The following is a 266685-nucleotide window of genomic DNA, read 5'->3' as shown; positions in this document are numbered from 1 at the left end:
TGACAGCACAGAGAGAAGATGGCATTTTTGGTTTGCTGCCAGTGGATGATTTTAGTTTGTCTTTTTTTCAGGACTCAAATAGACATTGAGTATTTTTCTTAAAAGTAACCTTCAACCAAACGTATTTTTTTCGGAGTTCAAAGTGTTTTGAACGTAATTTTGAATGTAATTTTGTTTTCTCTGTGGTTGTTCATTGCATTATATTTTGTTTATACATTCAAAGTGTTTATTGTCACATGCATTGTGTAAAAACTTGTTCCCCTGTACATTGAAATTCCTTTGCTGTCTGCAGTGCATTTGGTTACACTGCATACAGACCAAAGGAAAAAAAAAAAAAAAAAATATATATATATATATATATATATATATATATATATATGTATATAAAATGTTAAATGCCATGTTAATTAATTTTAAATGGTTGTGTGGCTCCCGGTGTCTTCTTTACTGTGGGGAAACAGGTCCAAAAAAAGGTTGCCAACCCCTGGCCTATTGTGTAACTAGAAGTAACTCAGCACAATTTCATAATGGTATACCATGTTTTTTACTTTAAAGGCATTTCCCTCAAAGATCCCTATCCCTCTTGGAGAAGAGAATCAAACTATCTTAAGTATGTATTACAAAATGACCAAACCTTGCTTCCTATTTCTGTGGATCTCAATTAAGGAACATTGATTTAATGTGTGCTGATGTTGTAATTCTTTTGATAATCACATTTTTTTTTTGTATTTGCAGAGCCATACTTGAAAAATGAACAAGTGAATCCTGCATTAGGCAGACGTCGGCTGGCATGTGAGGCCTTTGGTGCTGGGACACTACCTCAGATAGAGTCTGTAATGTACAAGGTACCCTGTAACATGTTTGTGATTAGTAAGGGCCCATATCCCCTGGCCTGTATTTTATTTATGAGTACATTTAAAAAAGACAGCTGAAGAAAAAGAATGAGACCTATATGTAGGTCTAGAAAATTATTCCACCTCCATTTACTGTATTGCAGTTGTTTCTTTTAGCTCCTTAAAGCTCTCTCAGTTTGCATTGTTAAAAGTTTGTGCCTCCAATAACTATACTGAAGCCTTTAGTTACTAAATTTCTGAGACAATTATACAACATAGAAGTTGATATCTGTGGTGGGTGAGTCAGTTCTTATTCAGTTTACATATATTAATGTGAAGATTTTCTTAGAATGTCATTATTCCACCCTGTGATTTAACTTTTTTTTCCTCTGTCCAGCTGGAGACAAAGTTCAAAGATCAGACAAACAAGAACATGACAGAGCGAGAGCAGCCCTTCAAATGTGTTGTCAAATTTGGAAGCACCAACCTTCTGGAATCGCTCAGACACTGTGCTTCTACAGGTATGAGGAATCTGTTGTTCTGCCCATGAAAGTAAAGATGTTTTGTGAGGGGAAATTAATATCAAAATTCAGACTGATCGTGTCATTCCTAAACATCCACAAGAGGGCAGACAAATATTAAAGAAAATACACAAATCCACACATGCCAATATTCAATATTTTCTGTTGAGAAAACACCTGCATTTTAAAGAGCATCTTGCATTTTGTTTTTTTTGCTGTTTTTGTTTTTTTTTCTTTACCCAGTTCTTTTTCATATTTCTGTTTCGCCATTTTCAGTTGTTTCATGCTGGATTTTTTTTTGTGCAGTTACTTTTTGTCATTATCCAGACTTAAAACAGCCAATCAACTCAAAACTGAGATGTGCTTTTTTTCTGCAAGTTAAAAGACAAATATTTCTCTGGAAAATTTCTCTTCGTCCTGGTTGAAGTGAACTGAGAACAAAATTGGGGAGTGGGTATGTGAAGCTGCAGCCGCAAATGATCAATACTGCTTGTATATCCTGTTTATCCATAATGATGATGTCATGGAACCAATGCCACATTAATTGATCCACAAGGACGAAGAATACACCTTTATCATTGTTTCTTAACTGCCTTGGGCTTTTCTTGCAGTGCTATGCTTATATGCTTTTTATTTTATTACAGCCAATCTTTATTACTGTGTATATACATATTCTGTGAAAATAAAGTTTGTATACTTCCTTAATGATAGAAATGTCCAACCTGCAAGTTGTTCCAGACTTATGTTTTTACCTTTTTTGTCCTCAGGGAGATTTGTAATAATTCAGCAACAAACAGTGATGAGTTTTTCTCTTATTTGTTTTACATTTACTTGCATCTCTCTCATAGCAACCTATTAATTTAGAATTCTTTTTTTTTCAGGAATTGCCTCAACTCCTGTTACACCTCTGCTCTCATCAATTACCTCAAAAGGAAGGAACTATTTTGTCGTCACAGACAACGGTACTGGCCCCTCTTCACAAGGAGGCCAACCACTGAACTGAGCAGATCCAGGGGAGCCTTGAAACACAAGGCTCATAATTTGGCTTATACTCACTCATACCCTGGCCACATAATGTATAGCTATCTTTTATTGATTGCTAAATGCTTGTGTACCTAATTCTTAAAGATGAAGCCTTGGTTCCTGGACCGTGATGATAGTTCCATGCTTCTTCCTTTTTAATGTTTCACTAAATATGTCAATCGGTGATGTTAAAAATGGTCTTTTTACTTTTTTTTCTGTCAGATCAAATGGCTAAATTTTATGAAATTTCAAAAGTGAACATCAATATTTTCAGTTTACTTTTTGTAACTTTTCCTTGTCTGTGTCTCTAACACACATTCTATTAAAGCTTTGTTTTGTAAAAGGCCTAGAGGTTGATCATTATTTGTATCTTGGGAGCAAAGACAGGTCTGGAGAGTGATGAGGACCATCACTGGTTTTAGGTTGGCTGGTAATAGAGGAGTTGAAGGCAGCGTGGAATGGACCAACAAACTTATTCTATTCTTTAACAGATTTGTTTCCGAGGCTCATCACATAGCCATGAACAACATTGAGCATCCCACCTTCAATTTTCAGTTTCAGACTCAAGTCTATCTGACATTCTTTTCACCTCTGGAATGTTCTTAATATTTATATCACCTGGGATTATATAAAAAAAAAAAAAAATTCATATACCTTGTTTTTTTACACTGAGATTTATTTTTGTAATCATATTGATGTTTATATTTTTATCTTTACTCTGTGACTTGGAGCCGCTCAAAAAACAAAATGCTATTTTCCCCCTGGTGATCAATATAGTATTCTAAAATCCTTTTTTTTAATGTAGACTGCATATTACGTAGTTGGTACAGCCCCAGTATGCTCTGTTTTAAGGATAAACCTAATATGGACATCAATTTGATATATCCAAACAATTGGGGAGGACTATGATTGTAGTACTTTACACAATTCCTTCAATAAATATGTACCTTGAATAAATAGTGATATTACTTAAAATCTGAAGCTGTTTTACTACTGACAAATTAATCCCATCATGTTCATGGTTGAGTGCAATATCCAGCATGTTTAGGTTTTCTCCTTTATAGTGACATGATGTACACTACTGCACTTTTTTTGTAAACAAAAACGGTATAAATTGATGTATATAATGTGTGTTTTTATGATAGCATTCTGTCCCATGTGGTTCTCTGTATTAACTTATTTACTTATGGCAGTTCTGCTTTTGTTCAATGTTCGTTTTCATTGAATAATCTAGAAATACGTTGGCAGGCCTAAAAAAACACCAATGCCTGATTATAGGACGCAGAATAAAATGTCATAGTTTTAGTTTGTAGAGCTCTAACACTATTTTTAGGGTGACAGAGTTTTAGAATCAAGTCAGCTCTTAGTTTATATGTATATAAAATAGCTAAGAGCGTATTTATTGTACTTTCTTATTTCGATATTCCTTCGAAATATTTTGAAAGGTACAAGTCACATCTTTAGACCGGATGAGGCGTCACTTTCCATCGGGCCTAGTATTGGCCAGAGAGCCTTTCAATCAAAGCTGAAGGACGTTATGATTCTCCATTCAATCCTGCCACCAAAACGCTGACAAACAGAATGGACTGTCAACACTGAAACATGGCTTCCTCTGCAAGGGACAAGGCAAGTGACAGGCAGAACCCCTCAACAGGCAGTCTAAGATGTCATCAAGAGCCTTCGTCGCAGTTTCGGGAAATAATAAAGCCCACCATACTGGAGCTTACCAAAGAAGTGAGGACGAACATTCTCTGCACCGTGGAGGGATGTGGCAAAATTCTCCCCAATACACCTGCATTGAACATGCATCTTGTGAAGTCACACAGAGTGAAGGTAATTTGCTAGATAAACAGAATCCTTGCTTGGTTGGGGGTGTGCTAAACAATGCCTTCATGCTAACCTAGCTGACTTGTTACCTATAAATTGTTGTTACCATGCTGGAAAACGCAAGTCATGCCCGATAACTTCGCACTTTAGCTAACTTGCGATTGTTGTGATGCTGACTTGTCGACACCGTCAGCGTTAGGCCGAAGTTTCCATTATTTTTATAAATATTTCATCTGAATGAAATCTGAAACCCGTCACTGTTAAGTTTGTCACTAGCATGCTAGTGCTAACAGTGTAACGTCAACTTGGGTTAGCTACCCAGCTGTTAATGATTGGTCTCATCCACGTTTGTAGGCAATGCAACACATGAACAATGCATGTGTGTTTATTTGTTTTGTTTTTATATATATATATATATATATGTATGTATGCATGTGTGTGTGTGTGTGTATATATATATATATATATATATATATATATATATATATATATATATATATATATATTGACATATCGATTTCCACAAACTCGAGTTAAGCTCTAAGCATTGCTGACATGACCTATGGGAAGGGGAATGTTAAGATTCTTGAGTACTTCCTCACGGTTTTCGGCGTCTACTCTGAAGTTACAGTCATCGACCGGTACTTAATAATCGTTATAGTCGGAACTATGATCGCATTTGGACCAAGTACCCCTCTGACCGGAAGACCTCTGTCGTAACTGGACTTGGATGTTTTTTTCGTGGGCAGTTGTTCTTTCCCTTGCTTGAATGAAGCCCTTTCCGGAAAGCCCCCCCCCGAAATAGAGCTCAGAATTTGAATTTCAATTAACCCTGGTTGTTTGAAGGGGCAAGAGTTGTTTTTCTGTTAAAGAAACCGGCCCATTGAGTCGCTGATAAAAGAATTTGCTCACCAGTTTTAACTTAAAGAGGTTTGGGAATTTTAAGAAAGTATGCATGTAATGCATTTCTCTGCATTTGAGATTTACAAGAAATGCCTTTCTTGGAGAGTGATGGCAAGCCTGTTGGCCATCAAATGGATCTCAATATGTGCTTTTTAATCTCTGCAAAAAAGGGAAAATAGCAAGTCTAATGAAAAGTGCCCAAACTGGCTTTTTTTTTTTAAATATGCAGCTGTGAAAAAGTTTGGTCAGAAATAGAAATGGCATTAAAACATGACAAAGCACATGCTAGAATTACTCACTGACCGTTTATCAACAAGAATGATACATGACTTTGGTCGTTATTTTTTTTTTTTCTTGTCACGTCCCCTTTTTACTCCCTCTGCTGGACATTATATGTATACCATTGAGGTAATTCTTGCTGTCGTCAGTGGTGGTAATGTATTTTCAACTCTCCTCTGAGAAGACAAATTAGATGGTTGTCAGCGTTTGCTCCGCTGCTTGTTTTGATTTTATAACCAAGGGGCATGACCTTGACCAAATTTTTGGCTGCATCATTTGCAACGACTGCAAATATGTTCTGACCCTTGGCTTTCTACCCTCAGGATGGGATTGTCAATCCGACAGTCAGAAAGGACCTGACTGCCTCCAAGAAGCTTTACTGCTGTCCTATTGAGGGCTGTCCCAGGGGCTCTAACAGACCTTTCTCCCAGTTCTCCCTTGTTAAACAAGTAAGTCTTTCATACAGTGTCTTATATACCTATCCAATTAAAGTGGTGTAGGACCGGATAGAAATAAAAAAGAAAAATCCACTTGCATATTGAGGACCCATTATTCCAAAAAATTAAATTAGCAAACAGAATTGCACATTTGCATTTTATGTCACAGCCCTTAAAACTTTAAACTCACAATCATCACACTGGTAAAATATTCTTAATGATGACGTAGGCTTGCTGTGTAACAATCAAAACTTTTTCTTATTTTGCAAGTCAACTCTTCAAAATTTGGCAGAGCCTGAATTTCTTCACAAATTTCACAAGTCATAAGCAAGACTGTTGCACTGTCACATGTTTTTCAGCACTTTATGAAGATGCATGCTGAGAGGAAGCACAAATGCTCAAAGTGCAACAATGGCTATAGCACAGAATGGGATCTCAAGAGGCACATAGAGGACTGTGGGAAGACCTACCAGTGCACATGTGGCTGCCCCTATGCTAGCAGAGCTGCTCTGCTCTCACATGTTTACCGTACAGGACATGAAATTCCTACAGAACACAGGCATGTACTCTCATTATCTAAATCGGACTATTTTAATTTAGTTTTTGCTTTTAATTAATTTTGCTTTATGTTTCTTCATTTCAGAATCCCCCCAGTAAAAAAGCGAAAAATGGAGAAATTAAGTGGTTCTGAGCATGTTAAAGCCAGTGAGACTGCCTGTCAGATTATGCCTGTGACAAATGAGCAGACAGAGGACTCTCTCTCTTCCGAAGTAACTGTTAATATCTCAGATGTAGCCGGCCTAAAGCCCAACCCACGGAAGACCCTCCAAAAGCCACTTCTACCCAAACCCAAGATGGCACTGGTAAGTGTTCCTGTGATGCAACTGGCCCATCTGCCTGTCCTACTTCCATCCATAGAGACTCGGTCCATAAGGTCTGTTGTGTTAGCAGTAGACAGTCAAGGCTCTCTTAGTACTCTTCATCTCCTTCCACAAGCTTCAGGAGCTGTGGTACCCCAACTTGATTCTAAGATCTTGAGTTTCAAAGAGAGCATGCCTACTTCTCGTTCTGACCTGGGGCCCATCAGTACAGGGGTACAGGTCAGTCTTGATACTATGGCGGCAGAGGACTCAGCTAGCTGCCCTGGAGGACAACGGGGAAGAAGCACCTCTACCAACATTCAGACTGACAAATCATATTTGTCAAAAATGCCAGCAGTGGTTGGAGAGGGGCTAGGGTTTTGTTCTATGGGTGAGTCAGCAGTGTCATCATGCTCCCAAACAGACATCAGTGTGAGTGCTCAAGTTCTCTTGCCAGTAAGTGTTGAAACCCAAACATTTTCCTCCCAAGTCAAAGCCACCTCTACTATTGGAGCTCAGACAGACAGCAGCAGCAGCAGCCAATGCCTGGGCCAGGTCCCTTGTTCCGCATCAACTATGCCTCCATTTAAAACCAGGCAGACTCAAACATATTTCACCATGCCACAATCAGAGGAGAATGCTAATGAACAGATTGTAAGTCATGATCTATTTGGGAGTGACACTCTCAGTGTCTCCACTCAGACAACTCTGGACATTGATGACCCTCTCACTGCATCAGGTTGCAGTATATATGAGACCTCAAAATCAGCAGGAGGCATGTGTTTTGCAGTGCAAACAGATGAGCTCAATTCGAGCAACATGGCAGACAACCAGACACAAACTATGACTTTGTTAAGTGACCTAGAAAACATTTTGTCTGACAGCATGTCGGGCCACCAGGTTCTCACCGAGGCCTCTGCAGGCTGTGCTTCAAGTTTGGGCTCAGTTCAGGAGCAACAGAATGGCATAGACTTTGACTTTGAAGAGTTCCTAAAAGCTGTGCATATTCAGACACAGACAGAGGAGAGTGACCTGGGTGGGCTTGGTGGTGAAGCGCCGCTAGAATCTTTGGACATCCAAACCCAGACAGACTTTCTCTTGATGGATGACCTGGACCAAACTGAGGGACCAAGTAGAACTCAAACCAGTGATTTGGAGCTCTTTGATACCCATACACAGACAGACCTCAATTTCCTCCTCAGTGCAGGTAGCCACATGCCTCTGAGCAGCATTCTGCATCATTCAAGCTTTTCAATGAGCACTGAGTCCTCAGATACAGAAACACAGACTGAACTTCCTTCATTTCCTACAAACATCACTGCCCAGACCTCAGTGTGTCAGGGTGAAAATGCAAGGCTTTTGAATAGCACAGAGACTCAGACTGTGACCAGCCAGGCTGAAGGCTTTGGGCACCTCTTCCTGATTAGCAATGAAACACAAACTGTGATGGATGACTTCTTGTCGGCAGACCTTGCATGGAACATGGAGTCCCATTTCAGCTCTGTGGAAACCCAAACATGCGAGGAGCTGTATGTTCTCTTACAGCAACCTGAAAAACCTAACAGCTGAATTTTAGGGAGTTGACTTTGGTTTTCCATTTCTGCCCCTACATGATCAAGAAAGCAGTCAGTACTGTCCTGCTGCAGACCACTGCTGTAAGAATTCTGCAAAATGACTTTGAACATTCCATGTGAGGATCTATTTCTAGAATATTTCCAGGTGTCTAAACTGACAGTTCAATGCACTTTATTACTACAATGGGCATGATTTTTCAGCTCTGGACCGTTTATGTATTCATTTGCACATAAGCTAACACAAAACATGTCTTGTCTGAAATGCCAGTTTACTTCTATATTTCAATGTTGTATAATGTGACTATTTTTGTTTGGTGCTGTGCAAACTACCAGCTTGAAATTAATTTAACATTTCGTTAATGTTATATCTGCAGTTAATGAGTAACCTCTTTAGCTGTGCTTAGCTGACAGTAAAAGGCTTATGAATTGTCAGCCTATATGGCAGCTGTCAGATACGCACTTACTGCATGAAAAAATCCTCTCCACTGTACAATTAATAACACTGTTGTGCTTTAGTTTAAATATCTATTTGAATTGTGCATGAAGCCTTTTCTTTATCAGCAACCAACACCAAATGTCAGCCTGGGCATGCGATGGCTGCCTTATTGATGTTGCTTCTTAAGCAGTGAGACTATTCAGCTATATACCATCTGTAAGTTTCACTGTTATTTAGAATTTTTCCTGTGAGAACCTCAGCTCAGCTTTCAAGAATCAAATCCAGTGAGGTCTTCAGCAATGAACAATTTCGTTTGCTCAAGACCATCATGAGATGTCCTCAAAACAATTACTAATGCAGACATGAAAGAACAAAATATGAAAAGTTTGTTTCATCTGTTGTAGCACAGTTTTAATAACAGGTGATTGTGAAGTATGGTATTACGTATTTACTTTTCTGGATCTATGTACCAGAGCAGTCTGTTGTAGGTCAGTACTCTAAGACTAGGCTATCGTCGTCTTTGACTAATTAATTCATTAGCTTGTTGTATACAGAGTCAGTCCTCCGTGTCAAAGGGATCCGGTGATGATACCGGACAGAAGCACAGTGTGATACACATTTTTGAATGAGAATTCATGTTCATTTAAAAACACAAATGTTTCTCTCTTTCCGATGGTAGTTCTTTTCATCTCCAGGTTGCTGCCTTCAATTTGTATTGATCAGAACTTCTAAATGTCTTTTTTTCATGTTGCACTGAGTTACCTTATTTTTGCACAGACATCCCATTTAGACTGTGTTGGACGCGACAGAGAGCTATTAGCTTTGCCTATTTATGATTTAGTTGTTTTATGTGCCTTAAACTGAGTATTAACTTTTGTTCCGCTACATATTGTTACCAGCATGTTGTTTTTTTTCTTTTTTTTTTTTTTAAGAAAAAGAACAGGTAATAAAGAATGCTTGTAGTTTGCAATGCATGATCAAATCTGTTGGTATTTTTACCATTCATAAATGCATTGTACTTTCTTTTTAATGAAGAGAAATGTTATGTTGCAATTTAATTTTTCTAACTGGGTGGTTAATACTCTAACACTTTATTTGTGAGATGGAAGAATGTACAGATCAATGATAGTGTGCAAGTAGGTATAACATGCTCTATTTTCTTCTCCGTATCCAAACATTTTGGATGATTGGTTTTTTGTTTTTTTTGACAGTTATTTTACGGAGATTAGTACTTCTATGTTGTTCTTGAATAAAGATACAGCATACATGCTGCCTGCAATTCTTGACAAAGTTGAGATGTCTTACAAAAGTATCAGTTACAGTGCTTTATTTTGTCTATAGCGAGTGCATGCATATATTTTCCCAGCACAAAGTATTTGTTTTGGCAGTACTGGAATTTCTGTGACTGATATGTGTAGTATTTATTTTGCCTTGATTAATTGTCAAAGCTACACTGTTTCTAATAAACTGCAGGAATGAGAAATTGTGTATTTGTGCGTAAAGATTGATGTGCGTGCGTGCGCAACCCATTGGGTTGGTACTCTTTCCAATTTAGATTCTATGTGAGTCAATATTAGTTTTATTTTGATGCAGTTACATCAGTTTACATGCAGTTACAAGAGATTGAATGTGATGTACGCCTAGTACATGAGTACGCCTAGTATGCCTTACAAATCAACCTTTTTACAGTTATATTCACAGAGGTGATTTTAACACTGAAAGCTAAATGACTAAGTAAATGGAGATCATTCCAAATGAAGAAGAGCCAAAGCAGGCATAAATATTTTCATTCATTTATGTTAAGCATTTTTTTGCCAGAGGTCCCTACAATCTATAAACCGATAGTCTAACTCTTAATTGCAGTGACAATGCGACAAATGAGATCGAACCAAAGTTGCATGGAAGCCCTCAAGGCCTTGTGACAGCTTGTCACTATAAACATATGTCTCTGAGTCTAAAATGTAATCATCTATTTGAGTGTTTTTGTACTTTTTCTGAAATTATATTCCTTTTCCAGGGTGGCATTGCTTGATGAAGTAACTTCTAAATGACTGAAAAAAGGGTAAGGTCGTGCTGTTAACTGTAGGAAAGTCTATAGTACAGTGGGGGTGGGTCTCGGGGAGGGTGAGCTGTGATGTCACATGGAACGTACAAGTCAACTGTGATGTCACACAGTAAACAATTCAAAAGGGGAATATGTGATATAACAAAAAGGAAGCATGAGTTAAGGATGACTAAAAAGTCATCTCATTTCAGCAAAAAAGGAACTACAGTTAAACAAACCACTGTAAACCTATTTACCTGTTAAGACTGTCAACACTGTCAACACAAGCGTTAAGAAAAGGGGGTCCAGTAACATTAAGACTGAATCGAAACTGTTAACTTGGAAACCAGTCTATTTCATATGTATCTCGATGCATTAAAGCATCCCATTGTGAAAATTTGTGAGTCATGTACTGAGGCAGGTAAAATTATGCATGTTTCTCTCTGAGACTGTGACATAGATCTCTCTGAGACATAGATTAGCAGCACAGCAGGATATGGAGACATTTCTGTCAGGATGAAGTGTAGATTTTTTAAGTCAACTGAAATCTATTTTGAAATGTTATGGGCAGTGTGAGGAAGGGGCTTTAAGATTGCAAAAATAGAACAAAAGAAGACATGTGACTGGTCTTGAAAGACATTTCTTCACAATGTCTTGGCCATTATGTACCACGCCCCCCCCCAAATTGGCTATTCTAACTGAAAAAGCAAGCTTTTCGTTTCACTGCACATAAACATCAGACAGTTAAACTTTTATTTCACAGCCATCACAGATTAACAGCATCAATTTCAATCCCAATTCACAAGAATGCATGTAAACTTGTGTTGCAGTGGATGTCCTGATGGGGGGGGACCTTTCTCAGTCATGGGATATCAATGTACTGTGTCAGGTTTAGGAGTAACAGTCACCTGATACCTCTTGGCTAGAGACACACCTACAGCAGGAAACAAGAAGTGGTTATTGTAACAGATCTGGTATTTAGATGCAGTTGCATGAATTGAAACCTCTGGGTGAGCAATGTTGCCCACTCTCAATCCTCTCGGCCCACTCCTCTTATCGAACATGTAACAGTTCTCCACTGGTTCTCCTTCGGGGACCTTTTTGCCACTGCTCGGCTGGCTGTTTGTTTTCTGCTGAGATTGTATTGGTGGTAAAAACGTGAAGTTTTTTATTGGAACTGCTTTGCTCCTCGGTTTAAAGCTGTGATTCTGAGGTTTCGAGGAAATGCCGTCTGTCATGTACGTGGACAAGTATTGAGCTGGCAAAGGAATCCTTGTGAGAATCCCATCGTCTTCTGTGTCTTCCTCCAATAACAGATGAGAAATATCTTTCTGCATGGCGTCCAACACAGGCCAGTCTGCTTCGTCAGGGTGCACAGCTTCTGCTGCAATGTAATTACAGGATTCTATCTGCTCGCTCACTATGGGTTGTTTCCCAATGCTGTTCTGGGGATCCATGTACAATTCGCTGAGCTGATGTTCAGGAGAACTCCTGGGTATGCAGTCTACATTGGTAGCTGTCGGGTCAGCGGTCACAGGGACAGTGTTGTCCGCCTCCTTCTGCTTCTGCTTCCTGTCTCTCTTCAAAGGTAGAAGGATGCAACTCAGTGGAGCAACTCTGGCCCAACCTCGAACCTGTTGCACAAGCAAATGCCCACTATTTTCGTTGAACCAAACTGGTGATACTCATCAACTCTTGCAAAAATAAACAAAATACTACAGGAAGCAAACACATACACTTACAGCTTCTTCCCAGCCAGAGTAGCAGTGGTAGTCATAGGAGTCCAGATCCTCCTCGCTAAGATCCAGCAGCACATTGACGTGTGTCCTGTCTGCTCCGGGAGGCTGCTCCCCCGCAGCATCCCCCGGTACCGACAGCTCGTCGTCGGAGGGATCCGTGCAACCCTGCTCCTCCTTCTCCTCCGGGCTCGCCATCGAGTGTTTTCACCTCACGGCGTTATATCTGTTAACGTCACAACGAGTGTGCGACGCAAAGCGCAAAAAGGAGGTAGTCCTTCATTCTTTTTGAACCCGATTTAAAAAAAAAAACAAAAAACCCAAAAATCCAAAATGTACTCACCAAGAAGTGCGGATGGAAATCCTCTTCGCATGTTTGATGTATGTCAGTATGTGTGCGTCCCACACACCCGATATGGGGAAGCAGCATTCAGAGTTTTAAGTACAGCTGAGTTTTTCCTCCGCTCGGCAGTTTTTTTTTTAAATCAACACTATAAACCGTGGCGTCGCGGTGCAACGCCGTCGCCATGGCAACGCGCAGCAGAGGCTGTACCGAGGAAACGTGACGTAAACGAGGAAGAGGAAGGGGGGGTGGAGACGTCACTGCTGCAGCCCGGCGTGCCACAGCTGAGCGCTTACGTTTCCACTTATGCAATCGGTGGTAATCCATCGTAGACATTCTGATCTGGGATCTGAGCAAACTTGCTTTCCGCCTCTTGGAGAGCGGAAACGCTCACCCTGCTGTCACGTGGTCTCCCCCCCCTAGATGGTCGCATCATTTTTTCCTGGTTCACCGTGGAGTTCATTGATGTGATGCAAAAGGCGTGGGGGCGGTACCGTTTTATTTGGTCGCCACGCCACCCCCGGCTCTGCACGTAGGCTTTCTGCAGACTTCAGTCCACGCCCCCCCCCCCCCCCCCCCCACACACACACACACATGCACGCATGCGCGAGCACGTCCCGTTTCAGCATCTCCCTCCTCGGACAAAATGTTCAGTCTGCTGAGAACATGCACGACGCAGACGCGTCCACTCCACGTCCGGAAGTGATTATTTATTGGGATTTTCCCACGACGATCCCACGCTCGGGACTGGACGTGAAACCGGAGGTCGGTTCATTGGCCGCGGAGCTCCGGTTGTCATCGAGTGACGCGGCCAGAGCGCCTATTGGCGGGTGGGACGCGGACACCTGACGGCTTCGACCCCCCTCGACTCGCCGGGGTGTTTTTTTTCTCCCACCCATCACGACTCCTCCGGTTCTGCAGTGCAGGGACTTCTGCGTTTTATGGAAGCGGACTCTGCGCGTCCCGCCGCCGTCATGCTGCCTCCGAAGAACTGCCTCCCCCGGAACTACAGCTGCATCGCCGGGCTGTTCGGCGGCCTGGCGGCGGCGAACCCGCGTCTCGAAGACGGGGAGGATCTGGACGCGATGAACGGCACCTGTGAACCGGAGGAGAGCCCCGTGGTGGACGAGAGACCGCGGGGCAGGGAGATCTTCCTCAAACCACCACAGAGTCCCAACCTGCGCCGGAGATGCAAGTCTCTCCCCACGCCCACGGAGCGGGCCAAGCTGGAGATCTCCCGCAGCAGGAGTCCGACGAGTCAGAAGAAGGTCCGCTTCGCCGACTCGCTGGGCCTGGAGCTCATCTCGGTCAAACATTTCGACGACACGGACGAGCCAGAAGTACCGGAGCGCATTTTGGCCAAACTCCCCAAAAACCACCTGCACCTGAATCACCTGGCCACGAAGTTCCCACGGCCGCCCGCGCACTCCGTGTTCATGGAGCTGCAGTTCGCCAGCCCGGGCGCACTGCCCGGATTCGAGCAGCGGGTCCGGGAGGTGAAAGTCATGCTGGAGAGCGTGGAGGCGGATGAGTTCAGCCTCTCCGGCTTCGTGCGCGTCCTAAACATGGCTTTCGAGAAGAGCGTCTCCCTGCGTTACTCCCTCAACAACTGGATCACATTCATGGACAGTCTTGCTTCTTATGTGCCCGAATCCAGCGACGGCGTCACGGACAGGTTCTCCTTCAAGGTCGTCATGCCCACCTACCTGGAGAACGGAGGCACGCTGCAATTCGCCATCAAATACTGTGTGGACGGCCAGGAGTTCTGGGACAACAATAACGGGAATAACTACAAGGTGCGGCGTCACAGGTTCAAGATGTCCCCGCCGCGGGAGTGGGAGAATGGTTGGATTCACTTTATCTGAGCGCGTCGGAAGTGGAGCGGCTTGTGCGTAATTCACGCGTAATTGTTCCCCGGGTACCTTAATAACGACCTGTCTGGTTTTTTTTTTTTGTGGGTGTTTTTTTTAGTTTGGTTATCTCATTTATGCCATCCTCCACCACACACGGTGTATGTCAGAAAACACCCCCTTCCTCGTCTGGCGGTTTCACACCTCCCTTCCCCACGGCTTTGTGTGTGAATTCGGGGTTCCCACTGAGAGATGCTGTTAGATAATCTGCCTTGGGTGTTAGGGCTCGCCGCACAGTTCGGTGCCCTTTTTGGGGGGCGGGGGGGCATGTCCACGTTATGTAACGTTAGAAACACGTGCCACGGAGACTGAAACGTGCCGGTAAACGTCGACCCCCCACCCCACTCCACCCCCACCCCCGTTCATTTGCCGTTGATGCTCCTCCGCGTTATTCGGCGTTGCGCTCTTTTCTAATGCAATCTAACTTCGTGTTCCTTTTTGCACGTGTGTTTGCAAAGAGTATTTCTTTCACCTTCAATAAAAATCGGAAAGATTTGGATGCCAAGCGAAACCAGCAGCCTATCGCCCTCCCGCGGGTCGGAGGAAACGTGAAGACCTTACACACAATGTCTTACAACGGTGACAGACGAAAACCCACGCAGCGGTGGGTTTCACAAATAAGTACATGATGTCCTGTCATGTCATTGAAAATGCCTTAAGCCATGATTTGTGTGTTGCACTGAATGTCCTTATCTCTTGAATTAGGCCAATTGGGATAAATGTATGACCCTTACATAAAGACTTGAAATAGTTAAACATAACTTATTTTGCCACGATTTAACATATGACTTTAACATATGACTGACTCTCAAGATTATAAATTCAGACAACAAAACTATTGTTTAACAACTTTGTAGAACAATATGTACCTAAAATCAGATGATAATCTTTGATACACTGAAACATAGATGCGATGTTTTCAAGTGTAGGCTTCACCTGACGTGTGTATGTGTGTGTGTGTGTATGTGTGCGTGTCTTGTATGACGTTCTGAAGAGCCCCTAAACTACATTCAGTAGTTGTGTGCAATTTAAATTTACCTCAGATTCCTTGTGGACCTTTTCTCTTCTACTTCAGGTTGATCAGCATTCAACAAATGCTATTTTGGAAGTGATTTTTTTTTAACAGACACAATACAGATAGAGAGATACATTAGAAATCTGTACATCTACAGTTCTAAAAACCTTTTCATTGCCAATGTTTTACTCAATCACACTGTGTTAACGTTTTTTTTTTTTTTTTGGTTGTTTTTTTTTACATTTTTTCACCATTCAAGGTTGACGGTACTGAAAGTACCTTTCTCACAGATCACTGTGTCAAACTAGCCTCAGCTTTTGTACAGAATACAGTCAGTGAAAACGCCACAGGATGGTTCCCTTCAAGGCCAAACCGTATCAAGACTGTGTTATAAGTTGGTGTCTGATTGCTATTTCCTCGTTCAGTCAGCCTGCCCTCTTCAAACAAGGCTGTCATTTCATTAAAAGGAAACGTGTGTGCATGTGTGTGTGTGTGTGCGTGTGTGTGTGTGTGTGTGTGTGTGTGTGTGTGTGTGTGTGTGATTATGTACTGGCTATCATGACAACAGGTGTACAAGTCATTGTATGATACAGTGACTTAGATTAAGTTCTTCACTCTCACTGATTTCTTTCTTTGAAATTTCACCTGTGCTTCTGTGAAAGCAGAGGAATGACATACAGGATGCATGTAATTCTGTATCTCACATTTTCATGTGGTCATTACTTGGTTGTCATCCCCTGAGCCTCAGAGGGACACTCCATTGTAGCAGACAATTGGGTCGGGTTGATGATAAAAATGACTACCGGCAACCACTTGGCTTAGATAGCAGTACCACTGTGAAGTCATGAGTAAATTTAACTCTGAATCTTGCATGGTTTTGTTTGGGCTGCAGTGCAATACTTCATCTACTTTTTTTTCTTCCTGGATTAACATGTGGCCGGCACTGAGTTTATGTTTTCTACCACATTTATGAAGTATAAAGCTGCATCTGTTTATTGAAATGCACTGTAATATAGAAATTCCAGTGACGGCAGACCCTACTGTTAATCATGACATGAAATAAGTTTGTATTTGCGGACTGTCTGCAGAGGTCTGCAAATTTTGTTCGAATGCCCATGCAGTACAATACCAGAGAGCATTTATTGGCTTGGCTAGGAATGTGTACAGAGAGATGCATCAATATCAATAAAGCAGCACAGGTTGTGTGTAGAGCTAATTATGCTTATCATAAACACATGAAAGAATATAATGCTTTAGTGTAGCAGTTGTACCAGTAATTTCTCACACGCTGCTTTTGTTGTTGGTGCATCAGTAAAGAAAATGAAGGGCTTATGGTTACATTTAACTTCCTACACATGACATTCTGCATCGGAGTTTGCATATATATGTATGTAAAAGTGTAAATGTTTCATATTGAATGTCTTCCTACTGCTATGTATGTCTTTCAAAGCATTTCAAAAAGAGATTTGAGATATGTGGAGTTTGATAATGTTGTCAAAGTGCAGCTGGAGCCCAAAGTGGTTAAAAGCACATATATTGATAAAATATTTCTTCTAAATTATTTAAATTCTGGCTGCTAATAAGAATTTAGATGCCCCTGAAAGGTTGAACAATCAACTTATACAAATGTGAGCTTGGTGGGATTGATTGAAAATTAGTAGGGAAGGATTTTGAGGCTGTTTTGCGCATCGCCTTACTCAGCGGCGTGAAGCAGGTGCAAGGTGTCGTAAGAGTTCGCGTGAGAAAAGAATGTGATAGCAAATGGATGAAAACACTGACACATAGAAGGGATATATCTGCTTATGTTAAGTACCACCTGATGCACTTTTGGTGATAACTTTTGGCAAGAGCGACCTTTGATTGTAACTGGCACTGAGTGAACTCAGTCTAAGCAGGTTTCATGCACTTTTGAGCAAAGGAAAAGACAAGTTAGAGAGTCACTGTAAGCTTCTCTTGTGAATAACAATAACTAACAAACCTTTTTCATTCATCCTCATTCACTGGTCTTTCACTGTGGAAAGCCTGGATCATTATTGTCCAATGTGTAACCATTGTAAGGCAAAACATTTCGTTCCCTTTTTAAGTGAGTTTGATGCATTTCTTTTAATCCTATGCAACCATTTTTGTGTTGTGACATCAATACATAAAGATGTACTTTACTGTAAGTTGTCTACTTTTTTGCTCTGAATGTTAACCATGTTTGCATGTCGAGATTCTGATGTTTATGTTTACCTTTTCATTTTACTTATAACCATTATTTTGTTATATAATGCTCAATAAAAATCATTGGTGATGAAAATCCTATATTGTGCCTGTCATAATGATTCCTGCAATCATATTGAATCTTGAAACCAGTTGTCTCTATTCTCTTACCCACTGAACTTTATTCAGATAAATACATTTAAACGTACAATATCTTATCTCATATGTAGCTCAAAATATGTGTGCATTATGTGACCTTTGGAGTCGGCAGGCCGGATGAGGTACCTTGTGGTTTTCTGTTCATAAAACAGCGAGTCTCACTTGGCTGTAGCCGTGGCCATTGTTGACAGACCTGCAGGCATGTCCTTGAATTGATTGGAGTGTAATGTCACCCCGTAATGCTGCGTCGTCTCCAACCTTCCCCTTGCAAGAGGGGGGAGGAGTTTGAGATGGACACAGGAAAAGGAAACTCGTGCAAAGGTACACAATGCCTTAACTGGCCAAGATAAAGAGCATTAAACAAATATATGATGTAGAACTTCGCCATCAAAATAACCAGAATATGAGGAAGTAGTCCATGTAACATCAACTTCTGTAAAATGTTGCTAACCATATTTTGTGTAAAGATTAAGCTACAAAATACTGTGAACAGTAAACATCATGCAACCATGTGATTTTATGCCCATGTCAAAGGGTCAGGTATTATACTTCAATATATAAATATCTTCACTCGAGTGTCAGTTTCCCCTCTGAATGCCCCTGCTGGAGCTCATTGTATGACTACTAAAGCAGTAAAAGTGGATTTCTTAGCCACAGCCATTTAAGGTAACTGGCAACAAATCCTCCACTTCTTTCATTAGCTCAAGTACATTTGTACAATAGAGGCCAATGAACTAAAGCTCTGAAGTACTGCTATTGAACTGTCTTTGTCCTAAGATGTACTATTAATGTATGTTACATTTATCCTTATGTGGTAGATTTTTTTGTGGAAATTTTGAGGTTTTAAGTACCTGTTGTCTTGCCTCTACTGACCCTCCATTTTAACCTAAATGTACTATTGACTCTGCATTCTTGGCCACTATCCAGGAGGTTGAGTCAGATTTTATTGTGGCGAGGATATCCTGAAAAGTCTGCGATCTGCATGCCTTCAAAAGGTTTCTGGTAAACTGCTTGAATCTAAGTAGCTTGTTAACAAAATTGATCTCAAGATTAAGCAGCTGGATTCAAAGAGAGAGACACATAATTCTCTGTGATCCAGATAAAGGCAGATAAGACTACTGAGTGTTCGTAAACAGGAAACGCGTAATAGGAAATCAAGACATGCATCCATGTTGGATGGGTCAAAATTATCTGTGCCAGTAAGCCATTAGCAGAGAGCCAACACTAACGTACTATGGCCTGAAGTTCTTTGTCTCAATTATTTATTTTATTTTTAGATCTTTTTAAAAGGATAGAGCACAGGGTAATTTTCTAACATTTAGCTTAAACCCTGTTTAAATCGGTAGGCTCAGGACAGAGGTCACTAATGATGCACAGCTCACAGAGATAAAAGATAGTTGCAGTGAATCAAAAAATACCAAACGAAAATGAAAAAGGTAATCCTAATGGCTATTCAGAAATAAGCCAAAATAAAATATACAACTAAATATAAAACCCAATAAAACTCATTGTACAATATGAGTTTTACAGACAGAATTTGTATCTCGATTACCCTGTAGTCTGCATACAAAGACACGGCACAATAACCCCTGGACAAATGGGTGGCAAATCATAAATATTACAATAAAAGTCAAGCAGAGACTGATTGTAAATTCACATTTAAAACATTTTAAAAAACTCTTGAAATTATATTTTGAGAAGCATCCTCTGTTCAAACATATTGCTTCCCATTTAATTTGATTTCCAGATATATACTGATTTTATATCTGAGATTTGAATTTAGCTAAAAGCCAGCTTCATATTCAAAAGTGGTCATGCAGCCTACGTCCTGCAGGTAACATGGCCACACAAGGAATCTTTGAAAAACCCTTGTGTCGAGCTGAGATTGGATAACAAATTGAATTGAATTCTGACAATTGTGGCCATTTCCATTGAGAAGACCCGTCTGTATATGATTTTATGATTGATTTGCACAAACAGTTAATTACTATATCTGCATGACTCAGTTGTATCTAAAAGAACATTTGCTTGAGAGGTTGTGTAACAATACCATAAATGTGCTGATGATAAATCAAACTGGCCTGGATATTTGATCAGTTTTTAGCCAGGTGGTGCCAACATGGGCTGGGGCTGCAAACCCATTAAGTTTAGGTACGCTTTCTCGCATTGGCATGAGGACTGATCCAATCATTTTTGGTTTAGTTCCTTCTTTTTTTTAATTTGTCTTGGCTAATAGGCTGTTGGATTCACATTTATGTGTATCTTGAGATGTGAACACTTTTCTGTGGAATAAAAATGGTTAGTTATTTATCTTAAATCAGATTCAGGCCATTAGCATCAACTTTACATGTCTCCAGATGAATACTCCTGTTGTTTAGCATATTGGTAAACATTTATACATTGGCAGTTGGCGGTAATGCGCAGTATATATATATATATATTTCAAATAATCACATTGTATAGCTCTTAATAGATGTGTATCCAGTCATATTTTTGATCAGTTACACTATTGGCACCAAATGAGTCGTGATCATGTTTCTGTGATAAAAATAGCGTTAATCGGTTCTATCATGTATTAGAACAGCAACTTCTCACATCAGGGCTATGATCATGTGATGATAATGTTCCTATCGTTCTCTGCCAAAGGCGTCAGACGTTATGAGTCTCCAACCACATTCTCCTGCCTCCGTTTCTGTGAATCCCCCTGGCTTATATTGGACCCAAGTAATTTTATATAATACGGGTTTCTTGATATTACTTTAAATAATTCATATGAAGCACTTGGCGAGATGCTTTTCTATGAGATTCATTCTGACTCAGCAGTAGCCAGGTGCAGTAGCAGTGTCAGGTATGTCCATAACCTCATCCCAGTAGACACTGAACTTGAATAATTAATCGTCTAAAAGATCCTTTCAACTTTGGAAAATACATTTTGTTGATTTCTAGTGTCTTCTTGGACTGCTAACTAAGATAGCTTCCCAATTCTTCTGATGCAAGATGTTCAAGGGTCTGCTGCTTTCCCCAAAACCTCTATAGAATCCAAAGCTTTTTCCTCCAACTTTTAATAACATTGTCCGCTCAGAGGTAGAGATCAGGTACGACAGGAGTCAGCCTGAATCCTTGTTAGAAACCGCAGGGCCTACCTCTTCCTCTCCTCATGTATGGATTAGCTGTACTTAGATTAGCCAATGTTCTTATACAAAGTAATCATGGTTTGATTCACAGATTTATAGTGTTGACTCCCCTTGCCAGTACTTATTGCAGTCATTGTTGAGACAAATAGAATGATAGCAATGAAGCATACTCATGCACGGAACTACCACCAGGCATTATTTACATCTGTTATCTATTGAAACTACTTTATCTTGCAGTAAGTACTCCAATCTTCTGCTTTTGTTGCAACATCCTGATCCTGTCTACTGATAATGTAGGTATAAGTCGTAAAGTTAGAATTAGTGCTCTGCAATTAGGGGCAGGAGGTGGAGCGATTGATAAAGTATAATAAATGTATAAATAAATCCATTGTCAATTACTCTCATTTTTTTCTTTTGGTTGTCCAACACTTCTGCAAATTCCAATTTCCGATTCAAAAAATGTAGAAATTAGACAGACTGAAAATTTACCTGACGAGAGTGTTTACCAGAAGCAACTTTAACTTAATCTAAGCCATGATGGAAGTGACCAAATGGGCCACCTGGGTATCTAAGACCAAATCTTAGAAGGAGGTCCAATGATGAAAAGGTAGATGATGTTCACTGCTTTTCAAAAAACTTCACAGCTAGAAAAAAAAAATCGACTGAAGCAGTTTATCAAGTTCATGTTCAATTTTCATTTAACGGTAAATTGGGGTTGCAGAGGACCGATCCAGTATAGAATGTTTCAAGGCAGGGTGTCTTAGTCTGTTATAAGATACTTTATTTTATTGAAATTTAGATGGGAGAAAAACTTGGATGTAATCCAGTCCTTAATAGTGGCCAGACAGAGTAACACGACTTCCTGAGTTCATTAGATATCACATAGGCACGGTGCTGGGTTTTGTCAGCAGATTGATAAGATTGTTATGTATTGAAGGGCTATAATGCTGTCGAAGTACCTCTGCCTCTGTATGAGAGACCAATCGGAAAATCTAATGCTTCTTCGATACAGGAAATGTAATGTCTCCCAGTTTGTCAAGTCTAAACTTCTTCACGAGAATCCAGAGACTACTTTGTATTTTGGTGATGCACTTCTCAACCTCTCGAATCTATCAGACCTGATATAATAAAACCCAAGGCTTCCAGGACTCTGCAGTTATATTAGCATGATTTAAATGAAAGCTACATTGTCCCTCCAGTTTATATGAATTCCATCCCCTTTCCTTATACAAATAAATGTGTTTACAGAAAGGGAATGGAGTGGATAATAGTGTGTGTGTGTGTGTGTGTGTGTGTGTGTGTGTGTGTGTGTGTGTGTGTGTGTGTGTGTGTGTGTGTGTGTGTGTGTGTGTGGTCATTTAAGATCATATCAACTCATTATTTTGAGGTGATCAATCATAAAAGAGGTATTTCTTTATGTGTAGTATGTGTAAATGTGATAATGCTTACTACCCCATTAATTTCCTTCTGTTTCTCTCTTTACGGAACTAGATTGTTTCCGTATTTATCAATGTTCACTTTACTTTCGGACAGACTGCACTCTAGAGACACTCCCTGAATGGTACTGACATGATAAAGTCTTGCAGTGACACCATGGAAGAAGTCTGACCTTTAACTCCACTCATAAATAAGCCAAACCTTTTGCGGTTCTGTATCATAAGGTTGGGTTGACCTGAGGCCCGAGCAGAAAGAACAAACATCTGACCAGCTGGAGAGAGAATCTTAGTTACTGTGACACTTTTGTAAAGGCACACATCCAAATGCGTAACACGTACACACATTAAAAGCCATGTGGAAGGAGCAGATAATCAGTGGAACATCAAGCACCATCAGTTCCCTGCTGACAGGTCCGACACCACCATTCTAAAAATGGCAGTAGTTTTATGACCAAGGGCATGAGAAGGATTTTATTTTCAGCCAGAACTGCTAACAAACTCAGAACTGTTCAGTGTTCTTTGTGGTGTATTGAGCTTTGGCATAAATAGTAGTATAGAAAATTGACTGAACAAAGCATTAAATGAAAATTGTCAAATAAGGTACAAATACCCTGCAGTTCAATTCTGCCCACTTCCATTTGCATGGCGGTATTATCGACGATCCCTGGGAATGAGCTTCAAGAACCTTTACATTTGAAATCCCTTCAGTGTGATTTACTAAAATAATGTTGAGTTTTCTTTACAACAAAGGTGTAGAGGGTGGAGGTTTAGACCAAGTTAAACAATAAAAGAGAAACAACCTATATGACTTGTATTTAGACAATTTATTAACTGGTGGTTGGACGCTGATGAGGCACTTGGTTAACATTAGACAGAAAGCAGTAGGGAAATATATGAATGGGCCGGGGCCAATAGATGGGGCACAGAGGAACGATTGGCAAGTAAGGTGAGCATGATGCAGTCTAATAAAACTATCAGCCATCAGTCTATTGATCTGTGTTCCTGTTTTTAAGGCTGACACTGCAAGTGCAGAAACCTACCCTGAGGACCCTTATATGTTTAATTTAATTAAGCCATCTGGTTTTTAAGTCATAAATACAAAAGTAGAGAACTAAAGACAGGAGAAGGAGAAATAATCAGCAAATGGAGTTCATTCTTGAAAATACGAAGAGGTCCCAGCCTACCGCCTTGCCGTGTCTGAGACAGGAATGGAGACACCTGTCTCTCCATGTGTGTCTCAAGGGGACGACCTTCACTCCCCCATCACTCTTTGCTCCGCCTCGTCTGCCTTGCAGCAGCACCAGTGGTACTTTGTCACGGGGGGAGTGATGTCATTGTATCTCAGCCCACCCTTTTCCCCAAACAAAAACCCTGTCTGCTGTTTAGTAGCAGGACTGGGCACATGTGAGTGATTCAGCAAAACGTGACCGCTGTCAGTTTAAATATTTGTCAGCATATTAGAAAGCCTCACAGATGGGTGCTAACATGTGAGAGCATTCATGCATGATCATGAAAATACTGTGTGTGTACATGCAAATGTGTTTGGTGTCAGCTGGCCATTGAATAATGATGCTTCTCTCACACTTTGCATATCTGTTTTTGCCTCACGGTAGCATGCCTTGTGCTCTGGGCGGTCAGTGATTTCCATTTATCTGAAAGCTAACCCAGACACCCATGTGTCAACAGTTGACTGAGTTTGCCTGCAGGGTCATTGGTAACAGAAGGCAGAAGCACATCTAGTCACTGCAGACAAACAACACTGGCTGTGGATGCTGAACGCTCACAACAGGTCTCATGAAATAATGATGCTGCCTCACTCACACACACCTCTGTTGTCTGGCTTTTATCCCAAAGCACTCTGTTATGTGTCTCAAGACATTTTAACAGAAAAAGTGAGAGGCCACGTGCAGCAAACGTGTGGCAGGATGTGCTACGATCCTCTTTTTCCAGTGACCCTTGACAGCATATACTCATAAACTTAGTTTATCTACATCTGCTTGTGAGATACTGATCTATTACTTACCACTCAGTGAGCATTTTGAAAACAAATCTGAAGATTGATTGTATAAATTTCACTATACACATTGATAAGTTATCCGATAATTGTAGATATTGATGAACTCTATAGTATCTCTCTGTCCTCAACTCATAGTCTAGATTTACATTGAATAAACTGTTAAAAATAACCAATTATACTTTTTTTTTCATTTGACCCACTGTAGATAGCTAGAAAGTAAGCAAGAACACAATTTTAAATACACGTGCTCTGAAAGAAAAACATTGTTTTCCTGCATGCACTCCATGTGTGAGTAAAATGTCTGATTGTGTGTGTGTGTGCGTGTGTGTGAGCCTGTGTGTGTGTCTCAGTGCAAACTGATGCACTTTATGCATGTGTGAACTGATTCTTTGCACACACAGCCTTGATTTGACATCAGCATTCATGAGGCATCATGTTTGGATAAGTGAGAGGAACTGGCCAATCAGCTAGCAAGTTGACACAGTCAAGGCCCAAAGCTTGAGTTTTGGGTCCTATTCTCTGCTTCCCTCTGCTGTGCAATGATGGTACAACAATATTGTGACACGCTTTTAGTCCTTCATTTATCAGAAAATAATTTGATAATTTTCTATATATCATTTTTGCAACTATTGCAATAATTTATCTAATTCCTCTCCTCTTCCCATTGAGTTTTCACACAGAATATATGAATACACACACACACGCACACACTCGCATAGACGTCAAATAACAATATAAGCGATTATTTCATTTTTTAACTGAACTGTTATCATTTATCCCCCATTGTAGATCATCTATGAGGCACAACACATTTTCCCCTCAGTAAAACAAGCCCATGACACAGACCTAATCCTTTTAGGGCTGATTTATCAGCTTTTGTCAGTGTCTCATCTGAAGCTGTGTGTTCTTGTCCAGAACTCTCTAAATGTGTTTCACCAGGCCAGGTGGACAAATCAAAGAGGATAAAAGACCAGCGTACGTGCACACAGGCACACAGAGAAACACAGACAACTGACCCCGTCTAGAAGGCCCTGTCAACAGCAACAGCATCTTTGCCTCCATCTGTCCAATTGACTGCGCTCCCCGTTCTCCCCCGCTCCTACCCCGAGTCCATCTGGTCCCCAATATCGCTGCATGATATGAGGGGTTTCCACCATGGGGTCACTTGTTGGGGTCACTTATATTCTGGCAGTTGGGAGTGTGTACGAGGTTACCTGGTTGATCTGACATAGCTCTTCCAAATTAGCATGAATCAGAAAGTAATGTGAATAAACAGTCAGATAAACATCTTATGTCAATCACTGGATGCTCCTTTTAATGTTATTTTTTGTTTGCAGCTGCAAGGCAAGAGGTCTCGAGGAAGACCAAAGAGAAGATTTATAGATAGTGAGGGAGGATATGAAGGTAGTTGGTGTGAGAGAGGAGGATATAGAGAATAGGGTTAGATGGAGATGGTTGATTCAGTGTGGCGACCCCTGAAGGGAAAAGCCGAAAGAAGAACAAGAAGACTTTGTTCGCAAGTTGTCTGATTGTATTAAAATGCATGAGCAGTGCGATGAGATGTTGCTGTGCTGCTTTAATGCAAAATTGTCAGGCAGACTTAATGTCAGTTGCACTGTTCAGATTGGGGGGACGTTCCTCCCAAGAAGAAAGGATTCCCCAGCAGGAGTGCTCTCTAGCACCACCCACTAGGAAAGGGTGGTCACACTTAGCTGATGTCTGGTGCATTGGCAAAAACAACAGTCAGAGCCAGACCCCCCCATCCAAGGGTGTAGAGAAGCTGCCCTCTCATCCACCGGATGAAATCCCAATGTATTGTATTTATACTGAGTTTGGGGGGCTGTAAGCCTGCCATACTTACTTGGGGCCTCCCATTGGGTGCAAGTCCAGAGTGGGAAAGAGCGATGCATCAAGGAACTCCTCAGCCTCACACACCTGCTCAGCTTTCTTCCTTGGTAGAAACGTGGCATTCCATGTTCCCGGAGCCAGCTTCTGCAGCCCAGCATTTGACCGCCAAGGTCTCTGCCTTTTGGCAACCCCCAGTTCACCCTGCATCTGAGCCCCTTGGCCCCTCCTATGGATGGTGAACCCATGGGAAGGGGGGACACACGTTGTGCCCGGCTTGGCCCCATGCGTGCAGGCTCGGTCACCAGGCGCTCACCATCAAGCCCCACCCCTTGGCCTGGCTCCAGAGGGGGGGTTCAGATTCAGGACCAGGGAAATAATAATAATATTAATTTATCCTTTATTAATCCTTCGTGGGGAAATTCATTTTCTGCAATTAACCCATGAACCATGAGCACTAGGATGCTGTCCATCAGTGCCAGGGGAGCAGTTAGGGGTTCAGTGTCTCGCTCGACAACACTTCGACACACTAGGAGGAGCCAGGAATCAAACCAAGAATGTTCGGTTCGAAAGATGATTGCTCTCCCTCCTGCGCCACGCTGCCCCAAAGTGTTCTATTCAATTCTATTCTTGGCTTGTGTTAGATGGTCAAATGAGCCAGTTATCAATACTGATGGAGATGGAGTTATTTATTTTCCTACATTCAAAAAGCAGTAATAATATCAGCACAGATACGCTATTTATTACAGTCATTGTCAAACACAATGGACACTTCGTTGCCAAGTTTGCCAGCAGATAATTGAAGAGGTTATTATTGGATGCTGCTCCTGAGCATGTTAGGAAATTTGTCCCAACTCCACTGTTTCAGCTGAGAAGTCTCTGGGACAACAGAAAAAGGTTCAGAATAGAAGATTTTAAAAAATACTCTGAAAGAACTAAATCATAGTTAAATCATAGTTAGAATTCTACAAGTCCCACAAGTGTGAATTTCAGATGATCAGTATTGTAGGGGCATGTTGAATGTATGTTATGCAACATTTTTACCAGACCTGGGTAATTTACAGCCCACGGGCCACATCTGTCCCATTTTGCTTACCTGGCCCGCCAAAGTATTTCCTTTGAATATTTCAATAAGTATTTTCAATCAATATTTAATTTAGAAACTCCTTTTTTTTCTTTTATTTAATTTTGTATGGATGATTACATTCAAAATAATGTCAGTACATTTATATTATCATTAATGAGTTTAAAGTTGAAATGAAATGACAAAAAAAAAAAGAAATATTTAAATTGCAATTTTTATTTTGCTCAATGTACGTGATACCTTGTTGGCCTTGTTGGCATAAAAATTTAATAAGAAATGTGGCCTGCCGGCCAAAATAATAGCCCACCCCTGAGTTATACTGTCATCCTAAAGAACTCCAGACACAATTACCTCACAAACAAAGCTGAAATATAGCTGTTGATTAAGAGCAGTGACAAGAAGCCCTGACCAACTCCCACAACGCGTTAACTGGCTCCAGAACCATCTCAATCAGAATCAGAATACCTTATCGATCCCCAGGGGGATATTGCTTTTTGATAAAAGCAGCTCTTGCTACAGAGTCAAGTGGGGAAGAATCAAAAGGGAATAATAAAGAATAAAGTAGCGAAAATAAAAATAAAATAAAAAGAACAGTAAAGATTGAAATAGATAAATAATGTAAAAATATAAACAATATATAAAAAATATGAAATGTATATACATGAGTATTTACAAGTACACACAGTATATATGATTACATGTAGCAATTTTGTGTAGGGGTTGTTGTACAGTAAAACATTTATTGCAAAGAAGATAATAGAACTATTGCACATACAGAGAATTATTGCACTATTTTTGTGCTATTGCAGACTATTTTACTGCATCGATGATAGTTTTTCAGGCCTTACTTCTATTGCGCTGATCAACCTCCTGCTGAGATGTGTACCAGACTGTTACTGATCTTGTCCAGTGTGAAGAATATAACTGTTTTAATGGGTTTAAAGACACAGTTGATGTAAGTTATTTATTTATTTATTGTGTGTTTAAAAAGAAAGAGCACACCACAAAAAATGAAGTTCATTGTACATTCATCTGTCAACCTGCTTATAAGGGAACAGATGGGGGGAGGGGTGTTTACGTCACAGTTCCTTCTGGAAAACTAGCCCATTTCTTTGAATCCCTAATTTAGATGGATAAATACACCTGCATGACTTTACAAGTTTTAAACAGATGCAAGAAAATCTGTGCAGGGAATTGGAACCTTTAAGTTCTTTCTTCCTCCAGGTGTTCTGGGATCAGCCAGAGGGAGGGAGAAGCTGTAATAAGATGCCAGATGGAATAGTGTAATTGTGTAATAGTGTAATTAAAGGCAAATAGGAAAGGTATTCTGTTTTTGAAAATGTGAAAAATACAACTTTACCACAAGGAAGGAGCCAAAGAAGCCAAATTCAAACCTGACACACGTTAAAGGCCGGCGACAAGTACAGTTCCTCCCATCCTTATCGGGTCAGCCAATCATTACAGTGCTCTCCAAACTGACATTTATTTAGTGGAAGTTGTGGAAAAGACTCTTGATATCAAGTTATATGATTGTCTTTTTTTCAGTTACATGGTCAATGTAATGCAATGATCATGTCTAGCTTTCATTTGGGTCATGCAATTGGATAGATGGCTTGATAGATAGATAGATGTCATTCATCATTGTTGTTATTATTATTAGTAGTATTTATCATTATTAGCTATTTTTATTGTTGCTTTATTTATTAGTCATTTGATATATTATTTATTCATTTATTAAGTTGATAGCCATAATTATGATATAACATATCATATGATTTTGATAATACAGTGACTTCATGAATGGTGATCTATATTTAATAAAATAATCTCCTCAAATCTGAGCAAACCACAGATAATATTCAGACTGACAGCAGGGGGGAGGATTGAAGGGTCATCTCGCATCAAAATCAGAGAAAATATTGAATTTCCCGAAAGTTCTGCCCCTCCTTTGTGGAGCCTGTCCCCGCACCGCGCAGACAGTGTGCTGAAGTCTATGTTGTTCAACACACGATGGCAGCAGAGTAACATTAGTAGGCCATTCATAAAACAGAAGAACTTGACACAGAAATCAAATGTATCCTCACCCCTTGATCTCTGGGGGGTCTCGTAAAAAGGCTGTTTAAGAAGTGTTTCACCGGCTTCCTCTCCCCCCTGTCTGTCTCACACTCTTTAAGTGTGTGTCAGGGCGGGATGTGAAGACAGCTACCGATTAATGAGTCTGTGACAGGGATACACGGAAGCTGGACCAGCCAAGCTCTCCATCTGAAGAATGTGTTGGCATGTACCAGGGGCGCCTCTAAAATGGGAGTTTGATTAAATAAAAAAAAAAAAAAGTCGAACAATTGTAAAAACAGACCTCACCTTGAGGTAATGAGGGCTGGAAAAACATATCCCGAACCCAAAAGACTTAGTCTTATGTTTTTCATTTCAACATACTTTTCAAATTGAACAGGAGGATGAGATGTTACACAGCAAGCGTGCACATGCGTGTGCACGTGCATGCTTGTGTATGTGTCTCATATGGTCGAGGTGGGCTGTGGATCAGCCTTTGATGTATTCTGCCAAGTTTTCCCTGTGGACAGCAGCTGTTATGATAAACACACTGTCTAGTAGCAACAGATCCCCCCAAGATGGTTCCACACCTCAGCCCCTCCTCCCCCCTCTCCTCTCTTCCTTTCTTCTCTTTTCTCCCAAGGCGGTGTTTAATGGAAGGGAAATGAAAACAATAGTGCTGCCAGTCTGCAGGCCCGGCAACGGCTCTGCCAACCTGACGACAAGTCGGGGAGCCTGCGAAGCAAAGATTGCGATATACAACACGCGTTTCAAACGGAAGGTGAAGGGTGTAGATTGATTGTCCGTGAAAGACTAAATGATTCTATCTAGAGAGAAAACAAAGATGAGGTGTATAATATTTTGAATGTGCTGCTGATGGAAAACATCTTCTTTTTGAGTTGCTATTCATGTGATTTTTTTTTTTCTTTCCTCTGCCACTTACCTACACCTTTGACCTCCTCACTACAAAGGAGAATAATATATAGAAGATGATAAATGGAAACAGACTTTTAGAATTCCGGTCCAGTCATTTCAGATTTAGGTTAATTTACAATTGCAGAGTTTCTTATTTCCTTCTTTTTTTCTTTCTTTTTTGTGTTATGGACAGCAGTTCACTGAATGAGAATCCCAGTAAAGCTCCAAATACAGGCCTTTGAAAATCATTATTTTCTTATCCAGAGCCATGGAGGAGTATAAAAGCGTATTTTTCTTTTCAAAGTTAAGTACAATAATACAGGACAGTATTTACAATGTTGAGTGGGGGGGGGGGGGATCATTGCTTACCAAATGGACAGAACATAACCAACAAATAACCAGTAGTGATTTACCTGCAGTGAATGTACAAATCAAGCATTAACATAGAGAAAAAATGGAAAAACGAGAATAATGAGGTCGGAATAAGTAAGAATTTACAGCAACTTATCTTTCTGCATGATGTGACTTGTGACCCGAAATGTGAGTTTTTTCTCTGATAAATCCCACAAAGTCATCATCTCAAATGTCAAAATAACTTTTGAGCCCACGTGTTGGTTTTCAGATGACATACTTCATCTGTCACTCCGCCATCGAATAAGGGATTCATAGAAGTGAGTCAACAGGGATATTTAGAAATGCTCCGTCTCCCAGGTTGACTCATCAAAGAGTCAGGTTTAACAAAACCGCTGCTTTTAGTTCGATTCTCACGTTCAAGTCATTGAGTGACGGTGGAGGAAGAAAACGCACACATCCAGGCCCTGTGGTCACGACAGGCTCAAACCACAGGCACCCATGTGGAACCAGTCGGTAAAGAGACCTTTTATTCATGCACCGTGCTGCTTTATGGGTAAACTCACAAACCCAAACTCTGTCACTTTCAAATGAGGTACAACCGCGCCACAAGCCCTGCTCGCTAAACTTGTGTTCTAACTTGCTGTTGCTTTGTGTGCATCTTACCTGGAGCGGATAGCTTGTCTGCTCTGTGACCTGAATGTGAACTCTTTCCCTTGGCTCGTTGCCCGGGGAAGGACATGCAGCCCACTTGACCCTGCACTATCTGTCCAAAACATAGATTTGGTTGAGTGTGTATTAAAGAAAAACAGGTACTTCCCCAGTTTTTCTTTTTATTTCTTTTTTTTTTAATTTTTTTGGAGGTTCTGGCAAAGCTGGCGTTTACGTAGGTGTACACAAAGATCCTTTGAGATTTTCCTCTTTCCTGAGAGCACGAGTCCGTGATGCACACGTGTGCAGGTATTTAAGCATTCTACACATAAAAAAGGAAAACCTGAAAATCTCCATTTTGGTTTTTGGATGGAAACCATTGATGAGACTGTACATGTTTTTTTTTCAACATTTTCACCAACCAGTCTCTTGAGTATCTGTATTTAAGCGTGTGTAAGTGGTAAATGCAGTAAGGAGATATGTTTCTCTTGTGTAACCATCCCCTAAATCTAATTGCATGATAATGGGATAAAGTATCCTGTTCCAAGTATTCTAGTTCTTCCTCAACACAAACCCCAAAGCCCACGCCACACTAAACCCCCCTCAGGCATCTGTTACCAAACCAATTCATCATGGGGAGGTTGTGTTGATGAGAATCAATAGAAAAAACGAGCGGGATGGAAAGACAGAGGGGGGAGGAGATTGTGGGTTCTAGAGTAAGAAGAAGGAAATGGGAGAATATGTTGAGCCCCTATCACAGTGATGGATGGATAATTTGGTTTATGGCAAACATCCATTTGAAATTTATGTGAATGTGAGCTTAACCAGGAAAAACAGGAAAAAGAAGGACATCAGAAACCAAGGGGGTGAAGTGTGCAGTGGGGTTGGGCTGAGCCGCAGTGTATATGTGAGAGCTGGTGGGACTTTTCAAATTAGCTTGTTTTTTTTTGTTGTTGTTGTTTTGATCATGTCTCCCTATAAATGAGCTCCGTCTTGGCGTCTGCCAATATGCGTGAGAGCTTTTGTTCGGTGATAAGTCACTACATCAGATTTCAACAGTGAAAACATCAAACAAAAGGCCGGAGATTTATAGTGGTCAGAAATCAGTAAAACTGAAACAGAGAGAAACCGCAGTACTGTCATGATCTGAGTCCAACAATGGAAGATTGGATAAATGCAGATGCTAGACTGCTTGGAAATGGAACAATGTATGACAAGCCTCACCACAAGTAGACTATTATTTTACCAGAGGATGAATATCAGAGAGCTGGAAGGAGAAAATAACCTGATCCAGCTTTGTGTGTGTGTGTGTATGTGTGTGTATGTGTGTGTATGTGTGTGCGCATGCGAGCATGTGTGTGTGTGTGTGTGTGTGTGTGTGTGTGTGTGTGTGTGTGTGTGCGTGCGTGTGTGAGTGCATGTGTGTTCATGTGTGCGTGTGTGAGCGCTTTATGTACAGGGGTTGATTTAGCTCAGGGATTTTCGAGGGGAGAAATGCAAGCTGAAATGCAATAACTAACACATTTTAAAGAGTGAGAAAGCAAGAGAGAGCATGACTTTTGATTTCTTGGTGACTATTATCAGTTGATTTCTGGCACATCCTGGTTGTAACCAACTGGAGGGTAATAAAAGTTTGAGAAAGGGGGGATAGAGCCAAAGGAGTGGAAAAGGAGAGAGGGGAGGTTTCCCCTGCAGGGCTGTGTGGCTGGCTGTGTGCTCCTGTTCTGCTAGGCGGCCGTGGCTGGCTAAATAAACAATCCTAATTGGCTGTGGAGCCCCACTAGTCTGGGGTTTCACTTGCTTTCATCCTTGGGAAGCTGCCGGGAAGCTGTGGGAGAGCTGAGGTGAAGCATCATGATAAACACACACGTAAAATCATCCACATGCAACGAGTAAATCTCAACTTGAATGTTTGTTTTTGTCCTCCTCTCTTTATCATCAGGTTAATGCCGGTGTGTTAGAACTTGCGTGTGAGCCGAGGCAGTTGCCTATCCCGACGGTGGTTCGGCTATGTGGTCACCTGCTTGGTACATCGGGGGGAAAAAAATATACTCTCACACATACACTCACAAATCCCACAGTGAATCTTCAGTCTGCAATTACAGCTTAAACATACAACATTACATCACCAACTCTGGAACGTATGAAACACTAATCTTTATCCTATTAAAGTGTCTTACCATTAAATTACTTTATAAAGACAATAATAAGAATACTGTTCTTTTATGGTTCCACGAAGTAGAATTAAAGCTGTTCTTGCATTAGTGTGTTACCTGTCTCATTGTTTTAGCGTGCAGTGTTACTTCCTCATTAAACTCCATTTTTGCAGCTTGTTTCAACCTCACATGCTGGTACTTCAGACTTGGGAACAGGCCTATCATGCTGACATGTGGTAGCCGCCATGGAAACCACAAAAGTTCCACCATGAAAGACACAAGTAGAGAAACGAGAAGTAACAAAGAAACCCAGGGGTGAGAGCTTGGTCCAGACATTACGGACTGGGAAAGAAATTCTTCATCTAGTTTCACAGACAGGCACCACTTGTGGATGGTCCACGGGCTCTTTGCATCTGTGTGTGTGTGTGTTTTGTGCATAAACATATCTAATCATAATAGTTTCCCACTCATCATAAAACATCATTTTCCAACACTGAATTTCTAGGAGCTTATTTCATTTGAAATATGAAGCCAAACTACAGAAAGATCAAAACAATATAATTGTTGACCCGACTTTGTTGAAACAACCTTTTAAAATGCCCACCACAACCAAAAGCTGTGTCAGCTGCAAAAAACATTCATATTTATTTTCTGTTGAGATTGTTTTCAAGTCGCTTGTATGTAATTCTAACAAGTCGAAAATTCTGGCACTCACCGCAGGTTTAAGAGGTTGCGGTTCTGAATTTTTGTGATATTCTTGGGACGCTTCGGTTTCTGATTCAGGTGACATAAAACCCTTTGAGGCTGGATAATTCTTTCATGCTTGAAGTGGAGGATGACAAATTTATTGTACTTGTGGGGATTAGCTAAGCCGGTTATAGTTCAAAACCAATGGTGGTTGATTTCGGCTAAATATTTTCAGTTTTGGGATGTTTGAAAACCCTCACTGTTTAAATGAAATATCTCATTTGTTTGATCTTGCTGGCCACTACAGGATCTCAAAATTTAAAAAAATAAATGAATAAAAACTCTGGTTCTGTAGGAGTTCAGGAAAACGTTGCAGTCTGTAAGATCACAACCATATATCTAAAGATCGCTCATTGAGGACCTTCAACAAGAACACCTCAGTCCAGCTTATTTGAAAGTGCTTTTCAGTATGAAATGCTTGTTACAATGTTACATTAATTTTTATTCCACACCACTACTTTGCGAGAAGCAGCGCGACCTTGTCTGCCAAATGGTGTGTTGAAAAAGGGGAAGACAGCAGTTCATGTGATGCAATTGTGTCATCTAAATGAAAGAAAGAGGGTCTCTCTTTCTCTCAGAGAGACCCTGGCTCCCGGCCCAGCATGCCTTGGGAATTGGAAATGTGAAGTGTTTGTCATGGAGAAGTGCAAGAGTGATGGAAATCACTGGATGAGAGTGAAAAGGACTCACACTTGGAAGATGCACCGTACGGTCCTTTGGGATGGAAAGGGGACTTGTGAAAAACACAAGAGATGTTGCGCCCATTGTCACACAAATGCACCAGACTCTCACTTCAATGGTTAAAATTGATGTAGTTCAATCAAATATTGTAGCCAACATAACAAGACAAAAAGAGAAAAATCCAACATTAATGACGAGATGTCAATAAAGCATTGATGCATAAGAAAGAAACAGGGATAGACGTGAAAAATCGTGTTCCTCCTGTGAATTCAAAACTTAAGAAAATGCTCATTACATGACTCATTACTACAGTAAACAACATCACAGCTTGGAGACAAATAGTGTCAAAAAAAGAAAGTAAGCCTAGGAGGCTGTTGTATTTCCGCACTTCTTCACAGCCATTTGATCTTTATAATTCTATCAGAGATTAATCACTTTCACAAGATTCTATTTTAAGCGGCTGAAGACATACCACAGCTCGCTGTCTCCAAAGACGTGCTCTGGAATTTCTGTTTTTCAAAGTGGTTTAGTTCTTCTGGCAACAGGAACAAGCTGTGATTCAAAAGACTGAATGTAAAGATGGTTCAGACCCAAGCGTATGTGTGTGTGTGTGTGTGTGTGTTTGTGTGTCTGTGTGTGTGTGTGTGTGTGTGTGTGTGTGTGTGTGTGTGTGTGTGTGTGTGTGTGTGTGTGTGTGTGTGTCCGTGCGTGTGTATGTGTGTGTGTGTGTAAGAGAGAGAGAGATCACATTTTCAGTTCTGTGTGTGCAGGGAAAGGTCCAAGCTGTTTCAGGCACCTCATGTATCAGGCAGCACCTCTCTTCACTGGAGCAATGAACAGGAGACTCGGGCTTTCCTACCTTGTTCAGAAACACACCTGTGTGCGCAAATACACGTGCACGTGCGCACACACACGCAGCTGCGACTGTATATATGTTGATATGTTGAGTGAAAGATGTGTGTGCTCGCATGACACAGGCGTCCACAATGACGGCGAGATTCAGACGGAGGGATGAAGTGGAGACTGAGTGCTGAATGAACTTAAAGGTGGGTTTGCGGACAAGGAAGATGATTATTCAATCGGGATGAGTGTGGGTGGTGATCACTTTTTCCAGGGACTTCTCAGATGTAATGTCATCAGCATTTCCCTGGCAGCACAGTCACAGTGAGAGGGAAGGAGGGAGCAGAGAGAGAGAGAGAGAGAGAGAGGGGAAGGAGGGAGAAGCGGAGGGTGTGCTTCTTCCGAAGGCGGCAGGCGGCCAACAACAACAGCCGACTCCAGTAGGTCGGCACAGGAAGGAGGGTGGGGGGAAGAGTGTGTGCTTGTGTGGACCCAAGTGTGTGTGTGTGTGTGCGTGTGTGTGTGTGTGTGTGTGCTCAACGTTAAAGCCCTTATGTGTGCACCCTGCGCTCCTCAAGTGTTCTCGTTTGTTGTTCCCGAGCCAGAGGGCCTTCAACTGGACCGGTCCCAGGGGAGTCGTTACACCACATTCCTTTCCCATTATTCCAGGCATCTTTTTTACGAGCAGCACCATCCCGGATTCAGCTGGCCTTTCCTCTCGCTGCTGATGTTCTGTGTTTTCAACCTTGCCATTATTTTTTGGGCTATTAGCCGCTGCCACTGCTGCTGATAGGGAAGTCTGTGTCAAGTAACAAGCTCAAGAGAGCCACGGTAGGTCACTGCTTCTAATTGCCTGCTGGCTGTGTGTGTCTCCACTCCTTTAGGAGCAGGACATTACACAAACACAAAGACAGGACAGTTAAAAGTGGTGATTTGTTAGAATCTGCCATAGAGCAGGTGTCCCACTAGACACACTAGATCCATAGGTACGGCCAAATGCTGACTTTAAGCCTCAGCTTGAGTTCTCTTTTATGCTTTCCATATTACTTCCTGTCTTCTTCTTAATGTTCTTTTTTTCTTTCAGTGGATGACGTCTTCTCCCTTCAGGTGTCGAGCCCTTAGAGAAGAGGAATGTTGATCAAAAGCATGTCAAGACTTTTCAAAAGTCTTGAAGGGAGGGTCCCAGAGCCTCGGGCCTGGGAGGGGCTTCATCATGACTGACAAGTACAGGTGAAAGTGGATTGGGTCAAGCCTGAGCCGCTGAGGACATAAACAGGCTCCAATCAGGCTGTACCTCAATGGGAAAGAGGGTAGAGGTCAGCCTCAGCTCTGTTGCGGTTAGCAATAAGAAAAAGTCAAGCTCCTTGCTTCTGACATCAAATGATCCTGGTGTAAGTCTTTACTTCATTGACAATAAGGATCATTATCTTCTCTATCTGGCAGTTGGGGGACTGAGGTGGAACGTTTGTTCAACAGAACTCGGCTGGCAATAGAAATTATTGAATTTTAAAATACGCAGTAACGTAATTGAATGTTATTTATTCCAACACCGGCCACTGTGGCTCGCCGGAATAAGTGCATTGATTTAACATTATGTATGTCCGACGAAGCAGAGAAACCTTGTTTTTACTGTATGCACTGGTTGACTTTCCCTTGTTCAGAGGAAACACATTCCTTAGTTCCACCTCTGACCTTGGAGAGGGATGAGACCTTTCAGAAATAAATGAATAAATAAACAACAAGTAGGAGAAAGTCCAGGCTCTACACAGAGTTTATGCTGGCCCCGTGTGTTTAATGTCCGAATCATTGTTACTAAGAAATGGAGCTGAATGCATCTTGTTACAGTCAACAGGCCTTGATCCCACTCGCAGACCTGAGCCCTCCCACTATTCCAGCAGTGCGTAGTATTTGTAAACTAGTTATTTGCACAGGTTCTCCACTGGGATTCTGAACTGCTGGCACTCTGTCTTGGTTTACTTCCTGTGTCACCTCCCTAAAATGGCATGTACACCCTCTCTTCCTGCCTGGCAGGATACAGAGCTGTGGTTGGCAGCAAACCCGAGCTGTTATTTCTGGCATCAAAAGGCATCAGCTGCTCCTAAAACGTAAAAAACACAATTGACCTCTAAACCTAAATAGACGCAAGGACTCATTAGTGCCAATGAGTGCCCTTCCCTGCGTGTCTGAAAATATGTTTGATTTTTGCTTTTTTTTTTTCCAAATAAAATCAGGTAATAATTATTATCATAAAACGCAGAGTTTTTTTAGCCTCTGATTTTGGGGGCCAATTCATTGAATTCATTTATTTTCAAAACACTTAGATACGCCTGGAACCAAGATGGCCAGCAAGCAGATGAGTCATGACCGCAAAACATTTGATTTAAGGCAAACAATTAAGGAGAAATGTAAAAACAGCCAGAGGTAAGAGATTGTGTTCACAAGCGTGAATTAGAGCAGAAAGTAGCTACAATCCCATAAACCATTGCAAATCAGAGAATCAGTCCCAGAATCCCCGATGATTAATACGTCAGAACAAATATTGAGAAAACAGCCCTTGTGATGTCACTGGCTGTAATTCCCCTGCGTCTTTCTGATAAACAAAGTGAAAATCATTGATACAGATGTACTGTGTTCAGTCGCTGATTTTTTTTTTTTTGTTTTATTTGTGAATTGAGATAGAGGATGAATGTTTTCAACACGCTTAACAAATGCGTGAAGTCGTTGCATTTTGTTGCTTTCCAGGATCAGTAAAAAACTGCCACTGAAGACGATCCAAACGTGTCACGGGCAACAAGCGGCTCCTTGAGAAGCTTCCGCTCAACCAGTTGCTTGTTAAAAAACATAAAAATCAAAGGAGTGCTTCAAGTATTTGTACATCATACTCATAAAATATTCCAATTTTTAAAAACTCCGGTGAAGATACTAAAATGGTGAAGATAGTTGGAGTCCATCTGACATGTCTACTACAGTCATTCTTCCGAATCTGTCTATCTCAGAGTACTGAGGCAAGAATTGGGACTCTTTAGGCTTGTATATATGGAATTTAAATTGAGTGGTAGGTTTTTGTAGCTGCATAATTCCCACTATAGCCACCAGAATAGGTTAGCGTGCACCCCCTTGGAAATGTACCTGAACATATATCAACACTGACCGAAAGGTGTCTGGTCGGTCTCATCATATCAAATTTCCTCCCACACAGGATTAAACTCCTATTTCCGGCCAAACCCCTCCTCCGTTCTGAGCTCTCGGTCTGATTGTCATTTTTCAGCTTTGAGAAGATTTGAGAAGAGTTTTCTCTTTTTTACTCCTCTTATTTTCTCTTGTCTTTGGTTTCTTTTGCTTTGCTGCATAATCTGAAGATCAGTTTGTATGCCTGATTGTGAGCCTTTTAGTGTTTGTTTGTTTGTTTTCTTAACAATGCCTAGTGAGTCTGGTTTAGTTTCACCTACATGCACAATTTTGACAGTTATCCTACAAGTGAAAGCTACCGACCACTCTTTCATAAACATTAGCATGGGCTTTTTATGTCACCACGCTCTGTATTTTTGCTGTCACACCTGTCGGCGAAACTTGAAACTGCAAGCAATTTTGTTTTTGAACATATTAAAGTTAGGAGGCACGGTGGTGCAGCGGTTAGCACTCACAGCACGAAGGACCCTGGTTTGATTCCGATAAGGGGAGATTTTCCGTGTGAAAGTTTAATGTTCCCCCCACAGTCCAAAGACATGCTGCCTGTTGATTGGAAAAAAATCGGAAAAATTGCCCCGAATGAGAGTGAGTAAATGGTTGTCTGTCTGTATATGTGGCGCTGCGATTGGCGGGCGACCAGTCCAGGGTGTGCCCCGCCTCTCGCCCGATGACAGCTGGGGTCGGCTCCAGCATCCCATGGATGGTGGACGATGGATGGATGGATGTAATAAAATCCCTCACCGTATCCCAAATGTGACACTAAATGGGAGCCAAACGGCCACGAATCTGCGCCATTGTTGCACCTACTATCATCATGCTTGCCTCTGTCTGTTTACTGGGCTCACAATGAAAATTCATTTGCCGATTATAACAAGAAATGTGTTCTTAGTTTTGTTGCGGTGCACAATCGGCATTCCCCCTACGCTTTAACCCCTCGAGGAGAAAAAAATGTTCACCAGATGTGACAGTGACTTGCTGGGTCTTTTTAATGGCAGTTTTTGTGATAATAATCTGTTTAAAATCCTTCAATATGAAGAAAATTATAATTTTTCTCTAAATTATTTATCATTGTGTGCTGAGCAGAGGTCTGAGCTGCCTCTAAAACTAAGCAGCGAGTCTGCTGACGGCACCCCACCATGTGTAGGCCACCTGTCAGAGAACTGTAAAAATACATTTTATTTCACAACATTGTCGTCAATTATAATCCCGCCGCCACGGCCTCCTGCTGCCAGTTCACTTTCATCTGCGTAAAAGCCATCAGCACAGGCTTAAAATAAAATCAAACAATCCAGATTACTTGTCACGGTAACTTGCCTCTAGCGCTCACAAGTATGCAAGTTTGCTCAGCCCTTTTCTCCTGCAACTTTCTGCCTCCACCTCCTCTCTCCTCTCCCTGCTGACATTATTTCAGCTCCAAAACCCTGCTATCCCAAAGCTGTCCACCAGATGACCTCGGACTTTTCTTCTGGTTTCTGTCCGCTCACCTCTTCCCAAATGATGTTATAGGTCTTCCACTCTTGTGTTTGCAATTGTTGATTCTCTTTGTTTGGTTCATTTTTGGTTGTCTTGACTGTTTTGTTTTCATCCAAATCTATATTATCTTGTAAATAATTTTTGAGCTATCCCAGAAAGCCCAAGTCGGTCCTCAACAATTTTCAAGCTGAGTGTTTGAGTCGATGTATTTCTGTGTGTATGCAGATCTTATTGATAAACAAGAAGAACCATAAAAGAGGATATATCTGTCTGTATAACTGTCTTATAAGCGCAGAGTCAGTTTACATAATCGGCTTGTGCTGCTGTGACATAGAGGAACTTTTGCATCTTGATCAACTTCATTTACTAGGCATCTTTAGGATTTAAAGCTTTGTCCCAATGCCATTCTACATTAATGCTGTGAATGTGATGGTATTGTGATTTAATTCATTTATTTTAACAGAAAAAAATAACAATACTCGCGCGTTTCACGTATTTCCCAGAAGATTTCATAATTGAATCAGTGTTTTCTGTGTTGAAGTCAGCGGATTGCAGCTGTCCTTCTCCATTTATACTTGTAAAAAATAAAACAAAAATGGGTGGTCTTGGCCCAAATCAATTCAAACCTTCATGAAGTTTGTTTGCATTGAGACTTTTTTTGAATGGCTGAAAATTTTGGCTCAATAACAAGAATTTGAGGCATGCTATTGTCAGCTCAGGCTGCATGGTGGTGTGGTGGTTAGCACTCCTGCCTCACAGCAGGAAGGTGCTTCCTGGTTTGACTTTTCCCAGCTCCCGCTTAGGTTTTCTTCCTTCAGTTCAAAATATCCTGTGTGATAATTCAACACTCTAAATTGCCCGTGAGTGTGACTGAGAGCTAATGGTCGCATGCCTACATATGTGGTCCTGTGACTGACCGATGACTGGAATCCCGGTGAACCCCGCCTCTCACCCGGTGTCAGCTGGGCCTCCATCCAGCCACATCACGACCCTGGGAGCAGGATGTGTGGCACAGATGATGAATGAATGAATGAATGAAGAGGATGAGACAGCACATTTTGGCCCAACAAAGGAGTCAAAAGTTAACATGAAGAGACACACCTTTTCCACTTACAGTAATTTTGCCAGAATAGAATAGAATAGGTTAACTTTATTGCCATTGTTTTTGTTGTTCTGGTATTTTCTGTATAGCAGCATTATCAGGGAGTGCAAAAGAGCTTACAAACGTAAACCTAAGAATAATTACAGCATTAAAGATATGCGCAAGACTAGAAATGTGTGTCACAGAACAGAGTGGACTTTACTGTATTTCGCTGTAAATATGAGACAGGAAAAGTGTGCACAGGATGAATGTGAAACAGAGAGGATTCGCGACCTGCTCTAGGTATGGGTGAATATTGCATTTCATTACATTACATTACATTACATTACATTACATTACATTTGGCAGACGCTTTTATCCAAAGCGACTTACTATAGAGGACATAGGGACTGCAAATGACACTTGCAAATACAAGATACACAGGAAATATACAGAACAGAATTTTCAGCTAAATACAAGTTTCAGCTAAATACAAGTTTTGCTTTTCACCAATCTCACTCAAAGTATACTTTTTCCCATTTCAACAATATATTTGATTCTTCAAACCTAGAGTTTTTCCAAACTACTGAATTGAGACAGTGTTTTGTATTGGTTTATCTTCCATGCTATGCTTCTGATATCCAACACTAGGCTTGTTTAATTTCTATGGTGTCTACAACTCTTCTGTATATAAGCAGGTTATTCCCACTGGTATTCTGATATCCTGACAAGTACAGTCCTCACAAAAGTTTCCTGGCAGAGTATGAATTTGTCTTTTATTATGGTGAAATGTGCCTTCCACAGACATAGAAATTCAGCACGGACACATCACAAAACAAATGCATGCAAACAAATATGCTCTATATATCTATATATTGCACACACATGGCAAATACTGGGAGAAAGTCATCTGCACTGAAAGCTGAGTATTTATGACCTTCTGTATCAGTCTCATAACTTAAGTATCAGCAACAAGCAATGGCAAAACCACTTTTATATTCATGAAGTATCAGAAGCCAATATACCTCACAGCCATTGACACAGGTGAGGCATCAATATAACATGGGATATCAACCGACACGTGGGAACTTTTTGATCTGCAGCCGACAAGATATTGCGACAAACGCTGACCAGTCAACCAATAGGCATGACAGAAGGAGGTGGTATGAAAAAAAATTGAAGAGAGCTAGCGGCTCCATTTAGGGACCTAATTTTGTTAATCGTTCTGTGTTCTCTGTTGTTATTTTCTACCATCTATCAGTGTTGTCTAGAGTAGCTGCAATTATTAGTCCCTCAGACATCAAAAATACTTCATTCAATGTACACATTACATTAATTATGTCTAAAAGATATATTTGATCCTCCCATGGTGCTCATATGGGAGGCCTGGACTTTGTCAGGTTGTTATCACCAGTTGCTGATTGGTCTGATTAGCACCAGAAGACAGGACTTGACATTAAAAGGAAATATTTACGGTTCCTCTTTTCCCCACTTCTGTGTTTCAAAAAAGTTTGTGCATCTGTGCTGGTGAGTTCCTTTGACACTCAACTCAACATTAAACACTTTATGAGCATTTTACACTGCTCCAGACTTTTAACCCCCACCCAAAAGATACTCACACTGTGGCTAAAGCAGCTGAGAGATATTCTGTCCCCCCTCATCTCCATCGATAATACTGTCTGGTATATATATGGTCCTCATGTTCCCTGCTGGAATGTTGGCAGATCATTTTAGTGACAGCAAATTCAGACGCTGTGTCTCCTTGTGGTTTAGACATCATCATTTTCTCTTTAACTTGGGAAAATGAAGACTCTTCCTGTCAAAGAATTGGAATATTGTAGCGTGTAGCATGTATGTACCCTTGAGCCACCCTCCCACCATGTCTGGCTTGTGTTGTGTTAAGGTATGAACTTGTCAGTCCCTTCCCTTGGCCACTTGTCCTCCAGGTTATCCAGTAACCAATGACCGTTACCTTTCATTTTCATATGAATATAGTTTTCATGCACCACATCAGAATGTTGTGCTGAGTCTTCTCTCGCTGTAAAATAAATAAATTCAACTGTCATCCTTTCTTTGCTGTAATCTCTGCAGTATGTTTTCAGATATTGTCTTTACCCACAGTGGCATTTTAAGATGTAAAGCTAAACCCTGACTGATCTGCAAAATTTTAAAAAGGCATTGGTATCAGATGGTATTGCCCTGACAGTTTCATAACCTAGATAGCAGCTGTCAATTTTAACAGACACATATTGCTTATAGCTGCTGAAAACTGGATATTCGTGCACACAGTGCAGCTTGTGTATTACTGTATGCACATCTTGCCCCTCATCACCTCAGTCTGACAGAACACGTCAGCTCACGCTGCCGACCAAGTGGATTTCATTCACAACCCTCTCCCATGCAGCCTCTTTGCTACCCTTTCATTCATACACATCCCTCCTCATTGATACTCCCGCTCCCCCTTGCCTTACCGCAGCAGACTAATTTCTGAAAATGCACAGTGAGCGGTAAGTCGTATGTATCTGACCCTTAGACAGATGCACTCAGCACCATTTCATTCACGGAGAATGTGAGTTGGCGGATAATTGCGCTTTAACTGCAAAGAAAATTGATCTTTGAATTATATAATGTATAGTATTCAGTAAGGCTAAAATGATTCTCTATTTTCTGCATGAATTATGCTAGAAATGTGGCTTCTTGTGATTTCCCAAGTGTTGAGCGATTCCACTTAATAGTAGTGAGTTTTACTTTTCACAAACTGAATTCCATAGGAGCAGTCTCTGACAGCAATGTTTTGTTTTGTTACTTCATCAGAAACCCCTCCTGTCACCTGGCAGGTTGTCTGCACACCTGTCAAAAGGTCATGCACAATCTACTAATTGAACACACTGCAGAGCAAGGGGCATGACAGTCGCTCATATTTTCGTTCTTCCTGTGTGTTTGTGTCTGAGAATCCTAGAGTGAATTCATGAGGAACATGATGGATACATTATCTATGGGCCATGCTGTCTCTAATTTCCATATTTTCATCGGTAGGAACAATTCTTCGATTTTGTGTTTGGCTGCTTGACGGGGCTATTTGACCCGGTCCCGGATTTACCGGTTGAACTGAGGAGGAAGCTTTTTTTGTCTTCCGGGGATTTGACGATGATGAGGGGGATAATGAATGGATGGGAGGGGATAAACGCAGAGAGAGCTGCTGCCTGACGTTAATGACTGGCAAGGGGCAGCAAACAATGGGAGGCACAGACATAACAGTTTATATATGTTATGGTTAGATGACGTGAGTGTTTGAGGTCTGATTATTGAACTCCGTCCAATCCAGATACAGCGAAATGTTTGTATTGTATATGCGTGTGTGTGATTATGTGTGTGTGTCTGTGTCTGATGGAAGAGGATATCCAGCGTGTTGTGGTCTCGGCAGTCAGCCGTTAGGTTTAGTCTGTTTCCAAAAAATAAGTCCTCTGTAGTCACAGTTACACACAATGATTAGATGGATTTTAAACAGTCCTGACATATTTTCAAGGACTCGTCTGTTCAGCATCAGTTCATCTCAGCATCGTCTCACGGGACCATAAAGGTCCCAAATGTTTGTTGCGCAGAATTATTGTATTTATTTTTTTTCTTTTGTCATGATTTCCCTTGATTATTCCAGGAATGGCTGCAGCCAAACTGCCAGTGTTGTGCATAAAAGGTGGGGAATGTTTGTTTCTGCTGATGTGTGCATTTTTGTTTGCTGGAACAGAAAATTTGGACTTTGGAAAACAAAAAACAACAAAACAAACAGTGGTTCTTTCTGACTAGAGAACAATCTTTTGCAAAGTGGATTATCCTTTCAGTTTCCCCTCCCTTTTATTTTTTTCATTTGTTGTTTTGCTTTCTCTTTTTTGCGTTTTCACATTTCTATCATGTGTAAATCTGAATGCTAAAGTGTGATCTGATCTGCTTGAATAACTTACTTAAACCCGACGCTCCAAGGGGTCAGTCTGAACTTGGAAACCCACCTCCTTCTCTGAGACACATACAAATCAAAATCCTGATCACAAGCATGTTTGTCATGAGATGTGAGGGCTTTGAAAGAAAAAGTAATTTTATCAATGTTTTTATATATGTGTGTATAATTTCTTTTTGCAGAAAAACAGTTTTACAGAGTTTCCCATTTCCTCTCCTGTGAACTCCTCTCCCAAGAGCCAAGATTGATTGATAATTTTGGGATTGATAGATAAATGGATCAATAAAAAAAAAAGATTTATTTGACAATGCAACACCATCCTCCAACTTGATAGCTAGATATATTATTACCCCCGAGGGGAAATTGCAGTGTTACTTCTGCAATTTAAAAACCAAACAATCATAGCAGGTACATTTCACATATAAAAATAAGAGTATAGAAAAAAAGATATGCACTGAATCAATTGATGAATCAGTCAATGGATCGATTCATCCGGCTTGAATTTATATCTATATCATCATATATATAAATATATATGTATATATGATGATTTATGATATATACAATCATATATATATATATATATATATATATATATATATATATATATATATGATTGAGATATATATGTACATCTCAATCGTTCCACTTGCTTAATTCTCTTTGGTGATTGCAGTTCCTTCCAGACCACCGGGTATTTCTGACCTTTTGAGCACTTTGGGCATATTTGGCTTCACAATCAGGAAACGTCCCGTGGGACTGCTGGTGGTCCCCTAAAATGAAAGTTAAGACTAATAGGGGAGTTGAGTGTTGCTTCGCTTAGCGGTGCGCAACATTGCGCAACATAAACAATGAAATGTGGAAAAAAAGCTTATCATTTGCACGTTTGGTGCGGTGACGCATCACTCACTCCTGCACGCGTGTTTGCCCATAATCCGCAAAAGGGGGAGTGTGTGTGTGTGTGTGCATGTGTGTGTCTGTGGGGGGGGGGGGGGGGGGGGCTGTCAGAGGGTGGAGGCTGCCTTTGGGGTGTCTCAGCGGGTCCCACGGATCGGGGATGGCGCTGTGTACAGTGGGAGCGAGTTAGCGGCCAAACTTTGCAGAGCGCAGGCAGGAAAGTTCGCCGGAGCGTCGAGCCGCTGTCACCCGCCGCGGACGGACCTTCCGCGGACCGGACACCTCCGACAACACGGACCTCGATGTTTTGGCGGATGTTTCGCGTGGACCGGGGAGGGTAACCGTGCGTGGTTCGCTGCCCCCGCAGCGCGCCGCTCTTTCAATGGACCTCCGTCCGTCCGATCAGAGTAAGTTGGACTTGAATTGATCGCATGGTTTCCTGACGACCACCGGCCACATTCACGCCTCCTGATATGTAGCTCCGTCCGGGCTGCTTTGAAACAATGAATACCCCCCGTGACAAGGATCTGGCTGTCTCCTCTCGGAAACACCGACTCATGGCCGCGGCTCTGCCCGGCGAGCGCAGCCCGTTGGCCGGCAACGCGTCCCGGGGCGATCGTAACGGTTTGGGGGCGCCGGTTCACTGCTTCATCTGCGGGAGCGGCGTGACCCCGGGCAAGGAGCTGAGGCTGCAGGTGACCTACCAGAAGGAGAGGTCGCCGTTCTTCCCGTTCCTGCAGAACCAGGAACCGGCCCCGGGCGCCGGCGAGCTCAGCCCCGACGGACACGCGCTCGTGTGCGCGGTGTGCCACTGCTTCCTGACGGAGCAGTGGAACTCGTTCGAGAGGAGCAGGACCCCCGTGGAGAAACGCATGTACTGGTTGAAACGGCCGTACCAGTGCGACTCCCGCAGGATCCCGCAGGAGTGGAACATTTCCTACGACCTGGAGCGCCGGATCGGGGTCGGTGGCCAGGGCTACGACGCGGGAGCGGAGTCGGATTTCTCCTCTTTCTCCGAGAACGAGAACCTGTCGGACCAGGAGATCGACCTGGTGGACAGAGCCGGCGCGGGCCGGGACAAGTGCCCGCGAGTAACCGGCAGGTCGCCGAGGGACAGCGGCAGGAAAAACAACGTGATCAGTGTTAAAAACAGCCCGGATTCTCAGCGGGCGATCCGCTACTCGGTGGGGGTCTTCGGGGCGCAGGGGTCGCCCAAAGCCGGGAGCGTCCTGCCGGCGAGGCGCACCGCAAAGATAAATACCGCCTGTCAATCATCTGGCGCTTTGGCGGGGACTCAGGAGAGAGCCCCCCAGCGGTGCTATGACAGCCCCCCCTCCGACACACCTGTGCAGGACAACGGGGTGATAATGCGCAACAGGCAGTGGCTGGAGGAGGGGGTGTCGAGGCGCGCCGAGCCGCGGCAGGTCGACGGCGGTTGCGCCTTCAGGCACCCGCCGCCGCCGCCGCAGCCGCTGCTGCTCCGCGGGAGAGGCGAAGATCACGCCCAAGCCTCCCTGCCATCAGCCAAGTGCACCGCGGACAACTCCGACGAGGATGAGATCAACATCACGAGTGACGACGATGACGGCCGGAGCCGCCGGCCGAGCCAGCGCGAACTTTTCATGAGAACGAGTGCGCAGACGCGCGGCGCGGCGTCTACTCCCGGCGCGGAGGGGAGAGTCTGCTTCGTCTGCGGCTCCGGGCTCAGACGCGATGAGCGCTTTCAAGTCAGTGTTCAGAAGCAGGAGGCGGCGCAGGGCGAACCCTTCTTCCCCTTCCTGTGGCTCCACTCTCCCCCCCGGGGAGCAGCGCCCATAAGCCCGGCGGGCACGACCCTGGTGTGCAGGAGCTGTCACTCCTCACTCATGCAGCAGTGGCAGAGCTTCCAGATGGCAGATGTTCCCGTCCTCCACCGCCTATATGTAGTCCCTCTGAACCAGGGCACGGATGCTCTCCAACCCCTCCTCCCTGCTCCTCAGGAAGGGAAATCCCCAGATCCCATGGAGTGTATACCTGAAACCTTCTACGAGGCCTGTTTCCTCTGTGGTCAGGAGTGTGGGAGGGATGTGAGGGAGGTATACGCGCAGGCCGGTGTTGGCAAACACCGTGGTATGATGTATTTCCCCTTCATCAACATGCTGCCTTGCCCGCCCAACGCCCGGCTGGTGAGGAAGGGCTGCGTCCACTGCTGCTCGAGGTGTCACTTTATCCTGGAGGAGATCTGGAGTGCGTATCGACTCAGCCTCAGCGAGGAGCTGATCACCTCCGTGAGCTCTTTCCTGGTCAGGTATCACGCGGTGACGGCCAACGAGGTGTCCGGACCGGTCCCCTCCCAGTCTGGCGTGCCCTCCCGGCCCGGGAGCTCCGTATCAGTCTGTTACCTGTGCGGCGCGGAGCTTTGCACGGGAGGAGAGTACCAGCTGCATGTCAACCCACCGGGGCGCTGCGGTGAGAGGGAGCCCTTCTTCCCCTTTCTCACAGTCCATCCTCCCGCGCCCCGGGCCAAGCCGGTCGACGCCACAGGCTTGGTGTCAGCCTGTTTCCTCTGCTATCATGACCTGCATGCTCAGTGGGCGCAGCATGAGAGCAGCGGCCTCAGCCCTTCCACAACCTCTACCGCTTGCTCTACCAGTACAACCCCCCAGCTGCCCAGCTCCCCCTGGGCCCGCCAGTACAGCTGTGACGCTTTTGTGTGCTTCTTCTGCAGGCAGGAGCAGCGCAGGCAAGGTAGGCTGTGTACTGTGACTGTGGCCAGGCTACCCGTGTTTCTCTATGCGCCGCGCAGCTCACGAACGCTCCTCGTGGACGATGGGAGACGACTGGTGATCGGCTCGTGTGTGGAATGTAAGGCGATGGTGCAGGTTGGACAGAGCATGCAACAGGACAGAGACCGGCTGGGAAAAGAAAGCTCAGAACAGGAGAAGAAGGAGGCGCTGTCAGCCTCGCCGCATTCAAGACTGAAGGTAAGACCCCGAAAAGAAATGTCAGATTTTTATCTTTTCTGTTTCGAAATCCCTCCTTCATACCCACGAGTTTTCCCACGGGGCAGGCAGACGGTTTCTGTCCCATTTTGACTGGGTCCGGCTTCTCACGGCAAAGACTGATTCAGACGTTCGGTGGAATTTCTGTGATAAAGCAACACTGACTCTAAATAAAACTGCAAAGTGCTTTTTTTGGTCTTGCAATGATTACTTTATGGCTGATGACAAATCTCTAATGAGTCAAGTTGTATGTGAATGTGTGGCTGTTGACTGAAGGATCCGGGGGAGTTAAGGGTGGTTTGACTGCACAGCTGGGATGAGCAATAATGAGGCAAACTTTTTCGCAAAAACACACTTCTAACCGCGGGGATCTAAAGGCCAAGATTAGTCTTGTGTTTGTTGTCGGACTCTCCGTGTTTGTGTGTGTGTGTGTGTGTGTTTATTTGAGTAAGTGTGGCTGAATTTGTCTCGCCCTGAGTTGAGCAGTTTGTTTGGGTACAAGCTATGTTGAGATACTCACAATGGTATTTTCATTAAATGACTTCAAAACAAGTTATATATATAGATCAAAATGTCACAACACCAATACTGGCGTAAACAGATCAAATCTGCATGCCCTTGAAAATTGAGCTCTTATCTACCGTCGACCTGCAGCAGTATCCATGGGGAAAAAAATAATGTTTAGAAAAAAACTGCCGTATGTCAATTCTGTACTCATATAGGTAACCTGCCGTTCCCTTCATCCGTCTCCAGGGTTTCATTCTTAAACTCCAACGTTCTGTCAAAAAGCGATGGTAAACCATGTTCCCAGTGTTACGGAGCAGATTGCAGGACTCTGTATTTGCAGATGATCAATAGCAGAGAATGGAATTTGGAGGCAGTTGGTCTGTAGAGAACCATAGAAGAGAGGAAAAGAGGATTGTGATGTGTTAATGAAGAGCTGAAGATCATTCAGACAGCTAGTTGGCGGCGCCAGCAGATCTCTCATGCGAATAGACACTGACTGTCCAGCCAGGACATATGAAGAACATCTGTGGATGCCATTCACAGTCAGCGACGTCAAAATGTAAAAGTCTCGCACCAGCTGCCCGCCCTCCTCCTCAAGTGTGACTTCTTTTTCTTTCGGGTGCAATTTGTAGTTACATTAAAGATCGAGAGCAACATGCAACAGGAATCTGCTTCTGCTGGAACCAAACAGCTGACCTCACTGTTATGTGGCACACAACCTAGACGGTCGTCTGATTGGCGCTTAAAAAACTTGTTATCATTTGTCAGTCGCATGTGAGCCAGTCTCAGATGGGCTGATATAAATCATATGTAAGGGATACTCCTAATATAGAGTCTAATTATGGGACGAGCTCTTCTGACCACCAGAGCCGGGGCAGTGACAAGTGTGTGGGAAGAGAGAGGTGTCAGAGTGGGAAGGTCTCGAATGATCGTTTTGGTCGCGGTAGGGCTGCAGGTGGTACGGACGCTTTTGGCCAGGGTAAGCAAATGAGATCACGGCTCTTAAAGTGTCACTGTGTGTCTGCGTGTCTCTCCGGAACAGGGGAGACGCTGAGGGGCTGGGGGGAACCTCTAGTCTCATTTATGCTGGAGAGGAATGCTCAGTTCTGGTGTCAGTGATGGTAAAGAGGAGAGTGGTCTGTGTGTGTGATCTGACAATTGTATAGGTTATTATATGGACTACAGTAGTCCTTCGGATCAGGCCTCTTGTCCCATTCTATCAGTCTATTAAATAATATTCAGAAGCTGCTGTTCATTTGATATTCAGCCAAATGAAAGCCTCTACGGTCACCCCCCTCTTCAGGTCACTTTACTGGTTTGCACAAATTTAATACAAGATACGAGTACTTCCTGCAAGGCAGTGCATTAGATCGGCCCTTGCAATCTACAGTCTTTGGTAAGGTTCTCAGCCTGGCTCTGTTTTAGTTGCCCCTCCTATCACAGTTTGCCTTACCCCTCAATCCCTGTACCCAGAATTTGCTCGTCCAGTTTGTGACGTCCAACATCTCTGGCACCGCCATGGTGGAATGACCTCCTCGAGTTTTGCCAGGACAGCTGTATCAGTCCAGATCTTTCGGCAGGGACTAAAGACACATTGATTCAAGGAACACCTAGCCCCTTGTTGGTGATAATGACGTACAAATAGTATTCTGCTCTTTAACAGATTCAATAAAAAACAGATAATTATAACTACCATTTTTTAGCCTACGGTTAATATAATTTTTCTCCAGGTGTTTATTTTTGTTGATTTTTTATGAGCCTGCATGTGTTTTCTAGTCCCAAGCCTTACATGTTCTGACTCGGCGTTAATGTGCTGGGTGCACACATTTACATATATGGTGTGCTCAAGTGTGTTGTATTTTTCTGTCAAAGAAGTGTGTGCTCTGCGTAAAGGAGTGACCGTGTTCCCGCTGCATGGCCCATTTCCTCTAAAGGAGGCATTTGCTGTCACAGGAAAAACATGTCGGTATCCTGACGGTGTCGCAAAGGAAGATTTATAGTGCAGCAAAAGAAGGCACAAGGTCAAGAATTCACACCAAATTTGGAAGCAAGGTTACTAATGGAGATCAAGATATTAACCGTAAAACAAAAATGTGGAGAGAAACAAAACGCCTCAAAGCTTTTAAAACATGGGGATGCATGCACCTTGAAAATCACATTGTCACGTCTCTCACAATGTGTGCGTCAATAGAAACCCTGAATCAAAATGTTTCAAAAGCATTGTGCGTGTGTGCACGTATATACATATATATATATGTATGTATATCAGTCGTTGTTTTCTTAATCAATGATGGGAGCCGTCCATGTCTGTGTCAACCCGTGGATGTGTCTGTGATTTTTCCCACAGCTGTGCCCCCCACCCTCCCCTCTACCCCACCCCCCCTGCTCCCTCAGTAGGGTCAGGTCGGACAGACAGCCTTGCGTTTCACTGGGAATCCTCCAGAATTTGAAGGGCTTAATATCAAATCTGCGAGAGGTATGTTCTGATTTAGCACTGCAAACTTTAATCACGCTCTTCCTGCCAGCATCCCTTTGGTGTTGCATTCTTGCTCACGTCTGTCGGGAGAGTCTGGATGATTTGGAGGTGTTATTTTTTCAAGACATTCTTTTGTCCCCTTTTCATTATCTTGGCCATTAAAAAAAGCTTCAGATGAGGTACAAACTCTCCTTTGTGGTTTATTGTTGCAGACATTTATAGATTCTGTCCCAAGTGCGTGTCTGTTTTGGTCATAACAAATCAGAGGCTTTTGTTAATCAACCAATTTTTAGTGTACTAAATCCCTTTAGTTAAAAAATTATACAGTCACTGACATTGTTGTAGCCAAAATCATCTTGTCAGGTTTGTAGGCGTCTTACGTAATGAAGGGCTTTGCCAAATTGGCAGGAGAACTGACAGTGTGTGCGTATGTGTGTGTGTGTGTGTGTGTGTGTGTGTGTGTGTGTGTGTGTGTGTGTGTGTGTGTGTGTGTGTGTGTATGTGTGTGGAAGTCTGTGATTGTTACACCTGCAAAAGGAAAACAGCTTCAGGTTTTAAAGCAAATGTCTAATAAGCCATTTGTAAAGAAAACACCTGAAAAGGTGTTACGCTGAGGTGCAAAATGAAGTGGAGATAAAAAGTAAAAGTACTGCTCTGCCACTTGAATTTTACTCAAAATTTACTTCTTTGTTAAAATACTAAACTGATGCTTAGCACACTAGTGCAGGGGTGCCCACATTTTTTACTTTGTGAGCTACTTTTCAAATGACCATGTGAAAAATGATCTTCCTCCACTAAAAATGCTGCATATATATGTATTCATATATCTACTCAGTTTACTTCACACAATAAATGTTTGTGGATCTTGCATAACTGCGTGAACCCTTATGGCACACTACAACAGAGTACTTTTTTGGTAAATACCTTTATCTGATGACTTGAATGGAGTCAGCAGCATAGTTGAACTTAGCTGTGAGAAAAATGACTGCTGTCCTGACAGCTGGGATTTTAGTTCCTTCACCTTTCTCCTTCTCAGCTCACTATTCGGAGGGAAGTCAGTGCTGTAGTTTTTATGAACGGTCTGAAAATGCCGCTCCACATTTCTCATTTTCGGTATAGCAATGGCAGACCGGCAGATGAGGCAAACGCACTTTTAAAATGACATAGGGGAAAAAAAAGTCCACCTCCCATTCTGTATGGAAGTGATATGTTTTAGTCTTTTTACCCGGCCCAGCTCCCCCACTCATTTTTATAACCCATAAATTTAGAAGACATAAATTGGAGGCTAACTCGCTAGCTTGCTAGAACGCGCCGTAATGTGCACATACGCAGTGACGCCTGTGTCAGAAAAGGTCAGATTGGACAAACTGACTGTCAGTCAAGTGACAAATTTCATAGTGAGGATGATAGACTGACGTCTATGTTTTAATGCCACACGATCTACCCACACTACCTTTGCGATCTACCGGTCGATCGCGATCGACCTATTGGGCACACCTGCTTTAGCGCCTGTGACAAACTTTCATTCATTCAGAGCTGCATATAGAGACATACAGCGATTCACACTCACACTCACATGTCTGGACAATGTAGGGTTTCCAGTGAACCTTCCACATGCTTTTGGAAAGACCAGATGAAACCCACGCTGACACAGGAGACAACAAGCAAACTCCACACATGAAGGGCAGCGGTCGGAATTGAACCAACAACCTTTGCGATTTACTGCGCCACTGTGCTGCCCCCGTGTGATGAGCAATGAGAATAAAATGCTCACAATCCATCTTGTTCTCGCTCTTTCCTCTGAATTTCCACTTGTTAATGTGGTGTCTGGATTTGGTCTCTTAAGTCCCTGGATTTAATCGGTATTTATTTATTTCAAACTTGATACCTTTCAGTCTTCATATTGAGCTTGGGAAAATGACAGCGTTTTTTTTCGTATTTGTGCATTTTCCATTCTAACTTGTCCTTTTGAGGGCGAGCCCAAGCTCAGGTGCTTCAAATCCACGTTCGTCCTCATTTGCTGGAGGGTTTGACCGCGGCGCCTTCAGACCTGATGTGCACCAGAGAGAAAAATCTTTGTCAAATAAATGTACAATTTGAACATGCGCTATATCAGGGGTGGGCAAACTACGGCCTGCGGGCCACATCCGGCCTGTTGGTCTTTTAATCCGGGCCGCCAAAGATCGGAACAGAATTTAAACTTGATGTGAATGATTGAATGATTGGATCAATGAATGTGGGGGCTCAAATGGGAAATTATTTCATTTTTGGAGCTGCTTGAGAATTTTCTTGAGCTGAATGACACCAATGTTCAGACAAATGTCAGAAGAGTCTGATATGTACTGTTAACAAATGCATTTTTTTCTAAATATGTATCATATCTTATGCTGACCCTGCCCGTCTGTCAAATTTTAAAAGTCAATGCAGCCCCTGAGCCAAAACTTTTGCCCACCCCTGTGCTATATACACAACCATATACAGAAGTTTTCCAAAATAAACAAAATGCCAAGACAAAGCAACAGCAATACGACAGAGATGCTTGTACCACAAGATAAACACGAGAACTGAATGCTCGCTGGGCTACCCAGTGGCGGTTGGCATAAGCTTGCTCGCCTATGACTCAGATCACGGCTCGCGTCATAAAGCAAAACAATCATCTGAGCGACGGCTCAAATCTCAGAAAATCTGTCAGTTGATTCAGTGGCAGTTCGAGGTTTCACTGGATATGAAAGTACCAAGAGTTGAAGTGGTGGAAATATGTTCAAGTCAAGCAGTCTGATGATGGAGAAGGGCCTTCTCATCAAATGGTGCTGAGGAGTTCACATAGCTTTTCTTCATACCCACCTCTGGGAAAGTCTTCATAAATGTGCCATCAAGAATAATAATTCACAATCAAATGTTTGGAAATAATTTTCACTGTGGCACACCACATCTACTGTATTTCTATTTTCACAAGTTGAATTGTTAAGTTGGAGTTCATAAACCTGCTCGATGGCCTGAGGAAAGTATGTGTTCTGCGTTGGATGTTAAAAATACACCCCTGTGCACTTTGCTATACATGCAAAGCTGGATTTGAATATCATCAGAATGTGTTCTTCATGCCCATCAAACAAATGGTCTCGCTCGAACTTTCCTGAATTCACTCTGACAGCCCGGCCCCATTAAAATTAATATCCGGATTCGGTTGAGTGAACAGGGTGAAAAAGCGAACAGAGATGGTTATGTCTTGCTAAAACCCTGAAACGCTGCGCCCTGCTGTGACCCCTTTTTAAAAGTGCTTTTGTGGGTGCCTGTTTGGCACCAACAAGTGTGTATCCAATGAGCCAGACTTGCATCTCACTACAGTAAGCTAGTGGTGATCTATTAACCACGGCTCCTGTGAGAACAGAGCCATGTAAGTGGGAGTCAGCGCTGATGTGTGTGTGCTGTGATTAAATCGGGGTATTCATGAGGTTTGTGCACGAGAGACAAGCATTGTGTTTCTGCTCTGTAGTTATTTTCCCTGTTTTTTATCTTTAGTCTAATTCTGTCTCAGTTTCTCTCTCTGCCCTTGCTCATCTTTTCTTCTATTTTTTGATCTTTTCTGAACTGACAGTGCGGAAGAGTTGGATGGACTCACTCTATAGTGTGAGGATTGCAGTTTGCTGAGGAAGTTTTTTTTTTTTTTGCTTTTGTTTTTGTCTTGGAATTAGAAGCAGAGCCAGAATCTCAAACATCTAATCCGCTAAATCATTCAAGGGACATCATAAATATGAAATTAGAATTTGCTTTTCATATCTATATTACAGGAAGCAACATTTATTAGTCATTCAAATATGTGTCTAAAACAAATATTAAGTTCAATGAAATGATTCACAATGTTAATTTAGGGTCTGTGTGCACACATTCCATCGATATTTTGTTTAAGAGTGATCCTGCTATCAGCGTGAGATTCATTTTCTCCTCTTTATATCCTGTGTATCTTCTCAGGTTTATCGCTCTTCCTCATTGTGATTTACTAAGAAATATGACAGCTGAAGTACGACAGCTGGGTTTTTGCTCGAGATCACCTTTCAAGCAGTCCAGTAAAGTAGAATTACTGTTTTTGGTAAGCACTACTGTACATGAACGTCCCCCTGGGGGAGGGAGGGGGTGGGGGGTGGGGGGCGTTCACTGATGTTTTGTAACATGTACAACTGATCTGTGGTAAATTCTGCCGTGTGTTGCTGCCTTTCATGGTGTGTGGTGTAGTGCCAATGTGGAAGTGTGGTGGCAATTTCAGGGCTGCCATGCTGTACTGCCCTGGAGTCTGGGTTTTAGTGTAGTAAACCAGGTTTGATGGGGTAATTATAGAGGAAAGAGTGTAATGAAACTTTTGCTCTGTGCTTTCCAGCAGCTGCCATTTTCCATAACAGAATCAATTCCAAATGCATACATTGAAACACACATACTCTCTTTCCCTCGCTCTTTCTCTCTCTCTCACACACACACACACATTTGCACACACTTGCCCTAATCTTTGATCAACATCTCATACCCAACAGCTGCAAGTGTGTGCAAATCTATGTGCTTGTGTGCATGTGTGTCTGCCAGGTGGTTGGGAGTGGTGGCAGGTGTTTGCTCTTGTGCTGGCAAATTCATCTGGATTGTGCCACAGCTGTGTGTGTGTGCGTGTATGTGTATGTGTGTGTGTGTGTGTGTGTGTGTGTGTGTGTGTGTGTGTGTGTGTGTGTGCATGTGTGTGTGTGTGTGCATGCGTGCACCTGGACACAGCTGTGATGTATAGTAGCTCAGCAGCCAGTATTTTATCAATTTTTTTTCTTTTTCTCAAATGTTACATGCTCTAAGCTGACTGGATAGGATTCAATATTATCAGGTGCTACTTGTCTTTTTTTTTTTTAGTCGTTCAGACTGTCCAAGCAATTTGGTATGAATGTGATTATGAGTATTTTACCCCCTCGCCCCTTTGCTGATTTTGCTGATGATTCTAATGGGATGAAGAAAGGGAAGATTCAGACCCAACCTGCTGTCAAGAAAAGAGATGGAGATGTCAGTTTAAGCCCTAAATAGACCATGTAGTGGGCTAAATATACTGCACACCCTGTGACAGTCAGCACACCCAGTCTAACCAACCAGCCACTGGAGAGCTTTATTCTCTTTCCGTCAGCCAACCAGAGGAGAGATAATGATAAGCCATACTCTTCAGGAGTCTTATTTTGGCTGAAGAAGACGTTCGCTTCTTGGATGACTCTCTCCCTCCATTAACATCCCCTCATGGCCATGACACCCCCCCACCCCAACTCCCCATGCAATCCAGCCACCTGGTGTCTTACATACTCAGCTTGTCCTGCCAGCTCTGGGACAGCTGTAAGAGGCAGACAGTAAAGGGGGGGTGGGGGGGGCGTTAGACTGAGCCACTTGTGAAGCTAAAAACCATGTCAGAATGCAGTTCAGGAACTTTACAGTAGCCGTGACACATTTAGCATTGTTTAGTCTGCAGAGACACTGGAGAAATTCATCGCAATACATTTTTTTTCTCCCTGTATGAAAAAAACGTAGTCACAGTTGTCTGTAGAGCCACTCTAAACAGATACTTCACAATCCCATCATAAAAATGGACCCACCCGGATGCTTTGAACTAAACCCAGATTTAAACGGTGCCAAGACAACGCCACATCAGAATGCAAGTTTGGCAGATCCAGCTGCACAGGTTTCTAGAGTGATTTGTTTCACTACTGTGGATTGTATCCATGTCTTTTATATTGAGGTCTCACACAGTGTCATGTTTTCGCTTGAGATAGGCTATGACGGAGCAGCTCATGCCACCAATGTTGAGGTGTTGACCTCTTTTGACCTCAGGGCAAGCTTTAGGTCGGGGGTCATGATCCAGTGCCCGGGAAAATGGTAATCCAGAGCACCGTGAAAACAAAAGCAGTTTCCCATAGCTTGGACACCGGCGGCATTGGTTACATACGTAAGAAATTAGATTTGTGAGCTCATGCAAACAGATAAAGTATGGTTACTGAGTATTTGTGATACTTTCCGGTGGTGTGAGTTTCCCACATGGACATTACCATACAATGAGTCACAAACAAACTAATATAGTTGCTCCATCTGTGCGACAGATAGATACCACAGATTCCGCCTGAAGGCCTCCCATTTTTTGTTTGTTACTTTTTGTCTTCAAACCCTTTCAAGTATGACATCTGCACTGTTGATGTGTTACAAATATAGACTTCATGTAACTGTTTACCACCGCTGATTATGACTAGGATTCATTGCAAACATGCTTATCCTACTCAAATCTATAAGAATAGCAATATACTCATGCACTGGCTAGTAAACATTGCCAGTGGTGATAGTGGTGATCCCAAATTCAATAGTGTTTGTGCAAAATACATCATCAAGAGTCAGTTAGTGTGCAGTAAAGATCTTAAGAATTTAACCTCTTCATCGAATCTGCAACATGGTTTTTGGTTTTGGCAGTTATCAAGACAGATTTTAATCTGAGCCACGACTAATGAAAATCAGACGAGAGTAACAGGATAGAGGGACCTTAACCTTGAAAATTATTAGAGTTGGCCTTGTTGAGAAAACTTAACGCTTCCTATTTGAAATAGAGACCTATTGTAAATGCTTAAGTCATTATCAAAGCCAGCAGAGGCAGAGAGCTTCAAGATGTTTCTATGTCCTTCTCTTCTACACGGGGGTATAAAAATAGTACTTGGCTTAAGTTTGATGTCAGAGGTCGTCTCCTCTCCCCCGTCATTCTTTTTCCTGAGCTCCCTCCTCTCTCCGCTGTCCCCCATCACCTTAGGACCCCACCTCCTTTCTCTGCTAACCCCCTCATTCCCCCTTCCTTTCTCTCCCCTTCCTCTTCATCTCTCCCTGTGGTATTAGCGGGGCCACATGTTGCTGGCCTCTCCTGGTGGTGTGAGCCCCATGGCAGGCCCTGGCTCCAGGTTGACGCGTAGCTGTGTGTGTGTGTGTGTGTGTGTGTGGATGAGGGAGACACTGTAATGTGTGTCTGCATGCCTACCAGAGAGTGTGCATATGCGTGCGTGCGCGTGTGTGTGTGTGTCTGTGTGTGTGTGTGTGCGTGCGTGCGTGCGTGCGTGCGTGTGTGAGGTCGCTAACACAGTAACCTGATATTGGTGTGGCTGAGCAGTACAGAGTGGAGCAGTGCTGTGATTTATCCTGCGGGCGCAGCAGATGGCTGCAACAGGAGTTTGTTTAAGTTTGCTTCAGAGCTGGGCAAGCAGCCAGGAGCATAGAGAGGGCCTGCCAGAAAAATGTTCACTGACTCTGGATGCCTAACCACACTACTCCCCCTCTTCTCTCCCCTCTGCCTCTCGCCAACCCCTTGCAGCCCCCTTTCGTCCACACACACACGGTCTTGCAGACTTTCTGTCGCTATTCTCCTTTTACCACTCTCTTATTTCTCTTTTCTCCCATCTGCTTCACACACATGCTTTCATTCACACACACATTCACGCACACACACATGCACTGTGTGCATGATTCTAGACTCTATTGGCAACATCCCGAATGCTGACATGGTCTCTCACCTCATGCAAAGCCATTATGACTTAGGAAGTATCCATTCTTATCGAGGCCATCTCAATGCAACTATACTCTGCCGCGGATACTTGAAATGCGAGGAACGTCAACAGCATTTAGAAAGACAGAGAAGAACAATCAAAGCTTTGTACAAGAGCCTTGTATTATTTGCTAGTTGATTACAAAGTACAGTCCAGGCATTGCATCGGTGTGACTCCGCTGGTCAAACGTCCATTTTTTTTTTTTCCCCACATGTGATCCATTTTCTCTGTGTCGTCTCAGGTTCATTCCCTGTCAATTTCGATCTTCTATTTCTCATTCAAGACATTCACGGGCGCATTTTAAAGCCAAGACCACTTATAGGTCAGGCAAAATCAGCATACGGCATATCGGAATATTCATTCATTCATATTTTATCTCTCCTACACACAGAGCTGCGTGAGGGCGTGAGCCAATCGGCACCGACGTGGGTGAGAGGCAGGATACATCCTTGATCACAGGCCCATGTGTGGAGACATATCAGTTAAATCAGTCTTTATCAAATCTTCATCATGAATGGATAATTTAGTCTTTCTTATAACAGCTTACTCATAACTTACCCTATTCCGTTGTTTATTTCTTGATTTCCAAGTAATTTTTTCATTTTAAAAGGCAATTTATTGTTTGACTTGTGGATAATTTCCTAGTGACTTAAACTCACCAAATTCATATGTTGCTGCTTTTCAGTGACAAGTGAGTATTTTTGACAGACATTGAAGGGAAAAATGATTGTAAAATACATTGTTTTTTATCCACAATGCAACTCCAAATCTAATTTAATATGTTGGATCCTATCCTTTGATTGGGCCCTTCAACATCTCATCGAGGATGACAGGATTTTTTTCCCCATGCAAAGTCGGCTATTATGCCAAATGCAAGGTGTTTGTCTTTTGAGCTTTTTAGGGTGAGATTAATAAATAATATAAGTGTCATCAATAACAACATTCTTGTGCTATGTCTTATAGTTGGAGCAAGCTTAAATCCAAATTTCCTATCCGTATTATGTTGTCCAGGGAGCTTCGTGATCGACATTAACCCCAGCACTTCAAATACAGACAAGCCACAAGGCTTTCACACAACATTGGCAAAAAAGGAGACAGGTGAAAAGCAGAGAATTCTTTAAATTGTCTAAATTGCTTCATAACCGCCTGCCTCTCTGCTCTTTGATACCCTTGACGGAGAGGAAGTGAGTAGGGCACAGGTCAGGTAGCTTAGCAGCTAGCTAATGAATATTTATCCGTCAGGGTCAGACTCCTTTGACAGATGCGCCCTTGTGAGTCCTATTAAAGCCTTAAGTGTGCTAATGTATGCTCAATAATTTCATATACTGGTCTGTAGAAAACAGCATATGGCCTTAAAACATCTACATTCTAAATTGGTCTGCAGGTTTGCCTGAAGCAAGCATTGAAATTTTTAATTTCAATTGAGGATTTGAAGGTAACTTAATTTAAAAAAGTCTTTGTGAATGGAAGACAAACCATAGCGCTCCAAATGAATAGTGTCATAGTGTCAATATCCGTGTCTATCAAGGAAAGGAGAAAAATAAGAAAATGAATAAACAATCTTCTGCTTGGAAAATTTGCACTTAACCATGAACTTGGTGAGCCATCATAATAATTTTAGATTGGGAATTGCAGATCCCTTTGGGGGAAATAGCATTTCCATATCACCACTGTCAATGCCTATGATAAGATAATATGTATAATGGTAAACCAGATATTCCTTACGAGCAAGTTTTAGTCCACCCAATGGTTCGCCTGAGACGAGTGGTACAAACACAGCCATCTCCCTGAACCAATGCTTCAGACAGAGTGATGCTGGCTGAGGAGAGTTCCTCTCCGACACTAACTCAATCGGGAACGTGTTCCGAGTGTTTGACTGATAGCAGTCTTTGGATCGGCTTCCATCCCCGCGCAACTCCACAGGTGGCAGAGTTGTTCCAGTTTCTCTATAAAACAGGGGTAAAAGAGGCCGACCGTTAGATTTCATGCTTATTTCCCTCAATATGACAGTGTTTTGGAGCAGCACAATCAGCGTAGATCAAAGCTGTCTGTCCGTGTTGTTTTCCGAGGAGGCCGAGCCGCTGAGCTGAGTCCGAGCGGCGTTTATGGAGTGTTGCTGAGCCTGGCGTGGCTGCGGTCCTGTTGGATCTCTGTGATAGCCTGTTAAAACCGAGTGGCAGCCCGACTTTAAAAAAGTTGCTATACGTCAACCCATAGACCTGCTGCAACCTTGGGAACACAAATATATTTGTTTTTTTGGATGTGCGCATGTGTTTATATGTGTTTGTCTGTCTGCAAAACAGCAACTCAACAGCTAGCAGGGATGAACCTGGAGCAGAAACAGGACAAGCAACAATAAGGCCTGTTGACCTTTTAACCGCTATCTCTATGCGATGAGGTAATCTTAAATTGCATCTACAGCCAAATGTTCCCTGTCAAGTGACTTTAACACAGGAGGGTTTAACTTATGGAACTCATCCCTTTTTTTTAACCCAGTAATAGCGTTCGATACGTTCTGATAGAGGTACACAGTGATGTCATTCAGTGAGAATATTTTGCTCACATTAATAATTGCATCCTGTACAACATCTGTAGAACTTTTTGAGGAAACTATACGCATCTGTGTCAGAATGGGAAATCGGTTCTATATATGTCAAACTATGAGCTACATTATGGACCTTATTACAAAGATGATTCAGTGTGTACCAGCATAAAAAAGTGGCACGGCCCTGTGCCAATGTCTGTGGTGAAGCTAGGAAGGAGTATGGCAACAGAACATATTTATGCAGTGTACGAAGAAATCCTGCTTTTATGAACTTGAACCACAAAATATTGCCATCCAGATAATTTGTCTAACCACAGTCAAGAGTGTGCCAGCTTGCAGTGAGGACAGGATCTGATTCTGAACTTTGCCAAAATGTTGTGCAACCTATACGGTCCAAGTAATCCATCATTAAAACAAGTCTGTTAAAATCATTACTGCCCAATCTTACAAAATGCATAAAGGGCTCTTTTTTTTTCCCCCCAGATTTTGTCATTTGCCGGTGCCTGCGGATTAGAGGCATAGGTGAGAGTCGGTGGAGCCGTGTTTCTGTGTGTGGTATCCTGTAGCCCGGCACTGGGGTAAATATTTGACGAGCGCAGGCACCACTAGGAGAGGAGAGGGGTCTGTTTGATGGGCTGATATCGTGTGAGGCCGAGGATGACGTTGGATTTTCCTAAGAGAGCGAGAGAGAGAGAGAGAGAGAGAGAGAGAGAGAGAGAGAGAGAGAGGGAGAGAGAGAGAGAGAGAGAGAGAGAGAGAGGTGTTTGTGTGTCTCTTCTGAGAACCAATAGAAAATTCTAATCCTACAACATAGTAATCATCATGCAGATTATGTGTGTGGTCATACATGTTTTTCCACTGAAGGTTAAATTTTGGCACACTCCGATATCAACATCCAATTATCAGTGCTTTCTCCACTGTTGTTGTGACACCTGGCCTATGGGCTATGTGACAAAAGGAGACCAAAGACTTATCAAATACACAAGTAAATCACCAGATATCAAAACTGCCCTGCCAAACCAGAATAACTGCAATGCAAAATGATAAGCATTCCTATTGTCGCCGAATGTGACAACCAAAATGTTAAGCGTGAATATTTAATGCAGTTTTTGATGCACAGTTCTTTCATCGCATTGTTAGCATTCAAACAAAGATCGGTGAAAGTGTGAACCAATTCATTGAATCACAAACTCGCTCGTTCCTTCTTCTAATCTCTTTCCCATAACAGTGTGTCAGCATTAGCATTACTTCATATATTTTCAGTGTATTAAATGCAATGAACTTATTTCACCTGAAACACAAGATCATATTAATTCATTAATTATCTATAATACTTATCCTAAACTCTGGCATTCACACATCAGGGGTATTCGGGGTCTCCCCTGAAGTGTGTTTTGGGTCTTTGGGAGAGGAAACTGGAGAAGTCAGAGAAACTCTACACAGACACGGGGACAACGTGCACACTCCACACAGAACGTCCACCTGTTGGAATCAAACGATGGACCTTCTTGCCGTGAGGAGGAAGCGCTAACTGCTTTGCGGTCCACAAGGTCATACTGCTGTGCCACATTTTAATCCTTCTAACAGGTTACCTATTCATCTTTGATATATAAGGTTATATTTATCTTGCTCTTCATTGAAGACATTTTGTGAGGATGACACCAATGTGTAATTAGTTAGTTTATCCACTGACTTGAAATCTTCACATACTTTGTCTAAAGATTGGATTCATCCCTGACCAGTTTAACTTATTTGATTTAGTCCCTAGATAGTTCTTGGTTGTTATAGCCCGGTTCAGAGTGTATTATTGAATGCGTGTTTATGTCCATGTGTGTCTTTGTCTTTCTTAGTTTCTGTCTCCTTTTTTTTATTCTCAACTCCAAATCTCCCCCCTCCTCTTCATTCTTTGCCTCTTCTCATCTCCCTCTCTGTGCAGAGAAAGCCAATCTCTCTGGCGCCAATGCTGCACTTTATTTTTCTCTCAGGAGAAGTCAGGTTTGCTCTTCCAGCGTTTCTTTTTACAGCATTTTTTTTTTTTTTGCAGTTTTTCATTACTTATCTATTAGAAGGACTTTTTCATGCTCAATGGCAGTAGGTCGTCAGTGCCATGAACTGCACTCCGGGGGTAGAATTTGTATGTGCATTTGTGTGTATGTGTGTGTGTGTGTATGTGTGTGTGCATGTAAGTGCACAATCTAAGCACAGATGTTCTCAAAGGCTCCAGCTTTACGCAGAAGTTCTCCCTCTCCCCTTGCAGAAAAAGGGAAGTGTCTAATAAAAGGCGGGTGTATGAGACGAAGTGAGTCATGCACACACGCACGGAGAGAGTCGGCCTCCCTCGATCTCCCTGAGCTTGTGAGAGAGTGAGTGAGAGAGCAGGAAGCAGGGAGGGAGGCTGTGCCAAGCTGGAGCTGAATTCCTGCCAAGAGTCTACTTGTTTGCTCGTCTGGCTGGAGCCAGAGGCTGACCTTATTAGCTAGGAGGGCAGCCGTCTTATTAAAACACATCTGGCGCTCAGGGAGCCCAAATAGTCCTCATATTGTCTTCCTGCTTGCTCCTGACCTTGCGTTACCTAGCAGGAATGCTGACAAGGGCTTCACGCATCTGTTGAGAGTTTCACCAGGGTCCCCCGTCCCCCCTCCATCCCCCCCCGTCCCTCCCTCGTTCTCCCCTCCCTTCCACCCTTGCTGTCTTTGCTGGCGCCTGCACGGTAGCTCTGTGGGACCTGTTTTTCTTCCTCCCTCCATTTTCCTTTTCCCTCCCACCTTTTCCACACCCCCACCTCTCAACACCACCACCACTCTTCGGTGTAACGTCCCAGCACCCCCCATGGGGAGAGGAGTTTTTTTTTCCTGCCAGGTTGCTGCGTCAATACAATTATTCCTGTGTGCATTTGTTTTATGAGGGGCTGTAACCCAGACTGTTTAAATAGCTCTTTGCTGCTTATTTTAAAGTGCGAATGTTGTTGCTGTGTCCGACCGCTGCTAGCTGGTGTCTGTTCTGATATTCTGTCTGCCGGCAATATTGGGGATTTTTATGGGTTCTTATACTCCTTTACAAGAAAGCAACTGTAGTTTCAGAGAGTTACAGTTAATTACTGTTCAAGATAACAGCAAATTTCACAATGGATACTTCAAACAATTGGAATTTATTTGCTTTATTACCTTAGCTATAAATTGACCTCTTAAGTGCCAAAAATAAGTTCGGTCAGAGAGCCTCACCTTGCTGGTGGATAGCTGCTAACTGGTCGAGAACAAAACCATCATTACAGGCTGAACACCCGGAGGGTGTGACACACAGCTTACACACTCTCCACTTTTTCTTACTTCAGAATAGTTCCTGACTCACCATGAATCAGCTTGGATTTTTTCCAGGGTGAGAAGTGTGTAAGCTATTTGTCAAATTTCTGTCTCAACTTAGAAACGTGTGTGTTATATTGCTAAAATGGTTCTACTGGTGTGTATCCTTTGACCCCTCAGTATCCACTGGTTTTATTATGGTTTTAACTCCAAGCCTAGATGCCCTCCTGACCCTGGCCCCTTGTTTTAAGTTGTGACACGGCGACTTTTCGGGTGTCTGATGTAGATCTACCACATATCCCCACATCTCTTCTCTGTTCCGTTCTTCATGATGCGGGTTTTTGGGTCATTGATCAGCCATTGGCAAATTGTGAGGGATTACAATTCATAGATTCTATGAATTTGTGCCTATGCACACACATACACACACAGAGACACACACGTGTGTCCTTATGTATGTATATATCTGCATGCATATAAACATGTGTATGAATATATGTGTGTGTGTGTGTGTGTGTGGTACTGAATGAACATCTGTTTGCTGATGGAGCCTGGACTCACTCATCTCACTCATAACACCCCTCCCCCACTCCAGGCTACACAGGACATTTAGCTTTTCTTTTTCATCTGCATGATACAGCATATATGTGGTTCTGCTCAATCTCCACACCCTTCAACTCTGCATATGTCTTCACTTTTCTCAGACTGACTGTCTTTTTCTTCCCAATTTTACTTTGCAGGCGAGTGATATGTTGCAAACTTGTGTATTTGCCCTGTGGTTATTCACATTTTTTACTACTGTGTCTTTGTTCCCTCTGCTCTTTCATTCAGTCCACCAGTTGCCACTGCATGTGTGTTTGTGGGGACATCTAATACTGTAAATAGAGGAGCAGTTACACACACACACACACACACACACACACACACACACACACACACACACACACACACACACAACACACACACACACACAAACACACACACAATCTGCGTAATCTCTGGATATGGATGCTTTGCACTGATTGGCTATGGGTATATTTTGTGTAGCAAGTTAAAGCAGCAAGATAACACGCCTGGGAGTGAGCATGGTCCTTGACCATTACAAGATTCACCGACAGAAAGAACAGAAGTACTGTCACCATCAAGTGTAACTGGTAAAGTGATTAGAGCTCTTGACCAAGTCTAGCCACCGGTCTTTCATCTACTCCTGTGCACACACACACACAGAAACACACACAAACACACACAACCTAAGACCACTGGTAAAAACTTCACTGTGATTGCTACCGGCCTGTCAGTGAACTTCATTGGCTCTCAGCTGAAATCTTTTACGCTCTTCTCACACATTCTGCCACACATATATGCATCTCGTGCAACCTTCTGAACATGAGTCAGAGAGAGAGATAGAGAGAGAACAATGGAGAGAAAGACAGAGGGAGAGAGATGGTTGACCAGACAGACCCCGTGTCCTCTGAGGAGATTCCTCACATTCCTCTGCTTCCCTACCCACTCCTCAACATCCCATTCCCAGTGGCACATCTCAGCTTCGCTTGAATACACTCGGTCAAGTAAACAGCAAGAAAACACTTTCTCTGAGCATTTGTAAAAACATAAAATTGTAATTAGTACAATAATGTGAGAATGGGGATATGTATCCATGCCCTCTTCAGCCATAGGTTTGTCGGTTGATATTTCTGTCTGCGCAAATGTACAGTTGTTTATGGTGATTAGTGTTACAAAGTCGGGGTCTTCCTTCCTCCATATAGAATAAATATCCAAGCTTCCTCCCTCTACCCTCTGACCCTTCCTGTTGCCTGTATCACATATTTCTACCTACAATTTACTTTTCATGACAAAAAAGTCCAATCGTGTGGCCATGGCACTCCCAAAAGAACTTAAATATATAAAAGGTCAAAACAGCATTTGATTGGGCTTTTATTTGAATGGCTACATGTTTGTGCGTCTGTTTGTGTGCATGGATGTGTGTGTGTGTGAGAGAGAGAGGGAGCGAGAGAGAGAGTTTGAGAGAGAGCCAGTATGCATTTGTGTGTGTGTGTGCGTGCATGTGTGTGTGTGTGTGTGTGTGTGTGTGTGGCTAGATCCTCAGCATGGGAACAGCTGTTCAGAGCAGTACTGGCCACACACACATGGATCTGATTAGCACTTGGTGACTCCCTCCCTCCTGCCCTCCCTGCTCACCTCCCTCCCTTTTCAGCAGGGGCCGCGGCACGCTGGCGGCACCAATAATTTTAATGCCTAGTCTGAGTCTGCCAGGAGCACAAGCACACGTGTGCGCTCCCACACACACAAGGCACGCAGACAAACACGCACACACACACACACACACACACACAGACATACACATCCACAGACTCTTGCCAAGAGAGGCAGCAGTAAGCTCCCATGCCTTGATCTGCTCTTTTCCTTTTTCCTCCCCCTCCTTTGTCCCTCTTCCCCTCCCTCCGCTGTGGTTACCCCTGACCTGCTCCCTCTCCCCATCATAGATTTTCTACCTTAACAAGTTCAAAGGTGACCTGTGGAGGTCTTTATGTCCTGTACTGCTGTACACTAATCCCCTTGTAAATGTTATATATTGGTTATACCTCTTGGCCTTTCTTCCCTCCCCATATTTCTTGTCATCTTTCTATCCGTCTGTCTGTCCGCCCATCCATTCATCTGTTTGTCTGAGAGCGCGGGAATCATAGGGGCGACATGGAAGGGGCTTCGAGGATGGTTGAAGAGTAGCGATACTAAGAAGCTGGGACAGGAGAAGATGCTGAGGTACAGATATATAAGTGGTTAAGTGTTATGCATAATGGGAGACAAAAGAGAGGCCATACAACAAGCAACACTCTGTTCTTTCAAAGTAAAAATAACATCAACCAACTATTCATGTAAAATGACAGCAAATATAAATTAGTCTCACATGCTTATGGCTTTAGTCATTTGGAATATGTATCTTTCCATCTTTTACTGTGCCAGTCTCTCTCTCTTTCTCTCTCACTGTGCCTCTATCTCTGATTTATGTGAGCTTCCTGTTCCTTAGACAGATCCTCATTCAGAGAATAGATTGGGAGCTTGTGGTCGACTCGAGAGATTACACCCACCAGTGCCTGCCATTGTTGTTAGGTAGTTAGTTCCAAGTGATTGCCATCTGGACAGACTCTTTGCATGGTTATCCTTATTTTTTATGACTGTAATTTTCAATGAGAGCGTTTAAGTGTGTAAAAAGGACTTGAATTGCTTTTTCTCCGCCTAAATGTTAATTTTTTTGTAGATATTGGTTTTACTGTATATTTAGTGTGAAAAACAGTTATTGACATCAATAGCCACTAGAGGGCGCCAGCGCTCCACTGCGAGAAGTTTGACACTGCAAACATCAATAATCGAGAATCGAAGAAGTGGAGAATCTTTTGGGATCCTCCACAGGTAGATCAGAATTAGTGATTTGTGTGAAGTGTGTGTGTGTATGTGTGTGTGTGTGTGTGTGTGTGTGTGTGTGTCTTCAAGGTTCAATTCATTCTGTGCAACTGGGTGACTTGGAAAGTGTGTATGTGTGTTTTAAGGGAATGAGGATATGGACCAGCTGTTAAATTGCTTGGTAATTGCTGCTGTGAGTGTTTGTGCACGCGCATGTGTATGCGGCGTATAGTGTCATTACTTGGGCTGTGTTGTGGTAGACTGCCGGCTCCACACACCCGGCAACTCTGTAATTACTCAGGCCAACGCTGCTACACACTGTAAGCTTGTAGAGTCTGTGGTCCTCTTTCTCTCTGTCTCCCCCCTAAACTCTTCCTCTGTGATTCTCAGTGTGGTCCCAGCTCTGGTTTGGCCTTGAGATCTGTCTCCTCTGTTTCGGAATGTGTCGGCACTCGTAGCCAATCCACCCTCACGCTCACACTTCACTGACAGCACACACACACACACACACACACACACACACACACACACACACACCATTGCGTGTGTTATGCACACAAAGCTGTATCATAATGTATTGGTTTCTTTGACCAACCTGACCAAGCCAATTGATTTAAAATGACCTTGCTCAGATGAACATATTTTAAAGAATGAGCTAATATGTACCAGACCATTTTTGAAATGGTCTTGTCAGCATTACCTCGGCTTTAGTGTGTGCACGCGTGTGTGTGTGTGTGTGTGTGTGTGTGTGGCACATTTAACACTATCCCTGAAATTTCAAAGCAGTGAGCTTACTATTTGTGGTCTGACATACCCACACTTGGTATTTAAATGACCATTTGAGGGTTAAGTCTCAGTGGAAGTGCTTGGGTGAGAATAAGGAATAATGTTAGACATTCAGTTGTGGTGGTTACATTTAGGACAAATGAACAATTCTGTAAAATTGCATGTGTATAAAATCATCTTTTTGGACCGGGACAAGCCTGTCATTGACAAGGCTTTTTTGACCTGAGACACTCCAACCTTGATATTAGCTCCTGAAATTCCCTTGTTTTCCACAACAAACTCTCATATCCATTCTGAGATGATGCACATACAACAGTTGTGTCGCTGTGATCCTGCCGGTATGTATGCTTGGGCCTATATCAATGCTACTTCTATTAGTGTGTGCGTGTGTGTGTGTGTGTGTGTGTGTGTGTGTGTGTGTGTGTGTGTGTGTGTGTGTGTGTGTGTGTGTGTGTGTGTGTGTGTCAGTGTGTGTGTGTGTGATCCTGTGTAGTTCTGCCAGCTTCCATCAGAGGCTAAGCCACATCTCTAACCAGTTTGAGAGCCTCCCTATCTCTGCCCACACAGACTGGACTGCTGGGCACGCGTGTGCACACACACACACACACACAAACACACTGATGAACAGACAGACACACACATGAAGATCCACCCATACACAAAGTCAATAATAGTGATGAATACACATACTGTGCACACACGTGCTTATTTTATGTGCGAGTTTTGCTCATGCTGTCCCCTTCTTTCTCACTCTCTTTTAGACTCCCGTGAAACATGCACACGCACATGCACACACACACACACATGCACACGCACACACCGACTCCCTCTCCCAGCATGGCTAAACTAGATTAGTGTGTATAAAGGCTCATAATCCCTGCTGCCTCCCTAGCAGGCGGAGAGGAGCCTGTCCTCCAAATTAGGTTGGCCTCTTCGGGTGATGAGTGGCTGCCAGCAAGGGTCCAATGGTTTGATTTGTATGTGTGTGTGTGCATATTTTTACATCCGTGCATGTTCTGTGAACCACACATCTCCAGCTGTCGCTTGTCCACACACTGACAACCACCTGAGGGAAGGACAGAGGAATATTGCACTCAGGACCCAATGACGCAGCGTCTCATTTAGTAATGGTTTATTTTCTGCATATATTCCTAAACATCCCTCTAGTAATGTTGGCCATATATTGTGCCATAAATATTAACAGCAGTACTTTAAACTTAACAGTAGAACTTATAAGTGTTCTACTTATTCATAGGCATAGGGGCATCTAATATCTTCTGATACGATTGTCATAAGTGCACTGGAAACAATTGTTGGTATTTTCTTTTGTTATGTTTTGCTTTGTTTTGTTATTGTTGATTATATTAATGCATTACAGAAGTCAAATCTAAATTACAGCTCACCCTAATACTGCTATGCAAGCAAATATATAGTTGAATATTTCAAGAAATGAGCATGGTGGTTAGATTTCAAACCACCACTATCACATTTCACCTACCTTGCACAATATTGAATACTGAAATTTCCGCATTGTGGGACAATTAAGGGAATATTCTATTCGATTGATTGTTTGTCTATTACAGAAGTCTAATTCTATCCAAGATTTCTCTGCAATGCATCATTTCTTGGTATTGCTAGTTGTAGGTGTCTACCAAAAGATTTTGTGTTTAAACACAGTAGGAGGGATATCATGTGACTCCCTGAACTTGAGCTGAACTAATGACGTCCAGGTGTAACAGCATAGTGCCATCATAGAGATAACTGTCACACCACCAATATACATTCGTTTAAGGGCCCTATTAATAAATCTATATTTGTGTGTTCGACATGATTTGCCCTTTACTTTTTAAGAAGAACATAGCTTGTTCATTATCAATAAACTAAGACCCTAATGGTTGATTCTGATTTCTGCCACCACTCTTTTGATTAATGGGTTTCTGAACATATGGCTAATGGAGCTTCAGCCTTTTTGATGTGGTAAATGCTGTCCTTCCTTTACCCTCTGTAGTGCTTATCATCATGATTCAGCAGGCTGACTGTTAAACCAAAGCTGTATTAGCTATGGGGCAACACTCTTTGGGGTCTTTAGTGAACTAATAGTGAAGGGCCCATAGGGAAGCATAGTAATTGGTCTTTATTTATGCTGAGTGAATGCTATGATTAACTAATATCCCCTCTTGGTGAATATATGCGCACATGTTACATGCTTGTGGCAAACACCCATGTATACACAGTCACATGCACACTCACTCACTTACACACAGACACCTACACACATGCATTGTAGTCAAATTGAGTGGAGAATTGAGCATTGAACTAATGGGGCTATGCTGGACTTTATTTCAAGTTATAGTGAGGCAGTTTGTAGTTTACATACACTAGTGCATAGAATTGCAAGAGGGACAATGCACGTTTTTAATGCTTGTGAAACAAAAACGCAAGAACTGGGATGATAGCATGCCATATATGATTTTATTCTTCTCTGAATTTGTAAAGGGGCAATGCCAATATCAAAACTATGTTGGAAAGTTCCATCAAACTATCAAAAAATTCACTGGATTTAGGGAAAGAAGCACAGTATACGTATGTGTGGTTATGTGTTGTTTGCCTCCTTCCCTGCTAATGAGCTGAGGGCAGCAAGGCCATACTGCCTTTTGAAAGGACAGACGGCAAGCGTAGAAAGTTGCACATGTTGGGCTGCACAGCCTACTAGACTTACACACAAAGGCCGCGTGTGTCATTCAAGTTCCGCCTCTATTGCTCAGCATCAGTATGCATGGTGCATGTACCTGTGTGTGTTTGTGTGTGTTGTGTGTGTGTTGTGTGCGTATGCTTATGTATTGTGGAATCCCCACAGTGACAGTGTTCTCATGTGTTTACTCCTAGTGTAGAAACTGAACACCAGGCAGTAATCAGAGCTGCAGAGAGAGGATCAAAACAACAGTGTTCCCTCATTATGGCTCCTGCAGATCACATTTTAGACCCCCCCCCCCTCCTCCACCAAACTACGGCACGTGTATGTTTCAATGTTATGTGCACCATTTTCAGATAAAGCGATTAAATGAAACATCGGCTGACTGCGCTATTGCGACTGTTTCGATGTGTCCCCATGAATACCTTGCAAGAAACATTTTACACATTTATTCAAAAAGATAATGGGTTAAACCCAAACTTTAAACAAACACTGAAGAGTAATGAACTTGGATTCTTTTAATTTTTTCAACATCAATATCACAATAGAAGCTGGTTTTAGTCTCAATTTATGATTCTGCTTTGTTGCTGAATAGTGCAGGTTAGAAACATAACTCAATAGATTAAGTGTCACAGCGTTATGATATTTTTCAGTTTATTGGAGTTGATTTTTCTCAAGCATTATGATGAAATAAATCTTTTACAGGATCAACCTCTTTTTCTTGTCAATGATTGTACCTAATTTCTTTTCCACGTTTATTCTTTAATCCTTCTATTTAATTTCTTGTTAATTACTTCATTCTTATTTTTTGTTGATTTTGTGGAAATCCTCTGCCTGTTTTTGCAAATTTATTATATATATATGTTGTATGTTTTTATTCTACTTAATTTTTCAATTTCAAAAATCTGCTTTACTATGTTCAACAATTTCTCCCAGCTCAAATTCACATCTCCTATTATGAAAACACATTGACATATAATTTTCTGTATTCCTAAAGTTCTGAATATGCATAATGTTTTTTTTTTCAAGTATAACTTCTGATGCTCACTGATGTCAAGGTTAAGTCCACAGTAATTCACGTACTTTTGAGGCAGCTGCTGAACTGAAGTTAGCTGCACATCATTTTCATCGGCTCCCAGATGATTCCCTTGATTGAATTAGCATAACCTGGCCCTCGTCTATCCTTCTCTCCCTCCCCTGTTTTTTATATTATTGTATTATCTCCGCCTCCCTAACCCTCCCTCCCTGTTTTATGTGGCCTAGTAATGAGACAGTGACAGATTACCCTGAACCTTTTTATCTCTCTCTCATCTCTCCCCCACTCTCTCTCAAGACGGAGACCCGCTATGAGCTTTGGTGTATAAGAGCTGAGGTAAGAATGTGCCAGTAACATATGACAGGTGAAGGTTTGTGAGCTCAGGTGACCCGTATTAGTGAGGAACACGTCAGTTATTTTGCATCCACTTTGCAACAAATATTCTTTGTAGTGCTGCTACTACTTATACGCCATAAAAAACATAATTGGATATTTGTGCAGTCTATATTTTACTCTTTGTTCGAAAGAGTAAAGAACATTAGATTCACAGTAATATTGCATCGTGGATTTTTGTCACATAAGATATTTAGATCTGCATTTCTCTAGGAGTGATGGATGGTTGTTGGCTAAGAATCTCTTTTGTCATGCCTTTGCCAATTCTTTCACTTTTGCTTGTCTACTTGTGTCTCATGTCCACGTGACGGGTTTTTGGTCATTTATTAGCACTGTCTTTCTGGCACATTGCTTTTACATACCTTTAAAATTTTGAGATATAGAAACAAAGATGGTGGCTTCTTCTATTGACATCTGTGTGGCTCATACATGAGACTCAACTTGTGAAATGTGTTTTCTCTACGTGATGGAGCTCTCATTTCGCAAGGCATTTGCAGATTTGAGTGTTGTGGAGTAACCAAGGTAAATACTGACCCAGCAGTCACATAATTATCATAAGAGCCTCCCATTACTATGTTATAAAACAGCAGTAAACTTGGATTATTAAGAAGAGCTTAGAATTGAACTTTGACGCAAAGGAACTGCATACTTACTGTGGTGGGTAAAAATGTAAATCTATACTGAGGTATTTGTGATTTTCTCAGCTCTCTCACACTGCCACACACACACTCGCTCACAATTTTGCACCCGTTTCAAGCATGCTTATCTGTTGTCCTTCAACTGGTAGCTAAGGTCAGATTGTTTATGTGCAGTATGTGTTGATGCAAAGCGCCATATGTGAATATCTATGTATATGGGAGCCTTTGTTGGACTGTGTATTTGAGAAAAGCTCCAGTAATCCTATTGACAGAGACATGGCTTTGTTTCAGCTCATCAGCAGCTGTCTTGTTAGAAGTTGAGCCGTCCGGTTCTCTTTAGCCGCAGGAGTCACTTATGAGTTGCTTCCACCCATGTTGATCCGTGTCAATGAAGTCTTATAAAAAAATCTCTCCCCATGCCTTTCTAATCTGATTTTGGGAACATATTGTTTTATAATGCGTTCATATTAGTTATTCATCTCATTTATTTGTTCTCTGTGATTCATGTGTAGTTATCTTGTTGTATACACACACACACACACACACACACACACACACACATGCCACCCACTCCCCACCCCAACCCCACTCATCGCTCACCCTGCTCTGGTGGTTCTGTGGTCCACTCCACCCCTGGCTCACTGCTGTCTCAGTGTCTCAGAACACACATTCATTATCTAATCTTCCTCTATGTTTAATTTACAGCCTTGGCTGCTGCTGCCATATGCTCCTTTTGTCTCTGCCTACTGACAATCTCTCACCACTCATACATACACACTAGCACACACACACACACACACACACACACACGCAAGCACACATGCACAAATACTTCTCCCCGTAGCTCTGCACTAACCTTCGACTTCAGGAAAAAAAAGGACAACAAAAACAAACATGCCAAAGAATGCCCCCACCCACCCACCACCCTTTAGCAACGCTTCTCAACCTCCACACAAGCATGTGTTGACACAGACATAGGTGTGTGTGTTTGTGTGTGTGTGTGTGTGTGTGTGTGTGTGTGTGTGTGAGAGAGAGAGAATGTGAGCATTTGCCCGATAATGTCTGGTTGTGTGTTTATATTGTCTGCTGACAGAGCTCTCAGGCAGAGGTGCTTTGAGAGGAGAATGTCTAGTTCGAAGGGACAGATATTTATTTAGACTGGCATTAATTCTCTTTTGTTATGTTTTTCTCCCCCTCTCCAACAGACCATTATTATACATAGGATGCTCCTTTTAACCTCATATTTTATTTGCCTTTATTTTAATACTGGAATCATATAGAATGTGGTAATCCTGTTGCTTTGGATGTCACTCCCCTCCCCCCCTCTTGTTTCATTAGTTCTCTCTATAAAAGCCACAACAAATTCTGCTATTTTTCTGTATATCTGTGTACATGGTGATGCAGAACGGGATTTACAGACTGTGTGCTCATCCAGGGGCAGCTAATGTAGTGTCAGTGTGAAAAATAAATGGGCTGAGAGCAGCCATGCTGTAGATGAGCACTCCCAGGCCTTTTTACACAGCGCTGCTGTGAGAAGAGCTCCTATCCTTATTCATTTTCATGGCTCTGCAGTCCTGCTATTGACTTAAAGTGCAGTGATGCAACAAACTACTCCAGAGCATTTGGGAAATATAATGAGCTCCAGCGACTGGTATTCAAATATGAAGTGTCAAGGGCAGGAGACGAGTGAATGTAACACTATTGGATTAAGAGTGTGTTTCCTGTTTGCTTTGCTCAGGATGTGACTGAAATGCTGTGTTGTTCGCCTTCAACTTTATCCCGGCCACCGCAGATTTTCTCCCCTTTCTCCTTTGCATGCAACCTCCCCTGCTCCTCTGGTCAGTAACACATGTTTTGAAATGACGTATTCACACAGTGAGACACTTTCAACAAGGGTGTGTATATGAGAGAGGCACACAGAAACAGAGCTTGTGGTTAGCAAGGCTTTCTCGCTGGCTCCAGAGGCCCTGGCCAAGTCAGCGGTGAGGTTTGGCTCGATTCTCCCAACACTGCGCAGTCTCGCAAAACACACACACACACACATGCACGCAATACCCCTGTCTCTGTCCCTGCTACATCTCACTCTTGCATTGACCCATCCTCATGGAGCGCTCTGTCTTTTCCGTGCGCACCCTCCTTTCTCTGCCGCTGCGCGGAGATGGCAGATCATTTTTAACGGTTCCAGTCCAAAGCCAAGTTTGCCAGCAGTGAGATTTCCCCCTTATGCACCCGTACCGTCTTAGTTTCTCACCTTCTTCCTTCTTTATAATTCAAAGACCACAAACAGTTCTTTTTCCAGCATTTGAAAACAAAACAAAACTAAACACAACAGAAAAAAAAGAACCTTCGATTTACCAGCGGGTACAAGGAGGTGTGAGGGATTGATCCTATCAAGCCCGTGGACACAATCTTGCAAAATTCAGAGACAAGGAATTTTCAAATGGATGCTCCGAGGGGAGAGAAATGAGAGATGTACGAGTGAGCAACGAGAGGTTGGGAGGTGTGATTAAGTGATGCAGTCTCTTCGTGTAGTCTCCAGGCTGTGGGGGGTGGAAGGTTGAAGGGGGGCTGTTAATGTGGCGTTAAAACAGATTACAAAGCCCAACAGATCCAGCTGGGGATCACTACCAGGTGAGCAGTGGAGAGAAATGAGCAGGGAATGACAAAGGACAACAAATGAAAGGATGGGTGGTGGAGTGGTCTAAAATGCCAGTCCCTTTCCTGATTTGCAGATTTTGTGTTCTTTCTTTTGTTTTCAATTGTTTTTTTCTTTTAATTCAAGCTCACTGCTCTCTGTTTCTGTCTCAAGCCCCGTTGGTATTCCAAGTGCCGCTTGTCATCCAATGGCAGCGGGAGCGGGGAGTCATCGTGTGCCTCGCTGCCTTTTTACGAGCAAACATAAAAACGCACAAAGCCGGTGCCTTTTTTAAAAAGACATGACACTTTGTAGGACAGCCTGCAGAGAAAGACGTGAAAAAAGAAGGTACGGTGCAACAGCCTGTCAGTTCATTGCTCACCTCTGCTAATCTGTCCTCTCCTCATCCTTTTACACTTCTACCTCCTGTTCTGTATTGCAAATTTGCAGTGAACAGCTGAATGCTTATGAATTAATATTTTCTTGTGAAAGCAACTGCACTTAAAGACACAGCATTCCTCCCCAATGTAACTCAAGACTTAACCATTAATTCTTTTCACATGAGTATGAAAGAAACGGGCCAGTGCTGACACATGAGGCGGCGACATCTTCTCTGCCTGCATTGCCAATGTCAAATTATATGGGCAGACACTGCAGATTAATTCATTGTTGACATTCCCCATGCGTTAATTCTCAGTTCTGCAGAGATGTTGTGAAGTGGCATCATCTCTCAACTCTAGCCAGAGACAGAAGGAGAGCATGGCGACATGTGGTCGTGAGGCTGGAGTGGAACAGTGATTGTGAAATGTGTTCTCCTTATTGTGGCCTGTGTGTGTGTGTGTGTGTGTGTGTGTGTGTGTGTGTGTGTGTGTGTGTGTGAGCACACGCGCTGCAGGGGAGGTTAGAGTAGATGATTAGCTGCCACTCCCTCTGGCTTATTATTTGGGCGTCACTCTTCTGGACATCTGGGCACCTACTGATAGTCTGGGAACTTTTTAAACTTTTCACTGGTGTGAAGGACCACTCCCAAGAGTTCAGAGTGGCTTCAGATTTTTTGCTTATTTGACTCTGTAGTTGTAGCCATCAGTTAATGGAAGCTGAGGGAACATCCTCGGTTTGAGGTTCTCATATCAATAGCCCAGCTTTTTAGATAAAGAGGACTTCAACTCGTCGTCTTATGACCTTATCTGGCGGATCTATTATTGAGGAAGGACAGTATTGAAATGAAATGATGTTTCTTACTTCATTATTTTATATCAGTTTCTGGTTAGTTGTGGATCATTTGGGCTATTGTTTTTTTTTTACAAAACGAATTAGTCTTTTAAATTAAAAATGTGGTTGAAATGTGAAGAACTGCATTTCCAAGCTTCGATAAGTACTTGAAAAATAGTAAAATAAACACCACTAATGTGATACTGGTAATGTTTGGATATTTTTGTAACATTTTTGGAATGTTGCTGGTCTGTTGTTTTATTTCATTTTTTTATCTTTTCCAAAGTAAATAAATTGATTTTAGCTGCTGTTCAATCTGTTAATTGTCATACACTCAAATGACAAAATGTTAATTCAGTATAAATATTGACAAATCCAAATAGCTTAGATAGTTTGACTGATTATGCCTTTTTGATAAATTGTAATTACGTAATTCTGCATGTCTCTCAACCACTCATCTGTCGACTATTTAATGCTATTAATTGAATGGTGTCTTGAGACCAGCTGAGGTGCTTGAGTGTCAGAGGTGCATGGGTGCACAAATCTACACCTGTACCTCTCACTGTTATTGAATGTAGTATGTGCACACACACACACACACACACACACACACACACACACACACACACACACACACACACGCACGCACACATCCACACATTCACATTGCAAAAAATACATCATGGCCTCTGTACCTGATTCTACCAGCTGCTCACTGTACCGCTACCGTGAATGTCTTGTTGCTAGGATACACACACACACACACACACACACACACACACACACACACACACACACACTGGGGAGTAGCTCACCCCATGTCATCCATGCTCAGTGTGGGTCCATAGGTCGCCAATGTGCTTTGTATGATAACCCCACCCCCACATATACAGGCAGAACACATTGTGTATCACCCCTGCGGTATCAGTCCTTGGATTTCATTTAATAACCATATCTTATATGTTTGGCTTCAAATAAATATTTAATCAAAATGTTTATATAAGCCCAAGAATACATCCATTATCTCTGTCTCTTATTAATTACAAGTGATTAACTCCCTGGACAAGAGGGGGCAGGATAGAGACTACATTGTCAATGCAAGAATACCATTAGAGGGCACTATCTGTCTATTTACCTCCTTCTCTAATGGTGGAGCATCACCACCTCTACATCAGCAAGAATCCCTTTAACAGCGGCTTCCTCCGTCCTCTCTCTCTCTCTCTCTCTCTCTTGCCTTTCTACTTCCATTTTTGTCTTTTTGTCACTTTCTAAGCCCTGTGCGGGTGCTGATCCTGGACCACCATGTTCTTCCCTCCCTCTTGGTTTCTTTCCCTCCTTGTGTTTTCGATCCTTACCCGCCTCTTTCCTTGTCCATTATATGACCGCCTATTTGTGATCTATTCCCTTTTTTTGCTTCCTTCCTTCTCTACCTCTGATCTCTCATGTCTCCATCTCTTGTTTTGCCTTCCTGCAGCGGTTGAGAGTCCCCTTTATAGAGCCTCCCTTCCCTTCCTTGCTTCATCTCTTCCTTCCTCCCACCCTCTCTCCCTCCTTCCCTCTGAATGCATCACTCTTGCCCCTCAGGCTTTGTTCTGTCTTAATCAGGAGCTTAAGTGTTGCATTCTCACCCAGACAATGCCTGCCATTCAGTCTGGGCCTGTGTAAATAGGTGTGCCCTGTTAGTGTGCCAGCAGGCATGCCATGCCAGCCTTGCTGCGGTGATCAGCTATGGCCCCAAGCTACACACAAACACACGCACACACACACACACACACACACACACACACACACACACACACACACACACACACACACAAAGAGAGAGGGCGAGAGAGACACGTGCGCTTGCATACACATCTGCACTAGGAGGTGGAAGAGCAAAACTTACCGAAGGCTGCCTTTTGAAGTCCTGCCATACAAAAAGCATGGAAGCAACACAACGCAAAAACACAAGCGTGAGCACAAACACTCAAATGGGTTGGACTGTTTGAATATTCTTTATTTTCCAGCTTCTCCGTTACCGTAGTTGCTCCTTTTTAATATGCCTGGTTCTGACTTGAGCTTTTTAGTTCCTTGGTCATAAACAGTCAGAAGTTATATTTGAATAGTGCAAGTGTAAAGTATTGCCTCAAGCTTTAGTCAAGTAGTGGCTGCAAGAGATAAACAGCCTGTTTCTAGTCCACCTGGCAGGCTCTGTTTTTTTAGAAGGCACTGTAGGCCTCTTCCCAGCTGGATGATGGTTGCTGTCAGAATGGTGTGTCAGATCCAGGCAGTCATCTTCCTCCCAACACCGGACCATCTGTCCGCATCCATGATGATATTCCATCCATCCATCCCTCGTCTGCTGCTTATGCTTCTCTGGGTCGCAGGGGATGCTGAAGCCTATTCCAGCTGCCATTGGGCGAGAGGCGGAGTACACCTTGGACTGATCACCAGTCAATCGCAGGGCCACATATACAGACAGACAACCATTCACTCTCTCATTTGGGGCTATTTTTCCCAATTTTTCCATGATGATATTCTACCTGAAAATAAGGGCTGGTGAGAGGGTGATGAAAACACTGTGCATCAACAGTCAGACTGAGAGTAACCTGTACACACGCATGCACGTGCACACACGGGCATGCACACACAGAGCAAAATCAATAAACACTACAGCATCTGCCTTATTATACATATACCCAATCAAGTGATCAATATCCACTTAGCCATTATTTTATTGTCCATTCATTAAAAATAACAAAAAACCTAAACATCCAAAAAAGGAGGAATTTTGGAAAAGAGAAAAAAGCATGGATTGATATGTCAACATACAATAAGTGGACAATAAATAGTGAAAATAAAAGAGCAGACACTAGCCCATACTATCTGTCCTCCTCAGATGGCGGTTTGGGCTTGTTAATCTATTGCCTGGTAACAGAGACAGCCTATCAACAACAGCCACACCCCTCTGCACATGCTCATAGAGGGGGGATGATTTGGATCTTTTAGGGAAAAAAACGGGCACACCACACAAAAAACATGCACACACATAAAACTCCCCACAAATCCTGGCCTGTCATTGCTCTCCATTGTTTAGCTGCAGTTGCTTTCTCCTGGTGTGACTGCCAGCAGATGGCTAGCACTGAGCTGTCAGAGTCAGCCTGGGGCCCACACACAGGCACACATGCTCATGCGCGTGCGCATACACACACACCACACTCACACACACCACACTCACTCACACACACACACAAACATACATACTCAAAAGTGTGAAAGAGTGAGAAACAAAGAGGTTCTTATTCCACACACAACATATGCATGTGTTTCCATAAAAGTATAGCTATCATCGCAATTAAAGAACTGTTGATCTTATCGGATATTCATATAACATATTGTAATACTGTTTTTTACGCTCACACATGCACACAAACAAACAAATGGACAGGCTCCTGTCATATTGTGGAGGCACTCAGCTACAGGAGCCCCTAATGACCCCTCTCCCTGTAATGAGTGTGTAATCCCATAAAAGGTCCGCCTTACACCATTAGCATGTGTAAAGGTCATTGTGTTTGCTCCTGTGTGTGTGCATAACTAACTGTTTTTAGAATCCTGTTTTCTTCTGCCATCCTTTGCATCCTCTTGTGCATGCATGCACTTTGTGTGCACCGCTGTGTGTGTTTTTTAAAGTGATTAAATTGGGGCAGAAGCAGGTGTGAGGCCTAATGGAGGATATCGGCATAGCATCAAAGCAGCTGCTGCAGCCTGGGGTCATCTTGGGTCATCCAGAGGTGATAGGTCGGGGCTGGGGTGAGGAGTCCGCTGTAGCTACATGACATTCCTCTAGTCACTAATCATAGCTCTGATGAATGGCTGCAATGTGGCAGCTGGTAGACAGGAGGCCACAGCTGAATGTGTGTGGTGAGGTCAAAGGAAGATATAAAGGCGTGCGTACAGAGGGAGTGGGAAGGATAGATGGTAAGAGGAGAAAAGGGGGGATCTATACGTTGCAGCTAATCTCACACACACATTCACACAAGCTGGCAGAGTATTGACTGCACAAGGCTGTGATCCTGAAGGAGCTGTATATCAGAGAAGACAAGAACAACAACACAGGCTTTTGTCAATGTCTGGAAGTACACACACAGGGCAGGCATGCACACACACATACACACATACTCACACACACACACACACACACATACACATGCTGTGTTGCGTCTGCAGAAAGTTGGGACTAATGACAGGGTTTGTGTAGCGTGTGCTCACTCAGCTGCCCCCTGGACACACTTCACCCACCCAGCAAAAAACAGCCCTTTGTGTAGCTCTCCCTCTCCCTGTAAACGTGTATCTCTCTCAATCTTGTTCTCGCCGTCTCTCCACTTTCCTTTACTCCGGAGAATACAGTCGTTTTGCTGTGCTCTGCTGTATATATTACATACTCTATATTTTCCTGGGGCTTGACAGCAGATGTGTAAGTGCTGGAGTGTTTTCGGCTGACACCGGCCTTTTGTATTTTTCAGTAAATGGCAGAGTAATCCACATACATTAAAAATGACATTTTGAAACAAACTCAGTTTGATATAAAGTGTTCAATGATGACCCTATACATTAAATTGAGTTTTGGAAGTGTGCTAATATATCAGGTCCTTTGAAAAAACTAAAAAAAAAAAGCAGTATTTGTGGAAAATGTATGTGTTTTATCTAAATCATCATAGTCATCCACAACGCCAAGCGCCCCAACACTTCCAGTAATTGTGAAAACACAATCCTGCAGTTGTCTTAGCGTGAAATTTGGCAAGGGTTCCCAGAGGGAGGTCACAAGACACTGATGGGGGATTCTGTGGTGATTTCCAGAAGTCAAAGAAACTTTTGAATGATTACAAAACGGGTACAATATTAACCACAAGTGTTATAAGATCAATAGCTGCAAGAAGAAAAAACAAAAAAACTAGTAATGCAAAATGTCGAAAATTAATATTTTACTATTTTGCATTTTGCAGTGTTTTGTGTTTATTTCTGCAGAAAATTAATGACATTTTGCCATGCAGTGACCCAAGATTGCTCATCTCATTGTATCTATGGAAAATATATTACATATCATTCAGCTGTGAATAACCTCAAAATGTGAGATATACCCTCTAAAGACCAAATGGCAAAAAAATTTAGGACTGCGCAAATATTTGGCAAGATATGAACTAAAATAATGAAGAAATATCCTCATCTAAAATTAATTTGAGATACCGGGATTTGGAAATGACGATCTTAATTTGTCAGAATTTGTCACAACAGTTCCCTTTGAAGTTAGGAGAGGCCGATTTGAGATGTATTCGTCTTTGGCACCCTACTTTTAGGGGGTGGGAACCTGAAAATATTGGGGACTCGGGATTGTGTTCTGTAGTCCTGCAGCTTGTGATATTACTGCTTGGGATCAAATGAGTTCTTTATCCCACTAACACGATTAGCACTGGAAAATGACTGAGGAGCATGCTTCATATTTTCTGTTTTGACTTCAAACACAGCAATTGCATTAATGTCATAATCTATCACAAAATGTAAACATAAAATAAACTAATGACCTGAGTTTTATTTCAATATGTCAACAAAGAAAAGGCTTAATAATTAATCAATAATGTATTTGGTTTCTTCGCATACGGCCATAAACAACAGGCATTTACATTTCATTGCAAGGGGTCATTCTCGGATAAATGCTACCAATACTCTTGTCAATACAACCCTACCACCACCACTGCGAGTTCCTGCAATTAAATAAATAGTGATACATCATGAATGATTCTACCATGATGATAATGATGAGGATTATACTCATAATAATAATCAATCTTGTCCTTTATGTTCCCTACTCTGACAACTAAACACCACAGTTGATTGACTTTGTACTGCTTCAGGTGCATTCTCAAATCTATGAGGTAATGAGTGTGTGCGTGCATGAGTGCGTGTGTGTGTGCGCACTTGCGTGTGTTTATGTCTTGTGTATCGCTGAAATGTAAGCGGTCAAATAGTCAGCTTGTTTTTGCCCCGACAGCCTGGCCAAGCAGGAAGAAGTCAATCGATAGCACTTACCCTTTTCCTGTTAGAGTTCCTAATAGACCTGGGAGAAAGACACGGGCCTGCAGTTGTCACCAGCTATGTGTGTCTTTTGTGTGCTCATGTCGGTAATTGTCCTCCAAATTTTTGTGTATACAACATTGTGTCTGAGCTGAGTAAGATTGAGTGTACATGTATTAGTCGACTGTCAGCCCAAGGACACACTGTAATACCATTAAAACGCTTGCCTTTGTCATCCATTCACTATTATCATATTTAAGGTCTAAAATTACAGGATCCTAAAATGAAGCTGATCAAGCTAATATATCAGTATTTGAACTCAAATGAAAAAAAAATCGAGTTAAAGTAACCCAGATGGAAGCAGTCTCACATTCACCGTAAAATGCATCCCTCTTGCACAGGTTGTGTAGAAGGGGTTATCTGATCAGTGAAATATCTGATGATGAGGAAATGTCTGCATTTTTAATCTTGGGAACATGTAGAAAATACTGGATCAGATACTAAGCTCCGATCTGTTCCTGGACATCCCTGATGTGAGAACAGGTTGGGTGTATAACTCCATTCTCCATTACTGCCACTGCTTGCCGATGACTCGCCAGGCACTAATATATACTCTTTGTATACCATGTCTGCACAGTGTCAAGAAAGGCGCCCTCAAATGAAAGACATTCTTCTTCTTCTTCTTATTATTATTATTCCAGTGAGCAATATCCAGAACCCTGCGCTTCATCTGTGTTTGTCATAGCTTTGAGGAGCACTGTGCACAACCAAGACCTAAATATTCCACTGATTATGCATAAATCTAGGTAACATTTATACTTGCTATTGTTATTTTACGTAAATACCACTGGGAAATATTTGTCTTGGCACAATATTGGGGTCAGCATCAGGCATGTAATTGGATGCGATGCAATATGAAGTCTTTTACTTGTACTTTGACCAGTTTGATGTGAAATGAATTGTGATTGTATTGTATATCTTGTAGCCTTCAGTTATGTCATCTGTGTGTATGTATGCATCTTTTGCCTGGCTAGCCACTGTAAGAGCCAGGGCAAATTCCCTTAATATCATAAATATTCAGAGCTATTTACAAGCCAGAACAGAACAGACAATGCCCTTTAAAAAGGATCACTGGTGCATGCATGTGCACCTCGGTGGGAATAAACATCTATTGTGTTATTTTGTCTATTCAGCTGCCCTAGGTGTGAGGCTCGCTTCTGTTAGGCTTCCTGTCCCTTTGCCCTTGGATGACCCATGTCTGACCTGTGTTTGGACTCCGGTACTCCTCTTGGCTGTGTCCCCTGTGTGTGTCTGTGCATTTGTGCCTGTGTGTCCAACTAGCATTGGGTGGTATGGTGTAATTTGAGCCCATGGCTAGGACAGGGCTGCTGCAGAGCCCATCCAGGCGGAAAAAGCAAGACATTGGAGCCGCAGGGCAGACAGCTAGAGGAGAGCAAGATAGGGATTGAGGGAGAGACAGCTGAATGAGGGAAAGGGAATTATAGAGATAGAGGGAGGAATGGAGAAAGAGAGAGAGAGAGAGAGAGAGAAAGGGAGAGAGAGCGAGTAATGGACATAGAGTAGCAAAACTCTTTTTAACTCCTTGTCTCTATGGAAGAGAGATGTCAGTCTGTGTCAGTTCGCTCCACTAACCAGCCTGTAGCAGGAGAAACAGATCTCTCTCTCCTTCTCCCTCTCCCTCTCCCTTTCCTTCTCCCTCTCCCTCTCTTTATCCCCCCCCCCATCGCACTTTCTTAGTTTCTCTGCCTCTCACTCCCTCCCACACCATCTCTATCTACTTTTTCCTCTCATATCTTTTTGGTGATAGCTTTTCTGCTTCAGTTAAGGCAAGCAGAAACACTACGTAGCTCAAGGGAGAAACGGTAATGGTAAGTAAAAGACCAAGCAGGCAACCAGTCAACTCTAAAAGCCAGGCAATGTATAGTGCAGGTCGTCTCCTGATCACACTGGGTGTAAGTGAGAACTCTGAATGCTGTAGAGTGAGGCCCTGAGGGCAGCACATGCTGTTGGCTCTGCTGCAGCGTTTCTCTCTGTGTTGTGAGGAGGGCAACAGACAACTCTTCAAACACAGAAGGGATCAAATCTTCAAATCCCCTGGAAATGTCAACCACATTTGAGGAAATGTCAGTAGAGCCCAGAGCACACACAAATACACACCAGCCAGCGTGTGCACATGCACTTGCACACAACGCCATGGCAGGAAAGGCAATGTGATATAGGGCAGTCACATCTTGTGGGCAAAATCAGCTTCATCTTCCCCCATTTTACCACATCTTGAGGGTGGATCACTGTATCCCCCCGGTGATGCTTATTCCCAATAATGTCCAAGCTATAATCCATGACATTTTCAGATGAATAAACATCTGCTTTGCTTCTTTCCCATACCAAATGATGTAACACAAATGTGAGTCATCCCTTAATGCCAGTGAGGTGAAATGAAAACAGTCTCACTCTGTCTTACTAGTCTTTTCAGATGACTGTAGATGATTCTATTAGTCAATTTCAGTTACCAATTCAGGAAAATATGATTATGTAATATCCTGAAATATATAATCAAATTAAATAAATTTGAATGTCTAGTCTCTCACCATAAACTTAATCATATGAACCAGATTTTAATGTCCCTAGTCGCCCGAGGTGTTCTCACACACAATTTATGGAGGTGTTCCAAGTGATCGATCCTCAGCCTTGCTGACCAGCATCCATTTCCCTCTTTAGCAGTCACACACACACACACACACACACACACACACACACACACACACACACACACACACACACACACACACACACCCTCCCTCCATCCAACTTACTAAACCTATCAGGTATTTGCAATGTAAATTCCAACTTGTAAATGTGCATCCATATCACTCCATTACCACTTCACTCCTTTCAGAGTATATGCTCGCAGTCTGGATAAATTATATGAGTACAATCTGTTGTCTACAAAATTTTATGCTGTTTTAGTTGCTTCTTAGTGGGAAGCCAAGCCAGAAAACTGCCATATTGATGCCTGTGTGAAAAAGGTTAAATGTTAGCTGGGGTAGTTCAAGACAGACGCTGTTGTGATCACACGTCCCGCCTCTGTTGTGGAATGTAGTTCAATTGACACTCTGGAGCTGCACTGTGCATGTGTTGTTTGGTTCTGTGTAAACAAGCATCACTATTGTGGAGTCAGTGTTCTGAAGTCTCTGTGCAAATGAGACGTGTGTTTGTGTGTGTGTGTGTGTGTGTGTGTGTGTGTGTGTGTGTGTGTGCATGTTGAGGGGGAATCAGTCAAAAAAGTCAGACGTAATAGTGGCAACCTTGATTGCACCTGGCAGCTTCTTGGAGCTCTTGTGATACTGTCTGACACACAAAAACACACACACACGTACCTATATACACACAAGGAATCACACATTTGTCTGTGAAAGCCTTCAGGGACTCTGGACTGTTTATTTGCAGCTTCCTTACGAGATTCGTGTTCAGCTGCTAATTCATTGTGATTCTTTGAGGACATACAGTACCAAGGGCTGCTGTGTGTTTTTCATGGCAGCTTCCTCACACGACCACGTGTCCTGCAACATTATCTATTACCCAATTCCTTTGGATTAGAGCAGATCATGTTGAACTGTGGAATTAACCTCATTAACTCCAGCTCTGCAGATCATTTGTGTTTCACCTTCTCACTCCTGCACTCTATCTTACGTGACCCTCCTCATTTTCTTCCCGCTTTATTTGGAATCCATAAGTAAGCTTTGCTATATTCCAGGTGAGAATAAAACCCAAGGTGTCACCAAAGAGGACAATTTTTTTAGATTAAAAATGTATTTAATGGTTTTGCTGACAGAACTATTGAATTATAAATCATGACATTCTGTAAGTGATCATGCCTCTCCTAAATTATATTGGCGGATATGTGTCATTTGAGACCAATTATAGCAACAGCATAATGTGTACCATCAAATCTTGGCTCCGATGTTTGTTCTTTAAGGCCAGTATGCTTAGTGTTGCTCTCCACCATCTGTTAAAGTGGATAAGAAGAGCCATGTTACCTCAGTAATGACATAGCAGTAGCTGATGTTCACTGTATGTATTTTAATATACAGGACATGATATTAAGAAGTAATTCGTCACATGTTCATTCAAACGTTAAAATATTAGACGGGAAGAAACGGGAGACAGCAGATGGGCTGGAAGAAAGAAAAGAGTGGTGGAAAAGGTTAGAAAACCAAGGCTTATTGTGTGCTTTTGCATGAATAATGGTAATCCACAGGCTCAGACTTGACTATTTGCCTGCATATTTTGTAAACTTTTGCTCAGGCCTGATGTGTTGGTGATAAAAACTAAGCAACACCCAACTTATCTGATGAGAGGGATGAAAAAAACAGGACAGGATTTAGTCGGGTAAATAATTGAACTTATCACTCTCTGTTTTCCTTTTAAACACTGTTATGCAAACAGACCCACAAACATATAGAGCCTCAGACATGAAGGTGTATATTTTATTCACAGCAGTATGGAGTATGGAATTTAAACGTTTGTAAAGGTGTAACGTAAATTACTTACCAAAACAAACTTTATACTATTATCTTCATTACAGAATGTCAAAGGATCCCTTCTAAAAAACTTCATCTCGATTGGCCACTCAATGTCAAAGCGTATTGGCAGCCATCATGTAATAAGTAATGACATAAAATTGGAAATTCCTGCTTTTTCAATTTTGTACGAAGGGCGACAAGGGAACTGTTTGAATTGAGTGTTTCCTGAATGGAGTCACTGCTGGATCAGCCAACTGTCATTCAGAATATAAGTATTTCAAAGGTCCACGTCCATAGATCCATATTCAAACCTCTGTTGTAGTAATTTTAGCAGCCTGGACCCAAAGAGTTGGCAGATGTGCGGGGATGGGAGAGATATCTAAAGGGAAATTTAGGATCAAAAACCACTGACCACAAAAATAGATTGATTTATATCTTCAAATTGTGTGTCACAACTGGTTTTGCGGTTTTGGCAAGTCTGTAACTGCAGGAGGAATATACAGTTACCTTGATATCCACCTGTGTTTATATCAGAATGTGAGTAGAAAGACACAAATGTGTACACAAACTAGGACTGAAGAAAATAAAAAAAATAAATAAAAAAAACGCTAAACTTCCTCCCTTGTGGCTCTTCAAGAGAAGTCATTAGTAATGTGTCTGTTTTATTTTTAGTTGTGTGTATTTAGGAGGGGCAGAGGATTCTCATCAGTCTTCAGGGCCCTCCTCTGCTCTGTCGCACTCTGTCTCTGTCTCCAGCTGAGAGCTATGTATATTTCATAAGCCCAGGGTGCCTTTTTGTCTTAAGATGCACTGCACCTACCCTGCCTGTCTCTCTGCTACTCGTCAATGGAGGGAGTCATCACAGCCTCTTTTAACCCCCCTTCCTCTTTCTCTCTCTCTCTTCCCTGATAGACACCCTCTGTTTCTCCCCCTGCTTTTCATGGTCAGATTGTCTGTCTCCTGAAGGCTCATCCCTCTTTCCTCTTTCAGCTATGGAGGGGAGCAAAGTGGCACACATCCAAACAGACTTGAGCTGTCAGGAAAACTCTGTGTGTGTGTGTGTGTGTGTGTGTGTGTGTGTGTGTGTGTGTGTGTGTGTGTGTGTGTGTGTGTGTCTGACTTTGATTCGCCGTGTCTGCTTTGTGGCTCTGTGACTTCAGGGAAGGGACACTTCTTCATCCAGAACTGCATCACTTTCAGTTGTTGTCTTTTTATATCTGAAATGGAAGGACTGTGACAGCCCTTAAAATAGTTGGGCCATTGACGGGCTGGCTGAGAATGTAATTTGCACAATCACAGACGACTGCATTAGTGAAACATTTTCTGATTAAAATGTTTAACAAAATCAATGTTTTGATCCTGGTTTGCTGATGATGAGATTTACTGAAAGCATGTGCTTAAGAAGTTATAACCAAGTAACTCTGCCCCCCTTCCTTAATACGATACCTATGATGTGTTTGTTCCCATGTGTTCTCCATGGGATGTTAATGGTATTTTCATATCTGACAGGCCCGCGTTGTGACCGTGGAGGAGTCCGAAGCCATTAAGGAGTTGGACTCGGGCCTAGGAACCTCCCAAACTGCGGGTGAACTCAACCCCCCCTGCCCAGTGACCTCGGAGCCAGAGAGAGTGGATGGGACTGATCACCCGTGTTCCAGTAGGTTATGTCATTTCTGTTTCCTGACTTTGTTTCTATGTATTTATCCCCCCAAATGGCGAAATGGTTTTATTTTCTATGACTCAGAACAAGCACCACTTGATGCTGTGCTTGTGGTTGCATTTTTTGATGTGTTGCAAACCACCGCCCTGCTGAACCGTAACTTCCACACACACATAATCTTTTTTTGTTTCAATATCTAAATACACATTACCCTCTCAGCCTGACCAACTTAGAATTATGTGATATCACATTTTCTAATTCTTTAATCAAAAATCGCTTCCTGCGGGACAGGTAATCTGATGAACACATGAACATACGCTGATGTAAGCTTCTGACAGGCTCGGTCAGGATCTGTAATTCGTGGAGAAACCCTCATCTGCAAAAGAGCGTTCAGTTGTGTAGATGAACATGCATTTCATCAGTCTGCCAGAAAAAGGAAGGGTGGCAGTGATAAAACAAACTGAGAGATGAGGATGAAGGTTAGATGAAGAGTGAAAAAAAAAAAAGAAAGAAATGGCATTTGTTTTTGTGTGTGTGTGTGTGTGTGTGTGTGTGTGTGTGTGTGTTTGTGTGGGTGTTTGTGTGTGTGTGTGTGTATGCCCTGAGGGAGGGCATCACTGCACTGGGATTTGGAGCCCAGTGCGTTTATGTGGAAAGTACTGCTGTCTCTGCTTATCAGTGAATATAGGCTGCCTTCTCAATGGATATTTACTCCTTCTTGCAACTTTTTCCTCTTGTCTTTTTTCAACTCAGCGTTTATTCGTATAAACACAATGATTTTGTAAATCTTGTGCGTTTCTAACACCACCCCTTTGCCATTGCGTTGTATTATTCTGCTTATTACTCTCCTATCAGTCTTGCTCAACATGCCGCCTTTCTCTTGTATCTTTAAGGCTCAACCCTTTTTTTCCAACCGAACCCATTCGGTCACATGCAGGCCGACACACAATGGAAACCACAACTTACTTACTGAGACTTGGTTAAACAGTCATGACAAAGGGGGCTGCGTTTCCTAGACTGAAACAGACACACACACACATACACACACGTGCCAAAGACTGAACAGTCCTCCCAGAGGTCTAGTGTGGGTTGAAAGCTGGGATTTCATGAGTTATTTAAGTGGTCTCCATCATGCGCGTTGCACCATGTGGTTCGCAGTGACATGACACGTCCCATCTCCTTTGCTCCGACTAAAACGTGACACAACACACGCTTGCGGTGTTCACACAGAATAGATCATATGCCCCCATGGAACAACTAAATTGAAGCTCCGGGGAGAAGCTGATGAATTCAGACAGTTGCTGTAACACAGTTTTGGTGTCCTGTGAGGTCTCCCCTCTGATGGCTTTTAATTGTTTGGGTAATTGCGTATGTTTAATGGCAAAATTTAACAGGTCTAATGATTGTTGTGACCGGAAACAGAGAGTGAGAGGTTTGCAGTCTAGCAGTCCAAGTTGGGGTGTTTTTTTTTTTTTATAATGTGTTGTTGCATTGAAAGATGATCTGCTGTAAGGTGCTTAAATACCATGAAATTAAGACAAGATGTTATCTTAGAAAACAGTTAATAATACAATATTTAGAATCCCATGTTATTCCAGTGTGAAATTATACCATGATCTCTGACATAGAAAAATCACATTTAATGCATAACACCCATGGAATCTGAGCTGTCATGATGAAAACTTTTGATTTTCCATTTATTTGAATCTTTTTGAAAAGTGGATGTTGGATTCAGAAACATTCACAGGAATATCAAATCTTGCATTTTAATTCCATTTAAAGCCATACCTGTCGATAGGAAGTAACAAAAAAAATGTGCATACTTTGTTCTGACTTCTGAGTCATTTTTTTTAGTAATGTCTGCTGATTACTAAAAGGACACTAATTCCCATTTTACTCAAGGAAATGTTCCTGTGATTTTTAGATCAATGGAATAAATCACGTAAGGGAATGAAAAGTATCAGGATGTGAGGATTCTAAATATGAGCTTTGATATCGAAGATACTCGACTGTAAAAATCACACTCGTGTGATATCAATGTACTACCCAGCCTCATAGTAGATAACAAAAAGAATATGAATTGTAAACAAACTGTAAAATTGTTGCCCATCACAGATCCCTGTAGAATTGGGTGTGTGTGACATCTGGGCAGACTACAATGTGTTTCTGGCACAAAACACATTCAGTGAACAATTCACATCATAAACACTCACTCAAGTTCATTCATCTGCTGAAGCGATGAAGGACCAAGGTGAATTCAGTACTCAGACATCTAATGGAGGGAAGGACATGTAAGACAAATATAAAGGAAATTCAATTGTGTGTTTATCCTCCATGTCGCCGGCATGGTTGCAGCATCTATATTGCCTTTTGTTTGAATTCCTTTGTCTTTTTATTCTGTTCCATGTTTTATCAGTCCTCTCTGATCTGTATTGTTAAGCTGGGCAAATATGATTAGAGATGCTTATGTTTATGCCTTTGTATACATATGCATGTGTGCCCTGGCATGCATTTGCCTTACAATTACACTAGCTGAAGATGCGATTGTCATGAGGGAGCCTGTGAGTGAATTTTGATTGCAACGGCACAGCTGGACTTGGCAGACTTGGCAGGCTCCAAACCTGGCGACCGGCCAGTTCAATACAATTACAATTACCCACCATGGGAGCACGGATCACCACCGAAGATGGGCTAGTTGGGGCACATGGGGTAATTCACAATATTTGGCGAATGCGTTTGCTTAGGAGGCCTGAGCTGTTGCTTCAGCTGCGGCAGTTAACGTTTTATAGCTCGTATGAAGAAGATAACAGTCGGGCTCGCGTTTGCACATCTGCGCGCATGCGAGTGAACACACTCTCACACAAATGAACTGTGCGGTCCGCCCATGATAGCGGATGAGAACATCTACCTCCCACTATAATTTGTATAGTGAACGGCAGGGTGGGAAAAGGCTAAAGATGACACGAACGCTGCAGGAGGGGAATTGCCAAAGGCACTAGATGGTTGCTGATATGATATGATGGACACTTAATGGAGAGAAGACAGCAGATCATAAAATGACATTGAGGGCCTGACGAGGAATGCCACTACTTGCTCCCGCACCCCTCCGTTTCTTCTCTTTTCTTCTTTTCTTTTGTCCATTCTCAGCAGAGGGCAGGCTAACTTTGAATGACAGTGACAAGCTTACCACAGCTACCATGAAGCACAGCAGATGGAAGTGTGTGTTTGTGTGTGTACATGTGATTAAAATGCCACTGGAGACCAGGGTATACCGTGTCTCTTGGCAGTGCTACGCTTGGCAGAGCGCCACCTCACTGCCCTCTTTTTCCAGCCCAGCAGAATGGGTGTTGAGGTGTGTGTGTGTGTGTGTGTGTGTGTGTGTGTGTGTGTGTGTGTGTGTTTTAAGTGAGGAAGGCATCTTCCACAAACCAATATTATACCACAGTGTTCCTATTGTCTGTTCCGTTGCATATTTTCTTCAGGGGGTAAATGCACTGGAAGGCCTGCATGGCTGTTTTTTCATCCATCCGTTTGAGTAATTCGGTAATGCACTGATCACAGGATTTTTGAGAATCAGAGCTCTGTTCTGCAGTGTGGCGCCAGTCCTGGCGGGCATGGGGGGAATTAGTCAGGAGACAGTGGGTTTGGCACCATGCCACAGTTATTAGCCACTCACAGGGTGGGCACGGGGTTATGCCCTGACTCAATCATTCACTGTGTACGCATGTGTGTGTTTAATGGGTTTGTTTGTCTGTGTGTGTGTTTGTGTCTCACATTTGAGTCAGGTTTCTGCTCTGGTCACACTGACCTTATTGTGCAGTCACTCCTGGTTGATTTGTACCCTTTCCAACACATTCCTCTCCCCAAAAGGCTGAGAAACAGGCCATCCCCCTCACTTTCTCTCTCTTTCCTTCTTCCCTCTCTTCTTCCCTCCGGATGGATTTGATTTAGTGACTGTGGTTTTCCATCCGCAGCCTTGGAGCCAGAAAGAGTCAAGTCCGACAGACCTATAGATAGATACATAGCCAACACAGCACGTCATTACTTGGCAATCGCTCATCAGATACCAGATACATCAGCAAGCTGGACCGCTAATAAATGCGATCTGCAGTCATACAGGAAGTAATAAACCTCTCCTCATTTCATCCAGAGGTTGCATGGATCACGCTATTAAATGACAGCAAAAGGCATCCCAGGATACTCGAGGGTGGATATCACTCAAACCACGAATATATACGTTTAGGGATTGCCACAAAGAAATCCCCTTGGGAGATCATTTTTTAAATTCTAGATTTGCTTTGTTTCTTCGAGCGGTGAGGTCACTTGACTGCAGTAGCTGTAAAGAAGGCGACCACTTAGTGAGAGACGCCGAGACTCTGACCTTTGACCCCGCAGTCATCAGGAAACAGGTGTTCAGGCAGGATTATGTCTGGCTGCAAGCTGGTTTGTTTTGGATTTTTCAGGGGGGCGGGGGGGTTCTACCCGCTTTTAATTACTGCATTTTGACCAAAAGGAAGGTCTTCTTTTATCCACAATGTATCCCTGCACAATCATAATACTCAGTAAACAAAAAATGAGTCAAATAGTAATTCATGTATTTGTTCAATTGTGTATGACGCTATTCTATGTGGAGGTGTGCTTTCATACTGATTCGACTTTTCAGGCCGATGCTAATATCTGTTTTATAATTGGTTCACGTTTTAATAAATGCACACGAGGTTGTAACTCCTGAGGTGTATTTGATTCCTTTAATTTGTTTTGAGTTTTTTTTTTTTTTTTCCCGGTTGCACTTATCCCTTCCCACCCTCTCTCCCTCCTCTCCTCCTCTCTTCGGTTCTTTGCTCCCTCTCTCTTTTCCTCCCTCTCGAACTGCCCTCCGCTGTCAGGCGACTTGGCGAAGGCTAAGTGCTTTTTGCTGTTTCGCTGCAGGTGGCACTGTAATAAAGCATGTCAGTGGGAGGCATGGGTCGCACTGTCACATGCTCTTGTTAACTCCCTCAATTTCCCTCCAAACCATCCCCACATCCTCTCTGCCCTCCCTCCCCCATCTTTTTCTTCCACGATCCTAGGCTTTTATTTGTCCTCTCTCATTTGTCTGCCTTTTCTTCCCCATTTTTTCTTGCTCTTACCCCAAACTGCTCCTTGACTCATCTCTCATGTCTTTCCCTCTCTGGTTTCCTTGCCAACGGCACATTCAGAAATGTGATGAATAGGAGCCGCAACAGGAGACACCCCTCTCAACATAACAACCACACATGCACACGGAGGTGTTGTTTCCATCACTTCAGAACTCATGACATTGACGGCCATTAATTTTCTCCAAACTTGACGTAACCCAAACCCACAGCTTGCCTGCCCGGTCCCCGCTACCCCTGTGCCTAATCCAAACCTTGAACCAACCCCTGAGCCTTCACCTTCAAATGTGACGATTTACGTCATTCCGGGTTCGCTTATTCCTCCGCAAGACGGATGAGTCGTCACGATGTGATCGCGTAGCTCGCATATGCCCGAGAGAGACACATTACCACAGATACACACTCATGTAAATGAATCCAGGTGAGGTTGTTTGTTTGCCCAGCTGGCCCTGCTTACCAGCTTCTCCTGTTCCACAGTAAAACAGCAGGCTGGATGAAAATCAGCTTCCTCTACATTGAGGATTTCTCTGGTAATTTGTGTCGGTTAATGTTTGCACACAGTATACGGCATGTGATTATGTGTTTACTTATACGTGTGAGTTTGGGGAGGCATTTGAAAAAGACCTGCTTGTAGCTTGTATCTTCCTCCTACGAACCACAGGATGGCAATACTGAGTCCCCTCTTCAAAGGAATCCTCCACATCCTCCTCCTACGTGCCTCGGTTTCCTCACATGGGGAGTCAAAACACACACACACACACACACACACACACACAAACACACACACACACACATACACACACACACACACATACACACACACACACATACACACACAGATGTGTGCGTGCACATGCACACACATATGCCTCTTTAGCGTGAGTTAGCACAAGCCTGTGTAAGGTGACAGAGAGCCCTGAATAATTTAGTCCTGGCCATGTTAATGGCTGACAGCGAACATGGCCTTTCTACTTTGCTCTTGGCCCATTACTAGAACATTCTGTTTCACTCTCACTATTCCTTCTGTTTCAGCTTTTCTTTTTTTGCCTGCGTTTGCAATTTGACATATTTTAATGATGCGGGCTTACTGTCACATATACTGCCGCTGTTTGAAAGTGCTATTTGTAATAAAGAAATATGAGAATATGTAAACACTGTATTCTGTTTAAAACAAAAATATGAGAAGCGCAATGTTCAATGTGAAGGGCTTTCATTTTCAAATATATGTCTGACAGAATTCTCAGGCTTTTAAAATTTCTTGGAAGTGAATTATCCTAAGAATACATCCAATATGCTTTGGCAAATAACATGTTATATGTGAGCTCCAGCTGAAGTGGTTCTACAGCGGTACAATAAGCAACAATGGAATTCACCTTTTTCTTGCATTATTTGCATTTTCCTGCAACTCTATACTAATATTAAATCCAACCAGGGCATTTAAAAATCCCCCATGTGATGGACAATTAAATGGGGTTACATTTTTTCAAAATGTGTTCAACTGCCCTGACCTATTATTATTTAATTTTGCTACCAACGGCACCCCAAAGCAAAATAACTACACAGGATTTTTTTCAAAAACCAGAAATATGGGGATTTTGCCTCGTGCGAAATTCAGTGAAAGTAGATTCTCAGATTCTCAGTTAAAACAACTCGCTATAAAACTGATGCTATTTATTTGCATCCACTCAGCATCTTGACAAACACTTTGATTTGATTTTTCATAACCTCAACCCCAAATTTGATGTTAGTCAATTTATAACATGGACCTCCTTTGTTTTAAAAGGTAATAGATCTGCCTCATTATTGTCCGCACATACTGCTGAGCAACTCTGCGCAAAATGTGCGTGAGTGTGTCCAAGTTTGTCGGGACGAGCGCTATTAATGTGATAGCCACCAGGGCTTAGTTCTCCGTGTGTTTGACGTGGGTGAAAAATGATATGACCCCAACACTAATCAAATCATATTCACTAAACAAGTTATTGCTCCATGCCCCTCTGATTCTCGCTCTTCGTTTGCTTCACTCTCGATGCAGACATGAGGATGTTACATGTGGCGTACGCGGTTTCCTGCTTGTGTAGAATATGTGTGTTTTTTTGTGGGCCGGGCCTCGCTCCGTTTTTTTTTTCTCTCTGATACGATCAGTACGAATGCGTTCGGGGCGGGAGGAGCCGTGGAGCCTGGTGTTGCAGGCTGCTACGGCACTAAGGTCTGGCCAGGCTCAAGCAGGCTCAGGGGGGATTGGACGTGACATGTCCGGGGTGTGACACCCCATAGTTGGGACTCCTCGGCAGTCTCCCTGGCTCCAGCCTGGCTGATAGAGTCCAGCTTGGCTCATAGAGGTGGTGCTCTTTCGATCTTCCAGGATGCACCCTCCCCTCTTCTCTGGAGTGTTTGTCTGTCACATCAAAGTGTTTGTCTCCGGGTTCCTGCATTCCTTTTTACCTCCGCTGCTCTCACCACCTCCAGCCGTCTCTCTCGTTCTCTCTCTCTCTCTCTTTCTTTCTTTCTCTCTTTCCACAGCATATCACACATATAGACTGCCTACTCCTCTATCTCACATTCACACACAAACACATCCAGAGCCCTTGAAGTGAGGTCATGATTGAGGCGTGCTGTTAATTAGCCAGCAGTGGTTGTTGTAGCAATGTGATGATAGGGTGTAATTAATTAGGTGGCATGTGCACAGTGGGAGAAAAAAGAGGGAGAGGAGAGCTGGAGCGAGAGAGAAATACTGGCTATCAGTCCTCTTTTTATCCTCTGAGCTCAGATGAGTTCCCCTAATGAGAAGAAATGAGATGCTCCCAACCAAGGAAGAAAGCATTTTGTCCTTTACATGTTCTCTCTGCCTCTCCTTTGCTTGTCGTTCTGTCACTGCCTTGTTCCCTTTTCATCTGCCTATCACATCCAGGCTATTGCTCATGGGGTGCCAGTGAGTTGAAGTCACCAGCCATATACTTACCACAGCAGGATGAATATATAGCCGCTGGGAAATGTCCAACACACATACTGTTCTGACAGCTATACCGCACAGCCGAGATCACATAACACTGGCAGGAGTCGTGACGGTTATTTTCTTGCATTTTTGCAAGTTTACAGTTATTGGAAATTGGAAATTTCCTGCGCTAGTATTTTTCTATTGAGACAATAGTACAATAGAGAGAGTGAGTGAAATAGATGAAGGGATCTCATAAAGAAACAGAATACGTAGGAGTAAGGCAAAAGGACCACAAACACTCTCTATTGATCCTCTCCTCAGTTCAACATTGAGTCCTTGACATCATCGTCAAGCACCTCTGTGTATATCTGTGTCAACATCCGTGTGTACATCTGCATGCGCTCATGTGTCAAGGGCCTTGCCACAGTGTGATATATCTGTTTACAGTAATAGCAGAGAATCTCAACTGGTGTCAACCTTTCCGCTTTAAGGGTATCATGCATATTTAAACATGCATAACACCCTGCCTCCTCGCCACACTCTCCCTGCCTAACATGTAGATGCACCGGTCGGTGCACAGAGCATCCAGCTCGGTATGCATGCACACGCGCTTCCTTTTCCTGTGTAAACTGATAGTTTAATGGCTGCCTGTCCTGTCATGTCCTGTCCTATCCTGTGTGACTGAATCTGTCCTCGGTAACAGGTTTATGAGCAGTTTGGTGATGTCCGCCCAGACAGACAGCTATTTACAGCTGAGTGTTAGACACTTTGGACAATGGCAGTTAGCATAAATCTTCTATTGGGACAGGTCAATAAATAATACATATTGTCGACCACTTTGTAACGTAATTCGTCAAATAAAGAAATCCATATACAGCAGGCCATCAATCAGTCATGTGCTGACTCCCTTTAGACCATCTTAATCCCACCTACCGAATGCCTCGCAAGCAAACGTCACGCGCATGCGATGGATCCACTCCGCAGTTATTTACGACCCCCTGCCATCACGTTAACAACCGGCACTCGCTTTTCCTCCGTCCGTCTCTAGCTCTCCACCTTCCCTTGCGTCTTTCGTCCCCTCAACTATCATTTAGCTTTATGAGGTGTCCTAAAAGAAGCTCGAGGTGGGTGCCCCTCCCACCTCCCCTTTATGTCAAAGATATTGATATCCTCCATAAGTCAGACGTGCCTGCATTTCCTGCTGAGAAGAAACTGATGACAGAAGGGTTCGATCGGAGGGAAGAGGAGCTGGCAGGGAGTTCTAGGACTTTGGCTTTCAATGTATCGGCATCTGTGTTTGTGTAAGATGAGGCTTCTGCACTTGTGTACTGCATGCAAACAGACTAATTAAGAGTAAAAAAAGGAGTTTGGTTTAGTTACGCGAAAGGAAAAGACAGCTTATGAAGAAAAAGAGAGAACAAGATGTGGTCGGATAGGAAGGAGGAGAGAGAAAGACGTTTCAATTTTTATGAGCTCTCCCCCTGCGAATGATACTGTAGCTATAAACAAGAGGTCAGCTGAAGAGGGTCTGTGTTTGAGGCCCCTTTCTCAGGGTAAGCCTATGAAAAAGTCCATGAAATCCCAATCGGCTTACTGTGGTTTATACGCGGTGTTAGTATGGTTGCACAGAACCCATTCCTTTATCTCATATTTTAGACCTTAATTCACTCAGCACACGTTAATTGTATACAAGTTCGCTGATATTTTGCCCATAGCTATAAACGTGCGTGTTACCTGGCAGGAGATTATACAGGACAGCCTGTGCAAGGCGGTGAATACGCATCCACAATGAAGCGTTCTCATCACCAGAGACCCAGAGTCACTATCTGGCCCATCATTACAGCTCACGCTCGCACCGCACTATATTTTTGTGCAAACACCATAAGGGGCGGAGCTACTTGAGCAGATTAGACTAATCTGACATGAGGAGATACCGAGTCACCTTCACCTCGTGCTTGATGCAAAATGTAGTCATGGTCACTTGCCTGATGAAAATCATTTTGTTCCTTAGATAAAGCTTAGTGTTAGGATGCGCAAACTCGTTTACTTTGTCGTTTACTGCGTTTTCATCGTGGCGCACTCGTCCGTGTGTACGTGTGCCTGTGTATTTGGGAGCTCAGTCTGTTTTGTCTACTCCTCTGGGTATAAAAAAAAGGTTTGTTTGATTAATCAATGTTGTTAGACATGAATGTAAATGATCAAAGGAGAGAATTTGCATTTTGATTTTAATTATTCATGAGCTGCGATTGCTCATGAATTAGGACACCTGTGAGGGCCTTTTTCCTCTTAAGCCCAGACACTTGCCCGTGCACGCGTGCCATAGATACACACGTTTACACACCGGAGCACAACTTTAGATGTGACCCGATGCGTTTAACCAGACCTACTCATAATAGCGGCGTGTGCGTGCACCGTTGTGTGGAAGGATGCGGGTCACTGCAGGTTCACAACGGCATTATTAGGTTATGTTGCCGCCCTGACTGGGGTTCTACATTCTGATTAGGTTAGTTCGTAGTGCTAAGGCTCAGACTGTCACCCTGACTGTATGATTCATCTCCATGGAGACAGGAGGAAAGCTCTGATCTAATTATCCATACCACTGCCATCTCATACTTGAGGAGAGGGCTGGGTAACATGAATAAGGTAAGGAGCATAAGGGGCAGAGAGACAAGAGGTGGCACATGGAAGTTGTAAAGAGTGAGAAAACGGTGAATGAGGAGGAAAATCAAGTGCAAGGAGCAGAGCGTGATCCAGAGCTAAGGCAAGTGAGTCTGAAAAATGCAGGTATTATTTGTCTTCATTTTTCCTGTCCTTCTTCATCTCTCCCCTCATCATCAGCAGCATCCAATGGCTGCACAAATGGGCCCTTGTTGCCATGGATATGAGCAATGGTTCTTCCATTCTGCTCGGTGGGGCTCAGTGATAAATGGTGGGATGTGCAGGAAGTTAATAATTTATCCTGGGGAGGGAGCGACTGTTCTGGGGAGAGTTACCTAGCATAATGGGTTAAGTGCTGCAATTGCTGCGTGCAGAGCGCTAGACTCACAGGAGGTGAGATATAAAAAATGAATAAAGAATGAGTGGAGCCTGCTGGGAAGGAATTGTCAAGGGGGCATGTTGGTGTGTATGGGGGGGTGGGTGTGGCAGCGGCAGTGGATGCGGGGGGTGGGGGGGGGGTGTGTTGGAGAGAAGGTTTTGTCATTTCTGGAACTTATAGGATTGTCAGGTAAAGAACAGTAGCTACCTAATGGAGCTTCCCCCAGGCTTTGAGTAAAGATCTCCTGCTCTACTTTTACTAGAAATGAAAAACAGCTCCGTACGCCACCAGCTTTGAAGTGTGACAACATCAGTGACAGATGAGGCTGCGACAGAAGGGGTGAAAGTCCTCGCTATGTCTACTGCGCTGTCATAATCAATGACTCATTGACGCTTACACACACCTAGAACTTTCCTATTGTGATCTGAAAGAGCGTATTTATTTTTCAAATAATGCAGCTCTAAGACGTTTTCTCTTCATCTCAGAAGAGCCTGTGATACAGGCTGTGCACTCTGCTGTATTAGCATAAAAGAGAGAAAGAGAGGCCACACAAGGATCAAAAAAAGGCACACGGGGTAGGCACATACAACCTAGAGCATTAACACAGCACCTGCTTGCCATCTTCTCAGCAATTTATGAGGTGCTACACACTAAACACTCCCTTCTTCCCTCCCCTCCATGTAATGCTCCCATCTTCTGTGTTCCTCCCTCTTTATCCTTACTATCTCGTGTGCAGTCGGAGGCTGATGGTGTGTGCCCGAGGTTATGCAGGGGTCACCATATTGTGTTAATCCTAGAGAACATATCAGATCAGCTTGATTTCATTATTGTCCCTGTGATGCCCTATATGCAGGGGCTCAAAGCTACTTAAAATGATCCTCTCCAAGAGATGGAAGAAAATAAGATGTTGTCTGTTATCTGCAGTCGAGTCGGAGCCTATTGTGCTACATTCTGGGGTGGATTTGGAGTACAGCAGACTCATGGAAAAACATAGCGCCGCTTCACATCTTCCCACTGAGCCACATCTTCCACACTATGTACATTTCAGTGACTATTTTGATATTTTTGTTTTTCTGAAGACGTCTAGTCTACGCTCTTTAGGCATGTGTGCACATAACTCTGTGTGCGCACCGGTTTCAAGATGTGTTTTCTGGTCTCTTTTTATTTCTTCCCTTTTTTGTTTCTTTGTTTCATGCATTTACACTGGCCTTGTTTTTCTGCCTCTTTGTGGCTGATAAGTGATACAAAGATCTGTGATCGGTGCCCTACAAACACACAGACGCACACACACACACACACACGCTCTACTGTCTCTGATTCAGCTGAACAGTTACGGATATTGTCCTTGTATGCATGTGTGCAAGTGTGATTTATTCTCCTGAAAGGTTGTGTGTGTTCTCTGGGAGCTGTTTTGTGGCGTCTCAAATCAGAGGGCCCCGTAGTGACGACAGACTTCTGTGGCAGGGAGGGGATCTTAAGGAATAAAAGAGACGGTGATTATTCTCTGCAGGTGGAATAAAACAGCACCGCCCGGAGTTCAGTAATCACCATGTTCAAGTAAACATCAGGAAGAGAACGATGTAGCATGTTGAGTTGCAATTTCATTGCTTTTTTTTTTTTTTTTTCAAATAATGCTAATTAGAGTCGCAATCTCCCCTCCAAAATTGCCAGATGAGTTACATGTGCCACAAGTATTGCCTGATACAAAGCTGATTTTTTTTTTTGCTTTTTTTTCATTCCATTTCCAGCTTCTTTCTGGCATTGCATTGTATATAACTGATTTCTTTTTTTTTCAAGGGAGGGGTATTTCAGGTTAGCACTGATGCAGTGTGGAGAATAGACAAACATCTTGCCTTTGGATGCATATGTTCAAAGCATAGGGCTGCTCAGATTTCCAGGTGATTTGTACTTGTAATTGATTTAGAACAGCCTCAATAGCAGTATCTATCTTGTCTATTGCATCTACCATTTCTGCCATTACATCTCCTTGCTTCCAGTCCATAGCTTGGCAACTGTTTGAGAATGATAATATTCTGTATTGACGGGGAATTTCGGATACAAAAGAAAAAGTCAAATTAAATCTAACACATACAAACACATCCCAGGGAAAAATTGTATCACCTCGAAGGTCCAAGGTGCAGACATGGTTACAGTTGTTCAATAGTCAGATCACTAGTCTGTATCACCACACAAACGCTGCCATATCTGAGAAATATTCATATTAAAGACATGTGATGGATGGGAATGAGACTTGCGAAGCACTACTCCAGTTGCAATCCTGCTGATTGGCCGATCGCTTTTTCGACTAAAGAACCGTATGCTCTGATGCCAGACAACGGAATCAGTCAAATGGACTTAATGGAAGGGGTCGAATTTATGTCTAGACATGAGCAAAATAAAGCAAACAAAACGCAGAGCAGCAATTATCGGTTTAGAGGCTGCTCCATCTCTACATTCATGATGCTACATTACGTCTGCTGCAAGTCTCATCGGCAGATTGACTCACGCAGTGCGCTCTTAAAATGGTCTGTGATCAGCCGCATTGTCTCTCAGACAGGAAAAAAGGGATTGATAAACAAAACTTTATCACAACTTGCATATAGTAAGCACATGCACACCCGCACGTGGACCGGCGACAAACACACACACACGAATACAAGTGTTCAGACTCATGGCTCCCCAGGTTGCCTTTGTACCCAGCATCTGTTTCCCTCTGTGATTAATTGCAATTAGTGAGATGTTTGAAGTCCTGTGGAAGAACACAGTAATAGGAAAAACGTCAAGATTAATGAGGGGAGGCTTTCACGGCAGAGGGAGAGGACGGAGAGAAAGGGAGGAAATGAGGAGGGGAGAAATGAACAGCAAAGGGGGAGGGACCATGTGAGGAAGTGGCAGAGGAGGGAGGGATGCTCAGACATTAATGACACTGGAGATAGGGAGAGCAGAGGAGTGTGACATAAAGCAAAAGGGAGGGGAAAAAAAAGAGCAGCAGAGAGAGAAATAGAAAGAGCCACTTGTCAAAACTCAGGCCACAGAGCAACACCGCAGGGGACTGATTAAATATGGAAATTATAATTGCTAATTGACCTTTAATAATCAGAGCAGTGGATGAGGGTGTACTGTGTTTTTGTGGCTCTTTGCATGTGTATAAAGCTGTGTATGCTGAAGCATGCCGAAGAGTGTGTATATGTGTGTGCATTTGTGCCGCACTGTGTAGTTGTGTGTATGCGTGCCTGTTTGATCCCCTCATGTAGCTCCCTCTTGTCTCAAAGGGCTCTCTCATGTTTAAACACACCATAATGGGAAAGGCAGCTAGAATACCACACACTCTCTCTCTCTCTCTCTCTTTCTCTCTCACACACACACACGCATATACACACATATGTACCCCCCCTCCAAACCACACGCACACACACTAAGAGCACACTAGAGGTTGGGTGGTCATGACAGTGAGTGTACATTACCAATGGCTAAATGGGGTCGCAGCGGACCCTTACTCTTTGGGCTGGCAGATGTGCAATCATAAATGCATACGTGCCGTCTCATGTATATGCATATAAGCAATCCCTCCTCAACCCAGCCCCTTGCCTCCCTTTCTCTCCTCCTTCACTTTGATGTCTTCATGCTTATTATTTCATTTAGAGTAAAAAAAAAAAACCCTGACACCATGTTTCATTCTACATTACACAGCTCTATTTCTTGCCTGGCTCCACTTGGATTTATTTCCTCTTGTTGTCAATACAATCAAATCCATCATCCACACACACAAACGTACACACACACACACACACACACATGCACGGATGCCAGTCTATTCACCAGATCACACAGATTTGATTAGAAGACCCCTAAATTAATTAACTCAATGTAATTTAGCCAGCCATCATTAGAGCAACATGTAAACTGGTCTGAAGTGGTTTGAATTGGTTTTGGCTAGTCAAAAGCAGAATCATCTCACACAAGCTCTGCAGATAAGTGTCTCTCTGAACCAACTCCTGTCCACGTGACCTTGAAAATATTAAATAATTCAGTGTATTTTTCTTTATTGGCATGGCCTTCCACTGTTAGCAGATATGAATACTCTGAAATGAAAGCCGGAAAAGGGGTTCTGTTGTTATTTTTCTGGTCGACCGGCTCTTCTGGGTAGTTCAACTAAAGCAGCGGCGTAATCCAGCCTACTCTGCACTGTAACTTGGATATCTACATCTCTTAGGGCATCTGCTGAGACCAAGTTTTATTTTTGATCCTCAAGAGACAGCGACAGGGGAGTCATCGCCCCCTAGCCTGGGGTTCTCTAATCCTGTTAGAACAGCTCAGGATCACACCGCCATGACTGGCTTCCTGCGGCAGCCGCACACCAACCGTCCCTCCCCTGGGGCCACCAGGGCCTTAAGGCCTCAAAAGGACAATTGTTGCAGGGGCCAGAGGTAATGGTGAGGTCGAGAGGTCAGCCATCAGAAGGGGTGAGATAGGACACACACATGCCTGGGAACACGTATCTTTATCATTTTGAAAATAGTAGGGGAATTGAGGGGTAGACCTACCATTCCACTCACACACTTCTACCAGGACAGGAATGTGTTCATTCTTTGCAATTGATTCTATTATTTTTATTAGCCCTGATTAGCACGTTATGTTGCCTTTAGTTCACAGGTTACACAAACATGTAATTATATATACACACAGCAAACTGCAGACTGGCTCACCCTGTTTTCCAGCGTTATTCCCTGTTTATGTTCTTAGCGAGAAGCTCAAGTCTTTGGGGCAGAATCAGTTGTCTTAGGAGGGCAGCAAAGCCTGTCAGCTTTGACTTTGTCTCTTGCCGGTTCCTTTAGCAGTATCCAGTTGCTGAGACCCCAGACCAGCAGAGCAGTGAAGTGTGCAGCATGGTGATATACCGTGCTTATCCAGCAGAGGGCGTTTGGCACACTGGAGCAGAGGGTTCCCTCCTCTTGTCAGACTGCTGACTTTACTGCTCATCTATGTAGGAATAATGGCTGAAATCAACCAGTGTACAATGTTAATGACATTTGAATTAGAGCACTTCTGAATTAATTAGGTAAGTAAAGTATGCAACAATCAAAATGTCACAGTTGATAAAGCTATGTTCCTGTAAGCAGAGGGGGAATCGACAGACTGATTTGTTTGGTGTTATCAATCTGGGTTAGGCTCTGCTGGCTCAGGGCTTGCTTCATCTCTATGTGTGTGTGCATGTGTGTGTGTGAGTGTTTGCGTATGAGTGTGTATTTACCGTTGGGTAGGGAGACAGTTTGATTGAGCTCTGCACCGTAAAGCTGTCTGTTTGCCCGACGGTTTGTCTCCAAGCCAAAACTCGGCAGTGGAGAAGAACACAATGATTATCTGTCACAAGGCAGTGGTATTCTTCATCACCCTGGCCGGCAAACTGACCAGTGTACTCTGCACAAACCTCAGACCACATAGTGAATTACATGCAAGACTTCTGTTGTAGAGTGTGTGCGTGTGTGTGTGTGTGTGCGTGTGTGTGTGTGTTTGTTTGGCCCAAGAACTAATGTTCAGACAGGCGCATGAGATGAATGTCAACAAACTTTAACCTCTGGGCTCATTAATGAGAAGGGTGTTGTGATGTGGCAGTAGGTTAGCCGGTATGTGAGCATATGCATCCAGACTGGTGTCAGAGGAAACATGATTTATCTCTTCTTCTTAGGCAAAGCAGGAGGACAGAACCCACAAACGTCCGGGGTCATGAGCTCAAGCCAAAGGTCTTTAGGGGTCAGTGTACTGAGTGGATATGAAAGACAGTCAATGTGGCTGCCGTGGCTTCCAGAAGCTGCCTGGCCAAACAATAGCATGTAAACATGCACAGGGTTTCATAGCTTACGTATCGGCGGGTGTGGGTAATGTATGGAGACTATGGTCACCGCAGCTTTTAAGAGGTCAAAGGTCAGGGGAAATAGCAATTTGATAAGACGGCGGACTTAGTAGGTCCCACGGCAGCCACAGTCAATTACATATACACACATTGTTGGTTACCTCTCAACAGCCTGACTACAACTATGGTGGAAAATGTGCATCAAAACCAAGCATGCTGGTACACCCAAACAGACATGCACACGCAGACAAAGCCCCACAAAGGCAGCTAATTTCACACTGGCTCTGCTGGGGCCCTGTTTGGGCAAGGCTGTGAAGCACAGACAGAGAGACAGATGGTGCCGGGCTGGCAGGAGGAGTTTCTGCTATCCTCTGTGTGTGTGTGTGTGTGTGTGTGTGTGTGTGTGTGTGTGTGTGAGCGTCTACGTATGTGTTGGGTGGATTGTTTATGTGCATGTGAGCTTGTGTTTGTGCACTCTCTTGTGAATTTTCAAACATCATTTTATACTCCACACACCGGCGGAGTCAGAGCTCACTAGCAGCACTTCTCCCGACTGCGTTCTTTTGCCAAGCTAGGTGTCAGGAAATGTTACCCCGAGCTCCATCTCGTCGGCAGCTTTTCAATCCAGTCAGTGTTTTGTCAAGTCACTTCCTTTCTAAGAGGCTGCGGAGTGAAGACAGTGCATTTTAAACAGGGAGACTTGTTTGAAGTTGAATCTAGCTGGCAATGAATTAAACAAGCTCTGGTATTTTTGTGTTACTCTCTTTTTAATAATGTCCAAGTATTTATTTGTGTGAATGTGTGCACTTGTGTGCACGTCAGGGCATTTTTGTGAACATTTTGCTGATGTAATTAAAATCACTCTTCGCCATGTGAACTTGTGGGCAGTTTAAGCGTTTAGTGTGTTTGGGATGTCTGTAAGGGAGACGGGGGGGGGGGGGGGTGTCCACAGAAAGGAACTTAGAGGCAGACACCCCACAAAGAAATTCGGTGGCGATAAAGCATTGCGATCTAGAGCAGTGGTACAGAAATAAATACAAATGAATTGTGGAGATGGGCCTTAAACCAAGTACAGGTGGTACTAGCAAGCCGTTTTAGCTAGCCAGAGGCAAGACTAATAGGCTAATGGGCAATCTGACAGTTAGGAACACCGACTGACTAACTGACTAGTAGTGAGGCTGACAGACGGCCAGATGAATAGATGGACAGGCTGATAGTTGCTGAGCCAACCAGGCAGACAGGGAGTCGGTGTCATCCCACAGTGAGAGAACAGGCGGAGTGGGAAGGGTTCATATTCCCCGGGACAGGTGGCAGAAACATGCCACTGCTGCCACCTGGCACTCAATAGCATGTGTCGTCCTCCCCCTTGCTTTTTATCTGAACCATAATGTTGCTATCAGCTCCCGACCCAGTCTTCCACCAGATCCTCCCTCCTCCTCCTCCCCGCTGTGGTGGCGGAGTAGAGTGCAGGTTTGACACCCAAAGGCACCGAATCCCCTCTTCTAAAGGTGACACCCTTCCCGTTGTGCGGCGAATGGGCTGAGACAGTGAAATGCGGCATTTTTGGTGATTAATAATCACAAAGCTTCTGTTTTCCTCTGGCTCAGAAAGGGGTACAGGTAGACTCGGAGCTCAAAGCCGGGGTTGTGCCGGGCAAGTGGGGGAACTCTGACCCCCCCCAAGAAGCAGAGGCCACCTGCTCCCATTCACTGCTCCAGTGCCCTGTCTGACCACAACCCTGCTACGACCAAGCTGGCTAATTAAACTCAGTGTGGCACGTACACTCGTCCTCCCACTCACACTGAGCGACACACGCATGCCAGCTCACATCAACGGTGCGAGTTTAATATTTAAATTAACACCACAAATACACTGGCCCAGAAAGCATAATCCTCCCACACTCACTGGACGGGAAAAGTGGGGAATGCATACATTTCATAACGCCGAAAAAGAAGCGATTGTGTTTCTGGTTCACACTCACGTACGCACGAACACACACTCTTACAGACACACACAGAATTCATATTGCCAACAGACTATCACACTGTCGAGTAGGAGTGTTGGATTTGGCGTTTACCCATTGCTCTCCTCCTCTGATCTCAATGCAGTATTTTCCATGGTCCCTCGATATAGAGAGGATAATACCGCTGATGTCATCGAGACAGGGCCTTCAGTGGCATCAAACGGATAGTGGACAGAGATACACTTTAATCTCTAACACGTCCAGCATAGTTTCCATGTCATGCTAGAACACAGTTGGAAATAAATCTCGCGATAGCGAAGCAAGATGCATGAATAACCCTGGCTTGAATCTAATGGGATGGGGCCACAAGTGAGTTGTTGATATCTTTTTTTAAAATGATCACCTTTTGAGGTTCAATGTGTATCCCATCTTAACAAGAAGAAATTTCTTAATGCAAGTCCCAGCTGACGCGCTGCCTTTTCAGAATACAAGGTCGTCCAATCCAGAATTTTGATGAAATCTTCATTTAACATTCAGTTTATTATACTCCTTTAGATTGGTTTATACTGGAACATTATCGCAAGTGGGGAGGACTTCACTCCATGTGTAAAGGTGCAGTCTGTACACCACAAGTGACGATAGGACGATGGGTTCCTTTGTAACGGGAGTTAAGTCGCGGCTGATTAATGTTATATTGGCTCACTAATACCTCCGGAGGAACAAAGTGATTTTTTTGTCTGTGGAGGTTCTCAGTCATCAAGGTCATGGTCAGTTCTTGTCAAAATCCTCTTATCATAGCAACTGGACTGGATTTTCTTCCCTTGAAGACATTTCACTCTCATCCGGGAAGTGAACTGTGAACAAGTGAAGTGAACAGGTGAATCCAAGAGGTGAACTCAGCTGAGGAAGCTTCTCGGATGAGAGGTGAAACATCTTCAAGGAAAGAAAATCAAGTCGAGTTGCTACGCTAAGAAGATTTTGACAAAATGAGAATTATCAGTGCAGATGTGAGGGCGTCCACTTGTTCAGGCTTAAATTGAATGGAAAAGATACATGGAAATGGTAGAAGTACATTCCATAGGTGAATTACCACAGAGGAAACAATAAACTTTTTTTTTTAATTTGATAATCTCTTCATATTCACTTTATTCAGGGTAATTTTGTATGATTACACTTTTAAGTGTCTGATTTTGAGTGAACTTACTTTGCAGTTAATTGGTAAAGTTGCTAAAATACTGATGTATGCCGGGAGAGAACGGGAAAAAGTCTGCCTCCTGTTTTACTTTGGAAACTTAACTGTGACTTAAACTCGCCAGAAAACAGGAAGTGGTTTTTATGCTCTGGGATGCCAGTGAGGAAAAGAGAGGTGGAGAGATTCTGTGAGAGAAAAGTAGGAGAGAGCATCAGAAAGAGACCGTAACAGGTGTGACTGTTTGCAAAACTGATTTAAGGCCCAACCCTCCCAGACCTTCTCAGCTTCAAACATGCCACAGGGAGTTGTCTTATAATCCTCTCTTCGAGGTAAATAGTTTTCTTCCTTCAAAAGCCCAGACCTAACTCTTGCACGCACACAAATAAAAAGCTTTCCCGTGTGTGTGTGTGTGTGTGTGTGAGTGCGTCTGTGCATGTGTCTCCTTTCTAAATCTCTTTACCTAAAGCTCGGAGCCCCCCCCCTCTATAATGCAATTCACTGATGCACAAATATGGTATTAGTGAACATAGGTGCGAATTAGCTCGCTGTCGGTTGGTTTGTGGATGGCGAGGTGCTAAAAACACCACGGTTCCGGCGTTTGTGCTGTCCGTCAGTGTCAGTATCAGATCTCGGTGAACATCCCTTAAGCAGAGGGTTACTAATGTAATCCCCAACTCATGCACTGCAATGCACTAAACAGCTAACTGTTCCTGATTGTACAGGCGGGCACCTCGCCTGTCATGCCGCGTGGGTGTGCGAGTCCTGTTGAAGTTGAAAGATGCAATACGGGTTGAGCCCATTTTCTTGTCATCACATTTATTGCATAAAACAAACAGCTAAACTTGATGAGTGATTCTGGTTGGTTTTATCCCGCAGTTGCTTGACAGGAAATGTGGCGTTATCCTTCGTCCTCCACCTCCTGTGTTGTGTTTAACAAAGTCTTTCTCTACACAGATGAGAAACTCCTCTATTTACACTCCATCAAAGATGCTTAAACACTACTCCCTAGCCTCTGTCTTTAATCTCTCCCTCCTTTCCTTTCTTTCCTTTTCTCTATCCACTCCATTTAGTCATTAGGTCGTCTCTCATCTGCATAAGCTTGCTGTTGTAGAGCTCGATTGCACTGGGCTCCAGCTCATGTTTATTAAATAAGCCTTCTTGTTGTGTCCCACAGCTTGCCCTGCTCTCTGCCTTGTCCTTCTATTTTTCTTCTATGCTCTTTCTCTCTCCTTCATCTCTTTTCCTTCCCTCTTTGGTTGGCATGCTATCCAGGGCTTTCCCCCCCCCCCCCCCCCCCCCACTCCTCCCTCTGGTTCCTCCTCTGTGGGGGTATTAAAGGCTGTTTCTGTTGGCCGTCACTCTTCATAAGTGGTGTCTTGCTCAATGTGTTCGCCCTGTTCCCTGTGCGAGTGCACCTCAATGCCCTGGTGCGCGCTCTCTCTACAGGCCCCACTCAGAATGGAAATGAAGGGAGTCTGTAATGAGTTCTACTCAGCCAGGGTCCCTGACCCCATCGCCATCAGCCAGCTTAGAGGAGAGAATCAGAGAGACGGAGAGAGGGTGGAGAGACGAGGGTCAGAGATGGAGGGAAGAAGAGGCTCTAGGGAAAACACTGGGCTTTTTTTTAACACCCCTCCTTTAGTGCCTGGTTGCCAAGCTGCTACAATGTTAAGCTGGCCTTTCTTTCAGTCTATAGGGAACAGTGTGGGACCATCACACGGGGAAGGAGACGAGAGAGGGGGAATTTCGAGGGGGCGGTTGGGAAATGGGGGTGGGGGTGGGGAAAGATGAATGTACAACAGATGACAAGAGAGCCGATCCGATTAGGGAACAAAAGGATATACTGTATTTTCAACATGAGCATATGGGTGATGAGAATCCATGCTGCAGCGCGATAACAACAACGATGATGAGAACAATAAGAGAACCGAAGCCTTCATAACTGATACATTCCTCCTTCTGCCAGTGCATTCTCTCTGCTCTCATCAGGGCAGGAAGCTGCATCCAGCTTAATTGGTTTAAAGTTTAGTAAGCTTAATAGCCATCATTTTTGACTATAGCCATTAACCCTGAAACCTAACAAGGCATGTCATCTTAATTGTTGAGTTGCAGGCATGGAGTGGATGCTAATACAAGTACTGTGGGAGAGGTATAATAAAAACCAAGGACAGGAAAACGGGGATACTCATTTACCCAGGAAGCTTTTTTTCATCTTCCTTTAAATAAATATCTAGGAAATTGTAAATTCAACAAAAACAGTAACCGATTTCTATCCAGAAGTTGCAAGAAATTTGAACTACTCACACACAATGTTTTTACCGCTAATCATAGCAATCAATCTTTCATTACGCTATGTAAAACATACTTTTACATAGAAAGTGTGTTTAAAACTCACCAAACTTTTCACCTCTCATCTAGATATTTGTTTTTGAAAGCAAGGAGACTTCATCTCTTGATAATCATTCGGTGGTCAACACATTGTGTGGAATATGTGCGTAAAGCAACCTTGAGTACGAGTATCATGACCATCAGAAGTGACCAGAGGACTGTGAAGACATTCGAAACAAGTGAAGAAACTGTGAAAGTAAAGTAATCTGGACAGGGTGTCTGAGTACAATGTGAGGATTCCTTGACAAGTGGATGATTTATTACGCATTTTAATCACAAGGTTTCACTCAGGCAGTCATCTGGGCGAGTGGGAGCCATGTCAACACCTCCGAAGAGGTGTGTGTATATGTATTTGTGTGAATGTGAGTGTTGTGTCTTAAAAATTGAGATAGATGATAGATCGTTGATAAGAGTACCTCGAGGTGGAGGAGTCACGGTGCTGCGCGTGTGTGTGTGCTTTTGTTTGTGTGTGTGAGTGGGAGGTCACCTACATCATGGCCTGAGAGCAAGCTGTTTGTGTGTGTGCCGTGTGTGCGTGTGCTCACGCGCACTTTTCTAGGATGCTGTACACAAATCTGTCTGTTCGGAGGCAGATGCCTCACTGGGCGTGAAGCCCAGGAATTGTGTGTGTTTGTATGTGTGCATGTGTGTATGTGCCTATGTGTGTGTGTTTGTGTGTGTTAATGTGTGTGTCTCAGTGAAAGAGGGTAATGGCTGACTCTACACGGCCTCTGACCCTGCTGGGCAGCACAAGTCCTCCTCTGTTTCTCCTCACACTGATTAGAGGGTCAGAGCTGCAACACAGACACACACAAATGTATACACACTTCGAAACCTGTCCATACACACACACACACACACACACACACACACACACACACACATACATGCCCACACATGCACACACGCACACACACACACACTTTCTGTTTTTGGCTCTGCTGTCAGCACAATAGAGAAGGAGAAAGAGGACATTCAGTAAAGCTGAGAGAGAGGGGTGATGTCAAACTGAGGGGAAGGGAGGGAGAGTGCAGGGATGTGAAGTGAAGCACATAAGAGAACAGCAGCACAACATGGATTTGCAAAGATAAGAGAGGAAAAATGGATGGCACAGGATATAGGCTTGGAGAAGACAGATATGCTCAAACAAAGATAAAAGAGAGGAGGCTTGAGCGATATACCTGGTTATTAGAAGCAGAGAGAGCAAAGGATAAAAAGAAAGGATGGGTGGAGTTAAAGTAATAGGGAAATAGGAGCTTTGGGCAATGGCTCCTTTTTTCATGCTTTGTCCTTTACTTTTGTTCCTTCTTCTCGTCGAGGATAAATCCGTCTGTGATTATTTGTTTTTAAGCTGAAGCATAATTTTACCTTGTCTACCTTTACACCATCTCTCTGTCCCTCTACCTTTTCTTCACCTTTCCGCTAATATCTCTCTATTTAGAGCGAAAAAGAGCAAGGACCAGGGTGTGGGCAGTTACTCTTCCAAGCAAAAGAAAATGCCTGAGAGCAAGGTGTGTGTGTGTGTGTGTGTGTGTGTGTGTGAGGGAGAGAGAGAGCAAGAGAGAGAGTGAAAGAGATGGAGAGAGAGACTGGGTTTTATTCCTTGAGGTAGCTTCCTGGCATTTGACTAAAGGCCTCAGTGCCTGCAGGCCACTTGGTGTATGCATGCATGTATCCTCTTTGCATTTCTGTGTGTGTCTGCATAAGTGTGTTTCTCTGTGTGGGTGCCCTGTTTGCCCGTGCGCGTGTATGTGGCGCTGACCCATGTAAAGACACTGTGTGTGGGGCATACATAATGGAAGCACTGCCTGCCACACATAAGAGCGCACAGTGCCGTAAGGAATTCCCCGCTTAACAACCGTGTGTGTTGTGTGTGTGTGTGTGTGTGTGTGTGTGTGTGTGCGGCGGGAGGCGATAAATGTACTGAGACAGGGAAGGTGTAACATTTATAACTGATAATTTTCGTGAAAATCAGCGTCTTTCTCATTCATTTCTCGTCTTTGTATATTTGTGTGTGTATATATATACATATATATATATATATATATATATATATCTTTTTTTGGGGGGGTGGATTCCCTAATGGATCTTGTGTTTGCCTGCCCCCCCCCAATTCCCCTTCAGCCCTCATCCTTGGCACGTTCATCACCTCTCTTTGTGTGTGTAATTGTGTCTTCAGCCTTAAATAGACTGCAGTACAGCTGCCTCCCCTATGCTTTTTGGAGAGAAAATGTCATTTGTTTCCTGAACTGCTCAAGAGTCGAGCAGCCAGAATCCACCACCTGTTAGACACTGATAGCGTGTGGGTGCGCACACAAACACAAAAACAAACATGCTTGCACTTGATCTTGTGTTTCTTGAGCCCTTTAATATTTCAAAACATACACTCTCTCTGTCCACTGTTGCTCTCTTCATTAAAAGAGAGGCAAATAAGAAGTCAGTGAGACCGATAAAGATGTATTATGACACGCAAATGGGTAATTAAGTTATTCATTTAACTCCATGGTCATGGTGACAGAAGGCTGTTCGAGTAGGTGCACAGTAGGTGTCAGGAATTATTATTTCTTCATCATTTGCCGTTTTTATTTCGAAGGGACAAATTTTTAAAATAATGAATATCTTTAAATGTGCCCAAATGTAATACAAACTGCATCACAACTTATTGCATAAACCAGACATGAATCCTTTTTATTCTCATAACTACACACTGAACATACCAGAAGTTTAGCTTTATTTAATAATTACAACAACAACAACAACAACAACAACAACAACAATAATAATAATAATAATGATAATAATAAAAAAATTGAGAAATTGGAGAAGTTACCCCTATAAATCTGTTCACTGAGTGAAGAGCACTTTGCTAGTGCCTTTGTTGAAGGCATGGAATTACACCTTTAATATGGAGTCGGGAGCAGGGCGGCGAACAGCGGCAGAGGTGCAAAGGTGCGATATCAGATGCGACTCAGGTAGGAGAGATGCAAAAGCACTGCTGTTGATGGCACACTGAAACTTCATACTTTCTGAAGACAAAATAAATAACAACATAAAGAATGAGAAAGACGTGGCTACAAGTACAGTGTGCGGTTGAGCAGGGGTGATTAAGAGGAAGAATTTGGGGGAAATGTGCAATCAGAATTATAGCTGCCTTTCAGTAAGTAGAAGCAGCCCCCAATAAATGACTTTGGTATGCAAGTATGTTTCTTGTCTGAGTGGCTATTTGTACCTGTGAGGATTTTCTGCATAGTTTTGTCCTAGAGTGTGTTCTTACTTGTGCTGTCTCTCCAAAACATTTTAGAATGTAGAGCCCTGTTTGAATCTGTTTAACTTTGTGTTTGACAGTGTGTGGTTGTGGTGTCTTTGCGTGTCTGTTTTTTGTATCTGCAATACTTTGTGAGCACACATGCTCACTTTTTGTTATATCAATGTGGCTAGATACTTGAAGCTTCGCTATGGTGTTTTAATTAGTGAGTAGAGGTGAAAGGTCGGCCACAATTCTGTTGCAGGGGGGGGTCAAGGAGAAAAGAGACTGTACCACTTTACACAGCAGACACTAAGCACTGAGCTAAAGGAGGTACCCAAATGAAACAGGAGAGAATAGAAAGCCATTAAACAGTGTTATTTTTGTAGAGGTTATACTCCCTGTTCATTCTATACTGTTATTCCTTGACATGTTTACAGATGAATTGTGTGTGTGTGTGTGTGTGTGTGTGTGTGTGTGTGTGTGTGTGTGTGTGTGTGTGTGTGTGTGTGCGTGTGTGTGTCCGCACATGCTCGTGTGTTTGTGCATGCATGCAAGAACACAATGTAGGACTGAATGGTCCAGTTCCAGTTTCAAAGCCTGAGACGGTCACATTTGAAGGATGTTTTATTCTCAAAGAAAAGAACCCCCCCCAAAAAAAAACAATGCATTGATCCGTCAGATGAAGGCTGTGTGAAAACGATTGTGTATGTGGAATATGCTGAGAGGGAGGAAACAGAAGATGAGAAAGTGGTATTGGAGAAGAATGGAAAGTCCTAGAAAGTTCTTATTTTGCCAGAAGCTGCAACTGTGAGCAATAAAGACATTTAAAAAGTCACTTCAAGACAATGTTCATTTAGACCTTGTGATACTGCATGTACTGCAGGAATATCCTCCTGTGTTCAGCCAGAGGTACATTATCACGCGTCAGAAGGAATGCTGTGTAGCTCACCATGTTTCACGCCGACTTTGCCACCATGCTGAGATGTATCAACATGGAAGTGGCGGATAAATTAGTAACAAGACAAAACAATTTCTATCCATCTCTTAAAACCTCCGGTATATGTGCTGTCAGATCGAGTATAGTTGAGGGACGGTATTGTGACAATTTACTCACACAGGAAAAGCACTATCTTTATCAAAGTATAATGTCCCAAGAGAAAGAGGAAAGACAGTTTCTCTTGTCAGTTTGTCAGTTTGAGTTGAAAAGAAAAGAAGGCCTGTTTATAATTAGAGGCAAAGTCCATGTGGTGTCCATTCCCTTATTCCATCTATGTTAACATGTACATTCGCACCTGAAAAATTGATATTTACACACATGCACGCACATGCATACAAAAACAGCGGTCCCGTTGCTACGGAGGGGGATGCACATCGAAATGAGATCCTCAAAAAATCATTGTACCTTCTTTTTATTCATGATTGGTGTTTTTGCTGATAACTGTAAATATAAATTCATGTAAAGGCTTTGTTATGTAGGGAAAAGAATTATAATTAGCACTCATCTTGAAGGCGTGATATGTGGGTGTCTAATTCAGAGACAGATTCGCGCCGAAGACGGGTTTTCTCGTTGGTTTGGCATATGGTGAATTGCACACATGCTACGAAATCTGCCAGTGACATGTGTGAGAGGCTATGCATGTCTGTGTTAGGGGTGGCATTTGTGCCACCAGACAACCAAATTTAAATTACATGCTTTGTGGTTCCTCAATCATGTGGGAAATTACATTTTGGACCTAGACTTTCAGATACACGTCTGTTTTTTAAAGTGACCGATGCAGATTGCTGTTAAAGTATATCATGGATCTATACTCATGTTAGTGGGGCACAATTAGCAAAAAATGTAACTTTTTTTGTCCCTGGTTTTTGTTGACAATGGAAAAATTCTCCCATTGTAATATAAGTACTCCTCTTAAGTTGAGTGTTCAAAGAAGACGTTTGTGGTTTTAGACAAGAGAAGCCAGTGTTGACTGTCAGTAGGAAATGGGAAATAAATTGTTGGTTTCCATGGTCATATCAGGCATTTCATCGAACCGACTATTGACAAGCCAATGCATTCTGGGACTATGTGGATCTGGGATAACACTACTCTGTTTCCACCTTTGTACCACGAATACTGGAATCATGCGGGCAGTTTTCTGAGATGAATGGAATTCCTGTCCTCTTTGTCCATAAGTTGAAAAATGAGAAATGGGTTGCTTTCCTGAACACAAAAGGTTTAGTTATTTTTTGTAGTTATGGTGGCCCATAGCATATGTCAAATGTTTGTCAATATTATAAATCACATTTATATTCCAATTATTTATGAAATCATTTTCAAATTTGTATATACATAAAGTGCTGTGGATTTGCATTTAAATACACTTTGACACCGTAATGGTATTTATTATGACATTTATAGTTGTAGATTATCCATCCATCTTCTGACACTTATCCTGCCCTCAGGGTCGCCGCAGCCTATCACACCTGCCATCGTGCAAGAGGCCGATGGTCGTCAGTCAATCACAGGGCCACATATATAGACAAACAATCATTTACTCACTCACTCATTCAGGGCAATTTTTTCCAATTACCTACATGTTTTTGGACTGCGGGAGGAAACCCACGCAGACAAGGGAAGAACATGAAAACTCCACATAGATTAAATTGCTTAAAATGATTTTTGGAGGGAGTCATTAATATTTGACTGTCTACCCATACAATAATAGCATATGTGTGTGTTTGTGTGTGTGAGAGAGAGAGAGAGAGAGAGAGAGAGAGAGAGAGAGAAAGTGTGTGCTGTGTGCATGCCTATTGATGCATGGCTTCATGAATGAAATCACTTCCATTTATGAATGTCTCAACCTTCAAAATCAAAATGATATAAATGTTGCGCATGCCTATGTTGTGTATGCGGTTTAGTTGGAGTCTATGTATTTTAGTCTTCAACCCTTCAAGTGTTTCATTTGTGATTAGAAGTGAAATGAATGTTTCGTGTACAGTGATTAAGGGTCCTCGCAAGTACATTAAGCCAAGTGTGTGAAGGCTTGTTATCTTGTGTTCGCTGTGCTCTACATTGAGGGAGTGCATCTGCTAACCGTTTGCCAACTGGCACCAAGCCTGTGGCAGTGGGTTGGCATTTGCGTGCCCGCTCGGCTCCCACCACCTGTCTGGTCCCTGGAAGAGGCAGTGGGTTCCTGCAGAGAGGCCCTCCTCTGTGGATAGGGTGTGTGGTGTGTCAGTGTGTGGCATGTGCATTGTGTGTGTATGGGATCAAGGGTTGGGGGCAGTTGCAGCCTGGGAGGAGGGGAAGCTGAGGGAAGCGGGGAGTGTGTCTCCTCTTGGACCCGCAGATCTGAGCTATAGGAGGATGTTGCCCTGCAGAAACAGGCTGACTGGGACGACCGGGGTACTCCTACCTCCACGAGCCAATGGAAATCTGTTTCTCCTTCACTCAGTCCATCTGTCTGTCTGTCTGTCCATCTGCATCCTGAGTTATTGTCCCTGTCTTTTTTCTGTGGGATATTCCTCCATGCGGATGCCAGGAAATGAGGGAGATAAATGCTTTGTGCTTTTCCCTCCATTCCTTATAGCATTATTTCGGCATAATATGTAATACTCAGACAAGGTTAAAAAAAAACCTTTGTGTGACAGAGATTTGTCATCAATCTCTTTATGAGGTCTTGTGGTCGACTGGTGGCAGGCTCAGGTTAAAACCCCACTTTGTGCCGACCTCTAGTTGTTGTTTGTTCCAGCATTCCTGCAATCTGGTCTGCAGGGTAAAGGAACTAGACAGAAAACCTGAGTAGAAAAAAACAGAAAATTGAAAGAAAATAGATAATAATGCCTAGGAAATATATCAGTCATTTGACGGTGATATGTACTGCAATAGAAACTTGTTCAAAATATAATTAAAAATCTAAAGAAATTATATGAATTACTTTTCTCTATTTGCCAGGAAACATTAAATGGATTTGGCTTAATGAATAGACTGCAGAGATCTCTCAATTAATGACAGATATAAACTTTTTAAAATGATTCCAAAAGCAAGCGTGTATTTTAATTTCATTATTTGCATGTGTTTGCTGTCTTCTTCATCAGAGATAATGGGGACTGGCTTGAAACTCAGTACCACCCATGAACCAACTGTGCATAACTGTTATGAATAGAAATGCAATACAATTTGCATTTTCTCTATTCCAAATAGAGATAGTCTCAATATTCTCAATGCATTTGAAAGGGAACTCAATTTATTTATGTCCTTACTGTTTCCATATTGAGACCCTATTGTTGGAAATTACTTTCTGTGTATTTAAAACAGAATTTACCTTCTCCCAGTCGTCCCTGAAAGATGATAGAGTGAATGGAGAAAAGGGGGAGTTTTGAAGGCAAGGAGCAGTCTAATGCACGAGCACTGAGTGTATGTGATGTTTTTTTTTTTTTTTTTTTTGAAAACCCTTGTCCTAGCTTTCAGCAGGGGATTGTGTGAACATTAAAAATCAATTATTTAGCCACAGCAAAGAGTGGTTCTGATTAAATAATGAAGAAGCCTGGCACTGATAATCAAGGTTATGTATGTGAATGTGTGTCAGTGTCTGTGTTTCGCAAAGGATACGGCTTATTCATTCAATTTCTCATCACTCTTAGATGACATTTCAGCCATAATACACACAATCAGGTCTGAGCGCTTCCACTTGTGACGAGAACACTGCTGGAAAAAAAAGCGGAGAACCACCATGTTGTTTTATGCACGCAGGGAAGATCAAGATGTAATCAGCATGTACAATCAGGGGAGCAAAAAACCCAACATGCCTTGAGTGTCCAATTAGCTTTGCTCCAAAATGAAATGTAAGTCTTGGAAAAAAAGGGTTGTTGATAACTGAGGTTTAACCTGTCTACACAGCAGAGACCTTTGCAGGTGATTTGTTTGAAACAACTACTTTTTCTGACTCACTTTGCACATTCGCGTGACTTCTGCATTCATAGCAGAGCCAATTACATACCTAAACTCTGTTTTTCTCGTTACTGGTTAAGGAGTAAGGCAGAACGTCTGTGTAAGTCGTGTGAAAGGACAGTCTATTAAATCCTGATTCTGTCTGCGGGGTGTGGATCGTTACTGATGGCTGCAGACCACATGTGCAACCACTATAGAGCCTTCAGCTTGACCTATGACCTCTCTTGACCTGCTTGTTCATGGCAGGAGGCCCAAACACCCACCAGTTTTAGACCTTTGACCACTAAATCACCATGAGGCAAAGTGCAAAGGAAGCATTCAATGAACGGCTGTTAATACGACTCTCCTGTTTACTGTAGAGTCTGGCCCTAAAGTGTCCCTCACAGTTTCAGAGAATTATTGCTCTACAAATCCGATTTATTCATCAGTCTACAATTTTCTAATGGGACAGTGGGAAGTAGGTAAAAAACATGCATGACTTACCAAAAATGAAATGACAAAGAAGCAAATAATGACAGAAAAAGACAAATCAGTAAAAGGATATACATACAATATATATATGTATATATATATATATATATGTGTGTGTGTGTGTGTGTGCGTGTGTGTGTGTGTGTGTGTGTGTGTATATGTGTGTGAATAATAAAGTATATTTTTTAATTTTTCATCTGTTTTCTCTTCCCTGCTTTCTCACCGTTAATTTAATGTTCCTTTCATGCAATCATCTTACATTGAAATAGGAGCCGCGTGTGAGCCTGTAATGATACATTGATAGGAGTGAGAAGGGTTTGTTGGGGTAGTGGGGGTGGGTATAATGCAGTGAGACTGTTTTTCCTATAATGCAGGCTATCCTTCATGTCTTATCTGAGGCTGCTAATATCTGGGGCCAGTGGAGGCTGGAGTTTGCGATTCATGGCCGAGACCTTGGCTTTGTAAGAGCACACATCAATAACCACCTGCCCAACTCTCCCTGCAGCACTGCCAGAATATGTGTGTGTGTGTGTGTGAGTGTGTTTGGGTGTGTGTGTGTGTGAGTGTGTGTGCGCATGAGAGATAGAGAGCGCAAAGATCAGAGGTTCAAGTGAGCTGGCTATGATTCAATAAAGCCACTGACTTCCACCACACTAAGTACCCCCTCAGAATAGTCGCGGTGTCAGTGTCATGTAACATGACATCAAAACTGACACAACATCACCCCGACGGTGACACAACACTTCTGGGAAGACCTTTTTGCTTTACCCCGATTCCCTCTTCAGCAACCATAGAAAACGAAATATTCACCTCTTCAGATTAATTTTATTTGAAAAAAAAACCTAGATGAAAGACTTAATGAGATGCTTCAATCTTCCCGTGCATTATGTGAATGTTATCGGAGAATGGGGCAGTTCGAAGCGCTTGGTGCTGTGTTTACTGGTGTCGGATATATAATTTGAAAATGCTGCATTTATATTAGTTGAGTGTTTTAGCCTGATTGTTTTTAATGTCATAATGAGAAATGTTTGCTGTGAATAAATCACACAAGATGCATCATTTTGTCAATTTGTCAGTTAGATAAAAACATGTTCTATTGACCTGAGTTTTCGGCTTTATTTTTATATATAAACTCAAATGCTTCGAGTTTAATTTTTTTAAGAGTTTTTTAGGAGGGAAAACATGCAAAAATATTCTGTTCCTTATCAAAAGGCTGTATTTCTGAGCGAATGACAAAATGGCAATCAGCCAAACCGATATGAGCAGGTCAGACTTTGGAGTGGATCAATGCTCCATCTGTGATGATAATTCTGATCAGTCTGTGGTTTTTAATACAATATTCAGTCCAGACACAGTCACACCTCCTATACAGAAGCAAATAGAGCGAATTGCCAATTCAAGACGGCATTATGCCGCAGAAATGTCTGGATAAATGTCAAGCAGTCTGCATATGATTTGACGGTATAACGTTGAATACAGTTTTAAGTCCATATTTAAAAGTACATATAGTAATATGATAGTAACATGTATTGTTTCAAACTGCTGTAACATAAGTTATGCATGTTTCGCAAAAAGACAAAAAATTTAAATTAACTTTTGGCATCGTACCTAAAAGCCTCGCTGTGCTAATGATATCAGAGTCTCGATTGAGATGACGCTAACAGCTGCTCTGTTTGACGTCAGCGAATCAATCCAAGAGAGACATCCAGTTTAGCAGGGTTTGCTGCAGTAAAAATCACATGCAACTCCAATAACTTGTCGCAGTAATGCTCTTCTGAAATGCAAAACACAATCCCACAAAACAATTCAATCACAAAATGAGGGTAGATTAATAGGAAACATAAATCTGTAGTTCATGACTCTTTATATCTGCACCCGCCAAGTTTCTGTTGCAACCTGAATGCTTAATCACTAAGATGTCATTGCTTTAATTGCAGGCTTTGGAAAAGATCACCCTTTTGTATCCTGTTACATTCAGAAGAGCTATACAACATGAACGTAAAACACTAATGACAGAGCCTTACAGTGGCATTCCCTCTAAAATAAATATTTATGGAGCTGCCTGACACGGATACTATCATCTCAGCCGACCGGAAATTTAAACAAATAGTTTGTGGAAAGATCAGAAATGGAATAACTATATCAACCTCCTGAATGTCTATTAATTTCAGATCTAAGTGTTTGGGAACCAGGGAATTTATGTATTTATTCATTTCTTTTTTTTTACATTTTTGAGTAAATGCTTTTGTAAATGAAATTGGAGGACCTGACACTGGAAACATGTAACAATCCCTACTTAATCTCTGATTGTGTAAGTGGCTCTGATGAAAATCCCTGTCATTTAGGATTGAAACAGGAAGCCATATTGACCTCATGAGGCATGTTTGCTTTTAATGTGTCTAAAGTAGTTGCGGTATTAAAGATCAGATTTCAATTTCCATTTATTAGACAATAAAAACGAGGAATATGATACGTAAATATTAGACAATTGCGCAGGACTTATTGACAACAGCAAATGAAAAGCTATGATTTCGAGACAGTCTTCAGCAAATTTCCCCCAATACATACTGTTATGTAGAATAAAGCTAAATTATTGATTTTTTTTTATTAACTTGCAAGCATTTTACTGACAAGCAAAGATTGGTTGTATCAACACATTGAGTTCTTTTTTTTTTTTAAGATTTGTAATATCTCACACAGTCTGTTAAATAGAAACCTTCAACATACAATTCATGATATACCTGTAATACCACTGAACCAGTATCTCAAAGGAGCTGCGGCTGCTGTCAGAAAACCCCCCTGAATGTGTGAGCTCTCTGCCACGTGATAGTGAGTCCCCGCAGTTACATTAAGCACTCTTTGTAGGGAAATCATTTCAGCCTTTTATATCTGTCTCATTCTTGAAGTTCGTGCCCACAGCTTGTGACCAATGTAAGACTGGGATTTGAGAGCCTTGCCATCTACAGTTCGTTACGGGGAAATATTTTCTTTTTTTCTTACAATAGAGGTTGATTACCTAACTCTGGCAGTATGAGGTAGAGACCAGAAGCGATTGTTGTGATTCCCTCCTATTTAACTTCACATAAAAGTAGTTAAAAATGTCTCTTTTTCGGTCATCATTTCTCCCTGCAAAAACCTAGATGTGTGTTTTTGTCTGCATAGGTCTCTGACTCAATAATGTAAATTGAAAGGGTCTTAATTAAAACAGAGGGAAACCAAAGCCAACAACAAAAGCTGAAACCTGACAGTTAAGTATTTATACATATACATATTTACATATACAGTATACAAAACATTAATGTAGCTTTTTAAAATTCATTCTTTTAATGTTTTTCCTAAAAAATGTTGCACGTATTAGACTGAACTGTGATTGATTACAGTGGAGAAGTGGTTGGCAACCCTAGCTTGCAGCTTGAAGGTTCCTAGTATGATTCTATCGTTTCTTTGTGATGATTTTTTTCGATGTATGAACGTTGAACCTATTCTAGAAGCAGAAACATTTTCCCTTACAAATCTTTCATGGCAATTGGTTAATTTTTTTGGTGGTGTTGTCAAATGACGTTTCACCTTTTATCTATGAAGTTTATTTAATTATACCAGACTTGGGGAGTTTCTGATGTTTAACTGCTGCCGCTGGGGTTTGACATTGGTCAAAGTTGAGATATTATGTTATGTTAATGAGTGAGCGAATAGGGTTGTGCTTTTAATGTGTGCATTGTCATGTGTGTGTTGTTTGGGGAATAAAGGTATGAATTTCAGAGATTCACTTGAGTTGAGTTGGTATCACGGGCTTGAAAAATACAAGGCTTTTGGTTTGTATGATCATTAAATCCCAGTTGTAGTTTGTATGATCATATTAAAGACCAGCATAAATGACTAAGTCGGGTTGAGCCAGCAAGGTTTATTTTATAACAACACTGGTAAATCTTTTAAGTCTGTTTGCATTTACAAATGAGTATGACAAAGCAAGAGGAGCAAGACAGAGAGCAGAAAGTCAGTTGGATTCCATGTAAATGGAAAAGGAGCTGCAAATGCAAGGGTTGGCTTCTGTACATAATGGTTGTTTATAAAGAACTGTAATCACCTCTTATCTGGGTCTTTCATTTATCTGGCACTAAATGGGTTGGTTATGCGATTCATTTTTCTTTTCTTGTCAAAATTCGCCAGTACTTTAAGAGAAAGGAAGAAAAATAGGGAAATATGAAAGGTAAGGTTCCAGCAAAAGTTGTATACATTTCAATGAAAATCAGAAAGTACGTTGCGTTTGTTAGTCAAACATTAAACAAAGAAGACAAATGCTCTGATCGGTGGAGGTGGGGTTTGGTGGTGGACTGCACACACCTGTTTCTCAGCAGATGCAGTTGACAACAACAGTAAATATTAACCTTTTGGTGACTGAGACCTTGACCTTGATTAATAGTCGGTAAAAACCAAATGCATTCGGCAATTGACCAATATGTATCGAAAGGTTAAGTGATTTGATTGCTTTGATTATGTCATCTTGAACCATGTGAACAAGTAGAAAGGAGGTTGTTTTTCCGTCTGTATAATTTGGCCCTCACTCACCTAAACGATGCTCTTGTCAGATCATAATTATGTTTAATGTGTTTGCTTGATACACAGAGAAACAAAAAAAAATGCTTTGATTCAGGCCTCTTGAACTGAATGACCAGATGTTGCTGGAGAGACGTTGTTCATTGGATGTTCACTGACAAAGTGATCTCATATCTATCCAGCTGGTCAAGTACTTTGGGACTGGTCTAGCGACTGTGTTACCCCTCGATTGACAAGGATTATTATGAGACACGATAGCTGATAGCTTCTGCAGGAAAATACAAAAAATACCTTTGGGTTTCTCTTGATGAGGTCTCTTAATCTATGAAAATCCCAGCCGGGTGACCAAACAGTCATTCAAGATCCAAGATAGAACGATCTCTATTTTGCCTTGAATAGCAGAGGGTTTCTGATAGCAGAGTCAATGGGTTAACCTTGGAATTAGCAAAAGCCTGCTGCATCTTGTCCGGATGCCAAATGGTGCCATGTTTGTTTGTATTAGACACACGGAGACTCACTGCTGGGCTGAGGAGAGGGCTCTCTTTGTTGTTTTAAACATTGCGTGACATGAACACATTTGACCGAATTACCAAATGCTATCTGTATATTATCGGAGACGCCTTGGATGCATCGGAGGTAAAGTTGCCTGTTTTGCCGACGCACTGCAAATCAGCTTATGGTACTAAGCAGAAATAAAAGGCTAACTAATTACCCTGCTGCTTCTCCTACCTTCCTGACGCTTACATCTTACACTGTGCACTCTTTTTCTATACGTAGCTAGTTATTCATGTGTATAACAGACAAAGAGAAGGACTTGTCTCAGTTGAGCAGTACTCAACCCTCTGCCCTATTAATTAGCTCAGTAAATGCTGTTGAGATTACAGCAGGGAAGTGAAGCATGTAAGTCAGTAGGGAATAAAGAGAATCGCTGAGAGAGGAGGGAGGGTGAGATAGAGAGGGAAAATCTGAATACTTCTCCGTGTACACAGTAGTCTGTGTAAATCCCTTAAACTTTCTTGATTTGGGAGAAAATATACAAACCAGAAAAAATTCTATTTGTATCAACAACTACTCTTTGCCACCCAAACTTAGCGTTTTTCTCTCATGCCGGCAAATGTAAGTGGCAAAGTATAAAGAAATATTTGTGCGAGGCATTAAGAACATCCATCCATCCCTCCATCCTCTGCCGCTTATCCTGCACTCAGGGTGGCAGGGGATGCTGGAGCCCCAGATATTACTGGACAAGAGGCGGGGTACACCCTGGACTGGTCCCCAGTCAGTCACAGGGCCACATATACAGACAGACAACATTCACTCACTCACTCATTCGAAGCAATTTTCCCAATTTTTTCCAATGATCCTGCATGTTTTTTCAATTATCCTGCTAGCCTTATTGACTGTTGGAGGACACTGAAGAAACCGAGGAAATCCATACAGACACTAAATAAGAACAGAGTATAAAAAAAAATGCTGTCATTGAGAGCTAAGATATTAGAAGAAGATTTAAGCCAAGATTTGCTGCAGGTTCTGCTGGTGTGCAACTCTATGTGATCATTACCAATGCAAAATATAGACAAATTACATCATTGAAATTTTGGTTAAATGGGGATACTACCTCAGTGTGGAAGGATTTGTTGATATATCCCATTCTTTACCCCCGCATATAGTCCCAGTTGCATCCACTTGACCTTGATAATTTTTATTATCCTGATTTCATTATACAAAAATTAAACACCAACCAAACATGCAAAATGTTATTCATATGCTGTCAGTAAGGGATCATTTTACCCTCATTCTTTTGTTTCTTAACTGAATACTCTAAGTAAATATTTGAATTATGAATGAATTATTTGAATTATGTATACAATCGGAGCCGGGGCAAAACACATCAAATTTACCACTGTTTGCTGTTCGGTACAATGGTGTTATATTTCTAAAACCAATCAAAATGAGGTAGCATAATGTTTGTGTGCTGTCTTGTTTTTTCCCATGGTTGTGTAACTGCTCTCTGTTTTTATTTCTTCATCTCTCTTTCCCTCTCTCTGCCCTGCTCCCCTGAGCTCTTTGCGTTCCTCTCACCATTACCTGTCATTATGTATAGCCTAGTGGCTCTCCTTCTGTCCACCTCTCCCCTTTCATTTTCTCATAACAAGGACCCTGCCCTCTCTTGCTGGAGCTCAGACAAGATTATCCTGCAGTTATTCTACCTCAGAGTTCTGTCTCACACTTTCTAGCCACTCTCTGGTGTGACCTTGTGGTGGCAGGAAATGGGCATTTGCGACAGTCATTTCTCTGTCTCCGTGTCTTCATGCCTTGCTCACGGAGGCTATCTGGGCCGTCTACGCTCGAACACTTGGGCCAGCTCGCAGATCATTTCGAGCACCTGGAGTGTATTGAGGCAATTCCGCTCCCTTTCGCTCATGTCCCATTCCTGTGCCATCGCTTCTAGAACTGTCTTGGAGTGGGTCCTCCTCTATTATCCCCATTCTTCACGCCGTGGGAGCCACCAATCCGCAAGCAGCGCCGGACTACGAAGAACATCTCAGACACTGTTGGGGTGTGACAGTTAGACTATCAATCTGCAAATCATCTTTCTGCTGCTGGTCTTCAGCGCTACTATCAGCACATCAAGGTGCCACGTCGTGAGTTATCTCTCACAGCAGACGAGGCAGGAAAATGGAGGCTGGGCACTGCATTGCTACAGCCTCAGTGTATGTTCATCACAAACAGGCTTGTTTATTGAGAGGATGCATCGCTCATCCATCTCTGCGCCTGTTTCATCTTTATCGTTTTCTGTCCCTGCTGCGCTCCTCATCATGGTCCCGGCATGAACAAAAAGTGTGTGTGTGTATGTGTGTGTGTGTGTCTGCAATTTTATTCCTGTGTATCTATGATTTATGGGCATATGATATTAAGCAAGAGCTTGAAATAAATTTTATGACATCACTTGAAGCGGGGAAATCAAAGTTACAGCGCTTACTTATTACCTCCCCATCCCTCTATCGGGTGTGGTTGTCACTGTCAAACACACACACCTACACACACATCAAACATGCACACCATTCAGCTGTTCTAATTGAGGGTGTGATCGATAAAAGTGGAGTAAATCCTGCTTCTAGGTTCACTGCTAAAAGTGTCCATCCCCCCTTTGACAGATTCACTCGGTTTGTTTACTTTGACAGGAAAATCAATCACCCCCCCCCCACACACACACACACACACACGCACACACACATATGAGAACCCCTTATGCTTTGTCCATACAAACAAATCATCTAAGTCACTCAGTGAAACTGCGGAGAATATGGTATTATTGGTAATGTTTAGGTTACTGTCGGGAGAGCGGTGATGGACAATCATAGATCCACTCTGAAATGAGTGTTCTTGCCAATTTGGTCTGGAAGTCCAATGAAGCAAAAATGTGCTTAATGTGTAGTGAAAACGAGGCATGTACCAGTACATCTTTCTAATCCACTTTCTCCCTTTGAACACATGTTTCTGATAGCTACTTATCTCCTGTGGCTAATTGAAGATGCTTTAGAGAGATGAGCTCCATCCAACTGTCAAACAGAATTTGTACATGCCTCCAAAAAATAAGTAATAATCACGAATCTTGGGGGTTGAGGGGCTAATTGGTGTTTGGTAGCTCAATTTTCAAGAACTAATTTACAGAAGATTGGTTCTTAATTTAACTAGCAACCTTGGTAGACTATTTATGAGAAAAGTGTTGAACAACTTATCAATTCAACAAATCTGTCTCTCACTTTAGTCTTTGGAATTTTAGAAGTAATACTTATTCTCCCTACTTTTCTTGTTAAGATCTTTTTGTGGCAACTGAATTTCTTCACCCAAAGATGTTTCACCTCTATTTGCATCCTCCAAACCACCCGACAAGATCCACAACCAAAACAGAAACCCGACCCCACTGACTACTACCTGTGCTTCGGTCCAAGGGAAATTATGATATTATAGTGCAAATAATGCATGGCGAGCTCGGGGCTTGTGTATCATCTGTTGCGATAAACCCATACATAGGTAGGAATCTTGATATTTCTTAAAAATGCAGTTTTCTTTTCGCTGGCAGTCTGCGACGCTTCTGCAGTCTCATCATTTGCTCGTTTCCTCCTGAAAAATCTCTCCAGCGATTTTTGTTTCTGGCTCATTGTTTTTCAAGGACTAGCTTGTGGTAGCTGATGTGTGAAATGGCACAACAGAGTTAAGTGCGGCAGTAGGGCGAAGGCAGAAACAATCGTTTTTCAAAATAAGATCCGGAGGGGCTAATGAAAAAAAATATCATTTGTACCAAAAAAGCGATTTTCTTTGTGGACCGGTACCAAATGATTCCCAGACCGGTACTGGTCCGGGAACCGGGAGTTGGGGACCCCTGATCTAACGGTTTCCTCCTCTTTATTTCACACAATCTGAATTTTATCTGTATCTATTCAATTTTTAAATCCAGTAAGTACCCCGAAGTTGTTCTCCTGTTCCCACTAACAACATTAACGCAACTACCCCATTCAACCTAGTTTCTGCAAAACAACACTCTCTTTAACATAACAAGCCATTGCATCTTAGACCGGCCCCCAAACCGGGCAGTTATAGATAGAACACTCCTCACAATCCAGTCGAAGTGAAGAAGCCTCTCAGATGAGTGATAAACAAGGGAAGAAATTCAAGTCCAGCCACCACGGAATGATTTCAATAATGAATTAAACATGACCTGGATGGATGGATGACTGAGAACTTCCATAGATACTTACCTGCTTTCCACTGGCAATAAACGAAGCAGTTGTTCCCAAAAAATACATTTAATTCAACATTGATCAAAAATCATAATTTATAAATCATAATTGAAGATCCTATGAATTTTAGTAATTTCCCTAGACATGTCTTTCTCCATTAAATAATGACATGCTGCCCAAGGCGGCCATCTACCTATTATACTTTATATTTATTAAAAGCAATGAGTATTAGGCAAAACATGAACAGAGCAAGAAATAGAGAAAGTGAATTGTTTGTTTCTGGTGGATTGTAATTCAGCTTGATGTTTAACAGAAAATACCATCATGTCTAAAGCCAAAGAAAATCACAGGATTTGACAATAACATTACTTTATTGTATGCACTTCAAACAATGACACTGAAATTATGTTTTTGTCAACAGTGATGCGGTCGGGGAAGACCCTCCCCCCATGACAAAAAAGATACTTCTCTTCCTTAACATTGCTGAGGGTCTGTTCCCACGGTGACCAAGCTCAGCAGCACCATGGTTACAACAGGACCCTTTGAAGCCATCCCAACCTCCCCCCACTAACCCTCAAATGTTTTTTTCTTAGCATGCCACTCCTCCCCGATCTTATCCTCTACCCTTTCCTCCTCTTTTTCAGAAAAGGCGAGACTTATTCTGACCTCCGCCACGTTAACAACCAGCAAAACCAACGCAACACAAAACACACATTGTTACTCTTTATGCTGTCACCAAATGTACATTTTGAGGTATCTGAAGGTTGCTTACTGATCAAAGTAGTGAGCTGGAATTCTACATCAGCTTTGCTCTGTTCGGTCCATGCCCTTTTTTTTTTTTTAAGAGGTTTACCAAGGTTTATTTTCTTTTCGTGTCATATATAAATGATCCTCGTACAGCATTTCTCCACAGTGAGCACAAAGATTTATATGGCTGCTGCACAGATTCATCTGCGGAAAACGACAGGGAGCACAGAGAAAGGAGAGTTTCTTGGAAGGCCTTTCCACTCTGTGCTGGTGGAGAACCAAGAAGCTCTCCTTTCTCCTCAGGATGAATTACACTGATGTCAAGTGATTGCCTCTCTGTTTGTAGCTGTTTGTTGTTTTTTGTTTTTCAAAATGCATTCCTAATAACCATAGCTTTAACAACTGGTGTATTCTAAACCTAGCCTTGGATAGTGTGTGTGATGCTGTGCACATTCATGTGAAATGAGTGTGTGTTTGAGAACATGGTCAAGTGGTTGCCTTGTATTTAATGTGACACAATAAACAGCAATTTTTGTTCATGTGATAAAACAATGCTAAAAGTAATGACAATGGGGCAAGTTCAGAAGTGGAGAAGAAGAATTCAGAGAGAAATCTAAATGATTGGAACAGAGCTATGATGTGAAGAATGGACAAAGATAACCCTCTGTAGTCGGGGTTGTAGTAAATTACAAATGCGAGGAAAACTGGAAAGCGGAGTGGACTGTGGCATGAAGATGGAAGTAAAAATTCACTTGAAGAAAGAAGGAAGAACGAAGGAAACACCGTCAGGGAGAGAACCTTTTTATTATTTTCGGACTTGCAGCTTGATCTTTAAATTTCAAACTCAGGAGTGTTACATTCAAGCGCAATTATGCGGAAAACTTCCACACAACCACATCATAATCAGATGGTAAAGTGCTTTTTCTTTATAGCAGTAACAAAACAAAGCATAGAAAGACAGACATAAGAAAAGGATAATACATTCATATCAAACCACGGAAAACTCCACCCAAACGGTCCCTCGTGTGTGTGCGGGTGCATGTATGGGTGTGTGTTCGTAGAACTGAGCCACCTTCTGCTTTGGCAGAGGATCACAGAGTGTTAATTCTGTTGTTATCCATGTTTAAAGATGAAGTTAGTTACTCTATGTGTGTGTGTGTGTGTGTGTGTGTGTGTGTGTGTATCTGTGTGTACGTGTTTGTGTGTGTTTGGCACCAGACTGGGAGGTTTCTCTGGGTCCACGCTGGCATAGGGGCTGGACAGGGATTGGTGAGGACAGTGCTCCAAAGGCCGTCCAGGCTGGTGGCTGCCACTTGGTCGAGTGCCCCAACTAAACACAGGCCAAATCTGCAGAGATTCACCCCAATTTCTTTGTGCAATGTTTCTGTGCTGTATCATTCTCACATTTGGCAGCGTTCACCCTCTTGTGTCAGAAAAAGAAATGAGACCTGTTCACATGTATTATTATAATTTCACCCTTGACTTTGGTGCATCATTCTATTCTTGTTATGACCAGAAAGGGGCCCATAAGAGCAGCAATAGAACTTGTGAATAAATCAAGGAGGACCAGAACTTGTTTTCATGACCACACGCAAACAGTTGGAAGCTGTTTGATTCTCTTCTTAATTACTTGTTTACTTATTAACTTGAAATGCCCTCGAAAGCCAGAATCCTGTTTTTTTTTTTTTTTTTTTTGTATTCCTCTAACAAAAGGGTGTTGGGGCAACGTCTAGTCACTGGGGAGAAATATCTTTGCAACTCGGCTCGCAGCGAAAGGAGGGAAAAGCAAAAGGACATTCAGACGGAGGGACATAAGAGGAGCAGAAACAAAGAGGGATAGCAAGAGAGGGAAAAAGTGGTGGAGAGATGATAAATCCAATCAAGCCTCTTAGTGTTTCATCAATAGGCATTGTTCTGAGATGGCAGCCTCTCCTTGGCTCAAGCTGTGGGCTGTGGTTAGGCTAACACATGAGCTAAACCCAGAATAATACCAAGATGAGGGCAATGTTGAGGACGAGGGCTGTGCCAGCAGATTAGTACTAGCAAAGGATTCACTCACACAAACACTCATGCATGCACTCTTTCTCTCTCTCTCTCTCACACACACACACACACTGCGATAGAGAAAGTCTCAGATTGAGTGAGGTGCCTATTGGATTGCACGGCTTATGGTTTTATCCTGGGTGAATGTGCGTTGCCGGTACTGTTGTAGAGTGTGGTAGAGCTGAACTGAGCTGCCGGGGATTCACCGACTAGTCGTCTGAAGCTGGAGGTCATGTGCGTATGTCTGTGTGCTCTGGCACGTGTGTGAGTCTGGGAGTTGGATACATGACTTGGTCTTTCTTTCTCATTAAAACAATGCAACATTGCAAGGGGCATTATGTAGACACAGACAGTGATGTCTGCAGATCATCACATGCATATAATGTGAGGAAACATGGTGTTATTTTTATGTTGTCTTCAATCCAGCATAGTTGCTCTGAAAAGCCATAACCCATGTTTGTTTAACACACAATAAGAGCACAGCAATTCCCTTTGCATCCTTTTCCATGTTACGTCTTCACAATTTCCCTTTTTTTTTTTTATTTCCCTCCTGTGTTATCTCACTCCACTGTCCCCCCCTGTCGATCTCTTTCCCTGCCCCCTCCTCCCTGCAGCATTTTCTAAGATGACAGGAGGGTGTTTTTCCTTTGTTGGGGAGCTGCTCACATATTCTCTCCTCTGTTGACAGGTAAAAGACATGAAAGATACTAAAAGAGTGAGCATGATGGAATCCTCTGGGGAGGAGGAGGAGGAGGGGGATGGAGCAGTAGGGAAGGAAGGACTGATAGTGGAGTGGGAGGAGGGAGCAAAGGAAAACTGAAAGACAGGGTGCCGGAGCTTGGCTAAAGGTAAAGTATTTAGTAAAAGAAAAGGAAGGATTGAGTCATGGGGGAGGAGGACTGGGTGAAGAAGAGAAAGGGAGGGGGTTTGACAGTCTGTGACCTCGGCTAAGTCTCTTCGACTGTGTGCTGATGCGTGAAACCTGAGCACACGCAGTATTAGCACGCCTCACTTACTAAACACAGCAGAGGCCTGACAGAGGGCAAAGCAACCCTCTTTTACCCACACACAGTTTTCCAACATGCATGCGTTACATGCACGCGTTTTGGCACATCTAATAATGCACTTACGCACTATTATGATACTCGCACACAAAGCCTTGTTGACTAGTGTGTTAAATCCAGAAGCATTCTGGTAAGTTGAAAAGGTCAACTCAGACCCTCCAACAGGCCCTGAGGTGGCGGCGTTACACTGCCCCTTCAGCTGCTCCCTGCCACTATTGTACATGCACAACTTGTGTATTTGTCTGGCGCTTGGCCAGGCCAGCCCTTGTTTGTGGCCTTCTACAGCTGCGTGATTCACAACCCGCCTAGGGCCGGTCAAACTATCATTCAGCTCTCTTTCCTTCATTCACTCACTCTCTTTCTCTTCTCCGTGTGTTAAGTTAATGGGTTAACCATCACTGTCCAATAAGCACAGTTAATTGAGACAAACAAGCCAATGAGGAAATGTCACAGGACAGCACAAGTCAAGCGAGAAACGCCGCCGGTGGCGCTTTGTGTGGACTTGTATGAGCGTCGTTATGATTTTATGAACGCATACGTCCAATTAAATCTCAAGTCAAACGCGTTTTGCTGGTGTGTATCCATGTGCGTGTTTTTGTCATAGTGCGCTCCTGACAGTGTGTTATCCACCTCCAGCCCGCCTGCTGTCAGCCTCTTAGCGGAGTGTGGCTGCAAAGCAGGGTCCTCCTGCTGCATCTGCTCTCCAGGTTTGTCTCAACTGCTTTTGCATACCGCTCCCTTGTCCCCTCTGCAATTGCACCGGCACACAACTCCATACACACCAACTAGACACACATGTATAAGCAAATGCCGCATGCATGTGCACACATATTTGTTAATCAAATGAGTAGCACGTTTGATTGTTTCCCTCCTTCCTTCCTCTCTGGATCTATACTTCATCACTGGTCCTCGATTTTCGTTCTAATGAAAACAGGACTTGCTAAGAGGCAGATTTTATGTGTTTGATTCGGCGACAGATGAAGGGCTGTGGGACGCAGGTAAGAGCCGAGTGACTATAAAAAGCCTCATCACAGTTGAGACGTGGCAGGATGCGTTCCCTTAGCTCGGAACAGGGACGCTTCTGTAGTCTATGCTTGAAAGCAGGTGTGCCACAAGGCGTTGTGGGAGAGATATTGTGTGACGGCGTATCAGTTTGTCAGCTCTGGCCACCCCCCAACCCCCACCTGGAACCCTCAAATGTGTGTCTCCAAGTGTTTGCTTGAATAAGGGCTAGCAGTCATTTGAAGGGGAAATTTACTTTGAATCAGGCGTGACAGTGTTCCAGTAGGCATGGGGGGCACGGGCTTGATTTGAGAATTTTAAAACGACTCTCACAGCCAAAAAAAAAAAAAAAACCCAAGTGCCAAGATGCTCCAGGAGTCGTCATCAAGAGAAATTTGGTAAAAAGTTCACAGGGCCATCCATACAGAGTTAATGCTAATGAGCAACTTCAAATGGGATGTAAATATGAAAATGTTTTGTCCTTTATACCACAAACAATCTGTCTAATGACTGAGTGATGATTCAACATTTTCCTGAATCAAATATTTCCAAACATCATTTTATCATGCCTCTTGTTCAGACAACACATGCATGGAGAATTTCAAACCACAGCTCTTGGCGAAAGTAATCAATACGTCTGTCTGTGGTAAGACAACGCATCCACTTGTATTATTTTGTGTCGGCTCTTCCTTCATTTTAACTTTGCATTTAAATTTCAAGGTTAAAAAGGATCAGCTTTTGGTGACTTGCTACTGAGAAATGACACCTTAAATGTGTGTTTGGATATACTTTTGCTGTCAGCAGGGCAAACATCAGATGAGTGCGTGCAAAGTGCTGGGCTGGGTGTATGTATGTGTGTGTGTTTGTGTGTATGTGTGTGTATGTAAGGCAGGTGTGCAAGGGGCATTGCTGAAATGTGTGCGGCCACCGGAGGCGTCTTTCTTGCAACAGACTCGAAGAAGTGAATAACCGCTAACTATATGCAGTGAGGTAATGATAATGGATTTCCAGCGCAGGTGGTCTGCGTCCAGTACGTGACTAAATATTTAGTTTTACTTTCAACTTTTCATGACCTCTTCTTTGAAATTCAGCAGCTCCAAAAAATACCGGGGGTAATTAATTAACAAAGAAATCAACAGTTTATCCCTTTTCTTACGAGAAGGACTTCTCCAATATACACATGTGTGACAGAGGAAAAGTAGAGATTCAACACTCATTTACTTTACAAGTCTCCACAAATCTCCTGGAGGAATGAACAGCTTTTTTCTGAAGTATATTCCCTCCTTCCTTTTGATAACAACGGTGTAAAGTGTTGTCAACATGTCAGTCCCAAATCTCCCGAGGGGGCGCAATGAGTTTGAGATCCGCTGACTGCCAAGGCCGGTAGATTCAAATTATTTTCATCGTCATCAAACCAGTTAGTTACTCTTGTGCCTTGTAAATAAGTGTCTCTTTGTTTTACCGTTTCTTCTCATTTATTCTTTTTTATCCTTTGATTTTTCACCTCTGCATATTTATTAAAAGCACAAGCAGAGCACATAATCCTCAGCCCCCTGTTGAAGACAAAACTGTCTGCAAACAAGCTGGAGTGAAAAATAAATGTAGACAAACTCCAAGTATTTATATGAACACCTATAAAGCTGTGGTCTTGTATGGTCTCACTCATCTACTTGCATCTGATGGTCACTGGACCCTTCAATCTGATCGATCATGACCTCCCGGTTAACCCGCAAGTGGATACTCGCAGAAAATGTGTATACAGGATGAGTTACTGTATGCGACTCCCTGACAGTTTTGTATGATACAATCTAATTTCCCAGCGAGATCAGCCTTATAGATAATGTTGCCGAGATCCAGAGGCGTGCAGGCATGAACAGAGCTGACCTTGGTTGCTGTCCTGTTGACATTGAGACGCGGAGCTGCTTTTATATTGCAAACCAGGTGAATATCAATTTCATACAATTTATTCACTCTTGATGGCAAAATGAAAATAATCATTTTTGGAATTCAACATCTGAAAATCAGGGTTTATGTACATTATATATATATATATATATATATAGATTTATAGTTATTATGTGTGTATGTGGATGGGTGGCACTGCGCAAGTGTATGCGCATACATTTGCCTACATGCTTGTGTGGTACTCAGCTGGTCAGGCAGGAGTTGTGTAATTGCAGGGTTATTGCTGCTGAGCCTGATGGGTAATGGCACATTTGCAAATTAATTCTCGGTGCTAGGCTGTGATTAGCATATGGAGAGAAACATCTCACACATAAAGAGTGAATCATATACACGCACACGCGCACATAGACACTGGAAGTCAGACACACCTCGCGAGCTTCTAATCACCAGTGAGAGGTCAGGTTCAATGGGAATGTGTAATGGTGAAGTGGATGTGGGTCTTGGCAAATAGGGGTGAGTGAGGGGTGACAGGATATTAGCTCTTGTCACATTTGATATATGTTGATTTTCTTAAATTCGGGTTATTTATACATCGAAACTCTTAGATGGTGTTTCTTCAGAAACAGTTTATTTAAGGCTGTGTGGTTATGAAATATTATAACTGACTCTCAACAGATTTTCTTTGATCACTGTATGATCTTTTTACGTGTTGGCATATTATTGTTTGAAATAAAATGTAGATTTATAGCATCAGCCATACCCAGGTGGGCATGTTTCTGTCTCTCTCTCTCTCTCTCTCCCCCTCTCCCTATGTTTGTCAGGTGCATACCCTTCCCTCCCTTCCACTGTTTCACTTTTCTCTTTTTTCCTTTCTCTCTCTTTTATTCTATCCTCTTCATGTTACTTCTTGATCATAGTTTTTTCAGTCACTCTTACTGCCTGAGTCCCCAGGGTGCTTTTACAGCCTCTCAGAGACAGAGAGAGTGAAGGAGCAAGAGAGACAGGCATAGAATGACAGAGCAATGTTCACTCGGGAGAATCATAGGTATGCCGAGCATTAATAAAAAAAGATTTTTTTCTATCGCGTGTCACAAAACTCTGCAACATTATCTTAAGTTAATCTTTTGTAGTATAGAAGAGAATATGATAGACCAACTAGAAATCCTATTGTATCACTTCCTCTTTTTTTCTTTTAGAATGTGTGTGCGTGTGTTTGTGTGTGTTTGTGTGTGTGTGTGTGTGTGTGTGTGTGTGTGTGTGTGTGTGTGTGTGTGAGAGAGAGAGAGAGAGAGAGAGCTGCAAAATGAGGAGCACTCACAGTATGTGAAAAAGACTGCATGGATGTCTTGCACAACATATTACCAATAAACTTTCTGTCTGCATCATCTGAGCTCATCTATTTCTTTACCTACTTTACTTTAAATCAGGCATTACGGTTATCAACAGCTGTCAGAAATGCAGGCAACTAAACAAAAAGAAAAGATGTGGAAAGGGTAGGACTGACAAATCAGTTGTCCCTTTTGAAAAGTTCTCTGCAACTAACTTTGTAGTACCACTGAATAACCAAGGGTATATTTATTATTAGAAAACTGTGTTCGTTTTTCTTTTTGTATGTTTTGTACTGCAGTTCCCTATCAAATGTTTTCTTATGATGTATGGTCAGATGTAAATACCCTGTACGTTCCTGTACCATGAAAACATCTGCACATCACTGTATATTTTAATTTCATTAATTTTTGTTAAAATTTCAGTCTTTGCCTTTATAAACCTGGCTCTAGGCCCCTCCACCATCAGCCAACCCAATCTACCTCCTTCCACGTCTCCACCAATTACACTTGCTCTCTTGTTTTCCTCTTCTATCAATCATCACTCCCTATTAGTGGTTAATTGCCTTTCATGCCCCTACTAACTGCTTGTTCTGCCTGTTATGGAGATTTTTTTTTTTTTTAATCCTGTCCTTTGAGTCTTCCTGAAGGCGTAGAGCCCATCAGTCTGCCTCTCTCCCTTTCCACAAAACTCCTGCCAATACCCCCTCTCTGTCTCCCACACTGAGTGGGTTTGAGAGCAAGTCAGCCCCCAGGGCAAACTGTCCTGCTAGACTGTTTCCCCATCATCTCTTCCTTTTTTCTTCCCCCCTCTCTCTCTCTCTCTCTCTCTCCCTCTCTCTCTCCTGCTCCTGCTGTTTTTTTAGACATGGCAGATTCCCAGCAGATAGTTAACTTCTCACCCCTAGTGCCACCATCTCAGTCATCTCTGGGTGCAGATCAGAACAACACTGTGTGTTTGTGTGTGTGTGTGTGTGTGTGTGTGTGTGTGTGTGTGTGTGTGTGTGTGTGTGTGTGTGCATGCATGTGTGATCGGGAAAGAGACAGTGAGAGAGAGAGAGAAAGAGAGAGAGAGAGGTGGGGGGGTTCTGCTGTCAGCCCAGCATGTTGAACAGTCTGTGCGCGAGGCTGAACAAGCCAAGTTTCCTAGACAGACACACAAATGCACCCACACACTCCCAGACTTACAGAGAAGAGAACTCTCATTTTCAGAGAAGAGAATGGGGGCGGGGGATCCTTTATATTTTTCTCTCCCAAACACAGAGCCGTTCTATTGTGAACTGCTCTTGAAGACCCTCGGCACTTTTTTTCCATACTCAACTGGTTTATGCTTTATTGCAGTCTTATACAGTGTGAACAGATGCACCCTTGATAGTCATTGCCCTCTCGCTGTCGTGGGGCTGCCCAATCAGCTGTCACCCTGACTCCCAATTGAACTGTGGCCACTTACTCCCCAGGGTGAAGCGTCAGCAATGGCCATTATTTCCCCTCTTGCCTGCGCACCCATGCCTCCCGTGTCTGTTCTAACTGTGGCACCCTCACCTCCCCCATCCACACTCACACACACACACACACTATCTAGCTGTGTCACTGCCTGGAGGGAGTTCATCCTGCCCTCCTTCTCATCTCCTCTCCTCCACCTCCTTCTCCCCGTATCGGCAATGAAAGAGAGGGAGGAAAAGGGAGGGTGAGAAAATGAGCGAGTGAGATAGAGAGACAGTGGCAGCAGTAGCGGAGGAAGCAGGGCAGTCTCTCCTCTGATCATCTTTCTTGGATAGAGGCATAAAACAGAGTCCCGGGAATCAGTCGTCGTTCTCTACTGCAGGATTTATTCAGCCTGTATTTTATTCTCTCTCTTGCCTCTTTTGCCTCATCCTGGCACTGGACTGCTTGCTTTTTTATCTTTCCCCGGCTGTCCCGACTCTTGGGGTTTGAGTGTGTGTGTGTGTGCGTGTGTGAGTGTGTGAGTTTGTGTGTGTGTGTGTGTGTGTGCGCGTGTGTGCTTGCCTGCCTGTGTGTGTGTGTGTGTGTGTGTGCAAGAAAGCGCTGGTGAGCGCGTGTTTCCTGCTGCTGCTTGGAAACAGACAGTGAGTGTGTGACCCTTTGCCCCAGGGATCTGGGTTGAGAGGGTGTAGAGCAGGGGTGAGCTTAAGGGGTTGACCCTCGCGCCACTCTTTCTGTGTGTCTCTGTCTGCGCGATTGTGCATGTGTGTTTCCTAGCTGGCTGGGCGGTCCCAGCCTTGCACTTGGTTAGTGAGGACCAAAGAGCAGGGATGACAGGCTGAGTCCCAACCCAGCCTCCCCACACACACAGCCTTGTTTCTGGGTGGCTGTGAGGGCACAGCCCCTCCGGAGCTTGGTCATCCGGGGCAGGGCGGCTGCCTGCTCATTTGCGACAAGTTGCGTTTCGCTTCATGACACAACCATGTTTGGACTAAAGGCACCGCTGTACTACTTGCCAGGTAAGATAAAGAGAAATGTGTTGGTTATATGTATTTTGGTGCTTTTTTTTTTTGTGCAAATATCTGTTTTAGTATAACAAACGCACATTGTGTCAATTCCGATGTCTTCATGTGCCTTGAGAAGGTACATAAGAGGTCAGCTCAGGACTACATTTAAGGAGAAGTTTGTCTTTGTGCTGCTGGTCCTGAGGTGGCAAACTGAGATCCAAGGCTGGTAATGCTATCTGACATCAGCCGCCCTCACTCTGTTTTGCTGAGGTCTCAGCCGACAGGTAAATAGCCACGATAAGTGGCGGCGTGTGTTGTATTCAAAACAACAACGCAATAAACACAAAGAAGATGCAAATGCATGATGCAGTCATCGTGATTAGTCCACTTATATCCGTGTGTGCATCTGCGTGTCCCCTCTCTCATTGTGCATGCACAGACATGGGTGTATGCGCACGCACATGCATGCACGGGTCCGCGTGCATGTGTTTGTGTGTGTGTGCTTGTGTGCGTGGTTGATTTGTGTCTGTGAGAAAGTGTGAGTACGAGGGAGGCATGGGGCTAGCGCCGGTCGGCGCTTAAGTGCGTCTCACGGCTCACTGGGCACTGATTGTGGAGAGGATAACCAAGTGAGGCAGGGAGAGCGAGAGCGAGAGAGAGAGAGAGAAGGGGAATGTGAACGCAATACATCTCTGTCTTTGTGCAGCATTCACTCATGTGTTGTTTGCTTCATATTTACATGGATATTTATCTTCCTGTTTCACCTGACAATATTTGTATTTATGGAATATGAATGCACACAGTATATACTCAATCCTCATCTTCTGGTTTAATGGCTTTTGTTTCCAATCCGTGTCACACTCTTCAGTCTATGGAAGTGGGCACACGAAGAAAAGATAAATTATTGATGGGCTTTAGATGGCAGCTGTGTGATTGAAGCTCCAGCAACACTTTTCAGTTGCAATCCATGGTCAACCCTTTACCTGTCAGCTAAACAGCCAGCCACCCGATTGCATTACACGGGGAAGTGTTATATTCATCTTTGGACAGCTGTCATACTGTGCCAGCAGGCTTAGCATTATCTGCAAGTATAATTATTTCTAAATTTGACATTTGATCACCTTTCCCTAAAATATGAAGCTTATGCATAGTATAGAATGTGGACCTTATTTGAAGTTCACGTTTGTGTTATTTGAGTCAGAGTCTCTGCAAGAAAGAGCATTGATGTTTTCAGGAGGGTTTTTGACCCGCAGGTTACAAGAGATAAATAAAATATAAAAAACCAACTGCATATGAAGTTAATCAATCCCAGAAAGGTTAGCTTGAAATTAAATGTTCAGTGCAAACGTTTCTTTTAGCTGCTGTTTTCTGCTCCGAACTCCTACTTCACTGAGACTCAGATCTTTATTATGTCTTCCTTGAATTGTTAGGCAGTGGCTTTCAAAACTCAGCTGTTAAAGGCCAAAAGAACTCCCTGTCTGAGAGAAATAAAAAACAAAACCAAGCATCCTGTGATGTGAGCGAGCCAGAATCATATCCAGGGAAGCGGGACTCCTCACAGAGCCCCTGACTGTTCCCTTTTAACCAAGAGGGATAGATCAAAATCCACAAAGCACAGGGGAGCGGAATGATAAGATGAACATAAGCGAAGAAAGCATGAAGGATGAGCAGACTCACCTTTTCTCAACTCCCCTTGACTCCCCCCTACCCAGCCATCTCCTCATCCTTCTCTTCCTCCTCAGGTTTACTTGGTACCTATATCCCCCCTATCCCACCCCACCCCACCCACCTCCACTCCCCATTATTCTGCATGTGTGTCATTACCCCTTGTGACCCCCCAGCCCTCCCACTGCAACCTAGCCCCCAGCAGGAGAGCCACACAGATTAGAGGCAGAAAGAAAGGGTCTGGGTTGTGACAGTGGCCAAAGCTGGAAAGGTTGTGAGTGTGTGTGCATCTCTCTCTGTCCTCTGTTGTATTTGTGTGTGCACACACACTCAACACTGCAGGTTGCTTCTTCTCCCTCCCCCTCTTTCATTCAGCCATTGAATGAGCCCCTGCCTGCCTTCCCATCTTAACCGCCGTTGCCTTGGAGACCATGTCAGACACATGCTAGTTCTCCATGATTATTTGACAACAAAAAAGGTTGGGTTAAATAAAGAGGAATGGGTTAGGGGGTGTGAGGGTTAGAGAGGTGAGAAAGTGGAGAAAGAAATTGATTCAGCGAGCATAACAGCAAAGGGTGTCGAGATAAAGGTGGAGAGAAGCACTTGAACTTGGGTTGCATTCACATCACAGCAAAAATGCAGTGGAGCAAGGGAGCAACCACTTCAAAATGGAGGATGGCTCATGGTCATTCCTCCTCCCTTTACTCTTCTCCTTTTGTATTCTTCAGGCCGTTAATTCCTCCACACTTAAACCATTGCTCCGCATCCTTCCTCCCTTAATACACCCTCAGCACCCTTGGCATTCTCCAAGACGATTCCAGACAAAAATTGCTGTATGAGTATCTCATGCATCCAAGTGTATTTTTCCTTTGTGATTCCTGTGTGAATTTTTCTGCATGTCTTTTGCGAGCGCGTGTGTGTATGTGTGTGTTGCATTGGCGGGGCCTGCATTCAAGTTGAGGTTGACTGCTGTGCTTAGATCTATCTATCACTTTTTTCCTCCAAAGCTGCCTGCTCTTGAAGCCCCAGGGTAGCGCAGGGACGGAGGGAGTAAAAGAAAGATGGACAGACAGACAGACAGGCGGCAGAGGGTGAAATATGCACAAATCACAGGGGCAAGAAATATATATTAAAAGTGGAGTTAACAAAAAAGGGCTGCAGTTAACTGTTCAGCGGTGAGAGATAATCATGCCTTCTATTGAATAATGCATTTACGAATCAGGGCATTTATTTCAGCTTCATTTATTTTCCATGCATTCAGTCACCCAAAGCTGGAACTGGTCCGCCAGTCTGGTCTGGACTCAGAAATGTGAAAAAGATGGGGGAACAAATGACTTAACTGACACTCACCTTCAGTGAAACTATGTAATCTTGATTGTCATGGTTGCATTATGACCTGCTGGCTCTTATTCTCTCTGAAAATCAGTTATCAAAAACATTGTGATGCTCTGTAGACACTCTCGCACACTCTGTCACTCACAAACGCAGACCAGTGTATTTGATATGGTTCAGGACATGCTGGGTGTTTATCCATGGATCAGACTACAATCTAATAATTTGTGATTACTGAGAACTTGTTCACAGAGAGCAACCTGAGAGGAGTAGAGTGTCTTGAGAGCATGTTGGAGTAAAAAGTGCATGGACTTACATGTGTGTGTGTGTGTGTGTGTGTGCGTGTGTGTGTGTGTGTGTTCTGAGAGGCAAAAGAAGACATTCATTGACGAAGCCAGAATTCTATATTGTGTTAGAAGATTATCTCTGCTGTAGAGTAATCATTATTAGGCATGATCTTTCCTTTGCTCCTTTTCTCTCTTTCTCACTAAAGCTATCTCCCTTGATCAATTTCACGAATCTCTCAACTGTATCTACTGCTCTCTTTATACCAGTATCTACTCAAGTGTCACCCTTCTCTCATCGTCTTTCTCCTCCTCCCACTGTGCTGTTATCATCCAGTTCACTCTATCATTGTATCCATTTATCTATTTTACTCCCCTTCCACTCCTCGGTCCTTCCATCCCTCCATCCCTCCCACACCATGGGCTCTGACAGCTCTGTCATTAGATGGCAGTTGCAGCAGTAAAGCAGTAACAATGATGGACTGCTGGTTCCCTCACCCTTTCTCTCACTCTCGCTCTCTCTCCCTTTCTTTGCTCTTGCTATAAAAGCTCTCTGCCGCTCTTAGTGTGGCATCTGTTCGATGCCAATCCGCAGGTGTCACTGCTCTGGTCATGGCCATAAAGGTCATCTGTAGCGCGTTTAACCGGCTGCCCTGTTGGCCTCCTCGTAAACCCAGGGCTGTTAAACCCTGACCCAGCACACCTGTGGCCTCCAGTCTGGTCTAGACTCAAGCAGCAAACCATGTTGAGAATGTACCAGGAACACATATTCACACTTTACTAGCTGCAGTAACAGTTTCAGAAACTTAAATGTTGACATTTTTGGAGGAGAAACAGAGTCCTGGTGCCGCCCTACTAGGCGGCACCACATGCTAGCATCCATTGAATCAGAGGTAATGAGTATAACAAATCTTTTTTAATGCATTATCCTTCTAAAACACATTGTGTGTGTGTTCAGCTTGTTTCTAATTTTATTTTATACCTAATAGACTTGAATCAACATTTACAAAGGAATTGTTCAGTTTTCACTAAGTACACCTGAGTTCAGAGACAAGATATTATTGGATTAAATGGATAATTCACTGATTAAAAGATGGTTGTTCTCCCACTCTGTCCCTTTAACATTGTTGTGGGAAGGCCGCAGAGGTGTACAGTCAATGCTGATGTCACGGTTGGCAGAGGTGGTGGATCTAATTCATAAGCTGTCAGGAATAAGCCTGGAAATCTGGGCTTGGCTTGATTTGCACATGGCAAGATGGCCACGGATCTTATATGGTTGCCTAGCGCTGGGTTGGCATGTCCCCTCAGACGGGGACAGGTACATTTCAGTGCAACACGTCGGGAAAGGCACTTACAGACAGGCTTGGCCTTGAAACAACACCAGTAGTTCAGTCGAGCACCATAACAAGCTAGCCTTTTTTATCAGGAAGAACAGTGACTCCCCTGGACAGTGGAAAACACTAAATTACAGATATATTTACACTCACAGGTTGTAGGCGATCTGTGGACAGTTTTCTCTGTCTGTCTCTTGCTTTTGGATGTCTTGTCAATTCAGCAGCAGGGAAACACAATACCCCGTGTTTCGTGCTGTAAACATTTTGGCCTGATCAATTTGGGATTAAAAAAGGGCACACGCATGCCCATAGAAGCAGTGGGTGGCTAAATTGTTCACTCTCAGTTGTGTGTAAGAATATCACAGGAGTTATCAAAGAGGTCAACTTTCTTGACATACAGCCACCCATGGTCTTGTGCATTATTCTGTATGAATTTAAATGAACCTATTTCGGGATGCAACAACTATCCGCATTTTGTCTGAAATGTATTCTGGGATTAAAAGAGTGTTTCTGTATGTTTGGGCCTCTGTGTACATTGTCCCTTTTCTACTAAAATAGTATTCCAACAGCAGAAATAATCAAGCTCTAATTGCCGTCGTCTTCCTTTGACTTAACTAATCAAATTAGACTACAAAGAATTTCAATTAAACCCTGCATCTGATGGCTTTGTGGGTTCGTACACACACACACACACACACACACACACACACACACACACACACCCACACACACACACACACACACACACACACGCACACACACACACACACACACACACACACACACACACACAGCACAAAGATATGTACTGTGCATACTCATGCATTCAGTATTATTTTCTCTTTATGCACTCAACAGTGCATAACGGTACAGTTCAGTGATCTCAAATTATAGGATTATATACTTTTGATATATATATATATATATATATATATATATGTGTGTGTGTGTGTGTGTGTGTGTGTGTGTGTTTGTCTACAAATATTAATGAGAAAGTGATTGATTTGATTTCAAAAAAAGATGAATATCTAATTTTGCAGAGGCAACTGAAACAACAAATCAAAACAAACCAAAATATAATTTCTGTTGGAAAGATTGTACCGAGATAATGCTACACACTTTTACATCTGATAATGTCTGTTATTACAACAGTTGCAGATGCATGAAAGAAAGCCATCGCCAAAATTAGTTATTGTGCTTGACCTCAAAGGAAACACAATTAAATAACATAAAAATGAGATTATATTCAGTTGAAGATGAATACCGTCACAGCTGAGTTGGTGGATTTTGTTCCAGCTTAAGGGACTCTGATAGAATGTATGTCGAAGCTCCATCAACCTTGGTATCATGTGAGTAACAAGTCTTGAAGGTCAGAACTGAGTCCTGCAAACTCTTTCTACACTGACCAGGTACTCGTTGTGGGGCAATTTTTGAATCAGTGTTTTTATATGCAAATATGTAAGGCAATTAATTACAAGAACATGAAGGCCAAGGTCTTTATAATGAGCATGCATACTGAGTTTCTGTGTAAATAATCAATTGAATCCACGTGCGTTTTGTTTTGCTGATGTTTTAGGAAAAATTAGGTTTTTTTCTTCTACAGACTTGATACTTGAAATCTGAATTTGCTTTGATTGTTACACTGTAATCACAGGTGTGTTTCAAAATGCCAATGTGATGGTTATGCCGACCAACCCAGTCAGTGGTGGAGAATGAGATGATGGTCGGCATCTGATGCCAGATGTCCCTCTTATGCAGGTTAACCAGGGCTCAGTAACATTATCCAATTCCTTCCTGCTAGTGCAACTGCTGCCCAAACTAGCAGGCTTTGCTGTTTATCCAACCAATGACAGGCTCATACAGAAGTGTTTTAATAAACACCGACATCTTCACCAACACACGATCCCCGACACACACATACACACCCCCACACCCCCCCACACACACTCGTGCGCTTGAAAACTGACAAATGTGCTTGATCTTCAATGATCTCTGCCCTTTTTAGGACACATAAATCACTAGACGTATAAGTAAAGAAAAAAACTCAAAAAAAAGAGATAAATGAGGTTAGCAGTAAGAGTATGCTAATCCTTCTTCACTTCCAGGGTAATTAGAAGGCAAAGATTTACGAGGAAAAGGAGGGGAAACAGAGAAGTGTACCACCCAAAGAGAGGGTAATAGGGATTTGGAAGCTGTATTTTTTTCTATTCTGAAATGTTGTGTATTTCGTGTCTATCTTTGTGCATGTTTCTTGTTGTGAGTGGGTAGGGGGGATTCTTAAGCCGACAGGGCTCCCATCATTAGTCATTGCGACTGAGCTTAGCTATTAAACCAACCCGGTACAAAACAAGAACATTTTCAGTGCCCTTTTCCTTGTTCAATCTGTGATGCACTTTTCTTCAATCATAGAGCTACCACCACTTGGTCTTCTCTCAAAGGAGTAATGGAATTAGATATGGTACAATTTCACCTCGTTGTAAGATGAGTAGGCGTCTGGCTTGTTCAGATGTTTCTCTTCTGGTCTAGCTTGATGTGCAGTCGTGGAGATCTTCCTTGTTACCTGTGCATGAACTCCAGAGTTCATGGAAGAAACCACATGGCTGAAGATGAGATTGTGAATGCCTGTATTGCCAGGGGCTTCTTTCTGTTCGTCGCGTGTGTGTCGGAATAAAAGTCGGATGTAAGCCAGGTATCAGCAGGAAGCGCAACTGTCCCGAATGAGCTTCAGGCCCTGGGTTGTGTGTTATCATGAACACAAAGTGTGAGAGCAGTTGGTCAGAGACCACACTCTGGCCAATGCTGTAATGAATGGATAACCCCAGCACACCACTTTATTTGTAGAGTCACTCGCTCTGTGGGTTGTGCACGCATGTGAGTGTACTTATTTGTGTGGGGCCAGTTGGTGCTGAGCCTCCAGCCTCTTGGCACACAGGAAATAGAAATGGATCATGGGAGACAGATTAAGAAAATGGCAAGAGCTCATCACATCCTGTTAAAGACTGAAGGTGACTCCAGGCAATGTCTCTCTGCCTCTTACTCTCTTTTACCTCCTTGCTTCCTATCTCTTTACCATGCCCCCCTTCATATCCCTTCTCACCCACCCTCCCCCGTTAGTCTCCCTCAGACAGTCAATTGGCGTGGGGTGAGTGATCAGTGACTGGGTCCAAAACATCCTATTAAAATTAATGTCATACACTGTATCTGTGTGTCTGTATAAGTGACTGAATCAGTGTGAGACGGAGAGACAGGAAGGAACTCGATGATGGATGATAGATGATGGTTGTGGCCTGGATAGATGGCTCAGGGCCGGTCAGATGACTTCTGCAGGGGGAGTAATGAGAAGAGGGCACAGGATTACAGCTCCATCACTTTGTGTTTATGGAAGCTTTACAGCAACCGCAAAACAAATAGCCGCAGCGGATATTCGAGCATATAAATCTCGTCTTTGTCTACGCATTTGTGAAATATGTGCTTAAGAAAATACTTTTTTTAAATGGAAAAAAGATGGCCGAGGCTCGGTTGATACCTATCCCCTGTGGGTGCTATGTTTGTGTGTTTATGTTTACTTGTTTCTATTTGGTTGCACAGTGTCAGAGCAGCCTTGATTGGGGTTGTTTCACACACCCCGAGGAAAAAATGTGCACACTGAAAGGTCAGACAAGGTTGTATCAGTGACTCCGACTGAGTGGGCACACAAATACACGTACACACATACTGCCTCTCGGGCACGTACACTCTGTGTAGATGACTTAGGGTGAGAGACAATAGGAACTTTTTAGCTTAAAAAATGCTCTTCACCACAGATCTTGGAGCGGGAGCCCCCCATAAATCCCTGAGTACAACCAGTTGAAGGATGATGCATCGATCTGACACGCAGTCGTCCTGCACTCCAGTGCTGATTGATGTGGCCTGGCTCCTGGCTCCGTGAGTGTCTGCTCCGGTCTCTCTGAATCATGTCAAGGGATGTTTCAGAAAAGAGCTGGGGGATGCTTAGGAGGGTGGCGAGCAGCAGATGAAGGTCAGGAGACCGCAGAGTTTAGGTGAGAAAAGGGCAGAAAGGAGAGGCTCGAGCATACCAAAAAAAAAAACAGACAAAGATGAGGGTTTTGTGTATCACCACCTCATGTAGAGTAGATGAAGAATTAGCACGGGAGCGGTATGGGGTGGGGGGGGTCCTGTGGGAAAGAAAGACTAGGGGGTTGATACCGATGAGTTGAGTGGCATGGAACAGGAACAGATTTGGGGAGGACTGGCCAGCTGAATCCTGGTGGGGAGTGGCAGGGGTAAGCTGGCAATGCGGAGGCGAGCATATGGAGGGCAGGTTGGCACTTTGGCCGCCACTGGAGCATGCACCTGCCGACTGGACGAAGCTCTGCCAAGATGAAAGGGGAGAGCAGGGAGAGTCATGTGGGGTGGGGAGAGATGGAGATATTGGGATGGCTATGAATCACAATTTCAGCTGTTGCAAATAGTCTTGGGTGATTCTGGATATTAATGATGATGAAAGTGTCCTGTACAACTTTGCCCTCTAGCAGACTTCCAGCGGTGACACTAATATTCATATATACATGCTGATGCATGCAGATATGCTTACTTAATCCTCAACACTATTGACTTAGAGAGCCAGCTGCATTAGCTAATCCAAATTCTGAACTTATGGTTATCTTTGGCACCACTGGCGTAGAGCAAGCAGGTGCTTCAGATGAATTGGCAGATAAATATCTACCCTAACTCGCACTCAACGACCTGGTTGATGAACACAAACAGCTCGGACAATCGGGACAGGATTCAAACTGTCCACTTGGTAAATAAAGCACGGGCCCCCGGCGGACCAAGTTGTTTTGCTGTAAATAGCTGCCAATTATATTGGCATATTTCTCTCAGTGTTTTTCTGTCATTATTTGTACTTAACAAAACACTTCCATTCATTACCAGGTGGTGCATAGTCCTCCATGGGGCGGGGAAAGCTCTCAGGCTGGTTTCTTCCCGTGTCAGCTGTTACTAATTGATGACAATTTAAATTCATCACTGGTTTGCATGGATATTTTTATTATGTATGTTTAAACCTTGACAAAATCTGTGTTTGTTTTTTGGCTGCTCAACACCGACACAGATGCAGGAGCTAAAGGCCAGTGCCCTCGTTAAGTCGCTGTCAGAGAGGGTTTGTGACAACCCACTGGAGCCCATCTGTATCCAAACACGTATGCACCCAGAAATATATCCGCACCTTCGTGTTTCATGCAGATGCAAAGCATCTTTAATCATTTTTACTCATGTACTAAAATCATTTTTGTTGGGTCATTAGCACCGTGATATATTCTTCATTTTTCATGCCTGTATTAATATGCAACGGGTAACAGGCTCTTAAGGGGAGGATATTCTCAATCTGGTGCATAGGTAAATGGTAAAGGCCAGTGAGTATGTGCTCTGGTTTTAGCCTTGGCTGTGGATGTCAGTTTCTGGGCTGACATGTTTTGCTGTGATCTGCCTCCCCTCTTTCATCAAGAAAACCACAGAGAGCAAGGCAGAGGGAGACAGAGAGGTTTAGAGGCTGGCAGCAATACCGTAGCCTTGAGGTGTTATCTCTGCCCCTCACTGCGTTGCAGAGTGGGTTGAAGGGGTGGGGAAAGAGAGAGAAAGAGAGGGAGAGAGAAAATGAAAGGGAGAGAGAAGGAGTAAGGGGCAGTGGGAGTGATTTTAGCGCTGCCTTCTTGTCTTTTTTTATTCTGTGTTGAGCAGGATGGTTAGCAGATGGTCTTGTTACAGCAAAATAAAAATGAATGCAGTAAAATTTGCTTGTGTTAATTTCTTGTCCCTCAGGTGAGACCCTTAGCACTCACAGAAACACACACTCACAGGCTTACACACATATCACAGATATGGATATGAAAAGCTGAGCCATGCAATGACATGCACATTGCTGCCCTGCTGGCTTTAAACACACACCATCTGCATGCAGTGAAAGTGTGTCGGAGATGTGAGAAGTATATGCTTGGCTTAAAAAAATGTGTTTCTAATGTTCATAACTATAGCTTATGCTACTTTGGAATGTAAATATTGTTATCAAACACTTAATGTATCAGTCTTGAGGAACCGGATTGTCCAAAGTCAGTGGGTGTTGCTGGTGTAGCCTGAAAGAACTGAAAAGAAGGCTGAATTGGCAATTAGAAGTAAAGGGAAGCAGGGGAATCTATGCTAATGGGGAGGAGGAGATGCATTTTTCATCCGCAGATGAAACCTAAATCCTTTCATTTTCTCCTCACCCTCCCCTCCTATCTCTGCTTGCTTAGTGGGGAGATGAGAGCTTCTTTCAAAGCTTTGAAACATATGCTTTTCTATGTTTGTGTGTTTTGGGTATAAAGCCTCATCCACGCCTTATTCATGGCTGTTTATATTGTGTATCAAAGTATCATGGTGGTAGGTAAAGAGTGGAGGTCAGTTGTCCTTATTTTTCTTTTTTTTTCTTCATTTTTTTGAGCCCAACACACAATGCCATTGATAACTAAAGCTTTTTAATCAGCGTTATTTAACAGCCAAACGTTTACATTCACCACTGAATGAAAGAAAACTGCCAGATTTCTATGGCAGTTGCATCATTTAAATGAAACAATATAGGACTTAGAAGACAGAAAACAGAAGTTAAATCACCAGTTCTTTGGGATTTATTACATGTGCCTCAGCCTTTCTTGCGAAAACTGAAAATGTAGCAAAAGAAAGAAATCATTAACGCACTCAAAGAACATATTCAGTGGATAATCATGACATACTTTCACCCTGCTATATGAAAATGGCAAGCTCTTTATCAAAGGAGATACACTTACCTGGAGGCTCTGTGTGCAGAATGATACCAGCTTCACAGCCACAGGCTTGAAGTACATATATAGTAATTTTTTGAAATATAATTTTAAACTGCGTACGTGCTTTTTCTCCTGCTTGCAAGATGCAGTTACTGTAAATTTCTCATGTGGGGATTCATGGAGTTTCTCCTTATCAAATTTAGCTCTCACAGAGAGTATCAAACCCAAACCATATTGGCAAGGAGTATACTGTTGTGTGCTGAATACCAGGGTGTTATGTATGTTAAAAAGCCCCCAAATGTGAAAGGAATGAGCAATATCAAAGAACAGATCAGAAGAGAGACCTTACAGTATATGTTCCCCATGAACCAACTAAACATTTTTGTGGTTAGCGTAAGGCACGGCCCCTCACGTCTTACTCCTAACACAGCCGCTTTGGAGCCTCAAAACAACATCTCCTGTTGCTTTTCAAGTAATACGGTAGGTTGCAGATCTTGGCAGAGTCCTTCATGTGAGCAGAAGAGTGATGATGAGCTTGATGCAGTCTGGCTGCGTCCTGGACGTGACCACCACATTAATGTAGCACTAATGCAACACTTCGTCCGCTGCATGCTAATAAGTGCCGTACTCCCTCTGTCTAATATAGTCTTTTGTTTTGAGACATTAGCGAGAGGTCAAAAGCAGACAAGATCGTAATTCCTAAGACTTATTGGGTTTTCAACTTGTTAATTGTCATATCACAACAATGTGGGAACGTTTTTGCTGTACGGGTAGTTTTGTGCTCTCTTGCAACCCTGACTGTGTTTCCGTTGTTGAATGAGAAATACTACTAGAATGGTGACACTTACCTGACAGCTTTAGATAAGAAATACAGTACAAATGCATGTTGCATTCCTCAAAAATAAATCCATATATCACTTAGTATAAAATACTACTCTTGGCACACACCATTGTTATTTTTATCTTTAACTACTAAAATGCTTTTCTTCCAACTTTGATTGGAAATGTCTTTAAGATTATCAGAAATATGATTCATGGTTTTGGTCAGTCTTAAAAGGTCCATGTCAAAAGTTGCACATTGACTCACACTTAAATTCAAGTCTTAATGCTTGCCTGCAGAGTTACTTGAGGCTCTTTAAACTCACCTCAATTAGTCATCTTATAATACGAATCCTGTGCAATGTAAAAAGTACCCTATTCGACTTATTTTTTACCAAGTTAGCCTTTTATTTTCCTTTTGATTATGCATTTTTTGCATATAACAACCTGGAATAAGTGCTTGTCTCAAGTCTACTTTTTGAAATACATCTGCTGTCTTCAATTATGTAATGTGTTTACCACAATCTATGCTTCTTTGCTGAAGCTTTACTGTTGTCTTGTGATTTGTTTTGGATGAAAGTGCCAAATTAAGTGGTTAAATGTAAATTTAATTTAGAGCACCTTCACCTTTCAAAGTATTTTCCACCAATATTTACATGGCTGGAACTAAAACATGGGTTCCAAAAAGGCAATGTACCTCAGGTTAACAGATGCACCTTACATGGTCACAACCTTATTTAAAAAAAAAAAAAAAAAAAAAAAAAAAAAAAGATAAGCAAATCTTTGCTATGAGGAGCCTGTCTGTATAGATTCATACCACCTGGGCTGATCACAATTTAGCTTGAAGCTTCTAAGCTCTTGGCATTTGTTCCATCTAAACAAAGTCCTCCCACCACCATCAGCCCACGACACTCAACTGCATCCCTGTCTACCTTGACTTATAGGGCAGCTCAGTGTTGGTGCCGTGAGGTGCAGATAGGAGGAGAGGGTGGGAGGGTTTGCTACACTGGAACTAATTAGGAGTGAGAGGGGTGGAGCAATGTGTTACCAAGATTGCTATTAATGGCCAAATAATGTATTTGGCTGTTTTGGCAGTTTTGAAAAAAGAGAGAAGGAGGGGGCAGGGGCTACAGCAAAAGAGGTTGATAATGTGTCACGGCTGGTTAAAAGCAAGCTGAGAGAAGAGAGAAAGGCCTTGTTTATTGGGCTAAATGCTGTAAATAACATCAGAGAGAGCAGCTAAATGGAAATCAATGCAATTACCTTATTAGCATGGGCTTGAACTCACAGTGACTGCTGCTACTTCTCTCTCACCCTCTCTTAATCAATTTCCTGTACATTTACCACTCTACATAACATGATATATATTTTGTACCATAGTGATAAAGCAGAGAAATTCTACTGAAAATAGCCACATGTGTTTATTACATGTTTTCACTGTGGGTTAGTTGAGATTTACATTGCCCACCTGCTATGGGGTAATGCATTACTAGATAAATAACTTGGTTGGCCATCATCATTCCTGTGCCCATGAGTTAAAAGGAAGTGTGTGTGTATGCATGTGAATGGGTACACACGCATGTGTGAATTTGTAAGTCATGGGAGTTAGTCTTTGGAGGGAGGTTATGTATGAACTAGGTTTACATGGGTTTTATAATTAGGTATTTCATAAAGGTACATGAGTCCCTAGATGAGTTGTTTCTATAATTTAGGATTTTGGTCAACACTCATTTTCAAAACTCCCAATCTGCATACTGTCTTTAATTCATTATATACTGAAATTAGACATATTACGGCTTTCCAAAATAGTCTTCCCACGAAAAACTTGATTTAATCGAGAATATTACGAAGAAGTCTCAGAAAGCCATCTCCTCCTTCGAACAACTGTTTTGCTATGCGGTAGCACTGTTACAGCAAATGTTCCCATGCACGTTTACAGGATGTAAAAACATCTTAAACACAGGTTCATTTCTCCCTCTCTACGCAAACAAACATCAGATCTGTTGGTTGTTATTTCCCTTCTTATTCTCTCAATGTGTACTGCTCTACATCTCTCTCGTTGCCTCTGCGCCTGTTTGCACCCTTGTTCTGTTATCTGCATCTCACTCTTGCTGCATCATTTTCTATTTATCACCTGGCCCCCGTTCACATGACAGTAAAACAGCAATTCTGTAGCCTCCCTTTGTGCTATTTCTCTCTATTCTTCTTCCTTTCCCTCTTTGTCAGAAGGTAAAATGACTAGTCAGGTGCCTCTCTATACTTGCTTTATTGAGCAGAGGAGCCAGTGTAGCTTTATCTCTACAAAGAGACTGAGGTGGGAGCAATTTGATCTAATTAGCACCTTAGATGTTGTCATTAGAAATTCAACTCTTAATGAACTGCTACATTTAGAGCAGACTTTATAGTGAATAGCGTTTTTGTGTTTGTCAATTTTTGGAGGTGCATATGTGCACAGGCAGAAGCTCCGAGAGGGTTAAGAGCGCCCGTGTGCTCTGAACATTCACGCTGACAGCTAACAATTAGCTGTTGCCAACATGGCTAAGAGGAGTGTACATTGTTAATTTTGTCACAGCAGAGAGGTGGAGAGGTGGAATACATTTGAATAATAGGAGAATGATATAACTACTGGCTTTTAAATCCTTGACCCTTTTGTATATGTAATGAAGGGTGTCTGTGTATGTGCATGATCACTCAATACACAAGGGTCTACCTAACATTTATAAAGATAAAACACACAAGTTAGTGCATATGAAGACAAAAAAAGGCTCCCAGATACACACATACGCACACACACGGTTATACTGAGGAGCATACAAGACGGAGGGTATGTCTAAGTAGTGCGCTCATGCCTGGTTTTCCAAATCAATGATGTGCGGCTGGGTGATCGATGTGAGGGCTTAGCGGAGTGGAGAGAGCTAATGGGCAGGTCAGTGGCTCAGACACATCCTGGCTCCCCCTGCCTATTACCACTACATCTGTGAATAGGCCTCACCACACTCCCCTGTTGCTCACACTCACACACAGACACACAGACAGACATACACACACACACACACACACACACACAGACTCCCGGAGCGAGAGGAGGGAACACAGCCAAGCATGTTCAATCCATAGACCCCCTCCCTACTCTGCTCTTTTATCAATGTGTTGTCCACACATCTCTCTTTTCCTCAATTTTTTCCCTCCGCTCTGTTTTCTTTTGCTTTTGCCCCATTTTTTCAACAAGCCTTAGGAAATACACCATATGGTACTGTATGTATGTAAAATGGTGTTTGTGTGTTGGTGGGTAACAGTGTGTGTTGGTGGGTAACAGTGTGTGTGTGTGTGTGTGTGTGTGTGTGTGTGTGTGTGTGTGTGTGTGTGTGTGTGTGTGTGTGTCTGTGTGTGTCTGTGCGCGTGTGTGTGTGTGTGTGTGTGTGTGTGTGTGTGTGTGTGTGTGTGTGTGTGTGTGTGTGTGTGTGTGTGTGTTTATGTGTGTGTCTGTGTGTATTTGTGAGGGTGGGGATGAGGGGCAGATAAGCAGCACATTTACCACTTTGTGAAGTAGATTTTAAAGGGATTATGGCACAAGACTGGCCTGAACTTCTCAAATCTACCCTTTCCCCAAAGGCCTTCAGGCAGCGCCTCGCCTGCTTTTCTAATTGATTTAGGGAACCAGAGACTGGGATGTGGCAGCAAATAACAAATGACAGAACTCCATTTTCTTCTGAGCCCAGATATTAATAATAATTACTAACACATCTGAACACAATCATTTAAAAATCTATTTAAATACCAGTCATTTATTTTGCATTGCAGTGTTGCATGTCACACTGCATTGCTTGTTTTTTTCATTTTATTTTATTTGCATATATTTTGTATATCATGTTTATGTCTATTATTGAAGATTCCATTTGTAAACACTCTGGTTGACCCTTACTCGTGACGACACTTATACCTGCAGTTTTACTTGTAAAAGTAGTTGTATAACTTGCCGCTATTGTAAGGGTCACTGTAGGGGACAGATTCCTTATATATTTTATTCTAAGGGTGTGTTTCTGATGCTATATTAACACCAATGCAAATACGTGTTAAACTGCATGCAGCCATGTACTGGAGTAATGAGGACAGCAGGTTAGTCTGTACAGTAAATAGGGCAAGGCTTTGCTATCGTTCATTGTTTCATCCCGTTCTTATATTTCTTTGTTCCCCCTTACCCCTGTTCCTTTTTTAAATTGTCACAGCCCCTCCTCTGTCATCTGTTTGACATCTGATCTGCATGTTAATTACCTCTATTTGCCTTAATTTAATATCTGTCAAGGGAGACTCCAGAGGTACTGCACATGTGCTCAAGCCCTAACTCCCATTTCCAATCATGCATATATACCCGTGCATCAGTGGACAAATGCAGAGCTCAGTGCTTCATTTCTGCATTTTTCCCCACTGAGCTGCTTCTTTGCCAAGGTATCAGACGTGCAGATGGATGTGGGAGGTAAAGTTGGGGGATCGTCTAGATAGCTCACTCAGGGTGAAAAGGAGCCTGGGCAGGATGTTCACAAGGGGCTCCAACTTCTTTTCACCCATGTTTTCTGAATTTGTCTCCCTACAATGAAGGATGTTGCTGTGCTTGTCATCTATATAATGAAGGCAGGACGAGAGGTTGAGAGGAGCTTCTGCTGTTTGTCCTCGAAAGGCGTAAGGGAGTTCAAAAAGGAGGTAAAGCAGCCATTCTTGATGAGAGGATGGAAAGCTTGCATGCTTTAGTGGGGGCAATTCACCAATGTAATACCCCTTCCTCTACAAAGTGTGTAGCGTTTGACTGGTTAAACCCCCTTTGTAAGTTTACCAGGTGTGTTTTTCCATTATTGGCCATATATTCTCACAATAAGAAATAATTTTATGACAACATTCCCTTAAATACCTCTCTCCCTCTCGCTCTCTGTGTCTCTCTCTGAGACACGAACACACACACACACACACACACACACACACACACACACACACACACACACACACACACACACACACACATTCTCTTTCTCAACCATGCAACAAGGCTCTGTCTCTAGTGGCTGATAGATTGTAATGAATGTAACAGCAGTCAGATCCTTCAAAAGCCTCTCAAAAGCTTAAGCCCCTTTATTAAATTAAGCTAACGATGCCTTAGGCCAGGTCTGCTGCTGAGGGGGTGGGGGGGTTACGGGTAATGCAGCAGAGATAAGGCGGAGGTGGCGATGTTGGGCATGATGTGAAATGGCAAGTTGTCAAATCAGTGAAAGATAGTTGGATGGGGACATTCGGTATTAAAGGAAAAGTATCAAGGGGGTGAGGAAGAAAGGCAAGTAAAAGAGGACAAAAAGATGAAATATACTTTAAACATACAGTACAGTAGTAGACTTGCAACATTTGCATTTTGGGAGATCCTCAGTTCAAAAGTGAATGCTCAAGATACAGTTTCAGGTCAAATAATTGTGGATTTTTAAGTGTCTGAGCGATGAGAGAATGGTAACTCGATCGCCTAAATGCAGCATTTGTGAGTGCAGGTTTACACAAGATAGCTTTTGGGAATGTTGCTTATTGTGCTATCCTTTGCAAGCGCAGAGAGAGAGAGAGCGAGAGAGAGACAGATAGCGAGAGAGAGAGAGAGAGAGAGATGTGTGTAATGTGAGTGTGTGTGTTATATTTAGATATAGCTATTGATATTTAATAGTAATTAGTGATTTAAAAAGACCATAAGAAATTACTAATTCACTAAAAGACATTGTAATACTCCAATGACAGAATATTTGAATAATTGAACAGAGGGAGGCCCCATCAGTGTTCAGAGAGCATATGTACAGACAGCATGCAGCAGATCCGAGGCTAAGGTCTCCATGTTGCATCAGTACTCCCAATACCTCTGGCTCTGTGTCTCTCACAGGTCAGCCAGAGGTGAGGGACACACTATCAGTTGAATGAACAACAAGGCTCACAGGCATTGCCACACTCTGCACAAATGCAACCACACACACACACACACACACACACACACACATTGTCTTACATAAATACAAGAAAGATTGTTAAGATGCCTAGAGATTAATGTTGTGCTATGAGACTGCACGAAGGCACTGGCTGTGAGAGAGCCACAAAACATCATTAGGCCTGCATTTTTTTCCAATGCAATTAGCAATTTAGAGCACAATGGGAAAGACTCATCCCGTTTCCTCCAAGGCCATCACCTGCTTAATCCGTACTTTCATTCTTGACTTTGGAAGAACACCCTGTCTTTACTGCTTACAAGTGTGGCTTTGATTTTGCAGGCAGTGCAGACGCTGGTATCTAATCCACAGTAAAACCATTGATACGCCAGACAGGGGTAGAATTGTCAGCTGAGGCTTCTGTATGGTTTTGGTGGGTGGCTGTCCCCTTGTGGTTGTTTGACGAAACTGCTCCCCTTTTCTGTTTTTTTTTTGTTTGTTTGTTTGTTTTAATACTACCTGTACAACATTGTTGGCAAAACAATAGGCCAATTTCCATGTTTACTGGTCGTTGCAAATACATTCAGAATAGGGATGCTTTTCACGGCTCACGAAATCAAGCTGCTACTCATCTTGACCTTTAAGATCGACCTTTCAGACACACTTTGAATTGATCTGGTTAAGATGAAGATTTGCCTGGCACTTTTATCCATGCATTTGGAGATTTGGGTACAAACTAAATGAATACTTGAGAAGATCTGAATTATCTCCTCATTTATGATAAGAAGATGCCTTTCACACCATACAGATATGCGCATATATAAAATACACTTGTATATACCGAGTAACCGGCGAGCAGCGTTCACTCACCGGAAGCTAAGCATTGATGGCGAGATATCACATGTGCTGAGACCTGGATCTTTCATCATGCTTGAACTGGCTGATCATAGCGTTGTGATACAGATCAAATCGAAAATGTTCACAATAAAAGAAAGAAGAAGAAATGTATTTAGCAGTTAGACACGATCAAAGAAGAGTTTGCATCAAGAATAAAATGTGATTTTGTCTCCTCCTGTTGGTCATACGGAAGTTTAAGGCTGAGTTTGCAGCCGTTTCAAAGACCAGGAAGTTCCCCTCTATCTCCTAGTTGAGGATGGACGCTTCTTTCATTCACCCCCCGGGGGGGGACAATGCGGGGTCAGCCCTGTGGACCGCAGGCGTGACTGGGATGGGGGCGGGGGAGCAGGTGCTTCTCCCCCACAGCTCCCGCTGCTCCCCCCGCCTCCTCCCATTCGTCTGTCTGTCCGGCCCCCGCCGGAGAGGAAGCCCCACCTCCCGGCTCCCAGCAGCCGGCCGCCTCTGTCCTCGTCTCCCCGGCGCTCGGCTCCGCTCCGTTCCCGTGGCCTCGGAGCTTTTCCTGCGTGACGACAAAAGTGCGTGTCCCCCCCTCCCACAGAGGGATGGACCCACGCCTCCGCCGTTAAGGAGCCGAACAGAGTCGCTCACCCACAGCCGCCGGAGTAGCCCCGTTCTCGTTTGCGGTGAGTGAACGTGCTAATCTCCGGTCCTGGTTCCAACCCGGAGGTGGTCGCTTTGAAACGAGCGAGCGAGCGAGCGAGTGAGCTGACTGCGCGGCGCCAGGGGTTTGTTCAGGAAGTCCGTGAGATATCGAAGAAACGCGGGCCGGTTGCAGTTCTTTTCCTTTCTTTCTTGCTGTTTTATTTATTTATTCGGTTGTTTGTTCCTCCTTTCTCGAAGGTCGGCGCTAACCGTCGCGTTTGGGAGCGCGTGTGTTTGCGCGTGCTTTTGTGTGTGCGGCGACAGAGAGAGAGAGATAGACCAAAAGAGAGAGAGAGGGAGAGGAAAGGAGCTTCTCCTAGCGCTTTCAGTTATTTTCTTATCTTTTGTCAAGGATTCTCGGTCAGTCGTGTTTTGGTTGGAACCCCCCGCCCGCATCCCGCTGAACTTCTTGTTAACGTTATCACCGGTGTTGTTTGTGAGCAAACCGCAGCCGAGAGGCTCTGTTCCTTTCTGTTCAATTCTTTTATTTTAATACTGTTATTATCGACCAGGAAAGTAAATAAACCTTAAGAATGTTCAGAGCGTATCTTCGGGTTTTTTTTGTTTGAAAGCAGCAGAGCTCATCTTCGTATTATTAATGCGACTGAGCCATTGTCACATGATGCTGACCATTTGGTGCCCTCGGGTAAAAGATCTGACCGTGTTGAGTGCGCGTGCGCGTCTGCGCGCCGCCGCGGGCGTACGTGTATACGCGTGCGCATGGCAGGTGGACCGTGTTGAATCACTTCCCACGCGCTCCTTTACTGCTCTTGAAACGCAAGCGCGTACGACAGCTGCTTCTGAAGGAGGACACACAAACACACACACACACACACACACACACACGCCCCAGTCACCACGCTCATCACACACACCTCTGGGGTTGAAAATGCAGGGGTGAAGCAACAGGCCTGAACAAACGTCTGCCCGCCGGTGGATTTTAACATCAGCCAGGAGGTTAGTTGTATGTTTTGGCTGCTGCTAATAAGATTAGCACTAACGGCAAGAGCCTTTCGTGCTTTTTTTTTTTTTTTAACACTTTTAAATTACACAGGCAGGGATCCTGTTGTGTGTGTTTCATTATACGGCAGGAGTTGGACCTTTGCTTGCAACTCAGCCTGGTTTCCCCAAACTAAAGTAACCATAGGACAGGGTTTGGACACTGGATTTTCCCTGAGGGCACATATTTTTTCTTCAGTAGTTGGAAGGGAGATCCTGCTCCTAACATTATCTTGTTAGATGATGTTTTAAAGTTTTACACGTAAAAACTTTTTGGATACATTCTTGTGTTATCTCAAGGACAGTGTTTTGATTTTTTCACTTTTTTTCTGCAACTTTCTCTTTGGTGGCACCTTCACAAATTTGCTATATTTTCAATCTAACCTTGATCAAGATATGGTGAACATGTTTGTGTGAATGTTTCTTTTTTGCATTGAAGGTGGAGGGAGGTCTCAGTAAAGAAGTTTGTATTTATTCAGTCCAATTGTTTTGCCTCCAGGATTTACTTTACATTACATAAATTACAGTCATTTGGCAGATGCTTTTAACCAAAAAAGGTTACCACTGTTACCATGCTCTACCACTGAGCTACATACGACACATCTACATTGTGTGAATTGAATAAAAATTCAATGGCATACTTTTATTTGCCAAGGGGTTTCTACCAACAATTGAGATTTCACAACAGGCATTTAATGTCATCTGGTTGGATTATTAAGCAAGGTTGTATAAATAGAAATGGAGAGATCTTGGCCACTGAGCATGGAGAGAGAGCGAATGCACGTCAGTATTTTTTTCGGTGCCTTGCTGGTCAAAATTTAAAATCAGATAATGCTGAACAAATTATTGCATGTTCCAGGCAATGCAAAATTCCTGAAACCCTGGTATTTGGATATAGACTTTGTTGTGATTATTATATTGATTTAAAATGCTGTCATTTTCACATGAATTGGCTTGTACGACTGCTTTCACAAAGAACCTCGGTTGATGCGGCTGTCCACTTGTGTAAAGATACATGTTAACCCCCCTGCCCTCCAAGTTAACCCCCCGCCCAGTCTCTTCAGGTTAACCTGCAGCTCAAGGATACCAGCTTGCATTTATTTCTACTGCCACTCATTTTCTTCTCTTACTTCCAACAATGGTGGACCTATCGGGGATGTTTTGAAGGTGAACAAAATAAAAATTATCAATGTTGTGTTTACTCATAACTTTACAAAAGAAAAAATCTCTGACCAGGGGAGAAGATGGGTTGGGAATGTTGGGGGGGGATGTGATTGTAAAAAGCAGAACAGACAGCTCTGCATCTTATAAGGGGACAGCATCACTGCAGAGTCGGGTTACTTATTGGTTGTGTTTCAAACTATGGCATTGACTGTGTAGCTGTGAATGCACCATTGCCTTCTGCAGTCAGCCTTAACAGTGTCTTGTCAACTATGAGTTTTCAAAAGCTGTTACAATTTGTTGTTGATGAGGCTGTATCGGTTCTGGTCTGGTTGAGGAGAAATCCTTTCAAGCAAGAACTTTCATGGAAAGTTTCAAAACATTCCTGATACAAAAAAATAAAAGAAGTATAAAAATATACTTCCTGCCTTTTTCGATAGTAAGTTGCAAAAAGTGCTTTAAACCATGGATTAAGAAATGAAAAGCCACTGATGTAACTCATAATAAAACAAGAAGGAAATTTCAATGAGCTTCAAACTATTTAAAATAAATATAAAAAAAATGAAAAAAAATCAACTTTGATTTATTTTATGTAAATGGCTGAGAAAAGTAATTAGACACTTCGTGGTCGTAGAAGGCTATACCCAAATTCTGATTGCACCTGATTGGGTGAACCCTTTGTGGGTCCTCGGTTCTCAGATTTCACACCTAAACCAAGATAGATGTGGCCTGTAAACTTTCCATTGTTAAAGCAAATATTTGAAAATCAAGAGCTGCTTGATTTGTAAAATTTTATTTCAGTTCATGCTTCCTAGGCCCCTAAACTGAGAAACTGACTGTATTTTTTCCATTTCGTGTCTGAATGTATCATGCCCTCCTATGTCATGAATCAGGGTTCCACCACTGACACTTTGTCCAGATCTTATTCAAGGCAGGAAATGTACACAGTTTTACTCTTGCATTTTTCCATTTAAAGGCTTACTAAAGGTCTTAATCACAACTACTGTACTTCTTGTTTCTTCATGGTCAATAGATCTTCTGTGCCGTTTTTGAACAGAAAATAAAAAAAGCTAAAAACGGTTCAGGGCTTCACCAATTTGGGAGAGGCAGCAGGTCAGGTTGTTCATATCTTGGCTGAAGTCTGCAATGCAACTCTAATACTAGAATTTTCAGCAGCATTAATTGTTGGAACCATAGTTCAACACTGAAATTTGTCCTTGCTCGATGCACCAAAATATGACCATAGCGCAATCGCTGACAAATTAATCTTACTATCATGTTTGTCATCAGTGAAGCCTTTCTTTTTACCTTTGTGCCTCATTTACATTATATTAGCTTACTTTGCTCATGAATGTGTTCAGGAAGATGCATTCATGTGCTGCTTGGCCATAGATGCAAATTTTCATAGTGGCCAAGTTGCTAAATAGCATGCCTGGCATTGATCACATGATTCTAAGGGACCTCAAAAATCTCACAGACTCAAAGTAACAAAGAGGCAGCTGCGAAAAGGGTGAGTTTTTTTGAAAGTCTCAAGCCCTGTGAAATTAGCTGTTTACCTACCCAGAGTTGGTTTATTAAGTTTGAAACAAAGAAGTCTAGAACAGCTTATTAAAAATGAAATTATTTTCATGCAGTCCAGGTAGCCAGTCCCTCAGCAGGATGTTGGTGGTGGAATCAGCCATTTATATACTTCTTTGGCTCCCACTAACCAGAGGACTAAGCTCTTATGTCAGCCATTCTTTACATCTGGGGCCACTGAGCAACTTTTCATAGAAATGACCAAAGGCCTGCCCCAGTGTAATATCACTACATGGCTCGGATCTGACCCTTAACAGAGTGCACACTACTTTCTTTGTCACTGCACAGCAGTCTGCAGCAACACAACAGAGGGTCTCATTACTAGATTAACCATCACTGGTACATCACTGGAAGCACATTAATCTTTTTTTTTCTGTATCGCTTTTCCCTTACTGCCCAGCCCTTAGTGCGGATGCTTTAGTCAACACTGGTTGTTGGTTACGTATTTCAAATTCTTGGGCTTGAGTGAATGGGAAACTGTATTTACCCTGCCAGATGTGTATTCCAGAATTTATAGCAATAGCATCGAGAGCTTTTCATGTTTGGGATCTATCACTGTGATTTCATGCAAGGTAATTATAGCTGCCTCTATATTTTTGTCATGACTAGTAATATTTCATCTGTCTGTATTGAAAAATACAAAGTGACTCAGAAGTGGGATGTTACAAAATTTTGCCTAATGTCTGGTACAAGAGAAAGAGGCTTTCAGGGATTTCAACTCCCGAATGTAAACTTCAGTTACAAAAATGCAAAATACAAATTACTTCCCCATAATGGAAGCTTTATTAACTAAGTGGGCAAAATTGATCAATGTTGTCTGTGACAGGACGAGTGAGCTGTAGTTACACAGCATGTTGCTCTGACAGTGTTTTGATGGTGCTTCAATATTCGTTTTCTGCATGACTAATATCATTGCACTAGAACGAAAGCAGCAATTATTGTCTTTTTGGGGAGAACATTCTATACATGAGCCATGTAATGCCTACATTGCTTTGAATTTAAGACAGACCATAGTGTTAAGGTTTTTATTGTCCATTGTGACATCTATCCTCCTCATGGCAGCATGGGTCAGTCCCTGACTAGATTGTGTTTTTGTATCCCAACGGTCACTGAGCTATTTGAAACAAGCACGTCAAAGATTTATGGAAGCACCTTTACCTGCATGTCTTATATTAATATATAATTCAAATGTTTTTGTTTTTGTGCTACAAAAGGAGAACAGAAGGGAAGCAACATTTAAACAAAGAAAAAAAAAGTAAATTTAATTTCTATCAGTTATTGTTGATAGATTCAATAGATTCAAGAAAGACATCCACTGTCTTGCATGCATACAGTCTAGTAGATGGTGTTATCACACCTGTGGGAAATTCCTTTGGCCCAAGAAATACAGTATGACTATCTACCAAAAGTAATGGAAATTAACTTTTGGGAGCTTGTGAAGCGAGCTTAATAAAACCGGCAAAATAACTTAATTGGCAGAAGTCCTAAAAACTGACTTAGTGACTAACAGTAGATTTATGCAATCTTGTGACAGACTTACACGTCTGGTTCAGCTCATGATAAGAGTATAAGATTATACACGGAAATCTGGCTCAGAGGAATAGGCTTCTTTGCTTGTTATACGACATTTAAAAGTCTTCGGATTCTTAGTATAGATAGCACCCAGTCAAGGCTGGCACATTTTCAGGTGTCTTTGTGCAGTTTGTAGCGTTGCGGTAGCCTGCAGTTGTGCGAGTGTCTGGGGGCTAGACAGCAGCTGTGACGAGAAGAGTGCTGGTGACAGTTTGTCTGTGGCAACAGCACCTGGCTCTGTTTAGAGAGTGATTAGGAGAGTCCCAAGCAGCCCCCCCATACTGTTTACACAAGGAGCCTGGAGTTAAAGGTGACCCACTTTGCATTTCCTTATCAACAGCCTACATTGATAGCTTTGAATAGCAGGAGCCGTAGAGCTGTCTTTGCATTGGTTTGCATAGCTCCCTATTAGAGAGAATGGGGTGGGTTTCACTGGGCAAGGCTTGATTTTGACCAACATTACCACAATGTCCTTAGGTGGTATTTAAATATAGGTGTACACCCCTTTTTTTTTATTGCAAACAAGGATGTTCTGTGGTATCCGTGTTTGATGGAAAATTACCTCTGAAGAATATTTAGGAAATAAAGGTTTTCCTTGACCAACATATCCAGCCTTGACTTTTTCCCTCTTCTCATTCTCTTGCTTTTTCGAGAACATGTTCATCATGTTTTTGTAAGCGTAGGCCCCATTTATTGACTTAAGTCTGTGGGATTGCAAGGAAAATGTGTTAAGTAATTAATGTGTCTCAAGGCATCTCATCTTCGGTGTAAAATCCAGAAGTAATTTTAAGCTGTTAATGTGTTGAGCAGAAAGAGCTGCTGACCAAACAAGCCATGGGGCATGTAAAGTAAAAAAGATGGAGATTGTTTGGTGGACAAAGACAAAAGGAAGGAATGACTAGGGATGTCACATTGATCGTTTGAGATCGGCAATATGCTTAAGAAGGGCAAATGTTTTTTCCCTCGTGCAAATTGCTTTTGCTCTATCAGAAAGCTGTTTATAAAATGGGTGTGTGTGTTTGCCCTTCAGTGTGTTACAGCAAGCCCAACCTGCTTTGTAGCGTGGCCCAACATAGATACACATCCCAGTGTCATAAGGGTAACTAATATTTTAATTCCCAACCCTGAGGTGTTTTGTGTTTATGCGGGAAGGGGCGGGGATGGCATGGCTGGCTGCTTTCAACAATATTAAGGGTGTGGCATTTTTCAGTCATTCACAAAAATATAATTTCAGACAGTTTATTGTATTTTTTTTTTTTTTCATAAAACCGCCCCCCTTACTCCAAATAGTGCTCTATCACACAGATTTTCAGTAATGTAAACAATTTTTCCGCTTACAAACTGCATTCTACTTTTCCACATATCGCTGGTTATTTGCCATTATACACCTGCTGTTTTGATTACTCCTAGTTGCTGTTATTTTAGTTGAGACTTGTATTTTCTTAGTTTATTTTCTTAGTGTATTTTCAATTACTTGCATGGAACAAAGTCTACTCAGTTGGGATTGGTTTGTACTGTGGGGACTTAAATTTGAACCAGAATGCGTCAGAATTCAGAAGTCTGCAGACTAAAGGTAAAGGTCATTTTCCGAAGAGGTTGTTACTGGTCCTTGCAGCCAGCTGTGTGCGTCATGTTAGCTGTTGGATAAAAATATGGTGTTAGTATAGCATGGGCCTGCCCTGAGTTTTGAGTTTCATTCCATGAAGTTAGTCAAAGACTTATGCTAACCTGTATCCCTTTGACTCTTCAGATGGATATCAGCTCATTTCGTAGCAGCCAAGTAATGGCAGACATTACCTCCCTGTTTTACATTTCTTTCATTTCCAATCCTCACCTCTATAAATTTGCTTGGGTGACACTATTGTGTTCACAACCATAGACAGTGTTATTTGCTCTCATTTTCCTGCCACATCCATGTGAACAACATGGAGATACCCATAGATGTTTAGTGTGTTTGTGAACCTGTTGTTAGCTGATGCCATTGTCATACTGCGCATCCTGATAACCACTGTCTACACAAACAAAACAGACAACATAATAAAAGCACTAGATAAGGGAGTCATGCACGCACTCAACACTGACATACTTGACTATTGCCCTCACCAAATATGACTCTTTTCATTCAGCATTTTTAAAGTGTTTGCCTTTGCAAATATTGTGCTGTGTGTGTGTGCGCGCGCGCGCGCGTGTGTGTGTGTTTGTGCGTGCACGCGCGTGTCCATCTGTCTTGTGGTTGTGCTTTCTCAAGTCACACTCTTACAGTATAACCCAGCATTGTGCTACAAGCTACTCTGAGACAGAGGCCTTTTCTTTTGCTATCACATCAGCATCTCTCTTTTTCCCCCTCTATCTGTCTCTCTCCCTCTTTCTCTCTCTCCAAGATATCTGCTAAATCAGCTGACTGTCATACTCTCTGTGTGTCCATTTGTAAGCATGCCTAAGTGTGCATGAGTGCAAGGTTAGATATGTGTTGCAAGAAGTGAAGTGGGTTTTGTGGCCATCTTGGACCTACATGCTTGGATCAGTAGAAGCCGTCATTGCTTTGTCAGATGTGTTCCTCTTGTTTCATCAGACTGGTGTTGTTTCCACAAGTAAAGTTTAGCAATACTGTGTTGGGTCTTTTGTTGTAATTTATTTATGGCTATCTCAAAGTGCCATATCTAACATCAAGGATATAAATAGATAAGAACATAGGTCTAATATTGGATTATATAGTAAATATGACTATATTATTAGATATTATTCTGTTGTGTTCGTCATTGGGTGGTCGGGGATTGTTTTTTGTTTTTTTTCAATTTCAGGTCTGAGATGTATTTGTCCAATGCAGGTCAACGCAGTCAATTATGAAATGAAGCTATCCACATCATTGAATATCAATAAATGTATATGATAATCTAAAAAAAATGAAGGTCCCTTCAATAGGTCTTCTTTTATAATGCCATGTTTTCTAGTCACCTGGAGCTGTGTACGTCAATCACAGAAAACACATTCTTTTTCAAATATAAACAATGTATACTGGATACTAGAGGAACACAGATACAAGGAAGGAACAACTGGTGAACATTGAAATAATTTATATATTAACTAAACACTTAAATTGATGTAAGAACTCATTAACAGGCTGAAATGAGATGAAAATTCTTAAGTCAGTATGCAACATGTACCATGTAATTGATCTGTTCATACCTTTTCTAATAATGGTAAGTCTGGTAACTTTACATCCAGGAGAGTGGTAAGCCTTATATGAGACTCAGTTATGGTAAACTCCAAATACGACCCTCTTCCCCTGTGGATTTGAAGGTATTTCCACTGGTGGGAAATTTAGAATATACTTTCTTCAAGTACAACAGAAGGAAATAGGAATGTATTACTGGCATAACCAACTGATGAACCAAACATTCATACCAGCCAACTCTTTTTGTACTTAATCATGACTATATTGATCCACAGCATTTTACATGGGTTTGTTTGTGAGAAAAGTCAGACCCCTCTTGAAAAAGAAAATCCCTGAGTGAAACTTGTTACCTTGCTAACCCATTACAAATCCAACTTTATGACTCAACCGTCACATCACATGGAGCCTATGTTTCTTTAAATGAACTCTTCATTGATAGATATTTCCAGTGTAAATTGGAAAAGTCATGAGGATTGGTGCTTTTGAAAGAGAGGGTTGTTCATTTGTCAGCACAGAGCATTTACTGTACAAAGTTAACATTTGCACACATTCCTTGAGTGTAACTACTCAAACAATTCCAAAGCTTAGACTGATTGTAATTTTACACATGGAATAAAAACGTTGAAGACTCTCAGTTACTCTTGCCTTTTATGGGTTTCTGTGTCTTTGATCAAGAAATTGTTTTATTCTTCTCTGCAAAAAAAAAATATTTTCCATGTCCCAGTCAGCTAAGCCACACTTAAGAGAGAAACATGCAAATTATACTAGGAAGAATAAAGGACAACTGTCAGCAACCTGACCCTGATGTGTAAGGTGTAGCGCATACGTGCATGTGCGTGTGTGTCCACGCCCGTATGGAAGTGCACACCAGTCTTGGAGTCCGCGCCATGCAGAGCTGCTAATTAGGCAAAAACAACCCAATGGAGTGCATCATTGACATGTAAAGAAAAGAGGGAAGAGAGTCTGAGTTGAGGATGAATTGATCAGAGGATGCAGGGAAGGAAAGAGTAATTAATACAGACAGAAGGAGAAAGGAAGAAAGTAATCTCAAAATGAAATTTCATGGCAATACAATGTATGCGTCTCTGAATTTCAAATTAGTTGCCCTTGTATGTCTGAGTATTATGTGGCCACATCTATCTTTGCGACCAAAAGCGCATCACAGCCGCAGAGAGCATGACAGGCTCCCTAGTAGTTTCACACTTGTAGTTTTTTACTCGTACTTTTTGTTTTGAATTCACATTTGTGTAAGATCTGGAACATCTCTCTTATCTCTCTGTCTTGCTTGGAAGAGCTTCTTTGCCATAGTTCTCGTTTCTCCAGAGTAGGTGATTAAACTACGGTGTTGATAGTACCCTGGTGATGAGAATGGTGAGTCAGAGTTGACTCCCTGCCTGCTCTTAGTCGAGCAGCTGGGTCGGGGTTGAAGCCGGCCACCTCATTAGGGGAGCAGTAGGGCTGTGTCCCCTCCAGTGAGAGGCTACAGAGAGCACAGCCTTACAGACAGCAGCTTGACTCCTGGGGTATGGACCACAAAAAGCCAGACACACAGACAGAGGGATCTCGTGTGTGTTTGTGTGCCTCTGCATGTGTGTTCACTCTAAGCCATGTTGTGAAGCGTAACCAGACTGCTCTCTCATGCGCCCACGCTGGTGTCTCACGCAGCCACACATTTCCCAGATGACACACATGTATGTACACCACACATCCCCAGCAACCTCCACCACAGCCACTATGTAATTAACAGACAGAGGAAATGGTGCTGCTCGGGGTGGGTATGTCGGATGCAGGGAGGAGGAGAGAAAATCATCTCAGCTCGTGCCTTCCCCCAAGACACACTGTTTTTCTGTGGCTGTGTGCGTTGGAGAATAACAGACAAAGGTGAAGAGAGGGAAGAGATGCCGGCTGGTCTTTTGAAATCTGTGTTTTTGTTGCAAGCTGCTGGCAGGCAGGCAGGCAGGTTGGAGGTGGTGGTGGGGGGGGTGAATACAGAGCGAATGGTGGAGAGGAAGAGAAGTAGGAGGTGAGGTATGAATAATAAGGTGCGCGCACACACACACACACACACACACACACACACACACACACAGCCCTATCATTTAAAACCACACAAGGCAGAAGGCAAGATGACTGTTTTCTTTGTGTTTGCGCACAAGACAGTGAGAGTGAGCCTCGTCAGAGAGAGATGTACTCCTCTGCTGTTGCTCCATCATGGAGGCCTGCTGAATAATGACAGATCAGACACAGGCAATACTCTGGTTGTCTCTCTTTGGATTTTTGATTGATCTTTTCCTCTCTCAGGTCCCCCCCCCCCTGTTTCTTTCCCTTTTTTCTTTGTATCCCCGTTCTCTGCCCCTCCTTTCTTATCTCCTTCTCCAGTGGAATTATTTTCTTTGATTCCCTTTTGCGGCAGATACTGATACTTGTGAGTAAAAAGCATTGTCATTTATGCACAGAGACATGCACTTGGAGGTGTGCATGCACGATGCACGTCCAAACAGACAGACAGACAGACAGACAGACAGACACACACACACACACACACACACACACACATAGACATCCGTTCCCTAGTGCCTTAGGGTACACTGCTCTGGCATCTCATCTCAGAAGTCAAACAGACCTGGAACGACCGAAGCAGGTTTATCCTGCTGTGCTCCTGAATTTTGTGTGTGGGTGTGTCTGTGTTTGTCTGTGTCCGTGTGCAAGTGCCCGCGTGAATGCATGCAACCTTCGTTTATGGCCGAACCCTCGTATCCAAGTGTCTGTGGTTTAATCTGCATCCTCATAAGTCTGGTTCTCTTCTCTGGTACCCTTTCTATACAAAGTTGCTGAACTTCACTTATTTAAGAATTGCTGCCTGCCTAAACTGATCCTCTTGTTGTTTTGCCATATCATTCTATTATATCCATTGTACAGTAAATGACTCATGATGAATATACTATTTTGAATGTTTTCTATTCATTTCGCTGGTAATAATTAATGTTTTTCCCAACATGGTTTTGGGCACAGCACTTTTTTAATTACCGCAGTAGCCGCAATTACTGTGTCTTTCCACCCGTTTCCTCCTCTTATGTTCATCCACAGCTCAGATATTTATTCTGCCCTATTTTTCTTTTTCCTTCTATCTTTGGTGAGAATTGTTCTTCACATGGAGCTCCTTACATGCCCCCCCAGCTCCCACATCCTTCGGCCAGCATGTCTACTGTCAGCCAACAAGTCAGGCAGCCCTTCAGAATGACTAATACCTATCTAACTGACAACATCAGTGGCAGAGCTCTTTATTCCGGGTGAATCTAGCGTGAGCTTGATTTGAACCTTTCCTCCAACTGAAGTTTGTCTCTCCCTTGAGTGAAACCTTTATTGCTCTGTGTGCAGTTTGAACAGACCTGTGATCTGAGCAGTGCTTTTTTTTTCTCCCAGATGTTGTTCTACGGAGTGTTATGGTATTTTCTTTATTTTGCGGTTATGATAGGGCTTCTTCAATCAGTCAGTTGACTTTAGCTTCTCTTTCCCTTTTGTATATTACTGCAAAAAATCTGCCAATACTCGTATCTTATCGCTTCCAGTAAATTTGTTCTACAGTGAACTTAGACTGATTTTCATGAATTCCCTGTGGCTGTTTACACTAGAAAAGGTGGTTTCTGGTGAAAGCATTATTGTGTTAAGCAACAGTACATGAATGTTATGTGTGAGTTCGGTCACCTTCCTGAAAATGCATGTTGAGCCAATTAGTTAATTACGAACCTGTTTTAAATTGACCATTTGAAGGCGACTGACATCACCCAATGCCCAGCAGGACTCCTGCTCAGGTCCAAACCAGTTCAGATGGCATTGTCTGCACCACGGGTAGTGAACACTGTATATGCTGTTTTAGTACCTTGGCAGTGGCGGGCCGGTGGCTGGATCAGATAGATGAGCCAGCAGCACTGCACTGCTAGTTTTAACGAGCTGATAGGCAAATCCCTTTCTGGTTAAAGATTAACCACTTGCCAGAGCTGCCACTGCATTATCTCCCCACTGGCCAGGGCACACAGGAGCCAAGAGGATTAACTTTATATGCATGCATTTGTGTGTATGTGTTAAAAGGAGAGAGAGGGAGCGAGAGAGGGAGCGAGAGAGAGAGAGAGATCTGCATTCCAACCAGCAAAAGGGTGGAACTGTGTTGTTTGTTTGACTACTGGAGTTAGTGATCGGCTTTACTCCCAGTGGGGTGCTAAAACTGTGTGTTTACTGTATGCCATTTAGCAGTCAATCTGCTCTGCGTGTGTGGTAGGCTGGATCATCACTGTGTGTAGTTTGTAATCTACATGTGCTGTTGTGTTTTCACTTAGGATGTAGCAGCATCAAACAGCTAATTGCATCTGGTCTGGTGTGAGAGAGACTTACTTAACTCTGGTCCTCCCAGTGCATTAGAACATTTGCATGTGGACCATTTTTTTTTTTTTTTCTAAATGGTCAACCTTTTCATTATTTCTCCTTAACACAAATGGATACAGACTTTTACTGTTCAGTTTTGCGCAGCAAGATCTGTTAAACCTGTTTCTCCTTTAAATGCTTGTCACTGGATTAAGGCTGTGACATATGTTGTTTTATTAATATAGAACTCTTGCAGATTAACTCGGAGACAGCGCCATCTGCTGGCTGTTTGGAGTATGTAGTGGTAGAGATTGCCTATGGGTCTGGCTGTGTGATGCTGCCAAGTGATAAGAGTTAAATACTGTGTTGATCAATTGTAAGACATAATGCGTCATGGGTTACTTGGCTAATGGTTTTCCTCATTACTTACTAAGAAGGTTGTGCCTTGGAAAAATATTGTTTTTACATATTATACATGTAAATTTCCTAAATGCATTTTGTAATATATATTTCCATCTGAGCCGAAATAACAAGACGGTGTGATGAATGCTGAACAATGAAAGTCTGTTGAAAGGTGTCTATTTGAACATTGTCCATTGGCATTTGTTGGTAAGGAGTCTGATACTTTCGCACTAAGTGTTTTGCTAATTTTCATTTATTATAGAGAAGCCATAAGAGATCTGACAGGGTATGATCCAATGCTGTGGTGGCTTCATAAAGACAAACCTCTCCAAAACCAGCAGTGTGTGCTTTGCGGTTCACTGAAGGGGCAAAAGAGAGAGACAGACAGTGAACATGTGTCAGTCTTGTGTTTTCTCAAAGGAGCCAGACCATGTCCTCGGGAACAGAAAAGAGCTTTGTCAAGAGGTGGCCTTTGGTACAATGCTAGCCACCATGTAGCTCTGGCCCAAAGATAATCTCTCTCCCTGTCATCTCTCTCCGGCTCACTTGCTCCCTCATTGGTCTGAGAAAAGTCATGAGTGACAGAGGGAGGAAATGACTAAAGAACAACTCATTCACACCCCTATGATGATGGCAGGACAAACATGTGAATCCAAACGCAGAGTTTTACCCTTTTTCTTGAGCCAGCCTCATCCCAGCCACTCATTTGTTTCAATGTCTCTACCTTGAAAAACTTTGCTGCTTGTGTGTGTCTGCGTGTAGCTTTAAAGTAGCACTGCCCTTTTGAGGACTCCTTGTGCGTAAAGACAAATAATTTCTTGTTTTTTCCACATTTATGATAAATTCAGCCTCTTCTCTTACGATTGTTTGAAAGAGCGTATTCAACCGTGGATGACCCCAATGGCAAAGCAGCACATTGAAATAATTTGAGGAAGTATAATTACATGAAGATGATTCCTCCCCTCTGGTGTCAGGCTTAGCACATGCCACAACATGTTTCTCAGTCTGTCTTTCTGTGATGAGAGAGGAAGAGTCCCCCATATAATTAATCAACGTCTCTGTCCCTAAAATAAAGCTGTACATGCTCACATACATCCACACACCGCTTCACTCTCCAGAATCAGCAATGGGGTCAAATGTGAATTATTATATATATTTTTTTTTCTCTTGCCTCGTTTTCTCTCCTCTGTTCTCTCTGTCTCTCCCCCCCTCCCCCTCCTTTCTCAACACCCCCCCACCCCCACCCCCCGTCCACCCCCCGCCTTGGCAGAGCATGCGTGCCTGTGTCTGTTATCTACAAATGGCTAAGGAATTATAGGTTGAGAGGGGTGGAGGAGGGAGAGGGAAGAGAGGGAGGAAGGCTGGGAGGGAATGAGAGAGAGAGAGAGGGAGGGTGAGTGTGAAGAGGGAAGTCGGGGGAATGGGGGGATGAGGTCATGTGACATCGTAGCAGCTGCTAGGCTAAGAATTTCTGTTTTCTCACTTAGAGGGAGAGCGCTTAAGCAAGGAGGGGAGAGATAGCTGCGTGTGTGGTGTGTTGCTTTGTTAGATAAGCCCTAAACGGTCTTTGTGAGAGGCAGTGCGAGGGACAGGAAGGCGGGCTGGGAGGGAGAGAGGGCGGATGGGCGAGAGGAGATAGACGGAGAGCAAGAGAGTGGACCAGGAAGATGGTTTATGTCCTGTTAGTGCCAGCCGGTGTGTTTGGGGCTGGGCTTAACGTGAAGATGCAGTCATGGGGGATCGAAGCGGTTACACTCCTTTGTGCAGTAAGAAGCTAAGACCATGCTTTTTGTCTATGGTGGGGGTGGGAGGGCAATGCCAGACCTCCGGATGTGTGCCTCTGTGTGTATTTGTCAAGCTATGTGCTTGTCCTTCTCCCCTTTCACTGTGTGGTTTTCTGTGTGTGGTTTCTTAAGAGAGTTTAGAATCCCATGTGCTTCCTTTACAAACTATTCTGGCTATTACTCCCTTTTTGTTTTTTTTGTTTTTTTGGTTTTGTATTTTTTCTAACTTTTCCTGACTTTCCCCTCAGAATGAGAGTCTGACAGCGTTTTTTACAGTTGCTTGCGGGGCAATATGTTTGTTATTTCACTTCTTTGCCTGTCTTCCCGTGGTACAGTGAGTATTGTTGAGACAGTAGACATTGTTGATTCCATTATTAATTGTGCGCTGGGTTCATTCAGAGTGCACCGGGTAACCGAGGGGTTACAGGCAGGAGTAGTTGGGAATGTTGTACTCTCCTATGTCTGACTTACCGCTGTGTCAAACACACAAGGGTGTGCTGTGGCTCTCCTTTAATCTCTTGAGGCAACATGATCTTTTTATAGCCCTCTCAGCCTCTCGAGTAAACCCAGATTTATCTCCCAATTATCTAATTCTGCTATTGATATACTTTGAGTAAGCATTTTCCATCTGGGTATATGCAACATATTTTTGTATTGGATTTGACATTAAAGGTGAGGTTTTGTTTTAAAAGTGAAAACAAAAACACGAACAACTGTTTCAGACACTGTCCTCTGAGCTGCCCCTGATATGTGTTTCTGTGTGTTTTGCTCCAGCATGTATGGCTATCACATGCCCTTCTGGCATTTAGGGATTTTACTGACCGAGGGGCTGTCAACGCAGTGTCACCTTTCAACATGCACACACACACACACACACACACACTGGCGCACACACAAATGGCAGAACATAACCCTCCTCGTCCATTCTCCACGTTTAATCACAAACTCTTATAGATGCTGGGCAGCAAATGGGCCTTTTTATTTGTCCCTTTACAATTTAGCCAGAGCTCCTTTTCTAGAATGTTGATTCATTTCACAAGTTTTTTGTTTATTCATCTTTGTGGGTTGAGAAAGATCAAAGTTGATAGACATTGTCAGAATGGGGACACATTTCTCATTGTTTTTTTATAACACTGGAGCCAGTGAGTGCCATTGAGTTGTACAATTATATCAGGACATGCATTGGATGTGTAAATTGTAATAGCTTTAAATATTAGAGATACCACCAGTTGGACAAATACGCCACTCTGCTAGTGTTGGAGCCCGTTCCGTCGACTCATTGTGTAAACTCTGACCTCAGGCAGCCACACAGCCAGACTGGAATTCTTGCTAAGGAAGGGTGACCTGCCCTCCTAACCTCCCACCTTTGACCCTAAGCCATACAATGAAAGCCCCTCTGCCCCACCTCACCACCTATCCCTATCTGCCCCAGCTGTCACAGACACTCAGCACCGTGCTGCATACTGTCTCCCCATCGTAGGAGGAATAGCGTTGCACTACTTTTTTCACATAGTATTTGCCAGCTAGTTTTTTTGTTTGTTTAGTTTTTTTTTCCTCCCCCATGTTACGTGTGATATTTTTATCAATGGCCACCATCTATATAGTCCTTCCACACCCAAATAAATGAAAGTCTTTTTTCTAAAAAAAATAAGTTCAATGATACCTACAGTGTTTTTTATTTTTTGCTTTGTTTCTTTTTTTTTTATAATTGAGTACAGTATTGGTCTTAAAATGCTACCATTGTTTTCCCTTCTGTCTATTTGTAGGCATGAGCCATGAGCCAAAGTCACCATCCTTAGGAATGATCTCCACGGCAACCCGAACCACGGCGACAGTCAGCCCCCTCACCCCGTCGCCTCTTAACGGCTCCATCGTAGCCAATGGAAGCCCAGCTACGCAGTCAGCTCACTCTGGATTTGCTGCAGCCCTCCGTAAACTGGCAAAACAAGCTGAAGAACCGCGAGGTAAAGGTTATTAGATATAAAGACAAAACCTGCCATGTATTTTATTTGTAGTAATCTGTGGAAAAGTAATTCACAACAGAGTTGCAATACTGAAAAAATTGTATACTAAGTTATAGAAATAATTTACACATTTTAAAAGGTTTTAATGATTGTGTGAAGGTACAATATTAGAAGTCTATTGTTTAACAGACCACTGATTATGTCAATCTGTGAGCCTTAATTTCATATCAAACCTTTAAACTTGAAGGAAGATGTCCATTTTGCATCAATCTCAAAGTTAGAACATCTCACCAAATAACTTGCTGTCATTGCGGTGTCCACAGCCAATGACAGGCAGTGAAAGGTTGAACAAATTACAAGATCACTCACTCGTTCTGTTCCTGACAGGTCAGCCTTTAATTTGGCATCAACTCACCTGTGAGAGTGGTGCTGTAAATGATGCAACAAGCGCTAAAGTGAGCTCATCTCCAGTGGTTTCATTCATAAATTATGTGTGTATGTTGCTCACATCAAGCAGACTTGAGATTTAGTATATAAATGAATTATATTATATCACAAAGTATATACGAAAGAATTCTGTTCTCAAGGAAATGCCATCTTGTCATATATGATCTGGCTGAATGTTTGTAGCTGGTCTGCTAGTTGAGCTGGATCTATCAATAATTTAATTCAATTTTCTTTTTTTGAATACTTTATAAATCCCTTGCAGGAAATTATTCCTGTATTTTTACTCATCATGGATGAGCCATGAGCAGAGGGCAGCCACTTGAGCAGTGCCTGGGGAGCAGTCAGGGGTTCAGTGTCTTGCAGAACAATATTGGCTGGGAGCCTCATGGGAATAGAACCAGGAACTTTCGGTTCCAAGACAACCGCTCTTGGCACCTGTGTCCTGTAGCCCCAAGTACACTTTGTTGTCAATGAGGCACACAGATATCTACAACATTGATATTCATCCCTCTCCGGAAGTTTTAAAAAGTAGAGAGCTACATTACAAGCACAGAAAATTCCTAAATGTTTTTACACTTGTGACGGGCCTCTTTGCACTCTGTGTAAGCTATGTAATAATAACGATATCCTGGTGTATATATTTGTTCTCAAAATGAACTATGGAACTAAGCAATCATTTGACTTAAGCCCAAGCCATATTTGCTTTGACACAATGCATCGTGAATGTATTTTGAAAATAAACTTTTATTTGCCCAATTTTGATTTGATCTCTCCGGGTGGCCTTAATACCAGGTCTGAACATTTTCACCCCTCACCAACCAGCCACAACAAGACTCTTGATTCTGATAAGTGACCTTGTTGGCTAAACCCCAAAACCATCTGCTGGTTAAAAAGCAGTGTTAGCTTAGCATATGTGAGTGAACATAGAGTATGTGTTTCCACACATCTGTGGATGTATGTACATATGTTTGCATGTGTGTGTGTTCTCCATGGGCATTATATATAGTTTTGGCTCAACGTATGATACAATGATATTCACACTGAAATGCATTGAATGGTGTCCTTAGGATTGTAGGATTTAGACGAGCTACTCAAACTTACCAACTAAAAGTTTTGGCACTGTAATTTTGTTATCTCGCTAAATCTTATATATATCTCCCTGTTAGTATCAACATGTCTTGACTTCCCATTATCGTGCTTCTTCAAAGATCCCCATCCATTTTTTGTGTAGGTGTCGGTCCCTATATATTTTTCTTCTACTTCTGTCAAATATAGTCCTGGCTCATTCTAAGAATTACACAGAAGTCATACGAAAGCAATGCACATCATTTCTCTCATGCTTATGCAGGAAGATACTAACCTGAAAATGACAAAGAAGCTCAATTGGCAGCCTTTCATTGTGGAGTTTATTAAAGATTCAAAGATTGTGTTTGTGTGTGGGCAAATGTATTTTTAGCTTTACGCCTTGGCTTCAGACAGGACAGAGACCCAGCTGGACCAGCTGTCCACCCTTTCTCTGGCTGGTAAATCAGAAGGTCTCCGTACTTCTGTCCCTGGACACATTGCACCCCAGGTCACTAGAGCTTGGGACCCAAAACCTTACAAGTGATTTATTACCCCAAAGAGAGAAAGGGGTCGGCTCCAACCTCTCATTTCCCTCTCACTCTTCTTCCTGCTTCATACCCTGAGCCATAGATGCTGGCTTGATTAATTTCTAATTCTTTCTCCCAAAAACATAGCTTGAAAATGTATTTCTAGAAGCAGATTCTGGAATGGGCTCACCTATATTGTCCTTCCTTTAACTTTTACTAGTCTGACTTGGGGAGTTTATTTTTTCCTATCCAGTTAATTTTGGTTTGGTAAAGTAAGAATGAGTGTGTCTTGTTTTATTTGTATTCAGCAATCTCTTAAGTCTGGGCTCCATTTGTTTTTGTCATGCAATTGCTCACTGGATCTTGTCTAATAACACAAACACCTTTTTATTAAAATTGCAAAAAAGGTTTATAAAGGTTATATAACCTGGTTGTTTTTGAGGCCAACTGAATATGGCACCTTGCAGGTATATGGAGTGATATGTGGGTGAGTCAGCCGTTGGCCACAAGGTTTGACTTCCTGTATTGGAGAAATGGCTCTGGGATGGACAAAGGCATTTAGCCCCTGAGAATCTAGCCACCTCTCTGTCTGTAGAGCCTGTATTTTTAGTAAAAACACACCCACACTCATAAACTGTTGTCTTTGCAGCTGTGTAAATCTTGTTATTTTTATTTTTTTTAGTGCGCTCTTTCTTTTCACCAGCTACTTTGACTTAATCCCTCTCATCTCATGTATGATGATTTTATGTGAGTTGTGCAGCACGGGGTGCCATGACTCATTGTCCCATGGCCCAGCGGATTTACTTAGGTTTGGAGTACTAGTATCGCTTCCACCAGCTGCTGAACTGATTTAAGTCCTTGAGCAGGGCTGCTGTTTATACACACGTGCAAATGGTCCTACACACATATATTGCCACTTGTCTCTGGCAAGTATAATGAACAGCTCCATGTACTGAGTGCTGTTTTGAATAAGGGAAGTGATGAATAATGAGTATTGGAGCACCGTAAAGGACACCGACTCATCGCATGAACACTCACTACGCACACACTTCTTCTCTTACATGTGTATGCAAAAATACACCAACATTGATAACACAACCTGCCTTCAAAAGGGAGGCATGCTGATGTCTGATTAATTAGGCAGATCTGTGTTTAATCCTTGGTGTTGCTTTTTTTTCTCCTCACATTTCTTGTCAATGCAAGTCAGAGACTTCCTTATTGGTTTCATACAAACTGTAGAACACCGCCTGGAGAGAGAACCAAGAGAGAAGAGGAGATAGGTGAATGAGATAGATGGAGTGAATTGGCTGTTAAAAGGAGGACTCGGAAGTAATTAGCTATTCGTGAAAACCTGAGGTGTTCGTCAGATGTGTGTGCGCGTGTGTGGCCAGAGGCTCCCCTTGTTTTTGGGAGCCCAGAGCATGCTGGGATGGTGAGGCAGTGTCTTTGACCTTTCCATCTGGAGCCTGCCTTGAGCTCACACAGCACTGTGTGTGTGTTTGTATGTGTGTCTGAGTGTGTATGTGTGTGTGTCTGTGCCTGAGTGTTTCCTCAGGGCAAAACCCTTCAGGCTGTTACTGTCACTGAAACACAATCAAGCTCATTTGCACTCCCTCTTCTATCTCCATACAGCGAAGCCCTACATCTTTCATGTATGCCTTGAGTAGCACGGCGATGAGGCAGTATTCAAAAATAATATACATTTAATACAGTCTCCAGGAGGTACAAAGCATTGCCCCCTCTTATTCCTAGCAGCCATCTTGTAGTGTCTTTCCTCCACTTCCTGCCACAGCAGCCATCACTGTATGCCACCCCCCCCCCACACACACACACACACACACACATTCTGATTACAGGCTTTATGTTGTGATGTCAGTGCATGGCCAACACTGTAGTAGCAGGTGTGTGCAGTCTTGATGTGCATCAGTAGTTATTATGTGTATGTAAGTGTGTGGTTGTTTATGAAAGTGCATGTGTTGAGAGGGCTGTTGGTGTGTGCTGGTGCAGTGGCATATGGATGCGGGGTTGGCTGGGTAATGCCGTGCACACCAGGTGTGAAATGGACTGTTTAATTAAGTGCTGATGTTGTTGTAATGCATGGTGGGAGGGAGGAGGTCGAATGGGGGTCGGGCTGCGGTATAGAAGAGCCCCTTCTGCCCGTCAGTGCTGGGGCTCGCTATGCTTGGCTGTTTGGCAAAGCGGTCGTTACTGTAAGTGGCGGTACTCTTTTGGCAGAACGAAAACATTTGGGGCGGCGTTGTCTTCCTGTCTAAGCTTGGTGGTCCGGTGGGAATCTTTGGGAATCCGATATTCAACAAAAAGACAAGCTGAAGACCTGGGGTCACCTGCTCTGCTTTTTTTAGTCAACCAGAAGCTGAAAATGAAAGGGTGCCAATGATGAAGGAGAACTTGGTCTCAGCTTTGTTTGTTTGTTGAGATGCCGCTTCGAGCTTTTGTGCATATGCATGAATTGCTGAGCTTGAGCGGTCAAGTGTAGAGGCAGTCTAGAAGAATTGGGACTAGAAATAGAAGAGGCGATCGAGAAAGAAGCTTCACATTAATCAAACCGACCAGGGGGCCAAGACCATAGTCTGTCTCTCCCTATCCCATTTCATTTGTCCTTCTGTCTCTTTTGTTTGATATCTCCGGCCCTTCTTCGAACCCAATTACTGTGCATTTGAACTAAAACTGTACCAGGGATTCTGTTTAGTACTGCCATCTTCATCTTCTCATTTCAAGGCCACAGCAAATCATCTGTCTCCCTTTGACCCTCTCCATTGCATCCTCTTTTCTCACACCAACTAACTTCATGTCCTCTTTCACTATACCTGTGCATCTCTTCTGTGGTGTTCCTCCCTCTGGTGTCTGTCTGCCTCCTAACTGGCAGTTCTAACTTCAACATTCTTCTACACATATATTCTTTATTCCTCCTCTGTACATGTAAAACCCATTTGTGTAGTAGAACCATATCCACCTTTCAGTTGTTTTAGTTATTTATTTACAGAAGTGCCTAGCTTGTAGTAACAAAGAAAAACAAGTCAGGGGTTTTCTGATAACACCCATAAAGATATTGCTGCTGCTGTTTTTTTAAATGGTTCATTGTCTTTGGAAGGTTTGATCGATTCTTTGTAACAGTCTGTGAGCATGGCAGAGGGAAATCAAGTTTTTCATCTTTTACTGGTCTTTTTAAATTACTGATATAAACAAGTTCCCATAAACAGTTTGGGAGTCTTGGGATTCTGCACAACAAATATTGCTGAGTTGTCAGTTGAACTTTGTATGCAGGGAGACTATTAGCCCAACATTGCTACTTTCACTTGAACAAGTTGTAGAGGTGACATAAGCCATGAGCATCTTTTCCACAAAGATCCAGTTAAAGCTCAGCATTAACAACATTACCAATATTATGCATTGTTTGTTTACAAAGAACTGCACAACAACTGAGTAATTCCCTTCCAACATGTCAATTAATACAGCATCCAGTGTTCTGCAGCATTACCACATTGTATAAACACAACAGCGTCTGTGTTTTGAATGGACACTTGTGTGGTTCCCTCTGTCCCCATTTCACACATGCCAGTGTGATGGCATGTGGTACTTTGATGACACTTTGACCATCTCCTCTTAAGATTCGGGGGAGGGAGTTTCATTCATGTTTGTTTTTTGTTTACTCATTGAGAACTGTAACCGTAGTATAGCTGAGATTGTAACAGTAGTATAGCTGGCCTGAAAAGGCTGTATTAAATGGGCGAAAGTCTTTCTCAATCAGTAGTTAAGTACTCTCTCATCCACGTTGGCTCTCAGGTACTGATGCTTGACAGTGATTGTTTTGAAATGAAACACTGATTTGGACGGCATCTGTAAATGTTCAATCCCCAAAGAAAACTATAATAATAATTGATCCTTTATCGAAATTCGCTCTCTGCAATTAACCCGTCATGGATGAACCCCTGGTGGCTGCCGTCCACCAGCGCCAGGGGAGCAGGAAGAGGTTCAGTGTCTTGCTCAACAACACTTCAGCACACTAGGAGGAGCCAGGAATTGAACAAGGAATTTTTGGTTCCAAAGATGATTGCTCTACCCACCTCCTGCGCCATGCAGCCCCCCCAAACTGACAGTCGCCTTTAAGATCTCATCCCATCTCAAGATCAGGGTTGGGAGCATGTGATTTCACATTGACAGCGAATTTATACCAACATTATGACTCTGTATGGGATGACTTCATGACATCAGATAGGGTAAGAAAGAGACTTTTTAGGAAATTAATGTAGGGAAAAGAGGATGTAGAGGATGGATGGATTGGTTGCAATTTTTGTAGTTTCAACAGTAAAATATATGAAAAAATTCCCTTACAGCCCCAAGTGGCAGTGAGTGTTTAGGGATATCAAGATGTTCAGGAAAATTGAACAATTAGTTGTTTAGTAACAGAAGGAAAGGGTTTAACATGAGGAAAAACAATTAGGGAGTGTGAAAAGTTGGTGTGTGTGTGTGTGTGTGTGTGTGTGTGTGTGTGTGTGTGTGTGTGTGTGTGTGTGTGTGTGTGTGTGTTTGCACACACAACACTTGTGTGTGCATGCGCGTGCAGGGTTGTTGCCAGTTGAGAAGGAAAGTGATAAAGGAGTAATAGCTGTTTGTGTTTTTGTGTATGGATGTGTGCAGGAAGGACTTCAAGCTTTATACAAATTCTGCAAGCTATAGAAATTGAATAAAGCTGTTGGTAGACAGTGCTTATCTTTATTTCCCTTTTCCTTCACCTGCTTCTCTTCCTGGGCTCTTAATTATTTAGTCTGCCCTGCCCCTTCTCTCATCTGCCCTACCTCTACAAGGAAAAGGAGGAAGAGGATGGGGGGAGGGGGCAGGCGTGGGTCTAGAGGTCTGTTGCTTAGCAGTTCAGAATCAGTGTGATCACCCCCTCCTCTCCTCTATGGCTTCCCTCTCTCCACCCTCATTTGTTCTTGTCTTGTGCGTGTGCGCGTGTGTCTGTGCGTGCGTGTATGTGTATTGAGTGAATAGCCTGTGACACAAGAGCTGTATTAAGTGTAGCTCCATTCCCCAGGCTGAGTGGGCAGCTATTGATTGGCCTAGTCTTGCAGAGGAAAGTAATGGGTCTCCGAGGTGAGGGGGAGGATTAAGCCACTAATTGCCATTGTGCAGACAAGATATGCTCTGCCCGCCATACCCCCAACCCCGCCACCCACTCACCCATCTGCACCCCTTATCTTTCTGCCTTCCCTCTCAGCTCAATTTCTCACCTCACCTCGCACCTCTTTTGCACTCTCACTTGCTGATTTTTCCAATCACTCCCCACCTCATTTCATTTTTCATTTTCATGTCTCACTTCACATGTATCATCACCATCTTATCCTCACACATCTTCCTCTTTCCTCCTATCTCCCATGCCACTCTCAACTCCACTCACATAGATTTTTAGATTAGACAGTCACCTCACTGTCGTTATTGATTCATTCCATTATTTAGTGGTATTAGTCAGAATGAGGTGTTTAAAATGGGTCAATATACTAGCCACACCAACCATAAGCTAATTCTGTGTGTGTTAGGATATGTTGCCACGGAAACCAAAGCAAAGAAGGGTTGACAATAAGGTAGTGATCTAAGTGTTTCTGTTCTGATGGTGATAACTGCAGCGGAAGCAGACCTAATATGGGCCGGAGGTTTTGAATGCTTTTGTTGTTTGTTTTGTTTTTAGGCTTGTTTGTTTGTTTAGTCTGATTTACAAGGTTGTATGTACAGTAAGTACACACAAGCACATTTCTGCCACCCTTGCCTCATGCAGCATTGGAATATGTGTCCAATGAGGGGTTGTGACCTAGTTTGATGTGCTGATTATACTGAACAGATGAGACATGTTTTGCAAAAACAAGGGTAATGTGGATGAAGAGGAATGGGAAAAATAGTCAAATTAGACAGAATTGAGTGAAACCGCTTGATTAGCCATTGCATGGGGGATGAAGATTGCACCAATATCTGAATGCGACCATATTATATTTAGGAATTATTGAGAGGGAAATTAGGGTAGGAGGAAATCGAGGCATGTGACCAGACCATGACCCCATGCTGCAGGGTTTCCCTCGAGGGCTTTTGATTATGTGGCACAGTTGCAGTGCAGCAAAGCTACGTGGGCCAGCTTTTTAATGATGTGATGTCTGTGTTCGTGAGTGTCCAGAAGACGTGTATTTTCCTGAAATCATCATTTCGGTTCGCTTATTTATTTTTTCATTATTTTGTATATTACAACGTTGCAGGCTTCCAACAATATTGAGCCATTTTTACGAGAGTATCTTGAGCAGAAATAAAATGCCTGTTGTCTGTTGCTCCATTTTTCACAATTGCTATTGTAATATGAGCCTCTCAAAATTTGTGCTTTGTTGAACCACTTGCTTGCTTACTTAATTAATTGCATCCATGTTTGGCTCTAATTCTTTTCTCAGACTTGGTGCTTACGTTGTGGTAAAATTGTTTTTACTTGTCAGATGGGCCCTCCGGGAGCCTTTTTAAAGTAAGCAAATGACCTGTGTGAATAACGGGTCTCATGAAGAACTAGAATTCTAGTTATGAAAGAATTCTGTGAAACTCTGAGTGAACAGAAATTTGTGACTTGCACATCCACACCTACAGTCTGTGTTCAGGAAGTGGCCCAGTGCTCAGGGAACCACAGCTTTTTCTATTTCTGTTTCAGTGTTTTGTTGATTAGGCATATGAAAACAGGAACAAAAGTTAGTATATTGGGGAACAGGAGTGATTGTGACATGCTTGTCATGTAATCTCCTTAAAGTTTGGCTACGCAAGATCCTTTTTGTGCACTTTTTGTCAGCCTAAATACACATTCTAAATTTCCTTACACAGTAGGAGTTACCAAAAAACCTTTCACCCCGACCTGTCCAATGGAGTATACAGTTTAAGTTTGACTTGAAATTGCAGAAGCCTGACTATATGCATTCCAGAAAAAGATTTCACTCTCAAGCTGTGTGTGTGTGTGTGTGGGGGGGGGGGGGGGGGTCTTCTTTCTCAAGGCTGTGTGACTCTCACAGGGCTGCTCATCCTGATCAGACTCTTCATAACAGTGGCCCAGGGCAATCCATCTGGCTCTGTATGTGCGTTATTTGTTGCTTTGTCATTCAGCAACCCCCATGTTTAGTCTCCTGCAAAAGAGCTTCGGGGATAACAGGTTTTTTTTTTGCGTTAATGATAAATTTGCCTCATAGTAACAGAACAAAGCTCTTTTATAGTGTTTCACTATACTAATTTGTCTCTGTCTTCCTACAGCTGCATCATCTATCAGCAGTGAATCCTCTCCAGTGTCTTCGCCAGCCACCAACCACAGCTCTCCAGTTAGTACACCCAAGAGGGGTCCCTTAGGTCCAGGGCCTGTCCTGGTTCCACCAGCAGGCCACAGCGTGCCAAACACTCCACCTGTAGTCACCATTGCTCCAACCAAGACCAGCAACGGCCTCTGGAGGAACGAGGGACGCCAGGTAAAATTGAACAAAACAGAACTAGGTCTTCTTTGGTGTCTGTTTGCTCTGTCTGTGGACTCTCTTTTTATTTTGTCTGAAACCTTCATCCAGTTGTCAAACAGTAGTTCTCACTCTCCAGCTCCTTTGCTAGCATAAGCATGCACACAGACAGGCTCTTGAGGAATACATGGATTTTGTATCTGGCCTGTAAGCCATCATATGGCGGTTCATATGTGACATGTATACGTATGACATAGCTGACTGTCTGTCTGTCTGTCTGCCCCCCCCCCACCCCCCACCCCCCCAAAAAAAAACAACACACAAAAACACACTCCCCCAAGGCTTTAAACAATGCCAGCTGCCACTGGGACATCGAGGTGACAGCCTCAACGGCAGCTAACATCTGTGCTCTTCCATTGCCCCCTCCTGCTTAGCCCTCTTGCACTTGGACCAGCCCCTCCCAATTCCCCGGCCTTGAGCCCTTTAGCCTCAGCAACCTCACTACCAGTCTTACCCTCTTCATTCAAGCAGTCAAGTGCATCCACCACCTCATCAGCCTGACACCTAGTCTCTATTACGTAGTGGAGAGAGAGAGGGAGAGAGAGCTGCTTGCTTTGATAAGGAGTGGATTATGGATTATAGCCTTGCTTTAAGCCTTCTTATCTCAGCTCAGGGCTAATGGTGGCGGCCAAGCGCATGGTTATGAACAGCTTTCTGCAACATGCGGACACTCTGAGACACTTTGACAGTTCTCTGTAGACAGAAGGACAGGGGGTAGCAAGGGGTGAGCAAGGAGGTCAGGCAGCCCTAATGTGTAGGTGCATTGAGGCCATTGTCCTCTTGTCTGGACAGCTCCTTGACCCTCACCCTGTGTAGCTCTAGCTACGCAGTGTGCTTTTTTTCCACAATATAACCCCTAATGAAGGGTCAGGCAGGGTTTCAAAAGAGATGTCAGCATTTTATTTGAAAGAAAAGATGAAACAAAAGAGCATCTAAGCCTAATGTATGTTTAAATGCCGGTGTTGGTCCGCTCTGTGTGTGGTTGTTGTCTCAAGTGTTTGCAAGAGGTCAAGCTGGAATTGAAAAGGTCATGTCACCGGGTATGTTGAGCCCCCAGCAGCTCTGTGTCAAAGAATGAGGAGGTTCAGGAAGGCGATGTGGAGAAAGGAGACAACTGTGGGGATGAGTCACAGTATCTTGCGTCATGGTATCTTCATCTCTGTGAGGTGCTGCTTCAGCAAGCATCTATAGCAATGTGGTCATAAAGAGCCAGAGGCCATTAAAAGACCAGCGTACACATCCACACTATCAACATTTTTACTAAAAAAAGATCATACTGTATCCTTGGGCTTTTCTTTCTCTTCTTATCACTGACCAGTGAGGATGTCTCAGAAAAAAGGGGGATTTTCTGGCACCTCTAAATGTTCTTTTTACCATTTTCTCCACATCCTGTATCCATAGATTTGTTAAATTTCCTAATGGGTCAGATTCGTGTGACTTGAATGTGGATTAAAAGGCAAAAATGGAGAAGGAGAATGTCGTAGGGAACAATCACATATATGAAGAAGAAGCAGTCAAATTACAGCATCCCCTGAAGACATCCAAGAAAAGATTGTTTGTTGCTGCATCAACATTCACTATGTGAGAGTCCTGCTTTCTTTTTGTCAGAGGCTTTGATCAATGTCCCTCCATCTGCGATATGAGTCCATATTTCAGGGGTGGGGGGTGGGCTAGTGAAGGAAGGAGGGCCTGGTGCATTGGCATTTTGCTTTAATGACTGCAGGAGTCCGCTCCCGCTGCTGCCTGTAATTGCTTTTTAATTGGCAATTTGGATTCATGGCTCCATCTGAGAGGCGTAAACGAGCACTCTACAATGTGCGGGGTCTCCCACCCTCACTGGAGGTTACAGGGGCCTGGCTCTCACTGAGAAAGATCATTTTAAATGGGTATGTCTATGCGAATCTCAGCGCTAGCGGTTGTATGTGTTGTTTATATGGCAGCCTCATGTTTGGCAGTGTGTACTTGAATATAGAAGGCTTTTGATGCAGCTCTTATGTTTTTAAATGCAGAAAAAAGCAGCTTTGAGGTTGCTATCCTCCAGAAAAAACAGACATTCACTATACAATATTTTGCATCATCAGACACATAGTCAACTTCTTAACTGGCTCCATGGTTTGTTTTATCACAGTAGTTATTTGTAATTTAGAATTTAAACTTATCCAGCCACTCAGGATTTAGGTTACATTGCTGCCACTCTTGAAAAAGAATTAGGAGTAAACTCACATGAAATGACATTGTACTTTATGCAGACTATTTAGGGGATTGTGGTTGATAGCTGCATGGCAGCTTTAATACCAGATCCCCAGATATTGGTATTTTATCAAAAATTATGCGTCGGTTAGTCTTTAAAAGGATTACCTATCTTTTTGCACTTTGACCATCCGAATTGAGGAATTTGGTGTTCAAATTGTTATGTTACACATACTATGTTTATACTATAACCCTGTATAAATCGGAACCACGATCCATCCATCAAACAACTGCCCCAACATGGTTATTTGTTTTACAGTCCTCATTAGGGATTTCTGCAGAGTTCGTTGTAAGGTAACATGGATTCAATTAAAGTGGTGACAGTGATGTCTGAGAATTTCACCCCTATCAACGGTTATTGACTCTTAGCCATGATCTATTCAGTTTTCTGGGAAATAATATGCATCACACTGATTTTTAATTTACCATATTCATTGAAATCCCTTGTCTTGCTGACTTTTAACACAGCAACTTGATGAATAATTTAGACAGCAAAAGTGCTACTTGAAAGTGCTATATTGTTACATCAAGACGCTACCGTCTTCTCTCACATAGACATACACCTAGATAATACATGTTATAAATAAAAAGTATTTTTCTGTTGTATCAAATTGAGTGAAAATGATAGGTTGTTTAAGCAACTGTTGGTATATGATAAACTAATAGAGAGTAGGACCGAAAGTTCATTATACATTAGGAAATGCACTCAAATGACTGCCTCGTCATTGCGATGGTTGAGCTCCCTTGTCTCAAGTGGGGAAACACCCATCAGGTTTCAGTAGATAAAGCGTTAGCTTTGTAGTGGTGTGGTCACCATTATTAACCTACAATGAACCCTCAACAATTTACTCACTGTAAATGTGCAAGGTTGAGCATTTGTTTATGGTTGACAGTTTAAGCTGAATGTTTTACCGAGCACTGGACTGGGATCGAGGCAGACTGAACATACATACAACATTTTTACATCCCAATATTATATTCTATCACATTATGCATGAAAAGTATAGTTGTCAAAGAGACAGCACCACAGGACCACCCTGTGTGGCTATATAATCTGATTTTAGTTAAAAATGTGAGTTTCTTTGTCACTTCAAGGAGATATTAAAAACCTGTTTCACTTTTCCCAAGAAAGTCCCGGTCCTCACTTAAACAGCCCTGCAATATAAGATATGATTCCATTATGTGGAGTGAAATGAAACCATGTCCCATTTTTCTGCTGTAAGGACCTCAGTTTCATCCTCTGAAAATACACATGGAACCCAGTTCTTTGAAAAGGCTTCCATTTTTGTCTAAACGCATGTAAATTTTACTGTAGTTTTCTGCTGGAATATGTGAGTGTTTGTTCAGGTTGGGAGGGGGTCTGACTTTGTGGATAAATTGTAGGGAGCCGTGTTTATTGCATATCCCCGTGCAAAATCTGATTTAGTTATTTTGATGTATAAAACCTCCACTCAGTGGTTGTTGAAGGAGGGAGATCGTCTACTGTCTCCCTCTGCTCATAAACCGTTGAAAAGATGAGAATAGGGTGGAGCGTTATGAGGTCAGGAGGTTTGAGAGGAAAAAAAAAAGCCCTGCTGTTTGCAGAAGCACAGCGCAATGCAAGGAGGAAACCATAACATTAACCTACTAGAAAGGGGGTCTAAGAAACCCGGGATGTAGGGAGAAAAACAGAGACATTGATAATAGATGTTGGTGCATCAGTGTCACCCTGGGTCAGTGGCTTCAGTACAGGATGCGGAGGTAATGGCTCACTAAATGGGATTTGTTTTATCAGCGGCAGTGTTTATCAGGAGCAAGAGAGGCCAGTTCTGCTTTAAGGTCTTCCTCTAATCCCTGGGAGCCCAGAGGTTAATTTACTGGGGCCTTCTCTTCCTCCACATCTTTATGCGTTCATTACTATTTTTCTTTCCCTCCCTCATTCCATCTTTTCTCTTTCTTTTTTTTAACTAGCTTCAAATCTCATTTTTTGGAGATGAGATCACTGTTCAGCCATTTCTTTGAAAATCCTCTTTGACTCTGTCCCTTCACAAGCAGTTTCCCTTGTACAACTTACAAAGGTTGCAAGTTTCTCTGTTCTACGATACATTTGTTGGCAAATGGGAGCCAAGGCTTACGAAAATGCACTCCCACTCCCACAGCAGGATGTCTTTGTAGCCCTAAAATTGTGTGTGTGTGTGTGCGTGTGTGCGTGTGCGTGTGTGCGCGCGTGCGTGCGCGGCATTTACTGTGAGATTTGATAAGTGAGACCAAGCACACAGCCAAACTGAGAGAGGGAGGTGAAAGAGATGATGTACGAACGACAAGAAACCGAGGCAGAGGGATGTTGTGTTTTGGACTTTGTTGTCTTCCATCGTAGATATTGCTTTGTGGAGAAGTTGTTTTCACACACAAACCCCTTTGCCAAGATCAAAGTTATCATTTCTCTTGTAGAACAGGTGTACAACTGCCACCACCACATCATCATCGATCAGATGAATGAAATCTCTTGTTTACGATTATAAAAAAAAACACAGCAAAAAACACTTTTTACCACGCTCTCTTTGCTACTTTACCGCATATTCCCTTGTGAGAAATGTTGGTATTTTATTCTAAAGCAACATGTTCAATTTGAGAAGGGAAAGTAAAAGTGCCTGAGGTAGAGAGGCAGAATAAGAATGCCTGGTTCACTGTCAAGAGTCTTTTTTTTATTTTTTCCTCTATAATTTCTACGAGTATTGACAAGCATGACGGTCACAGGTCCTCTCGAACAATGACTAAGACTCTCATTGTATCTCTCTCTCCAGGCTGACTCAGGGCCTCGTGGGGCCAGCAGGGAACGTCTGGTCGCAGAAGGATCTCACCCCCAGGAAAAGGGTGGCCCCTCAGTCCCTGCTCACCTCCTGGGAAACCCCTATGCCTTTGGTCTTACACCCGGGGCTGTCATGCAGGATTCACGTTTCCAGCCACTCAAGTTAGTCTCAAATCCTTTTCAAGTATTTTTTTTCTGGATGGTAAAATGACACTCGTATCGGTTATATACTGTGGATTTTACTTCTCCTGACATGATCACAGAGCTGTTGTACCCACAAATGTTTAAAAGAGAATAACTGAAATAGACAAAAGCTGTGTGCTTACATTTTGCATCTCTGCTGAGGGGTCATTACACTGGCTTTGTTTGGTCTGGCACAAACAAAGAAAGCATTCCAATGCTTGGGCACTTTTTATAGCATCTGTTGTGTAAATTGATCGGGATAATGCTCTGCATGCTTTGAAATTGATTTGAAAATCAAATCTTACTATCAAACTAAGTCAATTTTTCGTGGTGTCCAGTCTGCCCAGACAGTTACCTAATGCAGTCCCCCCCGGTCCTGTACCAGAGGAGTACCTCCGTGGTTTCCGGCCCTATGCCACTACTGAGGATGCCCTTCGCATGCCCTCTTTGCCCTTGGGCCTGGACCCAGCCACTGCAGCAGCTGCAGCTGCTTACTACCATCCAAGCTACTTGCCCCACCCGTCCTTCACGCCATACAGGTAAGCCTCTCCATCAGCTGGTTTTGTTGACTTGGCACCCATTTCCTCTGAGAGCAAATTGTGCAAGCCAGTGCATATGACTGAGGTGTTTTTTATTGCAAAGACTCAGCAGTAAACATATCAGCATTTAGCTGACTCTGAATTCATGTTCCCAGCGGTTAAATATATTTTTTAATGTTTTTTGATGGTGTAAAGGGGTGGAGTTCTTTGCAGTAAATCATCTTTGCAGAGAAACCAGTGACGAAACTTGAGCTATCAGTATGGAAGGACATAGCAGAGAATAATTTCAAGCAAAAGACTGTATTCTAATGGAAAGCTTTTAAGTAGTTTGTTCCCTGACGGGCTACTAAAAAAACCTAGGGGAACTCCAAATCTTAAGGTATTTATTTCAAAAATACATTTATATCTGTTGAAGCTGCCTAAAGCAGGGCACTTAGTAGGAAGTACACATTTCCTTGACTCAGCCCAACCAGTTTACACTCAGTAAAAGAGTTGTAAGAAAACCCCTTGTTGGGTTTACCAGTTAAACTTTATCCAGAGCATGTTTCTGCACCCTTGCTGTAGCTCCCAGAGAAAATTCCATCTAGTGAAATGTAGGAATTATCATTTTTTTTATTTCATTAAACCATAAGTACATGTTATTTTGTGAGTGTGTCTGTGTATACCCGTGTGCTTGGGCCTGTGTGCATGTGCGTCAAAGGGCCTGCTTTCTTTGGTATGTCAGTAGAGTTTTGAAAGAAATCCGCACACAAAAATGTTCCAAAAAGAAAAGATGATTTATTTTACATATCACACAAAAAATGTATTCTCGCACGCATGACATTTCGAGCAAAGACTAGGCTCAGATGCCTACCAGAGATTTGTGTTGGCGTATCACACAGACTGCATGTCCCTTGCTCTGTCAGCCCGGTGAGATCAGAGGACTGTTGCCCCCATCACACTTTGCATTATAATGGATTAAATGATGGGATGTGCTTCAGCCATCATAGACATAGACACACAAAACAGACACACAGTTGTACAGCTGTACGGTCCCTGCAAGCTTGTCAGGTTAGCTGACAGACGCTTCTGCTTTCTGATAGATGCAGTGCACTGTGATGTCACTTCTTTAGGCAGGTGGCACACAGGTTAATGAAAGAGAACATGGTGCTCTCACAAGGGGAGGCTGACTCTCTTTTTTTTTGATTGCAATCCTCTCCTAGGATGGATGACCCATTCTGCCTTTCTGCTTTGAGGTCACCTTTCTACCCACTGCCAGCAGGGGGAGCTTTACCCCCCATCCATCCCTCTGCAGTTCACATGCACATACCAGGGGTCCGCTTCCCTGGGGACTTCACACACCCTTCATTGTCTGCACTGCAGTCAGAAAGGTATACTCTTCTTTATTCACATAGCAATACTCGAGCACGGAATGCATAACGACATAAATTGTCCACTCTAATTTTGTTGTCCTCTTTTTTTTTTTCTACCTCTCTTTCCCTGTCGACTTTCATTTCCAGACTTCAGCTGGAGGATGAGCTGCGGCAGCGAGAGAGGGAGAGGGAAAGGGAGAGGGAGAGGGAGCGAGAACGCGAGCGCGAGAAGGAGCGAGAGCGGGAGCGGGAGGCAGAGCGAGAGAAAGAGCGGGAGAGAGAACGAGAGAGAGAAAGAGAGCTGGAAAGGGAGAGAGAGCGCGAGCGAGAACGGGAGCGCGAGAGGGAACGGGAAAAGGAGAGAGAAAGGGAAAGAGAAAAAGAGTTGGAGAGGCAAAAAGAGAGAGCACTGAGGGATAAAGAGTTGCAGGCATCCAAGGCTATGGAGAGCCACTACATGTCTGAGCTCCATGCCATGAGGGGGCAGGAGGACCGAACCAAGCCTGAGAGACTCACCCCTAATCGGGCTGGTGTGTGATTGTTTCCTTGTCAGCCTCCACGAACTCTCACCATATAAGCATTTGCCATATTAATGTTTCATGAAAGCTTTTTAACAATGATCCTCCTCCTATTCCATAGACAAAACCAAAGAGCCCGCCCTTCCAGCCCCTAAACCAGTCCCACCAGGACTCCACTCCGCAATGGTACAATCACATCATGCAGTCCCTGGTCTAATCTCTGGCCACGGCCTTTACCTGGGTCCCAGTACTGTGGGGACGGCTCTCTCTTCCTCATTAATCTCCCAGAGAAACAACGAGGAGGAGAGATGGTTGGCGAGGCAACGCAAGTTGCGGCAAGAGAAGGCGGATCGTCAGTACCAAGTGTCTGAATTCCGCCAGCAGGTTCTGGAGCAGCACCTGGATTTGGGACGAACAGGTGACACGCAAGATCATAGGACAGACACACTCAGGTGAGGATACTGTTGTAAAGATGTATTAATTGCATAATACACGTTATTATTAAAGATGTTTTCTTCATTCTTGGAGGCTAGTTTTATCACCCAACATCTTAACTTGAATCAAATTTGAGTGAGAATAAGAGTGTAATTCTACCTTTTCACAATTAATATTTAGCATTATAGCAATGTGCCATCAATTGAGATGAGATGAGAACAACTTTATTTATCCCGAAGGAAATTGTTGTCACCTACATATGGACATCATGCTCACGTGATTAAATATATAATTGTTTTACTTTGGTTATCATTTTGGGAACTATTCTTTAAAAGACCCTTATGGTCAAAGTTCGTTTTGGCTTTCCTGGGGTGGTTTTAGCCATTTTATTTGATATTGATGGACAATTGGTCCCCACCACAGCACCATTTAACCATAAACTCATGGACTCGCCAATTTTGCCCAGGTTTTCTGGGGGATTGGCTGTCTGTCTCTACTTGCCTGATAGGGACAGTGAAACCTGTGTTTTGAAGCCTCAAAGGCTGACAAGCTATGGATTTTCTTTTTAGTGAAACTATAAAATAGATCAACCCTGTCAGAAGTATTGCGTCTACTCTATTTCTGTCCGTGCCAACTTCAAGGCCTGACACGCAGGCAAAAAGACAGCTTTGATGAGGTGTTAATACAGACTCTGGAGTCTAGCGTGTGGTCCTGGTGACTGCTGTTTCATGAGTTTTGGGTAGAGGTTTCAAACAGGCAGCAGGTGGAAAGGCAAAGATACACAAAGGCTAATTCTCAGCTAATCCTCTCAACCTTGCACAGCATAAGCCCCCTACTTACCCTCAATTGTTACTGCGCCTGTGTTTGTGTTGTATGAGATGAAGTGAGGGTTGTTGGCTTTTTTTTCTGTTAATGCTGAACTGGTAGGACAGTAGAGATACACATAGGTAACACTGACCCAATGCTATAATCGCAGCATCACAGTGTACTGGCTGCAGATTGCAGATAACACATATTTGCTCCCTCACACATAGACATTCAAACACAAATAGGGGAAAAAGATCATTTAACTGGTCAGGCAGTGTGCTCTGCTGCCAAGACGCTTTGGAAAGATGTCCTGGACTGTCTGTATGAGCCACCTGGCTTTATCTCTTCCTCATAGTTTTTGCTTCCTTCACACTTCTGTACAATCACTCTGTTACTTTTCTCCCCATCCACAGTATATATTCTTCCTCGCCCTGTCATCACTTACTGTGATTCCTTTTCAGACAAAACATCTTACCCTTCCTTTATTACACCCTTCCTTTTCTGACTATCTTTTGAAAAAATATTTCTTCTTGACTTGACTCTACCCCAACAACACACTCACTGAACTTTGTGTGTCTGTGCTCGTGTGCGTGCATGCGTGCGTGCGTGTGTGCGTGTCTTTGCATGTGTACATGCCATACTACAGGGGCATGATAGACCCAAAATGGCCCTGTATGTCCAGAGGACTGTGTGCCTTGGCCCAATTCTCCATGTGCTCTGGGCAACTCTGTCTATGCTTGATAACACTGTTTTGTACAGACACACCACCCCACAGACATTCTGAGAAGGATAAAGGGGAATATAAAAGCCACATGAGGACTGTGCTGTGTCAGTGCATGTGCATGTATGGCTGAAAACATGTCTTTCGGGTTTTAAGCGATACGGACACTGTTGTGCTTATCTAACAATAGATGGTCTTTGTTTGAATTGTATCTCTAGACCAAATCACCAAGAACCAGGAACCCGGGACCTCCATCCTCTCTTGGGGGCCCCACCACCTCTCATCTCCCCAAAACCTTCTCAGCCACCACGTGAACACCACCCTCCGCCCCCAACCACCCTCTGGAATCCTGCATCCCTTATAGAAACCACCTCAGAGTCTAGGCGTAACCATGAGCCCTCAGGGATGGGACACTATGAGCTCAGTCGTCTGCCCCCCGGGCCCTCCAAATATGAGGACGGGTCCAGAAGGAGAGAAGGTGCGGCAATCGAAAAGTATACCCAACTGAGAGGTCCTCCCGGCCTCCCTGAGCCCAGCACATTCCTTGCGGATCTGGAGAAATCTACCCGGTCCTTCTTTAGCCAGAGGGCGGCATCACTGCCTCTCTCTAGCCAATATGAGCTTGAGGGAGTTGTGAAAAGCAATGTTGGACTGAAGAATCTTCAGGTACACCAAGGGCACAGTCGACAGGGACAAGGAGTGGGAATGGGTCAAGTGTCCTCAGTTGGAATGGTTTCAGAAACAACGCTGATCTATGACGAGCTTCTGCAGCAGCATCGGAGACCTGTCAGTAAGCTGGACCTCGAAGAAAAGAGGAGAAGGGAAGCCAGGGAGAAAGGTGCTCATCCTCGCTCACTTTTGGAAGTGATTGTCACTGCATGCCGTCTTGCGTTTTAATCCATTATGTTCATTTATCAGTCATCTTTATACAAGGAGATGGAGATGTAAGGACTCAGAGTGACATCTGTGTCTTTCTGCAGGTTACTACTATGAGCTGGATGACTCATATGATGAGAGTGATGAAGAGGAGGTCAGGGCACATCTCAGGAGGGTAGCAGATCAGCCCCCGCTCAAGCTGGACGACTCCACCGAGGTAAAATGTCTGCCAACACATATGTGTCTCTTTTCCATAATGGAAACTCAGACAGGCGTACGTGACAAAATATCCCAGTAAAACCGTTTGATTGCACCTCTGAGCAGAAATTGGACTTCCTGGGAATGTTTGGCCTGACAACTCTGGTCCGGCGTGAGGAACTAGTGCTGCAAAAGAGAAGGAAGAGGAGGAGGATGCTCAGGGAGCGCAGCCCCTCACCAGCTGCCCTACAATCAAAACGCACTCCTCCACCTCCGCAACTCAGCACACGATTTACCCCCGAGGAGATGGACCGAGCACCGGAGCTCGAGGAAAAGAAGCGCTTCCTCACCATGTTCAGGCTTTCCCATGTGACCCAACAGCAGCGAAGAGGTAAGAGCATTGGTATGGAAAGCAAAAGACTGAGCCCCTTCTCACGGAGCAAGAATTCAAACCCATCCAATTGTTTTAGAATAACTCTTAGCTTTGCCTAGCTTTTCTTCTAAATACAAGACTGTATGTATTACCCTTGAAATTTCAACATTTCAAGGCCATTTACAATCAAATTAACTACTTATGTTTTAATAAAGAATTTACATGCCCATGAAAAAAACATTACATTACACTAAACACAATAGATTTCCGAATCACATTTGAACAGAATACAGGAGAATGATATTTTAACTCTCAAAAAGTGTGATGTCTCTCAGTCCGCGGCTTCACTGTTCACTTCACTGTTTTACACCGTGTCTAGTTAACATGCGTGCTCACATCCTCACAAAACCGATTATACCAAATTGAAATTCCCATGTTATAAACAGGAAAGTTGAGTCAGGCGCTTTACTACATTTTACCACAAGATGTCGCTCCTTCATGCAGCCACTCCCAAGTCAAAGTCCCATTTGGGGGTCTTTCAGTGTGAGCCCTTGATGTCCTCCAGTTATTTAAACCACTTCACCAATCCCCACTAGGGATTTTTGCCAGACACCCACCGACACACTCCTCTCCTCTGATCAGTGTGTGGCGAGGAGGCAGAGTCAGGCACAGTCGGGGTTGCACCACAGATGTCAATGTGCTGTTTTTAGAAAGCTACATATTTTACCTTGGGTTATTATTTCTCTGAAAGCACAGCACAGCTGTTGTCTTTAATTTATGTCATGAAAAATGTATTTGATGTTAACTTCCAGCGGTAAATTGTTCACAGTCTGTCAGACAGTCACTAATTTGATTTCATCAGTCTGGTTACAAACAAACACAATATTATTCACCGCATAATAAAGTGTTTTGATTGCTCATTTTGGATGCAGCATGAGTTGCTTTATTTCACCCCCCACCATTAGCTCCGGTTGCTAATGTAAGCTTGATTTTCATGTGGCAGTTTTCTGTGTCACGGTGACAAAGCAATCACAGTTTGCATAAAAGCAATTAGGTTTATGTTGGTCGACCCAGAATTATCTTGGCTGTAATAAGCAGTGTGTATTTAGCAATGAATATATACTGGAGCACTCAACATTTGCCTGGTTTGGAAGGAGAACCTTGCAACATGCGCAGACAGTTATGTACATATACACAAAATGATTTGGGGCAGTCAGCAGAAGCAAACCCAGTCCACTAGTCTTCGTTCTGTTGTCCGCCTATAGATGGCAACACAGATTCCTATGTTGTCAGAACGCACTCAGCCTCCTCATACACTCGCACGAAAAGAAAAAATGAACAGACATGGAATGTTGACTCTTTAGAACTGAGGAAGCCTTTCAGATGAGTCCTGTCATGATAAGATTGGACCGTGACTTGGATGACTGATGCAATTGCAATGGTGACTATTGATCACGTAGTAATACCTCTAATTTATTATTATGTATTTGCTTTTTGTTTGTCTTTTAGACAATGAAAAGGTGGTGGAGCTGCTGCAAGCTATTAAAAAGAAGAACATAACCTTAGATACTATAAGACACGCCCCCCATCCTCTATGTAAGAGTCCTTCAGCGCAGAACCCTGGTGAGATCCCTACTAATTTAAAAAAAAAAAAACTTTCTCATTACCGTTTGTGTTAAATTTGTTTAATTATTTGTGGACCTCATCAGATCTAACACATGCTCAAACATTTGCAGATTCTGCATTTTCTCAACCTGCCTCTGAATCCGAAGACCACCACAGCGTCAGACCCCACAGCCCCTCATCAAATCACCCAGCATCCCCCAACGACCATCCAACAGCCCTCGGGGACACATTAAGACCAAAGGAACCCCCTTCTCCAGCTGTCTACCCAGACAAGACCCGGGGACCCAGCGAGGGGCATCTCTCTAAGAGAAACTCAAGCCTGTTGAACAGCTTGCGGCCCCCACTCCCCCTGCAGGTCAAAGAAGGTCTTCACAGCGTGAACGGACGTACCAAACCTTGGGACAGTTTCACTCCAGAGCAATTTGCCCAACAGTTCCATGAGTCTGTGCTGCAGTCGACACAGAAGGCTCTGCAGAAACACAAAGGTCAGCCAAAGGCGTCTAGGCCTTAACTGAGTTCACTAATGAGAATCAGAGAAATATAGTGTGTCGCTAAAAATACAACTAGAAATGCATTTACATTATAATCCTCAGGATTTCATCAGGAGTCTAGCCCTAGATAATATCACAAAACCTGGAGAACTGGTTCAATAGAGCAATTTGTTTCTTACCAGCTCACTGGCTTGTCCTGCCTGGTTCATCACTCCCTGCCACATTCTAAGCCAGGCAAAACTTTCAAATGTGTAATGCCCGATGTGTTAATTTGCAAATGCATTTTTGATCAAAGGTGGATCAAAATCAATGACCACCATAATCCAGCTCCCTAGGTTAATCTTTATTCATCTCAAAATGAATATTATTTCCAGAATCCCCTCACAGTGCACAAAATCCCCTCACAGGACCTCATCAGTGTGTGCGTACCCGGATCTCTCACTGTCAAACTGCCATATTGTGAAGTTGAGAGATGATGAGATGAGAACAACTTTATTTATCCCGAAGGAAATTGTTGTGCCAGAGTTTCAAGCAAAAACATAACAGTAATAGATAATAGTAGGAAGGAGGAAGAATAAGAAATACAATGAAATATAAATTGTCAAGGTTAAGGCTATCAAGTGTTTTAGGGGCTTAAGTACAAAGTTGACATGTCTTTTGGCATCTTAACTTTGAACTGTGAATTTTTCTAGAAAATAACCGTCTAAAACATGAAAATATACTATTTGTGTAATTATAGCTTCATACAGTCTCTTTAAATGCCTTTCATTCTTATTTGGTTTCCTAAAAGGCTAACGTTCCTACCAATATGTTCTATTTAAAGGTTCTCATCCTCTCTGTGGTTTCCTTTTTAGGATCAAAATGTTTGTCATTAATGTCGTTTGTAGTGCATCAATGGCCTTAAATTTAAGTTCAAGTAACATTAAGAGCATCTTATCTGAAATGCACTGTCAGACCCCTGTTAGTTATTCATTAAGATTGCCCTTTTGAGATCAGAGCTTTGAAAATGATCATTACAGTGTTACTGAGCTGACAACGAGGTCCAAAAAAATCAAACAATTCAGAAATTCCCAAGATGCCCAAATGACTTGATTGTCGTTCAATAAACAACTTGGGTTCATGGGAATATTGATTGAATATTTAACGATTCTCTCTTCTCCCTACCTTTTAGGTGGAACCCCAGGGTTGTCTGAGTCCTCCCCCCTCCAGGAGTCCTCTGTCCATTATAACATTCCAGAGCTACAGAGCCCCTCCGGGCGGCCGCCTCAGCTTCATTCGCAGTCTCTCACAAACGCACATCCATCTCCTCACCCTCACACACATGTTCACCCCCAGCCCAACGGGCAGCACTCGGCACCCATTCATCGGGAGGCCTCAGGGACAAGGGAGGACCTGTCTGGCTCGGAAGATTCAGACGAAGAAGAGGATGAAGAGGAGGAGGAGGAGGTGTCAGTTCCCAAGTGGCAGGGGATTGAGTCAATATTTGAAGCCTATCAGGAATATGTTGAAGGTATGAAGCCACTCATAAACACATTCAAATAAACAGCCATGGCTTTTTTGTGGCTTTGCTATTCTAGTTATATGAGGGTTTGAAAACCTCAACTTGACGATTGACATCTCATTGTTGAAGTTCATAATTAAAGAAAAATAAGAATAACTTTATTTATCCCGAAGGAAATTGTTGTGCCAGAGTTTCAAGTAAAACATAACAATAATAGATAATAGTAGGAAGGAGCGAGAATAAGAAATACAAATAAAATATGAAATGTCAAAGTTGAGGCTATAAAGTGTTTTAAGGTCTTAAAAAGTACAAAGATTTGAATATTCCCTTCGGCTGAAGGAAGATCAAATCAAATAAGTAAATAAAGACAGGTAAAGCAACGAGGAACGATCACATTACAATCATAATTGATACTGTGATCTTCTAGCTTGTGGTAGATCATCTTCGTTTCATCTGTTTAATTCGTAGACTGGCGTCATTATACAAATGAATTGTATTTGCTGTTCTCAACCCTCAAACTTGTTTTTCTGTCCGTTTTCTGTTCCCATGTTCCATCGTGGACCCCAGAGCAAAGTTTGGAGCGACAAGTGTTGCAAAGCCAGTGTCGACGATTAGAAGCTCAAAACTACAACCTCAGTCTAACTGCTGAGCAGCTGTCTCATAGCATGGGGGTAAGTCGCATGTAAATTCTGCACCTATGCTGTCATGAATTCTGAAGCCTAAACTTGCAAGGCTCTCTTTGGCTAACTGGGCCAAGATCCAGGCAAACCAAATTTCCAAATATGTTTTATGCTGTCTTAATATATTTCTATCACTTTAGCAAAGGGCCCTGTATGTAAATCTGGACTATGGTTAAAAGTCTGTCTGCATGGTTCAAAGACCCTGCTCTCAATTTATGGTTTTGAAAATCCATGCCCAAGGATATAAAAACTAATGGTGGCTGACATCCTCCTCCGTCTTTGTCATCTGTGAGACGGTGTTCTTTTCTTTACAGTAATCTCTGCACTTTTATAAAGCTCGCCGACAAAACCAATAAGAACATTGAACAGCCTCTCAGACGCGCAAGTTGTAAATCCATCGTCCGAGATCATGAACCTGAGAACCTGCTTTAAATGATATTCACATGGGTTTGTAAAGGGGGAGCAAAGATTGACACGTGATCCAGTCAGACTTCAGAGGGGTTTCCCATGTTGGACTTTTCATTACTTTCAGACATCATATGATACTGTCTGCGTGTTATTCAGACAGATGATTATCCTTCGGTCTGTCCAATGTGGCATTCTTAATTCCCGAGGTGGACTTGATCAGAACTCGGTGCATGGATGCTGTTTTTTGTAGATTTTTGTTTTTCATACTGCAGTATTTGTAATATCATTTGTCAATAGTGTTGGGTTTTAGTTATTGTCAATTAGGCCATATTTCTGATTTCCTTCACTTTTGGACTTGGGGTCAAAAAACAAGCAAACAAAAATCTCTTATTGTCTTCATATTGTGCACATTCAGTCCATCCTATGTGATTTCCTGCCGGCCCTGAGGTCCTTCTCTGAATGGATCGCTCAGCATGTGTGTGTTGATTCATCCAAATTAATTCATGTCTTCTGCTTTTGCTTCTGCTATGTCCAAAGGTTGTATTAAATATGAAGCGTCCCAATAAATGGTAGATAATTGAATAGAGTGAAACGTGCCCTCCCCAACATCAGACTGCTCTGCAGGATTGCTGCATAAATTCTAATTAAAGCTCTTGGAAACACAAGAAGGTGCCCACTTACATGTTTTCAAACATGTATTCAGATCTCAAAAAGCAAGGGACCAACTTCTCAAAGATATTGTCTAGTATTTACAGCTGAATTCAGCCGAACACGACAAAAAAAAAAAACATAATATGCAGAGCTGGTTACTCCTTTTATTTGTCTCGGGGGAGGAACATTAATATCCAATAAAGCAATTTAATTAGGCACAGGAAGAGAAAAGATTGGTATTTTTATGTCAAAATTCAAAAAAAAAAGTCCAATTATGCATATATAGATCACATTTTGGCATATTACATGGGTCAAATGTAGATAATTTACCAAAGTGAGACATTGTCAAAGCCAGAAAAGTGTATTTATTTCCTCTGGGATTTTTAGATGATATGAAAGCCCGTCATGATTTAATAGTCACCAGGTGAAAATGTTTCATCTCGAGCAACTTGGACCACCAGAGCTTAACACTACCAGTTAGATTTACCGCTCTGTAAACCTATGTTTTCTGAGTTTGTAACGTTGTGTTTCTTGTTGTGTAGGAGCTGATGTCCCAAAGACAGAAGCTAGCGATTGAAAGAGAGAAGTTGCAAGCAGAGCTGGAGCACTTCAGGAAGTGTTTGACACTGCCACAGACACAATGGCCCCGGGGCGGACATTACAAGGGCTACCCTCCCAGGTGACCCAGACACGCATATCTGACGGCCTCCAGCCACCTCTCCTTCTAGACTGACAGCCAGAGTTTATTTTTCATAGCCCGGTCCAGGCGGCTCCTCCGAGGGGAATGTTACTGGGCCCAGAAATGATTGACCGGAGTGGATGGATAGATGGGCGATGTACGCCCCGGAGACAGGACCATTTACTGAAGGACAGGTAGTCTTTGGATTGCGGCTGGCCACAACCCATGCCGCTAACATGTGCCAATGTAGCCAATCCCGAACTCGGCCGGTGTGCCCCTCCCCTTCCCCCCAAGTGTCTGGAGATCAACACACGCACACACACACACACACACACACACACACACACACACACACACACACACACACACACACACAGAAGCCTGCTTTTTCACACACGCTTCAATCCCTGCACCTCCTGTCACCACAGCCATTCGGACAATCTGCCAAGGAAAGAGCAGCTGCCCCAGGAGAGGTGTCATCTAAAGACTTGAATGCTCCAAAATTTACAAATGCTTCTGGCTAGTCTGGACTGATTTTCCTTTTTTTTCCCCCCTCTCTCTTTTTTTTCCCTCTTCTCTCTCCCCTGGCCGTGAAGAGCTTTTGAACTGGAAATGCACTTAAGAATAAAAAGCTGAAGAACTACCTGGTGGTACTGTGTTACAACAAAGAACTGTTCAAATTAGGAAAGAACTTAGAAAATGCACATTTTTTGGAAAGAATTAAGGAAATGTTTTATTTCAAAATAGAAAATTTGAGAATAAGAATTTTAAAAGGTCCTTCAGCCTTATATTGTACATAATATGAAGACATAAAGAATTTTGTATGTTTTTATTACTTTAATCATTGTTCTTTTAAAAGAAAAAGCCTGCCATTTTTATATGTTTATGCTTTTGGGTTGGAAAAGAAAGCCTTGCTTTTAGTGTTTGTATTGCTGCTGGCCAGAATAGCTCATTTTGAGACATTTAGGGGAGCGAGTGAAAACAGGATACACTCTTCGTCTTACACGTTCCTGGCACTGAGCAGCTGCGATCCGGCCGTAGCCCTCTGAGTTCACGCGGAGGCGTGGAGTCACGGCTCCTGCCTCCTTCACGCCCTTCTCTTCACTGCAACAAATCTGCGGGCTCTAAAGGCCCCTTTCATATGCTCCCAATGTGGTTCCTCTCACTTGATAGCAGTGTCTCTCTGCTTTTGGCACTGAAGCAATCGCTTGAGATGCCATCGTTCACAACCAGTTGAGATCCTTTTATTGTTATCATTATCATTATTATTACTTGACTAATTTATATAGACATGAAGAAAATTCTCAAAGAAGCTAGCTGATATTGCTGGCTCTTGAAGCTTTATCCAACTTCTGGGGCTTTGCTTCTCGTACTGTGCTGACATTATCCAGCATCAGATAGAAGATGCAGGGTGAAAAATCACCCTGTTACAGCATTTCAGATCCAAGCTTTAATCAGCAGCCATGAGAGGACACAGTGCCAAACTATCTACACCCATTGTATCATTTTGGATTCTTAAGTTCAGTCTGATTAATTAGCCAAAATGAAAAATTTAAGCACCATCACCACCTTGTATTGCTGAATACATTTAAACATGTTTTTCTTTCTTTTCTTTTTTTTTTTACTGTTGTTTGCAAATGTTTGGAGCCTATCCAATCCAAAGTTGCCAACATAAAGAACATAGAAAGGAAATGACACAAAAACTAGACACAAACTGCTTTTCCGAAACAGTCAGTTCACTGACCCGGCCTCATGTTTACGGTTTGTCTGTGCCTCATCCTCCTCGTCAGCGCCGCTGTGAGAATCAGCCATACATTTTACATTCGTCGCTGTAACTCATGTTCCCTCAGCTCTGTGCTCATCTGCCAGAATGGAATAACCCAGAAAGGCAATCCAGAAAAGTGCAGAGTAGTGAATTAGCCCGAAGGAGCCGCCGTTACAAAACTTGGCCTCAATGGTGAGTGACAGATTCCTGGATTTTAAAAATGTCTGATCAATTTTTTCTCATCCAAAATATTTGAAGTTGTGACACAGAAGCCCCCCCACCCATGTAGTCTGGTAGTATATGAATTACAAGTGCCTCAATACTTTTAGAGCATGAATGAAATAGATGTCCAAATGCACATCCCACACACAATCATGGATCAGGGACTTCTATGCACGAGCAGTGAAACCGCCATCACCTAACCCACTTAATCCTGCATCAATTGAATGTTTGCAATCGACGAGCAGACAGGAAGCTCCTTTGTCCAAATTCACTCTGTGTCCTTTAACGAAAAAGGCCGCGGATCTGGGGGGACGGAGTGTAGCCATTTTTACAGAGCGGGAGAGTCCGAGGCGCAGCCTGTTGGTTTGAGGGAACGCGCACGCTGAGGTCAGCTGCCAATGAGCTGGGGAGGAGGGTCCGGGACAGTGGAGCCCCTCCCCAACTCCAACCCACGCACGCCCATGCAATAGCACCATTACTCAGTGGAGGATGTCTAGATGCTGTGAAATCCTGTTTTTAAAATGTACTTGTTTGAATTCATTGTAATGTAATATATTCTTTGTTGAATGTAGTAATTAGGTATTTATGAATATATGGCTGTGATTTCAGACAAAAAAAGAAAATAAAATATTTCAAAATGTTTAATATATTTTTGTCTCCTTGTGGGTATTGGGAAGTAAAATATACAAATTGTGATCAATTGGGGCAACGGTACATTTATTACAGGTTGCCTTTAAAACAGCATTTGATTAAAACCTATCTCATACAGGCCTTGTGTTAACGAGGAATGTAATTACATTAATTTATAAGTACTCGTATTGCATTAAAATTTTAGCCTTTGTACTAATGCCTTTTCTTCCCCTCTAGAAGCTGTTAATCTTATTAGCTCAGACCTCGAGTTGGCCAGAGAATGCTGCACTGCTGCTGAATGCAGATTTTTTTTTTCACTGCAATATTTAGGCTATACAACATGAGTAACATAAAACACAGGAGGCGAGAGAATTAAAGAACAGCAAAGGGGTGTGATTGAAAATATACACAATACACTACAACAAACACACATCATCTTGTTGCTGAGGTAAACTGCCCTATGATATTAAATAATCTAAGACTATTTTATTCACATAGAATTTCCCTCAGTTGTTTCTCTGCAATGTCAAAGAAAAAGGAAAAACATGGTCTATTTTTTTCTATGTTCTGAGGAAAATGGTAAACCACCAGCTATACAGAATGCTCTGATCTATTACATAATACAGTATTATAGTCAGAGTACATTTAATCATGTAACTTGGTACCCTAATGTGTCAACCACTTTTAAGTATGAGGATTCAACTGCATGAATGTAACTATGCAAAAATTTAAAATGCCATTTTAAATTGTGTCTTCCTTCCTGTACAATACACTGTTTAGAAATTCATAATAAATGTGGAGAAGTGATCCTCATATTCAGGGGCCAAGGGTGTTCATCCTGCCTTCCTCGATGACACAAATCTGTCCCACAGGTCTCGACTTCTTGCTCAAAAGTCTGTGAACTGTCCCTTGCTGGAAGTCGGCTGTAGATTGGAGCGTAGTTTGTACATGCAGTTGAGAGAGTCGAGGAGGAACGTTCGCACTGTGTTGATCTCCATTAGAGTCAGGTTGTCCAGCTACAAAGGACAAGGCAGCACGGTGATCCAGGAGCAATGCCCAGTTTTCAGAAAGTTGAAAAAAGGGTAAAACTACATTTCCTCATAACCAAAGAAGTTGACCCCGATCCCCATCGTGAACTGATGATGGATAGGGGGTGCTCTCAGATATAATGGAGAAGGAAAGGAGTAGTGCCTTTTTCTACATGCAGGTGCTCATCGTGCAGTAACACAACAATACTCTATTAGGTGAGTAAGTAAAAAACTTTTTCTTGAGTTGAGCTGTAACTGGAGTTCAATCGTAGCATTTTTCAACTCAAGTTGAAAATAATTCACTCTGCTGCCCACAGATGTTGAAACTAAATGTGTGTCTTACCCTGGCATGAGCCTCCTGCTGGCTGATGAAGCTGTCAGCAGACAGGCGGAGTTTGGCGATGCGCGTGTCCCAGATGTCTTTGACCAGTGTGCGGATCTCATCGGCTTTGGGGATATTGTCAGAAGCACTGCAGAAACACAAGACAGCATCATAGCCATGTCGCCAGGTAAACTCAAGAGGACAACATTTCAACCATTAACACTGGGATTTTCCAGTATTCTGTTGGTTCCACTGACTCACTGGTTAAGTAGCAGTTTGGTCAGCTCCATGTAGTAAGGACTGGGGACCGGCGAGAAGGTGTCTTCTCTCCTCTCAAGCTCTCGCATCTCCTCCAGTTTTTCTTTAATTGAGAAGCACAGCGACAGCAGCAAAATTACAGGAGGGTAAGGAAGGAAAATATGGAGGCCACAGCCGCAGTACTTTTTAGCAAACAATTTTAAGATTTTTCAGTGCTGTCTTCCTGAAGTGCTCCCTATTACAGTAATACATGAAGATATAAATAACACCCAGAAAATCCTTTCTGAACTATTTTTCCCGTCCAAAATATTAACAGAAAAAAATAAATAATGATAGCTAAGAAAACTACAAATACTAGTCTAAATAAGTGGTTTTCAACCATAGTGTGCCATGGGAAATGATTCAATTTCTCTAAATTGGTGCAAAAATTTATCCAGCAATCATTAAGTGTATATGCCTGCAATGTAATGACAAACCAAGCAATTAAATGTTCTGTCAATTAAGTGACAGAGTAGTTTCCCAACATTCTTGTTTGGTGGCGCACCACAATATTTTTTTTTCATGTAAATAGAAGCAGTGAGATGGTTCACACACCCACCCACACACACAAATCTCTATCTTTATACAGAAAACACTTTCAGCCTGTGTGATGAGAAGTCAACATCAGCATAGTTACAAGTTTAACTGTACTACTGATTACCAATAATATAGTTATGAGGAAAAAAAATTAGTGAGCAAAAATCTGATCAGTCTTTAAATGCACACATATATCTTACTCATACACATATATCTACACACATATCTTTTCCTTTAGATTTATTGTCCTGTCATTTTTATGACATCAACTGTGTACCCTTGACTTAAAAAAGAGAGAAAAATGTATGGTGTATTAACTTTAGAGGTCTTACCGACATCCATCCAGTCAGGAGGGATAATTCTGCACTTCTGTCTCTGTTTCAGGTTGAGAGCCAGCCACACCGGGACATCAACCGGCAGCCCAGGATTAAAGGGACCCAGGTCGCCCTTGAACAGACACACATATTTACTTTACTGCACCAACCCGGGAAACTTGAAGAGAGTTTTGACATACAGAAGTCTTTCAACCAGCAGACTTCCAACCTGTAAACGTAAGATAGACTTGCGTTATATCCGAATAACGTATGTGCTAACTTCTGTAAATAGGGAAAGTCAGCGATCTGTTTTAAAGCGAAGTTATCAAACCTGTAAAACAAAATAAATAAGGTGTGGTAAGCAACCGTTTCTCTTACCCCGATCAAAAATATCTTGTCTAAACTGAAATTTGGTATTATCTTCACAATCTCCTTCTCAGCAAGGAATTCAACCTCCAAAGAATCCATCGCAACGCAACGCTAGCTCGATGTTCCCGCGCTGAGCGCCGCCAGGCGGAAACGTGATTCACGTCGAGAGGTCACGTGGCTCCGGAGACATGCGCAGTGAGGTCAGTCTGCCCCTGGTGAAAGCAACTGCAGACAAACACCACAAGGTGGCATCATTGACAAGGTTATCATCAACTGATGCAAAGCTCCTACAGTGAGATGAGATGAGAACAACTTTATTTATCCCGAAGGAAATTGTTGTGCCAGAGTTTCAAGTAAAAAAACATAACAGTAATAGATAATAGTAGAAAGGAGGAAGAATAAGAAATACAATGAAATATGAATTGTCCTAACTGTTAATTGTAACTACAAAGATTGATTTCAATGATTTCAGTGGTTGATTTCAATTCAAAACTGGATCGAAATAATTGTCTGATTAAGATTCTTTTTGACCAACATAAATCTATTCTTTCTCATTTTATAACCCTTGAGTTATCATTCATGTGTCATTTGAAAAATTGCTTTGTACATTTCTTTTAAATTGTTTAACTACATTTTAATGTTACACGTGGTCCAACGTGGGTTCAATTACTTTTTTTAAAAGTATGCTGCTCCGTATGAAATAATATTCAGGTACTTTTACTTACTCACACTCATGGTTAGGAGGGGTTCTTATCAATGATGTAATCACATTTCAAATTCTTAGGTAATTCATATGATTAAAGTTATGAGTTTGCCTGTAGGGGAGTGACATCACGCCCATTAGAGCCGTGTAAGTAATCAAAGTATACAGTAAGATCAAAAAGCATTCTGATGGCAGCCCATTTCTAGATCGGTGTTTGCATCAAGGCGCAAACCAGCAGCAGCATTTTCACACAAAAGGCAGAGTTCTGCGCTGCTGGAATGCCTTCACTCGTGGAGTACAAATCATCAGGCAACAAGAACAGTATGAACTTGGGCCAGGATGATGGAAGAGAAATGTATGCGGAAACGAGGGGTCATGACCTCCAAAATTATCTGTCAAACATGGTAGTGGGGGTGTGTTGCACAGGCATCTACAGCTGCAAATAGCCCCGGATCACTGGTGTTACTGATGAAGTGACTGCAGCCAGTAACAGGAAAATGCAGCTGCACTGAGAACAGTGACAGAGACTGCAGACAAGTGGCTTTGCAAAAAAAAAAGAGTTTCTTCTGTAAAATAATGTTTTCCATAATGCAAGTCTGACATCCTGTTTTAGCCCAAAAAACATGTATTTTTTTTGTTACAAAACAAAGCATAATATATAAATCTATATTCCGGTAGGTGCAAATGGCTTCAACAAAAGACACTCAAGTTCAGTTGCCATGGAAAGATTTCAACCAAAAAAGGTATAGAAAATCTCTTTTTTTCAGCTGTTCCCTTCAGGGTTGTTTGTTGAGATGGTTTATAGTATTTGTGCTTCCAGTTATAGCTGAGTGTAAGGGCAGTCTGGAAGAATGGGGACAAGTAATAGAAGAGGCAATCGAGAAAGAGGCTTCACATTAGTCACACACCATAGGGAAAAGACAGCAGTCTGTCTTTCCCTGTCCCTTTTCATTTGTCCTTTTTCTTTTTTTTGTCCACCTGCTCTACGAACCCAATCACTGGGTAAACCTGGGATTCCATGAGGCAGCACCATCTGCTTCTTTTCCTTTCGGCTGTTCCCTTTCAGGGAGGCCACAGCCAATCATGTCTCCATCTAATCCTATTCTCTGTATCTTCTTCTGTCACACCAACAAAGTTCCAGCCTCAGCGTCCTTCTAGCATTATATTCACTCTCAGTACAGAAATGAAAAAAATACAGCTTCATCATAGATACTGTGGGTTTAAAAAGCAATTATACAATTTGTTATCTCATTAGTGTAATAGAGGAAATAATTCTCAAATTAGGACAGCTGAAAAATTGCAGTCCACTTTAAAACATGAGTTATTTGGGCTCCTTTCTATGTCCTTTAAGTGAAAGGAGTAGGAGAGAAATACTGCCTTTTTTGGAACCATTTCCACATTATTCAACTATAATTACAGCAACTTTGCACAGTATTGGTAAAGACTCCCAAACAGATATAAAACAAAAATGCTTGGCATAAAATGAGTCTTGTAAATAGTTTATTTCAAAGGTTTATATCCTCGTACATTCAGCTCTTCACCTCTGTAAAAAAGGTCACAGAATTATTAAATTAGCTGTTGTTGACTAATTCTAATTTCAGATTCAAAGCCAGGTGTATAGGCAAATATGGTATATGTTGAACTTTGAAAAACAGGCTTTAGATTGTTCAAGTGATTAAAAAATATCTCCCAAATCTTAAATGTGACTTGAAGCAAAATTCACTGATCGCTTTGAGTTAATTTTTGAACCTTATCTTATTCACTATCGAACGATAACTATATAATCTACATTCCGAAATGTCCTAGCGACATTATCAATTTATGCATTTAAGAGCTGTTGTAGTGTGACAAAGAGTGCCATCTGTACGGCAAAGCAAGCGCTCGTTGAGCCAGGCCAGCGTTGTGGTCACTGCAAAATGTTCAACATCTGGACAGGTTTCAGACACCTTCCCTGCATTTGTTGAAAAAAAAAAAATTAAAATGCTCTTGTAGAAATCATCCCATCACTGTTGATGCAAGTTTTGAGGACATACGAAATGCAGTCAGAAAAAACACTAAACCCAACATTTTTCCTAATAAAATCCTCATATTCTCATAATGGGTTTCTGAACTTATGTATGGATTACAGTATATGATTTTTTTCAAAATATTAAATCAAACGCCACTTAACAAAAATAATTCTTAATCATATAACAGTAGTACAATCATTACCTAAAAAAATCATTAACTTTAGGCATTTATCTCTTTATGGCTACTGGTATTAGAGAAGAGAGAAACAAACAAACAGATTCTAAAGAATTTCATTTTATGCACATATGGTAGTTTGAAAAACACAGACCATTTAAAATGGCATTCAAAACAAAATCACTTCAGGGTCACCTTGTAAACACGGACACATGCCAAAAGTGCACATAAGGCACTTGCCCTTGAGATTGTGGTCTAAATGGTCAGTGCTTTGCATGTGCTCATCAATATGAGCCTTAGGTGGAACAATTGCTCTGTGTTTTGCCGTTCTATTTTTGTGCCGCGCATCATGTAGCAATACGCATAATGAAAAGTCGCAGCGTTGTCAAAGTGTGTCCAGTGTGTTCCTGACGGACTGGTCTTAACACAGATCCAGGACGGATTTGTTGATGACAGGGTTTGTCCAGTCGTTCCTTAAATCGTCCAAGTGATTGTCAAAGTCAATCAAGTTCTCGTATGACCTTCCTTCTAGGAGAGCAGATGTGATCTTCTGAGCTTCATTCCAGTCCTCAAAGGAGTCACTGGAAAGCAGATCAACATAGAACAGGACTTATCAGGTAAGACTCAAAAGACATCTGTTACAGAACCCATGTAGTTTGAGGTGAACACAATGTTTGTAGAAAAACAGTCTATAAACAAAGACACTTACTGAGTTACTTCTCTGCATTTCCACTTATTTTCATGATGATCGTAAATAAGCACAATGGGCTCATTACAGCTCATTTTCAACCTGCTGCTGTCCACCTGTGAAAGAACAGAAAGGAAACGGTTAGGTTGAACAAAGTCTGATATTAAAACATTTCAAACTCTGCAAGTTATTTGAGCAATCAGTTAAATCAATATATTGACAATATTCCTAAAAAAGTTGGGTGTAATAATTACCTATACATGTTTAAAGAATCTGCAAAGTGCAATAAGTACACACACACTAAAGTATAGATGTCCATGTGATTTGTAGATAATAAAGATTAAAAGTCATAAAAGCTGTGGCACATTAACAAAAACATTGCACATGCCACTTATGATTTCAAATGAAGTTAAAGCAGCCAGGGGAAGAAAAGAATTTCCCAAATACCATTACAATTGCAGCTTCACTGAAATTTTCAGAAACCCTTGCAGCCACTTTTTCTGCAACTTGGTTGGGTCTACAAAAGAAGAGGAAAAGTAATGAGTATATCAGAATGAAGTAGACTATATCAGCATATAAAGCCTGGGAGGGGGCTTATGGGTTTCCACTGTTTAACACAATGGAGTGTTCATGGTCATTGGAATGCCCATACCTTGAATCCTTTGTGCGTTCATTGGCTTGATAGTATCCAGCAATGACATAATTATTCTCTTTGCACCAGGTATCGATCTAAGCAAAGAAAAATCACCATAACAGGGCACAATGAGAGACAAAAGAAGGGCAATGTTTTACTTCAGTGCATTTTCTTGGTTAAGCTACTTTACCATGTTCTATGTCAGTAGCCTCTGAGTTATCAAAGAATTGCACCAATGTTTTTCATGACATGTCTCAAAGTATACAGGAAATAAAGAGACAAATTATTACCGCTGTTCATTAAAATGATTATTTCTGATATCATGTTTCAAAACAAACTCGAAAAATGTTGCTCTACAATAAAATTTCAAAAACAAACATTTTTTGAACTTATTAAATAAGGTCGAGGTAGTCGAATGACAGAGGTGGACCATCAGAGGAGACTTAAAATAGATTGTGATATTGAGGGATCCAAAAAGTAAAGGCCAGAACCATGAATAGGGCACTGAAAGAAGATACCAATTCATAGTATACTTCTTAATTGTAGCCCATGGCAAGATATTCTCTACGGCAATTCCGTCAACGTCCTAGTTTTCTCATTGCTGCGGAAATGTAGAGCTTACACCTTAACCTAGTGACTGTGTTTAAACTGTCGAAATCCACTTACCAGCGTCAAAGCTACTTCTAGCATTGGTGCCAGAGCCAAAGTACCGTGAAACAGAGGCACACAGTCCACACACAAGACAGGATCGTGGTGGCTGTCTTTTTTTTTCTCCTTCGCCTTTTCTGCCACCAGCAGTCCATTGACAGCACAGTGCGGATACTTGGCAGCATGTAAGAGCATTTTACAGTAAGCTTGACTTGTCAATTGAATAGGCATGATTATAGGGGAATTAGCAGGATCGGCGGAAAGACCCGCGTGACTACACGATACGGAGGAACTTGTGGCTGTTAGCTTTTATTTTAAACCATGCCGGGAGATAATTACATACTTCATCAGGAACCTTATTGATGGGTTAGGTGATTGATGGTATTCCTTTAAGCGAGTGCATGTAACATGTAGAGAACACAGCAATATTCCAAAATAAATGATTTCCTGCCACAAGTAGCCGGCCAAGCTAGTTTTTCCCCTCACCTCCCTCCCACTCGCCTTAGTCGAACCATAGCCGTAAATTAGAACGGTTGTAACAGAAAGTGATGTCGTGAAGGGTTGCGTTGCAATTGCTTTGTGACGTACTTCCGCACCGGAGAGCACTTCCTTTCAGACTACCGGCGGCCGCGAGCAAGGATAAGACAGTAGGTTGTATTTTTATCAATGGCATATTTCAAACACAAAATCTCTTTTAATCACACGTGTTTGAATGTTGATGTATTGATATTAAGTTCTCTATCCGCTAAAATAGCATTACAAAGGGAATCGTCAATTTTACCGGAAATAAACGGGGACCTTCTTAAGGAGCATCGAAGCTAGGACGAGCTAACATTCTGGCTAGCTGTTAGCGCTTACCGCGGGATAAATGATGGTAATGCTTATAGTCAGTGTCTCAGCAAATGTCGAAGGCTAACACCAGCGTATCCTCAAACATCATGGACGTATTGGATTATAACGTGTTTCTCCAAAACGTTTAAAGTTTCTTTCGGTAACCTGCTTTGCTCGGGCGCTATGACCTTGTGTTTAGCTTTAGCTTGGGCTTAGCTTACTAGTGTAACCTCCGTGTTATAGCCCTCCTGTTGGGCAAGTTGAAGCGATAAAAACTCGTTATGACCCTGTCCCAAAATCAATTCCTGAATATTCTGAACAAGTTGACATCTCCACAGCCATTGCAACGCATACAGGAAGCACTGGAAGACTACTTAATTCGATTATTACATATATACATGGAAAGAATAGGAATTCTAACATTAGTCAATACTCCCAGTCAAATTCATGTATTCCTCTACGGATTTTATAGCCTTAGAATATTTAGCTGATTGTCACCACTTTGGCGTTGTTTTGGGAGAAGGGCAGCCTCAAACAGGAAAACAAGGTTATTTCAACATGAGATGACATTAACCTTTACTGTAATTGGAGCAAGACTTGATCAGAGGTGTTCAGTCTGATGTTAAATCATCTTCAAACAGGGCTAGTCTTCCATTACAGGCGAAGAAAACTAGTTTTACTGCTCACATCATGTGAGCTGTGGTCAGTTAATACCTACAAAGGCACAAAGGTTGTTACTTGCGAATAGTAATCTGATAAAACTGTGTAAGAATCCCTTTCTTTAATTTATAAAAGGGATTATATATCATGCTATGACAATGATTGTACTGTGGAAATGTGGTACATGACTTGTGTAAAGAAAATAATCCATAACCTTTTCCCCAGAATGCTTGCCACCAGAGCCCTTCGCCTCATTGGCAAACGTGCCATCTCCACGTCTGTGTGTGTACGTGGAGGACATGGTAAGTGCTGCAAGTCTTTTCAGTTATAGGATGGCACTGAATCAGATGTGTGTCTCTGAATTAAAATTTACTTTGAAAATGCTTCTTTATTTTTTTACCATTATTGATAAAGAATTATATGTTATAGATTCAGGGAAAAAAAAGAAATTGAGATACAAATTTTTTACCTGCTTAATGAGATTTTGACTTTAAGCAGTTTGATCTATGAGTCTGCCACAAAACTTCAAAACATGTCATGTCAATCCCAAATAATCTGCTATTAGCCGTCAATTTATGCAGTATCTTTTGTCAAATCTTATCAAAGATGACAGCTGAAAGGTCTTCATGGTAAGAAATTAAGTCCTGTTGCCATGATATGATTTGATAATTAACCATCACCTGCATGTCTAAGAACCTTCATGGATGCATCGTGCACTATTGTCCTAATGGGTGGGGATCTTTTCAGCGTATAACAAAAGGATTGAATAATTCTGTCATCCCTGGCAGGTGTTGCCAAGGTAGAGGACTATTCCCTCCCAGCCTACTTTGACAGGCGGGAGAATCCACTCCCAGATATCAGCTACGTGCAGACCCTGAGTCCAGAGCAGGTCTCTTTGAAGGAGAAGGAGAAGGGGTCTTGGGCTGCCCTCTCCAATGAGGAGAAGATTGCTTGTAGGTCTTGGCTTGAGTGCTTTCCTGATTACTTAATATGCTGTATCAAACATATTCCCTGTAAAATATAGAGTAATTATTGTGAAGGTATAAGGGTTAAACCGTTAATTGAATTTTTTATTATTTTAGTGTACCGCATCAGCTTCAAACAAAGCTTTGCTGAGATGAACCAGGGAACATCTGAGTGGAAGACTGTGGTTGGGGGGGTGTTATTCTTTGTCGGCTTCACTGGCCTAGTTGTGCTCTGGCAGAGGAAATTTGGTAAGATATGTTTATACAGTAAATGTTTGACGAATCTATGATGACTTTCAAGTATCTGTTTCTATTGAGCACTGTTACAGTTAGTTGAGTTTACATTGAAAAAAGGATTTGTTATTTTCAAGGTCAAAAATGTTCTTTTTTTTTCAGTGTATGGACCCGTACCTCACACATTTGATGAAGAATATAAAGCAAAAGAGCTGCAGAGGATGCTGGACATGAGAATCAATCCAGTACAGGGCTTCTCAGCTCACTGGGACTACGAAAACAAGCAGTGGAAGAAGTAAAGGATCTAAAAGTCTATGACAGACATTTGACAATTAAGGCATACCAACTCAAACAAATAAGAAACCTGTATTTCTGTACTTATCAGTTGTTCACTTAACTACAGTCTGTGCATTTTGGAAGTCCTCTTATGGTCATCCTGTATTATATAAATAATAATAAAATTACCTGTTAAAAATGAACTTGAACGTGTTGTGCATTTCAAAACACCACAATACATATTAATGCCGAACTTATAGTCACTTGTCAGTTGTGGAGAACCATTATAAGTGGACAATTTGAAGGTACTTTGATATGTGATAAGATAATTTTTTCAGCACTTTCAGCTCCAACTGAGAATTTCAATAGTGGTAAAATAGCTAGTTTTAAATCAGTTTGGCAAATTGAGAAGTTACTGTTCATATGTGCATGAATGAAAGGAAAAAAACCTGCCACTGAATGCCAGCTGAACATGGAATAAGAAACTGCAAAATTGCCAGGAATACTTTATTAGAAGAGGTAACAAATCTACCATTTAAAACCAACAGTTGTTGATGAAGGTTGATGTTCTTTAACATCCCAAAAGCCTCTGATGGCGAGGCTTTGGGAGGCGGCCGCCTGACGTCATGTGCTGGATGAGCCTTCAGCTGTGGCTATTCACGTCAAAACAATCCGGAAGACGACCCAGCATGACGGAAATGCAGGAACAGAGACCAGGACGCAGGGCTGGAGTTAAATCACGCCACAACACTTCTCAAAATTGAATAATGTTACCGGATCACCGACGAACTTTGCGACTTAGGCGACCTTCGGTTGAACATCTGTGAGGTCCAGACGAGCCCGGCCCCACTGATTTGCATTCAAAGTCGCGTTACGCTGCGTTGTCGGTCAATAAAGTGCAATAGCTTACTGTAAATCGGTCGGGAGTCATCATGGGTAACGGGATGAACAAGGTAAGCTTTGTGTTCACTCTCTGCTCTCGTCTTCCTTTAGATATTAGATGTTTACGTGCTGCAAGCGCGCCTTGACCTCACAGTCAAATCTACCGTACCAGGGATGCTTTGCTAGCAGCTGGAGCCAACTTAGAGAGAAACCCTCTGTCCGATCAAATATCCGGACTTGTTCTACGATATCGACCGATGTGTTATTGTCATTTTAGGTATGTGTTAACCAGAAAGCAGTCAAGCCGATCCAGCTCCATCCAGATCGGTATAGTTGTTTATGTTATTTATTTATGGGGGACAACACGAAAAGTTGCAGGCAACCTGGCACGTAAAGCACTGCTAGCAACCGTGTTGTGAATATCAAGGTAAAGGGAAGAACGAAAACCTAAAATGCAAACACTGGGCAAACGCCAAATTAATGAACATTTAATACGCAAATGGTTCATACAACGTTGAAACAGAAAGTGTAGTCTATGCTTTATTGTCCCAAAGGACATTTTCCCCGCACGTTCATGTTTATACAGGGAGGGGGAGCGTCTTGATCCGCTAAGTGGCGCTATCACGCAGCGAGACGTGGTCATTCAGTTTAAATAAGTGTTGAAATTACACATCTATTATTAGACGACTTGTCTTTTGCCAGAAATAAATCTGGGGGTCAGTTAAGGGGGAGGTAAGGACAGCATAGTATCTGTATCAACTCAGGTTATATCTGATGAATAATACAAAGGACAAGCCCTCCCAGAGGTTCCTTCTTTACTGTTGATGTAGTCAAAAAGTGTGAGGCTTGAGGTCCACAGGGTCCCACGCATTGACATGACAAACATACAGAAAACAATCTTGTCACAAGACTGCAGTTTCTGAAAACTTCACGTCAAACATGACGTTAGAAACCGAGTTTGGAATTCAAGAAAACATCGGTCACACCTTCAGCCCTAGAGATTAATTCTGTCATGTGCAAGAGCCAGGGTTATGATTGGAGTTGCCGGGAACATAAAGCAATATGTCTGAAGTAAGCCCAAAGCCATTCTTCATAACGTGTATCTTTAAATCTGTGTCGTCAATAGTTTGTCTGAAGTGTTTGGATAAAGATAGGAATTATGCCCTTTGTTTTGTTTATTGACATCAAAGCATTAGCAAGTAAGGAGCATGGCTGATGATTCAAGAACTATCAGTCACTTTTTGTTTATTGCAGTTCACTCTGTTTTATTCCATATTCAGGTTTTGATACTTAGAATAGGGGCTTTAAGGTGAAAGACTGGAAGAATGTGGCTAAACTAGGTAGTGTCTGTTCCTCCCATGATTTAGATATTTACAAACAGATTTCCCTGTCCTATTCCTGACTGTGGCCAAAGACTCATATTAGGTTCAATTTCTTGCATATGCAACTGGTATGATTATACACTTCAATGCATGAGAAACATATGTGCTAATTAATTTAAAGATACACAGCTTTTTGCAAAATGTTAATCATCATCAACATCCTCATCCTATAGATATCCTAAAATGACTGATGTTTCATTTCCCAGCCGTGGTTGTGCAGTGGCTGTCTGGCACAATGCCACTCTTCTCTTCCTGATAACCATGCATCATGGCTTCAGACCTTGTATGGTTTCAGTCAATGTTTCCTTTGCTTCACTTGGTTCTTAAGCCTTAAAGCTTTAAAGCCAATCTGGCTCACCATGGGGCATTTGTTCCTTTCAGGGGTAGTTACTGAAGCTAGATTGTAATGCGTGTTTAATCTCAATGGAACATGTCTGTGACTTCTGCTTCACAGGTTGTTGATGGGCTCTACCTCGGGAATATAAGAGGTAAGACAAATGTGATGTAACTGTATTAAATGATTTGAAACATATAAATATCTAGGTCACGGCAGGCTTTGAAACCAGGGCAAAGTGGTGCTATTATATATCGTTTATATGTAGTAGTAAGGGCGTAATATTTTTAAATACCACCATTATCCCTATTTTTAGGTATCAAATTCTTTTAGGCATTTAGATTTTGGCATACAGCATGTTGCCCAAATAAAGTACTGTTCATTGATTACTTTTTTCAGTTTGTATAAATTTATATTGTAGGCCACAACGCACACCTCATATACTGCAGAGTTAAGATGCGGTCTATCATTTTTTCCCCTTAAATTAAGATAGTGCCTATATTTTACTGAGCAGAACTCTGTTGTTACTGGATAATGTGATGTGTAGCTATAGAACAAGAGTATGACTGTTGGTATAATGAAATACTATGTGCTCTCTCTGTTATTACAAAGTATATAACATGCTGTATACTTAGGACACGTTTAAAGAGATACTGTTCTATAGTTATTTTAAACTATTCATTCAATACCTTTTCTTCTATTAATATGTACAATGACAATGAATATGAAGTGAGTGTTTTCAAAACAAACCTCTTAATAATTAAAGATAATGATAATTAATGATTATGTCTGATCGAGCTGGAGCACTTGTGGCTCACAGAAGTCACAATCCCAAGCAAGCATTATGTGTCCAAATAGTTGTATCATTACAAATCATTACATAGATTTATATTGATAATACAATTATTGTTCCCAATGTATTTTCATCCCTGTTTTTCCTCACAACTAAAAGTCAGTAGCAGTACGCTTGGAAACTTTTCAATGGAAACAAAAATATTGCAATGTAAATTTTAACATTAAATATTACACATGGCTTGAGGCAGTTTGGGAAACTATTTTAATAACAGTTTATTTTCCTTTTTATTAAACACTTATCAAACCCTGCCCCAAAATCATCCAGTTCACATAAAATATAGACCCTTCTAACTTTAGCTTGTATAATCTTGGCACAAGTGCTGTAGCCCAATTTAGTTTAAGTGACAAGTGCAGTGAGAATCACGGTCCTCAACTTTTGATACAGCAAACCAATCTACTTATCTTATGTCCCCTCTAAATTAAATGTTACTTACACCTTGTTATGGCATCTGGCACTCATGGTAGACAGCAAAGAATTTCTTTGTACAGAGAAACACTTTTACTCACTGTGCATATGAGAATAAACATTCTGAATCCTTCAATCCCTGGCAGCTGATAACAACAGAGGCGGTCAGAGTTGCTGATCAGTGGAACTCGCAGACAGAATTAGGATTTCTTCCTTATTCTTCTTTTTCAGATGCAGAAAACAAAGCAAGTCTGTGTCAGAATGGCATCACACACATCTTGTCTGTGTACAACAACGCCAAGCCTGTATTTGAGGTCAGATGAAAAGGCATGTGTGTGTGTGTGTGTATGTATAAATATAAATATAAATGTTTGTGTGTGTGTGTGTGTGTGTGTGTGTGTGTGTGTGTGTGTGTGTGTGTGTGTGTGTGTGTGTGTGTGTGTGTGTGTGTGTGTATGTATATATACATATACACACATAGATATAAAACAACTCACTTTCATTATGTAATTTGCCCAGTTTGCCAGCTGGGGGTGGTGGTGAATTAAGAGTTGACAGAAGAGTGCCATACCTTGCATAGAGCACTGTAATGCTTTGATTCATGTGTGGAGGGCAGTCAATACTAGAGAAAGAAAATCTTTAATAACCTGTAAATGGTTGAAGGCAATACATTTACAGAAAATTGATAAAATATTTGCTGCTATGATTTTCATCACAGAGACAGATATTATGTTGGAGACATAATAACACCTCCTTAACACTCATCCTCAGCATGACATGCAGGTGTGACAAAGACTCTTTCACTTGGTATGAACAATAGATGCTGTATATGCGTTGTTCATATTGATTAAGAGTATTCTTTAACCTGGAAAGCAGATGTAACATGATTTAAACATGTAGATTAAGTTAACAGAAAGCCATCTACAATGTACTGTGCCTTACCGCACAAGTTCAGATAAAACATTATTATGGGTTTCGCAGCAATCAATCCTGTATGCTAAGTTTACTTCTAATGCTTTACAGGACAAGACTTACCTTTGTATTCATGCAGCGGATGCGTCCAACCAGAACCTGTGAGTATGAAATACACAGACACACATTAAATTCAGCATTCTTTAAATAATTCTTTCAGAAGACCAATGATTCATGCAGTAGAATTTCAACACTGTTACCCTCCCGTTTGCGGTCCCAGGGTGTGATAGTCAAATGAAAATCGTGACAAAGATTTTGGTAAGTTTCAAAGGGTACCACATATAGGTATTGAATAGCACTTCATCATTGATGTTCCTAAAGGGTAAAACTTATCAAAAATTTCCATTTCAGGTGTTAGAGAGAGAAAGGGGCATGATCGGATGAGATGGAATAATTGTTTCAGTTGTGTCATTTTGTCCATCAGGAAGCACCCAGTCTGTTGAAAGAGGGATGAGCTGTCCCTCCACCCTTGCAGCAGCCACCAACACAACACATTAGTCATAGCATTTAAGAGTTCTTTGATGGTCCTGCTCATGCAGCACTTGCTACAACACAATCAGTGCACAATGACAAGTTTGTTTTTGACTATTAATGCAAAATAATTGCTCTTCCTGTGACTTCCATTGACACTTAACTCTCCACATGATTTAGTTTGAGAAGGATTGTGTCATCTTTGCTTCACAAGTGTCCTCTACATGTTAGTCAATGCTCGTGCACACAATCGATGAGTAACATCTAAGAACCTATTGAATAAATGTGATTATTACTGCTTGTTGACGGTTGGGCTGTGTGTACCGAAGGAATACCAGTGTTTTATACTTAATCTTTAAGATAATGTTAGATAGAATGGAGTATAAGGGAATTTACTGAATGAGTTGGGTGGGTTTTTGTAGTACTAAATGTAAATTAGAATAAAATATCGCTCTTAAGGATTCATAGAAAACTTAAACCAACTGAATGAAAAGAATGGCAGACGACTTGTGTTTATGCATGTGCAATGGCATTTAATGTTTTATTAATCATATATTTTGAGCTCTACACCTATTGATGCACTTTTTGGTGAGGGGGGGCTAGGACAATTATTTACATAAGTCTGAGAAAATAAAATAAACTAAATGTGACTCGGAGGTAATGAGAATTAAGGTTTGTGCATGGATGGATGTTGCTGATTGGGTTAGCGATGTCTGACCTCCAATGTTGCAATCAGACACCTTCCCTGAGGCAGCAGAGGAAGGAAATCTCAGTGTGACATCTGGCTGTTGGCTTCGACCACCCAGGGCTTTAATAAACCCCCTCTGTCACAATCACTGGTCTGACTGATGGGAGTGGTGAGCCCAACTGCCACCCCGACATGCTTGTCACCAACAAGGGGCCCCAATGGCCAGGTCTGGCAGCCCCTCCCACCCACAAGTAAGGTCAACTGCAAAGTTAATTTGTATCACGTAGATTTCCGTTACAACTGTTGCTCTTTGAAGGCGCCCCTGAAAACTCTGATTTGTTTTGTTCAAGTTGTAGAAATAACTCTTAAGTTAGCAAAACTACCTGGCAAAAATAGAATTATTAGAAATGTCCCTGTGAATTACTGTCAAGACATTCAGAGTTTTTTTTAAAACTCAGTTACATTGTGTCTTGAGTTGTTGTTGAAAATATCTCGCTGCTGCTTTCTGGATAACTAGCTTGAAAAAAATCACAATATATCAACTTCCTAGAATTGAATGCATAGTGAACTCATTTGCTTGAAACGTTTCTGAGGCTACCTCCTTTTGTGTTGAGTTTAATTCTTAAATATACTGAAATACTGATTTGGGGCTGAACTCTGTCAGGTCACAGGTTAACTGAAAACTGTTATATTGAATAGTAACGTGTAATAACTTCACTACTTATTTTTGTGTTAGTTCTCAGTTTTTTTTTGTTTTTTTTTTTGTTTTTTTTTTATTTTAATCTTTAGTTTCAGCAGGCTGAAATACAAAATCTTTGTTTCAAGGTGATTTCTGCATATTAAACAAGATGACAGGAAACCTCTCTGCAAGTATGACAGCACAAAGTGCTGAGGAGACATCTTTTCAGGAGGATTTTGGGTGTCAGGAAGAAAAAAAAATGTGTCCGTCAGTCTATTTTTGCCCCAGTCTGTTATTCTGTCTGCTATTGAGTAACCAGCATCTGCCCCCAGGAGACTGTGCTATCAGCCATGCACTTCTTGATAATGCAAAACACCATCAGTGTTTCCTGACAATGTTCTAGTGCAAGGTTTGGGCTCCATGATGTGGAAATGGCTGGATTCATATTTATATCTTCTCGGTCATCTAATTCAGTAAACAGTATTTTGTGTGCTTTTTTTTTCTGTACGTCTTCCTATTATTTTATAGTTCTATGATAGCTCTTTGAGCTACAGTCTGACATATCACTGTGACTCCATCTGACATCTGTAGAGACATGTGTATAGATTGGCAAAAAAAATAAAGAAACCTGTAGCTTTTCACTGGCTCTTCTAGACACGAGATAATTAATGCTGAGACTACATGTAATTTTCCAAAATCAAGGATATTTACTTCCCTTGTCTATGTCTGTGCTCTGGTCTACCACAGTCTCTCGGAAGATGATATAGAGAAGTTACAAAAAAGGAAAAGGAAAAATAACCATTTCATTTTAAAAAATTGCTCTGATGGGCCGCTAATGATATCTCAATCATCCTCATGTACATGGTGAAACATAGTGAATCTGAGCTAAAAATGAAGGGTCTAACAATAAAAGCCAGCTGGTCTGCTGGTTTGAGGAGAAATGACTGTTCTTTATTTAAAGGTTGTTTTGTGCTTGTTTTGTCAGATATAAATAACTCTCACCAGTCCTTGATGGTAGTTGTCAAAATAATAATTTGCTGTTTTTCAGGTTGCAACATTTTAAAGAGTGCATCAGCTTTATCCACGAATGCCGTCTGAATGGAGGATCCTGTCTGGTGCACTGGTGAGTATTGACACAAACAAATAGCAAATGTGATGTGACATCTTATTTGCAAACGCTTTCTTTTATCTTGGCATGTACTCAAGCTTTGAGGAAAAAGAAAGCTTGACGAGTGCAGATTGGTCTAGATGGTGGAACGGTTCACTCAATATTTGTTTTTTATTTAATTCGACAAGAGGTTATTTGGAAATTTCATCAGTACTTTTTAGTCTGGATTTAGATGTATGTACAGTAGTTAGAATGATTGCAAGGCACCAAAATGATGGAGAGTGTTGCAGGAGCAGGACATAGGAACAGATAACACAATTTCAACAGTGACATCCAGCAAACTGTGTACTTGTTGTGTAGCCTTGCAGGTGTGTCCCGCAGCACTACCATGGTGGTGGCCTACCTAATGACTGTCACCCACTATAGCTGGGAAGACTGTCTGTCTGCAGTCAAGGCTGTCCGCTCTTTTGTTGGTCCAAACTATGGTTTCCAGCAGCAGCTGCAGGAGTACCAGACAACACGAGTCTTTGAGGTACAAACACAGTATGATGAACAACAACAGCAGAGGGTGTGTCGGTGTGCATGTGAGGTGGGGGATGTGGTGAATGTTTTATTATTTTGAAGTACCATGTTTTGTCCTTGTCACTTGTTGTCCTTGGCTGACCTGATGTTGACCCCAAGGCCTTCATTTAAAGGAGAAACCTAAAACATGTATTTCTGCCTTTGGCACACAAGTCCAAGATTACTGGTGTTTGTTATTTTCTTTTGTTGTTTGTTGAATTTATTATGAGGTTAGCAAACACTCTATCTGCGTATTGAAGTGTAGTTGCAATAAGAACAAGGACTATCATAATCCCTAATTTGAAAAGAAGTGGAAAAAATGAACTTTTTACAATGAAAAATATAACAATATAAGAACCTTTTACAATGAACAATATAAGATAATACAATAAAGGAATAAAGATTTACAAAATACCTTGTTAAAAAACCCATCAGTTTAGTTTGGAGTCTCCTGAAAGTGATAAGAATATGAATGTAAAGAGATGGAAGGTAAATACTTTGTATCCCTGTCAACACATGTAGAGGGGATGTCCTGTCATTGATGCACTTGGTATAAGTTAAGAAAAGTTACATTCAAGATTATTCTTATGTAATGGGTGTTTGGGTGGTACTCACGCATGAAATGTCAGTATATGATTTATCATGTCATGATTTCTCTTCAGCAAATGTAAGTACTGATTTAAATGTGTTTTACTTAATATATAACTAATGTGCTCTCTGTAGTGGATATATGAATCATTGGGTCAATCAAGAAAATTCTTGCTTCTGAGGGTGTGGTAAAGAATTAATCACTGTGTGAGGAGGATTGCATTTCATATAATTAAGAAACCACACATGCATTCCTTCCTAATTTTCAGAACTCCAAAAGAGTCTGTCAAATTTAGTGGAATTCAGTGGATTCCAATAACAATAGCACAGACCCAGCCATTGAGACGGGAAGGGGAACTGCAGGGGGTTTGCTGGGATTGCATTAACTTGGTACTGATAATCACGTGTTTTGCATTACTGTCAGCATCTTGCAACATAACATGGTTGAAAAAAAAAGTGGCTCATTGTGGAGTTTGCACTGATTTCGAGGATTTAAGGGGAAATGAGTATTCTGTTGAGCTTTTCCCACATATGTCTCAGATAGAAAGTGAAAATCAGGTAATAAACAATATTCATTTATTTAATGGTTTTAAGTTACATTTCTATACATTTCCCAGTCGAGCCCCAGTGGCTAATGTTCAACTGCAGTCCCAGGGCAAATGAATATATAATATACATACAATTCTAGGACATCAATACTGTACATCTAAATGGAGGTACTTCATAAAAGCACTAAAAACAACAAGGGCAAAGGCGCCTATATAAAACAAAAACAGCAGTAGACACACTTCAGGTCGTCCAGACAAGCTACACAGTCTGCTCTCATATTGGATTGTGTTTTGGCCATGATTTGAAGCTAGTGTTAAAAGAACAAATGAATGTATATGCATGCATTATGCCGTGGAACATGTTACAGTCTATCACAGCTGTTCCAGGTGTGATCTGGTGTCACTGGAGAAGTTTTAATTTCTATTTTGAAGCTAAGATTGGAATAAGAGCTACACCAATATATTATTAGTCCAATACCACAGTTATATTTTCCCTTGCAACACATATGTCAGGTGTATCATCATCTGTTGACCTTTCGAATAAGAACACACAGAGTGAGAAGACAGGAGTTGTGAAGCCATTGTTTGATCTCAGGTGTTACAGCTGTGAGCTCATACGCAGCTCACTGTTTGTTCATTAAACATACATACAGTAGATTATAGTGTCATCTGCTTACATTTGGATGTCACAGTCCTTGCATCCATTAGGATACATGTATTCATCAGTAACTTGGTTATTAGTGTGAATATTTGGTGGTTAAGTACTAAGTACTGCCTCATTCTGCATGATCCTAGTCTACAACTTCTTGAGAATTAAATAAGATTTTTCCTATTCTTAACCTCCTGGTTATTGCATACTGATAGCGGATTATGGTTTTACGTGCTCAGCTCAGTATGGGCCTGGAACGACCTTTAGTGAGAATTTGCATTCAGATAAAGGTCAGATTGAGATTCTGTTTCCACTTAGTAGTAGAGGGGTGAAACATGCGGGTTATAAATGCTGCTTATTTGATGTTGACCTTACATCTTCTGACGAGCTCTAGATACTTTCAGTTTTAATGAGATATGAGGTGTGCATTGAAAGGACCCTGATCTCTCAAAATGATAAGTAAAAGGTAGTTCTTACATAATAAAACTGTAAATCACAGAGCCACAAAAGGAGACATCCAACGACTCACTCTCTCATTCACACATACAATAATTGTTTTGATTAAATAAGGATAGTGATGCTTTACCCGCTAACTTTATTTGTCATGTGTTTTCATACTTAACATATAGGTTGAGGCTGGGAATGTGCTGTAGGAATTGAAACAATTACCAAACCATTTCCTGCAAGCTGTGGCTGACAGTTGGTTTATAATGGACATCAGAACTTTACAGCTGCCTATAAACTTTAATCAGTTTCAGATCAATAATCATACAGAGGACTTTGTACACATTTAAAACTTTTATGTCATGAGACTCATCACAACCCTCAGATCCATTTAATCTTTGTCCCCAGGTACTAGATCTGGAAGCTCAAATTATATGTTTGTAAAATGAATATTTTGAGGTAGATATTAAGATTCAGAACTCACTGATCGACTGACAATGGAAAGAAACCTATTTAAGATAACCGGGCAAACAATTTGAGAAGATGATTGCAACATCTACACATGTTATAATTTGTAGGTTCATGCGCAATGCTTAATGAGTAGCATGGAATGCAAGAATATTTATATCTATTTATTCAGTTTTTGTTTTCTATCCAGTATAGAGAATGGCTGCAGTCGAGTTTCCGTCCAAGTCCTTTTAAAGACCAGGAGCAGGTGGCTGCCCTACTGAGCCAGTACACGGAACAACAAGAGAGCCAGCGAAGAGGAGCAGACAAGCGCTGGATCAGTCAAGATGTGGGTGTCGGTTCTTTGCCCCCCGTCCCCGATGACTCAGACAACAGCAACTGAACCGTCCACTTTTCTATTCAGTTGCGGTCAGGAGGCAGCACTACATGTTACTCTTTACTCAGTTCCAATTCAGCCTCAGTGCTTCATTTATACCTCATTTTAACCAATATACATGTTTTAGAGAGAGGCTGATTTTGAATTGGGTAGTGTACTTCACTATCAGTTCCGCCCGTGTTTTCTTCACCAAGTAAAGCCACAAAAGGGTATCAGTGTTCACGCCTTACTCCGAACACCTCAGCACCTTAGCCATGATTCACAAAATCTGTGCTTCCACAAGGACTTGTCTATCCTGTGACGGTATGCTCAGTAGCCTTAAAGATGTGATTGTCTTAAAGGAACATTTTGCCTCTAACTATCCTGTCTGTTTGTGGACTATAATTGAAATAAACAAGAGACGGCTGCTCAAAGAAACTACCCCTATATGTGCAGGTGCTTGATGATAAACCCGGCCTAACCTCTAATTACCTGCGAGCTTGTGTCTCCCAGCGTAGAAAAACAGTTAACATGATATTGTAAGCAGATAGGAAGCAACACAACAGTGTATTTCAAGGCTGTCACTGCTGGGATGTTGAAATACTTTGTCAAAAAATATCGGTAATGACTTCAATTTGTGTGTCCATGTATAAATCAACAAAGTCGTAATTGAGCCTAAAACCATTAAATTTTGCGTCATACTATATTTATGTGTCAACGAGAGGGCTGGTAATTGAATAGAACTACGGATGGGAAAAAGAACGGATGGTTCTTAGCTGCAGGCCACAAAAAAAAAGGGATTTTATCTGTTTTCTTAAAAAAACAAATATTCACCCAAATCATCTATACACTGTATATAAGCTGTGTTATTGGTGTGCCGTGAGATGATATCTAACTTCATGTTTTTACAGTCGCATCTTCTTACTGCATGAAGAGCCCGCAGCCTTTTTGGTGCCAAAGGCACAATGCGCAAGTCACATTATAATAATCCACCACAATGTTTTACTTTTATTGGTATTTATCCACAGCAGTGTGTATAACAAACAAAAGACAGATGAATCACTTACATCAAGCAGATGTTTTTTTTTCTTTGCGGATTGCAGTAGACGCAATCCTTTTGCACTGAACTTTTTTATTCTTTTTGAAGAAATATAATGTATTGGCTTGGTCATTGCAGAAAGGACCAAGCAAGATGTAAAGGGGAGGAAGGCATTGTATGTTGTTAGTTTCTTAAGCTTGCTTAAAATTACATACAACTTATGGTTTGATAGCCCAATGGATTTTCCTCCAAATGAACACAAATTTTCATTTAGGCATCTGCTCGCTGCTTCATCTCTGTTTTGACAATCCAGATGATGGTTGTTACACAACATTTAACAGTTGACACCAAAACTTGAGTCAGCATTCTGGAAAACTGCCCAGAATGGATATGCTTGAAACACTACAGTTGCCGCACCATAATGTTACGGTCCTGCCATCATCAGCTACTGAAGCTACTAAAGTTACTAATGAGAAACACTAACAATACATGTCCCGTGTCCTTGGCAAAGACTGCATTCCTGCATTATGTAGGTCTGTTCCGACAGTCCCGCCATGTCAAGGGCCCTCCAAAAACCTGTCTCACACCAGGGAATGTGAATTATGACTGGCCCTTTGGATTAAAATTTGAACCTCTGTGAGTCGGATCACCTCAATTCCCAGGGATCTTTGTTGTGTATTTTTGTTGCAGCTGATGAACTATCTGTTGAGTCACCTCTATCAGCTCCTACCAGACACGGTGAAGGTGGCATTTGTCTGTCATCCAGGCTACTGCCGTCATCAGCTGAACACAACATTAGCCAACACAGCACCTGATGTAAACTGGAGGAATTGGCAGAAATGTTCCTTTAAAAGTTGTATGACAAACAAAATTGAGAAGTTATGTAAAATTTTGCTGAGTAAACTTGTAACTACATATGAAGTATCTCTGCAGGCCTAATGCTACAGTCTTCCTGTTTTAATGACGCTCTGATGAATCTCTTTTTATTGTGAAAGGGTAGATTTCGGGATGAATTTATGTGAAAGGGTACAGTTACACCTTTAAATTGCACATTTATTCTGTTTTTGTCTGAGTTTTGTAATAAATTGCAGTGACGGACTAAATGTGGAAATGCTAATAAATATGGGCAATTGAAATTATAATAGTGGATTTTTGTCTTCAGTAAAGTCAGTATTTTAAGCTTTATTGTTTGTTTTTATACTTATTTTCACAGCTATGTTTTAGACAGTGCTAAAAAAGAAAAAATCTAAAAGATATAATGGAAATACGTGTGTGTTAGTGTGTGTGTGTGTGTATATATAATATAATATAATATAATATATATAATATATATATATAATTTTATATATATATATATATAATTAGATTCAGCAAATTCAAATAAAATACAGGATGTCATGTTCCTTCAGACACAGATAAAGGATTTTGTTTCTTTTAAACAGATTAAGAAAGAAAAAGGGGGTATTATTATAACAGTTTTCAACTTACTATTTCATTATTTTAAATGTCAGTTAATATCTTAGATAGATAAATGTGCAACATTTAAGACCATGACTGACACTGGTATACACTCGGAAGTGATTTTTCTGAATCAAGTTTTAAAAAGTTTGGAAAATGTTTATATCACAGATAATCAAACATCACATAAGACAGAATAGTCATCCTAGTTCATGGTGAAGTCTTGTCCATATCAACAAGAAGATTTTGACAAGAATAAGACAGAATAGTGCGTATTGTGATTAAATACACGTGTAAAAGACTATTTCCACCATTTTTTTCTTCATGATAGGTCAGTCTGATTTATTATCACAATCAGTGCTGATTTAATTTCCCTCCCAACTCATCAACTGAATGTGAGGGGCTGTGTGTGTGTCCGAAACTTTCTTCTGCTTTTTCTAGAATGTCATGTACTTTGTCAAATTATGAACACCGATCCACTGCTTCTGAGTCATGAGTGACTGAGGTCAGCGGTGATACACCGAATACATGAAAAGATCAAGTGACCATAAAAAGAATTCCTAATCATTTGGCCATTTTTGCTTTGTAACTGTAACTATGAGAAAAGGTCATTTGAAGTTTAATGATTGGCTGTGTTTACATTTCATAGTCGACTTTTTAGTGAATTACATATTTTTATTGTGTGTGTTTTTTAAAAGTATTTTATGTTTTATTAAGTACTTTAGAAATGAAAGTAATTCTTCGCCCACTTTTGTTTATTTTGGTCTATCTTTTTTGTGCGTGAAATGGCAAGTGTCATCACAGTTCTGCATTCCAGGCCTTAAATCCTAAGAGGTGGTATTTATTCTTGCATCACAAACAGGAACTATATGAATTCTCACTTATGTTCAGCCCAGATGGGAAGGCACTTCAGCTCGGAGATCAGGGAAATATGATTTCAGAAAAAAAATATATTTCTAAAGGTATAATAGGACACGTCAGTTTGGAACATTTTGAAATTACTTCATTACTTCATCAATCATTTACTATAAATTTCCAGATTTTTTCCATCTCATGCCAAGCACTGTTAATTAAAATGTAAGTTGTCAGAAAGTTGTCATGATTGTAATTCTTTATTTTTTGTTCATTCATTTTTACCCTTAGAATACCACTTACGACTGCATTGTGGAGGGATTTCACCGTCTCACACACACACACACACACACACACACACACACACACACACACACACACACACACACACACAGAGAGAGAGAGAGAGCGAGAGAGAGAGAGAGACACAGAGACAGAGAGAGACAGAGAGAGCGCGCTTCCTGTCGCACCTGTTGCGTGGGTTGCCTCTTTCGCGAAGAAATCCCCCACGGCGGTAGGTAACTTGTGACTTTGCTTTTTTTTCATCACGCTCCTGGTCCCTGCCTCCGCTGGCGTGGGCAGCTTATCAACTTTTTGTGTCAGCGGGGACATTTCTTGTAAATGACCACACTTAAAAGAACTACACTTCCGTGACGGCGCGGCCTACGGCTCCTAAGACGGTTGTGATTGGCCAGAATGGTGTGACTATGAAGACTGTGATTGGTCAGACTAGAGCCGCTCAGTCAAATCATTTCTATTTCTTCCACGGGGTGCCCGGACTCTCCTCCTTGTGTCAGGGGAGAACCGTCCCGATTTACTCTGATAGACTTACTTTCTCAGGGAAGCAAATAAAACTGAAGGTACTTCCACTTTGGTTTACTTTCTGATTAACTTGGACTCACTCTTGAAACCGAGGTCATCCTCTGATGCGGGAAAGTGTCTTGGTCTAAGGCGGAGATGACAAATTCCGGGGGTCGCAGGCTGAAGCAGTGGCTGATGGAGCAGATCCAGAGCGCCCTGTACTCCGGGCTCCTGTGGGAGGACGAAACCCGCACCATGTTCCGGATTCCGTGGAAACACGCGGGGAAACAGGATTACAACCAAGAAGTGGACGCGTCAATTTTCAAGGTCTGGTCCTGTTTGTTTGTTTGTTTGTTTGCTGCGTAACATCCCATCAGATGGCTCGGTCTTGGTCTCCCCCGTGGCTTCTTTTCCAAAAAAAAACAACAAAAAAACCTTAGTTAGAGTTTATAATATTGATTATTAAAAACAAAAAAACAAAGATTCAATTGATTTGACATCAAGTGGGCATTTCCAACCAAAACTTTAACACCATCCTAATCATTGATTAATTCTCTCTCTTAATCTTCCTTGCTTTAGCTTTAGTGTACTTTGTTTAAAGATGACTGTTTCCTCTTGTGTCTGAAGCTTTACTGCCCCCCCTTTTCCACAGGCATGGGCTGTGTTTAAAGGTAAATATAAGGAGGGAGACAAGGCTGAACCTGCCACATGGAAAACCAGGCTGCGCTGTGCGCTCAACAAAAGCCCCGACTTTGAGGAGGTGACTGACAGGTCACAGCTGGATATCTCAGAGCCCTATAAAGTCTACCGCATTGTCCCAGAGGAGGAGCAGAAAAGTGAGTTTAATATCTCCATTATCGAACGAACAGTCCTCTGATGGACAAAACTTGTGCACAATTTTTTCAAAATTGTTGTTTTGTATTGCACGTTACCAAGTTTCCACAGTAATCATTGGGAATAACAGGAATATGTCACTGATCTTTATGTGTCTAATATAAGTCCTGTTGTCTCATCTTACCTGTTGCCCACAGATGGAAAGAGTGCTGCATTGGTTATGGCATCTTCCGCCAGCTGCTGCGAGGTCACGGAGATGGTCTGCAGCCCTGCAGACAACGAGGGTCTTATGAAAGAGGTAAAGACCAATCTCCCTTTAAATTGAGCACTCTGGCCACACCGCGTGATCTCACCTTCACATCAAGCGTGCATGTGATCCTCGAGGCTCCCGAAACAGGAGCGTACAAAATCTGTTCACCGCATTGTCATGTTTTTTCTCAGGAAGAGGTCTGTAACATCCAGTCCAGTCCGGAGTACTGGTCCCAGAGTAGCATAAATGGTAAGGCTGTGCTCTTCACAGGCCCTCTGACCCCGCTTGCCTCTTTTTATTTATCAAGTAGCTTTTAATTCCACTTCTATAAAGTGTCTATTGTTACAAAGAAAATGTGACACTTGACATTTCAAAAAAAGGTTATTGACTTTTCTGATAAATTCTGAAGTGGAATAACTGACTAACTTCCTGTTGAACTTGCTGACTTGGGTGCATAGGTCTTTGAAATGCAGTGCAATTGGTGTTTTTGATGATGAGGCAATATAATGACACACAAGCGTGGTCGAAGACAACACGCCGCTAACTCATCTCTCCCATTTGCAGCTTTACCCCTGCATCAAGAGGCCTTGCCATCTGGCACTCACAGCTCAGGTACTTAGGATTTCTCATTCAAGAATTCTGGAGTAAAGCCTGGATAGTTTCCAAGTAAACATCCTGGATGTGTGTCTTTTTCATTTGTATTCACTTACCAAGTATCCTCTTCTCCAGCTTTCTCCCAAATGATGATCAGTTTCTTCTACGGAGGAAAGCTGATGCACAACACGATGGTGACCCATCCCGAGGGGTGCCGCATCACCCCGGGCCCACAGCACCTGGGCCGTAGCACCCTTTACAGTTCGGACAGCATGCAGAGCGTTCATTTCCCCTCCGCTGACCTGATCGCCTACGAACAGCAGCGCCATGTCACGCACAAGCTTCTCAGGCACCTGGAGAGGGGAGTGCTGGTCCGCGCGAATCAGGAGGGCATCTTTATCAAGAGGCTCTGCCAGAGCCGCGTGTTCTGGAGCGGGCTGGGTGAGGTGGACTCGCATTACAGCACCATGCCCTGCAAACTGGAGAGGGATGCCGTGGTCAAGATTTTTGACACAGAGAAGTTTTTTCAAGGTGAGCAGCAAAAACAAAAGTTGAAACCAATGAAAAACAAAGCACAATGATTTCGCGCCCAAAGTTACAAAGAGTCTTCGGTTTTGTGATGGGTTCATGTTTTCCATAATATGCAGCTCTGCAGCTACATCAGGAGGGACAACTCCCAGCTCCTGACCCAACAGTCATACTGTGCTTTGGAGAGGAGCTCCACGGCGTCAGCACGGCCAAGAGCAAACTGATAATAGTGCAGGTGAGATCGATCACGTCGATCACTACTTGTTTATAACAAATGAACTTGTTTCTAGGGCTGGACGTTTATTGCCTAAATATATTTTAGTGACACTGTCATTGAATCTGGCCTCTCTTACTACGGCAGATCACAGTTGTAAACTGCCAGCACCTGCTGGAGGCAATGAACGCACACCGCTCACAGCCTTACTGCAACGTCGGCATGGAAATGACTGATGATATGGCTACTGACCAGATGGCTCACATCTACCAGGACTTATGCAGCTACAGCGGCCCCCAGAGGACCCCCTGCTACAGAGACAACATGCCCATCACCGCCTGAGCCGTGGACCCTTATGGGCGTGAAATGAGACTGCTCAGCCGCACTCTTTTTCTTTCTGAATTCACTGAGATACGATATAATTAGAACTAAATGACATGGTTGAATTGATGATCAAAAGAAGGTACATATACATATACAGATATCAAGCTTTTAGAACAGATTACTCTTTTATCAATTAATTTTTCAGATGCTTTTATACATTTACATTTCCACTGAACATTTTTACGGGAGCACAACTTCCTGCATGGCTTTATTTGTGCTCAAAGGACTCATTGTACTGTACAAACTCATTGACATGAAATAAGTATTTACTGATTTATTTTTTTTACTCTCGTGGTTCTTTATGGGTCGACGTCCCTTTTTTGTAACTGATAAAATCAGATCTTTTTGCAAATTTTATGGTACATTTAAACAAAAAGGTTGCAATGTGGCATTTTATCAGATAGGTTTTACTATCGGACTGTTTTACTCAACCTCCTTTCTCGTAATTTTTGATAAAATCATTTATAATAAAAATACATTTCGAATGAACTACACATGCTTCTTCTTTATGGTTACGTCTTATGACAAAATCATATACTCTTGTCGGTAACAAACGGGACTTAGCGGAAGATCCTGCAGCTCTGAGATTGCATTTCAAGAGTTGAAGAAAATATACAAATATATTTTATTATATATTATATATTACATGTATTACTATATATAATATACAAATATTGAAATAAAAAATAAGATTATTTTAAGAATTTATTTAATTTGAAAAAGTCAGTGAAATGTGACTTTAGGTTGATGAATTCCATGATTACTTTTATACATATTTCTTGATACAAGTCTAGTGGACAGAAAGTTTTCTATAAGGGATATTTGAAGAGATTTGAATAACAGCTCACCCGTCAGGACGATGGTTGACTGCACCTGAATAAACTATCTTGGGGTTTAAAAACCTAAAAGAACTTTACTAATAACAAGCTGCGATGTGCCTCCTTGATCGAGGCTGTGACTCAATGAGACAGTAAAACCAGATACAGTTTAGTTCTGACAAAGCTGGAAACAGTGACCACACGTATATAAAAAAGTTATGATTTCCGTGGCTCTTGGACCAAAGTTAGGTGACTATACTCCCACGGTGCTTTGGATAGGAGATAAAAACAAAGCAGAAACTGCCCAAAGTAGGACGTTAGTAATCTTTTCCTGACTGAGTCAGTAATTTGATATTACCTTTGAATTAATTTGGTGATTCACAGGGACGTGGGCATTCACAGTTATTATTCAGGACCACCTTACAAAACCTACTACAAGTTAAATGTTGAATGTATATATCATCATCCTTAAACAAAGGGGAACGTATGGAATGCAAGAACAAATGAAGTTTAAAATATATCATAGAATTTTGCATTTTTGACTGCTGTGGACTTCCATGGTATCTGGAGTGTTCTAAAACACATCCCCACCACAACGCCACCAAGAATCGCCTATTTTCCCTGAGTGTTATCTTTTTATTGTCCTATTTAAGGACTGATAATACCAATCATTCTATACCCAAACAGTATGGTCACAAAAATGTTAATATATCATTTTTTTCATGGAGTTGCAAAATGGCTCTTTAACTGTGTCTTCCTATTATTTTCCGTTTTCTAATGCCCCATGTTGATGTTGCAAAGATATTGATATTCACAAATGTTACTTATTAAATGTGGTAGTGTGATATAGTGTATTGTCTCTCTGTCATTCTCAAAATATACATATATATATACACACACACACAGACACACACACACAGACAGACACACACACAACATATATAGAAAATATATAAATATAGAAAAAAAGATGCTCTCTATATGTGTATATATGGATATGCAAATACATAGGCAAAAACCTGTATTAAAAATTATATTTGTGTTTGTGTGTGTGTGTGTGTGTGTGTGTGTGTGTGTGTGTGTGCATACATTCCAGTGTATGTCTACTCTACATTGGGGAGTTTTCTTCAGGTTCCACAGAACAGAAACACAGCTAGAGCCCGTAACAGGAAGCGCGCCACCCGCCCCTCCCACGTACACATTGGATTAATATTCTACCTTCTGAAAATCTTTAACATCCACCCAACATGGAATCAGAGTGCCCCTGCAATAGGAAACAAACAAAAAAACATGATATATTCAGTATACAATATATAATATACAATATACTGGTTTCTCAAGCCAAAATGGCAAGTATCTCATAAGTATTGTTCTCAGGCTTGTTTATGGAAGTATTTATTATCATGTATATGTGAAATCTAATTTCTGGCCATTCTTAGGGCCTGTGAGTGTGTGTGTGTGGGGGGGGGACATGTAAGGTAAATTTTATAAATGATTTCTGAATTTCAGAAAAATTTCAGTTGTTAATCTCATTAGAGGGCAGTCAAAAATAATATGACCTTAAAGAAAATTACAGAACTAATTTCAACACAAATCTCGGGTCCACACTAATGAAGAATCTCCACAAACCAAAACTTCCCTCCCAGCTGTTAGGAAAGATTTCCATTCATTATTTGAATGAATCTTTTCAATACTGTAAGTATTTTTCTGATTTTTTTCCCACTGTTGCTGGAAGGGGCAACAGGAAGAGCTGGAGCCACATGTCTCTGGACATTTCTGCTAACTGTGTCTCTTTTCGCACACATTTCCAGCGTCTGCAATGTGGTTCTTGCTGTATTGCAACATTTCTTTGCGGCGTCTGAGGCTTCCCACAACAAACCATCAGAGATGAGTGACAAACAGCCTGTGTCCAAACTATCGATCCTCATCTGCAGAAGCAAGTGCCGTTTCATGGAAAAAGTGCAATTTGAGAAAAGAGAACAGAATTTAGACAAAGAGACATATTAGAAGCCCTCCCTGATTTACTGAGGAACCCTTTTCCTTTAAATTAATGGGTTGGTATTTTAGTCATTTTGAGTTCCTTGTCTTGGTTGACCTTTCAGATCTGCTCACCTTCACATGTTGAAATAAAATGGGATTTAGGATGAAACACCCACAGCCCACCCTGCTCACTTCTGTATATTGAACATGAAATGAAAAAAGTACATGCATGTAATAAAAACAGAAAATTATGTTTTGTTTTGTTTTTTAACATCTACATCCTTCAGCCTCGATTTATTTAATTCTTTCTTCGTTTTGGATTTCATGGTTCAAAGTGTTTTTTAATAGCAACAGACCAGATGTTTAATGGCAGTTTGAGGGACGCAGGTTGTGTCGTGAGAGCCGAGACGTTGGCGGTGTCTCTAAGAAGAAGAATGGGTGCGACTGTGATGAGAATAGGCAGCCAGAGAGGAACTGGGAGAGCGCTGAGGACACTCTCACCGGAGAAACAGGTGAATGCAAAGCCCACATCCTGGGAAGCAAGGAGAGTGGCGTTCGGCCACACAGGTTTATACTCACACACATGCAGGACTCATATCCTCTAATTGGTATCAGTTCATGCCATTCAAACCAAAGGTTCCTCCAGAAGTACCAGCAGCACCCTGGCTCTGAATGACATCCTACACACATGTGGGCCTGAGGTGGAGGTGTCACAGCACGACAACAGAATCTTTGGAGGTTCTGGGGACACTCTCATTTCAAAATGATAAGTTAGATAGATAAGTTTAATTAATTTGTGTCCCACGGACATTCAGTGCTCATACACACACACACAAACACACACACGCACACACACATACACACGCGCGCACACACACATATACACACACACGCACACACACATTTGTTTTAGAGAAGTACAATTTACTTTCACTTTTAAACATTTACAAAAAAATCCAATTTCAAATTTTCTGCTTTTATTTGTTACTTGTACTGTAACATTTGGCTTTGTCACTGTGGTCTATCTATCTATCTATCTATCTATCTATCTATCTATCTATCTATCTATCTATCTATCTATCTATCTATCTATCTATCTATCTATCTTTCTCTGACATTGAGACGGCTGTAAGTCTGTAAAAAGCAGTCAGTGCTTTACCCGATTTATTGTATGTTTAAATCGATTAAAGTGTCTGAATCGTTAAGCTGACGGTGTTTTAAAATCGAGCCTCCATCCACAAGCTGTAACAGTAAACAGTAAATAAGCAAATATTTGTGAGTATGTCATCTTGGATGAATGGATGAAACGGCTAGTACACTCGTCTGCTTGTGGTCTTCACGTTCGTGAGTGCAGGCTGGTGATCCCTGACCGCCTGATCTGTCTCTGGACCGGAAACATATGAAGGTGGCTGAGAAGAATCCAGCATGCAACTTCTCCATTTAAAGAGGAACAAATGGTGAAAAGACATGGTGTGGACAATTCGCATCATTTATAAAGTCTTGCTGGAGTGAAACCTCAGAGAGGATGGAATGTATTGCACCGTGATGTCATCTTTTTTTTTTCCTTTCAAGCCTTTTAACACCGTCCATTCACTCCCAGATCAAATGACAATAATCGACTTGGCAGGATTTTGAGGGACGTCCCCGTGACCGGACAGTGTGAAGAATCCTGGAGTTTGTTCAACTGAAGTAAAACTCGCCAGCAAAGTAGTTTAGCTGAAACAGGGCTTTGGGCTAAATGGGTTTCGTATTCAAATGAAACAAAACTTAAATGAAAAAGAATATGAGGGATGACAAGGTGGAGGGGAAGACCAGGGTGGGGTAGGGGTCCTCGGGGACCCAGAGCCAGGGGAGCATGAGCATCACACTTCAGCGCTTACTGCCTATATGTGTGTGTGTGACACCAGGCAGGATGTGGGGAGACAGAAAGGTGACAGAACGCTACCTGCGAAACAAATTTCCGTCTCGATTGATATTTCTAAGCTTCGTGTTGAATGTTTTGAATAAAAATATCAACAATAATATGGGCTGATATCTGTATTATTTAGAAGACATGAAAGATTTACCGGTGAAATGGAACTGTGTATGAAATGACCGTAAAGAAAAGATACTGAAAACTTTGTGCATATGGGAAAATAAAATAATGAATGCACTGTGCAAGACAAAAACAAAAACATTAGTACATAGAAATAGATTTTTATCTGCTTTAGCATGTTCTGATAACCGGTCAGTGCTTTTTATCTATTTATCTATCTATTTATCAGCTATCTATTTATTTATTCTTAAAATTACTATTTTTTTATTTTTGTTTTCTCTATTTAATTTTTACTTGAGGTTTTTAATGTGAATCCGTCCTAAATTGAGGAACAGCATCTCTGCGGTTTCGAGCTCTGCCTCCTGTGATATCGTTAGACCGACGATGTCAGTCATATCAATTACACAACCTTTGTCTGACTAAGAAGCCACACAACAACAGGTGCTACTGAGATTGAGATTATTTTTAAATTTTGCTCCAGTGGTGTGGGTGCAGCTTGGAGGAGCTTGTAGGCCAGGTTGTTGACCACAGCCTTGGTAGAAAGTACAGTGGTATGACATACTTCCCCTGTTTAAATACTAAAATCCAAAAATGACCATCACATGGCAGGGGTAAAATTACCCTGAAGAGAAGATGGATTAAATTTACACAATTAAATAGTTCGCTAAATGTCAATTGGTTTTGGTTTCAGCATCACTCGAAGGGTTTTGTAGAAGGAAGAAAAAAAAAATGTGAAAAAAAAAATGCCAGAGGGGAATTTCATTAAACAAGTCATTAAGCAGCAACAGACTTATAACAAGCTTGGATACATTTGTATCACGAGATGTGCATGGTGGTACTTTACACCCTGTCCCGTAAATAAAACAACTACTGAAGCGGATCCTCTATGGTAACTAAATTGTGCACACATCATTCACGCACACACATACAAATACATACACAAACACACGCACATTCACATTCACATTCACAGGGGAAAATCCAGCTTTTGTAACTCAAGGTCATGAAAAAGCTCCAGTCACAAGAATAGGCAACAAAACATGAGCAGGAAATAGTGAAACTTATGAGAAAGAGGAAATAGCTTATCAGAATATGGTCTAGTGCTGAGGGATATCTTAGATGCCATCCCCTCGGAAAAAAATCCTTTTGCTGGTAATTAATTAAAAAAGATGTTTTACCTGAGCATTAAACTCAAACTCCTTAATTATAGCCACGGTGTAAAAGGCTTGTGATTTATAAAGACTTATGTCGTCCTCTAGTGGTCATTTATCACCAAGACTCCCTCGTGCTTTACATTTCATGTATCTTTCCTGTTTTGCATTCCCTGAACCCAACACCGCAGTAAGAATAATATTCTCTTTTTTTGAATAAATAAACATTAAAAGTCATTAATTCTTTGTTCAAAGCGATGAGAACAAACCACATTAAAAGACCTCTCTCTTAGTCTGTGTGTGTGTGTGTGTGTGTGTGTGTGTGTGTGTGTGTGTGTGTGTGTGTGTGTGTGTGTGTGTGTGTGTGTGTGTGCTGAGAATCAGATGTAAACAGTGAAAGGGCCGCATTATCCTTGGCTGTTCCTTGAACTCCTACACAGAGATAGAAAAGCAATAATGCCCGGCCGTGTGGTCGGGGGGTCTGTGTGACCATCCTCTCAGAAGGGAAAGTGCACATTAGACTTGTCAAAATATATTCTCCTGTTTCTTTCAAAGCACTGTCTGATAACAAAGGGATTACAGTTTGATCAGCAGGCGCTGCTTATCTTGATGTACACGACAAACAATTCCATTCCCTCATTTTCTAAAGAGATTCCTTTCGGAGAAGCAGATGATATCTATGCCGGGCTTTTTTTTTTTTTTTAGGAAAATTGTTTGTTTGTTGTTTCTGCTGCATTTAAAACCATGAGGACACATGCCGATTACAGATCTTCTCTTACAATTGCACCGCAGAATATTTTGGAAAAGGGACCCAATAACATGTTAGCACGTATAAGACATTTACAAACATTGGGAGCATCTCGGACCGCCCGCGATTAACATGCTGTTACTGGCCGAAAGGTGACGAAAATAACACATACGTCCTGATTTTACAACTAGATGGCCTCTCCTCCCCCCCGTCACTTATCCCTGTTATTTTAACAATTACAGCGAAACACAAAGGCAAGAGAAAACAGTAAAACATAGATAAGAAGAGACATTTGCCCGAAGAATCTCAGAGGACGTTATTAAGGAAAGGTCATGGGAGGTGGTGCACGCATAAACTAAGGTTGTGGTCTCACAGAGGATCCCAGGGTATGATGTAATCAGGAAACCAGTCATCAAATAAAACTGCTGCACATGGATGCTTATAAAACTTTAAGCGGTATCTCATTTTTGGGTGCAGTGGCCGTATCATCTGAGGGCTTCAAGCAGAACACTAGGGAAGAATCAATTCACCTTTGCCGGCTCAATGCCAGGGAATATCGGACTTTGGCAACCCGTAGATCCTCGGCAACTCCTCTGTCCTTTTGGATCAACTTGAGTTTTATTGATGCAAAACAACACAAAGGAAAGTCCGAGAAATCTCAAACAGCCCCAGAGTTGTTTGTCAGTGTTTATATGGCTCAAGTTGGACCTCCTTTTATTATAAAATTGCTTAATGACAGGCAGGATTTTCTCTCTTTCTCCCTCCCCTTTATACACATACACACACACACACACACACACACACACACGCGCGCTTTCAGAGACTTTCCACATCCAGCCCAGTGATAATCTCTAGCTCATCTACACTCAATTACTTACTGGCCCTAATTGAATACTTGGCAGAGGGGTCCGGGCTCCGACGGCCTGCTCTGAGCCGAGGCCTCATCGGTCTTGGTCACGGATCCCATTAGGTAGCTGGGCTAAGCTCTGATGTCATGATGGAGTAAAAGGCAGGAAAAATGATGGATTTGCCTTCCGGGGAAAATGCAACATTAATCTCTCTGTGATTTTAGAGTTGGCCGGTGGCTCTAACCTGCGAGATTAGATTATCCTAAGGTCTTTGTGTACATAATTTTATTGTAAAATTTCCAACGCAGAAGAATATACTTTGCTGATATTATAATAAGTGCTCGGGTTAAAAAACAATATAAACCATTAACCAAATTGTAAGACCAGAAATTCCAGTAATAGATAATGGTTTAATTTTTGCCAGATTTGAATGACTTAATGTAAAATGCAATTGTTAATATCTGATGTGAATTATTCATTTTCCTGACATCCTCATGTCTCTGAAATAGGCCTTGTCTTTGTGAGGCTGTGGTGCTGCTGAATATCAGTTTGTTCTCAAGTATATATTTTGAAGTTTTTGCCTTTTTGAAAGTTGTTTTTCACAACAGATTTACTGTGTCTGCTGTCGCCATGACAGCGCTTTATCTTCTCACGTACAATTAATCTAAAAATTGAAACACCAGAAGTTGGCAAATTGACGATCAAGTTGATCACCGCAAATTGATTTAGAATCATTTGAATCGTAATTTCATTAGTTGAGATTATTTCCCCAACGTCAGCTCTCTGTTTGAAGTATTGATTGTAACTTGGAAAAAAACAATAAATCAAATTAAATAAACACAAAATCCACCAAAAAGCATGTGTCTAAAATATCATGTGAAAATGTTTAAAAAGAAAGGACGGTAAACAATAAATCAAATTCTAGTGTGCTGCATTTTTTGGACTATGTAGGGTTTTTTTTTTCCAACTTGTTACTGTTTGTCCACGTGCTTTGTGGCCGTGTGAGAAAAATATTTCAAGATGTTTTTCAGTATTACTCGGAGCATGAAATTCATAGCCTTCCTTCAAAGTTTGGGGATGTGAGAGTACCGATTGTGGTTTCAACAAGAAGGTTTCCGCGAGAGGGGGCTTTTTTTTGTCTTATGTGGCAAAAGGGTTTGATCTACATTTTCATGTTGCAAAACATTTGAAATACTGTACATAATTTGACTTGGCAGATAAAATGGTGTAAGTCTCACTTGGGCCTTAATAAGGTTTATTATTGTCTGCATCCCATTGGGAGTCTATAGAAACCATCTTCCACTGCCGTTCATATACACACATGCATGCGTGTGTATGAAACACACATGTTTGCACACACAAACACAGACAGACAGACAGGCAGATAGACAGACAGACAGACAGACAGACAGACAGACAGACAGACAGACAGACAGACAGACAGACAGACAGATAGACAGATAGACAGATAGATAGATAGATAGATAGATAGATAGAAAATTAAAGATATAAGACAGAAAAGAGATTTTGGGCATGTTGTGATCCAAGTGTGTTGTACCCAGCCACCTGTTAAATATAATTTTCTAAAGCATTTGTCAGGGACACAGCTCTCATCAGTAAAAAAAACCACAGCTGTAGCTGAAGAATGTCTCCAACTCCTCCTCAAGGCGTAATCAAGGCATTCAAGCTTTTTCTCTGGGGTCTAAATCCCGGAGAGGATGACTGTGGCGCGGAGCAGAGGGCCCGGTCCGCCTTTAGCCTCTCCCAGGGGGTGAATTACGATTTCCCGAGTAAAACTCAACCCGGGGAAAGGGTCTGAATGGTCATCCATCAGCCTGGTGGTCTGCATCCTCCTGAACAATGTGTGACCCCTTGGCGCAAAGAGGGTCAGAAGAAGGGTTACTTCCACCTTCACATGCCCGCATACCCACTTGCATCGTCCCACCCAGCGGAATGAGGTCCCGACACTGAAACGACGCTGGAAACAAATACGACCAAACAAACACTGGATATGTCTTTTGTAAAGATTACAACAACAAAAGATTAAAATCCCATGTTATGTAAGAACAACCTGTGCAGACCCTTGCATCCTGAGTCCAGATCCCAGGTCAAAGTCTGCCTCATCACCAGTAACATCTCTGCTTCTGGTCAAACATTTGAATTTCGAATTCTTAAATATTTTGCAGGCAACAGCAGATTTATCCAGGGATAAGCAGTCAGTCAGTGTTGTCCAACTGCTGACGAGGTAACCGTTGTCTACTGTTAACCTTCATCACAAGGCGTATCTAATATTTATTACTTTTTCGTAAACTTTCATTTTTTTCCCTCACAAACACTTCACAAAAGATAAAAAATGGACATGCAGTTTGTGGGAAACTGAAGAAGCAGAGCCAGCAAAAAAATTATTACTTTCACATTGTCACTAAACGCAAAATATACCCATTATACACAGAAATTCAAAATAATTTAACATCTCTGCAGCGTGGAAACACACTCTTCCACAAAACAACACACACAGACACAACGATCACACTTCAGTGACTCATTCCAAACTTACAAATCATGAAAAAGCACCAACAAATGAAAGGAAAACATATGTTACCCATTACTGATGTACATGTTTACTACAGTCGTAACAATATTTGTGACATCTTTATCAGATATCTGATACAACTGCCAAAGGGTCGGTGGACAAGTGAGTTACAATCTAAGTTACTGTTACTGCCTTCTGATAAAACAGCTGCTTGGTCTTTCACACACACTTAATGTATAAACACTTTATTTGATATTATGGGTACATTTATGTTAGATGAATTACTCAAATTTCCATTAATTCTCAATTAATGCTTAACACTACATTCAGGCTAATTAGTTTACAAGTTATCATACCAAAAATGTAAAGATTGTATTAAAGTAAATCTTGCAAAATGTGACTAAAATATTGGTCACTACTAGGCAAAAATCGATTTGAATCATTTCGCTCCACATTGATAAATTCTGCCTGATAACATTATATCTTGTTGTTCTGATCATTGTGGGCCGTATCACTGTATGTACGTAAACGGAGCATAAAGTTACACTTAAAACGGGCAAAGATTATGGGAGCATGAAATGCTGCTGTGTTCTGTGAAATGTTCGAGTTTTGTTTCTGTTTTTTTTGGTGAAGTATTGTTGTGTTTTGTGAGATGTTGCCGTGTGTGTTTTGACCTCCGAGTGCATTGCAGTCCGCAGCGCGGAGCAACACAAGCACTGCAGCCGAGACTGAAAAAACAAACATTCCCGGGAAACATAAATGCATGAAAGAAAACTTTTATCTGTGGCTCGTTGTTGTGCGTGTCAGTGAGATGGCTGCAGGACTTTGATCGTAATGGGAAACCCCGTCAGGAACATCCAGAGGGACAAAACACATTAGTGGAATCTACGGGTTATTGGGAGGCGCAAGCACGGACAAAAACTTGGACGGAGAGTAAAACTTCGTTGTAGTGCCCAATGAGTTTCTGATGACCCCTGTATCAACCCGAACTGGAAGGTGTGAAGGTTTATGAGGTTTCGAAGACCAAGTGGCAGTTTGTGGAGGGATGGGATCTGTCTGTATCTCTGTCTGGGATCCTGACAGCTCTGGCTTTGGTCTTTACCCAGACCTCCTACATGCATGTTTCACTGTTTACTGCCCCCTCACGCTCCTCCCAGTTCACATCTATCATTTCAGCGGGACCACACGCACATGGATGATGTACGCAGACACACACACACACAAAAGCCTGCGCGCACACACGTGCACACACGCGGACACACGCACACACACGGAGATATGCTCGCAACCTCTGGGTATTATAACCCGACCCAAAACAAAGACAGCCTGAGCCAAACACGATCATAACTACTCTGCAAACTAAAGGCCCTCTTTGACTTGAATATTTACCCTTCCATGATGTCACACCGTCCTGAGACAATTCAGACGACAATCTTCTCTTTGAATTTCTGAAAAAACATCCAGCTGCCACAGCAGAGACACAACATGAGCAAAGGAAATACCAGCTCGGCCGATGGACTCCGGCTGACCTCCTCTACGGCATCGGGCATCTCCCGTGCTGATGTGTCACTGAGGCTGGTGCTTGTTCCACACGCAATTTCCTGTAATAAAAGAGCTCGGAGATGGTTTGCTGAGAGCAAGCTGATGCCAGCCAGCGATACCGATGGAGATAATCCTGAACACACATCTGACCCCTCATCACGGAATCAGGAGGTTTGCGGGCTGATTCATAACGTTTAGTAACTTGGCAAAAAAACGACATGTGTCAAAAGAGTACATTCGATCTGTGTTTTTTATGTGTACGAGATGTGCTTGTGCGTTTGAGGAGGGATACGCCTCTCTTGATAGAGAAAGGAGAGGTTGTTAAGGCCTACTGAGAAAGCAGGAAAACCAATCCCGCCTCTTGGCTCCCCTACCCCCCCGAACCCTGCTCTGCACATCCATCATTAGTTGGGCTGACTGCGGCCCGTGCACCCTCACCATAACTCTACCCCTTCAACCCAACCTGCCTTCGCACCTCACCTTTCTCACATTAGCAGACTTCCCGGGAGAGACGGAACGGCTCCTCTCTCCTCTCCCCTTTCATGCTTTCTCAGGCGATGGCTTCTTCCTACGGCTGCATGCATACTTGCGTGATCACACAGCTAAGCCCTCCACAGTGTGAAAGCATCCATCTGTTTGGCCGAGGACTGGTGATCATCTGACCCGCAAACACCTCTAGTTTATTATAAGTGTGTGACGATGGAACTTTTCCTTTGCACTTATTCGAAGTTTGAAATACACAGGATCAACAATCCAGGAGAAAACTTAAAACTTAACAGTTAACTTAAAAGTTTGCTGTTGTAGCGGATCATTCAGAAGGGAATACCTAGTTGCAGGGAAAACTTTTTTGCCATCCTGTTTCACACATAGTGCACTAAGAAAATACTTATTAAAACACTACAATGGCAACATCTCTTAAAAAAAATCTTGTACTTTGGATGGTGCACAAAACACCGTGTCAGCAGTTTTTGTAGGCGTTACTTTGTGAAGAAGAATCAAAACTTTTCGTGGTTGTTCTGTGGAATATCCAGCATAGTGGGGAAACTTTTTCTCTCAAAATATGTTTACACAGTCACAATGTGTGAACTTGCCTTGCTTTTATAGACAAGACAAGTAATGGAAAGCGTAACTATTCGAAGGTGAAATCATGCTGTTGGATCGAGAAAAGGTTTGACCCACATTAAGTTTTATGGATAGAAAATTCAAACACACATGAATTTTACCTTTTTAATACTATGACGGTTTTTAACATGGCTTGGACAAGAATTATATATATATACCAGAATATTGTCGCAATGAGATAGGCTCTTTGATTTTGTTTTGGGGTTTATGTTAACTGTATTTATGTATTACCTGGAATATCATTATTTTCTAATGTGTCAAACAGCACTTCAACATAACACTTATATCACAACTCAGATCTGAGGCTTAGCACTCATTTTTGCTCTGTATGTATTCAGAAATCAATATTGTTGTTGCTTCCCTTATGGCACCTTGTTGTTGGTATATAATTTGATAAAAGTAATTTTTTCAATTTCAATTTCAGTCTCATAGAGGGACTATGGTGGAAAAGTAGGCACATATTGCAGAATGCTAATTCATATTCATTTGTTTCTAGAAAATCTTGCTTAAATAGGACACTTTAAATGTATTATAACCTATAACCTCTGACCTATATATTGTTAGACGGTCTGACTTCTCTTAACTTATGTGCACTGGATGTGTGTATGCACGTCTTTATGAGTTGTGTGTGTGTGTGTGTGTGTGCGTGTGTGTGTGTGTGTGTGTGTGTGTGAGGTGTGCGTTTTAAACAAAATTCTGGACTCCAAAAGTTACAGTTGTTAAGGGTACAAGGGATTGTATATTAATAAAAACAATGAAGTCCCCACAAAGACAGTGACATAGACAACTGTGTGTGTGTGTGTGTGTGTGTGTGTGTTGTACGGGGAGACGTGGCAGCAGATCGCTTTCTTACATGAGAATTTGCACCAGGTCACACAGACAGGATGTTGATAACATCCTGTAAAACTCCACCTCTCCCTCAGTTTCTCTCACTCTCTGTCTGTGTAGCACCCACATGTGCAGCTTGCTGCACAGAATCATTACAACTATGATAATAAAAAACAACAACCACAACCACAACCACACCAACAACAACAATAACAACAATAATAACAACAACAACAACAACAACAACAACAACAACAACAACAACAACAACAATAATAATAACAATTATTATTATTATTATTATTATTATTATTATTATTATTATTATTATATTATTGTTATTATTCAAATGCATGCATTACAGACTGATCAGAAAGATTGATTCAGATGCTCACTACATTGCTGACTTGTTTAATACAATAAACTTCTGATCCTCCCCACTGTGACATCCATTTCCTACCAGAGTCCAGCACCAATCCAGATGTTGTACCTTTTATCTGTCTGTCATCCAGTATTTTTATATTATGACGCAGTTATAATGGCTCCCAAAAGACTCAGGGTGTGGGATAGTTGGCCACATGAGTGTGTTTAAATGAAAATCTTTTTCTTACGGTAGTGGCGTCTTTTCCCACCGGCATATTGTACTTCTGCTCTGTTTATCTTACACTTTATTCGGCCTACATGTTCAAAGGAATCGCACATGTTGAATATATTATTGATGCCTTTTGCATGTTTATATTTCTAAATATTCAGTTCAATTCGGTTTACCTTTGAAATCAATATTAACTTATTATCGCTTTAATCTAATTCTGAAAAATCTCGTCAGAAGTAGCCGTCCCTTTGTAAAACTCAATAGACTTAATGCTGTTTCACATTAAATCTGTGTGCGGGAACATCCACACGGCTTTCATATTTTCTTCAGTGACACCATAGAAGAAGAAGTCCAAGCTGATTAATTATGTTACTCAACAGCCCTCGTCTCATCGTACGAACGCGCCTTACATACTCTGACATTCAACCAAGTATGAGTGTTATGCTGTGTTTACTCTCACGTCTCCCGTGGGTTGGCAGCTGTCCAGCACACTCAGGACAGCTTGAGCTCCTTGTCGGTTCTGGCCTGTAGGCAGGATCTTCTAGGCCTGATTACAATACTGTCACAGAATGACAGATGAAGGCTATAAGGGCCTCTATCTTTAGCTCTGGTAAGGCCTCTGCTGCTCCAGCCTCCACTTGGCTGAGAAGGGAAGGCTGGAAAGAAGAGGAGGCGGGGAGAGATGGAGCGGCAGATGCGCGGGTGAAAATAAGACACGGCATGGGAAAACCTCACCCGTTCGATTCTTTTAGGAAAAAGTTCCGAAATACAAACACGTGCGGAAAGCGGACAAGAATAAGTACATATGCGGCGCCGCATTAAAAATGCCCGCAGCAGTTAAGTGTCGACAAGGAGAGTTGTTTGTGTATGGACGCCGAGTGTCACTGACACTGTTGTTTCACCGTCGGTGAGGAAGACAAAGCGGCATTCACACAGGTCTCCTCACTTCTGTCCACCTCCCCTCTCAGGCCTCTGTTGGTTTAACCCTGGTGGGCAGCAGGCAGACCTGACAGCACCCAGACACTATCAGGTGATTTATTGGGGCGCTCTGAGAGCGGAGAGGAGATGACCACTCAGATTTGACCCCTGCTGTCTTATCAGCTGTTCATCAAGAAGTGGGGAATACTCAGACATATTGTCTTTTCTCATCCGCATTAAATCCTGAGACATTACAGCCCTTCGGTAGTTGGTCAAACAGGGTCGAAGCTGCCACGGAACAGATAACATTTTTGTTTGGGAATTATTAGGATTCCGACTCTTAATGTGGTCAAGTTGTAAAAAATAGAAACATAAACCTCCAAGAGCGAGAATAGTGATAAATTCATTCATTTTTAAACGCACACAGAATGAACAATTTGGAAAAAAAAAAAAAAAAAAATTCAAATGCCAAAATATTTTTTCACCGCAGTGTGTGTAGTGGGAGCTATTGATCATTTCTTTGTTGTGCATTTGTGCGTCATACTTACTGTGCAAACTGATAGAAGTACTTTTTTCTTGGCAGTACACTATATGTCCTGTAGGGGGAACCCTGCACAATGCTATAAAAGCAAAGGATTTTCTGTTAATAATCCTCAACATCCCTCTTGGATTGTCTTGAAAGACTATAATCCCTAATCATCACTACATCCCTGCAACTAAACACTGGTCCTGAGGTCCATTCAGGAACTCCTTTTTGGCAATTAATATTTAAATACAGACAATGAATCAACTTTGACCTAAATTTAGGACTCGGCTTAGTGATGTATAATCCCTATTTATTCAACCATAGTAGATATTACACATATACCTGGTGATTTCTTTTCCAAACCTAAGAAAAAGAAACAATTTCCACAGTGTTCACCACAGAACATCTTTCAAAACAAGCGCTAGGCTGGGTTTAAGGTGATGTAAACACAGACCTATTTCTGTGGCTATGACACACGGTGGTTTCACTGGAAAAGGAATGGCAGCCTAGCATTACAACAAAGAAGGCCACACAGATAGTGGCGGTTAGAGCATCTCTCTGGGCTCAGACACGGACAGACAGACGGATAAAGTCATCACTGCCAGCTTCAGAAGTACCATCCGTCTATGACTTAGAGTTTAACAGTTAATAGCGCGCTTATTAACAGGCACAAATACGAGTTGATCGCAAGCGTCTGCATGCTAAATGAGGGGAAAAAAGCCAACGACAGTTTCAACGTGATGGAGAAGGAAAGATTTTTTAAAGTGTGAATTTAATTATACATTTATTTTAGCTTTCCTGAAAATCTCCTTCATGACAGAGAAAAGGAAAAGCACGAAACAAACATTTCAGAGAGCCGGAGAGGAAGAAACGAGCCAGATGACTGCGGTAAAGTCAGCCTGACACAGAGACACAGAACAGATGAAGAGCTCCCTCTCATAAACTCAGCGGTGAGACTTCAGCCGTTTGGCACACGCCGGCCTACAGTGACACATACACACACGCAAACACATACACACAAACACACACTAGAGGAGGGAATTTAATACGTGGGTGTATCTGCGCGTGTTTTATCAGTAATAGTGGTTCTCTGTCCACCACCAAGTAGGGATTGATCAGACGGCAGACAGTTGAGGGCAGACATCATCCATACTCTCCTCCTCCTCCTCCTCCTCCTCCTCCTCCTCCTCGTGAGTTTTGGCCCACCCAATTTACCCCATCAATCAATGGATTAGGTGCCAAAAACTCTCCTCCCTAACACAAAAACCTCCCCTCTCACCCCAAACATTATATCACAACAAAACATTGTAAACCACACTGTAGCCCACCTCCGTAGAGCAAAGGTCAGTTTTATGGATGGCACAAGGTAGGATACCTAAAGAGCATCTAAAGTGTAAATGCTGTTCCATCCAGAGGGAGTGGATGTCAGTTATTCTAGAAACACAACCCTCTACCAAATGGCTCGTTTAAGTGCAGCCGTGTTCCTCACGGACCGCTGACTCAAGTCCACGCCGACGCGTGAAGCAAAATAAGTGGTATATTCTTTTCATTACTCACGTTTATATGTGGGAGCTTTAAGATAAAGGTCATAGGATGAACACAAAGTAGATACATTTGTCTGTGCGCATTCGGGATGAACGACGTATCTGATTTTGCGATCAGCAAAGTTCACAGGCCAAGAGGTGTTTGGGTTTGATTTTGATAAGGCTTTTTTGCAGGAGGATCCAGTTTCAGCTGAGACAAGACTGACGACAACGGCAGGTCGGCGTGCGAGGCAGAATCTCAGCGGTAGACCGCGGCCGTAGATCACTCGAATACAACCGTCAGAGCCGGTAAGCCGCTTACTGCGGACAGGAGATGGCGAGGATGGTAGCGTTCAGAAACACATCGCTCGGCCGACCGCGCACACGACAGCGACTGAGCAACATCGCGCATGTGTCATCATCAGATTTACAAACAAACACCAGCAACTTCATTTCAGGCATTAATAGTGACAGTAACCTTAAACACTGACCTCATCTCTTGGTGTAATTGATTGAAATAACTTCACCATGACCGGATTCAGTGGAAATAAACAAAACAAAACAAAAAAATAAAAGAACTGTCTGGGCTATATCAAAAAGAGTCAAAAACCTTTACCAATAGTGATGAGTAGTTTGTTGGACAAGTGTCCTCGAGCTCCCAAGAGGAGCCACAGTATCAGACTTGAGGTGGAGTTTTACGGTAAGACATGTGTACTATTTCCTCCTTCCTCAGAGTCATCGTACCGATCGCCCCCACCTTCCATTTTATTTCCACAGTGCTCGGGTCAAGTGTGACGCACATGTGAAGTAGCTAGGAAAATAAGATGCTTTTTTTTTTTTTTATTGCACTTTTGTCATCCTAACACCAAAGGAGCAACTCGAACTATGTTTTTCGGGTCTTCCGACCGGACCTCGCCGCTGTGCAAACACTGGAACCTGCCGGGCCAGGAAGCCAATGCTAACACCACAGAAAGAGAAAAAAAAAATTCTCTTGTGTGGAACAGTGGTATGTTGAGATTCAAGGTTAGAAGGGTTAATATAACTACAATGAAAAAAGGAGAAAATTTATCACTGGGTGCAGGTTCAGGTCCAGTAATCACAACCATTTTCTGTGACCATGAATGTAATTGCCTCCTGTTCTCTGTAACATCATAGCGCTGCTGCTCGACTCTAGAACCGCCTTCTCAATTGTCCATTGTTTTGTTTTAATGTGTTGGGAAAACCTCATCATTTCTACAATTCATATATTGTTCATATAAGTGAATGTAGACTGTAAATTATAATTTAAAAAATCTTTTTTCATCACATGTTCAGAAAGATTTTAGGATTAAGTAATTGGAGTTGATGCCAGTTTTTAAAATAACATATGGTTTTACAATTTTCGCAAAGTTTTCTATCGATTTGAATTCTAGTGAATTTTGCAAAATGGAAAATTGGCAACATGACACTTGCTTTACTTTGTGATGTAATGGCGAACCAGATAGTTCTTCTGGAGGGTTACATAATGCAAAATGCAATCATACATCTATAATAAAAAAAAAAGACCATAGGGCTCGCAGTTCTAAAAGCAAAACACTTAGCTCATGACTACGGCTTGAAATTGTATTCATTTATCAGTTATGGTTTCTTTTTTCTTCTTTTTCTTTTTTCCTCCTTGACACAAAGGGTTAGCAGCTCAAATGATGCAATTTATAAGCACCAGTAAAAACAATGTGACAGAATAATGGAAGGTCATGGTGTGTGTATGTTTGCGAGCAATCCTCCGCGCACATGTTATTATTACACATGTGTATGTGTATTCATGGCCCCAACGTGCACATGTGTGTGTTAAACTGCCACTGCTTGCCAGCATGCACTTCCCCTGCAGGGATACTGATAGTCCTTCAGATAAGCCCCATCTCCATTTACAATCACAGCTCCTGAGATTGAGTCTTTTTTCTCTAATAAGTAAATTACCTCTAATACCTTCTGTGCTGTACTTGGCTGTTCTCAGCCTGCTCAGGCCCTCATGGAAACCAGATGTTTCACCACAGCCTGCTATCTAATGTATGCCGGGGCAACACACAAGCAGCAAACACATCTTTATATTCACTTACATCCACATGTGCTGAGTAGATGATAGGAAGCTATTTTAAAATTTATTTTCAGTTCAATTCAATTCCATATTTTACAACATTCTTCTCCCCATCGCCCCGTTCCCCCCAACTTCTTGGTTTCTTATTTTGTCGCAGTCACTCCTTTCCCTTTTTAACAATACAGCCACAGCTATTCCCCATCGGACTCGTTTCTTCATGCAATAACAAATCCTGACTTTGCATGAGGTTAGCAATTCCTTGCATTTAGCGAAGGTATCAATCAATCAATCTTTGGATATGAGAACGCTAACAGACGGGGAAAGGCGTCTAGGGGCCCACTAGCCTCACCTGGATGATGTGTTTTTCCCACAATGCTTGTCTCAAGAATGTACACACAGGGATGCTTTTACATTTTTAACTGATATCTGTCACTTCACAGATATGTCTAATGGCTTAGGAAAGGGGCATTATGGGCATCGTAAAGTCCATGAATGTGTGTAAATGTGTGTTGGCTACAGAAAACTCACATGTGTTTGTATGTAGAAAAACATGCTCTATGTTCATGTGAGTATAGGGGTGGTGCCCGAGTCTAGCATCAGTGAAAGCCCTCCATCGGTGATGTGCCATATGTGAAAGTGGACATCTTACCATGTGGTTTCCAAAAATACAGAGGTATTGACACACAGTCACTTCCCAACCATCCCCCGCGCTACACAAACACACAGCAAAAATACTCAGTGCGGACACAGTGAGAAAGCCCAGGCCGACCCTCCATGTATGCTGTTGCCCGTGATCCGTATCTATTTCTGTGGCTTTTACAGGCAGCTTCACACCGACTCGTCACACATGGTCACACCGAAGGCCCTTGAACACTGACTCTTTGTGCAGCCACAGCAATGCGTGGGAAGAACCCTCTGCCACACACCGCACCGAGTGAATCTGTGCCTGGGTACGTGTCACTGATTCAATCGGTGGTCGGGGGTGTGATACAAGCAAATTCAGCTGTGACTAGAGCAGTTATAGGGTATTGAAATAAAGGTCACTATAAATACATCACATACACATTGTATGATGGCACTACATTTCGAGGGCTATGTTGTATTGCCATATCATTTGTTACATATATAATATATCAGAAACATTGATTCACTCCCACACTTCAAGTCACAACTTAAAACAAATCTGTTTAAAGTGACCGATTCCATCTGATGCCAACTGCCCCTGTCATGTTTAATTATTTATTTTTTCACCACATTCTCACTTTTATTGTTTTTATTTTTATCGTTTCTTTTAAATCTGTATTTTGTGTATACGTATATGTCTGGACTGTGCCTTGAATGTCTAGGAAAGCGCCTTGAATAAAATGAATTATTATCATTATTATTGTTGTTGTTGTTGTTGTTATTGTTGTTATAATTATTATATAATTTGTATTAAAATAAAATGTTCCTAAGCCTGCGTTCGAATTTTAGAAGCATCTGTAATTAAACTGTAGTTAAAGTTGGTTTTATCATGACAATGTCATTAATCATTAATCATCATCATCATCATCTCTGAAATTAATTTTCATGGGGGGGTGAATGAAGCACGTTTTGTGACATAGCTGTTGATGTACAATGTTAACCGATGATGTACTACATGCAAACTGATTGCATGAAGTCATCATGACGATGTCATTTATAAGTCATGAGCAACAGGACTCCGTGATTAAGTCTGCATTCATTCATGCGTTAATTCAAATGGAGTCAGGGTTAATGGTTTCTTTAATGCCCCTCCAGTCACAAATGTTTTTCTAGCTGATGTTATAGTTGGTTGTTGGAGCATCTGCATGTAGACTTATTCTGTGCAGCATCTGATAATGGAGGGCTGCTTTTGCATTCATTAATTAAACTACACTTTCTGTGTGCAAATGAGATTTTAACAGGTGGATTTGCCAGCAGAATTTGTGACATCATGCGCATTTCGAGGCCAATTGTTTTACATTACTCACCAGGCACAAGTACAAGTCTGAGGTGGAAACATGGAGCCTCCAGGGCACAAATGCTGAGGATGAACTTTATGGTGAGGCACGAGAAGCCTCGCTGTAGTTTAGCCTGTAAAATGAAAAATACCAGCATAAGCATGTATTCAGATTTTTTTTTTCAACTTAAATACTTAGAAGACACTTACATGATTTTTTTTTTTTTGTGAGTGAATCTAATCTTATCTGTTAAAAATTACATTTATTTTAGCATTTTTTTCATGCCTTGATGCCTGCATGCTGTGTTTTTACATCAACAAATGCTTACAATTTGATGTAACATAATGCAATGTTGACTTGTTGTTGCAGTCAAATGTTTTTTCTTCTTTTGTTTAAACACTGCACTCACCTCTAAATTTATGTTGATATTTTATGCTGTGTGTGTTGCTGTCTGCGCAGAAGTGTGTGTATTTACTTGCATGTGTAGGAAAATCCTAAGTGGAGGACAGTGGTTTAAGTATTGGTGCAGTGCAGGGCAAATGAGACCCATCTGGAAACTATTGGCAGAGGCTGAAGCCCTGCAGCTACGACTTCTGCCCTCCTGGTCCTCCATTTACACAGCAACGTCTGTCCTCCTCTCTGTCTCTGTTCTCTGTGTCTGTCCATCCACGGCTTTCTGTCTGAGGTGCAAACAAATCTCCATGCAAGGAATACAAGCATTCGCAGGCAGGTACATAAATGTACATGCATGCAAGCAGCTGTGCACGCACACACACTCAGACACACAAAACCTTGTTATTGGCAGCATCTCTTCCTTTCTGACCCCAGAGGGAAGTGGTGGACCAGGCTGGAGATCCCTATCGTCTTGGCCCCAGAGACACTGGGCTGATTATGTGTGTATATGTATGTGTGTGAGTGTGTGTGTGTGTGTGTGTGTGTGTACATTTGTGTTCGTGAAGGGTGTGTGGAAGACAAGCTCTGTCCCCAGAGAGAAGTAGATGTAGAAGAACCCTGAGGCCACAGGAAATCCACAGAGACAGACAGACGGAGAGTGAAGCTTGTCAAAGAACGCAGAGGAAACTGTGAAGAGACTTAAGAAGGAGCACTGAGGGGAAAAAAAAGCGGTGGAGTGATTGAGTCTGTTTGCTGTTGTCTGCTTCGACATATAAACAAACGGACAATCACTTCTCCATTCGCCAAGATCAGTGTACGAAACTGATGGACAAGTGAACAATCAAAAGTCAGGGTTCTTATGTGAGAGGTGCTGAAACAAAGGAGCCATCAATCACTTGCACTGTCAAGTTTACAACAACATCCATCCACCTTGAAAGCTGTGTCATCTGGTTTAAAAAAAACACAATTAAATATACTTCACCCGATAAAGTCATCTTCGTTTTTAGGATTCCTCATGTGAGGCTTCAGAGGCTACAGGTGGCCGTCTCTCATGACTCAAGGCCTTCTGCTTCACTCCACTCAGACCCAACTTTGACTGTCCGGCTATTTAAATCTATTGAAACTTTATTAGGTGAAACAACCGACCCATGTATGTTTCCCCTTGTGAAAGAGTTGCTTTGTAGAGGGGAGCAGCCAGGCCCATCCGTGGCCCCTCAGCACGTCTCGACGGGACCGTTTCCTCCTCTCCCCTCTCCATGTAGGTTTTTCATGTGGGTATATTGTGATTTCATTCAGGCTGCTCCTGTGGCCTTTAACAGTTCACTTCCAGTCGCAGTGTAGAAACTCTGTGTCCATGCACTCTTGTTGCAGAAGACCACCCACACACACACACACACACACACATATTCATCAGCAGTCTCATTCGTTCCTTTTCCTCTGTCTCTCTTACATGCAAAGAAAAATCACGCTTTCCCATATGCACAGTGCTCTGTCCAAACAGAACAATCGTGATCTTTGCATGAATCCTAATGATGGGAAAAAAAATCCAAAGAGAGAAAAAGGGAAAATCAATAAAATGAAAATGGAAAGTTTACATCTAAAATGCTTCCCTCTGTGCTCCTCCTATAAGTCTTTAAGTGGATATGTGTCCTCTCTGTCTCTGCGTTTGATTACTGTAACTGGGCACTGGCCTCAATCTGGAAACTCTAACACTGATGGACTCCATTTGGTTCCTAATCCCTCAGTGTGTAATCTGTTGGAGAGGACGGGGCCCTCCACTCACTTCTCTATAGGTCTCTGCCCGAGGCTTCCTCCGGCATCACCTGGGGCCCTTGGTGAACACAAACATCGCTTCGGTACGACCTGCACGAGCGTCAGGCCACAAACAAATCAACAGTGTTGTTTAACGGACCTCAACGCGCGTCTCATCTCAAGGGGTCATTTCACACTAATTGAGCACATAATGATATCTTCCGCTTTGGCCCTAAAATACCTGACCATGCACTAGTTTAATATTTCACATTTGTGGTAGAGTAAAGGTTGAAGAGAATCATTTACATCCATTATAAGTATGATTATATGAAAGTTATTTACTTGCCTTCATTCAAGTGTTTCAATATAGATAATTACAAAAATAAACTGTCCATTAAACAGGTAAGTCAAATTAAATTCAACATGATTTAGGCAGCGAAAATTGTATTCATCCATTTTAATCCATGGGTATTGTTCTGACAGAAGTGGTATGGAACATGTTCATTCTTAAATATTAAAATCAATGGAAATGTTCATTAAAAAAATAAACGATTGCTTTCTCTTCTTCATTAGCATGTCAAACACGAGTGTAGGCTCACACGTTGCCACAACCACACAGCAACGCAGACACAGAAAGACACAAAAACGTACACGCAGCCACCCACAAAGGCTTCCTCGCCATGGTGGATATCAGATATGTGACAGATCCTCTTAAGCTCTAAAACTGAGCTTGCAAATTACCATCACCTCCTCCAGCCTTTCTCATACATACCTACTTTCTTTCAGTTCCTCTCTGTCCTCACCCCCTCTTCCCTGTTACGCTACGCAGTCTCTCATATTACATTGTATAGCTCTCGTATGCTTTACAAGACAGTTAAGTCTGGGGAAAGCCATTCAAGACAGGAAGAACAGAGTTGTTCCCCAAAAAGCTTGATTTTGTTTTTTTTTGTTTTTACTGGTGGGAGGAAAACAGAAATCACATGGTGAATCACTGCGCATGTTTTTCAAATACAATGTGACTCAGGATACAGTGCATTATTATTTTTATTTCACAGAATATGTAGACTACACCTAAATGACTTGAATTAATAACATTATATTATTATTACATTGTTGTGTGATCCTTGTATCAAGTAACTGATTACATTGGCCTATCTTAATGACATTGGGTTAATAAAGATAATAAAATAGCACAACATTTAGGCAGATAATGTCTATTTTGCTTAAATTTACAACATTTTATTTTAAATCTAATTTATTAATTTGTTTTCAATTTTATCAATTTTTATTTCAACAATCTGCAAGGGGGCCTAGATAAAGTTCAATTCTACTAACTTTCTGATGTGTGTGTGTGTGTGTGTGTGTGTGTGTGTGTGTGTGTGTGTGTGTGTGTGTGTGTGTGTGTGTGTGAGAGAGAGAGAGAGAGATTCCGTGTTCCGTATGTTTGTGTATCAGTTCACTCATGGATGCTTTCTTAAGTACCTACAAATGATTAGTCTGTGTGCTTAAGAGTACACATGTATGTATCTTGTGTGTGTATTTGTACTTGAGTGACTTTGTGTGTGTGTGTGTGTGTGTGTGTGTGTGTGCCCATAACAGAAAGAAGACAGAGAGTACCTTTTTAGGTAAACTGTTTGACATTCACATGGAAGACGTGATAAACAGGAAACGCTGAGACCCCCCGCAGTGTCCTATAGCCACACGCCAGGGTCACACTAAACATTCCCCAATATAAACATTCCCGATACGTGGACATTTATAGTTATCAAGTCTGTCAAAACATCAAAGTGCAGCATCAACATGGTGCCTTTGCATGTAAGAAAGTATTTTGTGATTAGTGTGCGCCTCACCAACCATGAGATTGGTACTCTTCCTGAATCCTGGCATGCCAAGAAATAAGGATATTAAATGAAAATAGTGTTCAGGTTTCAAAACTTTGATGGCCCAGTGATTTCTCTGTATTGTTACATAATTTGCCAAGATGTATTGCCAGATAATAGAATTCATGATGATGCGATTAAAAATATGTAACACCACGATCCAACCCTCTGTTGGAATTCCAGACCACGAAGCCAGGAGATCTTGTCATGTTCTGTGAAAACGCAGTTTGAATTCAGAGAAAGGAGAATCGTATCGTACCTGTTTCTGTGTGTGGTACATCACTTTGGCAGTCATGTGGTAAATATTGTGTTTCCTGTCTCCTTCTTAACTGTTTTGGTAATTGGCTTGTGCTAACCTTATGACCCAATGACTGCAGACCCAGGCCTGGCCTGTGTGGGTGCGCATGCATGTGTGTGTGCCAACGCAGCAGAGAAGAAAGGTTTACTTCCACACTATAATGTCATAAGAGAACTGAGATGAAATAATGTTTGCAGTGACTAACAATCCTTTTTTTGAAACCTAAATTGAGCATTTTTCCAAATTTCAGGTTTTAATTTGTATGCGTAATAATGATGTGATATGAAATATTTTAATTGATTTTTTTGCTCGTGTCATTGTTTTGTGGTTTCTATGATCACAGAGTATAGTTAGATAGGCAAAATTTGTTGTGCACTAATTTTGGATTCACTATATTTTGGAATCCCTGCTCACACTTGCTTTGTGAAGGATGATGTTCAGTGGAATCGGTCAGGTCGATTCCTCACCGGTTAAACCTTTACGAGCAGAATTTCAGTATATCAGCTGAGGGTGTGCTTGCAATACTAGATCTGGCTCCAAGGTCACTAGTCTGCAATGATTTGTATTTTCCATGTCATGTACACAAGGAAATAAATTATTGTAACTAAATGCCATGATTACACGTAAACATCTACTGTGTGGGCATGTGCGTGTGTGCATGCAGTTAGCCGGAGCAGGGGAAAGCTTGGGGGCTGAGAATGGAGCCAGTTAGCCTGGTGAGTGGTTGGAGATACAGAACAAATGGGCAATTACAGAACTCCTCTGTACCCCTTTTTTCCTGGGAGGCTGATTAGATTGACTGTGACGTGTTAAAAGGCAGCAGGCTTTCAAAACCCACCCTCATCTCTCTTCCTCTGTCCTATCTGCTCATCCTCCATCGAGATTGGAGTAAAAATCGTCTACCGCTTTGACCGTTAAGCCCCGGGCCGGTCAGAGTGTTTCCATCAAATGCAACAAGAACATTTGAAACACATGAGGTCGTATAACACGTCTGACGGCGAATTAATTACGTTATCACTTGAATTTTGCTTAATATTTCCAAAAACAAACTACTCACTACAGAAAAAAATAAGCCTTCTAACAATGCAGGTTTTATTTGAGAAAAAGGGAGAGCGGGATTTAAAATGGCAATATTTTTTTTACACTGCATGAAGCTCATATATATGTATTTCAATAGGATTTATAACAGTGATGTTATAAGCGGTTCTCTTAAGATACAATAAAACACAAGGAAGAAAACCTTTTAACTTTGGTTTATGCATTCTAATTTAAAACACTTATGTTCTGTGGATCTTCTTTTCGCAATCCCCCAAATCTCCTCCTGCAGCAGTTGTGTGAGGTGAAAACATGATGCAGCTTTTGCTTTCCCCCTCAAAAAACAACAAAAACAACCCCCCCCCACACACACACACACACACACACACACACACACGTCGCATATGTATTTCAGAGACATCAGTGTTAAATGAAACAGCATGAGTCTCGCTAAGGTGACATCACACCGGGTGGGGAGTCCAAACGTGTGCCGTTTCAGTAGGTGTCCAATTAGGCCGCCTGCACTTTCACTCACCCATCCGGCCCTATCGCAGTCAGACATTGAAGCCTGTCCAAACAAAACATCTCTTTGTTTCCACTGGCACCGGCCACTCAGCAGCCCTGGCCTCACTTCAGCCCATTCACCCATTCTGTAAAACTAATCTAAGATTGAGGCCATGTGTCTGGGTGTGTATTAAGTGTAGCATGTTGAGGGAAGGGAATTTTACTCAATTCCAGAGAAATCAACATACAACATCTGCTGAAATAAATCATAGTCAGAGTAGCATCAGATCCAGACTGAAGAGAAATCAACAATGCCAGAATTTGTTAGGAATTAATCTTCCATTTGCTGTTGCCGAGAAGGAGAAAAACCTTCAGCTTCAAGTGCATTTTTTACTGAAATAATAAAAGCGTTTCACAATGAAGCAACTAGTCATTGTTTTCTGCACATGTATAGTGCAACCTTTTTTTTGCACGGAGACTAGCTATTATGGGACAGACAAATATGAGCGGTATCCGTAGCTACAGAGTCCACGACCCCGATGTGTAAACATTGTCATGTGTGTTAAGACAAGAGAGGAGGGAATGGGACAGGGCCCCTCTCCAGCCAAGACACCTCTCTACCAGCCACTCCTGGCCAGCTATTAAACTCCCCACACTCAGCCAGAGGGTGACGTGGTGGGTGGGGCTGAGCGCTAAAAAGGGGTTTTGTATATATATTTTTTATATAATAAAATTGAACACATAAAGAAGAAAAAGCGATGCAAAAGGAAATATGAACGCATTTTTATCACGGGTAACTGGATGGGCAAATTTAGATGAAGAATGAGGTATGGACAGAATTATTTTATTTATTTCATTAAGCAATGGCTTTCGAAAATATTTCTTTATCTAATAAATACATTTTCAGTTATTACATGCATTTCCCTATACTGTTGCGATTTTTCCATCTGGTTAGTTATATCTGAGATAGACTGCATTCAGTAAGTAGGATGTTGAAAATGTGTCAATATGTAATGTAATCTGGCATGTAGATTCATATAGAGGGGAAAGACACAAATTCTGAGAGAGATTCTGGAGGGAGCGATGGAAAAAGAGCGAGAAAACAGCAACACTTGGCTGTTCTTCTGGGTGGTCCCAGTTAGGAAGAGTAGAGACGATATAAACTGTGGACCAGTTCTGCTCTGGAACAGGCCAAGATGTTGCTGTCACTTGCTGAAAAAAAAACCCATGCCAGGACTCGAGGAATGAGGCAGCAGTGACACACACAGTGACACACACACACACACAAACGCGCAAAAACACAGTCGACAACATAAAGATGAGTCACTGTGATCCACAAAAGCTGGATGGGTCAACACTCTTCACCTCATTTTCTGAAAAGTCAAAGTTAAAGGAGCTGGCATGTACTACAAAGCTTTTTTTTTCAGACTCCAGATCAGACAGCCACACACACACACACACACACGTATAGAATATACCATGACCTACAACAAGTAGGAAACGACACAATTTGCTTGCGATTCCAACTGTCAAACATGAGGACGCTGACCCCGGCTGAAAGGGAGCAGTGTAACCTCAGAGAAATCAACTGTGTGCTTGAAGCGATCCAAGACGCTGCATTTACCGCGTGCTCCGCGGCACGGAGTCATGATAGGGGAGAGGAGGCGAAGGGCTGTGAGCTCTGAGCAATGAGGAGCCTCTACACAAACCCGTTTGGTGACACATCCTCTCTTGAGGATGGCTTGTCGTGACGCGGATCGATTCACAGCTTTATTTTCTGATCTCTCGCTATGAATCTGCCTTTTTGCCCGAACTCAATAGAGACAGAAGAGCAGGGGTTTGGCTGGCAGGACTTTATCAGAAACTCACCAAAGGAAAACAAAGCGAAGAATCAAGATTTCATATCCTGCCCATCAGTCCACACTCAGTTGTGATCAGAGATGTCGATTGCTCAGTGTTTACATGTGCAAGCCATGTGTCAGAGCAGAGATGGGAGACATAAATAGAACCCCACAGACACCCTGTGGAGACTCGTCCCCTTGAAACATCACTCATGAAATATTTGAATTAAACCTCCCATGCGTTTCATCCGGACTTTAATGCAGGTGTATTGGAAGTTAATAGTGTATTTGAATGCTTTTTCTATTGACTTAGTGCGGTTTATTTGCCATACATGTGTAAGAGAGACCAAATTATCCCCTCAGTCAGCGCTTCTTCAGCAGAGTTGTGTGTTTGATTTCTCCAACTCAGTGTGCCAAGTTGAAGTGACGTACTCGCTCTTCTCTATCTATGGCATCCACCATTTTATTTCTGGCAGTAAATCTACAAATATGGAGTTATTATTCAAGTTAATTGCATTATGTTGAGTATGTTTTAACGTTCTTTTGGTGTTCTGGTGTACTCGCCTTAACACTCCCATCCATCAGCACTGCAGTATTTTCCCCAAAAATATTTCTACCGATATGAATCTGGCCACCGCTGATGCTCCTCCACAAACTTCACTTGTCCAGGTTTCCCTCTTCTCATCCCTCCATCCCCACCTTTACGTTCTTCCCTC

At 42.1% G+C, this 266685-nt stretch overlaps 10 protein-coding genes across 15 annotated transcripts in view; 7 read left to right on the top strand and 3 right to left on the bottom strand.

Moving 5' to 3' along the window:
- cenpn (centromere protein N) overlaps positions 1–2629 on the top strand; it is a 4689-nt gene extending 2060 nt beyond the window's left edge. For both annotated transcript variants that reach the window (XM_086175030.1, XM_086175028.1), the window contains exons 7-10: positions 556–610; positions 736–845; positions 1231–1354; positions 2236–2629. In XM_086175030.1, the coding sequence (XP_086031156.1) occupies positions 556–610; positions 736–845; positions 1231–1354; positions 2236–2357 (411 nt within the window). In that variant the 3' untranslated portion in view covers positions 2358–2629. The remainder of the gene's footprint in view (positions 1–555; positions 611–735; positions 846–1230; positions 1355–2235) is intronic.
- Positions 2630–3907: 1278 nt separating this feature from the next.
- On the top strand, positions 3908–10165 carry atmin (ATM interactor). The gene is made up of 4 exons (XM_086175222.1): positions 3908–4210; positions 5710–5835; positions 6183–6382; positions 6467–10165. Exons 1-4 carry the CDS (start codon positions 3980–3982, stop codon positions 8250–8252), a joined length of 2343 nt encoding a protein of 780 aa, XP_086031348.1. The 5' UTR covers positions 3908–3979; the 3' UTR covers positions 8253–10165.
- A 939-nt stretch (positions 10166–11104) lies between these two features.
- c27h16orf46 (chromosome 27 C16orf46 homolog) lies at positions 11105–13271 on the bottom strand. 2 transcript variants are annotated; one of them, XM_086175085.1, is made up of 3 exons: positions 12817–13271; positions 12474–12699; positions 11105–12371 (listed from the first exon to the last, which is right to left on the bottom strand). In XM_086175085.1, exons 2-3 carry the CDS (start codon positions 12669–12671, stop codon positions 11610–11612), a joined length of 960 nt encoding a protein of 319 aa, XP_086031211.1. In that variant the 5' UTR covers positions 12672–12699; positions 12817–13271; the 3' UTR covers positions 11105–11609. The 2 variants fall into 2 exon arrangements, with proteins under 2 accessions (XP_086031211.1, XP_086031212.1); XM_086175086.1 differs by having other exon boundaries at positions 12480–12699.
- Positions 13272–13438: 167 nt separating this feature from the next.
- Positions 13439–18045, top strand: LOC147217864 (protein phosphatase 1 regulatory subunit 3E). Its single transcript, XM_086174971.1, has one exon. It carries the CDS (start codon positions 13758–13760, stop codon positions 14679–14681), a length of 924 nt encoding a protein of 307 aa, XP_086031097.1. The 5' UTR covers positions 13439–13757; the 3' UTR covers positions 14682–18045.
- Positions 18046–46967: 28922 nt separating this feature from the next.
- On the top strand, positions 46968–208052 carry gse1b (Gse1 coiled-coil protein b). The gene is made up of 17 exons (XM_086174487.1): positions 46968–49566; positions 90908–91055; positions 178569–178766; positions 188090–188298; positions 193374–193540; positions 193900–194100; positions 195303–195470; positions 195600–195982; positions 196092–196422; positions 198152–198771; positions 198914–199026; positions 199134–199398; positions 200890–201003; positions 201117–201491; positions 202669–203007; positions 203566–203669; positions 205280–208052. The coding sequence occupies exons 1-17, from the start codon at positions 47107–47109 to the stop codon at positions 205418–205420; spliced, it is 6336 nt and encodes a 2111-aa protein (XP_086030613.1). The 5' UTR covers positions 46968–47106; the 3' UTR covers positions 205421–208052.
- gins2 (GINS complex subunit 2) lies at positions 205724–211026 on the bottom strand. Its single transcript, XM_086174488.1, has 5 exons — positions 210910–211026; positions 210550–210664; positions 209645–209744; positions 209405–209531; positions 205724–209049 (listed from the first exon to the last, which is right to left on the bottom strand). The coding sequence occupies exons 1-5, from the start codon at positions 210997–210999 to the stop codon at positions 208921–208923; spliced, it is 561 nt and encodes a 186-aa protein (XP_086030614.1). The 5' UTR covers positions 211000–211026; the 3' UTR covers positions 205724–208920.
- A 2060-nt stretch (positions 211027–213086) lies between these two features.
- On the bottom strand, positions 213087–216265 carry emc8 (ER membrane protein complex subunit 8). Its single transcript, XM_086174534.1, has 5 exons — positions 215776–216265; positions 215128–215204; positions 214923–214992; positions 214497–214591; positions 213087–214368 (listed from the first exon to the last, which is right to left on the bottom strand). Exons 1-5 carry the CDS (start codon positions 215986–215988, stop codon positions 214209–214211), a joined length of 615 nt encoding a protein of 204 aa, XP_086030660.1. The 5' UTR covers positions 215989–216265; the 3' UTR covers positions 213087–214208.
- Positions 215843–218926, top strand: cox4i1 (cytochrome c oxidase subunit 4I1). 3 transcript variants are annotated; one of them, XM_086174538.1, is made up of 5 exons: positions 215843–215942; positions 217474–217550; positions 218037–218201; positions 218331–218462; positions 218610–218926. In XM_086174538.1, exons 2-5 carry the CDS (start codon positions 217475–217477, stop codon positions 218744–218746), a joined length of 510 nt encoding a protein of 169 aa, XP_086030664.1. In that variant the 5' UTR covers positions 215843–215942; position 217474; the 3' UTR covers positions 218747–218926. The 3 variants fall into 3 exon arrangements, with proteins under 3 accessions (XP_086030664.1, XP_086030661.1, XP_086030662.1); XM_086174535.1 differs by lacking the exon at positions 215843–215942 and adding an exon at positions 216331–216404; XM_086174536.1 differs by lacking the exon at positions 215843–215942 and adding an exon at positions 216341–216408.
- Positions 218927–219404: 478 nt separating this feature from the next.
- On the top strand, positions 219405–232292 carry dusp22a (dual specificity phosphatase 22a). 2 transcript variants are annotated; one of them, XM_086174533.1, is made up of 7 exons: positions 219405–219676; positions 221442–221475; positions 222814–222896; positions 223606–223655; positions 226441–226515; positions 226861–227032; positions 229949–232292. In XM_086174533.1, the coding sequence occupies exons 1-7, from the start codon at positions 219656–219658 to the stop codon at positions 230138–230140; spliced, it is 627 nt and encodes a 208-aa protein (XP_086030659.1). In that variant the 5' UTR covers positions 219405–219655; the 3' UTR covers positions 230141–232292. The 2 variants fall into 2 exon arrangements, with proteins under 2 accessions (XP_086030659.1, XP_086030658.1); XM_086174532.1 differs by lacking the exon at positions 219405–219676 and having other exon boundaries at positions 221418–221475.
- A 1721-nt stretch (positions 232293–234013) lies between these two features.
- irf8 (interferon regulatory factor 8) lies at positions 234014–237556 on the top strand. The gene is made up of 9 exons (XM_086175113.1): positions 234014–234322; positions 234414–234590; positions 234916–235099; positions 235295–235395; positions 235539–235596; positions 235912–235959; positions 236077–236472; positions 236589–236704; positions 236831–237556. Exons 1-9 carry the CDS (start codon positions 234170–234172, stop codon positions 237023–237025), a joined length of 1428 nt encoding a protein of 475 aa, XP_086031239.1. The 5' UTR covers positions 234014–234169; the 3' UTR covers positions 237026–237556.
- Positions 237557–266685: the final 29129 nt, after the last annotated feature.

The sequence above is a fragment of the Fistularia commersonii genome, chromosome 27, assembly GCF_037954325.1.
Source record: "Fistularia commersonii isolate RoL2024-O1a breed Wild chromosome 27, RoL_Fcom_v1.0, whole genome shotgun sequence".
Taxonomy (NCBI): Eukaryota; Metazoa; Chordata; class Actinopteri; order Syngnathiformes; family Fistulariidae; genus Fistularia; species Fistularia commersonii.
Note: the sequence above shows the minus strand (reverse complement) of the source record. Positions and strands in the feature narration are given on the sequence as shown.

What these genes read in the sequence shown, in the direction of transcription:
- gins2 (XM_086174488.1), bottom strand. Translation starts at nt 210,999, where the DNA reads ATGGATTCTTTGGAGGTTGAATTCCTTGCTGAGAAGGAGATTGTGAAG. An exon ending in ACCAAACTGCTACTTAACCA is followed by an intron (nt 209,532 to 209,644) that starts GTGAGTCAGTGG and finishes GTGTTTCTGCAG; the next exon opens with TGCTTCTGACAATATCCCCA. An exon ending in AGCAGGAGGCTCATGCCAGG is followed by an intron (nt 209,050 to 209,404) that starts GTAAGACACACA and finishes TGTCCTTTGTAG; the next exon opens with CTGGACAACCTGACTCTAAT.
- gse1b (XM_086174487.1), top strand. Translation starts at nt 47,107, where the DNA reads ATGAATACCCCCCGTGACAAGGATCTGGCTGTCTCCTCTCGGAAACAC. An exon ending in GACTGATCACCCGTGTTCCA is followed by an intron (nt 91,056 to 178,568) that starts GTAGGTTATGTC and finishes GTCTATTTGTAG; the next exon opens with GCATGAGCCATGAGCCAAAG. An exon ending in CATAGGACAGACACACTCAG is followed by an intron (nt 196,423 to 198,151) that starts GTGAGGATACTG and finishes TTGTATCTCTAG; the next exon opens with ACCAAATCACCAAGAACCAG.
- atmin (XM_086175222.1), top strand. Translation starts at nt 3,980, where the DNA reads ATGGCTTCCTCTGCAAGGGACAAGGCAAGTGACAGGCAGAACCCCTCA. An exon ending in AGTTCTCCCTTGTTAAACAA is followed by an intron (nt 5,836 to 6,182) that starts GTAAGTCTTTCA and finishes CATGTTTTTCAG; the next exon opens with CACTTTATGAAGATGCATGC. An exon ending in GAAATTCCTACAGAACACAG is followed by an intron (nt 6,383 to 6,466) that starts GCATGTACTCTC and finishes TCTTCATTTCAG; the next exon opens with AATCCCCCCAGTAAAAAAGC.
- c27h16orf46 (XM_086175085.1), bottom strand. Translation starts at nt 12,671, where the DNA reads ATGGCGAGCCCGGAGGAGAAGGAGGAGCAGGGTTGCACGGATCCCTCC. An exon ending in GCTGGGAAGAAGCTGTAAGT is followed by an intron (nt 12,372 to 12,473) that starts GTATGTGTTTGC and finishes CTTGTGCAACAG; the next exon opens with GTTCGAGGTTGGGCCAGAGT.
- irf8 (XM_086175113.1), top strand. Translation starts at nt 234,170, where the DNA reads ATGAAGACTGTGATTGGTCAGACTAGAGCCGCTCAGTCAAATCATTTC. An exon ending in CCCAGAGGAGGAGCAGAAAA is followed by an intron (nt 235,100 to 235,294) that starts GTGAGTTTAATA and finishes TGTTGCCCACAG; the next exon opens with ATGGAAAGAGTGCTGCATTG. An exon ending in ACGAGGGTCTTATGAAAGAG is followed by an intron (nt 235,396 to 235,538) that starts GTAAAGACCAAT and finishes GTTTTTTCTCAG; the next exon opens with GAAGAGGTCTGTAACATCCA.
- cox4i1 (XM_086174538.1), top strand. Translation starts at nt 217,475, where the DNA reads ATGCTTGCCACCAGAGCCCTTCGCCTCATTGGCAAACGTGCCATCTCC. An exon ending in GTGTGTACGTGGAGGACATG is followed by an intron (nt 217,551 to 218,036) that starts GTAAGTGCTGCA and finishes CATCCCTGGCAG; the next exon opens with GTGTTGCCAAGGTAGAGGAC. An exon ending in GCTCTGGCAGAGGAAATTTG is followed by an intron (nt 218,463 to 218,609) that starts GTAAGATATGTT and finishes TTTTTTTTTCAG; the next exon opens with TGTATGGACCCGTACCTCAC.
- emc8 (XM_086174534.1), bottom strand. Translation starts at nt 215,988, where the DNA reads ATGCCTATTCAATTGACAAGTCAAGCTTACTGTAAAATGCTCTTACAT. An exon ending in TAGAAGTAGCTTTGACGCTG is followed by an intron (nt 215,205 to 215,775) that starts GTAAGTGGATTT and finishes TTCTTTGCTTAG; the next exon opens with ATCGATACCTGGTGCAAAGA. An exon ending in GTGAAGCTGCAATTGTAATG is followed by an intron (nt 214,592 to 214,922) that starts GTATTTGGGAAA and finishes GTTCTTTCACAG; the next exon opens with GTGGACAGCAGCAGGTTGAA.
- LOC147217864 (XM_086174971.1), top strand. Translation starts at nt 13,758, where the DNA reads ATGGAAGCGGACTCTGCGCGTCCCGCCGCCGTCATGCTGCCTCCGAAG.
- dusp22a (XM_086174532.1), top strand. Translation starts at nt 221,418, where the DNA reads ATGTCTGTGACTTCTGCTTCACAGGTTGTTGATGGGCTCTACCTCGGG. An exon ending in CTACCTCGGGAATATAAGAG is followed by an intron (nt 221,476 to 222,813) that starts GTAAGACAAATG and finishes CTTCTTTTTCAG; the next exon opens with ATGCAGAAAACAAAGCAAGT. An exon ending in GATGCGTCCAACCAGAACCT is followed by an intron (nt 223,656 to 226,440) that starts GTGAGTATGAAA and finishes GCTGTTTTTCAG; the next exon opens with GTTGCAACATTTTAAAGAGT.